The 288,358-nt window shown below is 43.9% G+C and overlaps 8 protein-coding genes across 18 annotated transcripts in view; 3 read left to right on the top strand and 5 right to left on the bottom strand.

Moving 5' to 3' along the window:
- Positions 1–79, bottom strand: part of adnp2a (ADNP homeobox 2a) — a 4,751-nt gene extending 4,672 nt beyond the window's left edge. The window contains exon 1 of one of the 2 annotated variants that reach the window (XM_036935861.1): positions 1–79. This exon is cut by the window's left edge and continues 210 nt beyond it. The gene's annotated coding sequence lies outside the window, so the exon portion shown is untranslated. The other variant, XM_036935857.1, reaches the window with a different exon arrangement.
- A 592-nt stretch (positions 80–671) lies between these two features.
- pard6ga (par-6 family cell polarity regulator gamma a) lies at positions 672–4,777 on the bottom strand. Its single transcript, XM_021591790.2, has 3 exons — positions 4,515–4,777; positions 3,729–3,951; positions 672–3,086 (listed from the first exon to the last, which is right to left on the bottom strand). The coding sequence occupies exons 1-3, from the start codon at positions 4,581–4,583 to the stop codon at positions 2,053–2,055; spliced, it is 1,326 nt and encodes a 441-aa protein (XP_021447465.2). The 5' UTR covers positions 4,584–4,777; the 3' UTR covers positions 672–2,052.
- Positions 4,778–5,012: 235 nt separating this feature from the next.
- zgc:136493 (uncharacterized protein LOC692276 homolog) lies at positions 5,013–11,389 on the bottom strand. Of its 3 annotated transcripts, XR_005034688.1 has the most exons (7): positions 11,229–11,389; positions 10,386–10,764; positions 9,983–10,154; positions 9,451–9,626; positions 9,038–9,134; positions 6,497–6,602; positions 5,013–6,400 (listed from the first exon to the last, which is right to left on the bottom strand). XR_005034688.1 is itself a non-coding variant. In XM_021591795.2 (6 exons), exons 1-6 carry the CDS (start codon positions 11,298–11,300, stop codon positions 6,343–6,345), a joined length of 954 nt encoding a protein of 317 aa, XP_021447470.2. In that variant the 5' UTR covers positions 11,301–11,389; the 3' UTR covers positions 5,013–6,342. The 3 variants fall into 3 exon arrangements, 2 of the variants coding, with proteins under 2 accessions (XP_021447470.2, XP_036791851.1); XM_021591795.2 differs by lacking the exon at positions 6,497–6,602; XM_036935956.1 differs by having other exon boundaries at positions 5,013–6,602.
- Positions 11,390–16,045: 4,656 nt separating this feature from the next.
- jarid2a (jumonji, AT rich interactive domain 2a) lies at positions 16,046–153,897 on the top strand. Of its 3 annotated transcripts, none has more exons than XM_036935962.1 (19): positions 16,054–16,690; positions 54,842–54,971; positions 60,366–60,510; positions 63,970–64,142; positions 114,706–114,897; positions 126,160–126,365; positions 127,602–128,856; positions 132,118–132,245; positions 132,628–133,029; positions 135,957–136,049; positions 137,259–137,377; positions 137,571–137,641; positions 137,913–138,027; positions 140,312–140,417; positions 141,894–142,076; positions 142,883–143,013; positions 147,999–148,179; positions 149,864–149,971; positions 151,583–153,897. In XM_036935962.1, the coding sequence occupies exons 1-19, from the start codon at positions 16,646–16,648 to the stop codon at positions 151,790–151,792; spliced, it is 3,993 nt and encodes a 1,330-aa protein (XP_036791857.1). In that variant the 5' UTR covers positions 16,054–16,645; the 3' UTR covers positions 151,793–153,897. The 3 variants fall into 3 exon arrangements, 2 of the variants coding, with proteins under 2 accessions (XP_036791857.1, XP_036791858.1); XM_036935963.1 differs by having other exon boundaries at positions 141,894–141,995; XR_005034689.1 differs by lacking the exons at positions 149,864–149,971; positions 151,583–153,897 and having other exon boundaries at positions 16,046–16,690; positions 142,445–143,013; positions 147,999–148,146.
- Positions 153,898–154,054: 157 nt separating this feature from the next.
- On the bottom strand, positions 154,055–212,088 carry dtnbp1a (dystrobrevin binding protein 1a). Of its 6 annotated transcripts, none has more exons than XM_036935980.1 (11): positions 211,685–212,088; positions 211,010–211,063; positions 210,666–210,713; positions 210,377–210,437; positions 210,068–210,200; positions 207,285–207,417; positions 183,120–183,142; positions 157,136–157,291; positions 155,805–155,951; positions 154,381–154,670; positions 154,055–154,266 (listed from the first exon to the last, which is right to left on the bottom strand). In XM_036935980.1, the coding sequence occupies exons 1-11, from the start codon at positions 211,738–211,740 to the stop codon at positions 154,258–154,260; spliced, it is 1,110 nt and encodes a 369-aa protein (XP_036791875.1). In that variant the 5' UTR covers positions 211,741–212,088; the 3' UTR covers positions 154,055–154,257. The 6 variants fall into 6 exon arrangements, with proteins under 6 accessions (XP_036791875.1, XP_036791864.1, XP_036791868.1 ...); XM_036935969.1 differs by having other exon boundaries at positions 154,055–154,323; XM_036935973.1 differs by having other exon boundaries at positions 154,055–154,314; positions 154,372–154,670.
- A 208-nt stretch (positions 212,089–212,296) lies between these two features.
- Positions 212,297–239,696, top strand: mylipb (myosin regulatory light chain interacting protein b). The gene is made up of 7 exons (XM_036935966.1): positions 212,297–212,524; positions 212,782–212,972; positions 228,689–228,874; positions 229,517–229,714; positions 231,993–232,157; positions 234,916–235,312; positions 237,721–239,696. The coding sequence occupies exons 1-7, from the start codon at positions 212,438–212,440 to the stop codon at positions 237,901–237,903; spliced, it is 1,407 nt and encodes a 468-aa protein (XP_036791861.1). The 5' UTR covers positions 212,297–212,437; the 3' UTR covers positions 237,904–239,696.
- A 1,870-nt stretch (positions 239,697–241,566) lies between these two features.
- On the top strand, positions 241,567–254,224 carry LOC110505528 (GMP reductase 1). The gene is made up of 9 exons (XM_036936009.1): positions 241,567–241,807; positions 245,139–245,258; positions 247,974–248,057; positions 249,083–249,256; positions 249,484–249,565; positions 250,562–250,668; positions 250,905–250,947; positions 251,141–251,300; positions 251,949–254,224. The coding sequence occupies exons 1-9, from the start codon at positions 241,721–241,723 to the stop codon at positions 252,127–252,129; spliced, it is 1,038 nt and encodes a 345-aa protein (XP_036791904.1). The 5' UTR covers positions 241,567–241,720; the 3' UTR covers positions 252,130–254,224.
- Positions 254,225–260,760: 6,536 nt separating this feature from the next.
- atxn1b (ataxin 1b) lies at positions 260,761–275,138 on the bottom strand. Its single transcript, XM_036936019.1, has 5 exons — positions 274,739–275,138; positions 266,847–267,701; positions 264,126–264,407; positions 262,588–263,982; positions 260,761–262,375 (listed from the first exon to the last, which is right to left on the bottom strand). The coding sequence occupies exons 2-5, from the start codon at positions 267,381–267,383 to the stop codon at positions 261,581–261,583; spliced, it is 3,009 nt and encodes a 1,002-aa protein (XP_036791914.1). The 5' UTR covers positions 267,384–267,701; positions 274,739–275,138; the 3' UTR covers positions 260,761–261,580.
- Positions 275,139–288,358: the final 13,220 nt, after the last annotated feature.

Raw genomic sequence — 288,358 nt, forward strand, 5'->3', positions numbered from 1 at the left:
TTTCTTTTGTTTGTTCTGTTGAAGAGCATCATCCAACTATTGATAGGAAACATGGCGCACAGGAAGTGAGGAAGTGACGTTTGCTCATTAACATATTGCATGGTCATGACCCTCCAATCAAATGAGTGTGTCTCTAATTCTTAACCTGGACCATTTTGAGCACAGTAGAACAATTGAGTTGACCTTGATCACCACTGGGGACCACACCTGTTGCCACCAGGTGTATCACACTCATCAATTCATATCATACCTGTTGCAGCTTGGGGCACCCTGTGAAATCACACCTACGGGGAATAAACTACAATAGGTAAACATGGCATATCTTCATATTGAATATAGAATACAGAATATAGAATTTTTATGGAATACATATAGAATTCTAGAATTCAAATTTGCCTGGTTCAATGAGAGATTTCTGCAGCTCTAAGTATTTCTGGTCAATGTCATTTTCCCATAAGCAGAACATTATGACAACAAATATCATACCAGGTCAGAGGTGAGCTCAAGACAGGGTCAAGCATTAGGTACTTGAACAATATTTTTGATAACTTATCAGCAAGCATGGTCTACATCTGTATTGTTGAAGTGGGTCAGGGAGACTGTTTTGTTTCATCTTTGAGTTAAACCTACTGGGCCTACTGTAAGCAAATCACAAATCACTGAAACTGTGGTTGATATTTAGCCCACATGCTCTTTAATCAAAGTATGTGGACAGAAGGGCTGAAAACTCACAGATACAAATGCCAGTGGCTCACACAATTCATAATGACACAGTTCATAATGACACAGTTCATAATGACACAGTTCATAATGACACAATTCATAATGACACAGTTCATACTGTCACAGTTCATAATGACACAGTTCATAATGACACAGTTCATACTGTCACAGTTCATAATGACACAGTTCATAATGACAGTTCATAATGACACAGTTCATAATGACAGTTCATAATGACACAGTTCATAATGACACAGTTCATAATGACAGTTTATAATGACACAATTCATAATGACACAGTTCATAATGACAGAATTCATAATGACACAGTTCATAATGACAGTTCATAATGACACAGTTCATAATGACATTTGGGACACACATAATGGCTTGATATTTTGTTAAGGGGATAGTTAAGGATTTATTCCTCATAAATGGCATTAGACATATTTATTTAACCTTTATTTAACTAGGCAAGTCAGTTCAGGACAAATTCTTATTTACAATGACGGGCCAATTGTGCGCCGCCCTATGGGACTCCCAATCACGACCGGTTGTGATACAGTCTGGAATCGAACCAGGGTCTGTAGTGACGCCTCTAGCGCTGAGATGCAGTGACTTAGACCGCTGTGCCACTTGGGAGACATAATAAAACCACAACAGTGCTGTAGCTTTAATAATACAATCTCTCTACACAATGCATCAGCAGTACATGTAAAGGACATGCACATTCACAGTATAACAACAAGTGCCAGAACTGGATTTACTAATAATACATAATGGTGTTTCATGACTATTTCCATATTAAATACTTAGGAGCTCCGCTTTGTGGTTTCAAATGTGCTGAGAGACTGACGCTGAGAGGGACAACATTTAAGTGGGTTCAAAAGGTCAGATCCCTGAATTCACAATGTATCATCAACACCCTATTCCCTTTATAGTGCACTACTTGTGACCAGGGTCCAGGTCAAAGCAGTGCGCTATATAGGAAATGTTGTGCCATTTGGGACCCAGCCAATAAGAAACGTCTCCTCCGTCTCAAGCATTGAAAAGGTATAACAAAGGCTTAATTAGGGAGGACAGGCTCGTGGTAATGGCTGGAGCAGAATGAGTGGAATGGTATCAAATGCATCAAACACGTGGTTTAATCAAACACGTGTTTTATACCATACCATTCACTTAATTCTGGCCATTTTTATGTGCCGTCCTCCCCTCCCTGTGGTTTGTAGTGTTCTAGAATCTGACTGTAGAATCACAAGGTGATGACCATTCCGTCCTCCCCTCAGCAGCCCCCTGTGGTTTGTAGTGTTCTAGAATCTGACTGTAGAATCACAAGGTGATGACCATTCCGTCCTCCTCCACCCCTCCCCTCTGTAGCACCAGGCTGCGTCGTAGCTCTGTCCTCAGGGTGAGCAGGCTGCTGTGGTTAAACACACCTCCATTCATCTCCCTGATGGCTGGGCTGCTGCCGTAGTGCTGCTGCAGGGTCAGGTCTCGGTTCAGTCTGAGGTTCAGGTTAGTGAGGCTGGGCTGTGAGTGATAGGAGGTTGAGGAGATGACAGAGTAAGGCCGACGGGGAGGGCGTCGGGTGGATGGCCTAGGAGAAGGCCTAGGACTCTGCTGGGGCTGGGACCAAGCCTGGGAACGGGAGGCTGTGGAGGTGGAGGCACTGGAGCGACGGGATGAGTTTCTGAGTCTTCTCTCAATCACAATGTCCAAGTCCTCGTCGCTCTGCAGCTCGTCATCAGTGAGGCTGTAGGCTCCCACACAGATGGGCATGCTGTGGTAACTCTGACAGATGGGCATGCTGTGGTAACTCTGGTAGTCTAAAGAGCTGACACTGCCTGAGTTTATCCCCGACATCCAGCTGCCGGTACGCACTATGTTATTACGCTGGTTCACCGGCTTCACCGTGATGATAAGATTGTGACTGTTTGCGATCATCATGTCTGTTACCTGGTCTAACACCTTGCCCATCACCTCAATCCCATTCACCTCAAGCACCTGGTCGTTGATGGCCAGCAGCCCTGTGCTCTCAGCCAGGCCTCCAGGGACCAGCCGTGAGATGAAGATCCCAGGTACCTTCTCCAGGCCGTGGGGAGTCACCCTCACAGTGGTCCCATCCCGGATATAGAACCCCAGGGGCCTCTCTGAGCCCTGGCGGTAAAGGCGCACCCGGCGCTGAGATGCGGGCAGGAAATCTGTGTCAATAATGGACGAGATGGGGCGGAAGTCCTGCGGCCTGCTGATGTGGACCGTGGGCCTTTTGCGGTTCACGTCGCCGCGTGGCAGGGGGATCGCTGGCACCTTCCTCCGGCGTGTCACAGTGGCATTGGGGCAGAAGGTATTGTCGTCTACTTCCTCTGTGAAAAGGAAATCTGTTAGTACACGTCTTGAAAGGCAAAACTTGTCAAATGTACTAACATACCTAATTCCCCTAAGGGCTACAATGCAACTAAATTGATGCATTGTTTGTTTTACTGTGTGGGTCAATGTGGGCAAGAAACAACTTCTGACTTAGCACAACAACCAGGGCATAAATCATACTGTCAACATGCAGAATATGTTCTGATTCTCTACAAACTATATAAACAGGAGTTCCTGAGGGTACATAAACAAGGGAAACAAATGTAGATAGTCCACCATGTAAAATAAACATACGAAAATAGCAGCGCACAGCAATTACATGAAAATAAACATCAACCCTGGACAACTAAATGACTTCCCCTTCTGCTGCTGGTGGAGACACACATAAACAACTTCCCTGATGCAAACTCTGATAAATCCCGTATGAAGAAGGCTTGCAAGAAGGATATTTGTATTCCAGTCTCAGCTTTGGATGATATATTATCTCAGTGTTATTGAAGCCTATCGATGTTACCTGGTCTTTATTACCTTTTTAATGACAGACAACCATAATAACTGGCTTAGTCTTGCATAATTACAGCTAGTTGTGTTTAGGGCTTCAGAGTAAAACAACTGTCTGGTCTGTTCTGGGTGTATACCTTGTCTCTGTATGAAGATCCGCAGTAAGGTAGGAGCAGTGGACACGGCCTTGCAGAAGTTGTCATCGTTGTTGACGGGTAGTAGCTCTCCCTGGATATCTGCATAGCCAATGATGACATCGATGCTGGTTAGACGGTGCAGGCGCAGGATGAGCTTGTAGAAATCTTGGAACTCCCCGGGGTTGGAACGGCTAAGGGAAAACCTTCTGAACTCTGCTCCATACTAAAGACAGAATGTTTCAGAGAAACTTTGTACGATAAAGAAAAGTTGTCCTTTCCATACTTATTAGACACATCAAAGCAATTCATTGACGAATTGCGTTTTTGATATTGAGTGTCAGCAATGTATTAGGCTACTGGACTAAACTAAGATGATATGGAGCAAAATATACATGTACCTGTAGATCAGCCAAGAATTGTGAGCAGAAAATCTATCTAGCTTATAGCCATAATATCGGCTATTACATATGCAGGTAATAACACATTACTTAGAATCTAAAATATAATTTTATGACAGGTAAAAATAGAAACGAATGGGTGAATGGACCACCAAATTGGTGGTAAACAGATTATTTCATACCATAAAAGCATAAACGCATTTTTTTTTTTATGACAGTAGCCTACACTAGGGTGACATATTGGTTGTAGGACTATATTTAATTTTAGTCAAAGACCGTTATTCTTCCATTTATCGGGAGCACATTGCGCAGCTAGACAGCATCCTCTCCAAATGGAACAATAGTCAGCCCATAAAACAGGATGCCCAACTCCCGCGCGGCTACTTACTTTGCTTTTCACTTCCACTGTCGCACGATACTGCAAAGAAGACTGCGATTTACTTAAACTCCGATTCATTTTCTTATTCTTCAGAACCCCACTGGGTTCTGTGTGGGTTGTAGACTACTACGTCTGTGGGTTCAGTTTGATCCACCGTCTGCTGCCTGTGCGTAAAGTTACGCTTCTTCATACAAAGCCGTTTTCCCGTACTTCTGCGGGAGTAATTACTGCTTTCTTCTGTCACATAAAAAAACTGTGTTGTTCCCGGCTGACTGGTGCGGGACCGGGGCCGACGGATTGGGTAAAGTTAACCATCATGACATCACCGCCCCCATCCTTTCCATAGCTTCCCTCTCCTCTCCACCGGAGGACGCAGTTTCTTCTCTTAAGTGCTGTAGGGATGGATTACATTGGACTACTAAATATCTTATAACTTTGCTTCAGATTTACTAAATATTTATAACATTTGATGTATATATGTGTGACGCATTAATACACAAAAAAAAATACAGGTGTGTCAAGTTGTTTATTTTTGCAGTTAGAAATACAGCGTGCATAATGCTCTAAACCTTTATAATCAGTGGTTATAATTAGTTAAATCAACAGTCAATATGAAGTGATATAAATTACAGTACATTTCCATGTCTGAGAAGGCATATTCACCATTCAGAAGCAATATATTCAATTTCTATCCAACATTCTATTATCTATAGTGTCATAACTTCTAGAGAATTTTCCAGGGCGGAGCTATGATTTGGTGCTTATTAATGTGGATGGCGAAGACTTCTCTGATCAGTGACACTGCTGCATTGTGGTGGCTAAGTCACCAATACTGATTATCTCATTTTCCTCCTCTCCTTTCCTTCATCCCCGTCCTCCTTCCTTCCACATTCTGCTAGATCAGTGATGGTGGAAGTTAGGACCCTCTAAGGCAGGTCTTCTACAACAATGGTTCCCAAACTGAGAGGTCGGCAGGGGGAGGGAGGGGGTCCCCCCCCCAATTATTATTATTATTTATTTTTTAAAGGAATTCAGTCCGGCTTTAAACTTACTTTTGAAAGTTGTAATAGTAGAATGCACAAGCTGCAATTGTGAAATTGGGTGGTGCATCATCAGTTCCTCTTGTCATGTGTGATTGCAGACCTTAGAGAGCTATGTATAAATAACTGGTCAGAAATGTCCAGATCAACTAGCCCATGTCAGCTAACGTTTTTTTTATTATTATTTTTTATCCCATAAATATTGTGGTCATTTTTTTATCACACAAATATCACATGTATACACATTAGACATGGCAAAATGTACGGAAATGCAAGAATATTTTTGCTTTAAAACTGCAACATTTTATTGCACCCCATGACAGAATGTGTTGAATTGCAGGAAATAAGCTTTAAACCTGCAAAATTCTCTCCACCAACCAGAGGGGTGTGAACAGTTTGTGTCATGAACATTGCTTGTGCCCATAGAAATAGACATGGCGCGGGATGTTCCCCAATGCTGGAAGGGGGGCACCCCGAGGACACCGGAGGGCCGCATTCAAAGTGTTGTATTTCCTTGCCGTCAAAATGTGAGAAAAAAAATAGTCCTTTATCCATCATTTTAGAAATTTGCTCCCTGACTGTGTAGCTCTAATTTCGGGGATTATTAGCGAGCTGGACACGGTCAAGATACTGTATGAATGTTTCCTAAATATTTGATGCTACTCGTCTTCGGGGCCGTATGTTTGACACCCCTGCTCTAAGGCATGGCAGCTAGTTATAACTGGCATGGAGGGTACAGGGTGATTCCTGAGGAATAGGGAGAAGTTGCCTCTTCTCTGACCTACACCTTGACCTCATCAGGAGGATGGTTGGGGCATGATGATGACATTTGGAAGAGCAGCAAGGGGGTGGCCTCTGTCCAGGAAAAAATAAACAGAAATGTGTTATTTGAGGGTTATACAAGTGCCTAAAGAAAGTATTTTCAAAAATGTAACTAGGCCTCTCAGGAACCTTCATTATCTTCTTGGTAGATTTGGCTTTGTGTTGTAGGTTATTGTTCTGCTAAAGCAGGTTTTCCTCTAGGATTGTGCTTAGCTCCATCCTGCTTTTTTTCATCCTGAAAAACACCCCGTCTTTGCCAATGTCAAACATACCCACACCAAGCTTGAAAATAAAGAGGCAGTTACTCAGTGATGTGTTGGATTCGCCCCAAACATAAGGCTTTGCATTTAGGCCAAAAAAAGTGTATTCCTTTGCCATGTTTTAGTTTTTTTTTACAGTATTATTTTAGTGCCTTTATCCATACATATACTGTATATGAATGTTTTGGGAAAAATTTATTCTGTATATTTGTATTCCTCTTTTCACTCTGTCGTTTAGGTTATTGTGGGGTCACTACAATGTTGTTGATCCATCCTCCGTTTTCTCCCATGACAGCCACTAAGCTCTGTAGCTGTTTTAAAATTCCCAATGGCCTCATGGTGACATTCCTAAGCAGTTTCCTTCCTGTCCTGCAGCTTAGTTCAGAAGGACGACTGCATCTTTGATGTGTTTGGGTGATTTAATACATCATCCACAGCATAATTATTAACTTGACTAAGATATATTCAATGTCCGATTTGTTATTGTTACCCATCTACCAATCACTGTCCTTCTTTATGAGGCTTTCGAAAAGCTCCCTGGTCTTTGTAGTTGAATCCGTGCTTGAAATACTTGACTGAGTGACCTTACAGATGCTGTATGTACTGTATGGGGGACAGAGGAAGGGGTAGTCATTAAAAAATCATGTCAACCTCTATCTACAACCTCCCACTCTCACACAGAGTGAGTCCATATAACTTAAGTGATTTCTTAAGCCAAATTTTTACTTCTGAACTAATTTAGGCTTGCCCAAACAAAGGGGGTGAATACTTATTGAATTTCTATATTTTAGTTATGTAATTTGTATTAATTTGTAACATTTTCACTTTGACATTACGGAGTACTCTGGAGCGCTTGAGGGGTTCATGGTATCAGTCTAACATTGGTAGGGGTTTAGGGTATCAGTCTAACATTGGTAGGGGTTCATGGTATCAGTCTAACATTGGTAGGGGTTCATGGTATCAGTCTAACATTGGTAGGGGTTAATGGTATCAGTCTAACATTGGTAGGGGTTCATGGTATCAGTCTAACATTGGTAGGGGTTCATGGTATCAGTCTAACATTGGTAGGGGTTCAGGGTATCAGTCTAACATTGGTAGGGGTTCATGGTATCAGTCTAACATTGGAAGGGGTTCATGGTATCAGTCTAACATTGGTAAGGGTTTAGGGTATCAGTCTAACATTGGTAGGGGTTTAGGGTATCAGTCTAACATTGGTAGGGGTTTAGGGTATCAGTCTAACATTGGTAGGGGTTTAGGGTATCAGTCTAACATTGGTAGGGGTTTAGGGTATCAGTCTAACATTGGTAGGGGTTAATGGTATCAGTCTAACATTGGTAGGGGTTCATGGTATCAGTCTAACATTGGTAAGGGTTTAGGGTATCAGTCTAACATTGGTAGGGGTTTAGGGTATCAGTCTAACATTGGTAGGGGTTCATGGTATCAGTCTAACATTGGTAGGGGTTAATGGTATCAGTCTAACATTGGTAGGGGTTAATGGTATCAGTCTAACATTGGTAGGGGTTAATGGTATCAGTCTAACATTGGTAGGGGTTCATGGTATCAGTCTAACATTGGTAGGGGTTAATGGTATCAGTCTAACATTGGTAGGGGTTCATGGTATCAGTCTAACATTGGTAGGGGTTCAGGGTATCAGTCTAACATTGGTAGGGGTTCATGGTATCAGTCTAACATTGGTAGGGGTTCAGGGTATCAGTCTAACATTGGTAGGGGTTTAGGGTATCAGTCTAACATTGGTAGGGGTTCATGGTATCAGTCTAACATTGGTAGGGGTTCAGGGTATCAGTCTAACATTGGTAGGGGTTCAGGGTATCAGTCTAACATTGGTAGGGGTTCATGGTATCAGTCTAACATTGGTAGGGGTTCATGGTATCAGTCTAACATTGGTAAGGGTTTAGGGTATCAGTCTAACATTGGTAGGGGTTTAGGGTATCAGTCTAACATTGGTAGGGGTTTAGGGTATCAGTCTAACATTGGTAGGGGTTCATGGTATCAGTCTAACATTGGTAGGGGTTTAGGGTATCAGTCTAACATTGGTAGGGGTTTAGGGTATCAGTCTAACATTGGTAGGGGTTTAGGGTATCAGTCTAACATTGGTAGGGGTTCATGGTATCAGTCTAACATTGGTAGGGGTTCAGGGTATCAGTCTAACATTGGTAGGGGTTCATGGTATCATTCTAACATTGGTAGGGGTTCAGGGTATCAGTCTAACATTGGTAGGGGTTCATGGTATCAGTCTAACATTGGTAGGGGTTCAGGGTATCAGTCTAACATTGGTAGGGGTTCAGGGTATCAGTCTAACATTGGTAGGGGTTCAGGGTATCAGTCTAACATTGGTAGGGGTTTAGGGTATCAGTCTAACATTGGTAGGGGTTCATGGTATCAGTCTAACATTGGTAGGGGTTCAGGATAAGTCACATCCAGTGCAGCAGCTCTGATCACTTTCTTCAGGAGGGCTTCCACCAACGCATCTTGGTCTACAACGAGGCCTGTGAAAACAAATGCTCCAATGTTTATTACATTTGTTATGGCCAGTTAAGAGTCTGATCACAATAACTTTAGGGTGAATCTAACTTTAGATCCTTGTGTGTGGCTCACATTTTGTACAATGCTCTAATTTACATCCATGCATGATTTACGTGAAAGTCGTAAGTTCTTCCGCCCATAGATCTCAGGTCAGGATTTAGTCTTATGTGTGTCAGGTCCATAGATATAGAATCACTGACTTACTGCTACGGGGACACTCCTAATGACCTGAATGGGGAGGGCCATTCTACTTATTCTAACTCTATGGTCTGGTCATACCTCTACTGATGTTGATGAGAGTGCTGGTAGGTTTCATCATGGCTAGTTCCTTGGCACCGATCAGTTTCTGGGTGGCAGGTGACAGGTTCACCACCACCATCACAAAGTCTGACTGCTGGAGCAGATCCTCCATGTTGGCACAGTACATCGCTCCCACTGCTCTCTCTTCCTCTTTCCTGGAAAGAAAGAAAATACAAATAAAGAAACCACAATCACATTGTCTTCAGAATAAATTAAAGATGAAAGAAGTCTGTTTGGGTACTGAGTCTGTGTTACAGTGAGTTTAGAGTTCAAATCCTAATTTAGTTTGAATAAGTAAATGAGTAGTAAATGAATGAACAGGGTGAATGTGTAGCTTTCAGAATCACACAGCAGACCAATGTCTAAACCTAAACCTTAACCACAGCCATTCTACTGTCTAGATTGAGTAACGTCCTGCTGATTTAATTTGACCTGCATTTGATGTACTTTGGATGTGAGGTGTCTTTGCGTGTGTTTGGAAAGTATGTCAAATCCAATGTATTATTACCACCTGCGGTTCCTGTTATGATAGAGGATCTTCATATCAAATGCCTGGGCCCTCCTGGCCACCTTGTATCCTATCCTCCCCATACCGATGATGCCCAGGGTGGCCCCGCTGACGTCCATACCCATGGAGCTCTCTGGCAAGTCCTCATTGTTGTGGGTTAGGGTGTAATGGTGACCTGTAGGAATATGATAAGGAATAGAAGGGGTTTCATTCTGTCACTTTATGGGCGGGTTCCCCCGGAAACAGATTAAGACTAGTCCTGGATTAAAAAGCACTTTCAATAGAGATTCTTCATTGAGCATTCTTCTTAATCCAGAACTAGACTTCATCTGTGTATGGGAAACTGGCCCTATATGTTTGAATGAGAAACGACTAACTCTGAGTTTCTGACATACAGTAGGCCTACCTTCGACGATCTTCCTTGCAGACGCCAGCATCAAACCCATCCCGATGTCGGCAGTGGCGTTGTCAACAACATGAGGGGTGTTGCACACCTTCACCCCAAAGCTGTTGATCATGGGTATGTCCAGATGGTTCACTCCCACCCCTCCGTTAACCACCACCTTGAGGTTAGGCAGAGACTGCATCAGACCTCTGTCAACTTTCAGGGTAACGCCCCATACAAACACTGCTTTGACCTGTTCTGACAGATTCTTCTGGTCTAGCAGGAATGTCTCGTATGGGATAATGGTGAAGTGTTTCTCGACAACAGGTGCAAAGCATTTGTAGATGCCTCCATGTGCTCCGCAGGTAGTGGCCAGTATGCAGGGCTTCTCCATGTTGATCTGAATGAGAATAAATCAACCATAGCATTTGAATGCTTCTATTTATATTCTATATGTATATATATATATATATATATATATATATATATATATATATATATATATTCTAATCATTCTATTACAATGGCATTCAACATAACGTTTATGGAACAATAAACGGAGAAGAACGCTTTGGATATCCCTATAATCGTCAACTGTTTTCACAATTGTTTCAAAATGTAGAACAATACAATAGAGTAGGCATTTCAGATTGTAAATGCATTCTAACCAATTCTAATCATTCCAAAAGATCATTCACTGTTTAAGTAAACCTTCTTCAGGTTTAACGGTCAATCTATTGTATGTCGAGATTCGTCTGCAACAGTCCGCTATCAAAGCTCAGAAGTCACTACGTAAAAAAAATAGTCTAAAGAAACATTTTCTTCGTCAAGACATGATCATAAAACTATATTTAACTTCCTTACCAGTTGGGATATTGTGCGCGTTCCTCCAAATGACAGCAGTGGAGTCTTCGATCTGTGTATCAAATGGAACATGTCATGTCTGTCTGACAGCCAGGCGCGATTAATCAACTACCGTTTCACCGATGAAAGGAGGCTTTAGTCTGTGAAATATTCACAGGGCTCTGTACAACATGCCAATGGGAAGAAGACAAACATTAATCCACTAACCCACTCTGTCCTACATAACAGAGTATGTAGCGGCAGATAAGTAACTCAAGAGAGATCGAGTTCTAAAACTTCTCTCTCTCAAACGGATAACCTCATTCAAACTGTGTGTGGTATGCATTAGTGTGTTTACATGTTGACTTCATGTCATGTTTAAGTCTAAAACATCTACATCAGACTGTCCTAAAAAATCATCAGACTGTCCTATAACATCATCATCATCATCGTCATCAAACTGTCCTAAAACATTAGCATCGGACTGTCCTAAAACAACAGCAGACTGTCCTAAAACATCAATATCAGACTGTCCTAAAACATCATCATCAGACTGTTCTAAAACATCATCAGACTGTCCTAAAACATCAACACAGACTGTGTGTGTGTGTGTGTGCGTGCGTGCGTGCGTGCGTGCGTGCGTGAGTGCGTGCGTGCGTGTGTGTGTGTGTGTGTGTGTGTGTGTGTGTGTGTGTGTGTTAGTTTCATGAGAATCAGAGTTTGCATTTGTATTTATTTGTTTACTTGTAATGACCAAGATGACTAATGACCAAGATGACTAATGACCAAGATGACTAATGACCAAGATGACTAATGACCAAGATGACTAATGACCAAGATGACTAATGACCAAGATGACTAATGACCAAGATGACTAATGACCAAGATGACTAAAAGTAAATCCAGTTTCAGTGAACCTGTCAATATGTCCAGCAGGGGGAATAATACACACGTCCCACAGAGCTCGAGATCTGCCTCATTCATTTCTAATGATCAGCTAGTATTGCTCTGGTCATGTTATACTGCCCTTCCTTACTTTTCTAAGAATGAATGAAACCTTTAGAGGCTGACTACCAGATCATTTGTCAACTCAAGTCTAAACGCCAGCTCACATGATTGTAATGAGGGGTCCACCTTGGCCTATACACCTGAAATCAAGTCGTCATGACAAACGTCACCAACCATCCTGTCACCCCCCCCCCCCCCGCACACACACACACACACACACACCACACACACTTTAAATACACCAGTGAAACCATTAGAATGTGAATATAGACATTAATAGTCTACAACCTCCCCCTTTCATTCCTCATTCGCAGTCTAACAGTAGGCTCTCTGTTTCTAATGTAGAAATGTAAACTAAGGTCCTCATTCGCAGTCTAACAGTAGGCTCTCTGTTTCTAATGTAGAAATGTAAACTAAGGTCCTCATTCACAGTCTAACAGTAGGCTCTCTGTTTCTAATGTAGAAATGTAAACTAAGGTCCTCATTCACAGTCTAACAGTAGGCTCTCTGTTTCTAATGTAGAAATGTAAACTAAGGTCCTCATTCACAGTCTAACAGTAGGCTCTCTGTTTCTAATGTAGAAATGTAAACCAAGGTCCTCATTCACAGTCTAACAGTAGGCTCTCTGTTTCTAATTTAGAAATGTAAACCAAGGTCCTCATTCACAGTCTAACAGTAGGCTCTCTGTTTCTAATTTAGAAATGTAAACTACGGTCCTCATTTAGACAGGCTTTGAGGACCTGCCAAACGTTCTTTAGCATTGTCCTCATTAATTTCTAATGATCAGCTAATGATCAGGTAGTATTCCTCTGGTCATGTTATACTGCCCTTCCTTACTTTAACAAGAATGAATGACTGAGTGAGTGATTTACTGAGTGAATGACTGAATGAATGACTGACTAAACGACAATGAATGACTGAGTAAATATTATACTTGACTAAAATAAATATTTTCTTAACTCTATTTTCATAAAACTCCATTGTTGGTTAAGGGTTTGTAAGTAAGCATTTTAAGGTAAGGTACCTGTTGTATTCGGCGCATGTGACAAATAAAATTGGATTTGAGTGAATGACTGTCTTCTTTTGGTCAAACTGATGCAACTCATTTCCCGTTAACCTGTTTGGGCCCTTGTGCCTCATACCTAACATGCCATGTACAATCTTATGAATTCACACACCTGCTATTCCTATCACTCGTTTATTTGCCTTCGTGGATTTTAAAGGAAATGATTTGTGTATGGAAACTTTCTCTAGCCCAAATGCTTGCCCCAATCCTATGCTTTAAACCCCTGATGACGTGAAGAGTGTGCAAGTGCACACTCCTGGAAAAGGGTGCAAAATCGGGACGCAACCATTCAGAAGTGAGCGAGGCAACTCAAGTTCTCTACATGGTTCCTCCCCTCCTTGCCGGTTGGTTCAGTGACAGCCTGACCCCAGTCAGTCACCCCTGTGTCGGCCCCATAATTAATGCTGGTGTCCAATGCCCTCTATGGTCTTCTGGGCTTGGTCCCTGAAGGACTGTGTCTGTAGACAGACAGTAAAGGCCCTGTCAGTATAGTCAGGCCCCAGATGTAAGCCCTGAAGGACTGTGTCTGTAGACAGACAGTAAAGGCCCTGTCAGTATAGTCAGGCCCCAGATGTAAGCCCTGAAGGACTGTGTCTGTAGACAGACAGTAAAGGCCCTGTCAGTATAGTCAGGCCCCAGATGTAAGCCCTGAAGGACTGTGTCTGTAGACAGACAGTAAAGGCCCTGTCAGTATAGTCAGCCCCCAGATGTAAGCCCTGAAGGACTGTGTCTGTAGACAGACAGTAAAGGCCCTGTCAGTATAGTCAGGCCCCAGATGTAAGCCCTGAAGGACTGTGTCTGTAGACAGACATTAAAGGCCCTGTCAGTATAGTCAGGCCCCAGATGTAAGCCCTGAAGGACTGTGTCTGTAGACAGACAGTAAAGGCCCTGTCAGTATAATCAGGCCCCAGATGTAAGCCCTGAAGGACTGTCTGTAGACAGACAGTAAAGGCCCTGTAAAGCCCATACTGTTGGTCTGAGGCCTACTATAGAATAACACAGCTTTACAACACTAAAAGTTGATCTCTACAAATGGAAAACAACATGCTGTAAATCAGCGTTGAAGGACAACAGTCCCTCTAATGATGCTGCTGAAACCAGTCTATGAATCACAAGAGGGGTTTGTGTTGTATAAAAAGGCTAAGCTCAACATCAAACTAAATCAATGATGACTGTAACATATTAGTAATGTGTGTATGGCCTTGGGCCACGGCTAGATTCTTGTCTCAAAAGCCCCTGAGAAAACATACAGGAATGTATTGGGGTTCTGAAATATAATACAAAAAAACTGGATGGACTCCTGCAGGCAGTGATCAGTCTAGATGCTTGTAAATCAAAGTGCTTCTTTGGGCCCGTCCCAAATGGCACTGCATTTCATTTATAGTGCACTACTTTTGACCAGGGCTCATAGGACTCTGGTCGAATGTAGTGCACTATTTTGGGAATAGGGTGTCATGTGGAACACAGTTTATATTACCCATTTATAGCGAGGGATAATGGTCAGTTGAGTTGAAGGATGTGGTTGACTGCAGGGCCTAATGAATTCTGCATCAGCTCCAGTCTGTGGACCTTTAGAGGCTGACTACCAGATCATTTGTCAACTCAAGTCTAAACGCCAGTTCACATGATTGTAATGAGGGGTCCACCTTGGCTAACACACCTGAAATCAAGTCGTCATGACAAACGTCACCAACCGTCCAGTAACCCCCCCCCCCTCCCCACACACACACACACACTTTAAATACACCAATGAAATCATTAGAATGTGAATATAGACATTAATAGTCTACAACCTCCCCCTTTCATTCCTCATTCGCAGTCTAACAGTAGGCTCTCTGTTTCTAATTTAGAAATGTAAACTAAGGTCCTCATTTAGACAGGCTTTGAGGACCTGCCAAACTTTCTTTAGCATTGTCCTCATGCAGCTGCATGTACTTTCCTTCTCAGTTTATTCCTGCAGAGACATGACTCCACCCCTGCATTAGTCTCCCCTCCCCTCTCTCTCTCTCTCCCTTTCTCTCTTTCTCTCTCTTTCTCTCTCTTTCTCTCTCTCTCTTTCTCCCCCCTCTCTCTCTCTCTCTCTCTCTCTCTCTCTCTCTCTCTCTCCCCTCTCTCTCTCCCTTTCTCTCTTTCTCTCTCTCTCTTTCTCTCTCTCTCTCTCTCTCTCTCTCTCTCTCTCCCTCTCTCTCAATTCAATTCAATTTAAGGGCTTTATTGGTATGGGAAACATATGTTTACATTGCCATAGCAGGTGAAATAGATCATTAACAAAAGTGAAATAAACAATAATCTCTCCCTCTCTCTCACGTTCTTGTCTGTTGGTCAGAGTGATTTCAATAGGAGGTGTTGGACATCCCATTTTTTCCAGTTTCTTATTTGCCACCATGCACCAGACTCAACATCCCTCCGTGTAGCTTATCTCACACTCACATCAATACATATATAGACTGTGTAGCCCTTGTTCTGCAACTCAACAAAATAAACATTGTCATTCGTATGGTAAATACATTGTGACCATGTAATTACAATGTTAGCGGCTACATTGTTTGTATTTCTAACTTGGTTATTATATGTGCAGTCTTTATTGATGGGCCTATTTTAATACATTTTAAATTATGAATAAAGGTACATTACAATAATATAGTATATCGCATTGTAAATGTTATTTATTGATATGGAAATAATTTAGGAGGCCCGTCCATGGATCTTCGAGGGATGTATCGCGACATTGCTCCTCACGCCAGATGACTGTGTTTGTATTTTCACCCAGTCCCTAACGTGGTACTGTATTCCTCGAGACTCACCGCTGGGGCATATTCCCCGGTCTATCGCGGTAGGAAGACGCTGCAGATAAACCCATGCCGTTACCATTACTAGCGGTGTGGGAGAGTTAACTCGTCGTCTGGCAGACACCGCAGAAACGTGTTTCTGGATTTTGGATTTTTTTTTTTCGAGGGGGAAGCATTTTTTTGTACCTTTTAACTCCCGTCTGTGATATTCTTCAACACGGAATCTGCTGGGCCCTCAAAGCGTGTTTGATTTGTGCCTCGAGGATATCCAGGATACATGCCCTTTTCATTCGCATAATGGGAGATTGTCCGGTTCGTTGTTATGCATATGTTATAACGCCGTGATTTCAATTTGTGTTTCTTGCCGTGGATTGCAAAATTGGAATTTCTCTCCCAGGCGACTCAGCGAAAAGGGAAGTAGAGACAGCGTGAGAGAGAGAGAGGGAGAGAGTGGGGATAAAGACACTGCCACCTCGCTGGATCACACCACGGGATTTAAATAATTGCATGTTCTAAAAAAAGGATATACATGTGGCTGCTATTCGGTGTTTAACCGAACCAATCCGGTTTGCAGGATGAGTAAAGACAGACCCAAAAGGAACATCATACAGAAGAAATACGTAAGTATATTCTAAATGTGTTCTGAAATGCTTAATATCGTTCCAAAACTTCTCTCTTGCTAATGGATAACGTCATATAAACTGTGTGTGGTATGCATTAGTGTGTTTACAAATTGGTTTCATGTCATTTTTTTTGTCCTAAAACATCAACATCAGACTGTCCTACAACATCAACATCAGACTGTCCTAAAACATCAACATCAGACTGTCCTAAAACATCAACATCAGACTGTCCTAAAACATCAACATCAGACTGTCTTAAAACATCAACATCAGATGTCCTAAAACATCAACACCACACTGTTCTAAAACTTTAGATTGTCCTAAAATATCAACATTAGACTGTCCTACAACATCAACATCAGACTGTCCTAAAACATCAACACCATCCTGTTCTAAAACTTCAGACTGTCCTAAAACATCAACATCAGATTGTCCTAAAACATCAACACCATGCTGTTCTAAAACTTCAGACTGTCCTAAAACATCAACATCAGACTGTCCTAAAACATCAACATAAGACTGTCCTAAAACACCAACACCATACTGTTCTTAAACTTCAGACTGTCCTAAAACATCAACACCAGACTATTCTAAAACATCAGTACCATACTGTTCTAAAACTTCAAACTGTCCTAAAACATCAACATCAGCCTGTCCTAAAATATCAACAGCAGACTGTCCTAAAACACCAACATCAGACTGTCTTAAAACATCAGCACCATACTGTTCTAAAACTTCAGACGGTCCTAAAACATCAACATCAGACTGTCCTAAAACATTAACATCAGACTGTCCTAAAACATCAACATCAAACTGTCCTAAAACATCAATATCAGACTGTCCTAAAAAAAACATACTGTCCTAAAACATTAACATCAGACTGTCCAAAAACAACAACACCATACTGTCCTAAAACATTAACATCAGACTGTCCTAAAACAACAACACCATACTGTCTTAAAACATTAACATCAGACTGTCCAAAAACAACAACATTAGACTGTCCTAAAACAGCAGACTATCCCTAAAACATCAACATAAGACTGGCCTAAAACATCAACATCAGACTGTTCTAAAACATCAACAGCAGACTGTCCTAAAACAACAACACCATACTGCCCTAAAACATTAACATCAGACTGTCCTAAAACATCAGCACCATACTGTTCTAAAACTTCAGCCTGTCCTAAAATATCAACACGAGACTGTCCAAAAACATCAACATAAGACTATCCTAAAACATCAATACCATACTGTCCTTTAAACATCAACAGACTGTCCTAAAACAACAACACCATACTGTCCTAAAACAACACCACCATACTGTCCTAAAACATTAACATCAGACTGCCCAAAAACAACAACACCATACTGCCCTAAAACATCAACATCAGACTGCCCAAAATAATCAACATCAGACTGTCCTAAAACATCAACATCAGACTGTCCTAAAACATCAACATCAGACTGTCCCAAAACAGCAGACTATCCTAAAACATCAACATCAGACTGTCCTAAAACATCAACATCAGACTTTCCAAAAACAACAACACCATACTGTCCTTTAAACATCAACATCAGACTGTCCTAAAACATTAACATCAGACTGTCTTAAAACATTAACATCAGACTGTCCTAAAACAGCAGACGATCCCTAAAACATCAACATAAGACTGGCCTAAAACATTAACATCAGACTGTCCAAAAACAACAACACCATACTGTCCTAAAACATAAACATCAGACTGTCCCAAAACAGCAGACTATCCTAAAACATCAACCTCAAACTGTCCTAAAACATCAATATCAGTCTGTCCTAAAACAGCAGACGATCCCTAAAACATCAACATCAGACTGTCCAAAAACAACAACACCATACTGTCCTAAAACATTAACATCAGACTGTCCTAAAACAACAACACCATACTGTCCTAAAACATTAACATCAGACTGTCCAAAAACAACAACATCAGACTGTCCTAAAACAGCAGACTATCCCTAAAACATCAACATAAGACTGGCCTAAAACATCAACATCAGACTGTTCTAAAACATCAACAGCAGACTGTCCTAAAACAACAACACCATACTGTCCTAGAACATTAACATCAGACTGTCCTAAAACATCAGCACCATACTGTTCTAAAACTTCAGCCTGTCCTAAAATATCAACACGAGACTGTCCAAAAACATCAACATAAGACTATCCTAAAACATCAACACCATACTGTCCTTTAAACAACAACACCATACTGTCCTTTAAACAGCAACAGCAGACTGTCCTAAAACAACACCACCATACTGTCCTAAAACATTAACATCAGACTGTCCAAAAACAACAACACCATACTGTCCTAAACATAAACATCAGACTGTCCAAAAACAGCAGACTATCCTAAAACAACACCACCATACTGTCCTAAAACATTAACATCAGACTGTCCAAAAACAACAACACCATACTGCCCTAAAACATCAACATCAGACTGTCCAAAATAATCAACATCAGACTGTCCTAAAACATCAACATCAGACTGTCCAAAATAATCAACATCAGACTGTCCTAAAACATCAACATCAGACTGTCCCAAAACAGCAGACTATCCTAAAACATCAACATCAGACTGTCCTAAAACATCAACATCAGACTGTCCAAAATAATCAACATCAGACTGTCCAAAAACAACAACATTAGACTGTCCTAAAACAGCAGACTATCCCTAAAACATCAACATAAGACTGGCCTAAAACATCAACATCAGACTGTTCTAAAACATCAACAGCAGACTGTCCTAAAACAACAACACCATACTGCCCTAAAACATTAACATCAGACTGTCCTAAAACATCAGCACCATACTGTTCTAAAACTTCAGCCTGTCCTAAAATATCAACACGAGACTGTCCAAAAACATCAACATAAGACTATCCTAAAACATCAATACCATACTGTCCTTTAAACATCAACAGCAGACTGTCCTAAAACAACAACACCATACTGTCCTAAAACAACACCACCATACTGTCCTAAAACATTAACATCAGACTGCCCAAAAACAACAACAATATACTGCCCTAAAACATCAACATCAGACTGCCCAAAATAATCAACATCAGACTGTCCTAAAACATCAACATCAGACTGTCCTAAAACATCAACACCAGACTGTCCCAAAACAGCAGACTATCCTAAAACATCAACATCAGACTGTCCTAAAACATCAACATCAGACTTTCCAAAAGCAACAACACCATACTGTCCTTTAAACATCAACATCAGACTGTCCTAAAACAACAACACCATACTGTCCTTTAAACATCAACATCAGACTGTCCTAAAACATTAACATCAGACTGTCTTAAAACATTAACATCAGACTGTCCTAAAACAGCAGACGATCCCTAAAACATCAACATAAGACTGGCCTAAAACATTAACATCAGACTGTCCAAAAACAACAACACCATACTGTCCTAAAACATAAACATCAGACTGTCCCAAAACAGCAGACTATCCTAAAACATCAACCTCAAACTGTCCTAAAACATCAATATCAGTCTGTCCTAAAACAGCAGACGATCCCTAAAACATCAACATCAGACTGTCCAAAAACAACAACACCATACTGTCCTAAAACATTAACATCAGACTGTCCTAAAACAACAACACCATACTGTCCTAAAACATTAACATCAGACTGTCCAAAAACAACAACATCAGACTGTCCTAAAACAGCAGACTATCCCTAAAACATCAACATAAGACTGGCCTAAAACATCAACATCAGACTGTTCTAAAACATCAACAGCAGACTGTCCTAAAACAACAACACCATACTGTCCTAGAACATTAACATCAGACTGTCCTAAAACATCAGCACCATACTGTTCTAAAACTTCAGCCTGTCCTAAAATATCAACACGAGACTGTCCAAAAACATCAACATAAGACTATCCTAAAACATCAACACCATACTGTCCTTTAAACAACAACACCATACTGTCCTTTAAACAGCAACAGCAGACTGTCCTAAAACAACACCACCATACTGTCCTAAAACATTAACATCAGACTGTCCAAAAACAACAACACCATACTGTCCTAAACATAAACATCAGACTGTCCAAAAACAGCAGACTATCCTAAAACAACACCACCATACTGTCCTAAAACATTAACATCAGACTGTCCAAAAACAACAACACCATACTGCCCTAAAACATCAACATCAGACTGTCCAAAATAATCAACATCAGACTGTCCTAAAACATCAACATCAGACTGTCCAAAATAATCAACATCAGACTGTCCTAAAACATCAACATCAGACTGTCCCAAAACAGCAGACTATCCTAAAACATCAACATCAGACTGTCCTAAAACATCAACATCAGACTGTCCAAAATAATCAACATCAGACTGTCCAAAAACAACAACATTAGACTGTCCTAAAACAGCAGACTATCCCTAAAACATCAACATAAGACTGGCCTAAAACATCAACATCAGACTGTTCTAAAACATCAACAGCAGACTGTCCTAAAACAACAACACCATACTGCCCTAAAACATTAACATCAGACTGTCCTAAAACATCAGCACCATACTGTTCTAAAACTTCAGCCTGTCCTAAAATATCAACACGAGACTGTCCAAAAACATCAACATAAGACTATCCTAAAACATCAATACCATACTGTCCTTTAAACATCAACAGCAGACTGTCCTAAAACAACAACACCATACTGTCCTAAAACAACACCACCATACTGTCCTAAAACATTAACATCAGACTGCCCAAAAACAACAACAATATACTGCCCTAAAACATCAACATCAGACTGCCCAAAATAATCAACATCAGACTGTCCTAAAACATCAACATCAGACTGTCCTAAAACATCAACACCAGACTGTCCCAAAACAGCAGACTATCCTAAAACATCAACATCAGACTGTCCTAAAACATCAACATCAGACTTTCCAAAAGCAACAACACCATACTGTCCTTTAAACATCAACATCAGACTGTCCTAAAACAACAACACCATACTGTCCTTTAAACATCAACATCAGACTGTCCTAAAACATTAACATCAGACTGTCTTAAAACATTAACATCAGACTGTCCTAAAACAGCAGACGATCCCTAAAACATCAACATAAGACTGGCCTAAAACATTAACATCAGACTGTCCAAAAACAACAACACCATACTGTCCTAAAACATAAACATCAGACTGTCCCAAAACAGCAGACTATCCTAAAACATCAACCTCAAACTGTCCTAAAACATCAATATCAGTCTGTCCTAAAACAGCAGACGATCCCTAAAACATCAACATCAGACTGTCCAAAAACAACAACACCATACTGTCCTAAAACATTAACATCAGACTGTCCTAAAACAACAACACCATACTGTCCTAAAACATTAACATCAGACTGTCCAAAAACAACAACATCAGACTGTCCTAAAACAGCAGACTATCCCTAAAACATCAACATAAGACTGGCCTAAAACATCAACATCAGACTGTTCTAAAACATCAACAGCAGACTGTCCTAAAACAACAACACCATACTGTCCTAGAACATTAACATCAGACTGTCCTAAAACATCAGCACCATACTGTTCTAAAACTTCAGCCTGTCCTAAAATATCAACACGAGACTGTCCAAAAACATCAACATAAGACTATCCTAAAACATCAACACCATACTGTCCTTTAAACAACAACACCATACTGTCCTTTAAACAGCAACAGCAGACTGTCCTAAAACAACACCACCATACTGTCCTAAAACATTAACATCAGACTGTCCAAAAACAACAACACCATACTGTCCTAAACATAAACATCAGACTGTCCAAAAACAGCAGACTATCCTAAAACAACACCACCATACTGTCCTAAAACATTAACATCAGACTGTCCAAAAACAACAACACCATACTGCCCTAAAACATCAACATCAGACTGTCCAAAATAATCAACATCAGACTGTCCTAAAACATCAACATCAGACTGTCCAAAATAATCAACATCAGACTGTCCTAAAACATCAACATCAGACTGTCCCAAAACAGCAGACTATCCTAAAACATCAACATCAGACTGTCCTAAAACATCAACATCAGACTGTCCAAAATAATCAACATCAGACTGTCCAAAAACAACAACATTAGACTGTCCTAAAACAGCAGACTATCCCTAAAACATCAACATAAGACTGGCCTAAAACATCAACATCAGACTGTTCTAAAACATCAACAGCAGACTGTCCTAAAACAACAACACCATACTGCCCTAAAACATTAACATCAGACTGTCCTAAAACATCAGCACCATACTGTTCTAAAACTTCAGCCTGTCCTAAAATATCAACACGAGACTGTCCAAAAACATCAACATAAGACTATCCTAAAACATCAATACCATACTGTCCTTTAAACATCAACAGCAGACTGTCCTAAAACAACAACACCATACTGTCCTAAAACAACACCACCATACTGTCCTAAAACATTAACATCAGACTGCCCAAAAACAACAACAATATACTGCCCTAAAACATCAACATCAGACTGCCCAAAATAATCAACATCAGACTGTCCTAAAACATCAACATCAGACTGTCCTAAAACATCAACACCAGACTGTCCCAAAACAGCAGACTATCCTAAAACATCAACATCAGACTGTCCTAAAACATCAACATCAGACTTTCCAAAAGCAACAACACCATACTGTCCTTTAAACATCAACATCAGACTGTCCTAAAACAACAACACCATACTGTCCTTTAAACATCAACATCAGACTGTCCTAAAACATTAACATCAGACTGTCTTAAAACATTAACATCAGACTGTCCTAAAACAGCAGACGATCCCTAAAACATCAACATAAGACTGGCCTAAAACATTAACATCAGACTGTCCAAAAACAACAACATCATACTGTCCTAAAACATAAACATCAGACTGTCCCAAAACAGCAGACTATCCTAAAACATCAACCTCAAACTGTCCTAAAACATCAATATCAGTCTGTCCTAAAACAGCAGACGATCCCTAAAACATCAACATCAGACTGTCCAAAAACAACAACACCATACTGTCCTAAAACATTAACATCAGACTGTCCTAAAACAACAACACCATACTGTCCTAAAACATTAACATCAGACTGTCCAAAAACAACAACATCAGACTGTCCTAAAACAGCAGACTATCCCTAAAACATCAACATAAGACTGGCCTAAAACATCAACATCAGACTGTTCTAAAACATCAACAGCAGACTGTCCTAAAACAACAACACCATACTGTCCTAGAACATTAACATCAGACTGTCCTAAAACATCAGCACCATACTGTTCTAAAACTTCAGCCTGTCCTAAAATATCAACACGAGACTGTCCAAAAACATCAACATAAGACTATCCTAAAACATCAACACCATACTGTCCTTTAAACAACAACACCATACTGTCCTTTAAACAGCAACAGCAGACTGTCCTAAAACAACACCACCATACTGTCCTAAAACATTAACATCAGACTGTCCAAAAACAACAACACCATACTGTCCTAAACATAAACATCAGACTGTCCAAAAACAGCAGACTATCCTAAAACAACACCACCATACTGTCCTAAAACATTAACATCAGACTGTCCAAAAACAACAACACCATACTGCCCTAAAACATCAACATCAGACTGTCCAAAATAATCAACATCAGACTGTCCTAAAACATCAACATCAGACTGTCCAAAATAATCAACATCAGACTGTCCTAAAACATCAACATCAGACTGTCCCAAAACAGCAGACTATCCTAAAACATCAACATCAGACTGTCCTAAAACATCAACATCAGACTGTCCAAAATAATCAACATCAGACTGTCCAAAAACAACAACATTAGACTGTCCTAAAACAGCAGACTATCCCTAAAACATCAACATAAGACTGGCCTAAAACATCAACATCAGACTGTTCTAAAACATCAACAGCAGACTGTCCTAAAACAACAACACCATACTGCCCTAAAACATTAACATCAGACTGTCCTAAAACATCAGCACCATACTGTTCTAAAACTTCAGCCTGTCCTAAAATATCAACACGAGACTGTCCAAAAACATCAACATAAGACTATCCTAAAACATCAATACCATACTGTCCTTTAAACATCAACAGCAGACTGTCCTAAAACAACAACACCATACTGTCCTAAAACAACACCACCATACTGTCCTAAAACATTAACATCAGACTGCCCAAAAACAACAACAATATACTGCCCTAAAACATCAACATCAGACTGCCCAAAATAATCAACATCAGACTGTCCTAAAACATCAACATCAGACTGTCCTAAAACATCAACACCAGACTGTCCCAAAACAGCAGACTATCCTAAAACATCAACATCAGACTGTCCTAAAACATCAACATCAGACTTTCCAAAAGCAACAACACCATACTGTCCTTTAAACATCAACATCAGACTGTCCTAAAACAACAACACCATACTGTCCTTTAAACATCAACATCAGACTGTCCTAAAACATTAACATCAGACTGTCTTAAAACATTAACATCAGACTGTCCTAAAACAGCAGACGATCCCTAAAACATCAACATAAGACTGGCCTAAAACATTAACATCAGACTGTCCAAAAACAACAACACCATACTGTCCTAAAACATAAACATCAGACTGTCCCAAAACAGCAGACTATCCTAAAACATCAACCTCAAACTGTCCTAAAACATCAATATCAGTCTGTCCTAAAACAGCAGACGATCCCTAAAACATCAACATCAGACTGTCCAAAAACAACAACACCATACTGTCCTAAAACATTAACATCAGACTGTCCTAAAACAACAACACCATACTGTCCTAAAACATTAACATCAGACTGTCCAAAAACAACAACATCAGACTGTCCTAAAACAGCAGACTATCCCTAAAACATCAACATAAGACTGGCCTAAAACATCAACATCAGACTGTTCTAAAACATCAACAGCAGACTGTCCTAAAACAACAACACCATACTGTCCTAGAACATTAACATCAGACTGTCCTAAAACATCAGCACCATACTGTTCTAAAACTTCAGCCTGTCCTAAAATATCAACACGAGACTGTCCAAAAACATCAACATAAGACTATCCTAAAACATCAACACCATACTGTCCTTTAAACAACAACACCATACTGTCCTTTAAACAGCAACAGCAGACTGTCCTAAAACAACACCACCATACTGTCCTAAAACATTAACATCAGACTGTCCAAAAACAACAACACCATACTGTCCTAAACATAAACATCAGACTGTCCAAAAACAGCAGACTATCCTAAAACAACACCACCATACTGTCCTAAAACATTAACATCAGACTGTCCAAAAACAACAACACCATACTGCCCTAAAACATCAACATCAGACTGTCCAAAATAATCAACATCAGACTGTCCTAAAACATCAACATCAGACTGTCCAAAATAATCAACATCAGACTGTCCTAAAACATCAACATCAGACTGTCCCAAAACAGCAGACTATCCTAAAACATCAACATCAGACTGTCCTAAAACATCAACATCAGACTGTCCAAAATAATCAACATCAGACTGTCCAAAAACAACAACATTAGACTGTCCTAAAACAGCAGACTATCCCTAAAACATCAACATAAGACTGGCCTAAAACATCAACATCAGACTGTTCTAAAACATCAACAGCAGACTGTCCTAAAACAACAACACCATACTGCCCTAAAACATTAACATCAGACTGTCCTAAAACATCAGCACCATACTGTTCTAAAACTTCAGCCTGTCCTAAAATATCAACACGAGACTGTCCAAAAACATCAACATAAGACTATCCTAAAACATCAATACCATACTGTCCTTTAAACATCAACAGCAGACTGTCCTAAAACAACAACACCATACTGTCCTAAAACAACACCACCATACTGTCCTAAAACATTAACATCAGACTGCCCAAAAACAACAACAATATACTGCCCTAAAACATCAACATCAGACTGCCCAAAATAATCAACATCAGACTGTCCTAAAACATCAACATCAGACTGTCCTAAAACATCAACACCAGACTGTCCCAAAACAGCAGACTATCCTAAAACATCAACATCAGACTGTCCTAAAACATCAACATCAGACTTTCCAAAAGCAACAACACCATACTGTCCTTTAAACATCAACATCAGACTGTCCTAAAACAACAACACCATACTGTCCTTTAAACATCAACATCAGACTGTCCTAAAACATTAACATCAGACTGTCTTAAAACATTAACATCAGACTGTCCTAAAACAGCAGACGATCCCTAAAACATCAACATAAGACTGGCCTAAAACATTAACATCAGACTGTCCAAAAACAACAACACCATACTGTCCTAAAACATAAACATCAGACTGTCCCAAAACAGCAGACTATCCTAAAACATCAACCTCAAACTGTCCTAAAACATCAATATCAGTCTGTCCTAAAACAGCAGACGATCCCTAAAACATCAACATCAGACTGTCCAAAAACAACAACACCATACTGTCCTAAAACATTAACATCAGACTGTCCTAAAACAACAACACCATACTGTCCTAAAACATTAACATCAGACTGTCCAAAAACAACAACATCAGACTGTCCTAAAACAGCAGACTATCCCTAAAACATCAACATAAGACTGGCCTAAAACATCAACATCAGACTGTTCTAAAACATCAACAGCAGACTGTCCTAAAACAACAACACCATACTGTCCTAGAACATTAACATCAGACTGTCCTAAAACATCAGCACCATACTGTTCTAAAACTTCAGCCTGTCCTAAAATATCAACACGAGACTGTCCAAAAACATCAACATAAGACTATCCTAAAACATCAACACCATACTGTCCTTTAAACAACAACACCATACTGTCCTTTAAACAGCAACAGCAGACTGTCCTAAAACAACACCACCATACTGTCCTAAAACATTAACATCAGACTGTCCAAAAACAACAACACCATACTGTCCTAAACATAAACATCAGACTGTCCAAAAACAGCAGACTATCCTAAAACAACACCACCATACTGTCCTAAAACATTAACATCAGACTGTCCAAAAACAACAACACCATACTGCCCTAAAACATCAACATCAGACTGTCCAAAATAATCAACATCAGACTGTCCTAAAACATCAACATCAGACTGTCCAAAATAATCAACATCAGACTGTCCTAAAACATCAACATCAGACTGTCCCAAAACAGCAGACTATCCTAAAACATCAACATCAGACTGTCCTAAAACATCAACATCAGACTGTCCAAAATAATCAACATCAGACTGTCCAAAAACAACAACATTAGACTGTCCTAAAACAGCAGACTATCCCTAAAACATCAACATAAGACTGGCCTAAAACATCAACATCAGACTGTTCTAAAACATCAACAGCAGACTGTCCTAAAACAACAACACCATACTGCCCTAAAACATTAACATCAGACTGTCCTAAAACATCAGCACCATACTGTTCTAAAACTTCAGCCTGTCCTAAAATATCAACACGAGACTGTCCAAAAACATCAACATAAGACTATCCTAAAACATCAATACCATACTGTCCTTTAAACATCAATAGCAGACTGTCCTAAAACAACAACACCATACTGTCCTAAAACAACACCACCATACTGTCCTAAAACATTAACATCAGACTGCCCAAAAACAACAACAATATACTGCCCTAAAACATCAACATCAGACTGCCCAAAATAATCAACATCAGACTGTCCTAAAACATCAACATCAGACTGTCCTAAAACATCAACACCAGACTGTCCCAAAACAGCAGACTATCCTAAAACATCAACATCAGACTGTCCTAAAACATCAACATCAGACTTTCCAAAAGCAACAACACCATACTGTCCTTTAAACATCAACATCAGACTGTCCTAAAACAACAACACCATACTGTCCTTTAAACATCAACATCAGACTGTCCTAAAACATTAACATCAGACTGTCTTAAAACATTAACATCAGACTGTCCTAAAACAGCAGACGATCCCTAAAACATCAACATAAGACTGGCCTAAAACATTAACATCAGACTGTCCAAAAACAACAACACCATACTGTCCTAAAACATAAACATCAGACTGTCCCAAAACAGCAGACTATCCTAAAACATCAACCTCAAACTGTCCTAAAACATCAATATCAGTCTGTCCTAAAACAGCAGACGATCCCTAAAACATCAACATCAGACTGTCCAAAAACAACAACACCATACTGTCCTAAAACATTAACATCAGACTGTCCTAAAACAACAACACCATACTGTCCTAAAACATTAACATCAGACTGTCCAAAAACAACAACATCAGACTGTCCTAAAACAGCAGACTATCCCTAAAACATCAACATAAGACTGGCCTAAAACATCAACATCAGACTGTTCTAAAACATCAACAGCAGACTGTCCTAAAACAACAACACCATACTGTCCTAGAACATTAACATCAGACTGTCCTAAAACATCAGCACCATACTGTTCTAAAACTTCAGCCTGTCCTAAAATATCAACACGAGACTGTCCAAAAACATCAACATAAGACTATCCTAAAACATCAACACCATACTGTCCTTTAAACAACAACACCATACTGTCCTTTAAACAGCAACAGCAGACTGTCCTAAAACAACACCACCATACTGTCCTAAAACATTAACATCAGACTGTCCAAAAACAACAACACCATACTGTCCTAAACATAAACATCAGACTGTCCAAAAACAGCAGACTATCCTAAAACAACACCACCATACTGTCCTAAAACATTAACATCAGACTGTCCAAAAACAACAACACCATACTGCCCTAAAACATCAACATCAGACTGTCCAAAATAATCAACATCAGACTGTCCTAAAACATCAACATCAGACTGTCCAAAATAATCAACATCAGACTGTCCTAAAACATCAACATCAGACTGTCCCAAAACAGCAGACTATCCTAAAACATCAACATCAGACTGTCCTAAAACATCAACATCAGAATGTCCAAAAACAACAACACCATACTGTCCTTTAAACATCAACATCAGACTGTCCTAAAACATTAACATCAGACTGTCCTAAAACATCAACATCAGACTGTCCTAAAACATCAACAGCAGACTATCATAAAACATCAACACTGGACTGTCCTAAAACATCAGACTGTCCTAAAACATCAGACTGTCCTAAAACATCAACATCAGACTATCCTAAAACATCAACAGTAGACTGTCCTAAAACACCAACATCAGACTGTCCTAAAACATCAACATCAGACTGTCCTAAAACATCAACATCAGATGTCCTAAAACATCAACATCAGACTATCCTAAAACATCAATATCAGACTGTCCTAAATAATCAACATCAGACTGTCCTAAAACATTAACATCAGGCTGTCCTAAAACATCAACATCAGACTATCCTAAAACATCAACATCAAACTGTCCTAAATAATCAACATCAGACTGTCCTAAAAAACATACTGTTCTAAAACATTAACATCAGACTGTCCAAAAACAACAACACCATACTGTCCTAAAACATTAACACCAGACTGTCCAAAAACAACAACATCAGAGTGTCCTAAAACAGCAGACTATCCCTAAAACATCAACATAAGACTGGCCTAAAACATCAACATCAGACTGTTCTAAAACATCAACAGCAGACTGTCCTAAAACAACAACACCATACTGTCTTAAAACATTAACATCAGACTGTCCTAAAACATCAACACCAGACTGTCCTAAAACATCAACCACAGACTGTCCTAAAACATCAGACTGTCCTAAAACATCAGACTGTCCTAAAACATCAACACTAGACTGTTCTAAAACATCAGACTGTCCTAAAACATTAACATCAGACTGTCCTAAAACATCAACAGCAGACTGTCCTAAAACTTCAGACTGTCCTAAAACATCAACATCAGACTGTCCTAAAACATCAGACTGTCCTAAAACATCAACAGCAGACTGTCCTAAAACATCAACATCAGACTGTTCTAAAACATCAACATCAGACTGTCCTAAAACATCAACATCAGACTGTCCTAAAACATCAACATCAGACTGTCCTAAAACATCAGACTGTCCTAAAACATCAACATCAGACTGTCCTAAAACATCAACATCACACTGTCCTAAAACATCAACATCAGACTGTCCTAAAACATCAACATCAGACTGTCCTACAACATCAGACTGTCCTAAAACATCAACAGCAGACTGTCCTAAAACATCAACATCAGACTGTCCTAAAACATCATCATCAGACTGTCCTACAACATCAAACAGCTTTTCTCAGTCAGTTACTTAATTCTGAGAATAAGATATTTTCACCATTTAATTTTTAATTTTATATGACCAATCCAGTGCTGTCTCTCTATGGTGGTTCTAGTGTGTGTGTGTGTGTGTGTGTGTGTGTGTGTGTGTGTGTGTGTTTGTGTGTGTGTGTGTGTGTGTGTGTGTGAATCCCAGAATGAGCCCCGATCCACAATTTACAACATCACATGTATAGTTGATGATTTATATTCAAAAACCCGAATTGTCTTTCAGAAAATGTAATATATTTTATGACTTGTAGTATGATCATATGGGGACTAATGCAGACTGTAAGACATTAGGGGCCTGTGGCGAAAGTTAATGTGTCCAATTTCCTGTGCATATGCTGATTTGAAGATGTTTAAACAATTCGCAACCTATCCTCATTTGACTTCTTCCCCAATTTAGCTAATTTATTGTGCCCATTGTTCCAACAATGTTATTGCATTAATTCATCATTTTACTTTCCAATCAACCTTATTCAGCAAGTATCAGACAGGACATTTATTTAATAGCTCTAACTAATAATAGGTGGAATTTTCCTTGAATCCTACAGCAACAGGAGATATTTCTATGGTGTAAATATTATTCACAATTAGTGTCACACCTACTGTAATTACATTCCTTTTCCAGTTGTCTTCCACCTCAACAGGGCTCCTGGGTGGTGCAGCGGTCTAAGGCACTGCATCTCAGTGCAGACCCTGGTTTGATTCCAGGCTGTATCACAACTGGCTGTGATTGGGAGTCCCATTGGGCGGCGCACAATTGGCCTGTCTGGGTTTGGCCCAGGGTAGGCTGTCATTGCAAAAAATAATTTGTTCTTAACTGACATGCCTGGTTAAAAAAACATTTAAAAAATAATTCTACCACGGGGTGTCATGTCCTAAAGTGCTTCCTAATGTTCTTGTTCACTCCTATCTCTTCTGTGGTTCATATTTTCCAAGAAGGCAACATGGAAAAAACTCCTGTCTAGTTTTCGGTAAAAGTTTGTCAGAAATGCAGTAAGTCGGCCACTAAAACAAACAAAGTGGACTTCTTCTTTGAACCTGCACTCAGACAAGCACTTGCCCTTGTCGTTTAACTTCCTCTCAATGAGCGTAGGATTGTTATTACTGAGGCTTTGTTTAAGGGCTGAGACACACCAGCAAGCGGTTCCTGGCTGAGAGTAATAGAACGTCATGTAGTATCGCGTGAAAAATGTCGGCAGACCTCTACAGCAGGTGGTCCCTAAAGCAATGTGTGCTGAACGATCGGCAGACCTCTACAGCTGGTGGTCCCTAAAGCAATGTGTGCTGAACGATCGGCAGACCTCTACAGCGGGTGGTCCCTAAAGCAATGTGTGCTGAACGATCGGCAGACCTCTACAGCAGGTGGTCCCTAAAGCAATGTGTGCTGAACGATCGGCAGACCTCTACAGCGGGTGGTCCCTAAAGCAATGTGTGCTGAACGATCGGCAGAGGTCTACAGCGGGTGGTCCCTAAAGCAATGTGTGCTGAACGATCGGCAGACCTCTACAGCAGGTGGTCCCTAAAGCAATGTGTGCTGAACGATCGGCAGAGGTCTACAGCGGGTGGTCCCTAAAGCAATGTGTGCTGAACGATCGGCAGACCTCTACAGCGGGTGGTCCCTAAAGCAATGTGTGCTGAACGATCGGCAGACCTCTACAGCAGGTGGTCCCTAAAGCAATGTCTGCTGAACGATCGGCAGACCTCTACAGCAGGTGGTCCCTAAAGCAATGTGTGCTGAACGATCGGCAGAGGTCTACAGCGGGTGGTCCCTAAAGCAATGTGTGCTGAACGATCGGCAGACCTCTACAGCGGGTGGTCCCTAAAGCAATGTGTGCTGAACGATCGGCAGACCTCTACAGCAGGTGGTCCCTAAAGCAATGTGTGCTGAACGATCGGCAGACCTCTACAGCAGGTGGTCCCTAAAGCAATGTGTGCTGAACGATCGGCAGACGAACGCTAGATCCACATTCGGTGCGATGTGTGCAAGCTGAAAGAAGGGCTCACTGAAAGAACAAGCAGGCTCTGATGGCTACAATCATACCTGATTTGTGAACAGTTCTATGCCAAGGACATACTGTGTTACCATTATATAATAAACATAACCAGACCAAGAACAGGAATCACTGATTTCCCATAACACAAAATTGCATTTTAAAGTGTACATTTTTGCACTTTTAAGTCATTTTTGTTTGAATACCATATTGCCCCTTTAACGGTTGAAAATTAATTTGGGTATCGAGTTTCTTGGGCAACATATTGGCAGGACTTTTTAAATGATTTCCTCTGATATTTGATGGACTTTTCTCTTTCTCAAGTTATTATTCACAATTCATAAAGAAAAACAACATAATGAGAGACGAGGGGTGTTAAACATTGAAAGTGTTGTTTTAATGAACGACAGTAGTTAAAGCTTCAGAACAGTACATCAAAGAGGATATTATAGAGGATAACAGGGCTCCTCTGTGTAGTTGCCTCAGTGCAGCCCCTCAGCCGGTCTAAAGCCTAATTCATTGGTGTGTGGTAGGGTAAGCACAGCTGCCACTGCTGGGCCTTTACACATGTAAAGAGGCTGGCATAGCCTACGTCCCAAATGGCACCCTATTCCCTATATAGTGCACTACTTTTGACCAGGGCCCAATGGTGCAATTGACCAAATCCCAGTGGGCAATTTGACCAGAGCTCTATGGTCCCTGATCTAAAGTACTGCACTATATAGGGAACAGGGGGACATTTGGGACACAGTCACGCTGTTTTATCAGGCGCACAAGTGAGGAGGGCCAAGTTGAAGTATGTGCTTCAGTGTGTGGCGGAACCAGACAGACACAGAGCAGCAGAGGGGTGTGTGGCCGGACCAGTGCCATGGAGAGAGAGAGGACAGACACAGAGCAGCAGAGGGGTGTGTGGCCTGGCCAGCGCCATGGAGAGAGAGGACAGACAGACACAGAGCAGCAGAGAGGTGTGTGGCCTGGCCAGCGACATGGAGAGAGAGAGAGGACAGACAGACACAGAGCAGCAGAGGGGTGTGTGGCCTGGCTAGCGCCATGTAGAGAGAGAGGACAGACAGACAGGAGGCATGCAGCTGGAAAGACTAAGGCTTGTCCCAAATGACTCCCTATTCCCTATATAGTATAGAACTTTTGACCAGGGCCCATAGGGAATGAGGTGCCATTTGGGACACTGCCTTAAACCCTCCCTAACTACAAGGCTGACTCATTGTGTCAGAGCCAAAATAGATTTGATCTAAATACTGTTTTAGACGCGGGAGTGGAGTCATCGTGAAGACAGATGGAAATGTAACTAGATTGACACATAGTTGCAACAGGAGAAGCCCAGGGAGATCCGAATGGAGAAATGGAGGAATGAACTCGGATGAACGAACAAGACAAGTTTGTTATTTTATTTCTTGGCCTGGGAAGTTGTGAGCTGTGATTTTGCTGCCAATAGGGAATGTTCCACTTCGCTGCGTAGTCGCCGGGGTTTCTCCCTGAATTAGATGTGCAGTGTCAGCAGTAAACAGTCTTTCTCCTAACACAGTCAGGCAATCGTTTTGCTTTTGTTTACACAGTTTGACAGTTGTCTGTTATGTAATGGGCATATTAGCTGTCTACAGGGCAGTTACAAATGACATAATCAGAGGAGCTTTATCAGTGTCATACAGTCTCATGGCTAAATCAGTGTTCAGGACATTACGGTTAATCAAATAGCTACTTTGATTTTGATTTAAAGGCCTACTTTGATTTAAAGGCCTACTTTGATTTAAAGGCCTACTTTGATTTAAGGGCCTACTTTGATTTAAAGGCCTACTTTGATTTAAAGGCCTACTTTGATTTAAAGGCCTACTTTGATTTAAAGGCCTACTTTGATTTAAAGGCCTACTTTGATTTAAGGGCCTACTTTGATTTAAAGGCCTACTTTGATTTAAAGGCCTACTTTGATTTAAAGGCCTACTTTGATTTAAAGACTACTTTGATTTAAAGGCCTACTTTGATTTAAAGACTACTTTGATTTAAAGGCCTACTTTGATTTAAGGGCCTACATTAATTTAAGGGCCTACTTTGATTTAAAGGCCTACTTTGATTTAAAGGCCTACTTTGATTTAAAGACTACTTTGATTTAAAGGCCTACTTTGATTTAAAGACTACTTTGATTTAAAAGCCTACTTTGATTTAAAGACTACTTTGATTTAAAGACTACTTTGATTTAAAGGCCTACTTTGATTTAAAGACTACTTTGATTTAAAGGCCTACTTTGATTTAAAGACTACTTTGATTTAAAGGCCTACTTTGATTTAAGGGCCTACTTTTATTTAAAGGCCTACTTTGATTTAAGGGCCTACTTTGATTTAAGGGCTACACATTTCTACTCTTGTATTAAAGGGTTTTCAGGCCCTTTTTATAAAGTGGAGTGAGATTTGAATCCAGTAGTGAGAATAACTTTATTATTCAAATCAGGTTAATAGAAACTAGGGGATTTGTCAACGTCTTCAAGATAATTGTATGGGATTTATAATACATCTGAGCTAGATTACGGCAAGCCTTTTGGAATATTGAATCATTTCCTCAATCTCTACGTTTAATCCATACTGGATACCATAGATGTTGAGAGAAGTGAAAACATCGAAAAGAGACTTTTACTTTCAGATGAATTTATTGTTCAGTATTTCTTTCCTTCAGGAAAAGCAGCAGGGAGGTTTATTGACAAAACAGAGGTAGTTCTGATACAGAACAGGATTCTTCTACAGGGTTCTACATAGAATGCGAGAGTGGGACACAAAGGAGAGGCAGTTTTCATCTTAGGGATTGTCAACAGATAAACACAGACTACTCCCCACAGACAGATTTATACTTCAGCATTGTTACGAGGTGATGAAGAAGGACCGATACATCCAGACTACTCCCCACAGACAGATTTATACTTCAGCATTGTTACGAGGTGATGAAGAAGGACCGATACATCCAGACTACTCCCCCACAGACAGATTTATACTTCAGCATTGTTACGAGGTGATGAAGAAGGACCGATACATCCAGACTACTCCCCACAGACAGATTTATACTTCAGCATTGTTACGAGGTGATGAAGAAGGACCGATACATCCAGACTACTCCCCACAGACAGATTTATACTTCAGCATTGTTACGAGGTGATGAAGAAGGACCGATACATCCAGACTACTCCCCACAGACAGATTTATACTTCAGCATTGTTACGAGGTGATGAAGAAGGACCGATACATCCAGACTACTCCCCACAGACAGATTTATACTTCAGCATTGTTACGAGGTGATGAAGAAGGACCGATACATCCAGACTACTCCCCCACAGACAGATTTATACTTCAGCATTGTTACGAGGTGATGAAGAAGGACCGATACATCCAGACTACTCCCCACAGACAGATGATACCCTCTTGATATTTGTATTTTTTCTTTATTTAAACTTTATTTAACCAGGCAAGTCAGTTAAGAACAAAATGTTATTTACAGTGACAGCCTTCCCCCGGGCCAAACCCTAACCCCGGACGACGCTAGACCAATTTTGCGCCACCCTATGGGACTCCCAATCACGGCCGGTTGTGATACAGCCTGGAATCCAACCAGGGTCTGTAGTGACACCTCTAGCACTGAGATGCAGTGCCTTAGACCGCTGCGCCACTCGGGAGCCCTGTATGTAGGGAATAGTTTGGCATTTGGACGGATCCCCACTGTATCTAGACTAACTAACATCTCCCCAAGGTCTTAAAATGTTCCAACAATTTATTATAAGGATATAAACACAACATGGCCTATTTATTGTGTGATTTTGTGGTACAGTGTTTTCAGTATGGAAAACATTTTCAGACATTCTCTAAGTTAATTTATTAGGTTATCGTTCTATAATGCCAAAAACAGAATTAGAAACATGCACTGATTGGCCCAGGCATAATTCACATTTGCTCATTGTAAATAGTTTGAATTCATGATGAATTTATGTGAAAGTACTGTTTTTTTTTGCACTGTATCAAGTCTCTGTTCATAACCTTAGCCATGTCCAACAGAGCTGCTATTAAGGTAGTGATTTCTAGGATCAACACAGACTCCATTGAGAGAGTCTAAATGTGTTGGTTAAAATAAGGTGCTGTTAATCCACCTCCTTAATGATGTGGATCAAGCTGTTTTACTGCAGCTCCAGGTTGACATGGGGCCCCAGTCATGAAATCCTGGCATGGTGGCAAAGCACTGAACAGAGACAGGCACTACTTCTTACTTCCATGTTGTATAGAGAGATAGGATGGACAACGTGTTGTATGGAGGAGAGATAGGATGGACATCATGTTGTATGGAGAGATAGGATGGACAACATGTTGTATAGAGGAGAGATAGGATGGACAACATGTTGTATAGAGGAGAGATAGGATGGACAACATGTTGTATGGAGGAGAGATAGGATGGACAACATGTTGTAAAGAGAGATAGGATGGACAACATGTTGTATGGAGGAGAGATAGGATGGACATCATGTTGTATGGAGAGATAGGATGGACAACATGTTGTATAGAGGAGAGATAGGATGGACAACATGTTGTATAGAGGAGAGATAGGATGGACAACATGTTGTATGGAGGAGAGATAGGATGGACAACATGTTGTATGGAGGAGAGATAGGATGGACAACATGTTGTATAGAGGAGAGATAGGATGGACAACATGTTGTATGGAGGAGAGATAGGATGGACAACATGTTGTATGGAGGAGAGATAGGATGGACAACATGTTGTATGGAGGAGAGATAGGATGGACAACATGTTGTATAGAGGAGAGATAGGATGGACAACATGTTGTATGGAGGAGAGATAGGATGGACAACATGTTGTATGGAGGAGAGATAGGATGGACAACATGTTGTATAGAGAGATAGGATGGACAACATGTTGTATGGAGGAGAGATAGGATGGACAACATGTTGTATAGAGGAGAGATAGTATGGACAACATGTTGTATGGAGGAGAGATAGGATGGACAACATGTTGTATGGAGGAGAGATAGGATGGACAACATGTTGTATGGAGGAGAGATAGGATGGACAACATGTTGTATGGAGAGATAGGATGGACAACATGTTGTATAGAGGAGAGATAGGATGGACAACATGTTGTATGGAGGAGAGATAGGATGGACAACATGTTGTATGGAGGAGAGATAGGATGGACAACATGTTGTATAGAGAGATAGGATGGACAACATGTTGTATGGAGGAGAGATAGGATGGACAACATGTTGTATGGAGGAGAGATAGGATGGACAACATGTTGTATGGAGGAGAGATAGGATGGACAACATGTTGTATGGAGGAGAGATAGGATGGACAACATGTTGTATAGAGAGATAGGATGGACAACATGTTGTATAGAGGAGAGATAGGATGGACAACATGTTGTATGGAGGAGAGATAGGATGGACAACATGTTGTATGGAGGAGAGATAGGATGGACATCATGTTGTATGGAGAGATAGGATGGACAACATGTTGTATAGAGGAGAGATAGGATGGACAACATGTTGTATGGAGGAGAGATAGGATGGACAACATGTTGTATGGAGGAGAGATAGGATGGACAACATGTTGTATGGAGGAGAGATAGGATGGACAACATGTTGTATGGAGGAGAGATAGGATGGACAACATGTTGTATAGAGAGATAGGATGGACAACATGTTGTATGGAGGAGAGATAGGATGGACAACATGTTGTATAGAGGAGAGATAGTATGGACAACATGTTGTATGGAGGAGAGATAGGATGGACAACATGTTGTATGGAGGAGAGATAGGATGGACAACATGTTGTATGGAGGAGAGATAGGATGGACAACATGTTGTATGGAGAGATAGGATGGACAACATGTTGTATAGAGGAGAGATAGGATGGACAACATGTTGTATGGAGGAGAGATAGGATGGACAACATGTTGTATAGAGGAGAGATAGGATGGACAACATGTTGTATGGAGAGATAGGATGGACAACATGTTGTATAGAGGAGAGATAGGATGGACAACATGTTGTATAGAGAGATAGGATGGACAACATGTTGTATAGAGGAGAGATAGGATGGACAACATGTTGTATGGAGGAGAGATAGGATGGACAACATGTTGTATGGAGGAGAGATAGGATGGACAACATGTTGTATAGAGGAGAGATAGGATGGACAACATGTTGTATGGAGGAGAGATAGGATGGACAACATGTTGTATGGAGGAGAGATAGGATGGACATCATGTTGTATGGAGAGATAGGATGGACAACATGTTGTATAGAGGAGAGATAGGATGGACAACATGTTGTATAGAGGAGAGATAGGATGGACAACATGTTGTATGGAGGAGAGATAGGATGGACAACATGTTGTATGGAGGAGAGATAGGATGGACAACATGTTGTATAGAGGAGAGATAGGATGGACAACATGTTGTATGGAGGAGAGATAGGATGGACAACATGTTGTATGGAGGAGAGATAGGATGGACATCATGTTGTATGGAGAGATAGGATGGACAACATGTTGTATAGAGGAGAGATAGGATGGACAACATGTTGTATGGAGGAGAGATAGGATGGACAACATGTTGTATGGAGGAGAGATAGGATGGACAACATGTTGTATGGAGGAGAGATAGGATGGACAACATGTTGTATGGAGGAGAGATAGGATGGACAACATGTTGTATAGAGAGATAGGATGGACAACATGTTGTATGGAGGAGAGATAGGATGGACAACATGTTGTATAGAGGAGAGATAGTATGGACAACATGTTGTATGGAGGAGAGATAGGATGGACAACATGTTGTATGGAGGAGAGATAGGATGGACAACATGTTGTATGGAGAGATAGGATGGACAACATGTTGTATAGAGGAGAGATAGGATGGACAACATGTTGTATGGAGGAGAGATAGGATGGACAACATGTTGTATGGAGGAGAGATAGGATGGACAACATGTTGTATAGAGAGATAGGATGGACAACATGTTTTATGGAGGAGAGATAGGATGGACAACATGTTGTATGGAGGAGAGATAGGATGGACAACATGTTGTATGGAGGAGAGATAGGATGGACAACATGTTGTATGGAGGAGAGATAGGATGGACAACATGTTGTATAGAGAGATAGGATGGACAACATGTTGTATAGAGGAGAGATAGGATGGACAACATGTTGTATGGAGGAGAGATAGGATGGACAACATGTTGTATAGAGGAGAGATAGGATGGACAACATGTTGTATGGAGAGATAGGATGGACAACATGTTGTATAGAGGAGAGATAGGATGGACAACATGTTGTATAGAGAGATAGGATGGACAACATGTTGTATAGAGGAGAGATAGGATGGACAACATGTTGTATGGAGGAGAGATAGGATGGACAACATGTTGTATGGAGGAGAGATAGGATGGACAACATGTTGTATGGAGGAGAGATAGGATGGACAACATGTTGTATGGAGGAGAGATAGGATGGACAACATGTTGTATAGAGGAGAGATAGGATGGACAACATGTTGTATGGAGGAGAGATAGGATGGACAACATGTTTTATGGAGGAGAGATAGGATGGACATCATGTTGTATGGAGAGATAGGATGGACAACATGTTGTATAGAGGAGAGATAGGATGGACAACATGTTGTATAGAGGAGAGATAGGATGGACAACATGTTGTATGGAGGGGAGATAGGATGGACAACATGTTGTATGGAGGAGAGATAGGATGGACAACATGTTGTATAGAGGAGAGATAGGATGGACAACATGTTGTATGGAGGAGAGATAGGATGGACAACATGTTGTATGGAGGAGAGATAGGATGGACAACATGTTGTATAGAGGAGAGATAGGATGGACAACATGTTGTATGGAGGAGAGATAGGATGGACAACATGTTGTATAGAGAGATAGGATGGACAACATGTTGTATAGAGAGATAGGATGGACAACATGTTGTATGGAAGAGAGATAGGGTGGACAACATGTTGTATGGAGGAGAGATAGGATGGACAACATGTTGTATAGAGAGATAGGATGGACAACATGTTGTATGGAAGAGAGATAGGATGGACAACATGTTGTATGGAGAGATAGGGTGGACAACATGTTGTATACAGGAGAGATAGGATGGACAACATGTTGTATAGAGGAGAGATAGGATGGACAACATGTTGTATAGAGGAGAGATAGGATGGACAGCATGTTGTATAGAGAGATAGGATGGACAACATGTTGTATAGAGAGATAGGATGGACAGCATGTTGTATAGAGGAGAGATAGGTTTGACATGTTGTATAGAGAGATAGGATGGACAACATGCTGTATGGAGGAGAGATAGGATGGACAACATGTTGTATAGAGAGATAGGATGGACAACATGTTGTAAAGAGAGATAGGATGGACAACATGTTGTATAGAGAGATAGGATGGACATCATGTTGTATAGAGAGATAGGATGGACAACATGTTGTATAGAGAGATAGGATGGACAACATGTTGTATGGAGGAGAGATAGGGTGGACAACATGTTGTATAGAGGAGAGATAGGATGGACAACATGGTGTATGGAGGAGAGATAGGGTGGACAACATGTTGTATAGAGGAGAGATAGGGTGGACAACATGTTGTATAGAGGAGAGATAGGGTGGACAACATGTTGTATAGAGAGATAGGATGGACAACATGTTGTATAGAGAGATAGGATGGACAACATGTTGTATAGAGGAGAGATAGGATGGACAACATGTTGTATGGAGGAGAGATAGGATGGACAACATGTTGTATAGAGGAGAGATAGGATGGACAACATGTTGTATAGAGGAGAGATAGGATGGACAACATGTTGTATAGAGGAGAGATTGGATGGACAACATGTTGTATGGAGGAGAGATAGGATGGACATGCAAGTAGTCTTTAGCCTATATTTTTTGAATTCAATAAATGGCTGCTGAATTTTTCAAGGGATGCTGGGAGAAAAACAACAACATATCCCTGCTCTTTCCCCTCCTCCCGTTTCTCAACCAAAAAAGGTTGATGGAAAAGGTTATTCTCAAATCCTTCTCTTCACTCACTCTGTTTTTGGAGATTCGTGCCAAGTAGGTCATTGTAAAGGAACCTCATACAGTGTTTCCTGCAGAGCCAGGCAGCCAGCTGACTGCAGCATTATGGGATCTGACTGTACGTTAAGCCCCACGACATCAGGCAACCCGAGCTTCCTGATAAAAGCTTGGCTCTGTGACAACAGAACCGAGAGAGAAGGGGGGGGGGTGTTCAGTGAAAACACTAAAGGCCCATGGGTACAAGTACAGGCCCCGAGTGGCTCTGTTCTGTTTAAACCCAAACAGAATCCAACGAGGGTCAGGGTGAGGTCAAGCTATCCGCCGGACCATCTGATTCACAGAGAAGGTTCACACTGTGTCAGAACCAAGATGATGAAGAGTAGAGGATGAAGAGTAGAGGGCAGAGCAAAGCGTTTGGTCTACGACGAAGATAGAGGAACGGGCAGGCGTGGAAAAAACAGCTTGTTGCCAGGGAGAGCTGGAGAGGAAAGGAGGGGCTCTCTCTCTCTTTCTTTCTGCTGTTGTCTGGCTGGGTCCACGCTGATCCATCTTGCGGCGCGAGGTGACTGATTGGATAATGCTGTCACAGAGAACAAAGTGCCCTTGATGAGCCAACTCCGGCTCTCTGTGTGGCGTAATCGGACGCTTCAGGAGTCCGCAGAGCATTGTCCTTTTGTGTTTACACTGCTAATAACATGGTGAACAAGAGCCCCCTCAACACACAGACAGGTTGTAGAAGCTAGCAGCACCACTAGACAGGTCAGACTGACACAGGGAGAGACTAGCAACACACAGACGGGTTGTAGAAGCTAGCAGCACCACTAGACAGGTCTGACTGACACAGGGAGAGACTAGCAACACACAGACGTGTTGTAGCAGCTAGCAGCACCACTAGACAGGTCAGACTGACACAGGGAGAGACTAGCAACACACAGAAGGGTTGTAGAAGCTAGCAGCACCACTAGACAGGTCAGACTGACACAGGGAGAGACTAGCAACACACAGAAGGGTTGTAGAAGCTAGCAGCACCACTAGACAGGTCAGACTTACACAGGGAGAGACTAGCAGCACCACTAGACAGGTCAGACTGACACAGGGAGAGACTAGCAGCACCACTAGACAGGTCAGACTGACACAGGGAGAGACTAGCATCACCACTAGACAGGTCAGACTGACACAGGGAGAGACTAGCAGCACCACTAGACAGGTCAGACTGACACAGGGAGAGACTAGCAGCACCACTAGACAGGTCAGACTGACACAGGGAGAGACTAGCAACACACAGACAGGTTGTAGCAGCTAGCAGCACCACTAGACAGGTCAGACTGACACAGGGAGAGACTAGAGAAGAGTTTATTCTTTCCTTTTAACATTTTTAACCTATGAAGAAAGTGTGACACTTAAACCCTCTCTCTATCCCCCCATTTTAGGCTTTGTAGTGTAATGCTTGATGATGTACAACCCAGGGGCTAGTGGGTTTGTTTCTGCCCTGTTCATGGGGATATTTGTGTTTTTGTCCCAAATTGTATCCTACTCCTTATGCTCCTGGTCTAAATCAGTGCCCTACATAGGGAATAGGGCCATTTGGGATGCTTTTTCTCATATTGTGTGTCGTGCTTGTCTGTGGGTCTCCGAGGGTGACATCTAGGCCCCACTGTGGAATGTCCTTTGTGTCAGGGAGGGAGGGAGGGAGGCAGGGAGGGCAGGAAGGAGGAGGGAGGGAGGCAGGGAGGGACGCAGGGAGGCAGGCAGGGAGGGAGGCAGGGAGGGAGGCAGGGAGGGAGGCAAGCAGGGAGGGAGGCAAGCAGGGAGGGAGGCAGGCAAGGAGGGAGGGAAGGTGGGTGGGTGGGTGGGTGGGTGGGAAGGAGGAGGGAGGGAGGCAAGGTGGGAGGCAGGGTGGGAGGGATCACTAGCCCTTCCCATTAGCCCATAGGGCTCTGGTCAAAAGTAGTTCACTAACACTATATATAGGGAATAGGGTGCCATTTGCAACGAATCCACTAGCTACATGGCTGCCACAGTGACTGACTTCCCTTAAAAAAACATCTCACGTTCACATCTCTTCACATTTGCTAGCGTGTCTAACAGACAGAATGATTGGACAGAAATCCTCTAGAATACTCTGGGAATGATGTTTAACAAGTTAAGGAGGAAAGAAAAGGTCTGGAGTCAAATCTGATTACATTCAGTCAGGAGGACAGGACCAGGAAGTGTAGTGTGAAGAGGACAGGACCTGGAAATGTGAGGAGGACAGGACCAAGAAGTGTGAGGAGGACAGGACCAAGAAGTGTGAGGAGGACAGGACTAAGAAGTGTGAGGAGGACAGGACCAGGAAGTGTGAGGAGGACATGACCAGGAAGTGTGAGGAGGACAGGACCAGGAAGTGTGAGGAGGACAGGACCAAGAAGTGTGAGGAGGACAGGACCAAGAAGTGTGAGGAGGACAGGACCAGGAAGTGTGAGGAGGACAGGACCAGGAAGTGCAGTGTGAGGAGGATGTTCAAAGAGGTGTAGAATGAACTTAATAAAAAGGTTGTCTTGGTTTATTCATCACCGTCGTTGTAGCTGCACTTAGATGACGAACAGATTGACACGCACACACACGCACGCACACACGCAGAGAGAGAGAACAGCACAAGACAGACGTCTTTAAAACAGCTATTCTTTGTGGTCAGGCGCCATGCTCATTACCGGCTGACTAAATTGCTGACAGGAAGTCAGAGGTCAACAGTCCCCTTTGACCCCAGGGCTGGCAGGGGTGAGGGGGATTGAGTCCAGCAGACCAGACAAGACCAGCCTGAAGGAAGCAGAAGGGAGAGAAGCGTGACAGGACCAGGAAGTGTAGTGTGAGTAGGACAGGACAAAATGGCACCCTATTCCCATCATAGTGTACTACTTTTGACCAGAGCCAGCGTTGGTGAAATGTAGTGCTCTCACTTTATAAGGACTAGTGTTCTATCTGGGAGGCAGACGGAGACTCTCATGGTTGTGTTGTATTGTATAGTCAAATCAAATTTAAACACATGTTATTTGTCACGTGCACCGAATACAACAGGTGTAGACTTTACAGTGAAATGCTTACGTACAAGCCATTAACCAACAATGCAGCTTTAAGAAAAATAAGTGTTAAGATATTATTTAATAAAATAAACTGAAGTAAAAAAAATACATAAATGAAACATTTAAATTTAAAAGAAGAAAATAGAAAAATAACAAATAATTAAAGTGCGACAATAAAATAACAGTAGCGAGGCGATATACAGGCCCAGATTATATACAGGCCCAGATTATATACAGGCCCAGATTATATACAGGCCCAGATTATATACAGGCCCAGATTATATACAGGCCCTGATTATATACAGGCCCAGATTATATACAGGCCTAGATTATATACAGGCCCAGATTATATACAGGCCCAGATTATATACAGGCCCTGATTATATACAGGCCCAGATTATATACAGGCCCAGATTATATACAGGCCCAGATTATATACAGGCCCAGATTATATACAGGCCTAGATTATATACAGGCCTAGATTATATACAGGCCCATATTATATACAGGCCCAGATTATATACAGGCCTAGATTATATACAGGCCCAGATTATATACAGGCCTAGATTATATACAGGCCCAAGCCCAGATTATATACAGGCCCAGATTATATACAGGCCCAGATTATATACAGGCCTAGATTATATACAGGCCCAAATTATATACAGGCCCAGATTATATACAGGCCCAGATTATATCGAAGCCCAGATTATATCGGGGCCCATATATTATCGAGGCCCAGATTAAATCAAACCATTCACCCTCTTTACCAAACTAACAATGACAAATCCTAGATGTGTCACATTGTGAACCCATATCAAACTAACAATGACAAATCCTAGATGTGTCAAATCAAGATGTACTTGGGTCGCCAAACCCACTGGCTACAGGTCATCTACAAGTCTTGGGTTATGTACTTGGGTCGCCAAACCCACTGGCTACAGGTTATCTACAAGTCTTGGGTTATGTACTTGGGTCGCCAAACCCACTGGCTACAGGTAATCTACAAGTCTCTGCTAGGTAAAGGCCTGCCTTATCTCAGTTCACTGGTCACCATTGCAGCACCCACTCGTAGCACGCGCTCCAGCAGGTATATCTCACTGGTCACCCCCAAAGCCAATTCCTCCTTTGGTCGTCTTTCCTTCCAGTTCTCTGCTGCCAATGACTGGAACGAACTGCAAAAATCACTGAAGCTGGAGACTCATATCTCCCTCATTAGCTCCCCTCACAGCGCCAGCTGTCAGAGCAGCTCACAGATCACTGCACCTGTACATAGCCCATCTGTAAACAGCCCATCTATCTACCTACCTCATCCCCATACTGTATTTAATTATTTATCTTGCTTCTTTGCACCCCAGTATCTCTACTTGCACATTCGTCTTCTGCACATCTACCATTCCAGTGTTTAATTGGTATGTTGTAATTACTTCGCCACCACGGCCTATTTATTGCCTTAACTCCCTTATCGTACCTCATTTGCACTCACTGTATATATACTTTCTGTTTTCTTTTGTTCTCTTTTGTTCTACTGTATTATTGACTGTATGTTTTGTTTATTCCTTGTGTAACTCTGTGTTGTTGTATGTGTCGAATTGCTTTGCTTTATCTTGGCCAGGTCGCAGTTGCAAATGAGAACTTGTTCTCAACTAGCCTACCTGGTTAAATAAAGGTGAAATAAAAAATTAAATAAAAAATGCTTGACTTTGTTCAATAGTCCCAAAAGTGCAAACTGTTTGACAGATATGGAGGGACAGTGTAGTGAATACAATGTAAATGCTTCTAAATCTGCAGTGTGGTTTTGTGTCCTGTACACACGGCAGAGAGTGAGTTCCTGCCTGTATTAGTTTCCCTTCACATGGTGTGCACCCTGCAATTCCATATATATAGTGCACTACATTTGACCAGAGCCCTATGGCACTATATAGGGAATAGGGTGTAATTTGGGAAAATCCTTTCACATCTGTCTCTGCATGAAACTACATTACAGTGTCTGTGTGTGACGGTGGATTCTGACTGAGCGGTGTGTGCTGTGGCCTCACACTGTGTGGACTGGAAAGATCCAGTTCTGTTAAGGCTGGTGAAATTAGGCCAGGTTTGTCATTCTGGCTCAGCAGCAGCACCCTTAACTCTTCAGCTGCCACAGGAACATGTGCAGATACACTGAGCCAAAAGAAACTGGCACAGGGTCGGGGCTCAATTTCATTCCAACTCCGTTAACCCAGGAAAGGGAATTTACATTAAAATACATTAAATTCACACATTTTGTGACGATTATTAGTCATTTTCAGTTCACGAATTGCATTTGGATCATATATTGACAGGAAGGAATTGACCCCAAACCTAATCTGGAGTAGAGAGTAGGAAGACGAGGATTGGACTCACTATGGTCCTTACAACATGGTCTTCACAGTTCCCTATTCATCATGTATCAGTCAGGACCTACAATGTAGAGTGGTGGCTGAGTGGTAGCTAACACTCTGTCTGTGCCCCTTGAGCAAGGCATTTAACCCTAATTTCTCCTGTAATTCTCTCTGGATAAGAACGTCTGCTACATGTAAAATGTAGCCCCCTATAATTTACAATCTGTCTAAATAAATCTTGAAAATACATTTAAAGAAAATAAAGATGAACAGGACTGTATTTGACTCCAGTCTCTGCTTCGGCTCAGGGGCGAAGGACTGTCTGTCTGTCTGTCTGTCTGTCTGTCTGTATTTGATGATTAAGATCTTCTAACCCACAGAGAGAGAGAAAGAGAGAGAGAGACAGAGAGAGAAAGAGAGAGAGAGAGAGAAAGAGTATAATATGACATTTATAATGTCTTTATTGTTTTGAAACTTCTGTATGTGTAATGTTTACTGTTCATTTTTATTGTTTATTTCACTTTTGTTTATTATCTACCTCACTTGCTTTGGCAATGTTAACATGTTTCCCATGCCAATAAAGCCCCTTGAATTGAATTGAATTGAATTAAATTGAATTGAGAGAGGGAGAGAGAGAGAGAGAAAAGGGAGAGAGGGGAAAGAAAGAGAGAGAGAGAGAAAGAGAGAGGGAGAGAAAAGAAAGAGAGAGAGAGAGAAAGAGATAGGGAGGAAGGAAAAGAGAGGGAGAAAGAGAGAGGAAGATGGAGAAAGAGAGGGAGAAAGAGAGAGAGAGAGAGGGAGAAAGAGAGAGCGAGAGAGAGAGAGAGAAAGAGGGAGAGAAAGAGAGAGAGAGAGGGAGAAGGAGAGAGTGAGAGAGAGAGAGAGAGAGAGAAAGAGAGAGAAAGAGAGAGACAGAGAGAGAGAGAGAGAGGAAGAGGGAGAAAGAGAGAGACAGAGAGAGACAGAGAGAGACAGAGCGAGAGCGAGGGAGAAAGAGACAGAGAAAGAGAGAGAGACAGAGAGCGAGGGAGAAAGAGACAGAGAGAGAGAGACAGAGAGAAAGAGAGAGACAGAGAGAGAGAAAGAGAAAGAGACAGAGGGTCTGAGCAGCACGTTTAGCACTTTGACTTCAGTCTCTGGGGGACTGTCAATCTAGTGACTTCTTGAGTCCCAAATGGCACCCTCTATTTACTATTTAGTGCTCTGCAGGTCAAAAGTAATGCACTAAATAAGGAACAGGGGGCCATTGGCGATGCAGCCTCAGTCTAGTCAGTGTTGTTGAAGAGTGTTGAACAGCCTGAAATGGAGGACTGTTTCCCTCCATGATATCTGCCAGATAACTAGCTGGTATGTCAGACAGTATCCCACATCTGTCAAACCCTGAAAAGCATGACACGTAAAAGTACTGGATCGTCCACGGCTGAGCAATCTGTACAAGGTTGTATCCCAAATGGCACCCTATTCCCTACATAGTGCACTACTTTTGCTCTGGGTCTATACAGTACACAAGGAATAGGGTGCCAGTTGGAACGCAGACTTTCAGTGGGCTTCTCAAGGGGTGATTCAGGGGTGATGGTTATTTATAGCTGTGTGGCGTTTCATGAGATCAAGTGCAAAGTGTTGATAAATAAAACAGGCTGTGGGTTAGTTAGGTCCTCCCTGAAGGAGTTGATGTGGTTCAGTGTACATGCCTCGGTGAACTGAAGGATGCTCTGGGACAGAAACACAAACCTACACAATGCTAGAAATGTAAGGATCACAGGACTTGACGTCTCACTCTTCTAAGAGTGCTTTGGGAGAAACAACGTGTAATGTATACCATTTAGCAGACGCTAAAACACACATCTACTCTCTCGTTGACCCCACTGCTGAAACCCTCATTCACGCCTGGACTACTGCAATGCCATTCTCTACGGACTCCCCGCCAAAACACTGGACAGACTTCAACATATTCAAAATTCAGCTGCACAAGGACCCCATCACCCCCACCCTCATCAAACTCCACTGGATCCCAGTTCAACACAGGACTGCTCATGCTCACCTAGAAAATGCTCAATGGACTGGCGCCCACATACCTTATTGACCTGCTGCACCCCTACATTCAACCTGTTCAGTGCACTCCTCTGACACTGGCCTCCTCACCATCCCACCACCAGGCTCCCCTCCACGGGAGACCAGGCCACTGGCCTCCTCACCATCCCACCACCAGGCTCCTCTCCATGGGAGACTAGGCCACTGGCCTCCTCACCATCCCACCACCCGGCTCCTCTCCACGGGAGACCAGGCCACTGGCCTCCTCACCATCCCACCACCCGGCTCCTCTCCACGGGAGACCAGGCCACTGGCCTCCTCACCATCCCACCACCAGGCTCCTCTCCATGGGAGACTAGGCCACTGGCCTCCTCACCATCCCACCACCAGGCTCCTCTCCACGGGAGACCAAGCCACTGGCCTCCTCACCATCCCACCACCAGGCTCCCCTCCATGGGAGACCAGGCCACTGGCCTCCTCACCATCCCACCACCAGGCTCCTCTCCACGGGAGACCAGGCCACTGGCCTCCTCACCATCCCACCACCAGGCTCCCCTCCATGGGAGACCAGGCCACTGGCCTCCTCACCATCCCACCACCAGGCTCCCCTCCACGGGAGACCAGGCCACTGGCCTCCTCACCATCCCACCACCAGGCTCCTCTCCATGGGAGACCAGGCCACTGGCCTCCTCACCATCCCACCACCAGGCTCCCCTCCACGGGAGACCAGGCCACTGGCCTCCTCACCATCCCACCACCAGGCTCCTCTCCACGGGAGACCAGGCCACTGGCCTCCTCACCATCCAACCACCAGGCTCCTCTCCATGGGAGACTAGGCCACTGGCCTCCTCACCATCCCACCACCCGGCTCCTCTCCACGGGAGACCAGGCCACTGGCCTCCTCACCATCCCACCACCAGGCTCCTCTCCATGGGAGACCAAGCCACTGGCCTCCACACACCTCTCCATGGGAGACCAGGCCACTGGCCTCCACACACCTCTCCATGGGAGACCAGGCCACTGGCCTCCTCACCATCCCACCACCAGGCTCCTCTCCATGGGAGACCAGGCCACTGGCCTCCTCACCATCCCACCACCAGACTCCTCTCCATGGGAGACCAGGCCACTGGCCTCCTCACCATCCCACCACCAGGCTCCCCTCCATGGGAGACCAGGCCACTGGCCTCCTCACCATCCCATCACCAGGCTCCCCTCCACGGGAGACCAGGCCACTGGCCTCCTCACCATCCCACCACCAGGCTCCTCTCCACGGGAGACCAGGCCACTGGCCTCCTCACCATCCCACCACCAGGCTCCTCTCCATGGGAGACCAGGCCACTGGCCTCCTCACCATCCCACCACCCGGCTCCTCTCCACGGGAGACCAGGCCACTGGCCTCCTCACCATCCCACCACCAGGCTCCTCTCCACGGGAGACCAGGCCACTGGCCTCCTCACCATCCCACCACCAGGCTCCTCTCCATGGGAGACCAGGCCACTGGCCTCCTCACCATCCCACCACCAGGCTCCTCTCCACGGGAGACCAGGCCACTGGCCTCCTCACCATCCCACCACCAGGCTCCTCTCCACGGGAGACCAGGCCACTGGCCTCCTCACCATCCCACCACCAGGCTCCTCCTGCATGGCAAAGAGGGACTTTGCAATTAATTGCAATTCATCTGATCACTCTTCATAAAATTCTGGAGTATATGCAAATTGCCATCATACAAACTGAGGAAGCAGACTTTGTGAAAATTAATATTTGTGTCATTCTCAAAACTTTTGGCCACGACTGTACAGTGCTGTGTAGACGTGTGTTTTAGCGTCTGCTAAATGGGATACATTATACATTGTTTTCTCCCAAAGCGCTCTTATAATAGTGAGACATCAAGTCATGTGATCTCAACCTGGTCTCAAAGCATTTCGTATTATTCTGTACGTAAATCAGAGACACTCCATTTAGTATGATAAAAGCCTTTGACACTTATGAAATGCTTGTAATTATATGTCAGTATCCATAGTAACATCTGACAAAAACATCTAAAGACACTGAAGCAGCCAACTTCGTGGAAATGAATTTTGTGTCATTCTCAAAACGTTTGGCCATGACTGTACAAGTGAAGATTGCACTGTGTTTTTTATGCTATCTGATCGCTCTTATAAGAGAAAATCCTGAGGAAGCTCCTGGTAATGGTCCTGTAAGCCACTCATTTCTGTTGTGACATTCAGTAGGCTGCTATTATCACTCGGCTTTTTATTAGCTGTGTGTGTGTGTGTGTGTGTGTGTGTGTGTGTGTGTGTGTGTGTGTGTGTGTGTGTGTGTGTGTGTGTGTGTGTGTGTGTGTGTGTGTGGTTGTGTGTGTGTGTGTGTGTGTGACTCCTTCACTGCAGCAGCACTGCTACAGTAAACGTGAAAGGAATTTTTAGACACAGTGCTATGTGGGATTTTCCCTGTGAGTGTGTGCATCCATGTTTGGTGTGAGTGTGTGTGTGTGTGTGTGTGTGTGCCGCGTCTGTCCGTGTGTGTGTGTGTATGCGACTGCGTGTGTGTACGTCTGTTTGTGTGTGTGTGCGTGCATGTCGGTGTGTGTGTGTGTTTGTGTGTACGTCTGTTTGTGTGTGTGTGCGTGCATGTCGGTGTTTGTGTGTGTGTGTCTGTGTGTGTGTGTGTGTGTGTGTGTGTGTGTGTGTGTGTGTGTGTGTGTGTGTGTGTGTGTAGAGATGTGGGTCATGTGGAACAGGAAGAGGGGAGATCCACACAGGAACAGCTTCTGGGGGAGGAATGTATGCTGTTCAAACACTGTGGCCTACGTCCCAAATGGCAGCCAGAGAGCTCTGTTGTCCCTGGTCAACAGTCTTATAGAGGGAATAGGGTGCGATTTGGGATACGACCACTACCGTTCACCGACAGGCAGTGTGCTATAATAACACAATTCAGCCTGTTGGAAACCCTCTCTGACGCGGTACCCTGCGGCTAACTCTCTAACAGAGGATTTCTAGTTCAACAGCATTTTCATATCCAGTGTTTGTAATGACTCTCTCTTTGTACATGTTATACAGTATAGCCTGGCTGGCCTGGACTGGTGCATAGACAGACTTACTACTGTGGTGAAGGGGCTTGAGTCTCAAGACCGACACACGGCCAAAGGTCACATTAGTCTATATGATGCATGCATTACTGTACATGTGGTTCTGGGTTCCATTTGGTCAGTACCTAGATGAAAGTTGATTGGTTGAGAGAGAAACCCCCCCCACGTTCAGTTTGGTTCCTTGTTTTCCTGTTGAACTGCTATGTCCAGTCTCTTTGATTTGATGTGTCATAGACATTTCAGCCAGGTGCTCTCCAGCTGAACAAATACTATTTCAAACTGTGTCTGTCTGAGTCAGTGCATCCCAAATGGCACCCTATTCCCTACATAGTGCACTACTTTTTGACCAGAGCCCTGGGTGTGGTTTGGGACGCAGGCTGAGAGATGAAAGCCTGTGATTTATAGAACAAACACCCAGAAGTGAGACGAGGGATACTACATCCCAAATGGCACCCTATTACCATTTAAGTGTACTACTTTTGACCAGAGCCTTATGGGTCAGTAGTGGCCCTATATAGGGAACAGGGTGCCATTTTGGACGTAGCCCAGCTCTGTAGTTACACACAGGGAGGCTGCCCGACTTCCTGCCATACATCTCACCCAGGGTATTGCTTCAATGCTTTGTTCCTGAAAAGCTCTCTGGGTAATTTCCACATGTAAGGTCCGAAGGGAGGAGATGTGTGGAGCAAGGTTGTGTTCCAAATAGTAGCCTATTCCCTACGAACACAACCAAATAGTAGCCTATTCCCTACATAGTGCACTACTTTTGACCAAGGTCCAAAGAGATTTGGTTTAAAAAAAATAAGTAGTGCACTATATAGGGAATAGGCTGACGTTTGGGACGCACCCCAACAACTGAAAGGGACTTACTCTGTGTAGGACAGGCTCAGCTCAAGGTGACCGACCGGTATTGGTATTTGGTATTTTATTAGGATCAGCATTTAGCTGTTGAGAAAGCAGCATCTCCTCTTCCTGGGGTCCAACAGAGAACATGAAACATGACATAATACAGAACATTAACAGACAACAGCTCAACGACAGAACTACATACATTTATAATGTCAAGTATCAGTAGATACACACAGAATATCTAGGTCAAATAGAGGAGAGGTGTTGGGAGGTGTTGCTTTACCTGTTTTTGAAACCAGGTTTGCTGTTTATTTGAGCAACAAGAGATGGAACAGATGCAATCCTGGCTCTGTATAATACTGTACAGCTTTCTTGAACTTGTTATGGATTTGGGGACTGAAACGTGTGTGTGTCAGTGCAAGTTGTGTAAGTTATACTATACAAACAATTTGTCATTTTCAACACATTAATGTTTCTTAGAAAAAAAGAAGAATTGATGCATTCAGTCTCTCCTCAACTCTTAACCAAGAGAGACTGGATGCATAGTGTGGATATTACCCCTCGGATTACAGTGTAGAGACGCTCTGTTCTGGGCCAGCTGCAGCTTAACGACGTCTTTACTAGCAGCACTGGGCCACGCGAATGGACAATAATCAAGATAAGACAAACTAGAGCCTGCAGGACTTGCTTTGAAAGGAACAAATGAAACCATTATATTATATGACTAATTATTGGCTCTTACCTGGCCCAGCTGCTGTGTGTGTGTGTGTTTGTGTGTGTGTGTGTTTGTGTGTGTGTTTGTGCGTGTGTGTGTGTGTGTGTGTGTGTGTGTGTGTGTGTGTGTGTGTGTGTGTGTGTGTGTGTGTGTGTGTGTGTGTGTGTGTGTGTGTGTGTGTGTGTGTGTGTGCGCGTGTGTGTTTGTGTGAGTTTTTCACATCTCACTGTCAGAAGACATCAGTTCCATTCACTGAATGAAAAAGGTTTCAGCCCAATATGGCGCCCTATTCCCTATATAGTGCACTACCTTTGACCAGGGCCTAAGGGGATAAGTAGTGCCCTATATAAGAAATAGGGTGCCAGTTTGGGACAGATACCAGTTGTGAAAACAGTGATGATGTTCTTCCCTCTCTGAGACCTTGGCGTTTGCTACAATAAGCGGACATCGCTAACCCTGTCTGTCCCCCGTCCTCTCTCAGGACGACAGTGACGGAATCCCGTGGTTAGAGGAACGCGAGGTGAGGAAGGTGCTCTACCTTTCTCTGAAGGAGTTTAAGAACACCCAGAGGAACAAGGTGACAGATGGCCTCGGCACAGGAAACATCAACGGTGAGTCTGTCGCCTGTAGCTGTTATTGTCACAACGGCTACATCCCAAATGGCACCCTAATCCCTATATGTAGTGCGCTACTTTTGACCAGAGCCCTATGGGAGAATAGGGTTCCATTTGGGAGGAAGCCATTGTCAGTGGGCCTTCAACAATAGCCTGCGTTGCCTTAGAAATGACCATTGTGTTGAGCGTTTCTCTTTCTACCACATCCTCAGCATACGTGTTACTAAATGGTTCTCCGGCACAGTTAGTTTCTTTAGTCTCATCAAACCAACCAGACCTCTTGAGATCAAACTCTGTTTCACTTAACCAAACGTGAGCACAGCGTTTTGTTCCTGTTTCATGAGGCTAGAATTTCTTACCGTAAGAAGTGAGATAGAATAGGTTCATTTTGGTATTCACAAATACCATGTTATACCTCCTTGTGAAATAGCCTCCTGTTCATACAGTACACTATTATAATTTTCCAACCTGGATAAAGAAAGAGTATTCTGAGCAGGCAGGAGAAAGGCCTGTTTTATGCGAAATGATTCAGCCTTTCTAACTAAACACCAACGCATTCAGAGTCAGACAGACTCAAGTGGAACCCTATTCCCCATTATGTAGTGCACTGCTTTTGACCACGGCCCCGTAGAGTCCCGGTTCACTAATAAAAGGAACAGGGTGCCGTTTGGAATGCACACCTAGACACAAACAAACAGTAGGAAAAGCATCGTGCTATTCAGACAGGCTCTAAAGATCAGAATAACTCATCTGGGAATAACACAAATGGAGCAGGAAGTGAACGCTGCATACACAAGTAGATGCTTCCATTTTGGCTTCTCTTCTCTACAGTAACACGTCTTCTCTGGCTGTTTACCCACACTGACAAGCTGGGAGGGGAATTCCTCTTTTCCCTGTATGCATCCCGAATGGCACCCTTTTCCCTATTTAGGCCATTTTCCCTAGGGGCCCTGGTCCAAAGTAGTTCCACTATGTAGGGTATAGTGTGCCATTTGGGATGCAAGCCACTTTTTCTCTTTGTTCACTTTCTGTTCAGACTCTCTTCTGATGTTTGTGACTGATTGGCATTTGAGTCAGGATATGGAAGTGCTGCGCTCAGCCTCTCCACGGTGCCACTCCAGGCCACTTCTGAACCTCAGCAGGAATCTCCCTACGCATGGAGGAGGCTATTATTATCTCTTGGTCTAATGTGTTTCTCTGCACTTTAACACCGCTAGGAGACAACGCATGGCATTCCTGCACAGAAAATATCCCATTTTCACACCAATATCTAATATCTAAAATATATATTTTTTGAATTCTCAAAAGGTGCAAATGTTTCAGATGAATTCTCAAGGCAGACTAGATTAGATTAGACTAGATTAGATTAGAATTCTATATAAATCACTTCCTCCTTTTCCCTCTTTCCTATGTGCACTATTCATGTTCACTCATCCCACTTGTACTCTTCTAATCTCCACCCGGTACAGCCAGAAGAGGACTGGCCACCCCTCAGAGCCTGGTTCCTCTCTAGGTTTCTAATCTCCACCCGGTACAGCCAGAAGAGGACTGGCCACCCCTCAGAGCCTGGTTCCTCTCTAGGTTTCTAATCTCCACCCGGCACAGCCAGAAGAGGACTGGCCACCCCTCAGAGCCTGGTTCCTCTCTAGGTTTCTAATCTCCACCCGGCACAGCCAGAAGAGGACTGGCCACCCCTCAGAGCCTGGTTCCTCTCTAGGTTTCTAATCTCCACCCGGCACAGCCAGAAGAGGACTGGCCACCCCTCAGAGCCTGGTTCCTCTCTAGGTTTCTAATCTCCACCCGGCACAGCCAGAAGAGGACTGGTCACCCCTCAGAGCCTGGTTCCTCTCTAGGTTTCTAATCTCCACCCGGCACAGCCAGAAGAGGACTGGCCACCCCTCAGAGCCTGGTTCCTCTCTAGGTTTCTAATCTCCACCCTGCACAGCCAGAAGAGGACTGGCCTCCCCTCAGAGCCTGGTTCCTCTCTAGGTTTCTAATCTCCACCCGGCACAGCCAGAAGAGGACTGGCCACCCCTCAGAGCCTGGTTCCTCTCTAGGTTTCTAATCTCCACCCGGCACAGCCAGAAGAGGACTGGCCACCCCTCAGAGCCTGGTTCCTCTCTAGGTTTCTAATCTCCACCCGGCACAGCCAGAAGAGGACTGGCCACCCCTCAGAGCCTGGTTCCTCTCTAGGTTTCTAATCTCCACCCGGCACAGCCAGAAGAGGACTGGCCACCCCTCAGAGCCTGGTTCCTCTCTAGGTTTTTTAATCTCCACCCGGCACAGCCATGTAGAGGACTGGTCACCCCTCAGAGCCTGGTTCCTCTCTAGGTTTCTAATCTCCACCCGGCACAGCCAGAAGAGGACTGGCCACCCCTCAGAGCCTGGTTCCTCTCTAGGTTTCTAATCTCCACCCGGCACAGCCAGAAGAGGACTGGCCACCCCTCAGAGCCTGGTTCCTCTCTAGGTTTCTTCCTAGGTTCCTGCCTTTCTAGGTTTTTTTAGCCACCGTGCTTCTACATCTGCATTGCTTGCTGTGTGGTGTTTAAGACTGGGCTTCTACATCTGCATTGCTTGCTGTGTGGTGTTTAAGACTGGGCTTCTACATCTGCATTGCTTGCTGTGTGGTGTTTAAGACTGGGCTTCTACATCTGCATTGCTTGCTGTGTGGTGTTTAAGACTGGGCTTCTACATCTGCATTGCTTGCTGTGTGGTGTTTAAGACTGGGCTTCTACATCTGCATTGCTTGCTGTGTGGTGTTTAAGACTGGGCTTCTACATCTGCATTGCTTGCTGTGTGGTGTTTAAGACTGGGTTTCTGTATCTGCATTGCTTGCTGTGTGGTGTTTAAGACTGGGCTTCTACATCTGCATTGCTTGCTGTGTGGTGTTTAAGACTGGGCTTCTACATCTGCATTGCTTGCTGTGTGGTGTTTAAGACTGGGCTTCTACATCTGCATTGCTTGCTGTGTGGTGTTTAAGACTGGGTTTCTGTATCTGCATTGCTTGCTGTGTGGTGTTTAAGACTGGGCTTCTACATCTGCATTGCTTGCTGTGTGGTGTTTAAGACTGGGCTTCTACATCTGCATTGCTTGCTGTGTGGTGTTTAAGACTGGGCTTCTACATCTGCATTGCTTGCTGTGTGGTGTTTAAGACTGGGCTTCTACATCTGCATTGCTTGCTGTGTGGTGTTTAAGACTGGGCTTCTACATCTGCATTGCTTGCTGTGTGGTGTTTAAGACTGGGTTTCTGTATAAGTACTTTGTGACATCTGCTGATGTAAAAAAGGGCTTCATAAAGACATTTGATTGATTGCTGCCAATCATTTGTTCAGTAACACCAATGAAATGAAACAGGCAGGAGGAGAGCAGCTTGAACCCTCGACCTTCTGGCCTGAAGCCCAGAGCACCATCGACTGTGCCACAGAAGCATGATCCTTTACACCACAGGAGAGCAGCTTGAACCCTCGACCTTCTGGCCTGAAGCCCAGAGCACCATCGACTGTGCCACAGAAGCATGATCCTTTACACCACAGATAGAGGAATATTTGAGGCGTCACTACAGACACTCTGGTTCGAATCCGGGCCGTATCACAACCGGCCGTGATTGGGAATCCCATAGGGCGGCGCACAGCGTCGTGTTTTCACCAGGGTGAGGCCGTCATTGTAAATAAGAATTTGTTCTTATCTAACTTGCCTAGATAAATAAAGGTTCAATACAAATATATATCAAACATAATCAACAAACTGTCAGACATAATAAGCTGATGAACCCTAAATCTCAGTCACTACCGGCATGCAGACATTATTCATCCTCTGGACAAAAGCTATGCAAGATCCCCATTGCCAGTGTTACACTAGTGCCGTGCTAATTCCAGTTATTTCTCTAGTTCAATGGGTCATTAGGAATATTATAATTCTGCCATGATTACAGTGATTGTCTGGTAGTAAAGTACATTCTGTCTAATAATGTAAGGATAATGCCCCCTTCTGTGGCTTTTACTGTGGACTTCCTGTCTGATTCCTTTCTCTCTAATGGGCTCTCCTACGCACGCACGCACACACACACGCACACACGCACAGACGCACGCACGCACAGTGTTCTGTAACAGGAACGAGCCATTCCCAGCCAAATGGCACCCTATGCCCTATATAGTGCGCTACTTTTTACCAGAGACATATTGGCCTTGCACTAAATATGGAATAGGGTGTCATTTGGGACACCGTCCTTTGAGCAGACCAAAGTACAGCAACACCGACGGACGACTTCTGTTTCTGTGCTGCATGTATTTATGTCCTCAACAACGATGAACAACGATCAACAACTTGGGTACAAGGGGGGTGCAAAGTACGGCCCACAAGCACTTCAATCCGGCCCCCTTTTTTCTCCACAATTTAGTTTTGTCCAGTTTGGTAGTTACAGTCTTGTCTCATCGCTGCAACTCTCGTACGGACTCGGTAGAGGCGAAGGTTGAGAGCTGTGCATCCTCCGAAACACGACCCAGCCAAGCCGCACTGCTTCTTGACACAATGCCCACTTAACCCAGAAGCCAGCAGCACCCATGTGTCGGAGGAAACACCTGGCGACCATGTCAGCGTGCACTGCGTGCGGCCCGCCACAAGAGTCGCTAGAGCGAGATGGGACAAGGACATCCCTGCCTGCCAAACCCTCTCCTAACCCGGACGATGCTGGGCCAATTGTGCGCCACCTCATGGGTCTCCCAGTCACGATCGGCCTGGGATAGAACCCGGGTCTGTAGTAATGCCTTAGACTTGGGAGGCCCCCGCAAATTGATTTTAACAAACAATTGGTCCCCAAAAAATGCGTCCCTCCGTTGAATTTCAAAATCCCGATGTGGCCTTTGAGCCAAACAGATTACCAACGCTTGACTTAGAACAATGATGAACAATGACAGAACTTTTGGTTGTGTTCAACTTGAATAGTTTGCTGGCTATAGACAGAATTATTACAGTAGTAAATGCATCAGCCAAGTATAGCAAACAAGTGCTTAAAAAGTATATCAGAAATGTTTAATTGGTATTGGTACTGATAAAAAGATGTTAAACAATAATCCCATTCAGTAACACCATCTGTCTGTTTAGAATGAACAGAAACACATTTGAGATTGTAAAAAAGGCTGTTTTCTTGCCAAGCCAGATTGCTTGATGGTTTTGGGATAAAGCTTTTGCGTCATGGAATATAACTTTGCATCGTTACAAAGTGGGAACGGCCGTGTGCGACACGGGATTGAATCCCACCCCTGACACTTCCCCACTTTCTCTTTTTAATAACAAGTTACATGGCCGAGGGTCTAGCTACTGAATTTGACTCTGCACCTTTGACATGTCAGTTAGTGTTGATTGTAATTGATTGTGCCTCTCCCTGACCAACAGGCTCTTTCCCACACAGCCATGGCTGCCGGTCAGGACCAGGGGCAGGCATACTGGCAGTCAACGGTAAAGCTGAGTGCTCACGCTGCTCGTCTCAAAGCAACGATGGTAGCAGCGAGTATTCCGGGGACGATCCAGTCAGAAAGAGGTGACCCCTCCCTGTATTACAATGTGGTTCAACTGTGTTAAAGGGGCAATCTGGGATGGGTACATATATGTCTGGCCTTACATGAATGATATTTATTTATTGAGTCTTGAGTAATATAAAGCTCTCTCTATAAATGTCTCATATGAGCTGAGCTCAACAGTCTTACCCGATCAGAACCCAAAATAAACGCTTGTTTTACTCAGAACAGCAATATGTTATAGTGTTGTGATCTGAGTGTGTACGAGAACAGGAGGATTGGACTGCTGTGGTCTGGGCACTGTGTTACTGTTTGGACCAGGGAGGCGCTGGTAAGAAGGGACGTTGTGTAGTGTACTGTCCTCCTGCTGTCCACCGGCTGTCTCCTATTGGCAGCCAATCAGACCGGGCTGTGTGACAGCCAACTGTCCTGTTGCTCCACTCTGCCAAGTCCAGATCTAATAAAACAACTACCAATGTTTTTACAACTGTTTTTATCATATTCAAAAACATCTAAAAGAACAGCCAGTGTTTGTGACAGTCTGTCTTTCTGTGGTGCTGAAAACAAAGCCCACCAAAATACAGTGTCTGTGTTTCAAATGGCACCCTATTCCCTGCATAGTGCACTACTTTTGACCAGAGCTCTGGGGGTAGTATTGACCTAATTTAGTCAGGAAGGAGATGCTGAGATCACTGAGAGAGAGCTTATCAACTGAAGAGAGAGAGAGAGAGAGAGCTTATCAACTGAAGAGAGAGAGAGAGAGAGAGCTTATCAACTGAAGAGAGAGCGAGCTTATCAACTGAAGAGAGAGAGCTTATCAACTGAAGAGAGAGAGAGCTTATCAACTGAAAAGAGGGAGAGCTTATCAACTGAAGAGAGAGAGAGAGAGTTTATCAACTGAAGAGAGAGAGAGAGCTTATCAACTGAAGAGAGAGAGAGAGAGAGAGAGAGCTTATCAACTGAAGAGAGCGCGAGCTTATCAACTGAAGAGAGAGAGAGAGCTTATCAACTGAAGAGAGAGCGAGCTTATCAACTGAAGAGAGAGCGAGCTTATCAACTGAAGAGGGAGAGCTTATCAAATCAAAATGTATTTGTCACGTGCGCTGAATACAACAGGTGTAGTAGACCTTACAGGGAAATGCTGAATACAACAGGTGTAGTAGACCTTACAGTGAAATGCTGAATACAACAGGTGTAGTAGACCTTACAGTGAAATGCAGAATACAACAGGTGTAGTAGACCTTACAGTGAAATGCTGAATACAACAGGTGTAGTAGACCTTACAGTGAAATGCTGAATACAACAGGTGTAGTAGACCTTACAGTGAAATGCTGAATACAACAGGTGTAGTAGACCTTACAGTGAAATGCTGAATACAACAGGTGTAGGTAGACCTTACAGTGAAATGCTGAATACAACAGGTGTAGGTAGACCTTACAGTGAAATGCTGAATACAACAGGTGTAGGTAGACTTTACAGTGAAATGCTGAATACAACAGGTGTAGTAGACCTTACAGTGAAATGCTGAATACAACAGGTGTAGTAGACCTTACAGTGAAATGCTTACTTACAGGCTCTAACCTGCAAAAAGGGTATTAGGTGAACAATAGGTAAGTAAAGAAATTAAACAACAGTAAAAAGACAGGCTATATACAGTAGCGAGGCTATAAAAGTAGTGAGGCTACGTACAGACACCTGTTAGTCAACTGAAGAGAGAGAGAGAGCTTATCAACTGAAGAGAGAGAGAGAGCTTATCAACTGAAGAGAGAGAGAGACCTTATCAACTGAAGAGAGAGAGCTTATCAACTGAAGAGTGAGAGCTTATCACCTGAAAAGAAAGAGAGCTTATCAACTGAAGAGACAGAGAGAGAGCTTATCAACTGAAGAGAGAGAGAGCTTATCAACTGAGAGAGAGAGAGAGAGAGCTTATCAACTGAAGAGAGAGAGACCTTATCAACTGAAGAGAGAGAGCTTATCAACTGAGAGAGAGAGAGAGAGAGCTTATCAACTGAAGAGAGAGAGAGAGAGAGCTTATCAACTGAGAGAGAGAGAGAGAGCTTATCAACTGAAGAGAGAGAGACCTTATCAACTGAAGAGAGAGAGCTTATCAACTGAAGAGTGAGAGCTTATCACCTGAAAAGAAAGAGACCTTATCAACTGAAGAGAGAGAGAGCTTATCAACTGAGAGAGAGAGAGAGAGAGCTTATCAACTGAAGAGAGAGAGAGACCTTATCAACTGAAGAGAGAGAGAGAGAGCTTATCAACTGAAGAGAGAGAGCGAGACAGAGAAGAGAGAGAGCTTATCAACTGAAGAGAGAGTGAGAGAGACAGAGAAGAGAGAGAGAGCTTATCAACTGAAGAGAGAGAGAGCTTATCAACTAAAGAGAGAGAGAGAGAGAGAGCTTATCAACTGAAGAGAGAGAGAGAGAAAGCTTATCAACTGAAGAGAGAGAGTTTATCAACTGAAGAGAGAGAGCTTATCAACTGAAGAGAGAGAGGGAGCTTATCAACTGAAGAGAGAGAGTTTATCAACTGAAGAGAGAGAGAGAGAGAGCTTATCAACTGAAGAGAGAGAGAGAGGGGGAGAGAGAGAGAGAGCTTATCAACTGAAGAGAGAGAGAGAGAGAGAGAGCTTATCAACTGAAGAGAGAGAGAGCTTATCAACTGAAGAGAGAGAGAGAGATTATCAACTGAAGAGAGAGCGAGCTTATCAACTGAAGAGAGAGCGAGCTTATCAACTGAAGAGGGAGAGCTTATCAAATCAAAATGTATTTGTCACGTGCGCTGAATACAACAGGTGTAGTAGACCTTACAGGGAAATGCTGAATACAACAGGTGTAGTAGACCTTACAGTGAAATGCTGAATACAACAGGTGTAGTAGACCTTACAGTGAAATGCAGAATACAACAGGTGTAGTAGACCTTACAGTGAAATGCTGAATACAACAGGTGTAGTAGACCTTACAGTGAAATGCTGAATACAACAGGTGTAGTAGACCTTACAGTGAAATGCTGAATACAACAGGTGTAGTAGACCTTACAGTGAAATGCTGAATACAACAGGTGTAGGTAGACCTTACAGTGAAATGCTGAATACAACGAGAGAGAGCTTATCAACTGAAGAGAGAGAGAGCTTATCAACTGAAGAGAGAGAGAGAGATTATCAACTGAAGAGAGAGAGAGAGAGAGAGAGAGAGAGAGATTATCAACTGAAGAGAGAGAGAGAGCTTATCAACTGAAGAGAGAGAGAGAGAGAGAGAGAGAGAGAGAGAGAGAGAGATTATCAACTGAAGGCAGGAATATTCTAATTACTTCCATTTATTGGCCCAGTGAATCAGTTGGATATTTGTAATTGGGTAATATTGATATCTGTCTCATCTCTTCTTCACCTGAGTCCCAAATGACACCCTATTCAGTGCACTAGTTTACTACCAGGGCCCATAGAATGTAAATGTAAAAATGTCTCTTCTCTCACTTGCCAGACCACGGCTGCAGGCTCAGAGGAAGTTTGCCCAGTCTCAGCCCAGCTCCCCCAGTGCCACACCGATCAAGCTGTCTGAGACCCTCTTGCCCCCCAGCCCCACCTCTCCCCTCAGCGACCTCACCAGACGCAAGCCCAAGACCGAGGACTTCCTCACCTTCCTCTGTTTACGAGGTGAGTGGCCTGCAACCTTTAGTTTTTATGGAACTTTGATTTATCCAGGAAGTTCCGTAGAGGTCAGAATAGCTCTTTTACAAGGGAGACCTACCACAATATAAAGGGCTTTGGTGTCACGGCTCAGACTAAAGACCCAGATACAGACACAGGAGGCGGATAGCACGAGTCTCAGAGTTTATTATAGAACACGGGGCAGAGGAAAGGTAAGTCAAGACAGGCAAAGAGTCCTAATCCAAATCAGAGTCAGACAGGTACAGGACAACAGGCATGATCAGGGTCATGATAGGCAGACATGTCAGAACTGGGAAGACTAGGAGAAACAAAAAACTAGAGCACAGGAAAACACAGGGAACACGCTGGTAGGACTTGACAAGACGAACTGGCAACAGACAAACAGAAAACGCAGCAATAAATACACAGGAGATAATGGAGACCTCCTCGGAGACACCTGGTAGGGGGTGGAGACCTCCTCGGAGACACCTGGTAGGGGGTGGAGACCTCCTCGGAGACACCTGGTAGGGGGTGGAGACCTCCTCGGAGACACCTGGTAGGGGGTGGAGACCTCCTCGGAGACACCTGGTAGGGGGTGGAGACAAGCACAAGACAGGTGAAAAACAGATCAAGGTGTGACATTCTGTGCACTTTTATGTCCAATCCCATTTTACACAAATTAACACATTTGGATTGCAAAGTTCAGTTATGTGTTGAAGTGCTGTGTGTGTGTGTGTGTGTGTGTGTGTGTGTGTGTGTGTGTGTGTGTGTGTGTGTGTGTGTGTGTGTGTGTGTGTGTGTGTGTGTGTGTGTGTGTGTGTGTGTGTGTGTGTGTGTGTGGGTTCCCTCATGTACTACTGTGAAGTGGATTGTACACGTGTTCAACAGTTTTAGTCGTGGGCTGACTTGGCAACCTGTCGCGTAAGCTTATTGGTCGAATGCGGAACACGAGCTCACGAGGAAGTAATGCTTCAATGTCATAGACTAATGCAGTAAGTAGTGCGCTATGTAGGGAATAGGGTGCCACTAGGGACACAGATCTGGTTTTATGATGGTGTTCCCTTTAAGTGGCCTGTAACTGGGCTAAGTATTTAGAGTGTCTGGTCTGGCTCCAGTCCCAGGGTGGATCTGAATTACAGTCCATTATACTGTGGGTTGGCTTCCTCCTAACCTCAACCTCAACCTCAAACACAAATCTCTTTTCCCCCTGAAAAAGTTAGTGACAGCTTCAGGTTCCAGACAGCCTTGAATATGTCTCATTGGCTTATCCTATTCATCTAGTGATGAAGGGGTTGGAATAGCCAGTCAAACCAGACAAACACTGAAACTTACGTACCAAATCAGAGAATACATTCATGCTGATCTGTGTCTCTATCTCTGTAACTTGTCAGTATAGCAGTGGTGTCAATGGAACAGTATAGTAGTGGTGTCAATGGAACAGTATAGTAGTGGTGTCAATGGAACAGTATAGTAGTGGTGTCAATGGAACAGTATAACAGTGGAGTGTCAATGGAACAGTATAGTAGTGGTGTCAATGGAACAGTATAGTAGTGGAGTGTCAATGGAACAGTATAGTAGTGCGTGTCAATGGAACAGTATAGTAGTGGTGTCAATGGAACAGTATAACAGTGGAGTGTCAATGGAACAGTATAGTAGTGGTGTCAATGGAACAGTATAGTAGTGCGTGTCAATGGAACAGTATAGTAGTGGAGTGTCAATGGAACAGTATAGTAGTGGTGTCAATGGAACAGTATAACAGTGGAGTGTCAATGGAACAGTATAGTAGTGGTGTCAATGGAACAGTATAGTAGTGCGTGTCAATGGATCAGTATAGTAGTGGTGTCAATGGAACAGTATAGTAGTGGAGTGTCAATGGAACAGTATAGCAGTGGTGTCAATGGAACAGTATAGTAGTGGAGTGTCAATGGAACAGTATAGTAGTGGAGTGTCAATGGAACAGTATAGTAGTGGAGTGTCAATGGAACAGTATAGCAGTGGTGTCAATGGAACAGTATAGTAGTGGTGTCAATGGAACAGTATAGTAGTGGAGTGTCAATGGAACAGTATAGCAGTGGAGTGTCAATGGAACAGTATAGTAGTGGTGTCAATGGAACAGTATAGTAGTGGTGTCAATGGAACAGTATAGTAGTGGAGTGTCAATGGAACAGTATAGCAGTGGAGTGTCAATGGAACAGTATAGTAGTGGTGTCAATGGAACAGTATAACAGTGGAGTGTCAATGGAACAGTATAGTAGTGGTGTCAATGGAACAGTATAGTAGTGCGTGTCAATGGAACAGTATAGTAGTGGTGTCAATGGAACAGTATAGTAGTGGAGTGTCAATGGAACAGTATAGCAGTGGTGTCAATGGAACAGTATAGTAGTGGAGTGTCAATGGAACAGTATAGTAGTGGAGTGTCAATGGAACAGTATAGTAGTGGAGTGTCAATGGAACAGTATAGTAGTGGAGTGTCAATGGAACAGTATAGCAGTGGTGTCAATGGAACAGTATAGTAGTGGAGTGTCAATGGAACAGTATAGTAGTGGAGTGTCAATGGAACAGTATAGTAGTGGTGTCAATGGAACAGTATAGTAGTGGTGTCAATGGAACAGTATAGTAGTGGTGTCAATGGAACAGTATATTAGTGGTGTCAATGGAACAGTATATTAGTGGTGTCAATGGAACAGTATAGTAGTGGTGTCAATGGAACAGTATAGTCGTGGTGTCAATGGAACAGTATAGTAGTGGTGTCCATGGAACAGTATAGTAGTGGAGTGTCAATGGAATAGTATAGTAGTGGTGTCAATGGAACAGTATAGTAGTGGTGTCAATGGAACAGTATAACAGTGGAGTGTCAATGGAACAGTATAGTAGTGGTGCCAATGGAACAGTATAGTAGTGGTGTCAATGGAACAGTATAGTAGTGGTGTCAATAGAACAGTATAACAGTGGAGTGTCAATGGAACAGTATAGTAGTGGTGTCAATGGAACAGTATAGTAGTGGAGTGTCAATGGAACAGTATAGTAGTGGTGTCAATGGAACAGTATAGTAGTGGTGTCAATGGAACAGTATAGTAGTGGTGTCCATGGAACAGTATAGTAGTGGAGTGTCAATGGAACAGTATAGTAGTGGTGTCAATGGAACAGTATAGCAGTGGTGTCAATGGAACAGTATAGTAGTGGTGTCAATGGAACAGTATAGTAGTGGTGTCAATGGAACAGTATAACAGTGGAGTGTCAATGGAACAGTATAGTAGTGGTGTCCATGGAACAGTATAGTAGTGGTGTCAATGGAACAGTATAGTAGTGGAGTGTCAATGGAACAGTATAGTAGTGGTGTCAATGGAACAGTATAGTAGTGGTGTCAATGGAACAGTATAGTAGTGGAGTGTCAATGGAACAGTATAGTAGTGGAGTGTCAATGGAACAGTATAGTAGTGGAGTGTCAATGGAACAGTATAGTAGTGGTGTCAATGGAACAGTATAGTAGTGGTGTCAATGGAACAGTATAGTAGTGGTGTCAATGTAACAGTATAGTAGTGGTGTCAATGGAACAGTATAGTAGTGGTGTCAATGGAACAGTATAGTAGTGGAGTGTCAATGGAACAGTATAGTAGTGTAGTGTCAATGGAACAGTACAGTAGTGGAGAGTCAATCGAACAGTATAGTAGGGGTGTCAATGGAGCAGTATAGTAGTGGAGTGTCAATGGAACAGTATAGTAGTGTAGTGTTTAATGGAACAGTATAGTCGTGGTGTCAATAGAACAGTATAGTAGTCGTGTCAATGGAACAGTATAGTAGTGGTGTCAATGGAACAGTATAGCAGTGGTGTCAATGGAACAGTATAGCAGTGGTGTCAATGGAACAGTATAGTGGTGGAGTGTCAATGGAACAGTATTGTAGTGGTGTCAATGGAACAGTATAGTAGTGGTGTCAATGGAACAGTATTGTAGTGGTGTCAATGGAACAGTATAGTAGTGGTGTCAATAGAACAGTATAGTAGTGGAGTGTCAATGGAACAGTATTATAGTGGTGTCAATGGAACAGGATAGTGGTGGAGTGTCAATGGAACTGTATAGTAGTGGTGTCAATGGAGCAGTATAGTAGTGGAGTGTCAATGGAACAGTATATTAGTGGTGTTAATGGAACAGTATAGTAGTGGTGTCAATAGAACAGTATAGTAGTGGTGTCAATAGAACAGTATAGTAGTGGTGTCAATGGAACAGTATAGTAGTGGTGTCAATGGAACAGTATAGCAATGGAGTGACAATGGAACAGTATAGTAGTGGTGTCAATGGAACAGTATATTAGTGGTGTTAATGGAACAGTATAGTAGTGGAGTGTCAATGGAACAGTATAGCAGTGGTGTCAATGGAACAGTATAGTAGTGGAGTGTCAATGGAACAGTATATTAGTGGTGTTAATGGAACAGTATAGTAGTGGTGACAATGGAACAGTATAGTAGTGGTGTCAATGGAACAGTATAGTAGTGGAGTGTCAATGGAACAGTATAGTAGTGGTGTCAATGGAACAGTATAGTAGTGGTGTCAATGGAACAGTATAGTAGTGGAGTGTCAATGGAACAGTATAGTAGTGACGTGTCAATGGAACAGTACAGTAGTGGAGAGTCAATGGAACAGTATAGTAGGGGTGTCAATGGAACAGTATAGTAGTGGTGTCAATGGAACAGTATAGTAGTGGAGTGTCAATGGAACAGTATAGTAGTGGTGTCAATGGAACAGTATAGTAGTGGTGTCAATGGAACAGTATAGTAGTGGTGTCAATGGAACAGTATATTAGGGGTGTCAATGGAACAGTATAGTAGTGGTGTCAATGGAACAGTATAGTAGTGGAGTGTCAATGGAACAGTATAGCAGTGGTGTCAATGGAACAGTATAGTAGTGGAGTGTCAATGGAACAGTATATTAGTGGTGTTAATGGAACAGTATAGTAGTGGTGTCAATGGAACAGTATAGTAGTGGTGTCAATGGAACAGTATAGTAGTGGAGTGTCAATGGAACAGTATAGTAGTGGTGTCAATGGAACAGTATAGTAGTGGTGTCAATGGAACAGTATATATTAGTGGTGTTAATGGAACAGTATAGTAGTGGTGTCAATGGAACAGTATAGTAGTGGAGTGTCAATGGAACAGTATAGTAGTGGTGTCAATGGAACAGTATAGTAGTGGTGTCAATGGAACAGTATATATTAGTGGTGTTAATGGAACAGTATAGTAGTGGTGTCAATGGAACAGTATAGTAGTGGAGTGTCAATGGAACAGTATAGTAGTGGTGTCAATGGAACAGTATAGTAGTGGTGTCAATGGAACAGTATAGTAGTGGTGTCAATGGAACAGTATAGTAGTGGTGTCAATGGAACAGTATAGTAGTGGTGTCAATGGAACAGTATAGTAGTGGTGTCAATGGAACAGTATAGTAGTGGTGTCAATGGAACAGTATAGTCGTGGTGTCAATGGAACAGTATAGTAGTGGAGTGTCAATGGAACAGTATAGTAGTGGTGTCAATGGAACAGTATAACAGTGGAGTGTCAATGGAACAGTATAGTAGTGGTGTCAATGGAACAGTATAACAGTGGAGTGTCAATGGAACAGTATAGTAGTGGTGTCAATGGAACAGTATAGTAGTGCGTGTCAATGGAACAGTATAGTAGTGGTGTCAATGGAACAGTATAGTAGTGGAGTGTCAATGGAACAGTATAGCAGTGGTGTCAATGGAACAGTAAAGTAGTGGAGTGTCAATGGAACAGTATAGTAGTGGAGTGTCAATGGAACAGTATAGTAGTGGAGTGTCAATGGAACAGTATAGTAGTGGAGTGTCAATGGAACAGTATAGCAGTGGTGTCAATGGAACAGTATAGTAGTGGAGTGTCAATGGAACAGTATAGTAGTGGAGTGTCAATGGAACAGTATAGTAGTGGTGTCAATGGAACAGTATAGTAGTGGTGTCAATGGAACAGTATATTAGTGGTGTCAATGGAACAGTATATTAGTGGTGTCAATGGAACAGTATAGTAGTGGTGTCAATGGAACAGTATAGTCGTGGTGTCAATGGAACAGTATAGTAGTGGTGTCCATGGAACAGTATAGTAGTGGAGTGTCAATGGAATAGTATAGTAGTGGTGTCAATGGAACAGTATAGTAGTGGTGTCAATGGAACAGTATAACAGTGGAGTGTCAATGGAACAGTATAGTAGTGGTGCCAATGGAACAGTATAGTAGTGGTGTCAATGGAACAGTATAGTAGTGGTGTCAATAGAACAGTATAACAGTGGAGTGTCAATGGAACAGTATAGTAGTGGTGTCAATGGAACAGTATAGTAGTGGAGTGTCAATGGAACAGTATAGTAGTGGTGTCAATGGAACAGTATAGTAGTGGTGTCAATGGAACAGTATAGTAGTGGTGTCCATGGAACAGTATAGTAGTGGAGTGTCAATGGAACAGTATAGTAGTGGTGTCAATGGAACAGTATAGCAGTGGTGTCAATGGAACAGTATAGTAGTGGTGTCAATGGAACAGTATAGTAGTGGTGTCAATGGAACAGTATAACAGTGGAGTGTCAATGGAACAGTATAGTAGTGGTGTCCATGGAACAGTATAGTAGTGGTGTCAATGGAACAGTATAGTAGTGGAGTGTCAATGGAACAGTATAGTAGTGGTGTCAATGGAACAGTATAGTAGTGGTGTCAATGGAACAGTATAGTAGTGGAGTGTCAATGGAACAGTATAGTAGTGGAGTGTCAATGGAACAGTATAGTAGTGGAGTGTCAATGGAACAGTATAGTAGTGGTGTCAATGGAACAGTATAGTAGTGGTGTCAATGGAACAGTATAGTAGTGGTGTCAATGTAACAGTATAGTAGTGGTGTCAATGGAACAGTATAGTAGTGGTGTCAATGGAACAGTATAGTAGTGGAGTGTCAATGGAACAGTATAGTAGTGTAGTGTCAATGGAACAGTACAGTAGTGGAGAGTCAATCGAACAGTATAGTAGGGGTGTCAATGGAGCAGTATAGTAGTGGAGTGTCAATGGAACAGTATAGTAGTGTAGTGTTTAATGGAACAGTATAGTCGTGGTGTCAATAGAACAGTATAGTAGTCGTGTCAATGGAACAGTATAGTAGTGGTGTCAATGGAACAGTATAGCAGTGGTGTCAATGGAACAGTATAGCAGTGGTGTCAATGGAACAGTATAGTGGTGGAGTGTCAATGGAACAGTATTGTAGTGGTGTCAATGGAACAGTATAGTAGTGGTGTCAATGGAACAGTATTGTAGTGGTGTCAATGGAACAGTATAGTAGTGGTGTCAATAGAACAGTATAGTAGTGGAGTGTCAATGGAACAGTATTATAGTGGTGTCAATGGAACAGGATAGTGGTGGAGTGTCAATGGAACTGTATAGTAGTGGTGTCAATGGAGCAGTATAGTAGTGGAGTGTCAATGGAACAGTATATTAGTGGTGTTAATGGAACAGTATAGTAGTGGTGTCAATAGAACAGTATAGTAGTGGTGTCAATAGAACAGTATAGTAGTGGTGTCAATGGAACAGTATAGTAGTGGTGTCAATGGAACAGTATAGCAATGGAGTGACAATGGAACAGTATAGTAGTGGTGTCAATGGAACAGTATATTAGTGGTGTTAATGGAACAGTATAGTAGTGGAGTGTCAATGGAACAGTATAGCAGTGGTGTCAATGGAACAGTATAGTAGTGGAGTGTCAATGGAACAGTATATTAGTGGTGTTAATGGAACAGTATAGTAGTGGTGACAATGGAACAGTATAGTAGTGGTGTCAATGGAACAGTATAGTAGTGGAGTGTCAATGGAACAGTATAGTAGTGGTGTCAATGGAACAGTATAGTAGTGGTGTCAATGGAACAGTATAGTAGTGGAGTGTCAATGGAACAGTATAGTAGTGACGTGTCAATGGAACAGTACAGTAGTGGAGAGTCAATGGAACAGTATAGTAGGGGTGTCAATGGAACAGTATAGTAGTGGTGTCAATGGAACAGTATAGTAGTGGAGTGTCAATGGAACAGTATAGTAGTGGTGTCAATGGAACAGTATAGTAGTGGTGTCAATGGAACAGTATAGTAGTGGTGTCAATGGAACAGTATATTAGGGGTGTCAATGGAACAGTATAGTAGTGGTGTCAATGGAACAGTATAGTAGTGGAGTGTCAATGGAACAGTATAGCAGTGGTGTCAATGGAACAGTATAGTAGTGGAGTGTCAATGGAACAGTATATTAGTGGTGTTAATGGAACAGTATAGTAGTGGTGTCAATGGAACAGTATAGTAGTGGTGTCAATGGAACAGTATAGTAGTGGAGTGTCAATGGAACAGTATAGTAGTGGTGTCAATGGAACAGTATAGTAGTGGTGTCAATGGAACAGTATATATTAGTGGTGTTAATGGAACAGTATAGTAGTGGTGTCAATGGAACAGTATAGTAGTGGAGTGTCAATGGAACAGTATAGTAGTGGTGTCAATGGAACAGTATAGTAGTGGTGTCAATGGAACAGTATATATTAGTGGTGTTAATGGAACAGTATAGTAGTGGTGTCAATGGAACAGTATAGTAGTGGAGTGTCAATGGAACAGTATAGTAGTGGTGTCAATGGAACAGTATAGTAGTGGTGTCAATGGAACAGTATAGTAGTGGTGTCAATGGAACAGTATAGTAGTGGTGTCAATGGAACAGTATAGTAGTGGTGTCAATGGAACAGTATAGTAGTGGTGTCAATGGAACAGTATAGTAGTGGTGTCAATGGAACAGTATAGTCGTGGTGTCAATGGAACAGTATAGTAGTGGAGTGTCAATGGAACAGTATAGTAGTGGTGTCAATGGAACAGTATAACAGTGGAGTGTCAATGGAACAGTATAGTAGTGGTGTCAATGGAACAGTATAGTAGTGGTGTCAATGGAACAGTATAGTAGTGGTGTCCATGGAACAGTATAGTAGTGGAGTGTCAATGGAACAGTATAGTAGTGGTGTCAATGGAACAGTATAGTAGTGGTGTCAATGGAACAGTATAGTAGTGGAGTGTCAATGGAACAGTATAGTAGTGGAGTGTCAATGGAACAGTACAGTAGTGGAGAGTCAATGGAACAGTATAGTAGTGGTGTCAATGGAACAGTATAGTAGTGGAGTGTCAATGGAACAGTATAGTAGTGGAGTGTCAATGGAACAGTATAGTAGTGGAGTGACAATGGAACAGTATAGCAGTGGTGTCAATGGAACAGTATAGTGGTGGAGTGTCAATGGAACACTATAGTAGTGGTGTCAATGGAACAGTATAGCAGTGGTGTCAATGGAACAGTATAGTAGTGGTGTCAATGGAACAGTATTGTAGTGGTGTCAATGGAACAGTATAACAGTGGAGTGTCAATGGAACAGTATAGTAGTGGTGTCCATGGAACAGTATAGTAGTGGTGTCAATGGAACAGTATAGTAGTGGAGTGTCAATGGAACAGTATAGTAGTGGTGTCAATGGAACAGTATAGTAGTGGTGTCAATGGAACAGTATAGTAGTGGAGTGTCAATGGAACAGTATAGTAGTGGAGTGTCAATGGAACAGTATAGTAGTGGAGTGTCAATGGAACAGTATAGTAGTGGTGTCAATGGAACAGTATAGTAGTGGTGTCAATGGAACAGTATAGTAGTGGAGTGTCAATGGAACAGTATAGTAGTGGAGTGTCAATGGAACAGTACAGTAGTGGAGAGTCAATGGAACAGTATAGTAGGGGTGTCAATGGAACAGTATAGTAGTGGAGTGTCAATGGAACAGTATAGTAGTGGAGTGTCAATGGAACAGTATAGTAGTGGTGTCAATGAAACAGTATAGTAGTGGTGTCAATGGAACAGTATAGCAGTGGTGTCAATGGAACAGTATAGCAGTGGCGTCAATGGAACAGTATAGTGGTGGAGTGTCAATGGAACAGTATTGTAGTGGTGTCAATGGAACAGTATAGTAGTGGTGTCAATGGAACAGTATTGTAGTGGTGTCAATGGAACAGTATAGTAGTGGTGTCAATAGAACAGTATAGTAGTGGAGTGTCAATGGAACAGTATTATAGTGGTGTCAATGGAACAGGATAGTGGTGGAGTGTCAATGGAACTGTATAGTAGTGGTGTCAATGGAACAGTATAGTAGTGGAGTGTCAATGGAACAGTATATTAGTGGTGTTAATGGAACAGTATAGTCGTGGTGTCAATAGAACAGTATAGTAGTGGTGTCAATGGAACAGTATAGTAGTGGTGTCAATGGAACAGTATAGTAGTGGTGTCAATGGAACAGTATAGCAGTGGTGTCAATGGAACAGTATAGCAGTGGTGTCAATGGAACAGTATAGTAGTGGTGTCAATGGAACAGTATAGTAGTGGAGTGTCAATGGAACAGTATAGTAGTGGTGTCAATGGAACAGTATAGTAGTGGTGTCAATGGAACAGTATAGTAGTGGTGTCAATGGAACAGTATAGTAGTGGTGTCAATGGAACAGTATAGTAGTGGTGTCAATGGAACAGTATAGTAGTGGAGTGTCAATGGAACAGTATAGTAGTGTAGTGTCAATGGAACAGTACAGTAGTGGAGAGTCAATCGAACAGTATAGTAGGGGTGTCAATGGAGCAGTATAGTAGTGGAGTGTCAATGGAACAGTATAGTAGTGGTGTCAATGGAACAGTATAGTAGTGGAGTGTCAATGGAACAGTATAGTAGTGGAGTGTCAATGGAACAGTATAGTAGTGGAGTGTCAATGGAACAGTATAGTAGTGGAGTGTCAATGGAACAGTATAGTAGTGGAGTGTCAATGGAACAGTATAGCAGTGGTGTCAATGGAACAGTATAGTAGTGGTGTCAATGGAACAGTATAGTAGTGGAGTGTCAATGGAACAGTATAGCAGTGGAGTGTCAATGGAACAGTATAGTAGTGGTGTCAATGGAACAGTATAGTAGTGGTGTCAATGGAACAGTATAGTAGTGGAGTGTCAATGGAACAGTATAGCAGTGGAGTGTCAATGGAACAGTATAGTAGTGGTGTCAATGGAACAGTATAACAGTGGAGTGTCAATGGAACAGTATAGTAGTGGTGTCAATGGAACAGTATAGTAGTGCGTGTCAATGGAACAGTATAGTAGTGGTGTCAATGGAACAGTATAGTAGTGGAGTGTCAATGGAACAGTATAGCAGTGGTGTCAATGGAACAGTATAGTAGTGGAGTGTCAATGGAACAGTATAGTAGTGGAGTGTCAATGGAACAGTATAGTAGTGGAGTGTCAATGGAACAGTATAGTAGTGGAGTGTCAATGGAACAGTATAGCAGTGGTGTCAATGGAACAGTATAGTAGTGGAGTGTCAATGGAACAGTATAGTAGTGGAGTGTCAATGGAACAGTATAGTAGTGGTGTCAATGGAACAGTATAGTAGTGGTGTCAATGGAACAGTATAGTAGTGGTGTCAATGGAACAGTATATTAGTGGTGTCAATGGAACAGTATATTAGTGGTGTCAATGGAACAGTATAGTAGTGGTGTCAATGGAACAGTATAGTCGTGGTGTCAATGGAACAGTATAGTAGTGGTGTCCATGGAACAGTATAGTAGTGGAGTGTCAATGGAATAGTATAGTAGTGGTGTCAATGGAACAGTATAGTAGTGGTGTCAATGGAACAGTATAACAGTGGAGTGTCAATGGAACAGTATAGTAGTGGTGCCAATGGAACAGTATAGTAGTGGTGTCAATGGAACAGTATAGTAGTGGTGTCAATAGAACAGTATAACAGTGGAGTGTCAATGGAACAGTATAGTAGTGGTGTCAATGGAACAGTATAGTAGTGGAGTGTCAATGGAACAGTATAGTAGTGGTGTCAATGGAACAGTATAGTAGTGGTGTCAATGGAACAGTATAGTAGTGGTGTCCATGGAACAGTATAGTAGTGGAGTGTCAATGGAACAGTATAGTAGTGGTGTCAATGGAACAGTATAGCAGTGGTGTCAATGGAACAGTATAGTAGTGGTGTCAATGGAACAGTATAGTAGTGGTGTCAATGGAACAGTATAACAGTGGAGTGTCAATGGAACAGTATAGTAGTGGTGTCCATGTAACAGTATAGTAGTGGTGTCAATGGAACAGTATAGTAGTGGAGTGTCAATGGAACAGTATAGTAGTGGTGTCAATGGAACAGTATAGTAGTGGTGTCAATGGAACAGTATAGTAGTGGAGTGTCAATGGAACAGTATAGTAGTGGAGTGTCAATGGAACAGTATAGTAGTGGAGTGTCAATGCAACAGTATAGTAGTGGTGTCAATGGAACAGTATAGTAGTGGTGTCAATGGAACAGTATAGTAGTGGTGTCAATGTAACAGTATAGTAGTGGTGTCAATGGAACAGTATAGTAGTGGTGTCAATGGAACAGTATAGTAGTGGAGTGTCAATGGAACAGTATAGTAGTGTAGTGTCAATGGAACAGTACAGTAGTGGAGAGTCAATCGAACAGTATAGTAGGGGTGTCAATGGAGCAGTATAGTAGTGGAGTGTCAATGGAACAGTATAGTAGTGTAGTGTTTAATGGAACAGTATAGTCGTGGTGTCAATAGAACAGTATAGTAGTCGTGTCAATGGAACAGTATAGTAGTGGTGTCAATGGAACAGTATAGCAGTGGTGTCAATGGAACAGTATAGCAGTGGTGTCAATGGAACAGTATAGTGGTGGAGTGTCAATGGAACAGTATTGTAGTGGTGTCAATGGAACAGTATAGTAGTGGTGTCAATGGAACAGTATTGTAGTGGTGTCAATGGAACAGTATAGTAGTGGTGTCAATAGAACAGTATAGTAGTGGAGTGTCAATGGAACAGTATTATAGTGGTGTCAATGGAACAGGATAGTGGTGGAGTGTCAATGGAACTGTATAGTAGTGGTGTCAATGGAGCAGTATAGTAGTGGAGTGTCAATGGAACAGTATATTAGTGGTGTTAATGGAACAGTATAGTAGTGGTGTCAATAGAACAGTATAGTAGTGGTGTCAATAGAACAGTATAGTAGTGGTGTCAATGGAACAGTATAGTAGTGGTGTCAATGGAACAGTATAGCAATGGAGTGACAATGGAACAGTATAGTAGTGGTGTCAATGGAACAGTATATTAGTGGTGTTAATGGAACAGTATAGTAGTGGAGTGTCAATGGAACAGTATAGCAGTGGTGTCAATGGAACAGTATAGTAGTGGAGTGTCAATGGAACAGTATATTAGTGGTGTTAATGGAACAGTATAGTAGTGGTGACAATGGAACAGTATAGTAGTGGTGTCAATGGAACAGTATAGTAGTGGAGTGTCAATGGAACAGTATAGTAGTGGTGTCAATGGAACAGTATAGTAGTGGTGTCAATGGAACAGTATAGTAGTGGAGTGTCAATGGAACAGTATAGTAGTGACGTGTCAATGGAACAGTACAGTAGTGGAGAGTCAATGGAACAGTATAGTAGGGGTGTCAATGGAACAGTATAGTAGTGGTGTCAATGGAACAGTATAGTAGTGGAGTGTCAATGGAACAGTATAGTAGTGGTGTCAATGGAACAGTATAGTAGTGGTGTCAATGGAACAGTATAGTAGTGGTGTCAATGGAACAGTATATTAGGGGTGTCAATGGAACAGTATAGTAGTGGTGTCAATGGAACAGTATAGTAGTGGAGTGTCAATGGAACAGTATAGCAGTGGTGTCAATGGAACAGTATAGTAGTGGAGTGTCAATGGAACAGTATATTAGTGGTGTTAATGGAACAGTATAGTAGTGGTGTCAATGGAACAGTATAGTAGTGGTGTCAATGGAACAGTATAGTAGTGGAGTGTCAATGGAACAGTATAGTAGTGGTGTCAATGGAACAGTATAGTAGTGGTGTCAATGGAACAGTATATATTAGTGGTGTTAATGGAACAGTATAGTAGTGGTGTCAATGGAACAGTATAGTAGTGGAGTGTCAATGGAACAGTATAGTAGTGGTGTCAATGGAACAGTATAGTAGTGGTGTCAATGGAACAGTATATATTAGTGGTGTTAATGGAACAGTATAGTAGTGGTGTCAATGGAACAGTATAGTAGTGGAGTGTCAATGGAACAGTATAGTAGTGGTGTCAATGGAACAGTATAGTAGTGGTGTCAATGGAACAGTATAGTAGTGGTGTCAATGGAACAGTATAGTAGTGGTGTCAATGGAACAGTATAGTAGTGGTGTCAATGGAACAGTATAGTAGTGGTGTCAATGGAACAGTATAGTAGTGGTGTCAATGGAACAGTATAGTTGTGGTGTCAATGGAACAGTATAGTAGTGGAGTGTCAATGGAACAGTATAGTAGTGGTGTCAATGGAACAGTATAACAGTGGAGTGTCAATGGAACAGTATAGTAGTGGTGTCAATGGAACAGTATATTAGTGGTGTCAATGGAACAGTATATTAGTGGTGTCAATGGAACAGTATAGTAGTGGTGTCAATGGAACAGTATAGTCGTGGTGTCAATGGAACAGTATAGTAGTGGTGTCCATGGAACAGTATAGTAGTGGAGTGTCAATGGAATAGTATAGTAGTGGTGTCAATGGAACAGTATAGTAGTGGTGTCAATGGAACAGTATAACAGTGGAGTGTCAATGGAACAGTATAGTAGTGGTGCCAATGGAACAGTATAGTAGTGGTGTCAATGGAACAGTATAGTAGTGGTGTCAATAGAACAGTATAACAGTGGAGTGTCAATGGAACAGTATAGTAGTGGTGTCAATGGAACAGTATAGTAGTGGAGTGTCAATGGAACAGTATAGTAGTGGTGTCAATGGAACAGTATAGTAGTGGTGTCAATGGAACAGTATAGTAGTTGTGTCCATGGAACAGTATAGTAGTGGAGTGTCAATGGAACAGTATAGTAGTGGTGTCAATGGAACAGTATAGCAGTGGTGTCAATGGAACAGTATAGTAGTGGTGTCAATGGAACAGTATAGTAGTGGTGTCAATGGAACAGTATAACAGTGGAGTGTCAATGGAACAGTATAGTAGTGGTGTCCATGGAACAGTATAGTAGTGGTGTCAATGGAACAGTATAGTAGTGGAGTGTCAATGGAACAGTATAGTAGTGGTGTCAATGGAACAGTATAGTAGTGGTGTCAATGGAACAGTATAGTAGTGGAGTGTCAATGGAACAGTATAGTAGTGGAGTGTCAATGGAACAGTATAGTAGTGGAGTGTCAATGGAACAGTATAGTAGTGGTGTCAATGGAACAGTATAGTAGTGGTGTCAATGGAACAGTATAGTAGTGGTGTCAATGGAACAGTATAGTAGTGGTGTCAATGGAACAGTATAGTAGTGGTGTCAATGGAACAGTATAGTAGTGGAGTGTCAATGGAACAGTATAGTAGTGTAGTGTCAATGGAACAGTACAGTAGTGGAGAGTCAATCGAACAGTATAGTAGGGGTGTCAATGGAGCAGTATAGTAGTGGAGTGTCAATGGAACAGTATAGTAGTGTAGTGTTTAATGGAACAGTATAGTCGTGGTGTCAATAGAACAGTATAGTAGTCGTGTCAATGGAACAGTATAGTAGTGGTGTCAATGGAACAGTATAGCAGTTGTGTCAATGGAACAGTATAGCAGTGGTGTCAATGGAACAGTATAGTGGTGGAGTGTCAATGGAACAGTATTGTAGTGGTGTCAATGGAACAGTATAGTAGTGGTGTCAATGGAACAGTATTGTAGTGGTGTCAATGGAACAGTATAGTAGTGGTGTCAATAGAACAGTATAGTAGTGGAGTGTCAATGGAACAGTATTATAGTGGTGTCAATGGAACAGGATAGTGGTGGAGTGTCAATGGAACTGTATAGTAGTGGTGTCAATGGAGCAGTATAGTAGTGGAGTGTCAATGGAACAGTATATTAGTGGTGTTAATGGAACAGTATAGTAGTGGTGTCAATAGAACAGTATAGTAGTGGTGTCAATAGAACAGTATAGTAGTGGTGTCAATGGAACAGTATAGTAGTGGTGTCAATGGAACAGTATAGCAATGGAGTGACAATGGAACAGTATAGTAGTGGTGTCAATGGAACAGTATATTAGTGGTGTTAATGGAACAGTATAGTAGTGGAGTGTCAATGGAACAGTATAGCAGTGGTGTCAATGGAACAGTATAGTAGTGGAGTGTCAATGGAACAGTATATTAGTGGTGTTAATGGAACAGTATAGTAGTGGTGACAATGGAACAGTATAGTAGTGGTGTCAATGGAACAGTATAGTAGTGGAGTGTCAATGGAACAGTATAGTAGTGGTGTCAATGGAACAGTATAGTAGTGGTGTCAATGGAACAGTATAGTAGTGGAGTGTCAATGGAACAGTATAGTAGTGACGTGTCAATGGAACAGTACAGTAGTGGAGAGTCAATGGAACAGTATAGTAGGGGTGTCAATGGAACAGTATAGTAGTGGTGTCAATGGAACAGTATAGTAGTGGAGTGTCAATGGAACAGTATAGTAGTGGTGTCAATGGAACAGTATAGTAGTGGTGTCAATGGAACAGTATAGTAGTGGTGTCAATGGAACAGTATATTAGGGGTGTCAATGGAACAGTATAGTAGTGGTGTCAATGGAACAGTATAGTAGTGGAGTGTCAATGGAACAGTATAGCAGTGGTGTCAATGGAACAGTATAGTAGTGGAGTGTCAATGGAACAGTATATTAGTGGTGTTAATGGAACAGTATAGTAGTGGTGTCAATGGAACAGTATAGTAGTGGTGTCAATGGAACAGTATAGTAGTGGAGTGTCAATGGAACAGTATAGTAGTGGTGTCAATGGAACAGTATAGTAGTGGTGTCAATGGAACAGTATATATTAGTGGTGTTAATGGAACAGTATAGTAGTGGTGTCAATGGAACAGTATAGTAGTGGAGTGTCAATGGAACAGTATAGTAGTGGTGTCAATGGAACAGTATAGTAGTGGTGTCAATGGAACAGTATATATTAGTGGTGTTAATGGAACAGTATAGTAGTGGTGTCAATGGAACAGTATAGTAGTGGAGTGTCAATGGAACAGTATAGTAGTGGTGTCAATGGAACAGTATAGTAGTGGTGTCAATGGAACAGTATAGTAGTGGTGTCAATGGAACAGTATAGTAGTGGTGTCAATGGAACAGTATAGTAGTGGTGTCAATGGAACAGTATAGTAGTGGTGTCAATGGAACAGTATAGTAGTGGTGTCAATGGAACAGTATAGTCGTGGTGTCAATGGAACAGTATAGTAGTGGAGTGTCAATGGAACAGTATAGTAGTGGTGTCAATGGAACAGTATAACAGTGGAGTGTCAATGGAACAGTATAGTAGTGGTGTCAATGGAACAGTATAGTAGTGGTGTCAATGGAACAGTATAGTAGTGGTGTCCATGGAACAGTATAGTAGTGGAGTGTCAATGGAACAGTATAATAGTGGTGTCAATGGAACAGTATAGTAGTGGTGTCAATGGAACAGTATAGTAGTGGAGTGTCAATGGAACAGTATAGTAGTGGAGTGTCAATGGAACAGTACAGTAGTGGAGAGTCAATGGAACAGTATAGTAGTGGTGTCAATGGAACAGTATAGTAGTGGAGTGTCAATGGAACAGTATAGTAGTGGAGTGTCAATGGAACAGTATAGTAGTGGAGTGACAATGGAACAGTATAGCAGTGGTGTCAATGGAACAGTATAGTGGTGGAGTGTCAATGGAACACTATAGTAGTGGTGTCAATGGAACAGTATAGCAGTGGTGTCAATGGAACAGTATAGTAGTGGTGTCAATGGAACAGTATTGTAGTGGTGTCAATGGAACAGTATAACAGTGGAGTGTCAATGGAACAGTATAGTAGTGGTGTCCATGGAACAGTATAGTAGTGGTGTCAATGGAACAGTATAGTAGTGGAGTGTCAATGGAACAGTATAGTAGTGGTGTCAATGGAACAGTATAGTAGTGGTGTCAATGGAACAGTATAGTAGTGGAGTGTCAATGGAACAGTATAGTAGTGGAGTGTCAATGGAACAGTATAGTAGTGGAGTGTCAATGGAACAGTATAGTAGTGGTGTCAATGGAACAGTATAGTAGTGGTGTCAATGGAACAGTATAGTAGTGGAGTGTCAATGGAACAGTATAGTAGTGGAGTGTCAATGGAACAGTACAGTAGTGGAGAGTCAATGGAACAGTATAGTAGGGGTGTCAATGGAACAGTATAGTAGTGGAGTGTCAATGGAACAGTATAGTAGTGGAGTGTCAATGGAACAGTATAGTAGTGGTGTCAATGAAACAGTATAGTAGTGGTGTCAATGGAACAGTATAGCAGTGGTGTCAATGGAACAGTATAGCAGTGGCGTCAATGGAACAGTATAGTGGTGGAGTGTCAATGGAACAGTATTGTAGTGGTGTCAATGGAACAGTATAGTAGTGGTGTCAATGGAACAGTATTGTAGTGGTGTCAATGGAACAGTATAGTAGTGGTGTCAATAGAACAGTATAGTAGTGGAGTGTCAATGGAACAGTATTATAGTGGTGTCAATGGAACAGGATAGTGGTGGAGTGTCAATGGAACTGTATAGTAGTGGTGTCAATGGAACAGTATAGTAGTGGAGTGTCAATGGAACAGTATATTAGTGGTGTTAATGGAACAGTATAGTCGTGGTGTCAATAGAACAGTATAGTAGTGGTGTCAATGGAACAGTATAGTAGTGGTGTCAATGGAACAGTATAGTAGTGGTGTCAATGGAACAGTATAGCAGTGGTGTCAATGGAACAGTATAGCAGTGGTGTCAATGGAACAGTATAGTAGTGGTGTCAATGGAACAGTATAGTAGTGGAGTGTCAATGGAACAGTATAGTAGTGGTGTCAATGGAACAGTGTAGTAGTGGTGTCAATGGAACAGTATAGTAGTGGTGTCAATGGAACAGTATAGTAGTGGTGTCAATGGAACAGTATAGTAGTGGTGTCAATGGAACAGTATAGTAGTGGAGTGTCAATGGAACAGTATAGTAGTGTAGTGTCAATGGAACAGTACAGTAGTGGAGAGTCAATCGAACAGTATAGTAGGGGTGTCAATGGAGCAGTATAGTAGTGGAGTGTCAATGGAACAGTATAGTAGTGTAGTGTTTAATGGAACAGTATAGTCGTGGTGTCAATAGAACAGTATAGTAGTCGTGTCAATGGAACAGTATAGTAGTGGTGTCAATGGAACAGTATAGCAGTGGTGTCAATGGAACAGTATAGCAGTGGTGTCAATGGAACAGTATAGTGGTGGAGTGTCAATGGAACAGTATTGTAGTGGTGTCAATGGAACAGTATAGTAGTGGTGTCAATGGAACAGTATTGTAGTGGTGTCAATGGAACAGTATAGTAGTGGTGTCAATAGAACAGTATAGTAGTGGAGTGTCAATGGAACAGTATTATAGTGGTGTCAATGGAACAGGATAGTGGTGGAGTGTCAATGGAACTGTATAGTAGTGGTGTCAATGGAGCAGTATAGTAGTGGAGTGTCAATGGAACAGTATATTAGTGGTGTTAATGGAACAGTATAGTAGTGGTGTCAATAGAACAGTATAGTAGTGGTGTCAATAGAACAGTATAGTAGTGGTGTCAATGGAACAGTATAGTAGTGGTGTCAATGGAACAGTATAGCAATGGAGTGACAATGGAACAGTATAGTAGTGGTGTCAATGGAACAGTATATTAGTGGTGTTAATGGAACAGTATAGTAGTGGAGTGTCAATGGAACAGTATAGCAGTGGTGTCAATGGAACAGTATAGTAGTGGAGTGTCAATGGAACAGTATATTAGTGGTGTTAATGGAACAGTATAGTAGTGGTGACAATGGAACAGTATAGTAGTGGTGTCAATGGAACAGTATAGTAGTGGAGTGTCAATGGAACAGTATAGTAGTGGTGTCAATGGAACAGTATAGTAGTGGTGTCAATGGAACAGTATAGTAGTGGAGTGTCAATGGAACAGTATAGTAGTGACGTGTCAATGGAACAGTACAGTAGTGGAGAGTCAATGGAACAGTATAGTAGGGGTGTCAATGGAACAGTATAGTAGTGGTGTCAATGGAACAGTATAGTAGTGGAGTGTCAATGGAACAGTATAGTAGTGGTGTCAATGGAACAGTATAGTAGTGGTGTCAATGGAACAGTATAGTAGTGGTGTCAATGGAACAGTATATTAGGGGTGTCAATGGAACAGTATAGTAGTGGAGTGTCAATGGAACAGTATAGCAGTGGTGTCAATGGAACAGTATAGTAGTGGAGTGTCAATGGAACAGTATATTAGTGGTGTTAATGGAACAGTATAGTAGTGGTGTCAATGGAACAGTATAGTAGTGGTGTCAATGGAACAGTATAGTAGTGGAGTGTCAATGGAACAGTATAGTAGTGGTGTCAATGGAACAGTATAGTAGTGGTGTCAATGGAACAGTATATATTAGTGGTGTTAATGGAACAGTATAGTAGTGGTGTCAATGGAACAGTATAGTAGTGGAGTGTCAATGGAACAGTATAGTAGTGGTGTCAATGGAACAGTATAGTAGTGGTGTCAATGGAACAGTATATATTAGTGGTGTTAATGGAACAGTATAGTAGTGGTGTCAATGGAACAGTATAGTAGTGGAGTGTCAATGGAACAGTATAGTAGTGGTGTCAATGGAACAGTATAGTAGTGGTGTCAATGGAACAGTATAGTAGTGGTGTCAATGGAACAGTATAGTAGTGGTGTCAATGGAACAGTATAGTAGTGGTGTCAATGGAACAGTATAGTAGTGGTGTCAATGGAACAGTATAGTAGTGGTGTCAATGGAACAGTATAGTCGTGGTGTCAATGGAACAGTATAGTAGTGGAGTGTCAATGGAACAGTATAGTAGTGGTGTCAATGGAACAGTATAACAGTGGAGTGTCAATGGAACAGTATAGTAGTGGTGTCAATGGAACAGTATATTAGTGGTGTCAATGGAACAGTATATTAGTGGTGTCAATGGAACAGTATAGTAGTGGTGTCAATGGAACAGTATAGTCGTGGTGTCAATGGAACAGTATAGTAGTGGTGTCCATGGAACAGTATAGTAGTGGAGTGTCAATGGAATAGTATAGTAGTGGTGTCAATGGAACAGTATAGTAGTGGTGTCAATGGAACAGTATAACAGTGGAGTGTCAATGGAACAGTATAGTAGTGGTGCCAATGGAACAGTATAGTAGTGGTGTCAATGGAACAGTATAGTAGTGGTGTCAATAGAACAGTATAACAGTGGAGTGTCAATGGAACAGTATAGTAGTGGTGTCAATGGAACAGTATAGTAGTGGAGTGTCAATGGAACAGTATAGTAGTGGTGTCAATGGAACAGTATAGTAGTGGTGTCAATGGAACAGTATAGTAGTGGTGTCCATGGAACAGTATAGTAGTGGAGTGTCAATGGAACAGTATAGTAGTGGTGTCAATGGAACAGTATAGCAGTGGTGTCAATGGAACAGTATAGTAGTGGTGTCAATGGAACAGTATAGTAGTGGTGTCAATGGAACAGTATAACAGTGGAGTGTCAATGGAACAGTATAGTAGTGGTGTCCATGGAACAGTATAGTAGTGGTGTCAATGGAACAGTATAGTAGTGGAGTGTCAATGGAACAGTATAGTAGTGGTGTCAATGGAACAGTATAGTAGTGGTGTCAATGGAACAGTATAGTAGTGGAGTGTCAATGGAACAGTATAGTAGTGGAGTGTCAATGGAACAGTATAGTAGTGGAGTGTCAATGGAACAGTATAGTAGTGGTGTCAATGGAACAGTATAGTAGTGGTGTCAATGGAACAGTATAGTAGTGGTGTCAATGGAACAGTATAGTAGTGGTGTCAATGGAACAGTATAGTAGTGGTGTCAATGGAACAGTATAGTAGTGGAGTGTCAATGGAACAGTATAGTAGTGTAGTGTCAATGGAACAGTACAGTAGTGGAGAGTCAATCGAACAGTATAGTAGGGGTGTCAATGGAGCAGTATAGTAGTGGAGTGTCAATGGAACAGTATAGTAGTGTAGTGTTTAATGGAACAGTATAGTCGTGGTGTCAATAGAACAGTATAGTAGTCGTGTCAATGGAACAGTATAGTAGTGGTGTCAATGGAACAGTATAGCAGTGGTGTCAATGGAACAGTATAGCAGTGGTGTCAATGGAACAGTATAGTGGTGGAGTGTCAATGGAACAGTATTGTAGTGGTGTCAATGGAACAGTATAGTAGTGGTGTCAATGGAACAGTATTGTAGTGGTGTCAATGGAACAGTATAGTAGTGGTGTCAATAGAACAGTATAGTAGTGGAGTGTCAATGGAACAGTATTATAGTGGTGTCAATGGAACAGGATAGTGGTGGAGTGTCAATGGAACTGTATAGTAGTGGTGTCAATGGAGCAGCATAGTAGTGGAGTGTCAATGGAACAGTATATTAGTGGTGTTAATGGAACAGTATAGTAGTGGTGTCAATAGAACAGTATAGTAGTGGTGTCAATAGAACAGTATAGTAGTGGTGTCAATGGAACAGTATAGTAGTGGTGTCAATGGAACAGTATAGCAATGGAGTGACAATGGAACAGTATAGTAGTGGTGTCAATGGAACAGTATATTAGTGGTGTTAATGGAACAGTATAGTAGTGGAGTGTCAATGGAACAGTATAGCAGTGGTGTCAATGGAACAGTATAGTAGTGGAGTGTCAATGGAACAGTATATTAGTGGTGTTAATGGAACAGTATAGTAGTGGTGACAATGGAACAGTATAGTAGTGGTGTCAATGGAACAGTATAGTAGTGGAGTGTCAATGGAACAGTATAGTAGTGGTGTCAATGGAACAGTATAGTAGTGGTGTCAATGGAACAGTATAGTAGTGGAGTGTCAATGGAACAGTATAGTAGTGACGTGTCAATGGAACAGTACAGTAGTGGAGAGTCAATGGAACAGTATAGTAGGGGTGTCAATGGAACAGTATAGTAGTGGTGTCAATGGAACAGTATAGTAGTGGAGTGTCAATGGAACAGTATAGTAGTGGTGTCAATGGAACAGTATAGTAGTGGTGTCAATGGAACAGTATAGTAGTGGTGTCAATGGAACAGTATATTAGGGGTGTCAATGGAACAGTATAGTAGTGGTGTCAATGGAACAGTATAGTAGTGGAGTGTCAATGGAACAGTATAGCAGTGGTGTCAATGGAACAGTATAGTAGTGGAGTGTCAATGGAACAGTATATTAGTGGTGTTAATGGAACAGTATAGTAGTGGTGTCAATGGAACAGTATAGTAGTGGTGTCAATGGAACAGTATAGTAGTGGAGTGTCAATGGAACAGTATAGTAGTGGTGTCAATGGAACAGTATAGTAGTGGTGTCAATGGAACAGTATATATTAGTGGTGTTAATGGAACAGTATAGTAGTGGTGTCAATGGAACAGTATAGTAGTGGAGTGTCAATGGAACAGTATAGTAGTGGTGTCAATGGAACAGTATAGTAGTGGTGTCAATGGAACAGTATATATTAGTGGTGTTAATGGAACAGTATAGTAGTGGTGTCAATGGAACAGTATAGTAGTGGAGTGTCAATGGAACAGTATAGTAGTGGTGTCAATGGAACAGTATAGTAGTGGTGTCAATGGAACAGTATAGTAGTGGTGTCAATGGAACAGTATAGTAGTGGTGTCAATGGAACAGTATAGTAGTGGTGTCAATGGAACAGTATAGTAGTGGTGTCAATGGAACAGTATAGTAGTGGTGTCAATGGAACAGTATAGTCGTGGTGTCAATGGAACAGTATAGTAGTGGAGTGTCAATGGAACAGTATAGTAGTGGTGTCAATGGAACAGTATAACAGTGGAGTGTCAATGGAACAGTATAGTAGTGGTGCCAATGGAACAGTATAGTAGTGGTGTCAATGGAACAGTATAGTAGTGGTGTCAATGGAACAGTATAACAGTGGAGTGTCAATGGAACAGTATAGTAGTGGTGTCAATGGAACAGTATAGTAGTGGTGTCAATGGAACAGTATAGTAGTGGTGTCCATGGAACAGTATAGTAGTGGAGTGTCAATGGAACAGTATAGTAGTGGTGTCAATGGAACAGTATAGTAGTGGTGTCAATGGAACAGTATAGTAGTGGAGTGTCAATGGAACAGTATAGTAGTGGAGTGTCAATGGAACAGTACAGTAGTGGAGAGTCAATGGAACAGTATAGTAGGGGTGTCAATGGAACAGTATAGTAGTGGTGTCAATGGAACAGTATAGTAGTGGAGTGTCAATGGAACAGTATAGTAGTGGAGTGTCAATGGAACAGTATAGTAGTGGAGTGACAATGGAACAGTATAGCAGTGGTGTCAATGGAACAGTATAGTGGTGGAGTGTCAATGGAACACTATAGTAGTGGTGTCAATGGAACAGTATAGCAGTGGTGTCAATGGAACAGTATAGTAGTGGTGTCAATGGAACAGTATTGTAGTGGTGTCAATGGAACAGTATAACAGTGGAGTGTCAATGGAACAGTATAGTAGTGGTGTCCATGGAACAGTATAGTAGTGGTGTCAATGGAACAGTATAGTAGTGGAGTGTCAATGGAACAGTATAGTAGTGGTGTCAATGGAACAGTATAGTAGTGGTGTCAATGGAACAGTATAGTAGTGGAGTGTCAATGGAACAGTATAGTAGTGGAGTGTCAATGGAACAGTATAGTAGTGGAGTGTCAATGGAACAGTATAGTAGTGGTGTCAATGGAACAGTATAGTAGTGGTGTCAATGGAACAGTATAGTAGTGGAGTGTCAATGGAACAGTATAGTAGTGGAGTGTCAATGGAACAGTACAGTAGTGGAGAGTCAATGGAACAGTATAGTAGGGGTGTCAATGGAACAGTATAGTAGTGGAGTGTCAATGGAACAGTATAGTAGTGGAGTGTCAATGGAACAGTATAGTAGTGGTGTCAATGAAACAGTATAGTAGTGGTGTCAATGGAACAGTATAGCAGTGGTGTCAATGGAACAGTATAGCAGTGGCGTCAATGGAACAGTATAGTGGTGGAGTGTCAATGGAACAGTATTGTAGTGGTGTCAATGGAACAGTATAGTAGTGGTGTCAATGGAACAGTATTGTAGTGGTGTCAATGGAACAGTATAGTAGTGGTGTCAATAGAACAGTATAGTAGTGGAGTGTCAATGGAACAGTATTATAGTGGTGTCAATGGAACAGGATAGTGGTGGAGTGTCAATGGAACTGTATAGTAGTGGTGTCAATGGAACAGTATAGTAGTGGAGTGTCAATGGAACAGTATATTAGTGGTGTTAATGGAACAGTATAGTCGTGGTGTCAATAGAACAGTATAGTAGTGGTGTCAATGGAACAGTATAGTAGTGGTGTCAATGGAACAGTATAGTAGTGGTGTCAATGGAACAGTATAGCAGTGGTGTCAATGGAACAGTATAGCAGTGGTGTCAATGGAACAGTATAGTGGTGGAGTGTCAATGGAACAGTATTGTAGTGGTGTCAATGGAACAGTATAGTAGTGGTGTCAATGGAACAGTATTGTAGTGGTGTCAATGGTACAGTATAGTAGTGGTGTCAATAGAACAGTATAGTAGTGGAGTGTCAATGGAACAGTATTATAGTGGTGTCAATGGAACAGGATAGTGGTGGAGTGTCAATGGAACTGTATAGTAGTGGTGTCAATGGAACAGTATAGTAGTGGAGTGTCAATGGAACAGTATATTACTGGTGTTAATGGAACAGTATAGTAGTGGTGTCAATGGAACAGTATAGTAGTGGTGTCAATAGAACAGTATAGTAGTGGTGTCAATGGAACAGTATAGTAGTGGTGTCAATAGAACAGTATAGTAGTGGTGTCAATGGAACAGTATAGTAGTGGTGTCAATGGAACAGTATATTAGGGGTGTCAATGGAACAGTATAGTAGTGGTGTCAATGGAACAGTATAGTAGTGGAGTGTCAATGGAACAGTATAGCAGTGGTGTCAATGGAACAGTATAGTAGTGGAGTGTCAATGGAACAGTATATTAGTGGTGTTAATGGAACAGTATAGTAGTGGTGTCAATGGAACAGTATAGTAGTGGTGTCAATGGAACAGTATAGTAGTGGAGTGTCAATGGAACAGTATAGTAGTGGTGTCAATGGAACAGTATAGTAGTGGTGTCAATGGAACAGTATATATTAGTGGTGTTAATGGAACAGTATAGTAGTGGTGTCAATGGAACAGTATAGTAGTGGAGTGTCAATGGAACAGTATAGTAGTGGTGTCAATGGAACAGTATAGTAGTGGTGTCAATGGAACAGTATATATTAGTGGTGTTAATGGAACAGTATAGTAGTGGTGTCAATGGAACAGTATAGTAGTGGAGTGTCAATGGAACAGTATAGTAGTGGTGTCAATGGAACAGTATAGTAGTGGTGTCAATGGAACAGTATAGTAGTGGTGTCAATGGAACAGTATAGTAGTGGTGTCAATGGAACAGTATAGTAGTGGTGTCAATGGAACAGTATAGTAGTGGTGTCAATGGAACAGTATAGTAGTGGTGTCAATGGAACAGTATAGTCGTGGTGTCAATGGAACAGTATAGTAGTGGAGTGTCAATGGAACAGTATAGTAGTGGTGTCAATGGAACAGTATAACAGTGGAGTGTCAATGGAACAGTATAGTAGTGGTGTCAATGGAACAGTATAGTAGTGGTGTCAATGGAACAGTATAGTAGTGGTGTCCATGGAACAGTATAGTAGTGGAGTGTCAATGGAACAGTATAGTAGTGGTGTCAATGGAACAGTATAGTAGTGGTGTCAATGGAACAGTATAGTAGTGGAGTGTCAATGGAACAGTATAGTAGTGGAGTGTCAATGGAACAGTACAGTAGTGGAGAGTCAATGGAACAGTATAGTAGTGGTGTCAATGGAACAGTATAGTAGTGGAGTGTCAATGGAACAGTATAGTAGTGGAGTGTCAATGGAACAGTATAGTAGTGGAGTGACAATGGAACAGTATAGCAGTGGTGTCAATGGAACAGTATAGTGGTGGAGTGTCAATGGAACACTATAGTAGTGGTGTCAATGGAACAGTATAGCAGTGGTGTCAATGGAACAGTATAGTAGTGGTGTCAATGGAACAGTATTGTAGTGGTGTCAATGGAACAGTATAACAGTGGAGTGTCAATGGAACAGTATAGTAGTGGTGTCCATGGAACAGTATAGTAGTGGTGTCAATGGAACAGTATAGTAGTGGAGTGTCAATGGAACAGTATAGTAGTGGTGTCAATGGAACAGTATAGTAGTGGTGTCAATGGAACAGTATAGTAGTGGAGTGTCAATGGAACAGTATAGTAGTGGAGTGTCAATGGAACAGTATAGTAGTGGAGTGTCAATGGAACAGTATAGTAGTGGTGTCAATGGAACAGTATAGTAGTGGTGTCAATGGAACAGTATAGTAGTGGAGTGTCAATGGAACAGTATAGTAGTGGAGTGTCAATGGAACAGTACAGTAGTGGAGAGTCAATGGAACAGTATAGTAGGGGTGTCAATGGAACAGTATAGTAGTGGAGTGTCAATGGAACAGTATAGTAGTGGAGTGTCAATGGAACAGTATAGTAGTGGTGTCAATGAAACAGTATAGTAGTGGTGTCAATGGAACAGTATAGCAGTGGTGTCAATGGAACAGTATAGCAGTGGCGTCAATGGAACAGTATAGTGGTGGAGTGTCAATGGAACAGTATTGTAGTGGTGTCAATGGAACAGTATAGTAGTGGTGTCAATGGAACAGTATTGTAGTGGTGTCAATGGAACAGTATAGTAGTGGTGTCAATAGAACAGTATAGTAGTGGAGTGTCAATGGAACAGTATTATAGTGGTGTCAATGGAACAGGATAGTGGTGGAGTGTCAATGGAACTGTATAGTAGTGGTGTCAATGGAACAGTATAGTAGTGGAGTGTCAATGGAACAGTATATTAGTGGTGTTAATGGAACAGTATAGTCGTGGTGTCAATAGAACAGTATAGTAGTGGTGTCAATGGAACAGTATAGTAGTGGTGTCAATGGAACAGTATAGTAGTGGTGTCAATGGAACAGTATAGCAGTGGTGTCAATGGAACAGTATAGCAGTGGTGTCAATGGAACAGTATAGTAGTGGTGTCAATGGAACAGTATAGTAGTGGAGTGTCAATGGAACAGTATAGTAGTGGTGTCAATGGAACAGTATAGTAGTGGTGTCAATGGAACAGTATAGTAGTGGTGTCAATGGAACAGTATAGTAGTGGTGTCAATGGAACAGTATAGTAGTGGTGTCAATGGAACAGTATAGTAGTGGAGTGTCAATGGAACAGTATAGTAGTGTAGTGTCAATGGAACAGTACAGTAGTGGAGAGTCAATCGAACAGTATAGTAGGGGTGTCAATGGAGCAGTATAGTAGTGGAGTGTCAATGGAACAGTATAGTAGTGTAGTGTTTAATGGAACAGTATAGTCGTGGTGTCAATAGAACAGTATAGTAGTCGTGTCAATGGAACAGTATAGTAGTGGTGTCAATGGAACAGTATAGCAGTGGTGTCAATGGAACAGTATAGCAGTGGTGTCAATGGAACAGTATAGTGGTGGAGTGTCAATGGAACAGTATTGTAGTGGTGTCAATGGAACAGTATAGTAGTGGTGTCAATGGAACAGTATTGTAGTGGTGTCAATGGAACAGTATAGTAGTGGTGTCAATAGAACAGTATAGTAGTGGAGTGTCAATGGAACAGTATTATAGTGGTGTCAATGGAACAGGATAGTGGTGGAGTGTCAATGGAACTGTATAGTAGTGGTGTCAATGGAGCAGTATAGTAGTGGAGTGTCAATGGAACAGTATATTAGTGGTGTTAATGGAACAGTATAGTAGTGGTGTCAATAGAACAGTATAGTAGTGGTGTCAATAGAACAGTATAGTAGTGGTGTCAATGGAACAGTATAGTAGTGGTGTCAATGGAACAGTATAGCAATGGAGTGACAATGGAACAGTATAGTAGTGGTGTCAATGGAACAGTATATTAGTGGTGTTAATGGAACAGTATAGTAGTGGAGTGTCAATGGAACAGTATAGCAGTGGTGTCAATGGAACAGTATAGTAGTGGAGTGTCAATGGAACAGTATATTAGTGGTGTTAATGGAACAGTATAGTAGTGGTGACAATGGAACAGTATAGTAGTGGTGTCAATGGAACAGTATAGTAGTGGAGTGTCAATGGAACAGTATAGTAGTGGTGTCAATGGAACAGTATAGTAGTGGTGTCAATGGAACAGTATAGTAGTGGAGTGTCAATGGAACAGTATAGTAGTGACGTGTCAATGGAACAGTACAGTAGTGGAGAGTCAATGGAACAGTATAGTAGGGGTGTCAATGGAACAGTATAGTAGTGGTGTCAATGGAACAGTATAGTAGTGGAGTGTCAATGGAACAGTATAGTAGTGGTGTCAATGGAACAGTATAGTAGTGGTGTCAATGGAACAGTATAGTAGTGGTGTCAATGGAACAGTATATTAGGGGTGTCAATGGAACAGTATAGTAGTGGTGTCAATGGAACAGTATAGTAGTGGAGTGTCAATGGAACAGTATAGCAGTGGTGTCAATGGAACAGTATAGTAGTGGAGTGTCAATGGAACAGTATATTAGTGGTGTTAATGGAACAGTATAGTAGTGGTGTCAATGGAACAGTATAGTAGTGGTGTCAATGGAACAGTATAGTAGTGGAGTGTCAATGGAACAGTATAGTAGTGGTGTCAATGGAACAGTATAGTAGTGGTGTCAATGGAACAGTATATATTAGTGGTGTTAATGGAACAGTATAGTAGTGGTGTCAATGGAACAGTATAGTAGTGGAGTGTCAATGGAACAGTATAGTAGTGGTGTCAATGGAACAGTATAGTAGTGGTGTCAATGGAACAGTATATATTAGTGGTGTTAATGGAACAGTATAGTAGTGGTGTCAATGGAACAGTATAGTAGTGGAGTGTCAATGGAACAGTATATTAGTGGTGTCAATGGAACAGTATATTAGTGGTGTCAATGGAACAGTATAGTAGTGGTGTCAATGGAACAGTATAGTCGTGGTGTCAATGGAACAGTATAGTAGTGGTGTCCATGGAACAGTATAGTAGTGGAGTGTCAATGGAATAGTATAGTAGTGGTGTCAATGGAACAGTATAGTAGTGGTGTCAATGGAACAGTATAACAGTGGAGTGTCAATGGAACAGTATAGTAGTGGTGCCAATGGAACAGTATAGTAGTGGTGTCAATGGAACAGTATAGTAGTGGTGTCAATAGAACAGTATAACAGTGGAGTGTCAATGGAACAGTATAGTAGTGGTGTCAATGGAACAGTATAGTAGTGGAGTGTCAATGGAACAGTATAGTAGTGGTGTCAATGGAACAGTATAGTAGTGGTGTCAATGGAACAGTATAGTAGTGGTGTCCATGGAACAGTATAGTAGTGGAGTGTCAATGGAACAGTATAGTAGTGGTGTCAATGGAACAGTATAGCAGTGGTGTCAATGGAACAGTATAGTAGTGGTGTCAATGGAACAGTATAGTAGTGGTGTCAATGGAACAGTATAACAGTGGAGTGTCAATGGAACAGTATAGTAGTGGTGTCCATGGAACAGTATAGTAGTGGTGTCAATGGAACAGTATAGTAGTGGAGTGTCAATGGAACAGTATAGTAGTGGTGTCAATGGAACAGTATAGTAGTGGTGTCAATGGAACAGTATAGTAGTGGAGTGTCAATGGAACAGTATAGTAGTGGAGTGTCAATGGAACAGTATAGTAGTGGAGTGTCAATGGAACAGTATAGTAGTGGTGTCAATGGAACAGTATAGTAGTGGTGTCAATGGAACAGTATAGTAGTGGTGTCAATGGAACAGTATAGTAGTGGTGTCAATGGAACAGTATAGTAGTGGTGTCAATGGAACAGTATAGTAGTGGAGTGTCAATGGAACAGTATAGTAGTGTAGTGTCAATGGAACAGTACAGTAGTGGAGAGTCAATCGAACAGTATAGTAGGGGTGTCAATGGAGCAGTATAGTAGTGGAGTGTCAATGGAACAGTATAGTAGTGTAGTGTTTAATGGAACAGTATAGTCGTGGTGTCAATAGAACAGTATAGTAGTCGTGTCAATGGAACAGTATAGTAGTGGTGTCAATGGAACAGTATAGCAGTGGTGTCAATGGAACAGTATAGCAGTGGTGTCAATGGAACAGTATAGTGGTGGAGTGTCAATGGAACAGTATTGTAGTGGTGTCAATGGAACAGTATAGTAGTGGTGTCAATGGAACAGTATTGTAGTGGTGTCAATGGAACAGTATAGTAGTGGTGTCAATAGAACAGTATAGTAGTGGAGTGTCAATGGAACAGTATTATAGTGGTGTCAATGGAACAGGATAGTGGTGGAGTGTCAATGGAACTGTATAGTAGTGGTGTCAATGGAGCAGTATAGTAGTGGAGTGTCAATGGAACAGTATATTAGTGGTGTTAATGGAACAGTATAGTAGTGGTGTCAATAGAACAGTATAGTAGTGGTGTCAATAGAACAGTATAGTAGTGGTGTCAATGGAACAGTATAGTAGTGGTGTCAATGGAACAGTATAGCAATGGAGTGACAATGGAACAGTATAGTAGTGGTGTCAATGGAACAGTATATTAGTGGTGTTAATGGAACAGTATAGTAGTGGAGTGTCAATGGAACAGTATAGCAGTGGTGTCAATGGAACAGTATAGTAGTGGAGTGTCAATGGAACAGTATATTAGTGGTGTTAATGGAACAGTATAGTAGTGGTGACAATGGAACAGTATAGTAGTGGTGTCAATGGAACAGTATAGTAGTGGAGTGTCAATGGAACAGTATAGTAGTGGTGTCAATGGAACAGTATAGTAGTGGTGTCAATGGAACAGTATAGTAGTGGAGTGTCAATGGAACAGTATAGTAGTGACGTGTCAATGGAACAGTACAGTAGTGGAGAGTCAATGGAACAGTATAGTAGGGGTGTCAATGGAACAGTATAGTAGTGGTGTCAATGGAACAGTATAGTAGTGGAGTGTCAATGGAACAGTATAGTAGTGGTGTCAATGGAACAGTATAGTAGTGGTGTCAATGGAACAGTATAGTAGTGGTGTCAATGGAACAGTATATTAGGGGTGTCAATGGAACAGTATAGTAGTGGTGTCAATGGAACAGTATAGTAGTGGAGTGTCAATGGAACAGTATAGCAGTGGTGTCAATGGAACAGTATAGTAGTGGAGTGTCAATGGAACAGTATATTAGTGGTGTTAATGGAACAGTATAGTAGTGGTGTCAATGGAACAGTATAGTAGTGGTGTCAATGGAACAGTATAGTAGTGGAGTGTCAATGGAACAGTATAGTAGTGGTGTCAATGGAACAGTATAGTAGTGGTGTCAATGGAACAGTATATATTAGTGGTGTTAATGGAACAGTATAGTAGTGGTGTCAATGGAACAGTATAGTAGTGGAGTGTCAATGGAACAGTATAGTAGTGGTGTCAATGGAACAGTATAGTAGTGGTGTCAATGGAACAGTATATATTAGTGGTGTTAATGGAACAGTATAGTAGTGGTGTCAATGGAACAGTATAGTAGTGGAGTGTCAATGGAACAGTATAGTAGTGGTGTCAATGGAACAGTATAGTAGTGGTGTCAATGGAACAGTATAGTAGTGGTGTCAATGGAACAGTATAGTAGTGGTGTCAATGGAACAGTATAGTAGTGGTGTCAATGGAACAGTATAGTAGTGGTGTCAATGGAACAGTATAGTAGTGGTGTCAATGGAACAGTATAGTCGTGGTGTCAATGGAACAGTATAGTAGTGGAGTGTCAATGGAACAGTATAGTAGTGGTGTCAATGGAACAGTATAACAGTGGAGTGTCAATGGAACAGTATAGTAGTGGTGCCAATGGAACAGTATAGTAGTGGTGTCAATGGAACAGTATAGTAGTGGTGTCAATGGAACAGTATAGTAGTGGTGTCAATGGAACAGTATAGTAGTGGTGTCAATGGAACAGTATAGTAGTGGTGTCCATGGAACAGTATAGTAGTGGAGTGTCAATGGAACAGTATAGTAGTGGTGTCAATGGAACAGTATAGTAGTGGTGTCAATGGAACAGTATAGTAGTGGAGTGTCAATGGAACAGTATAGTAGTGGAGTGTCAATGGAACAGTACAGTAGTGGAGAGTCAATGGAACAGTATAGTAGGGGTGTCAATGGAACAGTATAGTAGTGGTGTCAATGGAACAGTATAGTAGTGGAGTGTCAATGGAACAGTATAGTAGTGGAGTGTCAATGGAACAGTATAGTAGTGGAGTGACAATGGAACAGTATAGCAGTGGTGTCAATGGAACAGTATAGTGGTGGAGTGTCAATGGAACACTATAGTAGTGGTGTCAATGGAACAGTATAGCAGTGGTGTCAATGGAACAGTATAGTAGTGGTGTCAATGGAACAGTATTGTAGTGGTGTCAATGGAACAGTATAACAGTGGAGTGTCAATGGAACAGTATAGTAGTGGTGTCCATGGAACAGTATAGTAGTGGTGTCAATGGAACAGTATAGTAGTGGAGTGTCAATGGAACAGTATAGTAGTGGTGTCAATGGAACAGTATAGTAGTGGTGTCAATGGAACAGTATAGTAGTGGAGTGTCAATGGAACAGTATAGTAGTGGAGTGTCAATGGAACAGTATAGTAGTGGAGTGTCAATGGAACAGTATAGTAGTGGTGTCAATGGAACAGTATAGTAGTGGTGTCAATGGAACAGTATAGTAGTGGAGTGTCAATGGAACAGTATAGTAGTGGAGTGTCAATGGAACAGTACAGTAGTGGAGAGTCAATGGAACAGTATAGTAGGGGTGTCAATGGAACAGTATAGTAGTGGAGTGTCAATGGAACAGTATAGTAGTGGAGTGTCAATGGAACAGTATAGTAGTGGTGTCAATGAAACAGTATAGTAGTGGTGTCAATGGAACAGTATAGCAGTGGTGTCAATGGAACAGTATAGCAGTGGCGTCAATGGAACAGTATAGTGGTGGAGTGTCAATGGAACAGTATTGTAGTGGTGTCAATGGAACAGTATAGTAGTGGTGTCAATGGAACAGTATTGTAGTGGTGTCAATGGAACAGTATAGTAGTGGTGTCAATAGAACAGTATAGTAGTGGAGTGTCAATGGAACAGTATTATAGTGGTGTCAATGGAACAGGATAGTGGTGGAGTGTCAATGGAACTGTATAGTAGTGGTGTCAATGGAACAGTATAGTAGTGGAGTGTCAATGGAACAGTATATTAGTGGTGTTAATGGAACAGTATAGTCGTGGTGTCAATAGAACAGTATAGTAGTGGTGTCAATGGAACAGTATAGTAGTGGTGTCAATGGAACAGTATAGTAGTGGTGTCAATGGAACAGTATAGCAGTGGTGTCAATGGAACAGTATAGCAGTGGTGTCAATGGAACAGTATAGTGGTGGAGTGTCAATGGAACAGTATTGTAGTGGTGTCAATGGAACAGTATAGTAGTGGTGTCAATGGAACAGTATTGTAGTGGTGTCAATGGTACAGTATAGTAGTGGTGTCAATAGAACAGTATAGTAGTGGAGTGTCAATGGAACAGTATTATAGTGGTGTCAATGGAACAGGATAGTGGTGGAGTGTCAATGGAACTGTATAGTAGTGGTGTCAATGGAACAGTATAGTAGTGGAGTGTCAATGGAACAGTATATTAGTGGTGTTAATGGAACAGTATAGTAGTGGTGTCAATGGAACAGTATAGTAGTGGTGTCAATAGAACAGTATAGTAGTGGTGTCAAAAGAACAGTATAGTAGTGGTGTCAATGGAACAGTATAGTAGTGGTGTCAATGGAACAGTATAGCAGTGGAGTGACAATGGAACAGTATAGTAGTGGTGTCAATGGAACAGTATATTAGTGGTGTTAATGGAACAGTATAGTAGTGGAGTGTCAATGGAACAGTATAGCAGTGGTGTCAATGGAACAGTATAGTAGTGGAGTGTCAATGGAACAGTATATTAGTGGTGTTAATGGAACAGTATAGTAGTGGTGTCAATGGAACAGTATAGTAGTGGTGTCAATGGAACAGTATAGTAGTGGAGTGTCAATGGAACAGTATAGTAGTGGTGTCAATGGAACAGTATAGTAGTGGTGTCAATGGAACAGTATAGTAGTGGAGTGTCAATGGAACAGTATAGTAGTGGAGTGTCAATGGAACAGTACAGTAGTGGAGAGTCAATGGAACAGTATAGTAGGGGTGTCAATGGAACAGTATAGTAGTGGTGTCAATGGAACAGTATAGTAGTGGAGTGTCAATGGAACAGTATAGTAGTGGTGTCAATGGAACAGTATAGTAGTGGTGTCAATGGAACAGTATAGTAGTGGTGTCAATGGAACAGTATATTAGTGGTGTCAATGGAACAGTATAGTAGTGGTGTCAATGGAACAGTATAGTCGTGGTGTCAATGGAACAGTATAGTAGTGGTGTCCATGGAACAGTATAGTAGTGGAGTGTCAATGGAACAGTATAGTAGTGGAGTGTCAATGGAACAGTATAGTAGTGGTGTCAATGGAACAGTATAGTAGTGGTGTCAATGAAACAGTATAGTAGTGGTGTCAATGGAACAGTATAGCAGTGGTGTCAATGGAACAGTATAGCAGTGGCGTCAATGGAACAGTATAGTGGTGGAGTGTCAATGGAACAGTATTGTAGTGGTGTCAATGGAACAGTATAGTAGTGGTGTCAATGGAACAGTATTGTAGTGGTGTCAATGGAACAGTATAGTAGTGGTGTCAATAGAACAGTATAGTAGTGGAGTGTCAATGGAACAGTATTATAGTGGTGTCAATGGAACAGGATAGTGGTGGAGTGTCAATGGAACTGTATAGTAGTGGTGTCAATGGAACAGTATAGTAGTGGAGTGTCAATGGAACAGTATATTAGTGGTGTTAATGGAACAGTATAGTCGTGGTGTCAATAGAACAGTATAGTAGTGGTGTCAATGGAACAGTATAGTAGTGGTGTCAATGGAACAGTATAGTAGTGGTGTCAATGGAACAGTATAGCAGTGGTGTCAATGGAACAGTATAGCAGTGGTGTCAATGGAACAGTATAGTGGTGGAGTGTCAATGGAACAGTATTGTAGTGGTGTCAATGGAACAGTATAGTAGTGGTGTCAATGGAACAGTATTGTAGTGGTGTCAATGGTACAGTATAGTAGTGGTGTCAATAGAACAGTATAGTAGTGGAGTGTCAATGGAACAGTATTATAGTGGTGTCAATGGAACAGGATAGTGGTGGAGTGTCAATGGAACTGTATAGTAGTGGTGTCAATGGAACAGTATAGTAGTGGAGTGTCAATGGAACAGTATATTAGTGGTGTTAATGGAACAGTATAGTAGTGGTGTCAATGGAACAGTATAGTAGTGGTGTCAATAGAACAGTATAGTAGTGGTGTCAAAAGAACAGTATAGTAGTGGTGTCAATGGAACAGTATAGTAGTGGTGTCAATGGAACAGTATAGCAGTGGAGTGACAATGGAACAGTATAGTAGTGGTGTCAATGGAACAGTATATTAGTGGTGTTAATGGAACAGTATAGTAGTGGAGTGTCAATGGAACAGTATAGCAGTGGTGTCAATGGAACAGTATAGTAGTGGAGTGTCAATGGAACAGTATATTAGTGGTGTTAATGGAACAGTATAGTAGTGGTGTCAATGGAACAGTATAGTAGTGGTGTCAATGGAACAGTATAGTAGTGGAGTGTCAATGGAACAGTATAGTAGTGGTGTCAATGGAACAGTATAGTAGTGGTGTCAATGGAACAGTATAGTAGTGGAGTGTCAATGGAACAGTATAGTAGTGGAGTGTCAATGGAACAGTACAGTAGTGGAGAGTCAATGGAACAGTATAGTAGGGGTGTCAATGGAACAGTATAGTAGTGGTGTCAATGGAACAGTATAGTAGTGGAGTGTCAATGGAACAGTATAGTAGTGGTGTCAATGGAACAGTATAGTAGTGGTGTCAATGGAACAGTATAGTAGTGGTGTCAATGGAACAGTATATTAGTGGTGTCAATGGAACAGTATAGTAGTGGTGTCAATGGAACAGTATAGTCGTGGTGTCAATGGAACAGTATAGTAGTGGTGTCCATGGAACAGTATAGTAGTGGAGTGTCAATGGAACAGTATAGTAGTGGAGTGTCAATGGAACAGTATAGTAGTGGTGTCAATGGAACAGTATAGTAGTGGTGTCAATGGAACAGTATAGTAGTGGAGTGTCAATGGAACAGTATAGTAGTGGAGTGTCAATGGAACAGTACAGTAGTGGAGAGTCAATGGAACAGTATAGTAGGGGTGTCAATGGAACAGTATAGTAGTGGTGTCAATGGAACAGTATAGTAGTGGAGTGTCAATGGAACAGTATAGTAGTGGAGTGTCAATGGAACAGTATAGTAGTGGTGTTAATGGAACAGTATAGTAGTGGTGTCAATGGAACAGTATAGCAGTGGAGTGACAATGGAACAGTATAGCAGTGGTGTCAATGGAACAGTATAGTGGTGGAGTGTCAATGGAACACTATAGTAGTGGTGTCAATGGAACAGTATAGCAGTGGAGTGTCAATGGAACAGTATAGTAGTGGAGTGTCAATGGAACAGTATAGCAGTGGAGTGTCAATGGAACAGTATAGTAGTGGAGTGTCAATGGAACAGTATAGTAGTGGTGTCAATGGAACAGTATAGTAGTGGAGTGTCAATGGAACAGTATAGTAGTGGAGTGTCAATGGAACAGTATAGTAGTGGTGACAATGGAACAGTATAGCAGTGGTGTCAATGGAACAGTATAGTGGTGGAGTGTCAATGGAACACTATAGTAGTGGTGTCAATGGAACAGTATAGTCGTGGTGTCAATGGAACAGTATAGTAGTGGTGTCCATGGAACAGTATAGTAGTGGAGTGTCAATGGAACAGTATAGTAGTGGAGTGTCAATGGAACAGTATAGTAGTGGTGTCAATGGAACAGTATAGTAGTGGTGTCAATGAAACAGTATAGTAGTGGTGTCAATGGAACAGTATAGCAGTGGTGTCAATGGAACAGTATAGCAGTGGCGTCAATGGAACAGTATAGTGGTGGAGTGTCAATGGAACAGTATTGTAGTGGTGTCAATGGAACAGTATAGTAGTGGTGTCAATGGAACAGTATTGTAGTGGTGTCAATGGAACAGTATAGTAGTGGTGTCAATAGAACAGTATAGTAGTGGAGTGTCAATGGAACAGTATTATAGTGGTGTCAATGGAACAGGATAGTGGTGGAGTGTCAATGGAACTGTATAGTAGTGGTGTCAATGGAACAGTATAGTAGTGGAGTGTCAATGGAACAGTATATTAGTGGTGTTAATGGAACAGTATAGTCGTGGTGTCAATAGAACAGTATAGTAGTGGTGTCAATGGAACAGTATAGTAGTGGTGTCAATGGAACAGTATAGTAGTGGTGTCAATGGAACAGTATAGCAGTGGTGTCAATGGAACAGTATAGCAGTGGTGTCAATGGAACAGTATAGTGGTGGAGTGTCAATGGAACAGTATTGTAGTGGTGTCAATGGAACAGTATAGTAGTGGTGTCAATGGAACAGTATTGTAGTGGTGTCAATGGTACAGTATAGTAGTGGTGTCAATAGAACAGTATAGTAGTGGAGTGTCAATGGAACAGTATTATAGTGGTGTCAATGGAACAGGATAGTGGTGGAGTGTCAATGGAACTGTATAGTAGTGGTGTCAATGGAACAGTATAGTAGTGGAGTGTCAATGGAACAGTATATTAGTGGTGTTAATGGAACAGTATAGTAGTGGTGTCAATGGAACAGTATAGTAGTGGTGTCAATAGAACAGTATAGTAGTGGTGTCAAAAGAACAGTATAGTAGTGGTGTCAATGGAACAGTATAGTAGTGGTGTCAATGGAACAGTATAGCAGTGGAGTGACAATGGAACAGTATAGTAGTGGTGTCAATGGAACAGTATATTAGTGGTGTTAATGGAACAGTATAGTAGTGGAGTGTCAATGGAACAGTATAGCAGTGGTGTCAATGGAACAGTATAGTAGTGGAGTGTCAATGGAACAGTATATTAGTGGTGTTAATGGAACAGTATAGTAGTGGTGTCAATGGAACAGTATAGTAGTGGTGTCAATGGAACAGTATAGTAGTGGAGTGTCAATGGAACAGTATAGTAGTGGTGTCAATGGAACAGTATAGTAGTGGTGTCAATGGAACAGTATAGTAGTGGAGTGTCAATGGAACAGTATAGTAGTGGAGTGTCAATGGAACAGTACAGTAGTGGAGAGTCAATGGAACAGTATAGTAGGGGTGTCAATGGAACAGTATAGTAGTGGTGTCAATGGAACAGTATAGTAGTGGAGTGTCAATGGAACAGTATAGTAGTGGTGTCAATGGAACAGTATAGTAGTGGTGTCAATGGAACAGTATAGTAGTGGTGTCAATGGAACAGTATATTAGTGGTGTCAATGGAACAGTATAGTAGTGGTGTCAATGGAACAGTATAGTCGTGGTGTCAATGGAACAGTATAGTAGTGGTGTCCATGGAACAGTATAGTAGTGGAGTGTCAATGGAACAGTATAGTAGTGGAGTGTCAATGGAACAGTATAGTAGTGGTGTCAATGGAACAGTATAGTAGTGGTGTCAATGGAACAGTATAGTAGTGGAGTGTCAATGGAACAGTATAGTAGTGGAGTGTCAATGGAACAGTACAGTAGTGGAGAGTCAATGGAACAGTATAGTAGGGGTGTCAATGGAACAGTATAGTAGTGGTGTCAATGGAACAGTATAGTAGTGGAGTGTCAATGGAACAGTATAGTAGTGGAGTGTCAATGGAACAGTATAGTAGTGGTGTTAATGGAACAGTATAGTAGTGGTGTCAATGGAACAGTATAGCAGTGGAGTGACAATGGAACAGTATAGCAGTGGTGTCAATGGAACAGTATAGTGGTGGAGTGTCAATGGAACACTATAGTAGTGGTGTCAATGGAACAGTATAGCAGTGGAGTGTCAATGGAACAGTATAGTAGTGGAGTGTCAATGGAACAGTATAGCAGTGGAGTGTCAATGGAACAGTATAGTAGTGGAGTGTCAATGGAACAGTATAGTAGTGGTGTCAATGGAACAGTATAGTAGTGGAGTGTCAATGGAACAGTATAGTAGTGGAGTGTCAATGGAACAGTATAGTAGTGGTGACAATGGAACAGTATAGCAGTGGTGTCAATGGAACAGTATAGTGGTGGAGTGTCAATGGAACACTATAGTAGTGGTGTCAATGGAACAGTATAGTAGTGGTGTCAATGGAACAGTATAGTAGTGGTGTCAATGGAACACTATAGTAGTGGTGTCAATGGAACAGTATAGTAGTGGTGTCAATGGAACAACAGCAGCAGCACTAGCTGTTGTTTGCGTCCTTATTCCCTATATACTACTTCTGACTAGTGCACTATATAGGGAATAGGGTGCCATTTGGGATGTAGTCGTTGTGTTTTAAAGCAGTGCTTTCCAACCGACCAACTGATCTTTCACACAGACATGACTTCATATGCTCATTGGATATCAGTCTAAAAGTCTAGCTGGGAAAAGTAGTCAATTATTTCCAACACGATGAAAGCTCCTTTATTTACATCTATTTAACTTGGAAAGCTGCATAAAATCCAAGAACACGCATTTAAATGTTGAGCGTGTCAAGTCAGAATATGAATTAATCTCCATTTGATAGATGTTCAATCGAATACAGTCAGTCAAATGCATAGGCTGCATGTCCAGTATTGTGTAGTGATTTTCACTAAATCATCTACCAAATAACACTGAACATAATCCAGTATTGTGTAGTGATTTTCACTAAGTCATCTACCAAATAACACTGAACATAATCCAGTATTGTGTAGTGATTTTCACTAAGTCATCTACCAAATAACACTGAACATAATCCAGTATTGTGTAGTGATTTTCACTAAGTCATCTACCAAATAACACTGAACATAATCCAGGCCTGAGGTATTGTGATGTGTACAAACTGACTGTAGGAGAACATAAATGACAGTAGAATCCTGAAGACAACAGAACTCTGTATTCTCTGTATTTTTTAAATTGAACCTTTATTGAACCTTTATTGAACCTTTATTGAACCTTTATTGAACTAGGCAAGTCAGTTAAGAACAAATGATTATTTACAATGACGTCCTACACCGGCCAAACCCGGACGATGCTGTGCGCCACCCTGTGGGACTCCCCGTCACAGGCCGGATGTGTCACGGTCGTTGAAATGAGTGGACCAAGATGCAGCGTGGTGTGTTTCCATCCTTTTATTTAGAAGAGAAACTTAAAGCACAAAAAACAATCAAGCCAATAAACAAAACGTGAAGCTACATGCAGCGCAGAAAGCAACTACACATAAACATAGTCAAGATCCCACAAATACAATGGGGGAAATGGCTACCTAAATATGATCCCCAACCAGAGACAACGATTAACAGCTGCCTCTGATCCCAATCATAGCAGGCCAACATAGATATACAATTCCCCTAGATAACCCACCCTAAATCACACCCCGACCCAACCAACATAGATAATAAACAGCTCTCTATGGTCAGGGCGTGACAGGATGTAGGAAATATATATGATTTATCCCCCAGTGTACTCTACTTTCACATCATTGTTGTGAGGAAGAAAATAATCCATGTCTCTTTATTTATTGACCTATTATACTAGCTGTCATGAACAACAGAGAGCTATGGCATCCTGTCATCCTGCGCATTGCGCCACCATGAGCAAATAAGCAAATCTCTCTTGTGCAGAAAGAGCATCTTCACACTTGTATAGTAACAGTACACTGTGTAACAAACCCTGCTGTGTATTCATGGAGACAGCAGGCCTGTTATCAGATCTCTAGGCAGCCAGGAAACAGCAGGCCTGTTAGAGGAGCTCTCCTGAGACAGACTGACAAACAGACTGCTGCTGTAAACAAATCAGCCTTTCTCTTCAGCCTGTCTCCCGCTGAGCCCTGGTGAATTAGTGTACCTGACTGACTGACTGGCTGGCTGTCTGGCTGACCATGCGGACTGGTGAACTGAATGGCTGACTGGGAGACAGACTGGCTGACTGACTGGGAGACAAACTGGCTGAATGGCTGACTGGCTAGCTGACTGGGAGACAGACTGGCTGGCTGACTGGCTGGCGGACTGAATGGCTAGCTGGCTGGCTGGCTGACTGACTGATTGACAAACCCGTTATGTTATAGACCCCTGCTGGGTTGTTAAGCCTCTGTTGACAAGAAAACCAAAGCTCTTCCACAGAGCAGTTAAGGACTAGAACGAATGACAGCTCTGCACTGCACATCACCTGCTGGGTGTCGACAAACGGCGGTGATTCAACATGTACAATCATCAGGAAATGAACACAGAAAATGACTAAAGATCCCTTACCTAGGTCACATTTTCCATTCTGCCCTTTTGGTCCATCTGAATCTAACACTAGTTTACTCTACATTTAACTTCAAGACACTCCTCAGGGCACCACCAAGGTTAGTTACATCTATAGCGAAACACTATTGTAGACCAGGTACATGTAACACACCACCGTTGTAGACCAGGAAGTGAATGAATGAGTCCTGCTGTACTTTACCGTTGGTAAATAATGTGTCTTCATTTGCATTAAAGGAGTACTAATGTGTTTCCTGTAACACTATATCCTCATTTATTATAGAGGAAAAGGGAAGAAAACCACCAACTTTATTAGCAGCTGTTTCTATCCTTGCCTCTATTTTAACTAAATCTTTTCCATAGTGGCATCCCAAATGGCACCCTATTCCCTATGTGGTGCACTACTTTTCACCAGAGCCTTATGGGTCCTGTTCAAAAGTAGTGCACTATAAAGGACGTGTCCCATTTGGGACGTAGACAGAGTAAGCCTATAGCCTAAAGGCCTGTAGAATATATTAGCCTTTCCTGTGGCAGGGAGACGGAGAACCCAGTCAACCGGCTAATAAATCACTTACAGTCAGTGGCCCACACAACGTTACACTACAGTACCAACCAGCTCACAGTACACTACACTACCAACCAGCTCACAGTAAACTACAGTACCAACAAGCTCACAGTACACTACAATACCAACCAGCTCACAGTACACTACAATACCAACCAGCTCACAGTACACTATAATACCAACCAGCTCACAGTACACTACAGTACCAACCAGCTCACAGTACACTACAGTACCAACCAGCTCACAGTACACTACAATACCAACCAGCTCACAGTACACTACAGTACCAACCAGCTCACAGTACACTACAGTACCAACCAGCTCACAGTACACTACAGTACCAACCAGCTCACAGTACACTAAAGTACCAACCAGCTCACAGTACACTACAATACCAACCAGCTCACAGTACACTACAGTACCAACCAGCTCACAGTACACTACAGTACCAACCAGCTGACACTCACAGTACACTACAGTACCCACCAGCTCACACTCACAGTACACTACAATACCAACCAGCTCACAGTACACTATAATACCAACCAGCTCACAGTATACTACAATACCAACCAGCTCACAGTACACTACAATACCAACCAGCTCACATTACACTAAAGTACCAACCAGCTCACAGTACACTATAATACCAACCAGCTCACAGTACACTACAATACCAACCAGCTCACAGTACACTACAGTACCAACCAGCTCACAGCTCACAGTACACTACAATACCAACCAGCTCACAGTACACTACAATACCAACCAGCTCACAGTACACTACAATACCAACCAGCTCACAGTACATTACAATACAAACCAGCTCACAGTCACAGTACACTACAATACCAACCAGCTCACAGTACACTACAATACCAACCACCTCACTCACAGTACACTACAATACCAACCAGCTCACATTACATTACAATACAAACCAGCTCACAGTCACAGTACACTACAATACCAACCAGCTCACAGTACACTACAATACCAACCACCTCACTCACAGTACACTACAGTACCAACCAGCTCACAGTCACAGTACACTACAATACCAACCAGCTCACAGTACACTACAATACCAACCACCTCACTCACAGTACACTACAATACCAACCAGCTCACAGTACATTACAATACAAACCAGCTCACAGTCACAGTACACTACAATACCAACCAGCTCACAGTACACTACAATACCAACCACCTCACTCACAGTACACTACAATACCAACCAGCTCACAGTACACTACAATACCAACCACCTCACTCACAGTACACTACAATACCAACCAGCTCACATTACATTACAATACAAACCAGCTCACAGTCACAGTACACTACAATACCAACCAGCTCACAGTACACTACAATACCAACCACCTCACTCACAGTACACTACAGTACCAACCAGCTCACAGTCACAGTACACTACAATACCAACCAGCTCACAGTACACTACAATACCAACCACCTCACTCACAGTACACTACAATACCAACCAGCTCACAGTACATTACAATACAAACCAGCTCACAGTCACAGTACACTACAATACCAACCAGCTCACAGTACACTACAATACCAACCACCTCACTCACAGTACACTACAATACCAACCAGCTCACATTACATTACAATACAAACCAGCTCACAGTCACAGTACACTACAATACCAACCAGCTCACAGTACACTACAATACCAACCACCTCACTCACAGTACACTACAGTACCAACCAGCTCACAGTCACAGTACACTACAATACCAACCAGCTCACAGTACACTACAATACCAACCACCTCACTCACAGTACACTACAATACCAACCAGCTCACAGTACACTACAATACAAACCAGCTCACACTCACAGTATACTATAATACCAACCAGCTCACAGTACACTACAATACCAACCAGCTCACAGTATATTACAATACCAACCAGCTCACAGTACACTACAATACAAACCAGCTCACAGTCACAGTATACTATAATACCAACCAGCTCACAGTACACTACAATACCAACCAGCTCACAGTACACTACAATACAAACCAGCTCACAGTCACAGTACACTACAATACCAACCAGCTCACAGCTCACAGTACACTACAATACCAACCAGCTCACAGTACACTACAATACAAACCAGCTCACAGTCACAGTACACTACAATACCAACCAGCTCACACTCACAGTACACTACAATACCAACCAGCTCACAGTACACTACAATACCAACCAGCTCACAGTACACTACAATACAAACCATCTCACAGTCACAGTACACTACAATACCAACCAGCTCACACTCACAGTATGCTACAACACCAACCAGCCCACACTCACAGTACACTACAATACCAACCAGCTCAAAGTACACTACAATACAAACCAGCTCACAGTCACAGTACACTACAATACCAACCAGCTCACACTCACAGTACACTACAATACCAACCATCTCACAGTACATTACAATACCAACCAGCTCACAGTACACTACAATACCAACCAGCTCAGAGTACACTACAGTACCAACCAGCTCACAGTATACTACATTTCCAACCAGCTCACACTCACAGTACACTACAATACCAACCAGCTCACACTCACAGTACACTACATTACCAACCAGCTTACAGTACACTACAATACCAACCAGCTCACAGTACACTACATTACCAACCAGCTCACAGTACACTACAATACCAACCACCTCACTCACAGTACACTACAGTACCAACCAGCTCACAGTCACAGTACACTACAATACCAACCAGCTCACAGTACACTACAATACCAACCACCTCACTCACAGTACACTACAATACCAACCAGCTCACAGTACATTACAATACAAACCAGCTCACAGTCACAGTACACTACAATACCAACCAGCTCACAGTACACTACAATACCAACCACCTCACTCACAGTACACTACAATACCAACCAGCTCACATTACATTACAATACAAACCAGCTCACAGTCACAGTACACTACAATACCAACCAGCTCACAGTACACTACAATACCAACCACCTCACTCACAGTACACTACAGTACCAACCAGCTCACAGTCACAGTACACTACAATACCAACCAGCTCACAGTACACTACAATACCAACCACCTCACTCACAGTACACTACAATACCAACCAGCTCACAGTACACTACAATACAAACCAGCTCACACTCACAGTATACTATAATACCAACCAGCTCACAGTACACTACAATACCAACCAGCTCACAGTATATTACAATACCAACCAGCTCACAGTACACTACAATACAAACCAGCTCACAGTCACAGTATACTATAATACCAACCAGCTCACAGTACACTACAATACCAACCAGCTCACAGTACACTACAATACAAACCAGCTCACAGTCACAGTACACTACAATACCAACCAGCTCACAGCTCACAGTACACTACAATACCAACCAGCTCACAGTACACTACAATACAAACCAGCTCACAGTCACAGTACACTACAATACCAACCAGCTCACACTCACAGTACACTACAATACCAACCAGCTCACAGTACACTACAATACCAACCAGCTCACAGTACACTACAATACAAACCATCTCACAGTCACAGTACACTACAATACCAACCAGCTCACACTCACAGTATGCTACAACACCAACCAGCCCACACTCACAGTACACTACAATACCAACCAGCTCAAAGTACACTACAATACAAACCAGCTCACAGTCACAGTACACTACAATACCAACCAGCTCACACTCACAGTACACTACAATACCAACCATCTCACAGTACATTACAATACCAACCAGCTCACAGTACACTACAATACCAACCAGCTCAGAGTACACTACAGTACCAACCAGCTCACAGTATACTACATTTCCAACCAGCTCACACTCACAGTACACTACAATACCAACCAGCTCACACTCACAGTACACTACATTACCAACCAGCTTACAGTACACTACAATACCAACCAGCTCACAGTACACTACATTACCAACCAGCTTACAGTACACTACAATACCAACCAGCTCACAGTACACTACAATACCAACCAGCTCACAGTACACTACAATACCAACCAGCTCACAGTACACTACAATACCAACCAGCTCACAGTACACTACAATACCAACCAGCTCACAGTACACTACAATACCAACTAGCTCACACTCACAGTCTACTACAATACCAACCATCTCACACTCACAGTACACTACAATACCAACCAGCTCACACTCACAGTATACTACAATACCAACCAGCTCACAGTACACTACAATACCAACCAGCTCACAGTACATTACAATACCAACCAGCTCACAGTCACAGTACACTACAATACCAACCAGCTCACACTCACAGTACACTATAATACCAATCAGCTCACACTCACAGTACACTATAATACCAACCAGCTCACAGTACACTACAATACCAACCAGCTCACAGTACACTACATTACCAACCAGCTCACACTCACAGTACACCACATTACCAACCAGCTCACATACCACCAGGAACAGCAAAGACCTGCCCACCTGCTGCTCAGACTAGTCTTATGTCAAGTGTCATACTTCAACATGTAGCATTATGGAAAGCAGTACAAATGCACACTGGCATTAAAGCTCAGCGTTTTTCTCTCCCATGCAACTATATTATCATGATTGCCTTTCTGATCGATTATCTTGTCCATGCAACTATATTATCATGATTGCTTTTCTGATCGATTATCTTGGTCTAGCCCATGCAACTCAATGGAATCTTTCCTCAATGCCCGTACACATTCACACCAGCCCCAATGCAAAGCCTAACTGCAATCAATTACTAGCCCACCATGCAACTCTGCATACTATCTCCCCAATGCACGATCACATGGCAGCCCAGGCGGCAGGCATGCAGTGCCATGGACCCGCTGACCTTCAGAGAGGATAAATGGCCATTCATTTGCCCTTGGGCCGAGATGAGGGCTGAGTAGGCTGAACAGGCTCTCCATTGTGAGGAGGGCAGTAGCCTGGGGTCTCCTCTCAGTGAGGATCATCGTCATGGTGGACTAGAGGGAGGTCGGGGGGACGGAGGGAGCTGTCTTCGTCCCAAATTGTACCCTATTCCCTACATAGTGCACTACTTGTGACTAGGGCACGTACAGACTGAAGTGGATACTTTTTGATCAGAGCCATATGGGTCTTGATCAAAAGTAGTGCACTATGTAGGGAATAGGGTGCCATTTGGGATGTTTCCTGTCATTAGGTTCAGCTGATGCCTCCAGGGTTGGTTGGTTAGTGTCATGGCCCAGGGGCTGTTAATACAGGGTGTCCTATAGACATGTGGTGTGTCCAGATGTGTTTTAATGTCACGTGCACAAATACAGTGAAATGCCTTTTTTAACAAACTCTAAACCCAACAATGCAGTAATCAATATCAATGTGGTACTAAAAATAACAAGGTAGAACAAAAACACAGGAGATATAAAAATAAGAAATAAAAAGAACAGGAGAAAGTAAGAAGCTGTAAACAGGGTCAGTTCATTACCATATTAACAATGTACAGGGACACTGGAGTGATAGTGGTAGATATGTAGAGGGGTAAACATACTATATACAGGGTCAGTTCAGTACCATATTAACAATGTACAGGGACACTGGAGTGATGGAGGTAGATATGTAGAGGGGTAAACATACTATATACAGGGTCAGTTCAGTACCATATTAACAATGTACAGGGATACTGGAGTGATAGAGGTAGATATGTAGAGGGGTAAACATACTATATACAGGGTCAGTTCAGTACCATATTACAAAGGAGGGAGGTGGGTAGTATAGATGGAGATGAGGAGGGAGGTGGGTAGTATGGATGGAGATGGAGATGAGGAGGGAGGTGGGTAGTATAGATGGAGATGAGGAGGGAGGTGGGTAGTATAGATGGAGATGAGGAGGGAGGTGGGTAGTATAGATGGAGATGAGGAGGGAGGTGGGTAGTATAGATGGTGATGAGGAGGGAGGTGGGTAGTATAGATGGAGATGAGGAGGGAGGTGGGTAGTATAGATGGAGGGAGGTGGGTAGTATAGATGGAGATGAGGAGGGTAGTATAGATGGAGATGAGGAGGGAGGTGGGTAGTATGGATGGAGATGAGGAGGGAGGTGGGTAGTATAGATGGAGATGAGGAGGGAGGTGGGTAGTATAGATGGAGATGAGGAGGGAGGTGGGTAGTATGGATGGAGATGAGGAGGGAGGTGGGTAGTATGGATGGAGATGAGGAGGGAGGTGGGTAGTGTGGATGGAGGAGGAGGGAGGTGGGTAGTATAGATGGAGATGAGGAGGGAGGTGGGTAGTATGGATGGAGATGAGGAGGGAGGTGGGTAGTATAGATGGAGATGAGGAGGGAGGTGGGTAGTGTAGATGGAGATGAGGAGGGAGGTGGGTAGTATAGATGGAGATGAGGAGGGAGGTGGGTAGTATAAATGGAGATGAGGAGGGAGGTGGGTAGTATGGATGGAGATGGAGATGAGGAGGGAGGTGGGTAGTATAGATGGAGATGAGGAGGGAGGTGGGTAGTATAGATGGAGATGAGGAGGGAGGTGGGTAGTATAGATGGAGATGAGTAAAGAACTAAACACACCGTGTCGGTGTGGCCATGTGATCACCTGCTGGGTGTCGACCAACCATGCTGATTCAGCGTGTAGAATTGGAAAATAAACAGAAAATGAGAGCTGATTTCCTGGTCAGAGGAAGATTGAAGCACATCTGGCATTTTCCATGCCAACAAGGGCCTCAAACCAAGTCATACTGCAATAAGAGCTCTACATCATTGTGTTGAGTATCTCTACGTCAAAATGTGTTTGAGTTGCAATAAATGAATGTTCTTGTTGCTACGGCTAGTTGCTATGTGCTATGTTCTTGGTGCTATGTTCTTGTTGCTAGTGGTAATATCGGCTCAGTTGTGTGCTGCAGACTCCTTTCTAAAGGCATCTGTTTCCCTCTCTCTGTCCCTCTCTTCCTCCATGCCCATCCCTCTGTCTGTCCCTCTCTTCCTCCATGCCCATCCCTCTCTCTGTCCCTCTCTTCCTCCATGCCCATCCCTCTCTCTGTCCCTCTCTTCCTCCATGCCCATCCCTCTCTCTGTCCCTCTCTTCCTCCATGCCCATCCCTCTGTCTGTCCCTCTCTTCCTCCATGCCCATCCCTCTGTCTGTCCCTCTCTTCCTCCATGCCCATCCCTCTCTCTGTCCCTCTCTTCCTCCATGCCCATCCCTCTCTCTGTCCCCCTCTTCCTCCATGCCCATCCCTCTCTCTGTCCCTCTCTTCCTCCATGCCCATCCCTCTCTCTGTCCCTCTCTTCCTCCATGCCCATCCCTCTGTCTGTGCTCCCCCTCTCTACTCTCCTCCCTCCCATCCTCCCTCTCAGGCTCGGCTGCGTTGCCAGGCAACATGGCATACTTTGGGAGTGCCCAGGATGATGTGGATCTGGAGGACGAAGATGATGAAGAGGAGGAGTGTGACGACAGGATGTCAGCTCACAGCCACAACTCAACTTCCTGTCCGTCCTCACAGCGGAAAAACAAAACAACGCCGGGGAAGAAGGTCTCCAATGGACATGGTACTACTGATCTACCATGTTGTTTTGGTACACACTACTGATCTACCATGTTGTTTTGGTACTCACTACTGATCTCCATGTTGTTTTGGTACTCACTACTGATCTACCATGTTGTTTTGGTACACACTACTGATCTACCATGTTGTTTTGGTACACACTACTGATCTACCATGTTGTTTTGGTACTCACTACTGATCTACCATGTTGTTTTGGTACACACTACTGATATACCATGTTGTTTTGGTACTCACTACTGATATACCATGTTGTTTTGGTACACACTACTGATCTCCATGTTGTTTTGGTACTCACTACTGATCTACCATGTTGTTTTGGTACTCACTACTGATCTACCATGTTGTTTTGGTACACACTACTGATATACCATGTTGTTTTGGTACACACTACTGATCTACCATGTTGTTTTGGTACTCACTACTGATCTCCATGTTGTTTTGGTACACACTACTGATCTCCATGTTGTTTTGGTACACACTACTGATCTCCATGTTGTTTTGGTACTCACTACTGATCTCCATGTTGTTTTGGTACACACTACTGATCTCCATGTTGTTTTGGTACACACTACTGATCTCCATGTTGTTTTGGTACTCACTACTGATCTCCATGTTGTTTTGGTACACACTACTGATCTCCATGTTGTTTTGGTACACACTACTGATCTCCATGTTGTTTTGGTACACACTACTGATCTCCATGTTGTTTTGGTACACACTACTGATATACCATGTTGTTTTGGTACACACTACTGATATACCATGTTGTTTTGGTACACACTACTGATCTCCATGTTGTTTTGGTACACACTACTGATCTACCATGTTGTTTTGGTACACACTACTGATCTACCATGTTGTTTTGGTACTCACTACTGATCTCCATGTTGTTTTGGTACACACTACTGATCTCCATGTTGTTTTGGTACACACTACTGATCTCCATGTTGTTTTGGTACTCACTACTGATCTCCATGTTGTTTTGGTACACACTACTGATCTCCATGTTGTTTTGGTACACACTACTGATCTCCATGTTGTTTTGGTACACACTACTGATCTCCATGTTGTTTTGGTACTCACTACTGATCTCCATGTTGTTTTGGTACACACTACTGATCTCCATGTTGTTTTGGTACACACTACTGATCTCCATGTTGTTTTGGTACTCACTACTGATCTCCATGTTGTTTTGGTACACACTACTGATCTCCATGTTGTTTTGGTACACACTACTGATCTCCATGTTGTTTTGGTACTCACTACTGATCTCCATGTTGTTTTGGTACACACTACTGATCTCCATGTTGTTTTGGTACACACTACTGATCTCCATGTTGTTTTGGTACTCACTACTGATCTCCATGTTGTTTTGGTACACACTACTGATCTCCATGTTGTTTTGGTACACACTACTGATCTCCATGTTGTTTTGGTACTCACTACTGATCTACCATGTTGTTTTGGTACTCAATACTGATCTACCTTGTTGTTTTGGTACTCACTACTGATCTCCATGTTGTTTTGGTACTCACTACTGATCTCCATGTTGTTTTGGTACACACTACTGATATACCATGTTGTTTTGATACACACTACTGATATACCATGTTGTTTTGGTACTCACTACTGATCTCCATGTTGTTTTGTTCTCCTTCTTGTTCACTCAGTCACTCACTCACTCATTCACTCACTCACTCACTCACTCACTCACTCACTCACTCACTCACTCACTCAGTCAGTCGTTTGCTCGGTTTGCTCACAATAACTCAGTCAGCCAGTCACATCACTCACTCTTTCCCAGACGTCGTTCTACTCTACCTAGTAACAGAGCCTAGAGGCCCATACTGTATAATTCTCCCTCACCAATCAGAAGAAGCCTAGTGAATTACATCTCTGTCTCCTCTCACACCAAGAGTTGATGGAGAGCATCCCAAATCTATAGTGCACTACTTTTAACCAGGGCCCAGCCCCAAAGTAGTGCACTACATAGGGAATAGGGTGCCATTTAGGAAGCAAACCATGTACTCAATGATCCGCGTCCACAAACAGAGCTCCATCATCCTCCCTTTACACACACACACACACACACACACACACACACACACACACACACACACACACACACACACACACACACACACACACACACACACACACACACACACACACACACACCTTGTATGCATAGCACCAGGTGTTTTTCACTTCTACTGAAGCAAAGTATAAACAGTCCTCACCCAGGGCCATGGGTCTTATAGGAGCAGCAGCTCTCACCCAGGGCCATGGGTCTTATAGGAGCAGCAGCTCTCACCCAGGGCCATGGGTCTTATAGGAGCAGCAGCTCTCACCCAGGGCCATGGGTCTTAAAGGAACAGCAGCTCTCACCCAGGGCCATGGGTCTTATAGGAGCAGCAGCTCTCACCCAGGGCCATGGGTCTTATAGGAGTAGCAGCTCTCACCCAGGGCCATGGGTCTTAAAGGAACAGCAGCTCTCACCCAGGGCCATGGGTCTTAAAGCAACAGCAGCTCTCACCCAGGGCCATGGGTCTTATAGGAGTAGCAGCTCTCACCCAGGGCCATGGGTCTTAAAGGAGCAGCAGCTCTCACCCAGGGCCATGGGTCTTAAAGGAGTAGCAGCTCTCACCCAGGGTCATTGGTCTTATAGGAGCAGCAGCTCTCACCCAGGGCCATGGGTCTTAAAAGAGTAGCAGCTCTCATCCAGGGCCATGGGTCTTAAAGGAGCAGCAGCTCTCACCCAGGGCCATGGGTCTTAAAGGAGTAGCAGCTCTCACCCAGGGTCATTGGTCTTATAGGAGCAGCAGCTCTCACCCAGGGCCATGGGTCTTAAAAGAGTAGCAGCTCTCATCCAGGGCCATGGGTCTTAAAGGAGCAGCAGCTCTCACCCAGGGCCATGGGTCTTATAGGAGCAGCAGCTCTCACCCAGGGCCATGGGTCTTAAAAGAGTAGCAGCCATGTTTGTACAGTATACATAAAGAGTTCCATATAGAACCTATGGTTGAACATATAGAGTTCCATATAGAAACTATGGTTGGACATATAGAGTTCCATATAGAACCCATGGTTGGACATATAGAGTTCCATATAGAACCCATGGTTGGACATATAGAGTTCCATATAGAACCTATGGTTGGACATACAGAGTTACATATAGAACCCATGGTTGGACATATAGAGTTCCATATAGAACCCATGGTTGGACATATAGAGTTCCATATAGAACCCATGGTTGGACATATAGAGTTCCATATAGAACCCATGGTTGGACATATAGAGTTCCATATATAACCTATGGTTGGACATACAGAGTTCCATATAGAACCCATGGTTGGACATATAGAGTTCCATATAGAACCCATGGTTGGACATACAGAGTTCCATATAGAACCCATGGTTGGACATATAGAGTTCCATATAGAACCCATGGTTGGACATATAGAGTTCCATATAGAACCTATGGTTGGACATATAGAGTTCCATATAGAACCCATGGTTGGACATATAGAGTTCCATATAGAACCTATGGTTGGACATATAGAGTTCCATATAGAACCCATGGTTGGACATATAGAGTTCCATATAGAACCCATGGTTGGACATACAGAGTTCCATATAGAACCTATGGTTGGACATATAGAGTTCCATATAGAACCCATGGTTGGACATATAGAATTCCATATAGAACCCATGGTTGGACATATAGAGTTCCATATAGAACCCATGGTTGGACATACAGAGTTCCATATAGAACCCATGGTTGGACATATAGAGTTCCATATAGAACCCATGGTTGGACATATAGAGTTCCATATAGAACCTATGGTTGGACATATAGAGTTCCATATAGAACCCATGGTTGGACATATAGAGTTCCATATAGAACCTATGGTTGGACATATAGAGTTCCATATAGAACCTATGGTTGGACCAGAGACTGCAGTCAACTCAGCAGGAATCAGAGAGAGAGAGAAACCTACTGTGGAGGTCAACAGTCCACACATAGCTCAGCACTGACACCACCTTACAGAGAGAGAGAGAAACCTACTGTGGAGGTCAACAGTCCACACACAGCTCAGCACTGACACCACCTTACAGAGAGAGAGAGAAACTTACTGTGGAGGTCAACAGTCCACACACAGCTCAGCACTGACACCACCTTACAGAGAGAGAGAGAAACTTACTGTGGAGGTCAAAAGTTGAGCTCATGTTTATTCTGTCAACTATGATGGATGGAGGAGGAGGAGGAGTGCTTGTCTACATGTTGGACATACACTTAAATCAGCCTGGCCAGAGTTAGGGGAGGGATGTGTGTGTGAGCATTTGTTTGTGTGTATGAGTGTGTGTGAGAGCATTTGTTTGTGTGTGTGTGTGTGTGTGTGTACTGCATACAGAGGGTGTGTGTGTGTGTGTGTGTGTGTGTGTGTGTGTGTGTGTGTGTGTGTGTGTGTGTGTGTGTGTGTGTGTGTGTGTGTGTGTGTGTGTGTGTGTGTATGTGTGTATGTGTGTGTGTGTGTGTGTGTGTGTGTGTGTGTGCGCGCGCGCGCGCTAAAGAGTGCTCTGTGGGAAAGCCAAACGTTACCCGGCGCCAGAGTGTTGGTCCGACACACGTTGAGGGAACCAGAGACTTCTCCCAGCTAGAGCTTGTGCCAAGTAGGACACTTTAATATGCTGCACTGGCGGGAGGCCAACTGCTTCGTGTAAAATACAGCTCCCTCAGGCAGATATAGAGCACTGCTTTCACTGATTAACTGACCCAACAAACACTATTTCTCTGTTTCACTATCATCTTACTTTCCAACATTGGACACGTTCTTTCAGTAGGCCTATCGTCACAGTACTTGTAGTTTGAAAGCTGCAGGATATTTGAAGGGATGGATATGAGATGTTAATATAACCTTGGCTGGTTCTTGGTGTATTTGGTTCCTGTTGTCAAAGAGATATTGAGTGGCGTTGAAATGAGAGCGCTGTAAAGAAATGGGATTGGTCGCCGTTCAAATAGGTGTTTGTTAGAACGACACTTCTGGGAGCACCACAGGGAGTCACTGAAAGCTTTTCAACTGATTTGATTATGTACAGTCTCTTCAACGTACAGTCTCTTCAACGTACAGTCTCTTCAATGTACAGTCTCTTCAATATACAGTCTCTTCAATATACAGTCTCTTCAATATACAGTCTCTTCAATATACAGTCTCTTCAACGTACAGTCTTCAATGTACAGTCTCTTCAATATACAGTCTCTTCAACGTACAGTCTCTTCAATGTACAGTCTCTTCAACGTACAGTCTCTTCAATATACAGTCTCTTCAATATACAGTCTCTTCAATGTACAGTCTCTTCAATGTACAGTCTCTTCAATGTACAGTCTCTTCAATGTACAGTCTCTTCAACGTACAGTCTTCAATGTACAGTCTCTTCAATATACAGTCTCTTCAATATACAGTCTCTTCAACGTACAGTCTCTTCAATATACAGTCTCTTCAATGTACAGTCTCTTCAATATACAGTCTCTTCAATATACAGTCTCTTCAATGTACAGTCTCTTCAATGTACAGTCTCTTCAATGTACAGTCTCTTCAATTTACAGTCTCTTCAATATACAGTCTCTTCAATGTACAGTCTTCAATGTACAGTCTCTTCAATGTACAGTCTCTTCAATGTACAGTCTTCAATGTACAGTCTCTTCAATATACAGTCTCTTCAATATACAGTCTCTTCAATGTACAGTCTTTTAAATGTACAGTCTCTTCAATGTACAGTCTCTTCAATGTACAGTCTCTTCAACGTACAGTCTTCAACGTACAGTCTCTTCAATGTACAGTCTCTTCAACGTACAGTCTTCAACGTACAGTCTCTTCAATATACAGTCTCTTCAATGTACAGTCTCTTCAATGTACAGTCTCTTCAATGTACAGTCTCTTCAATTTACAGTCTCTTCAACGTACAGTCTTCAACGTACAGTCTCTTCAATGTACAGTCTCTTCAACGTACAGTCTTCAACGTACAGTCTCTTCAATATACAGTCTCTTCAATGTACAGTCTCTTCAATGTACAGTCTCTTCAACGTACAGTCTTCAACGTACAGTCTCTTCAATATACAGTCTCTTCAATATACAGTCTCTTCAATGTACAGTCTTCAATATACAGTCTCTTCAATGTACAGTCTTCAATGTACAGTCTTCAATGTACAGTCTTCAACGTACAGTCTTCAACGTACAGTCTCTTCAATATACAGTCTCTTCAATGTACAGTCTTCAATGTACAGTCTTCAATGTACAGTCTCTTCAACGTACAGTCTCTTCAATGTACAGTCTCTTCAATGTACAGTCTCTTCAATATACAGTCTCTTCAATGTACAGTCTTCAATGTACAGTCTTCAATGTACAGTCTTCAACGTACAGTCTTCAACGTACAGTCTCTTCAATATACAGTCTCTTCAATGTACAGTCTTCAATGTACAGTCTTCAATGTACAGTCTCTTCAACGTACAGTCTCTTCAATGTACAGTCTCTTCAATATACAGTCTCTTCAATATACAGTCTCTTCGATGTACAGTCTCTTCAACGTACAGTCTCTTCAATTTACAGTCTCTTCAATGTACAGTCTCTTCAACGTACAGTCTCTTCAATATACAGTCTCTTCAATGTACAGTCTCTTCAATGTACAGTCTCTTCAATGTACAGTCTCTTCAACGTACAGTCTCTTCAATGTACAGTCTCTTCAACGTACAGTCTCTTCAACGTACAGTCTCTTCAACGTACAGTCTCTTCAATGTACAGTCTCTTCAATGTACAGTCTCTTAAATGTACAGTCTCTTCAATGTACAGTCTTCACCGTACAGTCTTCAATGTACAGTCTCTTCAATTTACAGTCTCTTCAATGTACAGTCTCTTCAATGTACAGTCTCTTAAATGTACAGTCTCTTCAATGTACAGTCTTCACCGTACAGTCTTCAATGTACAGTCTCTTCAACGTACAGTCTCTTCAATATACAGTCTCTTCAATGTACAGTCTCTTCAATATACAGTCTCTTCAATATACAGTCTCTTCGATGTACAGTCTCTTCAACGTACAGTCTCTTCAATATACAGTCTCTTCAATGTACAGTCTCTTCAATGTACAGTCTCTTCAATGTACAGTCTTCAATGTACAGTCTTCAATGTACAGTCTTCAATGTACAGTCTCTTCAACGTACAGTCTCTTCAACGTACAGTCTCTTCAACGTACAGTCTCTTCAATGTACAGTCTCTTCAATGTACAGTCTCTTCAATATACAGTCTCTTCAATGTACAGTCTTCAATGTACAGTCTTCAATGTACAGTCTCTTCAATGTACAGTCTCTTCAATGTACAGTCTCTTCAATGTACAGTCTCTTCAATGTACAGTCTCTTCAATGTACAGTCTTCAACGTACAGTCTCTTCAATGTACAGTCTCTTCAATGTACAGTCTCTTCAACGTACAGTCTCTTCAACGTACAGTCTTCAACGTACAGTCTCTTCAATGTACAGTCTCTTCAATATACAGTCTCTTCAATGTACAGTCTTCAATGTACAGTCTTCAATGTACAGTCTCTTCAATGTACAGTCTCTTCAATGTACAGTCTCTTCAATGTACAGTCTCTTCAATGTACAGTCTCTTCAATGTACAGTCTCTTCAATGTACAGTCTCTTCAATGTACAGTCTCTTCAACGTACAGTCTCTTCAACGTACAGTCTTCAACGTACAGTCTCTTCAATGTACAGTCTCTTCAACGTACAGTCTTCAACGTACAGTCTCTTCAACGTACAGTCTCTTCAATGTACAGTCTTCAATGTACAGTCTCTTCAATGTACAGTCTCTTCAATATACAGTCTCTTCAATATACAGTCTCTTCAACGTACAGTCTCTTCAATGTACAGTCTCTTCAATGTACAGTCTCTTCAATATACAGTCTCTTCAATATACAGTCTCTTCAATATACAGTCTATTCAATGTACAGTCTCTTCAATATACAGTCTCTTCAATGTACAGTCTTCAATGTACAGTCTCTTCAATATACAGTCTCTTCAATGTACAGTCTTCAACGTACAGTCTCTTCAATGTACAGTCTCTTCAATGTACAGTCTCTTCAATATACAGTCTCTTCAATATACAGTCTATTCAATGTACAGTCTCTTCAATATACAGTCTCTTCAATGTACAGTCTTCAATGTACAGTCTCTTCAATATACAGTCTCTTCAATATACAGTCTCTTCAATATACAGTCTCTTCAATATACAGTCTCTTCAATATACAGTCTCTTCAATGTACAGTCTCTTCAATATACAGTCTCTTCAATGTACAGTCTTCAATGTACAGTCTTCAATGTACAGTCTCTTCAACGTACAGTCTCTTCAATGTACAGTCTCTTCAATGTACAGTCTCTTCAATATACAGTCTCTTCAATGTACAGTCTCTTCAATATACAGTCTCTTCAATGTACAGTCTTCAATGTACAGTCTTCAATGTACAGTCTCTTCAACGTACAGTCTCTTCAACGTACAGTCTCTTCAATGTACAGTCTCTTCAATGTACAGTCTCTTCAATGTACAGTCTCTTCAATGTACAGTCTCTTCAATGTACAGTCTTCAACGTACAGTCTTCAATGTACAGTCTCTTCAACGTACAGTCTCTTCAACGTACAGTCTCTTCAATGTACAGTCTCTTCAATATACAGTCTCTTCAATGTACAGTCTCTTCAATATACAGTCTCTTCAATGTACAGTCTTCAATGTACAGTCTTCAATGTACAGTCTCTTCAACGTACAGTCTCTTCAATGTACAGTCTCTTCAATGTACAGTCTCTTCAATATACAGTCTCTTCAATGTACAGTCTCTTCAATATACAGTCTCTTCAATGTACAGTCTTCAATGTACAGTCTTCAATGTACAGTCTCTTCAACGTACAGTCTCTTCAACGTACAGTCTCTTCAATGTACAGTCTCTTCAATGTACAGTCTCTTCAATGTACAGTCTCTTCAATGTACAGTCTCTTCAATATACAGTCTCTTCAATGTACAGTCTCTTCAATATACAGTCTCTTCAATGTACAGTCTTTTAAATGTACAGTCTCTTCAATGTACAGTCTCTTCAATATACAGTCTCTTCAATGTACAGTCTCTTCAATGTACAGTCTCTTCAATGTACAGTCTCTTCAACGTACAGTCTCTTCAACGTACAGTCTCTTCAATGTACAGTCTCTTCAATATACAGTCTCTTCAATGTACAGTCTTTTAAATGTACAGTCTCTTCAATGTACAGTCTCTTCAATATACAGTCTCTTCAATGTACAGTCTCTTCAATATACAGTCTCTTCAATGTACAGTCTTTTAAATGTACAGTCTCTTCAATGTACAGTCTCTTCAATATACAGTCTCTTCAATGTACAGTCTCTTCAATGTACAGTCTCTTCAATGTACAGTCTCTTCAACGTACAGTCTCTTCAATATACAGTCTCTTCAATGTACAGTCTCTTCAATGTACAGTCTCTTCAATGTACAGTCTCTTCAACGTACAGTCTCTTCAATGTACAGTCTTTTAAATGTACAGTCTCTTCAATGTACAGTCTCTTCAATATACAGTCTCTTTAATATACAGTCTCTTCAATATACAGTCTCTTCAATATACAGTCTCTTCAACGTACAGTCTCTTCAACGTACAGTCTCTTTAATATACAGTCTCTTCAATGTACAGTCTCTTCAATGTACAGTCTCTTCAATGTACAGTCTCTTCAATGTACAGTCTCTTCAATATACAGTCTCTTCAATGTACAGTCTCTTCAATGTACAGTCTCTTCAACGTACAGTCTCTTCAACGTACAGTCTTCAACGTACAGTCTCTTCAACGTACAGTCTTCAACGTACAGTCTTCAACGTACAGTCTCTTCGATGTACAGTCTCTTCAACGTACAGTCTCTTCAATGTACAGTCTCTTCAATGTACAGTCTCTTCAATGTACAGTCTCTTCAATATACAGTCTCTTCAATATACAGTCTATTCAATGTACAGTCTCTTCAATATACAGTCTCTTCAATGTACAGTCTCTTCAACGTACAGTCTTCAACATACAGTCTTCAACGTACAGTCTCTTCAATATACAGTCTCTTCAATATACAGTCTCTTCAATGTACAGTCTCTTCAATGTACAGTCTCTTCAATATACAGTCTCTTCAATATACAGTCTATTCAATGTACAGTCTCTTCAATATACAGTCTCTTCAATGTACAGTCTCTTCAACGTACAGTCTTCAACGTACAGTCTTCAACATACAGTCTTCAACGTACAGTCTCTTCAATATACAGTCTCTTCAATGTACAGTCTCTTCAATGTACAGTCTCTTCAATATACAGTCTCTTCAATATACAGTCTCTTCAATGTACAGTCTCTTCAATGTACAGTCTCTTCAATGTACAGTCTCTTCAATATACAGTCTCTTCAATGTACAGTCTCTTCAATGTACAGTCTCTTCAACGTACAGTCTCTTCAACGTACAGTCTTCAACATACAGTCTCTTCAATATACAGTCTCTTCAATGTACAGTCTTCAACATACAGTCTCTTCAATATACAGTCTCTTCAACGTACAGTCTCTTCAACGTACAGTCTCTTCAACGTACAGTCTCTTCAACGTACAGTCTTCAACATACAGTCTTCAATGTACAGTCTCTTCAATGTACAGTCTTTTCAAGTTACTTAGTAATTATAATGTACCTGTAACTGTAACAGACATAAAACAAATATAGACATATCATAACGGACTGACAGTTGCATCCCACTGAGAACACACTGGTTGAATCAATGTTGTTTCCACGTCAATTCAATGAAGTTACGTTGAACCAACGTGGATTAGACGTTGAATTGACGTCTGTGCCCAGTGGGGATAGCTCTTAACACATGACAGATAGACTGACACTGCTATCATAGTTATCAGCTTAGGCATTGTCTTCCTTTTTTTATTCAAGTGTGAAATATGGTTTATCTGAGAAGCTTCTGCATAGTTTGAATAGCTAGCCTACATTTGTTTGTCCATTTAGTATGGTATTTATGGTTTGTTAATAATAGCTGCACACCCATTCAGTGTGGAGGTGGCTTTGGCCACACCAGGTTCAAGGTTAATGTAAGGATAGAGTAAACAGAAAAGTTGTAACACTGATGTTGAAAACAGTGTAAACAGTCCATACATTTCATCGTTCTCATTCTGTGTTCCAGTGTTGAATGGCCACAGCAGGTCCTTACGGGGGAAGGAGCTCTTCCTGAGGCCCAGAGGGAGAGAGGCTATCCAGGCCAGAGAGAGGGCTGAGCGGGGAGAGGCCCGGAGGGAGAACCACAGGACCTCTACAGGACGCCCAGCCAGGACCTCCAGCACCACCCACAGTCTTCGCCACAGCAGGCCCAACAAGGAGCACCCAAAGCAGGTACACCAGGGAGACACAGATGGGCTGGGATGGAGAGTACCTGGGCTGAATCCCAAACGGCACTCTATTGGATATTCTCTATGTAGTGTACTACCCTTGACCAAGGCCTATAGGGCTCTGGCTAAAAGTGGTGTACTATATAGTGAATAGGGTGCCTTTCGGGACAGATTAAGTGTGTATCTTAATGGTCTGATGCCAGCATGCCAGTCTGTTAGTGTTGGCCCCAGTATTCTGTCGCTGCTGGAGGGTTTACATTTCCTGTCCTCCTGGTACAGCTTCCTGTTGGCTACAGACATGCTGACCTCTCTCTCTCCCCCAAATTCTCTCTATCTCTCAAGCCAGACTTCCCCTTCCCCTCGGCCGTAACTAACCCCTCAACGTTTACAAATCTGATCTGTAAGGTTTAAGGAAGCAATATGATGGAAACTCCACCATTACAGTGCTGACATAGTGACACTGTTCTGTATGGCAACTGGGAGCAGTGATGCCCTCTGGTGGGCGGAGTGGGATGGTTCCCTCATTCTTCCCAGCAACGCTCAGCCCCTCCCCGACACACACACACAGACACCTTTATGCAGAGGAATAATACTGACAGTTACTGGCTTCATGTACATAACCTTGGCAGACATACGTCATTAAGAATATTTAGCATGAGTGCTATTTCAAACACATTCCAATTTGGGTCTTCATTCAGTCTCTGATCCAAATGGCACCCTATTCCCTATGTAGTGCACTACTTTTGATTGGTGCCCTATGGGCTCTGGACAAAAGTAGGCAACTATATAGGGATTAGGATGCCATTTGGGACACAGGCCTGATCTCCTTTGTGCATCTGCTGTTGTATAGGAGGGATGCCAGAAACCTCTCCCTGTCCTTGGCAAACCAACAGGTGACAGATTGTCTGGTGTCCTGTCCACCTTGGTGTGGAACTAATCAACTACACCTCAGTAAGAGAGGAGATCTGAAGTCTGTAATGTTCCACTACTGTATATGATCAGGTTAAAACGTGGACCGATGGTCAATGATGAAATGTACAGCAGCTATAGATATAGAAGGAGAAGACATACTGGACCTAGGTATAAATGATGATGGAGCTAGGTATAAATGATGATGGAGCTAGGTATAAATGATGATGGAGCTAGGTATAAATGATGATGGAGCTTACGTACAAATGATGATAATGTGAGATTTCCAAAAAGTACTTATTTTTGATAATCATCCTTGTGTCTATTGCAGGTTTCAAAAGTGAACAGGCTGTCGCGGGTATCGTCAGCTACCGTACGCAACTCCTGTGCCAAAAAGCCGCCGGCCTCCCGACCACTGCTGTCCAGAACTGTGAAGTCCACAGCCACAGCGCTTCCCAGGGGCCACGTCCGCTACACCAAAGCCAGACTTCTCAAAGAGGCCAAACTCACCGTGGGCAAAAGAGCCTCCTCCAAAGCTCGCCAACCCCTGAAGAACCAACGGCGCTCTGCCTGTGGCAGTGCCCGCCGCCACCCACGCCCACCACACTCCAACTCAGGAAAACTCTCAAGTGGCGATGCAAAGACTCCCAACAAACAGAAGGTACAATCCAACAAGGCAGCCGGCAGGTGTTGCCTACAACGAGTCAACGGGCAGCTTCACCCACGCCGATGTGGCGGTAAGCAGGTACTGCAGGGGCGTGAGGGCGTCAGACACTCCAAGCGACGTCTGGGGCTCCCGGCTGAGGAGAGTCCAACAGAGACACCGGAGTCTTCGCCGGAGGTCAAAAAGGTTAGACTGCAGGTCAATGCCCCGGAGACGCGAAGCAGCAGGAAGGTCAATGTCCAGGAGAAGGCTGTGGCGGGGTCCGGCAGCCATCTTGGTAAGGTCACGTCATCCCGACCTTCCTCCTCGGAGCAAAGACCCAAACGAGCCTCCGCTGGCAAGCTGATGTTGACCCGACAAGCACAGCCCATACCCCCTACTGCTAATACTACTACTACTGCTAATACTACACCACCAGCTAAGAACACTACTTCTAAGAAAACTTTCCAGGGCACTTCCAAGAACACTTCCCATGTCACTTCCAAGGGCACTTCCACCTCCACTTCCACTAGCTCAGCAGCCAAGGTGAAACCAGGCACCAGCAGCCCAGCTAAACCAGCAGCAGAGCCTAAAGCAGCAGAGAGGCAGCGGGAGAGTGGGGAGAAGAGAGGTGCAGCACCACCCCCTCCCCCGCCCCTAACCGAGGTGCCAGTGTTCAGACCCAGTCTGGAGGAGTTCCACGACCCTCTGGTGTATGTGGAAGCGGTGCGCGGGCAGGCAGAGAGCTATGGGCTGTGCAGGGTGGCTCCTCCTCAGGACTGGAGGCCAGAGTGCAAGCTGAAAGAGGACATGAGGTTTGTGACCCAGGTGCAGCACATCCATAAGCTGGGTCGGCGCTGGGGGCCCAATGTACTCCGGCTGGCCTGCATCAGGAAACACCTCCAGGCCCAGGGCATCTCCATGGAGGACCCCCCGCTCATAGGTACATTTCTGTAGAACTGATACTTAGGGTGCATCCGAACTGGCACCCTATTTGCTACATAGTACACTACTTTTGACCAGAGCCCTATGGGGGCCCTATGGACCCTGGTCAAAAATAATGCACTAAGAAAAGGGTTTCATTTGGGACTAAGACTGTCACTAAGGTTTCATGTCAAAGACATTTAGGGAGCTACAAATAGTTCCTCCACATCCTGTTATTCTAGTACAGTTTCATCTTATTCTAGTACAGTTTCATGTTATTCTAGTACAGTTTCATGTTATTCTAGTACAGTTTCATCTTATTCTAGTACAGTTTCATGTTATTCTAGTACAGTTTCATGTTATTCTAGTACAGTTTCATGTTATTCTAGTACAGTTTAATCTTATTCTAGTACAGTTTCATCTTATTCTAGTACAGTTTCATCTTATTCTAGTACAGTTTCATCTTATTCTAGTACAGTTTCATCTTATTCTAGTACAGTTTCATCTTATTCTAGTACAGCTTCATCTTATTCTAGTACAGTTTCATGTTATTCTAGTACAGTTTCATCTTATTCTAGTACAGTTTCCTCTTATTCTAGTACAGTTTCATCTTATTCTAGTACAGTTTCCTCTTATTCTAGTACAGTTTCATCTTATTCTAGTACAGTTTCATCTTATTCTAGTACAGTTTCATGTTATTCTAGTACAGTTTCATGTTATTCTAGTACAGTTTCATGTTATTCTAGTACAGTTTCATGTTATTCTAGTACAGTTTCCTCTTATTCTAGTACAGTTTTATCTTATTCTAGTACAGTTTCATCTTATTCTAGTACAGTTTCATGTTATTCTAGTACAGTTTCATGTTATTCTAGTACAGTTTCATGTTATTCTAGTACAGTTTCATGTTGTTCTAGTACAGTTTCATGTTATTCTAGTACAGTTTCATGTTATTCTAGTACAGTTTCCTCTTATTCTAGTACAGTTTAATCTTATTCTAGTACAGTTTCATGTTATTCTAGTACAGTTTCCTCTTATTCTAGTACAGTTTCCTCTTATTCTAGTACAGTTTCATCTTATTCTAGTACAGTTTAATCTTATTCTAGTACAGCTTCATGTTATTCTAATACAGTTTAATCTTATTCTAGCACATATGTCAACTCTACATAGAGTGGCTATCTATCAGGTTGTACAGTTTGAAGTTTCCTCTTGTTAATTCAGTGTGCTGCCAACGGTTTCCTTCTGAGGGAACTATACTATAGTTAAATGGCTTCTCCCAAATTACCTCTGACCCCCTCATCCTGACCTCTGACCCCCTCATCCTGACCTCTGAACCACCTCTCATCCTGACCTCTGAACCACCTCTCATCCTGACCTCTGACCCCCTCATCCTGACCTCTGAACCACCTCTCATCCTGACCTCTGAACCACCTCTCATCCTGACCTCTGAACCACCTCTCATCCTGACCTCTGACCCACCTCTCATCCTGACCTCTGAACCACCTCTCATCCTGACCTCTGAACCACCTCTCATCCTGACCTCTGACCCACCTCTCATTCTGACCTCTGAACCACCTCTCATTCTGACCTCTGAACCACCTCTCATCCTGACCTCTGAACCACCTCTCATCCTGACCTCTGAACCACCTCTCATTTTGACCTCTGAACCACCTCTCATCCTGACCTCTGAACCACCTCTCATCCTGCCCATTGACTGCTGCTGATTGCTCTTAGTGCGTTTGTAAGTGAGACCTTGATTCTGACCTTACCTAGTGAGGAAGGATTACAGTTCCTCTGCCAGGTGGCAGCTTTGATGAGATTACACTGGGAGAGATGGGGGTTGTCAGGATCCCCGACACACACACACACAGTCACACACACTGTCACACACACACACACACACACACACACGACTAATGTAGCTCACACACAGTCACATACACACACACTCACACTCTCACACACACTGACAACCCCCAGACCAGTAGCAGTGTCTGTGTGTGTGAGAGAGTGAATGAGTGTGTGTGTGTGTGTGTGTGTGTGTGTGTGTGTGTGTGTGTGTGTGTGTGTGTGTGTGTGTGTGAGTGAGTGAGTGAGTGAGTGAGTGAGTGAGTGAGTGAGTGAGTGAGTGAGTGAGTGAGTGAGTGAGTGAGGGTGTGACAAATGGGGAACGTCTGTAAGGGGATTTTACAGGCAGCAGACACCCATGGTGAGGGAAAGGAGAGGAACGAAGTAGCAGAGATATTACACTCTGTCTGCATCTCAAATGGCACACTATTCCCTATATAGTGCATGACCAGGGCCCATTTTAGTTATAAAGGGAATAGGGTGCCATTTGGGACACAGACATTCTCTCTCTCAGGCTCCAATACCTACAGGCCTCTGCTTTGTCAGAGTGGGCCTCAACCTCAAACAGGATCATGGCTGTCTAAACCAGGCTGTCCTGGCTAACAGAGCCAAGTCATTCATTCATCAAACATCCACAGCCTCTCATCTAGAACATTTGGCTGTAATTTGTTTGAAAGCTTATTGTAAATGTAGTGAATGTTGCTGCTTTTTCAGAATCCATGTTTATCAGCCCCGTTGGTCCTCTCTATATCCTCCCAGATGTATACAGTATATCCATTTTAACCTGTGTTCTTCTATCTTGGTCATGGGCGCCCACAGGGTGTGCATGCTTTTGTTCCAACCCAGCACTAACAGCCCAGTACTAATACACCAAATCAACCAATCATTATTAAGCCATGTGGTTTCACAGATCCAGGATTAAATAACATTGTTTTAACCTCCTTGTTCTGTGTTCTGTCTCGCCCTCCTTCATTCCCTTCTCTTCCTCCTTATCCTCCCTCCCTCGCTTCCTCCTTCACTCCCTCCCAACCTCCTCCCTCCCTCTCTTCCTCCTTCACTCCCTCCCTATCCCTCTCACCCTCCCTCCCTCCCTCCCTCTTTCACTCCCTCCCTATCCTCCCTCCCTCCCTCTCACCCTCTTTCACGCCCTCCCTCCTTCACTCCCTCCTCTTCCTCCCTATCCTCCCTCTCTCTCTCTCTCCTCCACTCCCTCCTCTTCCTCCTTATCCTCACTCTCACCCTCTCACTCCCTCCCTAACCTCCCTCCCTCCTTCACTCCCTCCTCTCCCTCCATATCCTCCCTCTCTCTCCTCCACTCCCTCCTCTTCCTCCCACTCCCCCTCCCTCCCTGCCTCCCTCCTCTTCCTCCCTCTCTCTCCTCCACTCCCTCCTCTTCCTCCCACTCCCCCTCTCTCCCTCCCTCCCTCCCTGCCAGGCGGATGTGAGTTGGACCTGGCCCGGTTCTTTCAGCTCATCAACGACATGGGCGGCATGCAGCAGGTCAGCGACATGAAGAAATGGAATAAGCTAGCCGACCAGCTCCGTATCCCCAAGACTGCACAGGTACTGTACTGCTTCAAGGCTGCATAAATGGCACCCTGTCCTCTATATAGTAGACTGCTTTTGACCAGGGTCCATAAGGCTCTGGCCTACTATATAGGGAATAGGGGGGCCATTCGGTACTCAGTCTCTTGTGTTGACCATGATGCTGTTCTGTAACAAACAATTCCTTCCGGCATCCGTGCCTTGTAGTGTTTCATCTACACTGAAGTGGGTCATTTTGTTTTTATCCTACTTTTTTATTTGAGATTGACTTCTGATGAAAACCAACAGCCAGCCCAGCTAGCTGCATAGCTAAGTATAGCACTTTGACATTTGATGTTAACACTGCCCTCCCTGTCAACTGTCAACTGCAACGTAATAATATCCTACCACCCGACCACAGGATCGTCTGGCCAAGCTGCAGGAGGCCTATTGTCAGTACCTACTGTCCTACGACTCCCTGGACCCCGCTGAGCGCATCCGCCTGGAGAGGGAGGTGCTGGAGGAGAAGGGGAGGCTGGAGAAGAAGAGAGGGCCCCTGGAGGGCCACTCAGATGACTCCCAACAGAGCCTGCTCCAGCTGCCCCGCTGTGAGCCCAAGAATGGCCTGGTAAACGGGGTGATCCGGAGGAACGGCCTGCCCAGGAACCTGGAGGAAGGAGCGAAAGAGGGGAAGAAACAGGAGAAGGACATGTGGCTGAGGTCCAGCAGGAGGAGACTGTTCTCTCAGGAGAAGAAAGGAGGAAGAGGAGGAGCAGAGGAGGAGAAAGAGTTTCTTAGCGACCAGCACAAGTGTATATACAGGGTAGGTCATGTTAGCCCCTTTCTCTGACCCTGTACACACTCAGGTTGAACAACTGATGTACAACACATTTGGCACAACAAATGTGATACAACAGACAGTTTTTCTGGACCAAAATAATTACCCAAGCATAGTGGAGGCACTACAACATGCACAATGCTTGTGTAAATATTTGATTGGTTAAGTCTATTGGTTAATGAGCTCTGTGGTAGCTGTGTGTGGGCAGATTGAATACAGTGCAGCACTGTCAATACAGTGTGTATAGCTGTTAATGCCTGAAGGCAGAACTACAATATCCCTGGTTCAGTTGCTCTCACATCTAATATAGGTCATTGCACATCTGCAAGCACAGAAGCCACACACACGATCAGACACACACGATCAGACACACACACGATCAGACACACACACGATCAGACACACACGATCAGACACACACACGATCAGACACACACGATCAGACACACACACGATCAGACACACACACGATCAGACACACACACAATCAGACACACACGATCAGACACACACACGATCAGACACACACACGATCAGACACACACACGATCAGACACACACGATCAGACACACCCACGATCAGACACACACACGATCAGACACACACACGATCAGACACACACGATCAGACACACACACGATCAGACACACACATGATCAGACACACACACACACACACACGATCAGACACACACACACACACACACACACACACACACACACACACACACGATCAGACACACACACGATCAGACACACACACGATCAGACACACACGATCAGACACACACACAATCAGACACACACGATCAGACACACACACGATCAGACACACACACGATCAGACACACACGATCAGACACACACACGATCAGACACACACACGATCAGACACACACACGATCAGACACACACGATCAGACACACACACGATCAGACACACACGCGATCAGACACACACGATCAGACACACACGATCAGACACACACACGATCAGACACACACACACACACACACGATCAGACACACACACACACACACACACACACGATCAGACACACACACGATCAGACACACACACACCTCATTTTGACAACACGTCACCTCATGTCAACTTATCACTGCCAGTGTTTCTGTCTTGATGCTCCATGATGATCTTCTGTTGCTCACACTTCTCTTATCAGTAGTGTCAGTTACAGTTCTCCTGTAGTATCAGTTAGTTTTCCTGTAGTATCAGTTAGTTCTCCTGTAGTATCAGTTAGTTCTCATGTTGTATCAGTTAGTTCTTCTGTAGTATCAGTTAGTTCTCCTGTAGTATCAGTTAGTTATCCTGTAGTATCAGTTACAGTTATCCTGTAGTATCAGCTAGTTCTCCTGTAGTATCAGTTAGTTCTCCTGTGGTATCAGTTAGTTCTCCTGTAGTATCAGTTAGTTCTCCTGTAGTATGAGTTAGTTCTCCTGTAGTATGAGTTAGTTATCCTGTAGTATCAGTTAGTTCTCCTGTAGTATCAGTTAGTTCTCCTGTAGTATCAGCTAGTTCTTCTGTAGTATCAGTTAGTTCTCCTGTAGTATCAGTTAGTTCTCGTGTAGTATCAGTTAGTTCTCCTGTAATATCAGTTAGTTCTCATGTTGTATCAGTTAGTTCTCCTGTAGTATCAGTTAGTTCTCCTGTAGTATCAGTTAGTTCTCCTGTAGTATCAGTTAGTTCTCCTGTGGTATCAGTTAGTACTCCTGTAGTATCAGTTAGTTCTCCTGTAGTATCAGTCAGTTCTCCTGTAATATCAGTTAGTTCTCCTGTAGTATCAGTTAGTTCTCCTGTAATATAAGTTAGTTCTCCTGTAGTATCAGTTAGTTCTTCTGTAGTATCAGTTAGTTCTCCTGTAGTATCAGTTAGTTCTTCTGTAGTATCAGTTACTTATAGCGTTACATCTCTCAGTTTGACTTCCTACTTTTTAAACCTGGCTCGTAGGGACTATTCTGTCTGTGAATGCCAGCATAGCTGGACCCATATGAAATCAATATATTGGGCCATAATAAGAAATACAGCAATCTCCTCCACACATGTGGGAAAGCTTACAGTGACTGACTGTAGTCCAACCAACCAGGGATTTTCCTGGCACATTCATACAGGCTGTCAGTCTCTGTCCCTGCCCGGCTGTCTGTCGTGTATCTGAGCCTATGTCCCAAATGGTGCCCAATTCCCTGTCTAGTGCACTACTTTTAACCAGGGCCCTTAGGGCTCCGATCGAAAGTAGTACTCTATATACGGGAATAGTTAGCCAATTGGATAAGGGAATAGGGTGCCATTTGGATAAGGGAATAGGGTGCCATTTGGATAAGGGAATAGGGTGCCATTTGGATAAGGGAATAGGGTGCCATTTGGATAAGGGAATAGGGTGCCATTTGGGAGGCAACCTGAGAAAACCGTCTGGATGGAAGACTCCCCTTCAGAATGTGCTGAGGCTGCAGCAGCGGGGAGAGGAAGGAAGATGATGTCATGCAGCACAGTGACATCCACATGTATCATTTTTGTCTGGCTGTTCAACTAACTCTCCCATCTGGTTGGCTGTGATAATCGTTACATTGACAGTGGTCTGCGTCCCAAATCACATTCCTATTCCCTTTTCTGATGCACTACTTTTGACCAGAGCCTATTCAAAAGTAGGATGCCGTTAGGGACGGAGACAGTGTATCAAGGGACATAAAAGACGACTTCCTGTATGGTCTTACTAGTCTCTTTGGTTGTGCTTCTGAGTCATTCGATTGGCAGGATATCAAAACACCTCGGTCCATAAGCTCGTACACTCTTTGTGTTGATGATTTGCTGTGATAATCTTTACATTGACTGTGTATCAGGGAACTTGAAAGGGACCGTAAGGTCTCAGCCCTCTCTTTGTGTTTCTCTATGGCAGGGGAAGTCGGTTTCTCTCACTACGTTCTACAGGACAGCCAGGAACACTATGAACATGTGTTTCAATAAGGAGCCTGGGACGGCTGAGGTGGAGGTAAGGTCTACATATCCCAAACTGTTATATACCTGCTACGTAGGTTGCACTACTTAAAGCCCTATTCAGGTTTCAGAGAAGTTGACTTAACATGGACTTAAATAAAAAAAAATAAAAAAAATGGACTTGTCCATATTTTATAGACATAAATCCATGTTAAGTCTACTTATTTCAAGTCTGAATCGGCCCTTAGTGCACTACTTTTGGTCAGGGCCCTGCTTTTTGGGACGCAACCATATAGTCATAATGAATAAGTAGTATAATTCACTGGGACCGTAAGTAGGATAATTCACTGGGACCATAAGTAGTATAATTCACTGGAACCATAAGTAGTATATTTCACTGGGACCATAAGTAGGATAATTCACTGGGACCATAAGTAGTGTAATTCACTGGAACCATAAGTAGTATAATTCACTGGGACCGTAAGTAGTATATTTCACTGGGACCATAAGTAGGATAATTCACTGGGACCATAAGTAGGATAATTCACTGGGACCGTAAGTAGGATAATTCACTGGGACTGTAAGTAGTGTAATTCACTGGGACCATAAGTAGTATAATTCACTGGGACCATAAGTAGTGTAATTCACTGGGACCGTAAGTAGTATAATTCACTGGGACCGTAAGTAGTGTAATTCACTGGGACCACAATTAGTATAATTCACTGGGACCATAAGTAGTGTAATTCACTGGGACCGTAAGTAGGATAATTCACTGGGACCATAAGTAGGATAATTCACTGGGACCATAAGTAGTGTAATTCACTGGGACCATAAGTAGTGTAATTCACTGGGACCATAAGTAGTGTAATTCACTGGGACCATAAGTAGTATAATTCACTGGGACCACACCATAAGTAGTGTAATTCACTGGGACCATAAGTAGTATAATTCACTGGGACCATAAGTAGTATAATTCACTGGGACCATAAGTAGTATATTTCACTGGGACCATAAGTAGTATATTTCACTGGGACCGGACCATAAGTAGGATAATTCACTGGGACCATAAGTAGTATAATTCACTGGGACCATAAGTAGTATAATTCACTGGGACCATAAGTAGTATGGAGATGACTGATCAGGTCATTGACATATTTCTTCTCTCCTCTTGTCTTTCTTGTCAGCCATCCCACTGTGTGATCTACTGTCACTACTCGTTTTTTCATCTACATTAATGCAATAATGTTTCTGTCTGTGATTGCAGCAGGAGTACTGGAACATCGTGGAGCAGAGGGAATGTCATGTTGCCGTGCACTGTGGGAAAGTGGACACTAAAACTCATGGGAGTGGCTTCCCAGTTGGAAAGTCTGAGACGTTTTCAAAGTAAGGGCCTAACGGCATTATCCTATCACATGAATGGAGGATTTTGAATTTCCTGCTTATTCCCTCCTGATTCCTGGAATCTTCCAACTGGGATTTCTGGAGAACCGGGGAATTTTTGGAAAGTTAGGGGAATTTTACAACCCTATAAGGACATGCATAAAATATGTGTTCTGTTCTCTTGTCTCCACTCAAGACATGGATGGAACCTTACAATCCTTCCCAATAATTCAGGATCCATCCTACGCCATCTTGGTGCTGTGCCAGGTAATCATCAACACCTATGACCCTCTCCTCTTACACAGGGTGACATGTATTGTAATACAGACAGTTGTAAGTAGCTGCAGAGTGAACTGAAGGACTGAAGCTTAACTACAACAGTTCCTTGAATGTATGTTGCGTTAGTTTGTTGTTGTTTTATACCGTATATCCTCATTTTTGGTGACACAATTCAATAGCATTCTGCTATGAATGAAGTGAACTTGAACTGACTAGAACATCTTGACAGTCTACTGTGTCTTCCTTTGTTGTTGTACAGGAGTCACCATTCCTTGGCTGAACATCGGCATGGTCTTCTCTACCTCATGCTGGTCGCGAGACCATCACCGCCTTCCATACATTGACTACTTACACACGGGTGCTGACTGCATTTGGTAAGTAGTGGTTCACTGCTCACTGCCCTCTCCCAGTTTAATCCTACGGTCACTCAGGTTCACCACCTGCCACAGCCAATGGAGAACGAGCTCAGCGTCAGTTAGTCAAGCCTGGTCAAATAGAACTGGTGGAGATTGATTTAATAGAACTCCCTGAGCGTGGTCAGTACAGTATGAAGGAAACGCTGTATGGCTCAGTAGGTAGAGCATGGCGCTCGCAACACCAGGATAGTGGGTTTGATTCTCTGGGCCATCCATACGTAAAATGTATGCAGTATGACGTAAGTCTTTATTGGATAAATCTGCTAAATGGTATATATTTAAGCAATAAGGCACGAGGGGGTGTGGTATATGGCCAATATACCACGGCTAAGGGCTGTTGTTAAGCACGACAGTGGAGTGCCTGGACACAGCCCTTAGCCGTGGTATATTGGCCATATACCCCCCCCCCCCCCCCCGAGGTGCCAGGAATCCTTGAAAGACGGTACAATATAAACTTTTCTTCCACAAATATTTGTCTTAATATCTGATAGACCAAATAATATATATATCACACCATGTAAAGGAACAACCTCCTAATTCAGAAATGTTTTTCTCATAAATTTACAACTAAGTGGATTTATGTCAACTCAGTCAGACACCATAAAATGCTAATTTAATTTGTACATTTATTGTCCAAGTGTTTGAAGACCTTGTTTGTTTAATTCTATCGTTACATTATTCAAATATGAAATACAAATCTCCAAATGCATTTTTATAAAGCATTTTTATAACGCTATATAATGCTCCGGGGCTAATTTTATAAAACATTTATAAAACATAAAACATAAAACATTTATTAGCATTTTGGCATGTTTTTCTAGATTCAGAACATAAAACATTTATTAGCATTTTGGCATGTTTTTCTAGATTCAGAACATAAAACATTTATTAGCATTTTGGCATGTTTTTCTAGATTCAGAACATAAAACATTTATTAGCATTTTGGCATGTTTTTCTAGATTCAGAACATAAAACATTTATTAGCATTTTGGCATGTTTTTCTAGATTCAGAACATAAAACATTTATTAGCATTTTGGCATGTTTTTCTAGATTCAGAACATAAAACATTTATTAGCATTTTGGCATGTTTTCTAGATTCAGAACATAAAACATTTATTAGCATTTTGACATGTTTTTCTAGATTCAGAACATAAAACATTTATTAGCATTTTGGCATGTTTTTCTAGAATCAGAACATAAAACATTTATTAGCATTTTGGCATGTTTTTCTAGATTCAGAACATAAAACATTTATTAGCATTTTGGCATGTTTTCTAGATTCAGAACATAAAACATTTATTAGCATTTTGGCATGTTTTTCTAGATTCAGAACATAAAACATTTAGCGTTTTGGCATAAAACAACATTTATAAAGGAAACATGATCCCTTAGTTCTATCACAGCAAATATGTCAATAGTTTAACCATGTGTTGCAGAAGAGTGATTCAAATATTTTTTTATAACAATCCCCCCCCAAAATTTGAAGTTCATAAGTGGTTTAGCCATCAGTGACGGAGTTGACAACAAATACTCAAAACAGACATTTTTGCCTCAAAGTATTTTACATTTGTAAAATATATTAAATTATTCTTTCAGCACTCTGACGGAGTTAACGTTAGACAAAAATATATATATATTTTCTTTTACCGTGGTGATTTCTATATTGTTTGTTTAAAACATATCAGATAGTAGAGAACTTTCCAGACCATAAGTGGTCTTGTTGCACTACATGTAATGAGAACTTGAATAAGAGGTCATTATGGTCGTGCTCACCCTGCTCATTCCTGATTTGAGTTGACCAAATCTCCAGACACATCTTTTAGGAATCACAGTTTCGAGATAAGGGCTATTGCAAATAACTACACAAGATCCTTTTTCAGTTAATATTAATTATTGCCAGTTAAAAATATATATATAATTACACTTTTTTGGAGAGTTTGAAATCGGGATCCTTTTCTCCAGACAATGGCATTTCCGGGTATCGAGCCAACATGGAAATGAATAATATTGAAAATATTTACACAATTCCGAAAGCAAATCTTTCCCCTTATAAAATTCCCCTTAATGTAATTGTTGAGCTCAAATAAAATCCTATAAAACTACAATAAAAAATAAAGCTTCATTGCCAGACAAGGATATTTTTGATTTACTAGTGCTATGACATGTGTCCACTAACTCCAACATGTTATCATAAAGTGATACACAATTAGATCCCAATAACCCATGTAACCCGGTGTTCAGGTACTGTATTCCTGCTGAGGAGAAGGTGAAGCTGGACAAGGTGGTTCACACACTACTGCAGGCTAATGGAACCCCAGGACTGGAGATGTTGGAGAACAACATCATGGTGTGACTGCAGGATACACTGTCCACACATACAGTATAAACATGGACTACAGAAACACTGTCCACACATACAGTATAAACATGGACTACAGAAACACTGTCCCCCCCCTACAGTACAAACATGGACTACAGAAACACTGTCCCCCCCTACAGTATAAACATGGACTACAGAAACACTGTCCCCTCCTAAAGTATAAACATGGACTACAGAAACACTGTCCCCTCCTAAAGTATAAACATGGACTACAGAAACACTGTCCCCCCCTACAGTATAAACATGGACTACAGAAACACTGTCCCCCCCCCCCCCCCCTACAGTATAAACATGGACTACAGAAACACTGTCCCCCCCTACAGTATAAACATGGACTACAGAAACACTGCCCCCCCCTACAGTACAAACATGGACTACAGAAACACTGTCCCCCCCCCCCCCTACAGTATAAACATGGACTACAGAAACACTGCCCCCCCCCTACAGTACAAACATGGACTACAGAAACACTGTCCCCCCCCTACAGTACAAACATGGACTACAGAAAAACTGTCCCCCCCTACAGTACAAACATGGACTACAGAAACACTGCCCCCCCCCCCTTACAGTACAAACATGGACTACAGAAACACTGGCCCCCCCCCTTACAGTATAAACATGGACTACAGAAACACTGTCCCCCCCCCTTACAGTATAAACATGGACTACAGAAACACTGTCCCCCCCCTTACAGTATAAACATGGACTACAGAAACACTGCCCCCCCCCCTTACCGTACAAACATGGACTACAGAAACACTGTCCCCCCCCTTACAGTATAAACATGGACTACAGAAACACTGTCCCCCCCCCTTACAGTATAAACATGGACTACAGAAACACTGTTCCCCCCCCCCCCCCCCTTACAGTATAAACATGGACTACAGAGACACTGTCCCCCCCCTTACAGTACAAACATGGACTACAGAAACACTGTCCCCCCCCCCCTTACAGTACAAACATGGACTACAGAAACACTGTCGTCCCCCCTTACAGTACAAACATGGACTACAGAGACACTGTCCCCCCCCTTACAGTACAAACATGGACTACAGAGACACTGTCCCCCCCCTTACAGTACAAACATGGACTACAGAAACACTGTCCCCCCCCCCCCCCCCCCCCCCCTTACAGTACAAACATGGACTACAGAAACACTGTCCCCCCCCTTACAGTATAAACATGGACTACAGAAACACTGTCCACACATACACACTGTGCTCTGGTGAAAATTTCTGCACTATATAGAGAACAGGGTGTAAGTAGTGCACTATATAGGGAACAGGGTGTAAGTTCTGCACTATATAGGGAACAGGGTGTAAGTAGTGCACTATATAGGGAACAGGGTGTAAGTAGTGCACTATATAGGGAACAGAATGCCATTTGGGATGTAGACTTGGTCGTTAGGTAATACATGTTCTCTGTCTCTCTCCCTCCCGCCAGATCTCTCCGGAGGTGCTGTGTCGAGCGGGGGTCAAAGTGCACCGGACCGTCCAGCAGAGTGGCCAGTTCGTCGTCTGTTTCCCGGCGGCGTTCGTCTCCAAGGTGTGCTGCGGCTACAGCGTCTCCGAGACAGTGCACTTCGCCACCCCCCAGTGGCTGAACACGGGATACCAGGCTGCCAAGGTTGGAGCCCCCCGTCGTACCAATGCTTGAAGGAAAAGCCATTAGTTGAAAGAAGAGTAGAGTTTAATTCAGTACATAACGTATTATAAATGTTACGTGCCATGCTAACATTACTGTAGTATTTAGTATAGTGTTACTAGTCATTGGCATCGGCATGTTAAATGTTGTTTTCACAGATAAAGTTGCAAGATCAGTTTGTTTAAAGTATTGGTCTTCAGCATTAATACAGATTCAATTCTCCATTAAAAAAAAAATCTGAATTACTTTTCTGTTACAATAAATAAAATATATATATATTGTTATTCAAGACAATTTTAAAATGATATAAATGTCTTTGCTAAAATTAACGAAAATCCATTTTCGTTTAGGGGTCTGACCACATAGAGTATGAACTCCTGTACCTGTCCTGTACCTCTCCATGCTCCTGTACATCTTGGGGTGGCCAGTTTGACTGAGTTCCAGTCCTGAAAGCTCCTCACGAAGGGGTGGTAAACCAGGCTCTAAAGTCTGACTTAACCAGCTTAGTTTAGTCAGTCAGTCAGTCTGTCTGTCAGTCAGTCAGTTCAGATAGAGTGGACAAACTGAGGGTAGAGAGTGCCTCTGTGTACCCAGTGTTCCGCTGGTCAATTCAGTATCAAAGATTCTGTTATCCACATGGATCTTAGTTCCCTACACATCTACTGCATGAAAGGAGGGATTTGCGAGGGTTTACCAAACTGAGCACCTCCATTAATCTGAACTGGGATATGTTGTGAAAAGACCCTGTCCTATCAAATGTTCAAATATCTCCTACCTCTCCTTCCCAGGAGCTGAAATGTCGACGCATAGAGAGGTCCTTCTCCATGGAGAAGTTGCTGTACCAGATCGCAATGTCAGAATCCAAACGGGAGAATGGTGTCATTCTGAGTACCATGACCTCACTTCTCAAAGACCTCAGGTGGGTTTAACTATTTAACCAATAGCAGTATTATCATTCCAGATCACAGTATCAATAGCAGTTTTATCATTCCAGATCACAGTATCAATAGCAGTTTTATCATTCCAGATCACAGTATCAATAGCAGTATTATCATTCCAGATCACAGTATCAATAGCAGTTTTATCATTCCAGATCACAGTATCAATAGCAGTTTTATCATTCCATATCACAGTATCAATAGCAGTATTATCATTTTAGATCACAGTATCATTGTAGATCACAGAATCAATAGCAGTATTATCATTCCAGATCACAGTATCATTGTAGATCACAGCATTAATAGCAGTACTATATTTGTAGATCACAGTATTGATAGCAGTACTATATTTGTAGATCACAGTATCAATAGCAGTACTATATTTGTAGATCACAGCATTAATAGCAGTACTATATTTGTAGATCACAGTATCAGTAGCAGTATTATCATTGTAGATCACAGTATCAATAGCAGTACTATATTTGTAGATCACAGAATCAATAGCAGTATTATCATTCCAGATCACAGTATCATTGTAGATCACAGTATTAATAGCAGTACTATATTTGTAGATCACAGTATTGATAGCAGTACTATATTTGTAGATCACAGTATCAGTAGCAGTATTATCATTGTAGATCACAGTATCAATAGCAGTACTATATTTGTAGATCACAGTATCAGTAGCAGTATTATCATTCCAGATCACAGTATCATTGTAGATCACAGTATTAATAGCAGTACTATATTTGTAGATCACAGTATCAATAGCAGTACTATATTTGTAGATCACAGTATCAGTAGCAGTATTATCATTGTAGATCACAGTATCAATAGCAGTACTATATCATTGTAGATCACAGTATCATTCCAGATCACAGTATCAATAGCAGTTTTATCATTACCGATCACAGTATTAATAGCAGTATTATCATTCCAGATCACAGTATCAATAGCAGTATTATCATTGTAGATCACAGTATTAATAGCAGTATTATCATTGTAGATCACAGTATTAATAGCAGTATTATCATTGTAGATCACAGTATTAATAGCAGTATTATCATTGTAGATCACAGTATCATCATACATGGAATGTAATTCTACTCTTAAAAGGGCAATCTGGGATTCAAAAATGACAAAACAGTCACCCCTCCACCTGTTGAATAAACAGCAGTCACCCCTCCACCTGTTGAATAAACAGCAGTCACCCCTCCACCTGTTGAATAAACAGCAGTCACCACCTGTTGAATAAACAGCAGTCACCACCTGTTGAATAAACAGCAGTCACCCCACCACCTGTTGAATAAACAGCAGTCACCCCTCCACCTGTTGAATAAACAGCAGTCACCCCACCACCTGTTGAATAAACAGCAGTCACCCCACCACCTGTTGAATAAACAGCAGTCACCCCACCACCTGTTGAATAAACAGCAGTCACCCCTCCACCTGTTGAATAAACAGCAGTCACCCCTCCACCTGTTGAATAAACAGCAGTCACCACCTGTTGAATAAACAGCAGTCACCACCTGTTGAATAAACAGCTGTCACCACCTGTTGAATAAACAGCAGTCACCCCCTGTTGAATAAACAGCAGTCACCCCACCACCTGTTGAATAAACAGCAGTCACCACCTGTTGAATAAACAGCAGTCACCACCTGTTGAATAAACAGCAGTCACCCCTCCACGTGTTGAATAAACAGCTGTCACCCCTCCACCTGTTGAATAAACAGCAGTCACCCCTCCACCTGTTGAATAAACAGCAGTCACCCCTCCACCTGTTGAATAAACAGCAGTCACCCCACCACCTGTTGAATAAACAGCTGTCACCCCTCCACCTGTTGAATAAACAGCAGTCACCCCTCCACCTGTTGAATAAACAGCAGTCACCCCTCCACCTGTTGAATAAACAGCAGTCACCCCTCCACCTGTTGAATAAACAGCAGTCACCCCTCCACCTGTTGAATAAACAGCAGTCACCCCTCCACCTGTTGAATAAACAGCTGTCACCCCTCCACCTGTTGAATAAACAGCTGTCACCCCTCCACCTGTTGAATAAACAGCAGTCACCCCTCCACCTGTTGAATAAACAGCAGTCACCCCTCCACCTGTTGAATAAACAGCAGTCACCCCTCCACCTGTTGAAGAAACAGCAGTCACCCCTCCACCTGTTGAATAAACAGCAGTCACCACCTGTTGAATAAACAGCAGTCACCCCTCCACCTGTTGAATAAACAGCAGTCACCACCTGTTGAATAAGCAGCAGTCACCCCTCCACCTGTTGAAGAAACAGCAGTCACCCCTCCACCTGTTGAATAAACAGCAGTCACCCCACCACCTGTTGAATAAACAGCTGTCACCCCTCCACCTGTTGAATAAACAGCAGTCACCCCTCCACCTGTTGAATAAACAGCAGTCACCCCTCCACCTGTTGAATAAACAGCAGTCACCCCTCCACCTGTTGAATAAACAGCAGTCACCCCTCCACCTGTTGAATAAACAGCAGTCACCCCTCCACCTGTTGAATAAACAGCTGTCACCCCTCCACCTGTTGAATAAACAGCTGTCACCCCTCCACCTGTTGAATAAACAGCAGTCACCCCTCCACCTGTTGAATAAACAGCAGTCACCCCTCCACCTGTTGAATAAACAGCAGTCACCCCTCCACCTGTTGAAGAAACAGCAGTCACCCCTCCACCTGTTGAATAAACAGCAGTCACCACCTGTTGAATAAACAGCAGTCACCCCTCCACCTGTTGAATAAACAGCAGTCACCACCTGTTGAATAAGCAGCAGTCACCCCTCCACCTGTTGAAGAAACAGCAGTCACCCCTCCACCTGTTGAATAAACAGCAGTCACCCCTCCACCTGTTGAATAAACAGCAGTCACCCCTCCACCTGTTGAATAAACAGCAGTCACCACCTGTTGAATAAACAGCAGTCACCACCTGTTGAATAAACAGCTGTCACCACCTGTTGAATAAACAGCAGTCACCCCCTGTTGAATAAACAGCAGTCACCCCACCACCTGTTGAATAAACAGCAGTCACCACCTGTTGAATAAACAGCAGTCACCACCTGTTGAATAAACAGCAGTCACCCCTCCACCTGTTGAATAAACAGCAGTCACCACCTGTTGAATAAACAGCAGTCACCCCTCCACGTGTTGAATAAACAGCTGTCACCCCTCCACCTGTTGAATAAACAGCAGTCACCCCTCCACCTGTTGAATAAACAGCAGTCACCCCTCCACCTGTTGAATAAACAGCAGTCACCCCACCACCTGTTGAATAAACAGCTGTCACCCCTCCACCTGTTGAATAAACAGCAGTCACCCCTCCACCTGTTGAATAAACAGCAGTCACCCCTCCACCTGTTGAATAAACAGCAGTCACCCCTCCACCTGTTGAATAAACAGCAGTCACCCCTCCACCTGTTGAATAAACAGCAGTCACCCCTCCACCTGTTGAATAAACAGCTGTCACCCCTCCACCTGTTGAATAAACAGCTGTCACCCCTCCACCTGTTGAATAAACAGCAGTCACCCCTCCACCTGTTGAATAAACAGCAGTCACCCCTCCACCTGTTGAATAAACAGCAGTCACCCCTCCACCTGTTGAAGAAACAGCAGTCACCCCTCCACCTGTTGAATAAACAGCAGTCACCACCTGTTGAATAAACAGCAGTCACCACCTGTTGAATAAGCAGCAGTCACCCCTCCACCTGTTGAAGAAACAGCAGTCACCCCTCCACCTGTTGAATAAACAGCAGTCACCCCACCACCTGTTGAATAAACAGCAGTCACCCCTCCACCTGTTGAATAAACAGCAGTCACCCCTCCACCTGTTGAATAAACAGCAGTCACCCCTCCACCTGTTGAATAAACAGCAGTCACCCCTCCACCTGTTGAATAAACAGCAGTCACCCCTCCACCTGTTGAATAAACAGCTGTCACCCCTCCACCTGTTGAATAAACAGCTGTCACCCCTCCACCTGTTGAATAAACAGCAGTCACCCCTCCACCTGTTGAATAAACAGCAGTCACCCCTCCACCTGTTGAATAAACAGCAGTCACCCCTCCACCTGTTGAAGAAACAGCAGTCACCCCTCCACCTGTTGAATAAACAGCAGTCACCACCTGTTGAATAAACAGCAGTCACCCCTCCACCTGTTGAATAAACAGCAGTCACCACCTGTTGAATAAGCAGCAGTCACCCCTCCACCTGTTGAAGAAACAGCAGTCACCCCTCCACCTGTTGAATAAACAGCAGTCACCACCTGTTGAATAAGCAGCAGTCACCCCTCCACCTGTTGAATAAACAGCAGTCACCCCTCCACCTGTTGAATAAACAGCAGTCACCCCACCACCTGTTGAATAAACAGCAGTCACCCCTCCACCTGTTGAATAAACAGCAGTCACCCCTCCACCTGTTGAATAAACAGCAGTCACCACCTGTTGAATAAACAGCAGTCACCACCTGTTGAATAAACAGCAGTCACCCCTCCACCTGTTGAATAAACAGCAGTCACCCCTCCACCTGTTGAATAAACAGCAGTCACCACCTGTTGAATAAACAGCAGTCACCCCTCCACCTGTTGAATAAACAGCAGTCACCCCTCCACCTGTTGAATAAACAGCAGTCACCACCTGTTGAATAAACAGCAGTCACCACCTGTTGAATAAACAGCAGTCACCCCTCCACGTGTTGAATAAACAGCAGTCACCACCTGTTGAATAAACAGCAGTCACCCCTCCACCTGTTGAATAAACAGCAGTCACCCTGTTGAATAAACAGCTGTGGGGTGGGGCTGGAGAAATGTAACCACTCAAGAATCAATAGCTATACATCATTCATTTAAAAGTACAACATGTTACCTATCTCAAATTGACCCTTTCCACAACTTAAAAAGTAAACAGTAGCCATTGATGACAGACGATACACCAGTCTGCTCTGCCTGTTCCAGGGATACAGAGTTGAGACAGCGCAGGGATCTGTTTGACGCCGGGCTGCGGTCTGTTGCCCGCTACTGTAGCCATGACAACCAGGCCTCGTCAGAGAGCAGGAGGATCCAGCGCCAGTGGCTGAGGCTCGACCCCTCAGACCGACGCTGCCAAGTGTGCCAACACCTCTGCTACCTCTCCATGGTGAGTCTTTACTGGGCCGGGAAGGTTGGGCACAAACATAGGCAGGGATTCAATCAAAGGCATGTTGTCGACAAGAACACTGTTTTTAAATTTTTTTTTTTATATAATTTTTGGTAATTTTACCCCTTTTTCTCCCCAATTTCGTGGTGTCCAATTATTAGTAATTACTATCTTGTCTCATCGCTACAACTCCCGTACGGGCTCGGGAGAGACGAAGGTTGAAAGTCATGCGTCCTCTGAAACACAACCCAACCAAGCCGCACTGCTTCTTAACACAGCGCACATCCAACCCGGAAGCCAGCCGCACCAATGTGTCGGAGGAAACACCGTGCACCTGGCGACCTTGATTAGCATGCACTGCGCCCGGCCCGCCACAGGAGTCGCTGGTGCGCGATGAGACAAGGATATCCATACCGACCAAACCCTCCCTAACCCGGACGACGCTAGGCCGATTGTGCGTCTCCCCACGGACCTCCCGGTCGCGGCCGGCTGCGACAGAGCCTAGGCGCGAACCCAGAGTCTCTGGTGGCACAGACCACTGCGCCACCCGGGAGGCCCCAACAAGGCGCCTTCTAAAGGCCATTTCTCTGATGTTCGTGGAGATGGCATCAATGGTTAAGTCTGTATGGGGGCTCAATCGTAAATGTCCTGTAAAAAGACCGGTCTTACTTTATTGTCCCTGAAGGGAACATGTGTTTATTCTGTGTCCTGATGGCATGCTCCTCATGTCACTGCAGATGGTTCAGGAGGGAAAATGTGTTTATTCTATGTCCTGATGGCATGCTCCTCATGTCACTGCAGATGGTTCAGGAGGGAAAATGTGTTTATTCTATGTCCTGATGGCATGCTCCTCATGTCGCTGCAGATGGTTCAGGAGGGTAAATGTGTTTATTCTATGTCCTGATGGCATGCCACTCATGTCACTGCAGATGGTTCAGGAGGGAAAATGTGTTTATTCTATGTCCTGATGGCATGCTCCTCATGTCGCTGCAGATGGTTCAGGAGGAAAAATGTGTTTATTCTGTCCTGATGGCATGCTCCTCATGTCGCTGCAGATGGTCCAGGAGGGAAAATGTGTTTATTCTGTCCTGATGGCATGCTCCTCATGTCGCTGCAGATGGTTCAGGAGGGAAATGTGTTTATTCTATGTCCTGATGGCATGCTCCTCATGTCACTGCAGATGGTTCAGGAGGGAAAATGTGTTTATTCTATGTCCTGATGGCATGCTCCTCATGTCGCTGCAGATGGTTCAGGAGGGTAAATGTGTTTATTCTATGTCCTGATGGCATGCTCCTCATGTCGCTGCAGATGGTTCAGGAGGGTAAATGTGTTTATTCTGTCCTGATGGCATGCTCCTCATGTCGCTGCAGATGGCTCAGGAGAGAAAATGTGTTTATTCTGTCCTGATGGCATGCTCCTCATGTCGCTGCAGATGGTTCAGGAGGGAAAATGTGTTTATTCTGTCCTGATGGCATGCTCCTCATGTCGCTGCAGATGGTTCAGGAGGGAAAATGTGTTTATTCTGTCCTGATGGCATGCTCCTCATGTCGCTGCAGATGGTTCAGGAGGGTAAATGTGTTTATTCTTTGTCCTGATGGCATGCTCCTCATGTCGCTACAGATGGTTCAGGAGAGAAAATGTGTTTATTCTTTGTCCTGATGGCATGCTCCTCATGTCGCTGTAGGTGGTTCAGGAGAGTGAGAACGTGGTGTTCTGTCTGGAGTGTGTCCTGCTGTACGTACAGAAACACAAGTCCTGCCGAGGCCTCAAAATGATGTACCGTTACGACGAGGTACTACAGTACACTACACTACAGTACACTACACACTACTACAGTAAACTACACACTACTACAGTACACTACACTACACACTACTACAGTACACTACACTACAGTACACTACACTACTACACACATTACAGTAAACTACACTACAGTACACTACACACACTACTACAGTACACTACACACTACTACAGTACACTACACTACTACACACTACTACACACACTACACACTACTACAGTAAACTACACTACAGTACACTACACACTACTACAGTAAACTACACACTACTACAGTAAACTACACACTACTACAGTACACTACACTACACACTACTACAGTACACTACACTACAGTACACTACACTACTACACACATTACAGTAAACTACACTACAGTACACTACAGTACACTACACACACTACTACAGTACACTACACACTACTACAGTACACTACACTACTACACACTACTACACACACTACACACTACTACACTACAGTACACTACACACACTACTACAGTACACTACACACTACTACAGTACACTACACTACTACACACACTACACTACAGTACACTACAGTACACTACACACTACTACACACACTACACCCTACTACAGTAAACTGCACTACACTACAGTAAACTAAACTACACTACAGTACACTACACACTACTACAGTACACTACACACTAATACAGTAAACTGCACTACACTACCGTAAACTAAACTACACTACTACACACACTACACACTACTACAGTAAACTACACACTACTACAGTACACTACAGTACACTACACACACTACTACAGTACACTACACACTACTACAGTACACTACAGTACACTACAGTACACTACACACACTACACACTACTACAGTAAACTACACTACAGTACACTACAGTACACTAAACTACACTACAGTACACTACACACTACTAAAGTACACTACACTACACTACACTACACACTACTACAGTAAACTACACTACAGTACACTACAGTACACTACACACTACTACAGTACACTACTACAGTAAACTACACAATACTACAGTCAACTACACTACAGTACAGTACACTACAGTGCACTACACTACAGTACACTACACTACAGTACACTACACACTACTACAGTAAACTACACACTACTACAGTAAACTACACACTACTACAGTACACACTACTACAGTAAACTACACTACTACAGTACACTACCCTACACACTACTACACTACACACTATTACAGTACACTACACACTACAACAGTACACTACACACACTACACACTACTACAGTAAACTACACACTACCACAGTAAATTACTACAGTACACTACTACAGTAAACTACACACTACCACAGTAAACTACTACAGTACACTACTACAGTACACTACTTTAAATTCTTTCCAACATTTGATGTAACCTTATTTAACCAGGAGAGTGAAAATTCTCAGAACATGAAAGCAGTTCAGTTCAACACCATCAATACATTCATAGTCCAGACCTCCATTATTAGGCAGTAGGAGGTCGTCAATTACTACACCCACTCTTCAATGTCAACCCACATTCTTCTTCTCCCGATTCCAATTTCTCTTCCTCTCAGGACCAAATCAACCATCTGGTGAGCAGGGTGTGTGGGAGAGTGCTGGAGAAGAGCGGCGCTATGAAGAGGAGAGGGACGAGAGGACTTCAGGGCCCCGGTGAGGCGTCCACCCCGGCCAAACGCAGCGCCCGAAACAGAACCTCCATCACTGTGTCCCTCACCCGCCTCCCCTCCTCCACCCTGCCCAAGACCGCCCTCAGCTCTAAATAACTCACATCATGGGCCGCGTTCCATTACTTCACATCCTTCCTTCCTGGGTTCTTTGAGGTAAACACAGATGTACAAGTGGTTAGGTTATTACCACCCAATTACTGTCACCAATCCAACCGATTCACATCTGTGATTACTTCAAAGGAAGGAAGGAAGGTAGGAAGGAAGGACTTCTGAAGTGTTCCAACAGGACCAGTGCTTCACTACGGTACATTTCTCTCTGCTCAGTGTGGAGAATGTGCTCCTTAAACCACGGCTTTTGCACTAGAGTAAAAAAAAAACATGTTTTTAAGAGGCATTAATGGCTGGGTTCAGTTCCGTATCGGAGGATCCGCTTAACAGCTCAATTGAAATTTGAAGGCAACGTTCCCGCGTATCTCAGCTCAATTGGAAATTAGCTTTAAAAAATGTTAGCGCGGATCTTCAGCCGTATGGATGGAAACCCAGCCCTTCGTCCAATACTGTATATTGTATCTAGATATCACAATATCCTCCTAGCTACACCTACTGTTATTACCTACAGACTTCACTTCCCTGGTGCTACATCTTGGTGCTCAATTTATACTGTCATTGGTGTAGTAGTAGTAATAATAATGATCATTTCTCCTTTTGCTCAAAGCCATTGGACTGCATCCTGAACTGTGAACACGTTTGTAGAACTTGTTACCAATAAGTGGATTCTACACACAGTTTTGCGTTTAGACTCCAACCAGTAATAAGGCTCTTCAGGGGTTTGTAATACATGCATTACGATACAAAGATTTTTCCAGCGGAGCGCAAAAAGTGGGTTGTTGTTTATTAGTGCTAAACGTAGCAAAACGTTTTTGCAAACAGAAAAAAAAAAACAAGCGTTCCTTATTGGACATGTTCAGGTAGTCCCTCCTCGTTTTGGCCCTTTTGCTTCCGTTTGGTTCCTAGTGAATACGACCCTGGCCTCAGTATTAAACAGGGCCCCTTCTCAGATCATTGATGTTATAATTATTTAGAGAATTGGCCAAGAGTGGAACGGTAATCATGGGCTTCACACCGCTCATCTGACCATTTTGGTGTGAAACACTGTGCCTAAAAAAAAAAAATGCATACTAATCATTTTTAATCACTCCTGGTGCCGATAGTTTTTGTTTTGTGACCAAGTTATCCACTCTAGACCCTTACAGGCTCTTGACCTGCAACTCTTGGGTCTGCGGCACTGCGTTCCAAATGGCAGCCTATCCCCTATTTAGAGCACTAATTTTGACCCGAGCCCCAAGGGCACTATATAAGGAATAGGGTGCCATTTGGGAGAGTCACAGTCCAGGTGTTTTATCAAAGAACAAAAAGTGAAAACCACAACAGCATTGTACATATAAAACATTGTCAATGTCTAAAGATACATGTACCTGAGCCTTTTAAGGAATGGAATGCAGTGTTTTGGAGTAGGGGATTTATGAAGAAAAAGCCTTACCCCCCCCCCCCCCACTCCACCACCACCAGTTACTTCATCTGTGGCCCCGTATACACTCAACGGTTGTGATACAAAAAAACATCTAGAATTACACAAGCGTTGTGGAGACAGTGAAATGGTTGTGTAAACATTTTTTTGTGCAGACAAAAAAATATATATATATTGTATCACAACTCTTGTGTCAACTGTGTTGGACATTAGTTGTATGGGGCCAGGGTTGCCCTGGTAACACGTATGGAGAAGTGCTGCATAGTTTGAATCCCTTCGTTTTTTTTTTACCTAAACTTTGTTTTTACGAAAAGGGAAAATAAGTAGAAGAATAATAAAAATGGTAAAATCTACTATGTACAGAAGGAGTAACTCCTGTTGTTGCACTCCAGCCTCGCGACAGGAGTCCTTTAAAATCAGCTTGTTGAGACCCCTTACAAAAACAATCCATTTTCAAAGTTCACGTATATACAGAGTTGGATGTTTTTTTAAAAAGCGTGCTTAATGTTTTTTTTTTTTTTTTTACAACAGGCTCATTACAGCCGACCGTCTCATTTCTTATCTCGGATTCTGTTTTCCTTCCATGCTGATTCAAGTTGGACAATGACCGATTTATTTTCTATTGTATTTGTTAGTACCCATTAAGGTTTGAATAAAAAGGTTTGACAGTGTCTATCCAAATGTGTTCTTCTCAGTGCCGTGTGTCTGTACCCTCCAAGCATCCTAACCCAAACATCTCTGTGTTTAAGAACCACCAAGCTATTCTAGTTATTGACTTCAAAGCTTTGGTTTAAACTCCCAGTGTAATGTCTGAAGAATGCAGTCCCTTGAACATTTTAAACAACTTTATTATTATTTACTTAGATATAATTGGATACAAGGAAGGAAGCTACATTTCATTTATAAAAAACAGAAAAGAAAAAAAAGATTTTTTTGGGGGAAAAATGCAAAACGGACCCCCAGATCAGCGTCTAGGAGCTACCCTATACCCCCTAGAGCCGGTCTCATCCAGGGGGCAGCTCTGTGACGGCTCCTAAGAGGCCTGCGAGTCGGAGCCGGTCTCACCCAGGGGGCAGCTCTGTGACGGCTCCTAAGAGGCCTGCGAGTCGGAGCCGGTCTCACCCAGGGGGCAGCTCTGTGACGGCTCCTAAGAGGCCTGCGAGTCGCTGTCGTCAGAGTTCTTGAACGTCTCTGCCTCGGGCAACGACACCAGGGCTGTGTCGGCCTGCACTTCCTCCTCGTCTGGCAGTACCAGGGGCTGGTCTCCGTCTCCGCTGGCCTCGCTGCCCTCCCCCTCCTGGTACTCCCCCAGGCTGGTGTCCTGGCTGGTGTCCTGGCTGGCTGAGCCTGGCTCCGTGGAGGAGAAGGAAGACGGCTTGTTCCTCAGTTCCGCCTGGGTGGGCACCCGCAGGGAGATCTCAGAGGACAACGACTCAGGGTCTGGACCTGGGGGACAGGAGGGAGGGAGAGGGGATCAGTCCAACATCACGGCTCTGCCCATATATGGGATACAGGGTTACTTTTGGGACTCAACCACATGCTCCATCATGTGATTCTAGTGTGCTGCAGTGTATAATCTCTGTTTTGTTTGAACTCATGACAACACAACTCTGTTATCCCCAGGGTGACGCGCATGCTTTGATACCATGCGTTCATAAGAAAGGGGCTCGCTAGCAACGCACTTAATAACATGACTAAATGGACACAAGCGAATACGGTCTCTGTACCATTGGTGGCTACATGATAGCAATAGCCATACTGTCTCTGTACCGTTGGCGGCTACATGATAGCATTAGCCATACTGTCTCTGTACCGTTGGTGGCTACATGATAGCATTAGCCATACTGTCTCTGTACCGTTGGTGGCTACGTGATAGCATTAGCCATACTGTCTCTGTACCGTTGGTGGCTACATGATAGCATTAGCCATACTGTCTCTGTACCGTTGGTGGCTACATGATAGCATTAGCCATACTGTCTCTGTACCGTTGGTGGCTACGTGATAGCATTAGCCATACTGTCTCTGTACCGTTGGTGGCTACGTGATAGCATTAGCCATACGGTCTCTGTACCGTTGGTGGCTACATGATAGCATTAGCCATACTGTCTCTGTACGATTGGTGGCTACATGATATCAACAAATGGTCGTCCCAAATTGCACCCTATTCCCTACATAAATTAGTACAAATAAGTAGCAAGCCTTCTGCAAGCCTGTTTCTATAGTGAGGCAGCTTTATGTACCAGTACACTTCCTGGACAGGACACTAGTCTTTCTCCTGTTTCTGTAGTGAGACAGCGTGATGTACCAGTACACCTCCTGGACAGGACACTAGTCTATCTCCTGTTTCTATAGTGAGACAGCGTGATGTACCAGTACACCTCCTGGACAGGACACTAGTCTATCTCCTGTTTCTGTAGTGAGACAGCTTGATGTACCAGTACACCTCCTGGACAGGACACTAGTCTATCTCCTGTTTCCGTAGCGTGAAGCTACTCCCAATCCTTCAATTTCAGGGAGGACACTAACCACAAGGCCACTGAGTTGGTTATTCCCTACAGAGTGCACTGTGTTGATAACTACCTGAGGTGAGTGAGGAGGTCAGGCTGTCGTCTTCTCCTCCAGAGTTGAGAAAGACGTCGAGGGCCTCGTGGTCCGACACGTCCATCAGGTCCATCTGTTCCAGAACGTCGACGTTTACCTCCATGGAAGACATGCTACCTATTGGCCCTGTGGAGCGACACACACAACCAGCGTCACTTCACACTGCAGCTGCACCACAGTCCCATCCTGCCTCCATTTCTCCATTTCTCACAAGGAACCCTGGAATCACGGAATGACGAATTCAGAACCTCAGACTGGCAGACAGTACAACACTGAAGATACACACACGTCACTGTTACAGACTGACAGACAGTACAACAGTACAACACTGAAGATACGCACACAAGTCACTGTTACAGACTGACAGACAGTACAACAGCACAACACTGAAGATACACACGTCACTGTTACAGACTGACAGACACTACAACACTGAAGATACACACACACACGTCACTGTTACAGACTGACAGACAGTACAACACTGAAGATACACACACACACACACACGTCACTGTTACAGACTGACAGACAGTACAACACTGAAGATACACACACGTCACTGTTACAGACTGACAGACAGTACAACACTGAAGATACACACACATCACTGTTACAGACTGACAGACAGTACAACAGCACAACACTGAAGATACACACACGTCACTGTTACAGACAACACAGCTCTGACATGAGACACACAGACAGACAGCACTATCATACCTCAAGTATGATGAAAGCAGGAAGGGGAAGCACAATAAAAGACACAGGAAACAGTCCATTAACCAGCATAGCATCACTGGTTATTGTAAAGCTCAATGTCCCAGACAGAGCAGAACAAGGGAAAAGTCATAGAATCTACACCAAAACAGCAGTTTACACCAGACGAAAGTCAATACAGACAATATCATGTTAAAACACAAGTCAACCTTTTAATAAAAAGAGCCTTTCTTTGACCTTCTATTCTATTTATTTTACCTTTATTTAACTTGGCAAGTCAGTTAAGAACAAATTCTTATTTTCAATGACAGCCTAGGAACAGTGGATTAACTGCCTTGTTCAGGGGCAGAACGACAGACCTTGTCAGCTCGGGGATTCGATCTAGCAACCTTTCGGTTACTAGTCCAACGCTCTAACCACTAGGCTACCCTGCCGCCCCCTGCCGTATCAACAGAGGTAGTGTTCCAAATGGACACCTATTTCCTAAAGGCCCGTAGTGCACTACTTCCCAGGGCCCGTAGTGCTATGGTCCAAAGCAGTGCACTATAAAAAGGGGAGCCACACAGTGTGTGTTCTGGGTTCCAGCTCACCTCTTCTGTCGGTGATCTGCAGGTAGCCAGTAGAGAGGTACTGATCCATGTCCTGTTGGAAAGCTTCTTCAAAGTACTTCTGCCTCTCCTTCAGCTTCCCCTGCTGGGCGTGCTCCATGTCCAGCACCTTCTGGGCGTGCTCAGAGTCCAGCTCGGCTGGGGGGGAAACAGGAAGTAGAGGACAGAGGTGGATAGAGGGTTGACTTGCTCTCACGGAAGCAGCCATTGAAAAGATAGTAGATGAGCTCTAGTACATTTCTATGGAGGTCAGTAATACCCTCTGGATAGACATAAGGACAAGCCACAGTCAAATGATGACGCCTCAATCATTCATTATTTAATGGAAACATGTTTCACAAATCTGCACTGTGAAGGTCACTGTGTAGGTCACTGTGTAGGTCACTGTGTAAGTCACTATAGAGTTACTGTATAGGTTACTGTGTAGGTCACTGTGTAGGTCACTGTATAAGTCACTATATAGTTACTGTAGGTCACTGTATAGTTACTGTATAGGTTACTGTATGGTTACTGTATAAGTCACTGTGTAGGTCACTGTAGGTCACTGTACAGTTACTGAATATAAACAAGTCATTGTTTGGTATTCCTGTTAAGCTGAATGGGAAGTGGCAGCTTTTTGTCAGAGTTACCTCCGCTCTTTTCTAGTGCCCCCAAATCCATTGACCACATACATACAGGTTGGGACGCAACCTGTAGTTAGCCGTTTACATCAGATAAATGTCTTCTCACTATTACAATGATCAACATCATCCTATAGATATCATCAGATAAATGTCTTCTCACTATTATAATGATCAACATCATCCTACAGATATCATCAGATAAATGTCTTCTCACTATTATAATGATCAACATCATCCTACAGATAAATGTCTTCTCACTATTATAATGATCAACATCATCCTACAGATATCATCAGATAAATGTCTTCTCACTATTACAATGATCAACATCATCCTACAGATATCATCAGATAAATGTCTTCTCACTATTACAATGATCAACATCATCAGATAAATGTCTTCTCACTATTACAATGATCAACATCATCCTACAGATATCATCAGATAAATGTCTTCTCACTATTATAATGATCAACATCATCCTACAGATATCATAAGATAGAAGTCAGTAATTAGTCCCAAGTTATTATTGAAAGACTTCCTCTGTAGCGGCAGAGAACAGAGCTCCTTATCTCTCTCGCACTGTCCTTACTGTAGGGGCTCTCTCCTCACAGGTCCCTGAGTCTGGCCAGAGACACTGTCCTTACTGTAGGGGCTCTCTCCTCACAGGTCCCTGAGTCTGGCCAGAGACACTGTCCTTACTGTAGGGGCTCTCTCCTCACAGGTCCCTGAGTCTGGCCACAGACACTGTCCTTACTGTAGGGGCTCTCTCCTCACAGGTCCCTGAGTCTGGCCAGAGACACTGTCCTTACTGTAGAGTCTCCTCACAGAGCCCTGAGTCTGGCCAGAGACACCATCCTTACTGTAGAGTCTCCTCACAGAGCCCCGAGTCTGGCCAGAGACACCTCTGTGTGGAGCGTGCAGAGACTAGCACCCTGAGTCTGGCCAGAGAGACTATTCTGTGACCTCTTTATCTCAGCTAACAACCCTTTCTTGTGATACTACAGTATCAGGATACTAACAAGATACCACTACAGTACTACAGGATACTAACAAGATACCACTACAATACTACAGGATACCACTACAATACTACAGGATACCACTACAGTACTACAGGATACCACTACAGTACTACAGGAAACCCCTACAATACTACAGGATACTAACAAGATACCACTACAGAACTACAGGATACCCCTACAGTACTACAGGATACCACTACAATACTACAGGATACCCCTACAGTACTACAGGATACCCCTACAGTACTACAGGATACCACTACAATACTACAGGATACTAACAAGATACCACTACAGCACTACAGGATACTAACACGATACCACTACAATACTACAGGATACTAACAAGATACCACTACAATACTACAGGATACCATTACAATACTACAGGATACTAACAAGATACCACTACAGTACTACAGGATAGTAACACCAGCAGAGGAACCCTTGACTTTGTCGTCACACTTGTATTTTCTTATAAGCACTAACTTTGCTGACAGCTGCTTTATTGAGGAATGGTTTTAAATCAAATCAAACTTTATTTGTCATGTGCGCCGAATACAACAGGTGTAGTAGACCTTACAGTGAAATGCTGAATACAACAAGTGTAGTAGACCTTACAGTGAAATGCTGAATACAACAGGTGTAGTAGACCTTACAGTGAAATGCTGAATACAACAGGTGTAGTAGACCTTACAGTGAAATGCTGAATACAACAGGTGTAGTAGACCTTACAGTGAAATGCTGAATACAACAGGTGTAGTAGACCTTACAGTGAAATGCTTATTTACAGGCTCTAACCGACAGTGCAAAAAAGGTATTAGGTGAACAAAGAAATAAGTAAAGAAATAAAACAACAGTAAAAAGACAGGCTATATACAGTAGAGAGGCTATATACAGTAGCGAGGCTATATACAGTAGCGAGGCTATAAAAGTAGGGAGGCTACATACAGACTTACTGTGACTGAGATACATGGCTGTTTCACCTAGTTACCTTAAGATGAAAATCACTCTGGATAAGAGCACCTGCTAAATGACTAACATGTAAATTTATATCACCCACATTGTAGGCTAATTATTTACCTGCCTGCCCAAGTGTGTCTCCTCCGGATCAGAAAACAACCGGACGGTTCTGTTATGTGAAGCCAGACATGTATCGTGACTTTAGTCCCAGTAAGCTCTAGTCCCCACTGTGAGCCATGCCTCTCTCGGTCTTAAAGACAGGAAGCACCTACCCACTTCTCAGAACAGCAGGAAGTGGTTATGTTACTTTTATGGAACCATAGGTGTGTCTGTGTTACGGCTAGAGGTGCTACATCCTTTTAAAAAGACGCATATTGTTGCAGTGAATCTTTTGTCCTAGATCAAGCTCTACTCATCATCAGCTGCCTTTACAAGAACTGACATCCGTGTGGAGTCAAGTAACAGCAGATTGAGGAACTAAGTATCTTCTTTGTTTTCTGACAAAAGTTCATCCCAGAAATGCTGCCTCATTGAAAATAAGAATTTCAACCCTGAATCATTGGATTCTCACAAATCCTTGAAATGCCCGCCAAGGTGCCAATACAGGCTCAGGAATTCCAGGTAGGTCATTTCTCCTTGTCAGAATCTACCAAAGCATTTGAACACAGTCAGTCAGTGTCACCCCTGTTGTAAAGGGGTGTTGTTGTCAGTGGGCTGGATGTGTCAACTCGACTAGTCCCAGGTGGGCAGGAAGTCAAGCCAGCTGTCACCAGGCAGGGCCCCAGAATAACTGTCTGTCCCCCAAACGGCTCCCTATTCCCTTTATAGTGCACTACTTTTGGACCAGGGCCCATAGGAAATACACAGGCTAGGGTGCCATTTCTAGGGAACACTAGGCTTCCATCTGGGAAGCTACCTGTGATCAGAGACATGCATTCTATCTTCCACATGGTGAACAGCAGCTCAACAGAACCAGCCTCTGATTCACTAGAAATACCACTCTCCTTTTATCACATATTGCAACACCACAACTCTTCATCCACAATACATCTACATGACGGCCTCCCACAGGTAACGTGGTGTCCTCCCATAGGTAACATTATGTCCTCCCATAGGTAACATCCCATAGGTAACATTATGGCCTTCCATAGGTAACATCCCATAGGTAACATTATGGCCTTCCATAGGGAACATCCCATAGGTAACATCTCATAGGGAACATCCCATAGGTAACATTATGGCCTTCCATAGGGAACATCCCATAGGTAACATTATGGCCTTCCATAGGTAACATCCCATAGGTAACATTATGGCCTTCCATAGGTAACATCCCATAGGTAACATTATGGCCTTCCATAGGTAACATCCCATAGGTAACATTATGGCCTTCCATAGGTAACATCCCATAGGTAACATCTCATAGGGAACATCCCATAGGTAACATTATGGCCTTCCATAGGTAACATCCCATAGGTAACATTATGGCCTTCCATAGGGAACATCCCATAGGTAACATCTCATAGGGAACATCCCATAGGTAACATTATGGCCTTCCATAGGTAACATCCCATAGGTAACATTATGGCCTTCCATAGGGAACATCCCATAGGTAACATCTCATAGGGAACATCCCATAAGTAACATTATGGCCTTCCATAGGGAACATCCCATAGGTAACATTATGGCCTTCCATAGGTAACATCCCATAGGTAACATTATGGCCTTCCATAGGTAACATCCCATAGGTAACATTATGGCCTTCCATAGAGAACATCCCATAGGTAACATTATGGCCTCTCACAGGTAACATCCCATAGGTGACATTATGGCCTTCCATAGGGAACATCCCATAGGTAACATCTCATAGGGAACATCCCATAGGTAACATTATGGCCTTCCATAGGGAACATCCCATAGGTAACATTATGGCCTTCCATAGGTAACATCTCATAGGTAACATCCCATAGGTAACATTATGGCCTTCCATAGGGAACATCCCATAGGTAACATCTCATAGGGAACATCCCATAGGTAACATTATGGCCTTCCATAGGGAACATCCCATAGGTAACATTATGGCCTTCCATAGGTAACATTATGGCCTTCCATAGGTAACATCCCATAGGTAACATTATGGCCTTCCATAGGTAACATCCCATAGGTAACATTATGGTCTTCCATAGGTAACATCCCATAGGTAACATTATGGCCTCTCACAGGTAACATCCCATAGGTAACATTATGGCCTCTCATTAGGTAACATCCCATAGGTAACATTATGGCCTTCCATAGGGAACATCCCATAGGTAACATTATGGCCTCTCACAGGTAACATCCCATAGGTGACATTATGGCCTTCCATAGGGAACATCCCATAGGTAACATCTCATAGGGAACATCCCATAGGTAACATTATGGCCTTCCATAGGGAACATCCCATAGGTAACATTATGGCCTTCCATAGGTAACATCTCATAGGTAACATCCCATAGGTAACATTATGGCCTTCCATAGGGAACATCCCATAGGTAACATCTCATAGGGAACATCCCATAGGTAACATTATGGCCTTCCATAGGGAACATCCCATAGGTAACATTATGGCCTTCCATAGGTAACATTATGGCCTTCCATAGGTAACATCCCATAGTTAACATTATGGCCTCTCATAGGGAACATCCCATAGGTAACATTATGGCCTTCCATAGGGAACATCCCATAGGTAACATTATGGCCTCTCATTAGGTAACATTATGCAAAGTTGCTTGACAAATGGTTAACCAGTTGCATTTATTTATGCATGCTGCAACAACTGAGGAATGTATTTTTAGATGTGACCCACAAGCTGGAGCTGTGACCCGTGACGTTCTCTTGTTTCTCATAGTGGAAGTCAAATGGCTTTCTGACAGAGAGAATGATGTCAATGGCTTTCTGACAGAGAGAATGATGTCAATGGCTTTCTGAGAGAGAGAATGATGTCAATGGCTTTCTGAGAGAAAGAATGATGTCAATGACTTTCTGACAGAGAGAATGATGTCAATGGCTTTCTGAGAGAAAGAATGATGTCAATGGCTTTCTGAGAGAGAGAATGATGTCAATAGCTTTCTGACAGAGAGAATGATGTCAATGGCTTTCTGACAGAGAGAATGATGTCAATGGCTTTCTGAGAGAAAGAATGATGTCAATGGCTTTCTGAGAGAGAGAATGATGTCAATAGCTTTCTGACAGAGAGAATGATGTCAATGGCTTTCTGACAGAGAGAATGATGTCAATGGCTTTCTGACAGAGAGAATGATGTCAATGGCTTTCTGACAGAGAGAATGGATGTCAATGGCTTTCTGACAGAGAGAATGATGTCAATGGCTTTCTGAGAGAAAGAATGATGTCAATGACTTTCTGACAGAGAGAATGATGTCAATGGCTTTCTGAGAGAAAGAATGATGTCAATGGCTTTCTGAGAGAGAGAAGGGGTGTTAAAATATACAGTGCCTTGCGAAAGTATTCGGCCCCCTTGAACTTTGCGACCTTTTGCCACATTTCAGGCTTCAAACATAAATTATATTTTTTTGTGAAGAATCAACAACAAGTGGGACACAATCATGAAGTGGAACGACATTTATTGGATATTTCAAACTTTTTTAACAAATCAAAAACTGAAAAATTGGGCGTGCAAAATTATTCAGCCCCTTTACTTTCAGTGCAGCAAACTCTCTTCAGAAGTTCAGTGAGGATCTCTGAATGATCCAATGTTGACCTAAATAAACTAATGATGATAAATACAATCCACCTGTGTGTAATCAAGTCTCCGTATAAATGCACCTGCACTGTGATAGTCTCAGAGGTCCGTTAAAAGCGCAGAGAGCATCATGAAGAACAAGGAACACACCAGGCAGGTCCGAGATACTGTTGTGAAGAAGTTTAAAGCCGGATTTGGATACAAAAAGATTTCCCAAGCTTTAAACATCCCAAGGAGCACTGTGCAAGCGATAATATTGAAATAGAAGGAGTATCAGACCACTGCAAATCTACCAAGACCTGGCCGTCCCTCTAAACTTTCAGCTCATACAAGGAGAAGACTGATCAGAGATGCAGCCAAGAGGCCCATGATCACTCTGGATGAACTGCAGAGATCTACAGCTGAGGTGGGAGACTCTGTCCATAGGACAACAATCAGTCGTATATTGCACAAATCTGGCCTTTATGGAAGAGTGGCAAGAAGAAAGCCATTTCTTAAAGATATCCATAAAAAGTGTTGTTTAAAGTTTGCCACAAGCCACCTGGGAGACACACCAAACATGTGGAAGAAGGTGCTCTGGTCAGATGAAACCAAAATTAAACTTTTTGGCAACAATGCAAAACGTTATGTTTGGCGTAAAAGCAACACAGCTCATCACCCTGAACACACCATCCCCACTGTCAAACATGGTGGTGGCAGCATCATGGTTTGGGCCTGCTTTTCTTCAGCAGGGACAGGGAAGATGGTTAAAATTGATGGGAAGATGGATGGAGCCAAATACAGGACCATTCTGGAAGAAAACCTGATGGAGTCTGCAAAAGACCTGAGACTGGGACGGAGATTTGTCTTCCAACAAGATAATGATCCAAAACATAAAGCAAAATCTACAATGGAATGGTTCAAAAATAAACATATCCAGGTGTTAGAATGGCCAAGTCAAAGTCCAGACCTGAATCCAATCGAGAATCTGTGGAAAGAACTGAAAACTGCTGTTCACAAATGCTCTCCATCCAATCTCACTGAGCTCGAGCTGTTTTGCAAGGAGGAATGGGAAAAAAATTCAGTCTCTCGATGTGCAAAACTGATAGAGACATACCCCAAGCGACTTACAGCTGTAATCGCAGCAAAAGGTGGCGCTACAAAGTATTAACTTAAGGGGGCTGAATAATTTTGCACGCCCAATATTTCAGTTTTTGATTTGTTAAAAAAGTTTGAAATATCCAATAAATGTCGTTCCACTTCATGATTGTGTCCCACTTGTTGTTGATTCTTCACAAAAAAAATACAGTTTTATATCTTTATGTTTGAAGCCTGAAATGTGGCAAAAGGTCGCAAAGTTCAAGGGGGCCGAATACTTTCGCAAGGCACTGTATATCAGACAGTGGAAGAGATTCCCCATAGTGCAATACATTTGATCAGAGCCTAAATCCCCCAGCAGGATAAATATATAATGATGAGCCCTCCAACCTCTATATTGACCCCCAGGGAAGGAGAGACACAGCATTCTATTACAGCTCCTAATTCCACTGTCATAAACATTCTATTACTGCTCCTAATTCCACTGTTATAAACATTCTCCAAGTCATGCGTCACCACTATAAATAGGAACCAAGATGAAATGTTCAGAGAAATGTAATTATATTTAATACCAAGATATTTTAGGGGGGTTTCAGAGGGCAACCAGTGGTGACATTCTGTAAAGCCTAGTGAATTCAGTCATATACCCTCAACTGATAGACTTGTGAAGAGTGAAAAAAAAGGTCAGAGACCCCTACAGTGCATTACATTCCTATATATTATCAAAGCAGTGGTCAGTCGATCGCCATCTTCAAGGCATTTCTAGCGGATCACCAAACATTTCAGTAGAAAAGCCAAAGGCATAAAGGCTTGCGTTCCTTTTAGTTTTCTTCGTGTTGTGCTGTTGGCGGTCGGTGCACTTGATGTACCAGGCAGGCAAAGTGTTCCCAGTTTGAACCATTTCATTTGTCTGAAAAGACAAACTTCTCCAACCCGGCGGACTCTTGAGATCGGTGGCTAAATCGACGGTGCCTACAGCGCTGGCCAATCGGACAGTTCAAATCACCGTGCCTCCCTACAGCTTCCACGACCCAGGCACAGTTTGATACTAGAGGTAATGAAAGAGAGAGCAGGGACCGTGAGAGGCAGACCCTCTGCTGCTCTCTCTCCCTCCGCTGAGACTAATGCCGTGTTCAAAACAACTGGGAACTTGGAAATGTCTGACTTCAGTGTGTTGAAGACAACTGGGAACTTGGAAATATCTGACTTCAGTGTGTTGAAGACAACTGGGAACTTGGAAATGTCTGCCTTCAGTACATTCAAGACAACTGGGAACTTGGAAATGTCTGACTTCAGTGCATTCAAGACAACTGGGAACTTGGAAATGTCTGACTTCAGTGCATTCAAGACAACTGGGAACTCTAGGGAAATTATTTTTTTTTAAAAGGTCATCCAACTCGGAAACTCTGGCATCTTTCTAGAGCTCAGACTTACCGACCTGATGTTCACGGACGTCATCATTTGATCTTGTTTTTTCAGAGTTCCCAGTTGTCTTGAAAGCACCATGACCATCAGATGCATGTACCATCAGTCCAGTAAAAAACAATTCTCAATTTAGGCTCAGCATGTTCTACACCAATTGATGTATTGTTATTAAAGCTTAAGTTTCAAAATATAATATGGTCTGAGAGGAACAATATTGGCAGGCCAGGCATATAGCCAATATATGATGTGATAACGTTTCAGGCCTACTGCACAAACCTCATTCCTAGCGAACTGGTTTAATTAGGTTAATGGTAACTTTGACTGCGGTTTTAACCACTGTTCTAAAGGGTCTGAGCCATAGATGTAAAGCTATTATATTAGCTATGATCTGAGAGGGGGAGGCAGAGCACTGGCCCCAGCCTCAGCTCTCATGTTAGGTTGCTGTATACTACTCATCTCATCTACACCATGTGGGCTGCCAAGTTAGGCTACTGTGGGCTGCCAAGTTAGGCTGCTGTGGGCTGCCAAGTTAGGCTACTGTGGGCTGCCAAGTTAGCCTACTGTGGGCTGCCAAGTTAGGCTACTGTGGGCTGCCAAGTTAGGCTACTGTGGGCTGCCAAGTTAGGCTACTGTGGGCTGCCAAGTTAGGCTACTGTGGGCTGCCAAGTTAGGCTACTGTGGGCTGCCAAGTTAGGCTACTGTGGGCTGCCAAGTTAGGCTACTGTGAGCTGCCAAGTTAGGCTACTGTGAGCTGCCAAGTTAGGCTACTGTGGGCTGCCAAGTTAGGCTACTGTGGGCTGCCAAGTTAGGCTACTGTGGGCTGCCAAGTTAGGCTACTGTGGGCTGCCAAGTTAGGCTACTGTGGGCTGCCAAGTTAGGCTACTGTGAGCTGCCAAGTTAGGCTACTGTGAGCTGCCAAGTTAGGCTACTGTGGGCTGCCAAGTTAGGCTACTGTGGGCTGCCAAGTTAGGCTACTGTGGGCTGCCAAGTTAGGCTACTGTGGGCTGCCAGGTTAGGCTACTGTGGGCTGCCAAGTTAGGCTACTGTGGGCTGCCAAGTTAGGCTACTGTGGGCTGCCAAGTTAGGCTACTGTGGGCTGCCAAGTTAGGCTACTGTGAGCTGCCAAGTTAGGCTACTGTGAGCTGCCAAGTTAGGCTACTGTGGGCTGCCAAGTTAGGCTACTGTGGGCTGCCAAGTTAGGCTACTGTGGGCTGCCAAGTTAGGCTACACTGGCACACACACTGCACTGCTATGCTTTATCTTGGTCAGGTTGCAGTTGTAAATGAGAACTTGTTCTCAACTAGCCTACCTGGTTAAATAAAGGTGAAATTAAAAATTAAAGGTGTGGGCAGCCTGCTCTTCAGATATCACCTCCCGTCCCACCTCCCGTCCCACCTCCCGTCAGGCCTGACCAGATGTGGTACTCACAAGTAATCCAATCATAGCGGTTTCGGACAGCACTGCTTACCTCAGCAAGCCATTGATCTCCGCAATAGCAGCCACAGTGTGTGTACAACCCAAATGTCACCCTATATAGTGCACTACTTTCTACCAGAGACCTGATCAAAAGTAGTGCACCATTATAGGGAATAGGGTACCATTTGGGACGTAGACCTACTGCTGATCTTACTCTAAATCCCTGCCTCTTTACTATAATGGTTAAGAGCTAGAGAAATCAATACCCTCTGAAGGGAGCGTCAAAGTCAGGAGTGAATAGACTGACACTTTAAGCCATTTTCCTGCTAGTACTTCTCCAGTGCTGCATTTTTACCCACACCACCGAGCGAATTACCCCCCTCACCCGGCTCCCGCTGCCGAGACGGATTTAAATAGTAAAACGTCAACAACAACAACAACAAAGACAGGTGTCCTATCGCTGCCTGCAAATTTATTTTTTTATATATTTTTTTTTACCTTTATTTAACTAGGCAGGTCAGTTAAGAACAAATTCTTATTTTCAAGTGGGTTAACTGCCTGTTCAGGGGCAGAACGACAGATTTGTACCTTGTCAGCTCGGGGATTTGAACTTGCAACCTTCCGGTTACTAGCCCAACGCTCTAACCACTAGGCTACCCTGCCGCCCCAAATCACCCATAGCGACACGGCAAGTCGCCCGGTAACAGTGGAACACACTGTTCACAGTCCAGTGAGCACCAGAGCAGATACCCCAGACCGTCTATGTCTGCGTGGGGGCATTCTAATTAGATTCTAATGTGGCATATCAGCTCTACATGTTATGTAAGGACGTTGCTGCACATTCCTCACCAGTGATGTATATTAAGGGACTATTTCATAGTCAAGTAACTGGTGATCACTGCATTCATAGAGGAGTTATTGACTGGTAGAGTTGCTCCCGTGACCTACGTCACTAACACTTAGATCCCTTCCTTTCAATCTGACCTTTTCTGTTTCCTGACGATAGACAAACTGTTGGGGCAAAAAGGAGCAGAGTGTAACTGCATGGGTTCATCATATGACTGAGTCACACACACACACAACCCAGGCTGCACTAAGTAAAGTCCTACTGAAAGAATACCGTGGCAGTGGCACAGATCACCAACATCAAAGCATCACCAAATAGACATTCCACTTTAAACATGAGGAGAATAACTAATACAGAGAGACAGACAGACAGAGGGAGGGAGGGAGACATGAAGACATAAAGACAGGGACATGGAGAGGGAGACAGACAAAGAGAGGGAGAGAGACAGACATGAAGACATAAAGACAGGGACATGGAGAGAGAGACAGACATGAAGACATAAAGACAGGGACATGGAGAGAGATACAGACATGAAGACAGGGACATGGAGAGAGAGACAGACAAAGAGAGGGAGAGAGACAGACAAAGAGAGGGAGAGAGACAGACATGAAGACATAAAGACAGGGACATGGAGAGAGAGACAGACATGAAGACATAAAGACAGGGACATGGAGAGAGATACAGACATGAAGACAGGGACATGGAGAGAGAGACAGACATGAAGACAGGGACATAGAGAGAGACAGACAAAGAGAGGGAGACAGACATGAAGACATAAAGACAGGGACATAGAGAGAGACAGACAAAGAGAGGGAGACAGACATGAAGACAAAGACAGGGACATGGAGAGAGAGACAGACAAAGAGAGGGAGAGAGACAGACATGAAAACATAAAGACAGGGACATGGAGAGAGAGACAGACATGAAGACATAAAGACAGGGACATGGAGAGAGATACAGACATGAAGACAGGGACATGGAGAGAGAGACAGACAAAGAGAGGGAGAGAGACAGACATGAAAACATAAAGACAGGGACATGGAGAGAGAGACAGACATGAAGACATAAAGACAGGGACATGGAGAGAGACACAGACATGAAGACATAAAGACAGGGACATGGAGAGAGATACAGACATGAAGACAGGGACATGGAGAGAGAGACAGACATGAAGACAGGGACATGGAGAGAGAGACAGACAAAGCGAGGGAGACAGACATGAAGACATAAAGACAGGGACATAGAGAGAGACAGACAAAGAGAGGGAGACAGACATGAAGACAAAGACAGGGACATGGAGAGAGACAGACAAAGAGAGGGAGACAGACATGAAGACAAAGACAGGGACATGGAGAGAGACAGACAAAGAGAGGGAGACAGACATGAAGACAAAGAGAGGGACATGGAGAGAGAGACATAAAAAGAAAGAGGAAAATGGAGAGATATAACAGAGAGAAAAAAAGAGAGAAAAACGAGTGACAGAGAGGAGAAAAGCATTGTAACCTACAGGAGTTCCTGGAGCTGCTCCCTGGAGAGGACATGACTGGTGTCCTGGTGATCGTGACGACCCAGGCCGGCCCAGACCCCGAGCGGAGAGCGAGACCAGACGCTCAGCTATGCCACGGCTACACCACCACTGCAGCTAACCCCCCATTCTGCATCGACAGAGTGGTTACACACTACCTCGCTCGGACGGATAACGCTTCTGTGCTGCCAAACACACACACACACACCGCGATGCTGTGAGGGAGCACGTGCAGTACTGCCAGGCTGAGGAGAAAACTGCTGTAGTGGTGAGGAGAGAGGATGGGAGGGCTGCCTGGGAGTGTACCACTCACTTCTCACAAGAGGGGGAGGTCTGCCTGGGAGTGTACCACTCACTTCTCACAAGAGAGGGAGGTCTGCCTGGGAGTGTACCACTCACTTCTCACAAGAGGGGGAGGTCTGCCTGGGAGTGTACCACTCACTTCTCACAAGAGGGGGAGGTCTGCCTGGGAGTGTACCACTCACTTCTCACAAGAGGGGGAGGTCTGCCTGGGAGTGTACCACTCACTTCTCACAAGAGGGGGAGGTCTGCCTGGGAGTGTACCACTCACTTCTCACAAGAGGGGGAGGTCTGCCTGGGAGTGTACCACTCACTTCTCACAAGAGGGGGAGGTCTGCCTGGGAGTGTACCATTCACTTCTCACAAGAGGGGGAGTTCTGCCTGGGAGTGTACCACTCACTACTCACAAGAGGGGGAGGGCTGCCTGGGAGTGTACCACTCACTACTCACAAGAGGGGGAGGGGCTTCTAATAATAAAAGACAGAGAGTGGGAAACCTAGGCTGCATCATAAATGCCACCCTCTTCCCTACATAGTGCACTGCTTTTGGAAGTAGTGCACTAAACAACCTGCCAATTACCTTGTTGTTGTGCCCCCCTTGTTGTTGTTGTCCCCTTGTTGTTGTCCCCCCCCCCCAAGTTCATCAAATGTCTACCCTGCTAGACCTGCCCCGGTCAACTTTAAGTGCTGTTTTTGTGAAAAGTGAAAACATCTAGGAGCAACAACGGCTCAGCCATGAAGTGGTAGACCACAGTGCCTTCAGACATGCCACATTTTGTTGTGTTACAGCCTGAATTCAAAACGGATTAAATATATCTTTTTTCCCCTCACCCATCTACACACAATACCCCATAATGACAATGTGAAAACATGTTGAGAAACGTTTGCAAATTTATTGAAAATTAAAAACACAAATATCTCATTCACACCTCTTTGCCGCGACACTCCAAATTGAGCTCAGCTGCATCCAATTTCCTTTGATCGTCCTTGGACCACTGCCTTAGACAGCTATTTATAACGTCCAGGTTCAGAAATGCCCAGAGCAACTAGCCCATGTCAGCTAACGTTGTTTTAGCTAGGGGTTGTTTTTTTAGCCCTTTGATTTTGTTATAATGTTTGAGTCACTCAGATATCATACGAACACATGGCAAAACGTGTAGAATTGCAAGAAATTTGCTTTAAAACTGCAAAATGTTCTCTCCGCCAACAAGGCGTGTGAACAATGTGTCATGGCCAGTGGTTGTGCCCATAGAAATAGATGTGTCGCGTTCCCCAAGGAACAAAGGTTTCTTCCTAGGTTCCTGCCTTTCTAGGGAGTTGTTCCTAGCCACCGTGCTTCTACGCCTGCATTGCTTTCTGTTTGGGGTTTTAGGCTGGGTTTCTGTACAGCACTTTGAGATTTCAGTTGATGTACGAAGGGCTTTATAAATACATTTGATTTAATCCTGTGTGAAAATGTTTGGGAACCACTGAGCTACTGTACAATCTGCATATCATAATGCTATGCAAATTACCATGTAATTAACCTTATCCTAGGCATTTGCTATATAAAGATACATTAAATGTATGGTGCTCTTCCAAGTTGAGTTAAAATGGTATTTTTGCTGAAGAGAATCTCTTAAGAGATATTGATTGAGATTGATCTCTATAGAGACTACTGTGGAGGAGGGATTGACACACCTACTGCATTAGAAATTCAAAGCACCTAGCTAGATGAGTTTCTATAAAAGAACCACACAACTTCCATGTCTTTAGTTAAGATCCCTGACAGCGGAAGAGATTCTGTGACTGAGCTTAGAACAGTCTCCTCCCGTCCGTTCCGTTTGCGGTCAAGACACGGTCACGCCCGTTCCGTCTGCGGTCAAGACACGGTCACGCCTGTTCCGTCTGCGGTCAAGACACGGTCACGCCCGTTCCGTCTGCGGTCAAGACACGGTCACGCCCGTTCCATCTGCGGTCAAGACACGGTCACGCCCGTTCCATCTGCGGTCAAGACGCGGTCACGCCCGTTCCGTCTGTGGTCAAGATGCGGTCACGCCCGTTCCGTCTGCGGTCAAGACGCGGTCACGCCCGTTCCGTCTGCGGTCAAGACACGGTCACGCCCGTTCCGTCTGCGGTCAAGACACAGTCACGCCCGTTCCGTCTGCGGTCAAGACACAGTCACGCCCGTTCCGTCTGTGGTCAAGACACAGTCACGCCCAATCCGTCTGTGGTCAAGACACAGTCACGCCCAATCCGTCTGCGGTCAAGACACAGTCACGCCCAATCCGTCTGGGGTCAAGACACAGTCACGCCCGTTCCGTCTGCGGTCAAGAAGCGGTCACGCCCGTTCCGTCTGAGGTCAAGACACAGTCACGCCAGTTCCGTCTGTGGTCAAGACACAGTCACGCCCGTTCCTTATGTGGTCAAGACACAGTCACGCCCGTTCCGTCTGCGGTCAGGGCACGCCCGTTCCGTCTGCGGTCAAGACACGGTCACGCCCGTTCCGTCTGCGGTCAAGACACGGTCACGCCCGTTCCGTCTGTGGTCAAGACGCGGTCACGCCCGTTCCGTCTGCGGTCAAGACACGGTCACGCCTGTTCCGTCTGTGGTCAAGACGCGGTCACGCCCGTTCCTTATGTGGTCAAGACACAGTCACGCCAGTTCCGTCTGTGGTCAAGACACAGTCACGCCCGTTCCTTATGTGGTCAAGACACAGTCACGCCCGTTCCGTCTGCGGTCAGGGCACGCCCGTTCCGTCTGCGGTCAAGACGCGGTCACGCCCGTTCCGTCTGTGGTCAAGACACGGTCACGCCCGTTCCGTCTGCGGTCAAGACACGGTCACGCCCGTTCCGTCTGTGGTCAAGACGCGGTCACACCCGTTCCGTCTGCGGTCAAGACACGGTCACGCCTGTTCCGTCTGTGGTCAAGACGCGGTCACGCCCGTTCCTTATGTGGTCAAGACACAGTCACGCCAGTTCCTTATGTGGTCAAGACACAGTCACGCCAGTTCCTTATGTGGTCAAGACACGGTCACGCCTGTTCCGTCTGCGGTCAAGACACGGTCACGCCCGTTCCGTCTGCGGTCAAGACACGGTCACGCCCGTTCCATCTGCGGTCAAGACACGGTCACGCCCGTTCCATCTGCGGTCAAGACGCGGTCACGCCCGTTCCGTCTGTGGTCAAGATGCGGTCACGCCCGTTCCGTCTGCGGTCAAGACGCGGTCACGCCCGTTCCGTCTGCGGTCAAGACACGGTCACGCCCGTTCCGTCTGCGGTCAAGACACAGTCACGCCCGTTCCGTCTGCGGTCAAGACACAGTCACGCCCGTTCCGTCTGTGGTCAAGACACAGTCACGCCCAATCCGTCTGTGGTCAAGACACAGTCACGCCCAATCCGTCTGCGGTCAAGACACAGTCACGCCCAATCCGTCTGGGGTCAAGACACAGTCACGCCCGTTCCGTCTGCGGTCAAGAAGCGGTCACGCCCGTTCCGTCTGAGGTCAAGACACAGTCACGCCAGTTCCGTCTGTGGTCAAGACACAGTCACGCCCGTTCCTTATGTGGTCAAGACACAGTCACGCCCGTTCCGTCTGCGGTCAGGGCACGCCCGTTCCGTCTGCGGTCAAGACACGGTCACGCCCGTTCCGTCTGCGGTCAAGACACGGTCACGCCCGTTCCGTCTGTGGTCAAGACGCGGTCACGCCCGTTCCGTCTGCGGTCAAGACACGGTCACGCCTGTTCCGTCTGTGGTCAAGACGCGGTCACGCCCGTTCCTTATGTGGTCAAGACACAGTCACGCCAGTTCCGTCTGTGGTCAAGACACAGTCACGCCCGTTCCTTATGTGGTCAAGACACAGTCACGCCCGTTCCGTCTGCGGTCAGGGCACGCCCGTTCCGTCTGCGGTCAAGACGCGGTCACGCCCGTTCCGTCTGTGGTCAAGACACGGTCACGCCCGTTCCGTCTGCGGTCAAGACACGGTCACGCCCGTTCCGTCTGTGGTCAAGACGCGGTCACACCCGTTCCGTCTGCGGTCAAGACACGGTCACGCCTGTTCCGTCTGTGGTCAAGACGCGGTCACGCCCGTTCCTTATGTGGTCAAGACACAGTCACGCCAGTTCCTTATGTGGTCAAGACACAGTCACGCCAGTTCCTTATGTGGTCAAGACACAGTCACGCCAGTTCCTTATGTGGTCAAGACACAGTCACGCCAGTTCCGTCTGCGGTCAAGACACAGTCACGCCAGTTCCTTATGTGGTCAAGACACAGTCACGCCAGTTCCGTCTGCGGTCAAGACACAAGCCTTTAGTTTAATCTCACATTAGCTCAGCAGCTCTCTCTCTCTCTTTCTACTAGAAAGGCTCTGCTCCTGCAGTACTGAACAAGACCACACTGCTTCAAGGTAGCATCCCAAATGGCACCCTATTGACCAGGGCCCAGGCCAAAAATAGTGCACTATATAGGGTATTGGGTGCTATTTGGGATACAGACACTGCTTAAATTCTGACTGAACAAATCTAAAAGTGTAGAGAACAGACATATAAAATAGAAATCTCTGAAAAGAGATGCAATTTATGTCTCAGCTTCCTCATGTCTCAGCTTCCTCATGTCTCAGCTTCCTCATGTCTCAGCTTCCTCATGTCTCAGCTTCCTCATGTCTCAGCTTGCTGAAGGGGACAAACACCTATCTAATTCCTTTCTTTCTTTAACTCCTTACTGTGTCATTATCTCTGTGGTGTATCTAATGTGATAAATCACTCCGACTAAAAGAGCAAGGTAGTGGGGTGTTCTAAGCAGTTCCCATCCTGGCTACAACAGGAAATTAACATCATGCATAATGAGGCGAGGAGAATTTCAAGGAAATGTACCCCCCCTTAAAGCTAAAATCTGGTGTCTTACTGCTATTCTGGCCCATTCAGTTGAATGTATATGTTAATACGAAATAAAAGCCACACATATAAATAATAAAAGCCACGTATGAATATTAACTATACAAAAAGAATATGTGTTCTACCACGTAACATTTCCAGATGAGAATATCATTGGACAATAACATTTCACAGAGAACAGCCTACCTGTTTAAAAGACCACAACAGACACACTCATTGATCGCCTTCCATTATTCATATCCTGAGAACGCAACTCTGCATAGCAACATCCAAATCGCTATTTTCTTTTTTAGTACCACACACACACACACTAGTAAAGTGGTTATTGAATGGCTCATGAATGATTCATTATAGACACTGGACAGGCCTAAGCTTCTAGCGTCAAACTCTTTTCTGGACACATCACTGTCAGGCAGACCTTTACAGTCAGGTTGATCCCTCTCTCCTCGACCTCCTCCTCCCCTCCCACATCATCTCTGCTCCCCTCCTCCTCCCCTCCCACATCATCTCTCCTCCCCTCCTCCATCATCTCTCCTCCCCTCCTCCCCTCCCACATCATCTCTCCTCCCCTCCTCCTCCTCCCCTCCTCCTCCCACATCATCTCTCCTCCCCTCCTCCTCCCCTCCCACATCATCTCTGCTCCCCTCCTCCTCCCCTCCCACATCATCTCTCCTCCCATCCTCCTCCCCTCCCACATCATCTCTCCTCCCCTCCTCCTCCCCTCCCACATCATCTCTCCTCCCCTCCCTGTGTCTGCGTCCCAAATGACACTCTACTCCCTATTTAGTGCACGACCAGGACCTCTGGTCAAAAGCAGTGCACTATGTAGAGAACAGGGTGTCCTTTGGGATTCAGCCTGGGAGCCAGTAAACTGCCTCCAACAAGGGAATCTCATCATGTTCGCTTCCATAACGTCACAACTAGCTATTCTGTGAGAATACTGTGTATATAGCTGTGAAACATATTTTATTCCCTGGGGGGGGGGGGTTCACGTTAAGAGGTCATTAAACTAATGAGCGTGCACATCAATTACATTGAGATGTTGAGCAAAACCACAGTCATGATGATGTTCTCTTTCAGGTCTGTCTGCCAGACGGCGTCTCAGTCCAGGACGATTCTGTCACACACACACGCCTGTCACACACACACACACACACACACACACACACACACAAAACCGCTAGAAATAGTGAGTTCTGTATTGAATTGATCTGCATCCCATTCAGCGAGAGTGACAGGCCCTTTAGTGGAGATCCATCATATTATGATCCGGTATAAAGTAAAGATGGAGTGATTCTATTGGAGGTGAAGTAACGTAATGTCACACTGTTCATTCTATTGGAGGTGATGTAATGTTGTAATGTCACACTGTTCATTCTATTGGAGGTGATGTAACGTTGTAATGTCACACTGTTCATTCTATTGGAGGTGATGTAACGTTGTAATGTCACACTGTTCATTCTATTGGAGGTGATGTAACGTTGTAATGTCACACTGTTCATTCTATTGGAGGTGATGTAACGTTGTAATGTCACACTGTTCATTCTATTGGAGGTGAAGAAACGTTGTAATGTCACACTGTTCATTCTATTGGAGGTGAAGAAACGTTGTAATGTCACACTGTTCATTCTATTGGAGGTGATGTAACGTTGTAATGTCACACTGTTCATTCTATTGGAGGTGAAGTAACGTAATGTCACACTGTTCATTCTATTGGAGGTGAAGTAATGTTGTAATGTCACACTGTTCATTCTATTGGAGGTGATGTAACGTTGTAATGTCACACTGTTCATTCTATTGGAGGTGAAGTAATGTTGTAATGTCACACTGTTCATTCTATTGGAGGTGAAGTAACGTTGTAATGTCACACTGTTCATTCTATTGGAGGTGATGTAATGTTGTAATGTCACACTGTTCATTCTATTGGAGGTGATGTAACGTAATGTCACACTGTTCATTCTATTGGAGGTGATGTAACGTAATGTCACACTGTTCATTCTATTGGAGGTGAAGTAACGTTGTAATGTCACACTGTTCATTCTATTGGAGGTGATGTAACGTAATGTCACACTGTTCATTCTATTGGAGGTGATGTAACGTTGTAATGTCACACTGTTCATTCTATTGGAGGTGAAGTAATGTTGTAATGTCACACTGTTCATTCTATTGGAGGTGAAGTAATGTTGTAATGTCACACTGTTCATTCTATTGGAGGTGATGTAACGTAATGTCACACTGTTCATTCTATTGGAGGTGATGTAATGTTGTAATGTCACACTGTTCATTCTATTGGAGGTGATGTAATGTTGTAATGTCACACTGTTCATTCTATTGGAGGTGAAGTAACGTTGTAATGTCACACTGTTCATTCTATTGGAGGTGAAGTAACATTGTAATGTCACACTGTTCATTCTATTGGAGGTGATGTAATGTTGTAATGTCACACTGTTCATTCTATTGGAGGTGAAGTAACGTTGTAATGTCACACTGTTCATTCTATTGGAGGTGAAGTAACGTTGTAATGTCACACTGTTCATTCTATTGGAGGTGAAGTAACATTGTAATGTCACACTGTTCATTCTATTGGAGGTGATGTAACGTAATGTCACACTGTTCATTCTATTGGAGGTGAAGTAACGTAATGTCACACTGTTCATTCTATTGGAGGTGAAGTAATGTTGTAATGTCACACTGTTCATTCTATTGGAGGTGAAGTAATGTTGTAATGTCACACTGTTCATTCTATTGGAGGTGAAGTAACGTTGTAATGTCACACTGTTCATTCTATTGGAGGTGATGTAACGTAATGTCACACTGTTCATTCTATTGGAGGTGAAGTAACGTTGTAATGTCACACTGTTCATTCTATTGGAGGTGATGTAACGTAATGTCACACTGTTCATTCTATTGGAGGTGAAGTAACGTAATGTCACACTGTTCATTCTATTGGAGGTGAAGTAATGTTGTAATGTCACACTGTTCATTCTATTGGAGGTGATGTAACGTTGTAATGTCACACTGTTCATTCTATTGGAGGTGATGTAATGTTGTAATGTCACACTGTTCATTCTATTGGAGGTGAAGTAACGTTGTAATGTCACACTGTTCATTCTATTGGAGGTGATGTAACGTTGTAATGTCACACTGTTCATTCTATTGGAGGTGATGTAACATTGTAATGTCACACTGTTCATTCTATTGGAGGTGAAGTAATGTTGTAATGTCACACTGTTCATTCTATTGGAGGTGATGTAATGTTGTAATGTCACACTGTTCATTCTATTGGAGGTGATGTAACGTAATGTCACACTGTTCATTCTATTGGAGGTGAAGTAATGTTGTAATGTCACACTGTTCATTCTATTGGAGGTGAAGTAATGTTGTAATGTCACACTGTTCATTCTATTGGAGGTGATGTAACGTTGTAATGTCACACTGTTCATTCTATTGGAGGTGAAGTAATGTTGTAATGTCACACTGTTCATTCTATTGGAGGTGATGTAACGTAATGTCACACTGTTCATTCTATTGGAGGTGATGTAATGTTGTAATGTCACACTGTTCATTCTATTGGAGGTGAAGTAATGTTGTAATGTCACACTGTTCATTCTATTGGAGGTGATGTAACGTTGTAATGTCACACTGTTCATTCTATTGGAGGTGAAGAAACGTTGTAATGTCACACTGTTCATTCTATTGGAGGTGAAGTAATGTTGTAATGTCACACTGTTCATTCTATTGGAGGTGATGTAACGTTGTAATGTCACACTGTTCATTCTATTGGAGGTGAAGTAATGTTGTAATGTCACACTGTTCATTCTATTGGAGGTGATGTAACGTAATGTCACACTGTTCATTCTATTGGAGGTGATGTAATGTTGTAATGTCACACTGTTCATTCTATTGGAGGTGAAGTAACGTAATGTCACACTGTTCATTCTATTGGAGGTGAAGTAATGTTGTAATGTCACACTGTTCATTCTATTGGAGGTGATGTAACGTTGTAATGTCACACTGTTCATTCTATTGGAGGTGAAGTAACGTTGTAATGTCACACTGTTCATTCTATTGGAGGTGAAGTAACATTGTAATGTCACACTGTTCATTCTATTGGAGGTGATGTAATGTTGTAATGTCACACTGTTCATTCTATTGGAGGTGATGTAATGTTGTAATGTCACACTGTTCATTCTATTGGAGGTGATGTAACGTTGTAATGTCACACTGTTCATTCTATTGGAGGTGATGTAACGTTGTAATGTCACACTGTTCATTCTATTGGAGGTGAAGTAACGTTGTAATGTCACACTGTTCATTCTATTGGAGGTGATGTAATGTTGTAATGTCACACTGTTCATTCTATTGGAGGTGAAGTAACGTAATGTCACACTGTTCATTCTATTGGAGGTGATGTAACATTGTAATGTCACACTGTTCATTCTATTGGAGGTGAAGTAACGTAATGTCACACTGTTCATTCTATTGGAGGTGAAGTAACGTAATGTCACACTGTTCATTCTATTGGAGGTGATGTAACGTAATGTCACACTGTTCATTCTATTGGAGGTGAAGTAACATTGTAATGTCACACTGTTCATTCTATTGGAGGTGAAGTAATGTTGTAATGTCACACTGTTCATTCTATTGGAGGTGATGTAACGTAATGTCACACTGTTCATTCTATTGGAGGTGAAGTAATGTTGTAATGTCACACTGTTCATTCTATTGGAGGTGATGTAACGTAATGTCACACTGTTCATTCTATTGGAGGTGATGTAACGTAATGTCACACTGTTCATTCTATTGGAGGTGATGTAACGTTGTAATGTCACACTGTTCATTCTATTGGAGGTGATGTAACGTTGTAATGTCACACTGTTCATTCTATTGGAGGTGAAGTAATGTTGTAATGTCACACTGTTCATTCTATTGGAGGTGAAGTAATGTTGTAATGTCACACTGTTCATTCTATTGGAGGTGATGTAACGTTGTAATGTCACACTGTTCATTCTATTGGAGGTGATGTAATGTTGTAATGTCACACTGTTCATTCTATTGGAGGTGATGTAACGTTGTAATGTAGTATGAAGATCCATACCAGAACCAGGATATTCCTGCTGAGAGGTTCATTATGACGGAGAGGTCAATGTGACGCAGCTTGTGCCAAAGGGATTCTATCTGCTCTCTCAAAGACGCCCTCCCGAGGTTAATTCATGTCTAGCTTTGAAATAATGACTATAACAACCCTACACGCTGTTTAATGTTAACTGGGGTCTGGGAGACAAATTACACATCAGATGTGGGGGAAACTCTGAGTGAAAGAAACGACAGATACGGCTACTGCCACGTTCATTTCCCAAGCCTCAAGACATCATGAAGATATCCTGGAGACCATGTGAAACGGAAAGTATCATTAAAAAACTAAATCCTAAAATCCCAAAATCCTAGTATAGAATTTACAATATAGGCTGCAGCTATGATTTTGTAGGCAGCATGTTTGCAGGACATCTTACTGACAATACTGTTCTGTTTAGAGGACATCTTACCGACAATACTGTTCTGTTTAGAGGACATCTTACTGACTGTACAGAATACTGTTCTGTTTAGAGGACATCTTACTGACAATACTGTTCTGTTTAGAGGACATCTTACTGACTGTACAGAATACTGTTCTGTTTAGAGGACATCATACTGACTGTACAGAATACTGTTCTGTTTAGAGGACATCTTACTGACAATACTGTTCTGTTTAGAGGACATCTTACTGACTGTACAGAATACTGTTCTGTTTAGAGGACATCTTACTGACTGTACAGAATACTGTTCTGTTTAGAGGACATCTTACTGACAATACTGTTCTGTTTAGAGGACATCTTACTGACTGTACTGTTCTGTTTAGAGGACATCTTACCGACAATACTGTTCTGTTTAGAGGACATCTTACTGACAATACTGTTCTGTTTAGAGGACATCTTACCGACAATACTGTTCTGTTTAGAGGACATTTTACTGACAATACTGTTCTGTTTAGAGGACATCTTACTGACAATACTGTTCTGTTTAGAGGACATCTTACTGACAATACTGTTCTGTTTAGAGGACATCTTACCGACAATACTGTTCTGTTTAGAGGACATCTTACTGACAATACTGTTCTGTTTAGAGGACATCTTACTGACAATACTGTTCTGTTTAGAGGACATCTTACTGACAATACTGTTCTGTTTAGAGGACATCTTACTGACAATACTGTTCTGTTTAGAGGACATCTTACTGACTGTACAGAATACTGTTCTGTTTAGAGGACATCTTACTGACTGTACAGAATACTGTTCTGTTTAGAGGACATCTTACTGACTGTACAGAATACTGTTCTGTTTAGAGGACATCTTACTGACTGTACAGAATACTGTTCTGTTTAGAGGACATCTTACTGACTGTACAGAATACTGTTCTGTTTAGAGGACATCTTACTGACAATACTGTTCTGTTTAGAGGACATCTTACTGACAATACTGTTCTGTTTAGAGGACATCTTACCGACAATACTGTTCTGTTTAGAGGACATCTTACTGACTGTACTGTTCTGTTTAGAGGACATCTTACTGACAATACTGTTCTGTTTAGAGGACATCTTACTGACAATACTGTTCTGTTTAGAGGACATCTTACTGACAATACTGTTCTGTTTAGAGGACATCTTACTGACAATACTGTTCTGTTTAGAGGACATCTTACTGACTGTACAGAATACTGTTCTGTTTAGAGGACATCTTACTGACTGTACTGTTCTGTTTAGAGGACATCTTACTGACAATACTGTTCTGTTTAGAGGACATCTTACTGACTGTACAGAATACTGTTCTGTTTAGAGGGGATCTTACTGACTGTACAGAATACTGTTCTGTTTAGAGGACATCTTACTGACTGTACAGAATACTGTTCTGTTTAGAGGACATCTTACTGACTGTACAGAATACTGTTCTGTTTAGAGGACATCTTACTGACAATAATGTTCTGTTTAGAGGACATCTTACTGACTGTACTGTTCTGTTTAGAGGACATCTTACTGACAATACAGAATACTGTTCTGTTTAGAGGGGATCTTACTGACTGTACAGAATACTGTTCTGTTTAGAGGACATCTTACTGACTGTACAGAATACTGTTCTGTTTAGAGGACATCTTACTGACTGTACAGAATACTGTTCTGTTTAGAGGACATCTTACTGACTGTACAGAATACTGTTCTGTTTAGAGGACATCTTACTGACTGTACAGAATACTGTTCTGTTTAGAGGACATCTTACTGACTGTACTGTTCTGTTTAGAGGACATCTTACTGACAATAATGTTCTGTTTAGAGGACATCTTACTGACAATACTGTTCTGTTTAGAGGACATCTTACCGACAATACTGTTCTGTTTAGAGGACATCTTACTGACTGTACTGTTCTGTTTAGAGGACATCTTACTGACAATACTGTTCTGTTTAGAGGACATCTTACTGACAATACTGTTCTGTTTAGAGGACATCTTACTGACTGTACAGAATACTGTTCTGTTTAGAGGACATCTTACTGACAATACTGTTCTGTTTAGAGGACATCTTACTGACAATACTGTTCTGTTTAGAGGACATCTTACTGACTGTACAGAATACTGTTCTGTTTAGAGGACATCTTACTGACTGTACAGAATAATGTTCTGTTTAGAGGACATCTTACTGACTGTACATGAGAATAATGTTCTGTTTAGAGGACATCTTACTGACTGTACAGAATAATGTTCTGTTTAGAGGACATCTTACTGACTGTACATGAGAATAATGTTCTGTTTAGAGGACATCTTACTGACTGTACAGAATAATGTTCTGTTTAGAGGACATCTTACTGACAATACTGTTCTGTTTAGAGGACATCTTACTGACTGTACAGAATAATGTTCTGTTTAGAGGACATCTTACTGACTGTACATGAGAATAATGTTCTGTTTAGAGGACATCTTACTGACTGTACAGAATACTGTTCTGTTTAGAGGACATCATACTGACTGTACAGAATACTGTTCTGTTTAGAGGACATCTTACTGACAATACTGTTCTGTTTAGACGACATCTTACTGACTGTACAGAATAATGTTCTGTTTAGATGGGTTCTTACCTTTGAGAGACTCCAGCTCTTTCCTGTGAAAGAAAATAGGAACAACAGTTAGAAGCAGTCTTTTCACTAGTGTCACTCACGCTCTGAGCCAGAGTCTTTACAGCTTGTTCCTTAACTATCTATGAAGACAAACTGCAGGCCCAGAAATAACAGCAAGACATTTAAATTGTAACATGCTTTTCATTTAACAACAACTGCAAAGTGCTGCTACAGTGAGTCCATAACTACATGATGCTCATTCTAAAGCTTCATTCAGATACAGTAGAGTTCAGCTCCTCTCTCTAGTCTACACCCTCAGATGAACAGTAACCTCCCATCAGCTCCTCTCTCTCTCTAGTCTACACCCTCAGATGAACAGTAACCTCCCATCAGCTCCTCTCTCTCTCTAGTCTCTACCCTCAGATGAACAGTAACCTCCCATCAGCTCCTCTCTCTCTCTAGTCTCTACCCTCAGATGAACAGTAACCTCCCATCAGCTCCTCTCTCTAGTCTACACCCTGAGATGAACAGTAACCTCCCATCAGCTCCTCTCTCTCTCTAGTCTCTACCCTCAGATGAACAGTAACCTCCCATCAGCTCCTCTCTCTAGTCTACACCCTGAGATGAACAGTAACCTCCTATCAGCTCCTCTCTCTAGTCTACACCCTGAGATGAACAGTAACCTCCCATCAGCTCCTCTCTCTAGTCTCTACCCTCAGATGAACAGTAACCTCCCATCAGCTCCTCTCTCTAGTCTACACCCTCAGATGAACAGTAACCTCCCATCAGCTCCTCTCTCTAGTCTACACCCTCAGATGAACAGTAACCTCCCATCAGCTCCTCTCTCTCTCTAGTCTATACCCTCAGATGAACAGTAACCTCCCATCAGCTCCTCTCTCTAGTCTACACCTTCAGATGAACAGTAACCTCCCATCAGCTCCTCTCTCTAGTCTACACCCTCAGATGAACAGTAACCTCCCATCAGCTCCTCTCTCTCTCTAGTCTCTACCCTCAGATGAACAGTAACCTCCCATCAGCTCCTCTCTCTCTCTAGTCTCTACCCTCAGATGAACAGTAACCTCCCATCAGCTCCTCTCTCTATAGTCTCTACCCTCAGATGAACAATAACCTCCCATCAGCTCCTCTCTCTAGTCTCTACCCTCAGGTGAACAGTAACCTCCCATCAGCTCCTCTCTCTCTCTAGTCTACACCCTCAGATGAACAATAACCTCCCATCAGCTCCTCTCTCTAGTCTATACCCTCAGATGAACAGTAACCTCCCATCAGCTCCTCTCTCTATAGTCTATACCCTCAGATGAACAATAACCTCCCATCAGCTCCTCTCTCTAGTCTCTACCCTCAGATGAACAATAACCTCCTATCAGCTCCTCTCTCTAGTCTCTACCCTCAGATGAACAGTAACCTCCCATCAGCTCCTCTCTCTCTCTAGTCTACACCCTCAGATGAACAGTAACCTCCTATCAGCTCCTCTCTCTAGTCTCTACCCTCAGATGAACAGTAACCTCCCATCAGCTCCTCTCTCTAGTCTCTACCCTCAGATGAACAATAACCTCCCATCAGCTCCTCTCTCTAGTCTACACCCTCAGATGAACAATAACCTCCCATCAGCTCCTCTCTCTAGTCTCTACCCTCAGATGAACAGTAACCTCCCATCAGCTCCTCTCTCTAGTCTACACCCTCAGATGAACAGTAACCTCCCATCAGCTCCTCTCTCTCTAGTCTCTACCCTCAGATGAACAGTAACCTCCCATCAGCTCCTCTCTCTCTCTAGTCTCTACCCTCAGATGAACAGTAACCTCCCATCAGCTCCTCTCTCTCTATAGTCTATACCCTCAGATGAACAATAACCTCCTATCAGCTCCTCTCTCTCTCTAGTCTCTACCCTCAGATGAACAATAACCTCCTATCAGCTCCTCTCTCTCTAGTCTACACCCTCAGATGAACAGTAACCTCCCATCAGCTCCTCTCTCTAGTCTACACCCTCAGATGAACAGTAACCTCCCATCAGCTCCTCTCTCTAGTCTCTACCCTCAGATGAACAGTAACCTCCCATCAGCTCCTCTCTCTAGTCTCTACCCTCAGATGAACAGTAACCTCCCATCAGCTCCTCTCTCTATAGTCTCTACCCTCAGATGAACAATAACCTCCCATCAGCTCCTCTCTCTCTCTAGTCTCTACCCTCAGATGAACAATAACCTCCTATCAGCTCCTCTCTCTAGTCTATACCCTCAGATGAACAGTAACCTCCCATCAGCTCTTCTCTCTCTCTAGTCTCTACCCTCAGATGAACAATAACCTCCTATCAGCTCCTCTCTCTAGTCTCTACCCTCAGATGAACAGTAACCTCCCATCAGCTCATCTCTCTAGTCTCTACCCTCAGATGAACAATAACCTCCTATCAGCTCCTCTCTCTAGTCTCTACCCTCAGATGAACAATAACCTCCTATCAGCTCCTCTCTCTAGTCTCTACCCTCAGATGAACAATAACCTCCTATCAGCTCCTCTCTCTAGTCTCTACCCTCAGATGAACAATAACCTCCTATCAGCTCCTCTCTCTCTAGTCTACACCCTCAGATGAACAGTAACCTCCCATCAGCTCCTCTCTCTAGTCTATACCCTCAGATGAACAGTAACCTCCCATCAGCTCCTCTCTCTAGTCTACACCCTCAGATGAACAGTAACCTCCCATCAGCTCCTCTCTCTCTCTAGTCTCTACCCTCAGATGAACAATAACCTCCCATCAGCTCCTCTCTCTCTCTAGTCTCTACCTTCAGATGAACAGTAACCTCTCATCAGCTCCTCTCTCTCTAGTCTCTACCTTCAGATGAACAGTAACCTCTCATCAGCTCCTCTCTCTAGTCTCTACCCTCAGATGAACAGTAACCTCCCATCAGCTCCTCTCTCTCTAGTCTATACCCTCAGATGAACAGTAACCTCCCATCAGCTCCTCTCTCTAGTCTCTACCCTCAGATGAACAGTAACCTCCCATCAGCTCCCCTCTCTCTCTAGTCTCTACCCTCAGATGAACAGTAACCTCGCATAAGCTCCTCTCTCTCTCTAGTCTCTACCCTCAGATGAACAGTAACCTCCCATCAGCTCCTCTCTCTCTCTAGTCTCTACCCTCAGATGAACAGTAACCTCCTATCAGCTCCTCTCTCTCTCTAGTCTACACCCTCAGATGAACAGTAACCTCCCATCAGCTCCTCTCTCTAGTCTACACCCTCAGATGAACAGTAACCTCCCATCAGCTCCTCTCTCTCTCTAGTCTCTACCCTCAGATGAACAGTAACCTCCTATCAGCTCCTCTCTCTCTCTAGTCTACACCCTCAGATGAACAGTAACCTCCCATCAGCTCCTCTCTCTCTAGTCTCTACCCTCAGATGAACAGTAACCTCCCATCAGCTCCTCTCTCTCTAGTCTATACCATCAGATGAACAGTAACCTCCCATCAGCTCCTCTCTCTAGTCTCTACCCTCAGAAGAACAGTAACCTCCCATCAGCTCCCCTCTCTCTCTAGTCTCTACCCTCAGATGAACAATAACCTCCCATCAGCTCCTCTCTCTAGTCTCTACCCTCAGATGAACAATAACCTCCCATCAGCTCCTCTCTCTAGTCTCTACCCTCAGATGAACAATAACCTCCCATCAGCTCCTCTCTCTAGTCTCTACCCTCAGATGAACAATAACCTCCCATCAGCTCCTCTCTATAGTCTATACCCTCAGATGAACAATAACCTCCCATCAGCTCCTCTCTCTCTCTAGTCTCTACCCTCAGATGAACAATAACCTCCCATCAGCTCCTCTCTCTAGTCTCTACCCTCAGATGAACAATAACCTCCCATCAGCTCCTCTCTCTAGTCTATACCCTCAGATGAACAATAACCTCCCATCAGCTCCTCTCTCTCTCTAGTCTCTACCCTCAGATGAACAATAACCTCCCATCAGCTCCTCTCTCTAGTCTCTACCCTCAGATGAACAATAACCTCCCATCAGCTCCTCTCTCTAGTCTCTACCCTCAGATGAACAATAACCTCCCATCAGCTCCTCTCTCTAGTCTATACCCTCAGATGAACAGTAACCTCCCATCAGCTCCTCTCTCTAGTCTCTACCCTCAGATGAACAATAACCTCCCATCAGTTCCTCTCTCTAGTCTATACCCTCAGATGAACAATAACCTCCCATCAGCTCCTCTCTCTCTCTAGTCTCTACCCTCAGATGAACAATAACCTCCCATCAGCTCCTCTCTCTAGTCTCTACCCTCAGATGAACAATAACCTCCCATCAGCTCCTCTCTCTAGTCTCTACCCTCAGATGAACAATAACCTCCCATCAGCTCCTCTCTCTAGTCTATACCCTCAGATGAACAGTAACCTCCCATCAGCTCCTCTCTCTAGTCTCTACCCTCAGATGAACAATAACCTCCCATCAGTTCCTCTCTCTAGTCTATACCCTCAGATGAACAATAACCTCCCATCAGCTCCTCTCTCTCTCTAGTCTCTACCCTCAGATGAACAATAACCTCCCATCAGCTCCTCTCTCTAGTCTACACCCTCAGATGAACAGTAACCTCCCATCAGCTCCTCTCTCTCTCTAGTCTATACCCTCAGATGAACAGTAACCTCCCATCAGCTCCTCTCTCTCTCTAGTCTCTACCTTCAGATGAACAGTAACCTCTCATCAGCTCCTCTCTCTAGTCTACACCCTCAGATGAACAGTAACCTCCCATCAGCTTCTCTCTCTCTCTAGTCTACACCTTCAGATGAACAGTAACCTCCCATCAGCTCCTCTCTCTAGTCTACACCGTCAGATGAACAGTAACCTCCCATCAGCTCCTCTCTCTAGTCTCTACCCTCAGATGAACAGTAACCTCCCATCAGCTCCTCTCTCTATAGTCTCTACCCTCAGATGAACAGTAACCTCCCATCAGCTCCTCTCTCTAGTCTCTACCCTCAGATGAACAGTAACCTCCCATCAGCTCCTCTCTCTCTCTAGTCTACACCCTCAGATGAACAATAACCTCCCATCAGCTCCTCTCTCTAGTCTATACCCTCAGATGAACAGTAACCTCCCATCAGCTCCTCTCTCTATAGTCTCTACCCTCAGATGAACAGTAACCTCTCATCAGCTCCTCTCTCTAGTCTCTACCCTCAGATGAACAATAACCTCCCATCAGCTCCTCTCTCTATAGTCTATACCCTCAGATGAACAATAACCTCCCATCAGCTCCTCTCTCTAGTCTCTACCCTCAGATGAACAATAACCTCCTATCAGCTCCTCTCTCTAGTCTCTACCCTCAGATGAACAGTAACCTCCCATCAGCTCCTCTCTCTAGTCTACACCCTCAGATGAACAGTAACCTCCCATCAGCTCCTCTCTCTCTAGTCTCTACCCTCAGATGAACAGTAACCTCCCATCACCTCCTCTCTCTCTCTAGTCTCTACCCTCAGATGAACAGTAACCTCCCATCAGCTCCTCTCTCTCTATAGTCTATACCCTCAGATGAACAATAACCTCCTATCAGCTCCTCTCTCTCTCTAGTCTCTACCCTCAGATGAACAGTAACCTCCTATCAGCTCCTCTCTCTCTCTAGTCTATACCCTCAGATGAACAGTAACCTCCCATCAGCTCCTCTCTCTAGTCTACACCCTCAGATGAACAGTAACCTCCCATCAGCTCCTCTCTCTCTCTAGTCTCTACCCTCAGATGAACAGTAACCTCCTATCAGCTCCTCTCTCTCTCTAGTCTACACCCTCAGATGAACAGTAACCTCCCATCAGCTCCTCTCTCTCTAGTCTCTACCCTCAGATGAACAGTAACCTCCCATCAGCTCCTCTCTCTCTAGTCTATACCATCAGATGAACAGTAACCTCCCATCAGCTCCTCTCTCTAGTCTCTACCCTCAGATGAACAGTAACCTCCCATCAGCTCCCCTCTCTCTCTAGTCTCTACCCTCAGATGAACAATAACCTCCCATCAGCTCCTCTCTCTAGTCTCTACCCTCAGATGAACAATAACCTCCCATCAGCTCCTCTCTCTAGTCTCTACCCTCAGATGAACAATAACCTCCCATCAGCTCCTCTCTCTAGTCTCTACCCTCAGATGAACAATAACCTCCCATCAGCTCCTCTCTATAGTCTATACCCTCAGATGAACAATAACCTCCCATCAGCTCCTCTCTCTCTCTAGTCTCTACCCTCAGATGAACAATAACCTCCCATCAGCTCCTCTCTCTAGTCTCTACCCTCAGATGAACAATAACCTCCCATCAGCTCCTCTCTCTAGTCTATACCCTCAGATGAACAATAACCTCCCATCAGCTCCTCTCTCTCTCTAGTCTCTACCCTCAGATGAACAATAACCTCCCATCAGCTCCTCTCTCTAGTCTCTACCCTCAGATGAACAATAACCTCCCATCAGCTCCTCTCTCTAGTCTCTACCCTCAGATGAACAATAACCTCCCATCAGCTCCTCTCTCTAGTCTATACCCTCAGATGAACAGTAACCTCCCATCAGCTCCTCTCTCTAGTCTCTACCCTCAGATGAACAATAACCTCCCATCAGTTCCTCTCTCTAGTCTATACCCTCAGATGAACAATAACCTCCCATCAGCTCCTCTCTCTCTCTAGTCTCTACCCTCAGATGAACAATAACCTCCCATCAGCTCCTCTCTCTAGTCTACACCCTCAGATGAACAGTAACCTCCCATCAGCTCCTCTCTCTCTCTAGTCTCTACCTTCAGATGAACAGTAACCTCTCATCAGCTCCTCTCTCTAGTCCACACCCTCAGATGAACAGTAACCTCCCATCAGCTTCTCTCTCTCTCTAGTCTACACCTTCAGATGAACAGTAACCTCCCATCAGCTCCTCTCTCTAGTCTACACCGTCAGATGAACAGTAACCTCCCATCAGCTCCTCTCTCTAGTCTCTACCCTCAGATGAACAGTAACCTCCCATCAGCTCCTCTCTCTATAGTCTCTACCCTCAGATGAACAGTAACCTCCCATCAGCTCCTCTCTCTAGTCTCTACCCTCAGATGAACAGTAACCTCCCATCAGCTCCTCTCTCTCTCTAGTCTACACCCTCAGATGAACAATAACCTCCCATCAGCTCCTCTCTCTAGTCTATACCCTCAGATGAACAGTAACCTCCCATCAGCTCCTCTCTCTATAGTCTCTACCCTCAGATGAACAGTAACCTCTCATCAGCTCCTCTCTCTAGTCTCTACCCTCAGATGAACAATAACCTCCCATCAGCTCCTCTCTCTATAGTCTATACCCTCAGATGAACAATAACCTCCCATCAGCTCCTCTCTCTAGTCTCTACCCTCAGATGAACAATAACCTCCTATCAGCTCCTCTCTCTAGTCTCTACCCTCAGATGAACAGTAACCTCCCATCAGCTCCTCTCTCTCTATAGTCTATACCCTCAGATGAACAATAACCTCCTATCAGCTCCTCTCTCTCTCTAGTCTCTACCCTCAGATGAACAGTAACCTCCCATCAGCTCCTCTCTCTAGTCTCTACCCTCAGATGAACAGTAACCTCCCATCAGCTCCTCTCTCTATAGTCTCTACCCTCAGATGAACAATAACCTCCCATCAGCTCCTCTCTCTCTCTAGTCTCTACCCTCAGATGAACAATAACCTCCTATCAGCTCCTCTCTCTAGTCTATACCCTCAGATGAACAGTAACCTCCCATCAGCTCCTCTCTCTCTCTAGTCTCTACCCTCAGATGAACAATAACCTCCTATCAGCTCCTCTCTCTAGTCTCTACCCTCAGATGAACAGTAACCTCCCATCAGCTCATCTCTCTAGTCTCTACCCTCAGATGAACAATAACCTCCTATCAGCTCCTCTCTCTAGTCTCTACCCTCAGATGAACAATAACCTCCTATCAGCTCCTCTCTCTAGTCTCTACCCTCAGATGAACAATAACCTCCTATCAGCTCCTCTCTCTAGTCTCTACCCTCAGATGAACAATAACCTCCTATCAGCTCCTCTCTCTCTAGTCTACACCCTCAGATGAACAGTAACCTCCCATCAGCTCCTCTCTCTAGTCTATACCCTCAGATGAACAGTAACCTCCCATCAGCTCCTCTCTCTAGTCTACACCCTCAGATGAACAGTAACCTCCCATCAGCTCCTCTCTCTCTCTAGTCTCTACCCTCAGATGAACAATAACCTCCCATCAGCTCCTCTCTCTCTCTAGTCTCTACCTTCAGATGAACAGTAACCTCTCATCAGCTTCTCTCTCTCTAGTCTCTACCTTCAGATGAACAGTAACCTCTCATCAGCTCCTCTCTCTAGTCTCTACCCTCAGATGAACAGTAACCTCCCATCAGCTCCTCTCTCTCTAGTCTATACCCTCAGATGAACAGTAACCTCCCATCAGCTCCTCTCTCTAGTCTCTACCCTCAGATGAACAGTAACCTCCCATCAGCTCCCCTCTCTCTCTAGTCTCTACCCTCAGATGAACAGTAACCTCGCATCAGCTCCTCTTTCTCTCTAGTCTCTACCCTCAGATGAACAGTAACCTCCCATCAGCTCCTCTCTCTCTCTAGTCTCTACCCTCAGATGAACAGTAACCTCCTATCAGCTCCTCTCTCTCTCTAGTCTACACCCTCAGATGAACAGTAACCTCCCATCAGCTCCTCTCTAGTCTACACCCTCAGATGAACAGTAACCTCCCATCAGCTCCTCTCTCTCTCTAGTCTCTACCCTCAGATGAACAGTAACCTCCTATCAGCTCCTCTCTCTCTCTAGTCTACACCCTCAGATGAACAGTAACCTCCCATCAGCTCCTCTCTCTCTAGTCTCTACCCTCAGATGAACAGTAACCTCCCATCAGCTCCTCTCTCTCTAGTCTATACCCTCAGATGAACAGTAACCTCCCATCAGCTCCTCTCTCTAGTCTCTACCCTCAGATGAACAGTAACCTCCCATCAGCTCCCCTCTCTCTCTAGTCTCTACCCTCAGATGAACAATAACCTCCCATCAGCTCCTCTCTCTAGTCTCTACCCTCAGATGAACAATAACCTCCCATCAGCTCCTCTCTCTAGTCTCTACCCTCAGATGAACAATAACCTCCCATCAGCTCCTCTCTCTAGTCTCTACCCTCAGATGAACAATAACCTCCCATCAGCTCCTCTCTCTAGTCTATACCCTCAGATGAACAATAACCTCCCATCAGCTCCTCTCTCTCTCTAGTCTCTACCCTCAGATGAACAATAACCTCCCATCAGCTCCTCTCTCTAGTCTCTACCCTCAGATGAACAATAACCTCCCATCAGCTCCTCTCTCTAGTCTATACCCTCAGATGAACAATAACCTCCCATCAGCTCCTCTCTCTCTCTAGTCTCTACCCTCAGATGAACAATAACCTCCCATCAGCTCCTCTCTCTAGTCTCTACCCTCAGATGAACAATAACCTCCCATCAGCTCCTCTCTCTAGTCTCTACCCTCAGATGAACAATAACCTCCCATCAGCTCCTCTCTCTAGTCTATACCCTCAGATGAACAGTAACCTCCCATCAGCTCCTCTCTCTCTCTAGTCTCTACCCTCAGATGAACAATAACCTCCCATCAGCTCCTCTCTCTCTAGTCTCTACCCTCAGATGAACAATAACCTCCCATCAGCTCCTCTCTCTCTCTAGTCTACACCCTCAGATGAACAATAACCTCCCATCAGCTCCTCTCTCTAGTCTACACCCTCAGATGAACAATAACCTCCCATCAGCTCCTCTCTCTAGTCTCTACCCTCAGATGAACAATAACCTCCCATCAGCTCCTCTCTCTAGTCTCTACCCTCAGATGAACAATAACCTCCCATCAGCTCCTCTCTCTAGTCTATACCCTCAGATGAACAGTAACCTCCCATCAGCTCCTCTCTCTCTCTAGTCTCTACCCTCAGATGAACAATAACCTCCCATCAGCTCCTCTCTCTCTAGTCTCTACCCTCAGATGAACAATAACCTCCCATCAGCTCCTCTCTCTCTCTAGTCTACACCCTCAGATGAACAATAACCTCCCATCAGCTCCTCTCTCTAGTCTACACCCTCAGATGAACAATAACCTCCCATCAGCTCCTCTCTCTAGTCTCTACCCTCAGATGAACAATAACCTCCCATCAGCTCCTCTCTCTAGTCTATACCCTCAGATGAACAATAACCTCCCATCAGCTCCTCTCTCTCTCTAGTCTCTACCCTCAGATGAACAATAACCTCCCATCAGCTCCTCTCTCTAGTCTCTACCCTCAGATGAACAATAACCTCCCATCAGCTCCTCTCTCTAGTCTATACCCTCAGATGAACAATAACCTCCCATCAGCTCCTCTCTCTCTCTAGTCTCTACCCTCAGATGAACAATAACCTCCCATCAGCTCCTCTCTCTAGTCTCTACCCTCAGATGAACAATAACCTCCCATCAGCTCCTCTCTCTAGTCTCTACCCTCAGATGAACAATAACCTCCCATCAGCTCCTCTCTCTAGTCTATACCCTCAGATGAACAGTAACCTCCCATCAGCTCCTCTCTCTCTCTAGTCTCTACCCTCAGATGAACAATAACCTCCCATCAGCTCCTCTCTCTCTAGTCTCTACCCTCAGATGAACAATAACCTCCCATCAGCTCCTCTCTCTCTCTAGTCTACACCCTCAGATGAACAATAACCTCCCATCAGCTCCTCTCTCTAGTCTACACCCTCAGATGAACAATAACCTCCCATCAGCTCCTCTCTCTAGTCTCTACCCTCAGATGAACAATAACCTCCCATCAGCTCCTCTCTCTAGTCTCTACCCTCAGATGAACAATAACCTCCCATCAGCTCCTCTCTCTAGTCTATACCCTCAGATGAACAGTAACCTCCCATCAGCTCCTCTCTCTCTCTAGTCTCTACCCTCAGATGAACAATAACCTCCCATCAGCTCCTCTCTCTCTAGTCTCTACCCTCAGATGAACAATAACCTCCCATCAGCTCCTCTCTCTCTCTAGTCTACACCCTCAGATGAACAATAACCTCCCATCAGCTCCTCTCTCTAGTCTACACCCTCAGATGAACAATAACCTCCCATCAGCTCCTCTCTCTAGTCTCTACCCTCAGATGAACAATAACCTCCCATCAGCTCCTCTCTCTAGTCTACACCCTCAGATGAACAATAACCTCCCATCAGCTCCTCTCTCTAGTCTATAACCTCAGATGAACAATAACCTCCCATCAGCTCCTCTCTCTAGTCTATACCCTCAGATGAACAATAACCTCCCATCAGCTCCTCTCTCTCTCTAGTCTACACCCTCAGATGAACAGTAACCTCCTATCAGCTCCTCTCTCTCTCTAGTCTCTACCCTCAGATGAACAGTAACCTCCCATCAGCTCCTCTCTCTAGTCTACACCCTCAGATGAACAGTAACCTCCCATCAGCTCCTCTCTCTAGTCTACACCCTCAGATGAACAGTAACCTCCCATCAGCTCCTCTCTCTAGTCTACACCCTCAGATGAACAGTAACCTCCCATCAGCTCCTCTCTCTAGTCTACACCCTCAGATGAACAGTAACCTCCCATCAGCTCCTCTCTCTCTCTAGTCTACACCCTCAGATGAACAGTAACCTCCCATCAGCTCCTCTCTCTAGTCTACACCCTCAGATGAACAGTAACCTCCCATCAGCTCCTCTCTCTAGTCTCTACCCTCAGATGAACAATAACCTCCCATCAGCTCCTCTCTCTCTCTAGTCTACACCCTCAGATGAACAGTAACCTCCCATCAGCTCCTCTCTCTCTAGTCTCTACCCTCAGATGAACAGTAACCTCCCATCAGCTCCTCTCTCTCTCTCTAGTCTACACCGTCAGATGAACAGTAACCTCCCATCAGCTCCTCTCTCTAGTCTACACCCTCAGATGAACAATAACCTCCCATCAGCTCCTCTCTCTAGTCTACACCCTCAGATGAACAGTAACCTCCCATCAGCTCCTCTCTCTCTCTAGTCTCTACCCTCAGATGAACAATAACCTCCCATCAGCTCCTCTCTCTAGTCTACACCCTCAGATGAACAGTAACCTCCCATCAGCTCCTCTCTCTAGTCTATACCCTCAGATGAACAGTAACCTCCCATCAGCTCCTCTCTCTCTCTAGTCTCTACCCTCAGATGAACAGTAACCTCCCATCAGCTCCTCTCTCTCTCTAGTCTATACCCTCAGATGAACAGTAACCTCCCATCAGCTCCTCTCTCTCTCTAGTCTCTACCCTCAGATGAACAGTAACCTCCCATCAGCTCCTCTCTCTCTCTAGTCTCTACCCTCAGATGAACAGTAACCTCCCATCAGCTCCTCTCTCTAGTCTACACCGTCAGATGAACAGTAACCTCCCATCAGCTCCTCTCTCTAGTCTCTACCCTCAGATGAACAGTAACCTCCCATCAGCTCCTCTCTCTAGTCTATACCCTCAGATGAACAGTAACCTCCCATCAGCTCCTCTCTCTAGTCTCTACCCTCAGATGAACAATAACCTCCCATCAGCTCCTCTCTCTAGTCTCTACCCTCAGATGAACAGTAACCTCCCATCAGCTCCTCTCTCTAGTCTGTACCCTCAGATGAACAATAACCTCCCATCAGCTCCTCTCTCTCTCTAGTCCCTACCCTCAGATGAACAGTAACCTCCCATCAGCTCCTCTCTCTCTCTAGTCTCTACCCTCAGATAAACAATAACCTCCCATCAGCTCCTCTCTCTAGTTTCTACCCTCAGATGAACAATAACCTCCCATCAGCTCCTCTCTCTAGTCTACACCGTCAGATGAACAGTAACCTCCCATCAGCTCCTCTCTCTCTCTAGTCTCTACCCTCAGATGAACAGTAACCTCCCATCAGCTCCTCTCTCTAGTCTACACCCTCAGATGAACAGTAACCTCCCATCAGCTCCTCTCTCTAGTCTACACCCTCAGATGAACAGTAACCTCCCATCAGCTCCTCTCTCTAGTCTACACCCTCAGATGAACAGTAACCTCCCATCAGCTCCTCTCTCTAGTCTACACCTTCAGATGAACAGTAACCTCCCATCAGCTCCTCTCTCTAGTCTATACCCTCAGATGAACAGTAACCTCCCATCAGCTCCTCTCTCTAGTCTACACCCTCAGATGAACAATAACCTCCCATCAGCTCCTCTCTCTAGTCTACACCTTCAGATGAACAGTAACCTCCCATCAGCTCCTCTCTCTAGTCTATACCCTCAGATGAACAGTAACCTCCCATCAGATCCTCTCTCTAGTCTCTACCCTCAGATGAACAGTAACCTCCCATCAGCTCCTCTCTCTCTAGTCTACACCATCAGATGAACAGTAACCTCCCATCAGCTCCTCTCTCTAGTCTACACCTTCAGATGAACAGTAACCTCCCATCAGCTCCTCTCTCTAGTCTATACCCTCAGATGAACAATAACCTCCCATCAGCTCCTCTCTCTCTCTAGTCTATACCCTCAGATGAACAATAACCTCCCATCAGCTCCTCTCTCTAGTCTCTACCCTCAGATGAACAGTAACCTCCCATCAGCTCCTCTCTCTAGTCTATACCCTCAGATGAACAATAACCTCCCATCAGCTCCTCTCTCTCTCTAGTCTACACCCTCAGATGAACAGTAACCTCCCATCAGCTCCTCTCTCTAGTCTACACCCTCAGATGAACAATAACCTCCCATCAGCTCCTCTCTCTCTCTAATCTATACCCTCAGATGAACAATAACCTCCCATCAGCTCCTCTCTCTAGTCTACACCTTCAGATGAACAGTAACCTCCCATCAGCTCCTCTCTCTAGTCTACACCCTCAGATGAACAGTAACCTCCCATCAGCTCCTCTCTCTAGTCTACACCCTCAGATGAACAATAACCTCCCATCAGCTCCTCTCTCTCTCTAGTCTATACCCTCAGATGAACAATAACCTCCCATCAGCTCCTCTCTCTAGTCTACACCTTCAGATGAACAGTAACCTCCCATCAGCTCCTCTCTCTAGTCTACACCTTCAGATGAACAGTAACCTCCCATCAGCTCCTCTCTCTAGTCTATACCCTCAGATGAACAATAACCTCCCATCAGCTCCTCTCTCTCTCTAGTCTATACCCTCAGATGAACAATAACCTCCCATCAGCTCCTCTCTCTAGTCTCTACCCTCAGATGAACAGTAACCTCCCATCAGCTCCTCTCTCTAGTCTATACCCTCAGATGAACAATAACCTCCCATCAGCTCCTCTCTCTCTCTAGTCTACACCCTCAGATGAACAGTAACCTCCCATCAGCTCCTCTCTCTCTCTAGTCTATACCCTCAGATGAACAATAACCTCCCATCAGCTCCTCTCTCTAGTCTCTACCCTCAGATGAACAGTAACCTCCCATCAGCTCCTCTCTCTAGTCTATACCCTCAGATGAACAATAACCTCCCATCAGCTCCTCTCTCTCTCTAGTCTACACCCTCAGATGAACAGTAACCTCCCATCAGCTCCTCTCTCTAGTCTACACCCTCAGATGAACAATAACCTCCCATCAGCTCCTCTCTCTCTCTAATCTATACCCTCAGATGAACAATAACCTCCCATCAGCTCCTCTCTCTAGTCTACACCTTCAGATGAACAGTAACCTCCCATCAGCTCCTCTCTCTAGTCTACACCCTCAGATGAACAGTAACCTCCCATCAGCTCCTCTCTCTAGTCTACACCCTCAGATGAACAATAACCTCCCATCAGCTCCTCTCTCTCTCTAGTCTATACCCTCAGATGAACAATAACCTCCCATCAGCTCCTCTCTCTAGTCTACACCTTCAGATGAACAGTAACCTCCCATCAGCTCCTCTCTCTAGTCTACACCCTCAGATGAACAGTAACCTCCCATCAGCTCCTCTCTCTAGTCTACACCCTCAGATGAACAGTAACCTCCGATCAGCTCCTCTCTCTCTAGTCTACACCCTCAGATGAACAGTAACCTCCCATCAGCTCCTCTCTCTAGTCTCTACCCTCAGATGAACAGTAACCTCCCATCAGCTCCTCTCTCTAGTCTACACCCTCAGATGAACAGTAACCTCCCATCAGCTCCTCTCTCTAGTCTCTACCGTCAGATGAACAGTAACCTCCAATCAGCTCCTCTCTCTAGTCTACACCCTCAGATGAACAATAACCTCCCATCAGCTCCTCTCTCTAGTCTACACCCTCAGATGAACAATAACCTCCCATCAGCTCCTCTCTCTAGTCTATACCCTCAGATGAACAATAACCTCCCATCAGCTCCTCTCTCTAGTCTACACCCTCAGATGAACAGTAACCTCCCATCAGCTCCTCTCTCTAGTCTATACCCTCAGATGAACAGTAACCTCCCATCAGCTCCTCTCTCTAGTCTATACCCTCAGATGAACAATAACCTCCCATCAGCTCCTCTCTCTAGTCTACACCCTCAGATGAACAGTAACCTCCCATCAGCTCCTCTCTCTAGTCTATACCCTCAGATGAACAGTAACCTCCCATCAGCTCCTCTCTCTAGTCTACACCCTCAGATGAACAATAACCTCCCATCAGCTCCTCTCTCTAGTCTACACCTTCAGATGAACAGTAACCTCCCATCAGCTCCTCTCTCTAGTCTATACCCTCAGATGAACAGTAACCTCCCATCAGATCCTCTCTCTAGTCTCTACCCTCAGATGAACAGTAACCTCCCATCAGCTCCTCTCTCTCTAGTCTACACCTTCAGATGAACAGTAACCTACCATCAGCTCCTCTCTCTAGTCTACACCTTCAGATGAACAGTAACCTCCCATCAGCTCCTCTCTCTAGTCTATACCCTCAGATGAACAATAACCTCCCATCAGCTCCTCTCTCTCTCTAGTCTATACCCTCAGATGAACAATAACCTCCCATCAGCTCCTCTCTCTAGTCTACACCCTCAGATGAACAGTAACCTCCCATCAGCTCCTCTCTCTAGTCTATACCCTCAGATGAACAATAACCTCCCATCAGCTCCTCTCTCTCTCTAGTCTATACCCTCAGATGAACAATAACCTCCCATCAGCTCCTCTCTCTAGTCTACACCTTCAGATGAACAGTAACCTCCCATCAGCTCCTCTCTCTAGTCTACACCCTCAGATGAACAGTAACCTCCCATCAGCTCCTCTCTCTAGTCTACACCCTCAGATGAACAATAACCTCCCATCAGCTCCTCTCTCTCTCTAATCTATACCCTCAGATGAACAATAACCTCCCATCAGCTCCTCTCTCTAGTCTACACCTTCAGATGAACAGTAACCTCCCATCAGCTCCTCTCTCTAGTCTACACCCTCAGATGAACAGTAACCTCCCATCAGCTCCTCTCTCTAGTCTACACCCTCAGATGAACAATAACCTCCCATCAGCTCCTCTCTCTCTCTAGTCTATACCCTCAGATGAACAATAACCTCCCATCAGCTCCTCTCTCTAGTCTACACCTTCAGATGAACAGTAACCTCCCATCAGCTCCTCTCTCTAGTCTACACCCTCAGATGAACAGTAACCTCCCATCAGCTCCTCTCTCTAGTCTATACCCTCAGATGAACAGTAACCTCCCATCAGCTCCTCTCTCTAGTCTACACCCTCAGATGAACAATAACCTCCCATCAGCTCCTCTCTCTAGTCTATACCCTCAGATGAACAGTAACCTCCCATAAGCTCCTCTCTCTCTAGTCTACACCTTCAGATGAACAGTAACCTCCCATCAGCTCCTCTCTCTAGTCTACACCGTCAGATGAACAGTAACCTCCCATCAGCTCTTCTCTCTAGTCTCTACCCTCAGATGAACAATAACCTCCCATCAACTCCTCTCTCTAGTCTATACCCTCAGATGAACAATAACCTCCCATCAGCTCCTCTCTCTAGTCTCTACCCTCAGATGAACAATAAACTCCCATCAGCTCCTCTCTCTAGTCTATACCCTCAGATGAACAATAACCTCCCATCAGCTCCTCTCTCTAGTCTCTACCCTCAGATGAACAATAACCTCCCATCAGCTCCTCTCGCTAGTCTACACCCTCAGATGAACAGTAATCTCCCATCAGCTCCTCTCTCTAGTCTATACCCTCAGATGAACAGTAACCTCCCATCAGCTCCTCTCTCTAGTCTATACCCTCAGATGAACAATAACCTCCCATCAGCTCCTCTCTCTAGTCTACACCCTCAGATGAACAGTAACCTCCCATCAGCTCCTCTCTCTAGTCTACACCTTCAGATGAACAGTAACCTCCCATCAGCTCCTCTCTCTAGTCTATACCCTCAGATGAACAGTAACCTCCCATCAGCTCCTCTCTCTAGTCTACACCCTCAGATGAACAATAACCTCCCATCAGCTCCTCTCTCTAGTCTACACCTTCAGATGAACAGTAACCTCCCATCAGCTCCTCTCTCTAGTCTATACCCTCAGATGAACAGTAACCTCCCATCAGATCCTCTCTCTAGTCTCTACCCTCAGATGAACAGTAACCTCCCATCAGCTCCTCTCTCTCTAGTCTACACCTTCAGATGAACAGTAACCTCCCATCAGCTCCTCTCTCTAGTCTACACCTTCAGATGAACAGTAACCTCCCATCAGCTCCTCTCTCTAGTCTATACCCTCAGATGAACAATAACCTCCCATCAGCTCCTCTCTCTCTCTAGTCTATACCCTCAGATGAACAATAACCTCCCATCAGCTCTTCTCTCTAGTCTCTACCCTCAGATGAACAGTAACCTCCCATCAGCTCCTCTCTCTAGTCTATACCCTCAGATGAACAATAACCTCCCATCAGCTCCTCTCTCTCTCTAGTCTATACCCTCAGATGAACAATAACCTCCCATCAGCTCCTCTCTCTAGTCTACACCCTCAGATGAACAGTAACCTCCCATCAGCTCCTCTCTCTAGTCTATACCCTCAGATGAACAATAACCTCCCATCAGCTCCTCTCTCTCTCTAGTCTATACCCTCAGATGAACAATAACCTCCCATCAGCTCCTCTCTCTAGTCTACACCGTCAGATGAACAGTAACCTCCCATCAGCTCTTCTCTCTAGTCTCTACCCTCAGATGAACAATAACCTCCCATCAGCTCCTCTCTCTCTCCAGTCTACACCCTCAGATGAACAATAACCTCCCATCAGCTCCTCTCTCTAGTCTATACCCTCAGATGAACAATAACCTCCCATCAGCTCCTCTCTCTAGTCTCTACCCTCAGATGAACAGTAACCTCCCATCAGCTCCTCTCTCTAGTCTCTACCCTCAGATGAACAGTAACCTCCCATCAGCTCCTCTCTCTCTAGTCTCTACCCTCAGATGAACAATAACCTCCCATCAGCTCCTCTCTCTAGTCTCTACCCTCAGATGAACAATAACCTCCCATCAGCTCCTCTCTCTCTCTAGTCTCTACCCTCAGATGAACAATAACCTCCCATCAGCTCCTCTCTCTCTCTAGTCTCTACCCTCAGATGAACAGTAACCTCCCATCAGCTCCTCTCTCTAGTCTACACCCTCAGATGAACAATAACCTCTCATCAGCTCCTCTCTCTAGTCTACACCCTCAGATGAACAATAACCTCCCATCAGCTCCTCTCTCTCGCTAGTCTACACCCTCAGATGAACAATAACCTCCCTTCTGTGGCTATTTAATGGCTGTTTAATGGCAAAGTACAACTAAAAACACAAATATTTTTTATTTAACCTTTATTTTAGTACGCAAGTCAGTTAAGAACAAATTCTTATTCATCATGACGGCCCACCGCGGCCAAACCCGGACGACTATAAGCACTATAATGCCCAGGCCTGACATGAATAACAGGCATGTTGTTTTCCTATGAACAGATGACACTTCATTTTGTCTCACATAAATCACTGAACGTGAATCTCCTTCTAGTTGTTCTCTCGCTCCCTCTACTCTGCTAGGCATGAGCCTGCAACTCTCATCAGGGTAGCCTAGTGGTTAGAGCGTTGGACTAGTAACCGGAAGGTTGCGAGTTCAAACCCCGAGCTGACAAGGTACAAATCTGTCGTTCTGCCCCTGAACAGGCAGTTAACCCACTGTTCCTAGGCCGTCATTGAAAATAAGAATTTGTTGTTAACTGACTTGCCTAGTTAAATAAAAGGTAAAAAAAAAACTTTAATTAACCTCTCCAGCATTGCACTTCATCATTTATTTCCTTATAGAATCATAGCCACGTGAAGGGTTCTGAACGAGCTGCAGCACCCTGATTCATGGAAATACATTTACCAAAGTTATAGAATTCCTGTTCAGAAATAAATAAATCATTCAGAACAGCCTGGTACAGCATGAGAAGGACTATCATTTAGCCACAGAGGACCCCTATCTGTGGACTGTAGCCCAATAAAAAGGACTATCATTTAGCCACAGAGGACCACTAGCTGTGGACTGTAGCCCAATAAAAAGGACTATCATTTAGCCACAGAGGACCACTAGCTGTGGACTGTAGCCCAATAAAAAGGACTATCATTTAGCCACAGAGGACCACTAGCTGTGGACTGTAGCCCAATAAAAAGGACTATCATTTAGCCACAGAGGACCCCTATCTGTGGACTGTAGCCCAATAAAAAGGACTATCATTTAGCCACAGAGGACCACTAGCTGTGGACTGTAGCCCAATAAAAAGGACTATCATTTAGCCACAGAGGACCACTAGCTGTGGACTGTAGCCCAATAAAAAGGACTATCATTTAGCCACAGAGGACCACTAGCTGTGGACTGTAGCCCAATAAAAAGGACTATCATTTAGCCACAGAGGACCACTAGCTGTGGACTGTAGCCCAATAAAAAGGACTATCATTTAGCCACAGAGGACCACTAGCTGTGGACTGTAGCCCAATAAAAAGGACTATCATTTAGCCACAGAGGACCACTAGCTGTGGACTGTAGCCCAATAAAAAGGACTATAATTTAGCCACAGAGGACCACTAGCTGTGGACTGTAGCCCAATAAAAAGGACTATCATTTAGCCACAGAGGACCACTAGCTGTGGACTGTAGCCCAATAAAAAGGACTATCATTTAGCCACAGAGGACCACTAGCTGTGGACTGTAGCCCAATAAAAAGGAAGAGCCTACAGTCGGGAACGTGAGGCAAATCTGTCAGTGAAAACACAGGTTGGAAAGCAAATGGCTCCTGCTGAAAACACTCTGCTGTAGGCTACCAACATACTAGATCTACTTCCAAATATTGTTTTACAAGAAGAGAGAGAAGCTTTTGGCACGAGCACATCGACCATCCCCAGCCAGTGAGCTGCTCATCATTGAGTGAGTCAGTGAAACTGGGCTCCCGAGTGACGCGGCGGTCTAAGGCACTGCATCTTAGTGCAAGCGGCATCACTACAGTCCCTGGATCGAATCCAGGCTGTATCACATCCGGCCGTGATTGGGAGTCCCATAGGGCGGTGCACAATTGGTCCAGCATCGTCCGGGTTTGGCCGGTGTAGACCGTCATTGTAAATAAGAATTTGTTCTTAACTGACTTGCCTAGTTAAATAAAAGGTAACATAAAAAAGGACTATCATTTCCTCCTCATACTGTAACCTACAACGTGTCTCCACACACCGAGGCCGGGACTAGTGATGGATTCAAGACAAGGTGGGTTTTTTATTTATTGATTTTTTAACCCCTTTTTCTCCACAATTTCGTGGTATCCAATTGTTTAGTAGCTACTATCTTGTCTCATCGCTACAACTCCCGTACGGGCTCGGGAGAGACGAAGGTTGAAAGTCATGCATCCTCCGATACACAACCCAACCTAGCCGCACAGCTTCTTAACACAGCGCGCATCCAACCTGGAAGCCAGCCGCACCAATGTGTCGGAGGAAACACCGTGCACCTGGCTACCTTGGTTAGCATGCACTGCGCCCGGCCCGCCACAGGAGTCGCTGGTGCGTGATGAGACAAGGAAATCCCTACCGGCCAAACCCTCCCTAACCTGGACGACGCTAGGCCAATTGTGAGTCGCCTGTACGGACCTCCCGGTCGCGGCCGGTTACGACAGAGCCTGGGCGCGAACCCAGAGTCTCTGGTGGCGCAGCTGGCGCTGTAGCGCCCTTAACCACCCGGGAGCCCAAGGTGGTTTTATTGATCTCAGATTCTTAGTGTCATAGTAGCCTGCTGTCTCCATCAGGTGTGGTATTAAAACAAGATTCTGTCAGTCTCCATCAGGTGTGTGGTATTAAAACAAGATTATGCCAGTCTCCATCAGGTGTGGTATTAAAACAAGATTCTGTCAGTCTCCATCAGGTGTGTGGTATTAAAACTAGATTATGTCAGTCTCCATCAGGTGTGTGATATTAAAACAAGATTCTGTCAGTCTCCATCAGGTGTGTGGTATTAAAACAAGATTCTGTCAGTCTCCATCAGGTGTGGTATTAAAACAAGATTATGCCAGTCTCCATCAGGTGTGTGGTATTAAAACTAGATTCTGTCAGTCTCCATCAGGTGTGGTATTAAAACAAGATTCTGTCAGTCTCCATCAGGTGTGGTATTAAAACAAGATTCTGTCAGTCTCCATCAGGTGTGTGGTATTAAAACTAGATTATGTCAGTCTCCATCAGGTGTGGTATTAAAACAAGATTCTGTCAGTCTCCATCAGGTGTGTGGTATTAAAACTAGATTCTGTCAGTCTCCATCAGGTGTGGTATTAAAACAAGATTCTGTCAGTCTCCATCAGGTGTGTGGTATTAAAACAAGATGTCAGTCTCCATCAGGTGTGTGATATTAAAACAAGATTCTGTCAGTCTCCATCAGGTGTGTGGTATTAAAACAACATTATGTCAAAGTCTCCAGTCATGTAAAAAGACAACTTCATGTAATGTGTTTATAAAAGGCCAACATTTTCCCAGGACCCCGGGCTACTAATAATGTCCCCATGTGTGGAATGTCAGTAAGTGTCTCTACTCCATTGCTCTATGCCAATACGATGATATGCATGCAATGCTTTATTAGAAAGGTGAATTATTTTCTCTCTCATACATTCTGCTACCTCAGAACTCCCCAGGTCAGCCCACTCTCACACTCACATTAACAAATGAAGCACTGGGCTCTTAAAATGATGACTCTAGTCTAGTGGACATGCCATCAAATAGACCTGGCAGTTTCTGACGGTGTAACAACAGTGGAATTGAAGAAGCAGCTTTGTGCATCTAGGTAAACCGTCCGGCAGCATCACACCGTAATGAGAACCTCAAGGCGTACAGAATAATAATCCCACATCACAGATAAGAGGACAATGCTGCTGGAGGATTGCTGCTGTAAAGGCTTTTCTACCGAGGTGGAGAAAGGCTTAAGCAGCAACGACAGTACATCGCTTTCTGTACACGTTTCTATGAAGTATCCAATTTCCCCCACAGATGTGAATATTTTATGGTAAACAACGTCAATGGGTCATACAGTGGGGCAAAAAAGTATTTAGTCAGCCACCAATTGTGCAAGTTCTCCCACTTAAAAAGATGAGAGGCCTGTAATTTTCATCATAGGTACACTTCAACTATGACAGACAAAATTAGAAGATTTTTTTTTTTTTTAAATCACATTGTAGGATTTTTTATTTATTTATTTGCAAATTATGGTGGAAAATAAGTATTTGGTCACCTACAAACAAGCAAGGTTTCTGGCTCTCATGAATTTCGACTATACCAGCCAGAATATAGCACGGGCTTAAAGTGTGGCAACTTGGTGTGAACTTTGAACTGTTATTCACTAAAGAAGTGCTACCCCCTCCGCCCGCTAAATGTGGGCTAGGAGAGGACGGACAGAGTATCCATTCTACCACGCTCCAGTTCATCACTAGACAGTCTTCAAAGGACAACCCGGCCTACCATCTACGACCAATCTACCGAAGCGCAGCTCAGAGTAAATATTTATTGCATTTTCCTTTCTCAAATGCACGGTAATTTAGAATGCATAAGATACTGTATTTACGATAGTACAGCTTCTCCCTTTGTTACTCAGTCTTCCCGCTCTTTCACTTAAACCCCGACCCTTTTCTTTGTGTAACCAGCCGCTGTATCGGCTCTGTTCACCAGGTCCATCAACGTATGATCCATTCTGTGTGATTAGTTAGGTATTTAGTAAATAAATAATTAAACCAAATTTTGTATTGCTTATTCAACTTGTTAACCAGGGTTCGTGAAGATGAGAATTTACAACTTTCAGATTAGAGACTAAATAAATTGAGGATTAAATATTGACTGCTACTGACGTAAAAGATGACCAGGTCTTTAAGAGTTTACTCGGAAGACAACAGCTCTATAAACATTCTATCGTGGTGCCCCAACTTTCCAGTTAATTATTTACCTGCTTAGCTTAATCAGGCAATATTAATTACAGAAAAAGTATTTTATAGAATAGCATGGCATAGCCAAAGACACAACAACCCCCTGGACAGGACACTAGTCTATCTCCTATTTCTGTAGTGAGGCAGCTTGAGGTACCAGTACACCCCCTGGACAGGACACTAGTCTATCTGTCACAAATGAGCAGCTACAAGTGCAGCTTGTAGACTCAGTAAGGTTTTTTCCTGTGACTATGTGATAATTATAGCCATCAGCAGATTATATATGTGGAGTTTGTAGACTCAGTAAGGTTTTTTCCTGACTATGTGATAATTATAGCCATCAGCAGATTTTATGTGGAGCTTGTAGACTCAGTAAGGTTTTTTCCTGTGACTATGTGATAATTATAGCCATCAGCAGATTTTATGTGGAGCTTGTTCATACAGTGCATTTAGAAAGTATTCAGACCCAATGAGTTTCTCCACATTTTGTTTACGATACAACCTTATTCTAAAATGGATTTGTTTTTTATTCCCTCGTCAATCTACACACAATATCCCATAATGACAAAGCAAAAACAGATATAGATGGTTGTGCAAATTATTAAAAATGTTTAAAAAAATGTCTGAAATGTCACATTTCCCACAGTATTCTGACCCTGCTGCTGTTTTTTTCCTGGGCCGGTATGATACTACGTTATGATACTGAGTAATCCATCTGGACGCAGCACAGTGGTGCATCAAGTGGTGAACCTGTTTTTATATCAGACAATAACTCAGGGATATAGAGTTGGCGGATGGTTGTCCAGTGAAGCGGAGTATTAGCCGGGACGAATGACCACAATGTTATTATGTTGTAAAATCCTGAGGTCAGAGAGAGAACGGAAAACCTACCTCTTTTTCTTCTTGTAGTTCTCCAGCTGCACGACCTGGAAGTGTCTGAAGCGCTGCTGCTCACACTGACCACACAGGTTGTCCAGGTACATCAGCCGGCTCTCCAGCTCCTCAAAGTCTGCCTCCAGGTGGGCTGTATGTGGCAGAGGGGGAGGGAATATATTACATTTAGTCATCCAGAGAGACTTACAGGAGCAGTTTGGGTTAAGTGCCTTGCTCAAGAGCACATCAGCAGATTCAAACCAGCAACCTTTCAGTTACTGTCCCAACGCTTTTTACTGCTAGGCTACCTGATGGAACTATTGTCATGACAACTTCATTGTGCTGTGAAGCTGTATCTCATTGTTGTGTCTGTCCAACTGCTGCTGGGAGACTGTTGCCAGACTCTGTCCAACTGCTGCTGGGAGACTGTTGCCAGACTCTGTCCAACTGCTGCTGGGAGACTGTTGCCAGACTCTGTCCAACTGCTGCTGGGAGACTGTTGCCAGACTCTGTCCAACTGCTGCTGGGAGACTGTTGCCAGACTCTGTATAATATTTTCATGTGAATAATTCCAATAAAACATAAAGGAACTATTATTCACTACACTACTGAAACACAAGTGAACACTGACATCTGGTGGTCATATAGGGAAACTGTTTGTACTTGGAGCACTATTTATTAATAAAAAATGTATTTAACTTGGCAAGTCAGTTAAGAACTAATTATTATTTACAATGACAGCCTACCCCGGCCAAACCCTCCCCTAACCTTAGACCGCTGCGCCACTCGGGAGCCCAACCACTTTCTCTGTCCAAAGTCAAAGACAACTAAAAAGGAAATGTGCCATTTTTGAGGCATTATCTGGAACTCTGTACAGGGCAGGAACAAATCTTACAAATGTAATTATTCTAAATAAAGTTAAATCCACTGAATTATATTCAACTTCTTTCACCTTCCTAGAACACATCTCTCAGTCTGTTCATACTGGAATTTCCCATGTGCTCGCTAGAATTCACATCACGTGAAACTCATTGGCTGAGACAGGGAGACACCCATTCTAGAATGACGGAATGAAAGTCCTCAGAGTTCTAAACAGTCCAACTACTATCTAACATGGATTACAGCACAACCAGCGCTGAACAGTGAGTTAAAATAAACTACAAATCTAAGGGTTGTTTTGCTCTAATGTCCAGATTTTGGGCTTGGCAGTTTTGGGCTCAGGCTTGGAGACATCTGGCGAATCAACAGGAAATCAATGGCATTAGGAGAACACACCCTATGGCCAGTGACAAATCACAGGGTACACTACAACAGAGACAGATTATTATCATCTCATCTCATATGTATATACTGTACTCGATACCATCTACTGTATCTTGCCTATGCTGCTCTGTACCATCACTCATTCATATATCCTTATGTACATATTCTTTATCCCCTTACACTGTGTACAAGACAGTAGTTTTGGAATTGTTAGTTAGATTACTTGTTATTACTGCATTGTTGGAACTAGAAGCACAAGCATTTCGCTACACTCGCATTAACATCTGCTAACCATGTGTATGTGACAAATAAAATTTGATTTGATTTGATTTGATCAGAGACAGATTATTATCCTGATGAGATCTATAATAGTCACTACTGACTATTCAGGGCAGGGGAGGAGTCTATGCCACTACTGACTATTCAGGGCGGGGGAGGAGTCTATGCCACTACTGACTATTCAGGGCGGGGGAGGAGTCTCCGTCACTACTGACTATTCAGGAAAGGGGAGGAGTCTCCGTCACTGACTATTCAGGAAAGGGGAGGAGTCTCCGTCACTACTGACTATTCAGGAAAGGGGAGGAGTCTCCGTCACTACTGACTATTCAGGGCAGGGGAGGAGTCTATGCCACTACTGACTATTCAGGGCGGGGGAGGAGTCTCCGTCACTACTGACTATTCAGGAAAGGGGAGGAGTCTCCGTCACTACTGACTATTCAGGGCAGGGGAGGAGTCTATGCCACTACTGACTATTCAGGGCAGGGGAGAAGGGTTCCAATTCCATGAACAATGTACAAAACTAGAAACTATTTAGAGAAGACTGATACATACTGGTAAAGGCCGATGCACGGAATAATACAGAAAGTATCGAAGACTACTCCGTGCTGTATGGTATATGACGTGGAAGTAGGTCAAGCTACCTACAGAGGTGACTTGGGAATCTGATTCTGAAGTCAGATTTGATGTCATATCCGTCCCCTTAAGACTATAAACGTGTTGTGTTTCAAACTAGCCATGTGTAAAAAGGCTTCCTCTTTTCCTGTTGTCTCTGTCGTTGCCTACCAACCCCCCCCCTTCACCATGTTGGCACCAGTAGCTGTTATTACCCCACTGCCAGCTGAAGCACCACAGGTAACAGGCAGGCCGTGGCAGCTGGTGCCCTACAGTACCACCGCTCTCTCAAGGTGAACACAGCTCAGCCCGTCATAAACACCTCTGACCTCAACCTACTCTACAACAATGGTAACAAAAGGTCCCCCCAAAATGTATTTTTAAAGAAGAGTGGCATTGACATTCAGTAATTGTGACATTTCTCTCCACTATAATATGATCCACTGTTGACTGGTCCTAAAGGTTTCCTGGTGCAGTCTGATACGTAGGCTACGTCCTGAATTTCCACCCTCTTCCCCCCAAGTGTGCACTTGGTGTAAGCATTGTCTGGAGAGTTTTCACCATTGTAACATCCATGCGAGAAAGAGTGTGCAAGTACACACTTGAGCAGAAGAGTGAAGACTCTAAACTCAGACACAGTGACTCACCGATGCGGTTGGTGCACGTCTCCAGGTTTGTGAGGAAGCCTGGGATCTGCTGTAGTTGTTCCTGTAGTTCCACCACTGCTGCTCTTCTCTTCTCCCAGTGTGCAGACAGCATCACCACCTCTCCATCCACTGTCTGAGACATACAGAGACATACAGAGAGAGAAGACAAGACGAGAGAGAGACAGACGAGAGAAGATGAGAGAGAAGACAGACGAGAGAGAGAAGGTGAGATGTTCATATGTATTATTATTGTTGATGTGTAATTCAATGCAAGTCTAATTAATACATTGAGCTACAGTTCATAAAAACCTCTCCAGCTTTCGCACAATCTTTAGCTTTTCTGTGGAGAGTCACCCAGGTGTCTTCGTACCTTTGAAAGACAAGAAACTAATGAAACAAACAAGGCCTTGTGTTTTATTAGTGTTTCAATGTCTGCATCACAAATGGCACACTATTCCCTATATTGTGCACTAATTTAGACCCTGTGGGACCTGGTCCAAAGAGACCTGTGGGGCCTGGTCCAAAGAGACCTGTGGGGCCTGGTCCAGAGACCTGTGGGGCCTGGTCCAAAGTTGTATCCAATGAGAGCAACACCTACCGACTGAGCAGTTCTACTCCAGCAGAAAACTGTGTCAGATGTTCATGTCTGTTGAGAGACAGGAAATGAGTCATTAAGGGAAATAGACTATGAAGAGGATATAAGAGAATGAAAGTGGATGTAAATGGATGATTTGACTGGTACTCCTGGGCCGTATTCATTAAGCGCCTTTAAGTGCTGATCTAAGATCAGGTCCTCTCTGTCCATATAGTCTATATTCATTATGCTCTTAAAGGCCAACCCGATATTAGATCACTCAGTTAAGTTAAATAAAGTAAATAAATAAACTTTTTTTAATTTTATGACTCCAACTCTGAGACACTATGGATACAGGCCCGCCTTACCTGTGTTTCTGCTTTACTTTGGCCTCCTTTGATTTGTCACTCAGAGTCTTCATCCTGAGGGGAAATTATAAAGATGTGAGCAGGTAAAACAACATGTATATGTATATGGGACAGCCGTCACAGCAATGTAAATATTCATTGGATGACAGTAGACACTTTGTCTGTTTCCTAAATGGCAACCTATTCTCTATGTAGTGAACTAATGTATACCAGAACCCAAAGTAGTGCACTATATAGGGAGCCATAAATATTGGCTGAGACTTGTTCTGCTTCAGTCTTCCGGCATCAGGTTCCAGTCCAGAATGTCTCTCTCACTTCCATCACATGATGGTCAGCTGAATGTAATCAACTTAGCTAGCTGTAGTTAGCTAACTGTATCAATAAGCTTTGTCAGCATCTAAATTCATGGTTTTCATTTACTGCCAGCCTGTGTTTTGTGTTTAGTATTAGCTAGTTACGCAAAACTTGTTCGGTGGTTTCGTCCCACACAGTTACATCCAGCTAGATAGATAGATAGCCTTTCAGCCATGCTGGCAAAGAGGGAGAAACTAGCTAGCTAATTAACGTAGATGTTTTTTTTTTAAATTGCTAATACAGAAATGTCAGAACAGGCAGGGTCACAAGACATAGGGCCATGAATGAAGCATTAGCTATAAAAGTAGCTTTAATACAAACCCCGTTGTGAAATCTTGCTGCACCGTCTGCAACCTCTCTTTGAAATTCTCAAACATCTTCCTGGTTTCTTCCAAGCTGCAAATACGTTTTTTTTTCTCTTCGCATTAACTGTATTAGCTAGCTTCTTTGTGAATATTCCTCAAGTGCCATGTCAAAGCTACGGGTCAATGTTCATATTGTATACTTCTATAAGTAGCTAAAGTCTGATAGATGGTTGTTGTTTGGTCTTTGCTCAGCTGTTTTCCCGACGCAGTCAAGTGTCAACATGCAGTGGGGTTGTTGAGTAAAATCAGGGTTGCGCAGCTATGCGCAGCCGACATTCTTTCACATAGAACACAGGAAGCCATTCATTAGGTACATCAAAATGTTACAATAACACATTTCTGAATATTTTGAGGATAAAATGATTGTGAGTTTACATGACTATTTGTGTGTGTGTAGGGTAGCTTCTAAAAGCGGGTTTTGTATGAATGAACAGGTAACATGGTTAGAATGAACAATCCAGTAGGTGGCGACAAAAACCTTGTTTACGTCTGTGTGTTTACACTGATTGGTTGTTGAGAGGTTCGTTGAATGAAGGGGGCGGTGTTTCACTCTCCGAGCCATATAAAACCCCACGGTTGTATTTTTGGACACGTCCTGATCGGTCCATGGACGGTAAAGTTTGAATGTTTGTTTTTCCTGTAAAGTGTAAGTGCATCGATAGATTAAACTACTATAGGACAACTATTGCAAACATACAGATAAATAAAAATGCTTTGCCATATAACGCGACCGGACTCGATGGTGATGGAGGTGGATGTTGATTCGAAGGCTAATGGAGAGGACTGTTTACACAAGGTACCGTTACAGTTATTATCATTCAAGTCTATTTTATTCCATGTTCTTAGTATCTGTGTTGGGGTTGCAAATTAATGCAGTTTTAATCATTTTGGTTTCTGTAAATATTTTCAGAATTTGAATAAAAGTTAACGTGTACGTACACTTGTAACAATGTAACAACAGCGTAGTACATGTAACGTTGTATTTAACTACCTGTCTTGATGGGGCATTGACTTCTTTAGTGAAGTGTGTTGTTCTATTGTTTTGACACACAGGTCTGTCGGAAACTGGGAATAATAGAGGTGGATTACTTTGGGCTTCAGTTCTGTGGAAGCAAAGGGGAGAGTTTGTGGTTGAATCTCAGGAACAGGATCTCCCAACAGATGGATAACCTGTCTCCCTGCAGACTGAAGCTTAGAGTCAAGTTCTTTGTGGAACCCCATCTGACCCTGCAAGAACAGACACGGTATGTTTATTGTAGGGGACTTATTTGCAGTAAGGCACTCTGCCTATTGTAGCTAATGGTACTGCAAACATTAGATAGTAGTGTATTTTTTTTTAAATGCAATAAGATTAACAAATGTAGTGACAGATAAATCAGATCAGATAAAATTGAGTTAAACCCCACCCTATCAATCATTAAAACCCTGCTATTTCAGTCAACTTGTAGTTTTTCAGCCCATTTAGGATCAATAAATAATGTGACCTACTGGCTTCTCTCCCCATCTAGGGGAAGTTTGACCTCCCGTATGCAAACAGTGTCTGGTGACGCGTCTGCAGCGAGTTAGTTACCGTGCATTTCACTGTGTGTCCAGCAGGTTCTATCCCAAACCGACATGTCAATGTGCTCTATAGGCGTTGTAACAGTGTCTGGTGACGCGTCTGCAGCGAGTTAGTTACCGTGCATTTCACTGTGTGTCCAGCAGGTTCTATCCCAAAATCGACATGTCAATGTGCTCTATAGGCATTGTAACAGTGTATAACGTGACTCGGGGTGCATCCCAGAGGGCACCCTATTCTCTTTATAGTGCACTACGTTCCTATGGGTGCACTAGGGTTGTAACCCAATTTCTCTACCCTTATCCCAAAATGTGCACTTTGCACACTCCACCGTGCTGAGTGCTTATTGCTTTTTGAGGCCTGCTTAAAAAATAAATCACAGTTTCGATGATTTGGGATGAGCGCTGTAACAACACAGAATAAAACCATGAATTAAAGTCCCATGATGGTAGTGACTGCCCATTACTGCTGGTCCCTTATTAACCATCATGGATTCACAGTACTTTACTTTAATAACATATTTCAGTTGTTGTGTATGTTACATTTATTATATTTGATGACTTTATTATCTCATCTCTATAGAGCTCCTCCCTATGCTGTCTGACAAAATTCATATTTTAGTAGTTCTTCAAAGTAGGTAAGGCATACTTTTATGACTGCTGAATACCAACTATCAATTACTTAGATCATGTATTTTCAGGTAGAGATCCCTCACGAAGCGACAGCTGCTCGCTACATCCCATCAACACAACGCATTCTTTTGCCTCTTTTGAAGCAGGTGTGGAAAGAAAAAACCCTCACATACCGGACAAGTAGATGCTCAATGGATAATAGTCATTGTAGTTAATTACCACGTTTTGATGCACTAAACTATGTAGAATATCGGCTGGTTGGAAACTACAACTCCCTACCACATCGCACAGTTTAGTCTGGATCTGATTTATCTCTAGAGAAACTGTGGAATATGAGTATTGAGCTCACAAAAATAAAAAATGGAATTCAAATAAACTACAGTACTATACCTGCCAGCCAGGGTACTTGCAGCACTATACCAGCCAGCCAGGGTACCTACAGTACTATACCAGGGTAGCTGCAGCACTATACCAGCCAGCCAGGGTACCTACAGTACTATACCAGGGTACCTGCAGCACTATACCAGCCAGCCAGAGTACCTACAGTACTATACCAGCCAGCCAGGGTAACTACAGTACTATACCAGCCAGCCAGGGTACCTACAGTACTATACCAGGCTACCTACAGTACTATGCCAGCCAGGATACCTACAGTACTATGCCAGCCAGGATACCTACAGTACTATGCCAGCCAGGATACCTACAGTACTATGACAGGCAGGATACCTACAGTACTATGCCAGCCAGGATACCTACAGTACTATGCCAGGATACCTACAGTTCTATGCCAGGGTACCTACAGTACTATGCCAGGGTACCTACAGTACTATACCAGGGTACCTACAGTACTATGCCAGGGTACCTACAGTACTATGCCAGGGTACCTACAGTACTATGCCAGGGTACCTACAGTACTATACCAGGGTACCTACAGTACTATGCCAGGGTACCTACAGTACTATACCAGGGTACCTACAGTACTATGCCATGGTACCTACAGTACTATACCAGGGTACCTACAGTACTATGCCAGGGTACCTACAGTACTATGCCAGGGTACCTACAGTACTATGCCAGGGTACCTACAGTACTATGCCAGCCACCCAGGGTAATACTAGAGCCTAGTGTATTTTCTTCAATGACAAAATTATTTCCCCCAAAAAAGTAGCCTACTACTAGTAGGGCATAGCTTCAAATGACATGTCAATGTCAACCCAACATGTCAAGCCAGTTTGGTTTGCCCTGGGTAACCCTGACACCGTGTATCGACTGACAAGACAGAGGGCACTGTGTGCCATGAAGGGGAGTGGCCTGACTACCATCCACATCGCTCTGGCCATACACCACGCCCACTATAGTTTCTTCTAATGTGTGGAGCGATCAATAGAGCAGCAGAGTTACATTCAGGATGAGTCCTCAGGCTAGTTCAGGAGCCTACTGTATGTGACCGTTATTCAGGATGAGTCCTCAGGCTAGTTCAGGAGCCTACTGTATGTGACCGTTATTCAGGATGAGTCCTCAGGCTAGTTCAGGAGCCTACTGTATGTGACCGTTATTCAGGATGAGTCCTCAGGCTAGTTCAGGAACCTACTGTATGTGACCGTTATTCAGGATGAGTCCTCAGGCTAGTTCAGGAATCTACTGTATGTGACCGTTATTCAGGATGAGTCCTCAGGCTAGTTCAGGAATCTACTGTATGTGACCGTTATTCAGGATGAGTCCTCAGGCTAGTTCAGGAACCTACTGTATGTGACCGTTATTCAGGATGAGTCCTCAGGCTAGTTCAGGAACCTACTGTATGTGACCGTTATTCAGGATGAGTCCTCAGGCTAGTTCAGGAACCTACTGTATGTGACCGTTATTCAGGATGAGTCCTCAGGCTAGTTCAGGAATCTACTGTATGTGACTTTTATTCAGGATGTCCTCAGGCTAGTTCAGGAATCTACTGTATGTGACCGTTATTCAGGATGAGTCCTCGGGCTAGTTCAGGAATCTACTGTATGTGACCGTTATTCAGGATGAGTCCTCGGGCTAGTTCAGGAATCTACTGTATGTGACCGTTATTCAGGATGAGTCCTCAGGCTAGTTCAGGAATCTACTGTATGTGACCGTTATTCAGGATGAGTCCTCAGGCTAGTTCAGGAATCTACTGTATGTGACAGTTATTCAGGATGAGTCCTCAGGCTAGTTCAGGAACCTACTGTATGTGACAGTTATTCAGGATGAGTCCTCAGGCTAGTTCAGGAACCTACTGTATGTGACCGTTATTCAGGATGAGTCCTCAGGCTAGTTCAGGAACCTACTGTATGTGACCGTTATTCAGGATGAGTCCTCAGGCTAGTTCAGGAATCTACTGTATGTGACTTTTATTCAGGATGAGTCCTCAGGCTAGTTCAGGAATCTATTGTATGTGACCGTTATTCAGGATGAGTCCTCAGGCTAGTTCAGGAATCTACTGTATGTGACCGTTATTCAGGATGAGTCCTCAGGCTAGTTCAGGAACCTACTGTATGTGACCGTTATTCAGGATGAGTCCTCAGGCTAGTTCAGGAACCTACTGTATGTGACTTTTATTCAGGATGAGTCCTCAGGCTAGTTCAGGAATCTACTGTATGTGACCGTTATTCAGGATGAGTCCTCAGGCTAGTTCAGGAACCTACTGTATGTGACCGTTATTCAGGATGAGTCCTCAGGCTAGTTCAGGAACCTACTGTATGTGACTTTTATTCAGGATGAGTCCTCAGGCTAGTTCAGGAATCTACTGTATGTGACCGTTATTCAGGATGAGTCCTCAGGCTAGTTCAGGAATCTACTGTATGTGACCGTTATTCAGGATGAGTCCTCAGGCTAGTTCAGGAACCTACTGTATGTGACAGTTATTCAGGATGAGTCCTCAGGCTAGTTCAGGAATCTACTGTATGTGACCGTTATTCAGGATGAGTCCTCAGGCTAGTTCAGGAACCTACTGTATGTGACAGTTATTCAGGATGAGTCCTCAGGCTAGTTCAGGAATCTACTGTATGTGACCGTTATTCAGGATGAGTCCTCAGGCTAGTTCAGGAATCTACTGTATGTGACAGTTATTCAGGATGAGTCCTCAGGCTAGTTCAGGAATCTACTGTATGTGACAGTTATTCAGGATGAGTCCTCAGGCTAGTTCAGGAACCTACTGTATGTGACTTTTATTCAGGATGAGTCCTCAGTAGGGTTGCATGTTTTGGGGAATATTCAGAGGTGGAAACTTTCCGTGGGAATTAATGGGAATATATGGGATTTCACGGAAATATATCCTAATTAATATGAATACCATTTATATTTAGATGTGTTTTTTGCTTTGGATATACAGTGGGGCAAAAAAGTATTTAGTAAAAAAGTATTTGGATGCAACTTTATGGTAAAAACTCAACTCGTTATTTGACACCATAATTTGCAAATAAATTCATTAAAAATCCTACAATGTGATTTTCTGGATTTTTTTTCCTCATCTTGTCTGTCATAGTTGAAGTGTACCTATGATGAAAACAGGCCTCTCTCATCTTTTTAATTGGGAGAACTTGCACAATTGGTGGCTGACTAAATACTTTTTTGCCCCACTGTATTTACCATATCCTATGGAGACAGAAACATAAACCTTTTACCTCATCATAAGTAGACATCATTACAAATGAACAGGCAGTTAACCCACTGTTCCTAGGCCGTCATTGAAAATAAGAATTTGTTCTTAACTGACTTGCCTAGTTAAATAAAGGTAAAATAAATAAAAACATTCAACCACCCATCAGAGATGATTGCAATAGCCTGCTTTCTCTATGATTTGCTTGACCTTCACTTGAACTCTGCATCCAGCAAATGAGTAGATAAAGCATGTCTGGTTGGAGGGGTGTATGCTGGGAGAAGAACATTCAGAAATCTCTTCCAACACACATTGCCTGTGAGCATCAGAGGTGAACCAGTTTGCATACACAGCTTGAGCAAGACATTCATCAGCATTTCTCTGACTACGTTCCTCCATTGAGTTAAACAACGTCTGATTCCAGGAGGACCATGAGCTGTTGATAAGGTGTCTGATTCCAGGAGAACCATGAGCTGTTGATAAGGTGTCTGATTCCAGGAGAATCATGAGCTGTTAATAAGGTGTCTGATTCATAATGTTCTGCTCCAATAGAAGTAGAGGGACATTTCTCAGTTGCTCGTTGTGAGCGCTGAGGGAACGTTGTGCACTTGGTCAGATGATCCTGCATCATTGTTGCATTCTTCACATATGGTTTGGCACAGTATTTGTAAATGTACACAGATAAATGTTTTGACATGAAACAGGTTAATTAACAATCCTCGGTTAGCAGGCTCCAGCAAGCTAAAACCCACATGGTAGCAAAAACTAACTAGCAGAAATTGTTAACAAGTTAGAAATGATTTAAACACACTTTGCTGTAGGTTACTATTTACTAGTTAACAAAACAATAATGTATGTCATATAAAATATATTCACCCCACCCAGTATTGTAATCAAAACTTACCAGAAAGCATGTAGTCCTTGGCTCAGACAGTGTAGTAGTCTGGGCTCAATAGCATCTCAGTAGTGTGCAAGATCTTGAGAATCAGCTGTACCGAATGTGCTGTGCATGCAGAGGGTTGCAATTCCATTGAATTGGGGATAGTTTAACCAAAATATGCCACAATACCTAGATTTGCCCTTTGTGTATCCCACAAAAAAGGTTCACTGTTATAAGCTACCTTTTATTTTAAATTAATTTAAGCGAAATGACTTTGCAACTCTAGTCTTATGACTAGTTCAGGAGCCTGTATATATATATACTGTATAGGACTCTTATTTTATCTATCTGGTCTCTCCTCATCACTACAGTAGCTATATTGATTTTATCGGGAGGTATCTTATTCCATCCCTTTACTTAGATTTGTGTGTATTAGGTAGTTCTTGTGGAATTGTTAGATTGTTGATTGTTAGATAACACGGCCGACACGAGGCCTGTAGTAATAACACGGCCGACACGAGGCCTGTAGTAATAACACGGCCGACACGAGGCCTGTAGTAATAACACGGCCGACACGAGGCCTGTAGTAATAACACAGCTGACACGAGGCCTGTAGTAATAACACGGCTGACACGAGGCCTGTACGAATAACACGGCTGACACGAGGCCTGTACTAATAACACGGCCGACACGAGGCCTGTAGTAATAACAAGGCTGACACGAGGCCTGTAGTAATAACACAGCTGACACGAGGCCTGTACTAATTACACGGCCGACACGAGGCCTGTACTAATAACACGGCCGACACGAGGCCTGTACTAATAACACGGCCGACACGAGGCCTGTACTAATAACACGGCTGACACAAGGCCTGTACTAACAACACAGCTGACACGAGGCCTGTAGTAATAACACGGCCGACACGAGGCCTGTACTAATAACACGGCCGACACGAGGCCTGTACTAATAACACGGCCGACACGAGGCCTGTACTAATAACACGGCCGACACGAGGCCTGTGGTAATAACACGGCTGACACGAGGCCTTTGGTAATAACACAGCTGACACGAGGCCTGTAGTAATAACACAGCTGACACGGCATATCTGAAATGCTGAACTTCAGAAAAGACACATTGCATAACTGACAGGCGTGGGAAAGAATGTCTGAAACCTCAACATAACCAGTAAGGACAACTTCTCCGGCTAAACAAAGGATTGAGAAAGTCAATTTAATGGAAAATGACAAATGCTCTTAATCCTCTGTCATAGTGTAGCCTAAATCCTGTAATCTACGTGGAAATTCATATCATTTCTTAATGTACAGTAGGACTACGTAGATTACATTATTCATTCTCATAGCCTAACACGGGCAAATACACCTAATGTGAGCATGCAGGTTAATATGCAGGCCAATATGCAGGCCAATATGCAGGTTAATATGCAGGTTAATATGCAGTCTAATATGCAGGCCAATATGCAGGCCAATATGCAGGTTAATATGCAGTCTAATATGCAGGTTAATATGCAGGCCAATATGCAGGCTAATATGCAGGTTAATATGCAGGCCAATATGCAGGCTAATATGCAGGTTAATATGCAGGCCAATATGCAGGCCAATATGCAGGTTAATATGCAGGCCAATATGCAGGCCAATATGCAGGTTAATATGCAGGCCAATATGCAGGCCAATATGCAGGTTAATATGCAGGCCAATATGCAGGTTAATATGCAGGTTAATATGCAGGTTAATATGCAGGTTAATATGCAGGTTAATATGCAGTCTAATATGCAGGTTAATATGCAGTCTAATATGCAGGTTAATATGCAGGCCAATATGCAGGTTAATATGCAGTCTAATATGCAGGTTAATATGCAGGCCAATATGCAGGCCAATATGCAGGTTAATATGCAGGCCAATATGCAGGCCAATATGCAGGTTAATATGCAGGCCAATATGCAGGCCAATATGCAGGCCAATATGCAGGCTAATATGCAGGTTAATATGCAGTCTAATATGCAGGATAATCTGCAGGATAATCTGCAGGTTAATCTGCAGGCTAATATGCAGGCTAATCTGCAGGATAATCTGCAGGTTAATATGCAGGTTAATCTGCAGGCTAATCTGCAGGCTAATATGCAGGTTAATATGCAGTCTAATCTGCAGGCTAATCTGCAGGCTAATATGCAGGCTAATATGCAGGCTAATCTGCAGGATAATATGCAGGATAATCTGCAGGTTAATATGCAGTCTAATATGCAGGTTAATATGCAGGTTAATCTGCAGGCTAATCTGCAGGCTAATATGCAGGTTAATATGCAGTCTAATATGCAGTCTAATCTGCAGGCTAATCTGCAGGCTAATATGCAGGTTAATATGCAGTCTAATATGCAGGCTAATATGCAGGCTAATCTGCAGGCTAATATGCAGGCCAATATGCAGGCTAATCTGCAGGCTAATCTGCAGGCTAATATGCAGGCTAATATGCAGGCTAATATGCAGGCTAATATGCAGGCTAATCTGCAGGCTAATATGCAGGCTAATATGCAGGCTAATATGCAGGCTAATCTGCAGGCTAATATGCAGGCTAATATGCAGGCTAATCTGCAGGCTAATCTGCAGGCTAATATGCAGGCTAATCTGCAGGCTAATCTGCAGGCTAATCTGCAGGCTAATATGCAGGCTAATCTGCAGGCTAATATGCAGGCTAATCTGCAGGCTAATCTGCAGGATAATATGCAGGTTAATATGCAGGCCAATATGCAGGCTAATATGCAGGCTAATCTGCAGGCTAATATGCAGGCTAATCTGCAGGCTAATCTGCAGGATAATCTGCAGGATAATATGCAGGCTAATCTGCAGGATAATATGCAGGCTAATATGCAGGCTAATCTGCAGGCTAATATGCAGGCTAATCTGCAGGCTAATATGCAGGCTAATCTGCAGGCTAATCTGCAGGATAATATGCAGGCTAATCTGCAGGCCAATATGCAGGCTAATATGCAGGCTAATCTGCAGGCTAATCTGCAGGCTAATATGCAGGCTAATCTGCAGGCTAATCTGCAGGATAATATGCAGGCTAATCTGCAGGCTAATCTGCAGGCTAATCTGCAGGCTAATATGCAGGATAATATGCAGGATAATATGCAGGCTAATCTGCAGGATAATATGCAGGCTAATCTGCAGGCTAATCTGCAGGCTAATCTGCAGGCTAATATGCAGGCTAATCTGCAGGATAATATGCAGGCTAATCTGCAGGCTAATCTGCAGGCTAATATGCAGGCTAATCTGCAGGCTAATATGCAGGCTAATCTGCAGGCTAATCTGCAGGCTAATATGCAGGCTAATATGCAGTCTAATCTGCAGGCTAATCTGCAGGCTAATATGCAGGATAATCTGCAGGATAATATGCAGGCTAATCTGCAGGATAATATGCAGGCTAATATGCAGGCTAATCTGCAGGCTAATATGCAGGATAATCTGCAGGATAATATGCAGGCTAATATGCAGGCTAATCTGCAGGCTAATATGCAGGCTAATCTGCAGGCTAATCTGCAGGATAATCTGCAGGATAATATGCAGGCTAATCTGCAGGATAATATGCAGTCTAATATGCAGGCTAATATGCAGGCTAATATGCAGGCTAATATGCAGGTTAATATGCAGGCCAATATGCAGGCCAATATGCAGGTTAATATGCAGGCCAATATGCAGGCCAATATGCAGGTTAATATGCAGGCCAATATGCAGGCTAATATGCAGGCTAATCTGCAGGCTAATATGCAGGCTAATCTGCAGGCTAATCTGCAGGCTAATATGCAGGCTAATCTGCAGGCTAATATGCAGGCTAATCTGCAGGCTAATCTGCAGGCTAATATGCAGGCTAATATGCAGTCTAATATGCAGGCTAATCTGCAGGATAATCTGCAGGCTAATCTGCAGGATAATATGCAGGTTAATATGCAGGCCAATATGCAGGCTAATATGCAGGCTAATCTGCAGGCTAATCTGCAGGCTAATATGCAGGCTAATCTGCAGGCTAATCTGCAGGATAATCTGCAGGATAATATGCAGGCTAATCTGCAGGATAATATGCAGGCTAATATGCAGGCTAATCTGCAGGCTAATATGCAGGCTAATCTGCAGGCTAATATGCAGGCTAATCTGCAGGCTAATCTGCAGGATAATATGCAGGCTAATCTGCAGGCCAATATGCAGGCTAATATGCAGGCTAATCTGCAGGCTAATCTGCAGGCTAATATGCAGGCTAATCTGCAGGCTAATCTGCAGGATAATATGCAGGCTAATCTGCAGGCTAATCTGCAGGCTAATCTGCAGGCTAATATGCAGGATAATATGCAGGATAATATGCAGGCTAATCTGCAGGATAATATGCAGGCTAATATGCAGGCTAATCTGCAGGCTAATCTGCAGGCTAATATGCAGGCTAATCTGCAGGATAATATGCAGGCTAATCTGCAGGCTAATCTGCAGGCTAATATGCAGGCTAATCTGCAGGCTAATATGCAGGCTAATCTGCAGGCTAATCTGCAGGCTAATATGCAGGCTAATATGCAGTCTAATATGCAGGCTAATCTGCAGGCTAATATGCAGGATAATCTGCAGGATAATATGCAGGCTAATCTGCAGGATAATATGCAGGCTAATATGCAGGCTAATCTGCAGGCTAATATGCAGGCTAATATGCAGGATAATCTGCAGGATAATATGCAGGCTAATCTGCAGGATAATATGCAGTCTAATATGCAGGCTAATATGCAGGCTAATATGCAGGTTAATATGCAGGCCAATATGCAGGCCAATATGCAGGTTAATATGCAGGCCAATATGCAGGCCAATATGCAGGTTAATATGCAGGCCAATATGCAGGCTAATATGCAGGCTAATATGCAGGATAATATGCAGGCTAATCTGCAGGCTAATCTGCAGGCTAATATGCAGGCTAATCTGCAGGCTAATATGCAGGCTAATCTGCAGGCTAATCTGCAGGCTAATATGCAGGCTAATCTGCAGGCTAATCTGCAGGCTAATATGCAGGCTAATCTGCAGGCTAATCTGCAGGATAATATGCAGGCTAATCTGCAGGCTAATCTGCAGGCTAATCTGCAGGCTAATATGCAGGATAATATGCAGGATAATATGCAGGCTAATCTGCAGGATAATATGCAGGCTAATATGCAGGCTAATCTGCAGGCTAATCTGCAGGCTAATATGCAGGCTAATCTGCAGGATAATATGCAGGCTAATCTGCAGGCTAATCTGCAGGCTAATATGCAGGCTAATCTGCAGGCTAATATGCAGGCTAATCTGCAGGCTAATCTGCAGGCTAATCTGCAGGATAATATGCAGGCTAATCTGCAGGCTAATCTGCAGGCTAATATGCAGGCTAATCTGCAGGCTAATATGCAGGCTAATCTGCAGGCTAATCTGCAGGCTAATATGCAGGCTAATATGCAGTCTAATATGCAGGCTAATCTGCAGGCTAATATGCAGGATAATATGCAGTCTAATATGCAGGCTAATCTGCAGGATAATCTGCAGGCTAATCTGCAGGATAATATGCAGGTTAATATGCAGGCCAATATGCAGGCTAATATGCAGGCTAATCTGCAGGCTAATCTGCAGGCTAATATGCAGGCTAATCTGCAGGCTAATCTGCAGGATAATCTGCAGGATAATATGCAGGCTAATATGCAGGCTAATATGCAGGCCAATATGCAGGTTAATCTGCAGGCTAATATGCAGGTTAATATGCAGGTTAATCTGCAGGCTAATCTGCAAGCTAATATGTAGTTTAGGTGGCAAGATCAGAACGTGTCATGTTTTTTTTGTAACAATTGTTTATTTTTCTGTCACATTCACCAGATGGATGCCGTGAAATGTGTTAAGGATCAGCCATACTAGTACAAAATAGTTTTTTGGTGGGGGGGGGGGGGGGGGGGGGGGGGGGGGGGTTAGTGTTTTATTTATTTTTAATGTTTTCCTTGTCTACTAGATGGGCTAACACCATACTGGTGTGATCTCAGCCTTTGTGTGAGTAGGGTTGACACGAGGAAACACTGCAAACGATGGAACATGAACCATGTATCGCAGATAACAACAAAGTACAGGCTGTAGCCCAATAAGTATATATACATTTTAATGAATAATGTGGTAAATTTATAGTGCTACTAAATAACTCAGCCTTCAGATTATTCCAAAAGTAAAATAACACACCTTGGGAATCATGACTCCTAACAACAATGTTTGATTTGTTGAATCGATTCAACAGGAGGCTTATGTACGTAATCTCTAAGCACGTGCTCTGCTGGCCCTGAAAGAGTTGGGCAAACAAGAGAGGGAGAGGCCCTCGGTCTGTCAGCATTCCACATGCAGCTCCACACTCACTGACAATGAGAGCCATGCATCCTGCAGGCTTAGCATGCACAGTCCCCCACATCCAGCCACCCCCTTACCTCCTGGCTGGCTGAGAGTGAGAACACACGGTACTAGCCATTGTTAATCCAAGCAGGCATCCATCCTGTTGGCTACAGCTGAGAGCCCCACTAGCTAAACACCCACTGCTGTATCACATTGTACTGCAGACACGCTGTTTAAATAGGATGTTCTGCTGATATCAACTTGCAGGGCAGAGTTCACATAGCAACAGTTCCAGAGAGCATTCAGCACTTCATCTGTCCTACAGCTGAGCGGCACCATGGGAGAATGTGTTGTTGAGAGTTTCCATTTTAAAATTCATAATGAGTAAAAACCATTTTGTCAAAACAGCTGCTACAGTGTGTTGTCTTGTCTGTGACTGTCAGTCCTGTACCTACAGTGTCTTGTCTGTGACTGTCAGTCCTCTACCTACAGTGTCTTGTCTGTGACTGTCAGGCCTCTACCTACAGTGTCTTGTCTGTGACTGTCAGTCCTCTACCTATAGGTGTCTTGTCTGTGACTGTCAGTCCTCTACCTACAGTGTCTTGTCTGTGACTGTCAGTCCTCTACCTACAGTGTCTTGTCTGTGACTGTCAGGCCTCTACCTACAGTGTCTTGTCTGTGACTGTCAGGCCTCTACCTATAGGTGTCTTGTCTGTGACTGTCAGTCCTCTACCTATAGGTGTCTTGTCTGTGACTGTCAGTCCTCTACCTATAGGTGTCTTGTCTGTGACTGTCAGTCCTCTACCTATAGGTGTCTTGTCTGTGACTGTCAGTCCTCTACCTATAGGTGTCTTGTCTGTGACGATCAGTGCTCTGCCTACATTTTCTAACGGGAGCCTGTTAGTACTTGATAGGCTACATCTTTAGAACTAGAGCCATGAAACATACATGAATATACCTACTGTAGGCTGTAGATCCATGTACCCACTGTAGGCTATGTACTGTAGATTCATATACCCACTGTAGGCTACGTACTGTAGATTCATGTACCTGCTGTAAATTCAATGCAGCAGATATGTGGATATCTAGCCTAATCTCAGCACCCAGAACCAAATCAGCTACTGAATGTTAATGTTATGGCTGTAACGAGAGACCAGTGGATATGTGATGTTATACCAGAGACCAGTGGATATGTGATGTTATACCAGAGACCAGTGGATATGTGATGTTATACCAGAGACCAGTGGATATGTGATGTTATACCAGAGACCAGTGGATATGTGATGATATACCAGAGACCGGTGGATATGTGATGATATACCAGAGACCGGTGGATATGTGATGTTATACCAGAAACCAGTGGATATGTGATGTTATACTAGATGGCACTGTGATAAACTGCATCCAGTTTGCTGAGTAGAGTATTGGAAGCTATTTTGTAGATGACATCGCCGAAGTCGAGGATCGGTAGGATAGTCAGTTTTACTAGGGTAAGTTTGACGGCATGAGTGAAGAAGGCTTTGTTGCGGAATAGAAAGCCGACTCTAGATTTGATTTTAGATTGGAGATGTTTGATATGAGTCTGGAAGGAGAGTTTACAGTCTAGCCAGACACCTAGGTTTATAGATGTCCACATATTCTAGGTCGGAACCATCCAGGGTGGTGATGCTAGTCGGGCGTGCAGGTGCAGGCAGCGAACGGTTGAAAAGCATGCATTTGGTTTTACTAGTGTTTAAGAGCAGTTGGAGGCCACGGAAGGAGTGTTGTATGGCATTGAAGCTCGTTTGGAGGTTAGATAGCACAGTGTCCAAGGACGGGCCGGAAGTATACAGAATGGTGTTGTCTGCGTAGAGGTGGATCAGGGAATCGCCCGCAGCAAGAGCAACATCATTGATATATACAGAGAAAAGAGTCGGCCCGAGAATTGAACCCTGTGGCACCCCCATAGAGACTGCCAGAGGACCGGACAGCATGCCCTCCGATTTGACACACTGAACTCTGTCTGCAAAGTAATTGGTGAACCAGGCAAGGCAGTCATTAGAAAAACCGAGGCTACTGAGTCTGCCGATAAGAATATGGTGATTGACAGAGTCGAAAGCCTTGGCAAGGTCGATGAAGACGGCTGCACAGTACTGTCTTTTATCGATGGCGGTTATGAGGTCTGTAACAGTTTGGGTCCAGGGTGTCTCCCCCTTTGAAGAGGGGGATGACTGCGGCAGCTTTCCAATCCTTTGGGATCTCAGACGATATGAAAGAGAGGTTGAACAGGCTGGTAATAGGGTTTGCGACAATGGCGGCGGATAGTTTCAGAAATAGAGGGTCCAGATTGTGAAGCCCAGCTGATTTGTACGGGTCCAGGTTTTGCAGCTCTTTCAGAACATCTGCTATCTGGATTTGGGTAAAGGAGAACCTGGAGAGGCTTGGGTGAGTAGCTGCAGGGGGGCGAGGTTGGAGTAGCCAGGAGGAAGGCATGGCCAGCCGTTGAGAAATGCTTGTTGAAGTTTTCGATAATCATGGATTTATCGGTGGTGACCGTGTTACCTAGCCTCAGTGCAGTGGGCAGCTGGGAGGAGGTGCTCTTGTTCTCCATGGACTTTACAGTGTCCCAGAACTTTTTGGAGTTAGAGCTACAGGATGCAAATTTCTGCCTGAAGAAGCTGGCCTTTGCTTTCCTGACTGACTGCGTGTATTGGTTCCTGACTTCCCTGAACAGTTGCATATCGCGGGGACTATTTGATGCTATTGCAGTCCGCCACAGGATGTTTTTGTGCTGGTCGAGGGCAGTCAGGTCTGGAGTGAACCAAGGGCTATATCTGTTCTTAGTTCTGCATTTTTTGAACGGAGCATGCTTATCTAAAATGGTGAGGAAGTTACTTTTAAAGAATGACCAGGCATCCTCAACTGACGGGATGAGGTCAATATCCTTCCAAGATACCCGGGCCAGGTCGATTAGAAAGGCCTGCTCACAGAAGTGTTTTAGGGAGCGTTTGACAGTGATGAGGGGTGGTCGTTTGACTGCGGATCCGTAGCGGATACAGGCAATGAGGCAGTGATCGCTGAGATCCTGGTTGAAGACAGCGGAGGTGTATTTGGAGGGCCACTTGGTCAAGATGACGTCTATGAGGGTGCCCTTGTTTACAGATTTAGGGTTGTACCTGAAACAAGTGCGCCCCCGCACTGTTCTTCAACTCAAAAACTTAAGTATGCTTTGACATTTTCAGGTACACGGTTCAAGACTTTCATTATGACTTGCTTTTACACCTCCGACACTGTGCCATTACACCATTGTAGTATACATTGGAGTGAAGCACAGACTGAGTTTGTTAAGTTTAAGCAGGCTTCCTGTTTATCACATGGGACAGTCTGGGGTCGTGACCTGCCTGTACCAGCAATTCTGCTGCCCACATTCCTCACTGGAGCAATACATGGATAGCTGACCCTGTGGACAGAAAGGTCAAGCGCTCATAGCAGGCATGAGAGAACTGTCATTTTATAAAGAAGGCTATCTTCATTCCTATATTCAGTGCAACTTCCTGTTTTGAGGAGGCACAGAGGGCTGTTAAGCTGTATTCTTGTTCTTCCTCTTTTAGGACTATGTTGAAGATAACAACAAGAGGATTCTAATATCCCACAACTCTTTGCATAAATGAGGAAGAATTCTAGACAAAGGGACCAGTGATACTAGTTATTACGTTGTTCTAACCTGGGTATCTTCAACCTAGATTTAGGGCCCACAAAGAGGATTATCTTCGTTCCTCTTTTCAGTGCAATGTCCTCTTTTGACGAGGCAAAAATGTCGAATTAGTTTCCCCATTATCACTGCAGTTTTGTGAAGTTGTATTCTCGTTCTTCCTTATGTCCATCATATAACCCTTTACACATCCCTCTTTCCTCCAGACATATGTTCTTCCTGCACATAAAGGAGGAGCTGGACAGTGGCAGCCTGCAGATGGAGGCTGAGCAGGCCAAGGAGCTGTGTGCCCTCCTAGCCCAGGCTGAGTACGGAGACTACAACCAGAACACAGCCAAGTACTGCTCCAGCCAGATCTTCAGACAGGAGCCTGACCTGGCAACCATCAACAGGTCAGCACAGCAATGAGTAACTTGACTCCAAATCAAATCAAATCAAATTGTATTTGTCACATACACATGGTTAGCAGATGTTAATGCGAGTGTAGCGAAATGCATTCCATGTCTTACTGAGTACTTCTCTGTGCTGACTTGTAGAACTGCTATAGATACAAGATAATAAAAATATAACCTTTTTGATGTGTGAAGGCCATCTGAATAGCTGACTAAACCATGGTTTGGTCTTCTGTTATTGCCTTGATGTGGGAGGAGCCTAAACACTCCCAAATCAGCATATAAATAGGATTCACAACATCTGTCCCTAAAACACTAGGCTGCTGACTCAGCTAGCCCTGCAGCTATATACATTCACTACCGGGCACTAAAGTACAGTTCTCATTCCTCATGTGTTTAGTTTAGTTTTAGTACATTTTATTTCGTAGATCTTTTTTTTAAATATATATATAAATAATACATTTAAAAAACAATGGAGGGACAGAAAAATGAAAACCGAGCAGAGATTATTTGGTGGCAGCATTTAAAATAGAACGTAGAAAACATGTTTCATTGTATGGGTGGGCCCCCCTGGTGAGTGAACAGTATTACAACAGCAGAAAACGTAACTCCTCTGTCCCGTCCTGCCGTGTCCGTCTGCAGCATCCAGGAGAAGCACCGTGAGCTAGAGGGTCTGAGCCAGGCGTCAGCAGAGTACCAGGCCCTACAGCTGGTGTCCTCCCTGGAGAACTACGGGGTGGAGTGGCACTGGGCCAGGGACTCAGAGGGACAGAGGCTGGCCATAGGGGTCGGCCCTGAAGGGGTATCTATCTGTCAGGAGGACTTCACCCCCACCAACAGGTATATTCACTACACTGACCTGACTTCACCCCCACCAACAGGTATTAAACTAACCTGACTTCACCCCACCAACAGGTATTAAACTAACCTGACTTCACCCCACCAACAGGTATTAAACTAACCTGACTTCACCCCACCAACAGGTATTAAACTAACCTGACTTCACCCCACCAACAGGTATTAAACTAACCTGACTTCACCCCACCAACAGGTATTAAACTAACCTGACTTCACCCCCACCAACAGGTATTAAACTAACCTGACTTCACCCCACCAACAGGTATTAAACTAACCTGACTTCACCCCACCAACAGGTATTAAACTAACCTGACTTCACCCCACCAACAGGTATTAAACTAACCTGACTTCACCCCACCAACAGGTATTAAACTAACCTGACTTCACCCCACCAACAGGTATTAAACTAACCTGACTTCACCCCCACCAACAGGTATTAAACTAACCTGACTTCACCCCACCAACAGGTATTAAACTAACCTGACTTCACCCCACCAACAGGTATTAAACTAACCTGACTTCACCCCCACCAACAGGTATTAAACTAACCTGACTTCACCCCCACCAACAGGTATTAAACTAACCTGACTTCACCCCACCAACAGGTATTAAACTAACCTGACTTCACCCCCACCAACAGGTATTAAACTAACCTGACTTCACCCCACCAACAGGTATTAAACTAACCTGACTTCACCCCCACCAACAGGTATTAAACTAACCTGACTTCACCCCCACCAACAGGTATTAAACTAACCTGACTTCACCCCCACCAACAGGTATTAAACTAACCTGACTTCACCCCCACCAACAGGTATTAAACTAACCTGACTTCACCCCCACCAACAGGTATTAAACTAACCTGACTTCACCCCCACCAACAGGTATTAAACTAACCTGACTTCACCCCCACCAACAGGTATTAAACTAACCTGACTTCACCCCACCAACAGGTATTAAACTAACCTGACTTCACCCCCACCAACAGGTATTAAACTAACCTGACTTCACCCCCACCAACAGCTATTAAACTAACCTGACTTCACCCCCACCAACAGGTATTAAACTAACCTGACTTCACCCCCACCAACAGGTATTAAACTAACCTGACTTCACCCCCACCAACAGGTATTAAACTAACCTGACTTCACCCCCACCAACAGGTATTAAACTGACCTGACTTCACCCCCACCAACAGGTATTAAACTAACCTGACTTCACCCCCACCAACAGGTATTAAACTAACCTGACTTCACCCCCACCAACAGGTATTAAACTGACCTGACTTCACCCCCACCAACAGGTATTAAACTAACCTGACTTCACCCCCACCAACAGGTATTAAACTAACCTGACAGTGCTGTTTGCAAAACATGTTATTCGTTGATGCACTGAACAACAACAACAACAACAACAACAAAAACTAAAGTCGAGGTCGGCTGCCTGTCTTTTTCTACTGTGCAGTGTTTGTATCCAGATGTAGCAGAGTATAACACTGGCCGGTTATACAAACTCAGCATGCTTCTGTTAGAGTAGACACATTACTATGTGATCATGTAGTTCTGTCTACAGGTCTAGACACCGTTACTATGTGATTATGTAGTTCTATCTACAGGTCTAGACACCATTACTATGTGATTATGTAGTTCTATCTACAGGTCTAGACACCATTACTATGTGATTATGTAGTTCTATCTACAGGTCTAGACACCATTACTATGTGATTATGTAGTTCTATCTACAGGTCTAGACACCATTACTATGTGATTATGTAGTTCTATCTACAGGTCTAGACACCGTTACTATGTGATTATGTAGTTCTGTCTACAGGTCTAGACACCGTTACTATGTGATTATGTAGTTCTGTCTACAGGTCTAGACACCGTTACTATGTGATTATGTAGTTCTATATACAGGTCTAGACACCGTTACTATGTGATTATGTAGTTCTATCTACAGGTCTAGACACCGTTACTATGTGATTATGTAGTTCTGTCTACAGGTCTAGACACCGTTACTATGTGATTATGTAGTTCTGTCTATAGGTCTAGACACAGTTAATATGTGATTATGTAGTTCTATCTACAGGTCTAGACACCGTTAATATGTGATTATGTAGTTCTATCTACAGGTCTAGACACCGTTAATATGTGATTATGTAGTTATATCTACGTCTAGACACACAAGACAATGCTCTGCTGTTGGACATTTGATATGAAGTTATATAGAGCCTACAATGACTCTCTGTCCTCTGTTCTAGGATCATTTATCCCATCATCCAGATGGCCACCCAGTCAGGGAAGAATGTGTACATGACCATCACTAAGGACAGTGGTGAGGATGTGGCCCTGCTGTTTAAAATGACAAGCACCAGAGCTGCCAGCGGCCTGTACCGGGCCATCACAGAGACCCACGCCTTCTACAGGTCAGCAACTATGTAGCATGGCTCACATACCAACAACATGCCTTCTACAGGTCAGCAACCATGTAGCATGGTTTACATACCAACAACATGCCTTCTACAGGTCAGCAACCATGTAGCATGGTTTACACACCAACAACATGCCTTCTACAGGTCAGCAACCATGTAGCATGGCTCACATACCAACAACATGCCTTCTACAGGTCAGCAACCATGTAGCATGGCTTACACACCAACATCATGCCTTCTACAGGTCAGCAACCATGTAGCATGGCTTACACACCAACAACATGCCTTCTACAGGTCAGCAACCATGTAGCATGGCTCACATACCAACAACATGCCTTCTACAGGTCAGCAACCATGTAGCATGGTTTACACACCAACAACATGCCTTCTACAGGTCAGCAACCATGTAGCATGGCTCACATACCAACAACATGCCTTCTACAGGTCAGAAACCATGTAGCATGGTTTACATACCAACAACATGCCTTCTACAGGTCAGCAACCATGTAGCATGGCTCACATACCAACAACATGCCTTCTACAGGTCAGAAACCATGTAGCATGGTTTACACACCAACAACATGCCTTCTACAGGTCAGCAACCATGTAGCATGGCTCACATACCAACAACATGCCTTCTACAGGTCAGCAACCATGTAGCATGGCTCACATACCAACAACATGCCTTCTACAGGTCAGCAACCATGTAGCATGGCTCACATACCAACAACATGCCTTCTACAGGTCAGCAACCATGTAGCATGGTTTACACACCAACAACATGCCTTCTACAGGTCAGCAACCATGTAGCATGGCTCACATACCAACAACATGCCTTCTACAGGTCAGCAACCATGTAGCATAGTTTACACACCAACAACATGCCTTCTACAGGTCAGCAACCATGTAGCATGGCTCACATACCAACAACATGCCTTCTACAGGTCAGAAACCATGTAGCATGGTTTACATACCAACAACATGCCTTCTACAGGTCAGCAACCATGTAGCATGGCTCACATACCAACAACATGCCTTCTACAGGTCAGAAACCATGTAGCATGGTTTACACACCAACAACATGCCTTCTACAGGTCAGCAACCATGTAGCATGGCTCACATACCAACAACATGCCTTCTACAGGTCAGCAACCATGTAGCATGGCTCACATACCAACAACATGCCTTCTACAGGTCAGCAACCATGTAGCATGGCTCACATACCAACAACATGCCTTCTACAGGTCAGCAACCATGTAGCATGGTTTACACACCAACAACATGCCTTCTACAGGTCAGCAACCATGTAGCATGGCTCACATACCAACAACATGCCTTCTACAGGTCAGAAACCATGTAGCATGGTTTACATACCAACAACATGCCTTCTACAGGTCAGCAACCATGTAGCATGGCTCACATACCAACAACATGCCTTCTACAGGTCAGCAACCATGTAGCATGGCTCACATAGCAACATCATGCCTTCTACAGGTCAGCAACCATGTAGCATGGTTTACATACCAACAACATGCCTTCTACAGGTCAGCAACCATGTAGCATGGCTTATACACCAACAACATGCCTTCTACAGGTCAGCAACCATGTAGCATGGCTTACACACCAACAACATGCCTTCTACAGGTCAGCAACCATGTAGCATGGCTTACACACCAACATAATGCCTTCTACAGGTCAGCAACCATGTAGCATGTAGCATGGCTCACATACCAACAACATGCCTTCTACAGGTCAGCAACCATGTAGGATGGTTTACATACCAACAACATGCCTTCTACAGGTCAGCAACCATGTAGTATGGCTTACACACCAACAACATGCCTTCTACAGGTCAGCAACCATGTAGCATGGCTTACACACCAACAACATGCCTTCTACAGGTCAGCAACCATGTAGCATGGCTCACACACCAACATCATGCCTTCTACAGGTCAGAAACCATGTAGCATGGCTTACACACCAACAACATGCCTTCTACAGGTCAGCAACCATGTAGCATGGCTTACACACCAACATCATGCCTTCTACAGGTCAGCAACCATGTAGCATGGCTTACACACCAACATCATGCCTTCTACAGGTCAGCAACCATGTAGCATGGCTCACATACCAACAACATGCCTTCTACAGGTCAGCAACCATGTAGCATGGCTTATACACCAACAACATGCCTTCTACAGGTCAGCAACCATGTAGCATGGCTCACATACCAACAACATGCCTTCTACAGGTCAGCAACCATGTAGCATGGCTTATACACCAACAACATGCCTTCTACAGGTCAGCAACCATGTAGTATGGCTTACACACCAACAACATGCCTTCTACAGGTCAGCAACCATGTAGCATGTAGCATGGCTCACACACCAACAACATGCCTTCTACAGGTCAGCAACCATGTAGCATGTAGCATGGCTTACACACCAACAACATGCCTTCTACAGGTCAGCAACCATGTAGCATGTAGCATGGCTCACACACCAACAACATGCTCACACAGGGTGACATTTTCCTCTTGTAAAAACATCTCTGCTGTGAGCCAATGTAGAGTAAGACATTTTGAATATGCAGCACAGTATATGCTGTACATTTTCTGATAATTTTCATGAGTTGCTGCTAAGTTTAGTTTTAGTGTACGTGTGGAGTCACTCCAGTTTCACAGTGTAATAACATTTTATAATATTGATTTTAGTGTTTTTGGTCAATAACTGTGATCTTACTGGACCTTCAGGTGTGACACGGTGACGAACGACGTGATGATGCAGTACAGCCGTGACTTCAAGGGTCACCTGGCGTCTCTCTTCCTCAACGAGAACATCGACCTGGGCAAGAAGTATGTCTTCGACATCCGACGCACCTCCAAGGAAGTCTACGACCACTGCCGCAGGGCGCTCTACAACGCCGGCATGGCAGGGGACTGTGTGTCCGGCGAGCAGAGCCCGTCGCGGTCCCCTGGGGTGGGGGAAGGAGGCTGTGAGGGGTGCCAGAGGAGCCGGGTTCTGGAGGAGAAGCTGCAGCAGCTCCAGGATGCTCTGCTGTGTATGCTGTGCTGTGAAGAGGAGATGGACGCTGCCTTCTGCCCCTGTGGACACATGGTGTGCTGCCACAACTGTGCCGTCCAGCTAGAGGTAACCATAACGTCATGGTTTAAAATAAGTATATATATATACATACTCACTCACTCACTACCAGTCAAAAGTTTTAGAACACCTACTCATTCAAGGGTTTTTCTTTATTTTTACTATTTTCTACATAAGAGCGAAGCCATCAAAACTATGAAATAACACATATGGAATCATGGAGCAACCAAAAAAGTATTAAACAAATCAAAATATTTTATTCTTCAAATAGCCACCCTTCGCCTTGATGACAGCTTTGCACACTCTTGGTATTCTCTCAACCAGTTTAACCTGGAATGCTTTTCCAACAGTCTTGAAGCAGTTCCCACTCATGCTGAGCACTTGTCGGCTGCTTTTCTTTCACTCTGCGGTCTGACTCAACCCAAACTATCTCAATTTGGTTGAGGTCGTGTGATTGTGGAGGCCAGGTCAACTGATGCAGCACTCCATCACTCTCCTTCTTGGTCAAATAGCCCTTACACAGCCTGGAGGTGTGTTGGGTCATTGTGCTGTTGAAAAACAAATGATAGTTCCACTAAGCCCAAACCAGATGGGATGGCGTAACGCTACAGAATGCTGTGGTAGCCATGCTGGTTAAGTGTGCCTTGAATTCTAAATACATCACTGACAGTGTCACCAGCAAAACACCATAACACCACCTCTTCCATGCTTCACGGTGGGAACCACACATGCGGAGATCATCCGTTCACCTACTCTGTGTCTCACAAAGACACGGCGGTTGGAACCAAAAATCTCCAATTTGGACTGCAGCATCTCCCCTCCACGACCCCACACATGACGCAAGTTCACAGACAAAATTCAAACAATTTCAGACCAAATAAACATTTCTTAAAAGCATTGTTAACTAATGGGTAATGCAGTCAGAGACTTTAAAGGTGCTGCAGATGACAGTCCCCCCAGCTCTCTCTTTGCTGAAGCCATGAGTGCACGTTTCAGTGCCCAACAGGGCCCACAAAACATGCAGTTGTCTCCACCTGCAAAGTCCATGCACACACACTAGCATACTGTCCTACATGTGCTAATTAGAGTTGATTGATTTATGTTCCTCATGTTTTTGTTTTGTATCGATCTTATTTTATTCTTATTTATTGTTGTTTACCCCCCTTTTGGGGGGGGGGCATGGTTAAAAAAATGGGAGAAGACTAGTATTTTGTAGTTTAATTACAGTCCATAAGTATATATTTAAAAACAGATATTCACAAAGTTTGTGATGCATGACAGGTTGTTTCTTCATTTAAAACACATTAGGGTTTCAAATTCAATTAAGCTGTTTCATTTTAGGGGTTTAGTGAAGGCAGGTCATTTTTTAACCTTTAGCACAAGGGGAGTATACAGAATATTAAGACTACACAAGGGTTAAAGTAATGATGGATTGTCGTTTCTCTTTGCTAATTTGAGCTGTACTTGCCATAATTTGGACTTGGTATTTTACCAAATAGGCCTATCTTCTGTATACCACCCCTACCTTGCCACAACACAACTGAGTGGCTCAACCGCATTATGAAGGAAAGAAATTCCACAAAGGCACACCTGTTAATTGAAATGCGTTCCAGGTGACTACCTCATGAAGCTGTCTGAGAGAATACCAAGAGTGTGCAAAGCTGTCATACAAAGGGTGTATTTGAAGATTTTTTTTTATATTTGAAGAATCTCAAATATAAAATATATTTTATTTCATAGTTTGTTATTTCATAGTTTTCATATTTTTTATTCTACAATGTAGAAAATAGTAAAAATAAAGAAAAACCCTTGAATGAGTAGGTGTTCTAAAACTTTTGACTGGTTGTGTGTGTACAGTATATAATTGTTGATGTATTTTGTAGTCTGTATTGATAGATACAGTGAAGAAGTGATTAAAATGGAGGAGAAGGACAGAATGGAATGTGACTCAGTCGGGGTTTGAACCGCATTCTCCATGGGTTTTATGTGTTCCAGGGGTGGCAGCACTAAACACCAGTCCCTGTTACACCATAATGCCATGTTCTAGTATCTTCCACTGTGCTGAATGAACTTTGAAGCTCCAAGTTAAACTTTTAGAGAGGTCAGGGTGGTTGGCAGTTAATGAAAAGAGCTGGTACTGTTTTTTTTCCCTTTTTAAACAAATGAAGTGAACTGTTTGGTGAGGAGGAGTATGGTAGACGGGAGGAATGTTTGCAGAAACTATAGTTACCCTTCTTCCCATGGTTTATTGGCTGTCCTGAACCTTCTGTAGCCTGTAGGTCGTAGGTTAAATGCCTGTAGGGCAGTACTGTCAGCTACTCTGTGGACACCGTTAATCCAAGATTATCTTAACAATAAGTCTGTTTGATTCCTCACAAGTCACATCTATATACAGTGTTTTAATGTTAGATTAGCATATTATATTCTAATCAAATCTTTTGATCTCATCCCTTCAGGTGTGTCCGGTGTGTCGGTCAGAGGTAGACCATGTCCAACACATCTACCTGCCCACCTGTGCCAACCTGCTGTCCCTGGCAGTGAGCAGTGCTGCCCCCTTCAATATTCCCAGAGACCTGGCCACTCACCTCTGTTCCTCCAGAGAGTTCTACACCAGCACAGACCAGATCTGTCACACGTAGATTTACTTCCAAATAGCTATCATTGCTATCATTGCTAACGTTAGCTAGCTAAAAATCTGGAGGTCTCCCCTCAATCTTAGCTAGTTGGCTAACGTTAGCTAGCTAAAAATCTGGAGGTCTCCCCTCAATCTTAGCTAGCTGGCTAACGTTAGCTAGCTAAAATCCGGAGGTCTCCCCTCAATCTTAGCTAGCTGGCTAACGTTATACTGCATCTAAAGTTAATCCGGCGACATCAAAATGATGAAAAATGGTTTTCCTACTAATTATTTGCCGCCTTTAGAAATGTCATTGTGTTTTCAAGCCACAGTAATAAACTTTAGACTGAATATTCATCAGTCCCCAATGAGGATGCATTGAGTAGAATGTTCAGTTGGGCATCAGTCCTAAAACAAACCTTCAAAACAATATTGTGAAGCAACGTGCAAACCATAAATACCAGGGGTAGTGCTGTAGTAATATACCAGTAGTAGTGCTGTAGTAGTATACCAGGGGTAGTGCTGTAGTAGTATACCAGTAGTAGTGCTGTAGTAGTATACCAGTAGTAGTGCTGTAGTAGTTGTATACCAGGGGTAGTGCTGTAGTAGTTGTATACCAGGGGTAGTGCTGTAGTAGTTGTATACCAGTAGTAGTGCTGTAGTAGTTGTATACCAGGGGTAGTGCTGTAGTAGTTGTATACCAGGGGTAGTGCTGTAGTAGTTGTATACCAGGGGTAGTGCTGTAGTAGTTGTATACCAGGGGTAGTGCTGTAGTAGTATACCAGTAGTAGTGCTGTAGTAGTATACCAGTAGTAGTGCTGTAGTAGTTGTATACCAGTAGTAGTGCTGTAGTAGTATACCAGTAGTAGTGCTGTAGTAGTAGTATACCAGTAGTAGTGCTGTAGTAGTTGTATACCAGTAGTAGTGCTGTAGTAGTATACCAGGGGTAGTACTGTAGTAGGAATATACCAAGGGGTAGTATACCAGTAGTGTAGTAGTACTGCAGTATTGGTGTTGTAGTAGTAGTGTGCTACTGTATGAGGTGCTATATGACTGCAAACAGTATCATTCTGAACATTAATTTCTCTGGCAACAGCTCTGGTGGACATTCCTGCAGTCAGCATGCCAACTGCACGCTCCCTCAACTTGAGACATCTATGGTATTGTGTTGTGTGACAACTGCACATTTTAGAACAATCTTTTATTGTCCCCCCCAGCTCAAGGTGCACCTGTGTAAGGATTGTGCTGTTTAATCAACTTCTTGATATGCCAGCTTCTTGATTATCTTGGCACAGGGGAAATGCTCACTTACCAGGGATGTAAACAGATTTGTGCACAATTTGAGAGAAATAAGCTTTTTGTTCAGTATATGTATACTTTACACTCCATTGTATTTTGATATCTTTATCTCTGCCATATATAAACGGTATATACATGTGATGTCTCTGACCATAGTGTTGAAAAAGTCATTACATTAGACTAGAAGAGTGTACCAGACCAGGTAAATAGTCTTTATTTTATTATTATTTATCAGGGCCCATAGGGCTGTAATGAAGTAGTGCACTATATAGGGTGTCCGTTGGGATGGATGTTCCCACTGTCTTCCACAGATGAGTTACTCAATTTATCTTCTGGCCTGCAGCGAGTTCAAAAAATGTACCATACCAGGCCTGTTACCAGTCTACAGAAGTCACATTATTGCTTCTCATACCCCCCGGCATCCCACTGCTGGCTTGCTCAGATCTAAGCATGGTTGTCCCTGGATGCTGCTGGAAGTGGTGTTGGAGGGCCAGTAGGTGGCACCCTTTTCTCTGCTCTAAAAAAAAATATCCCAATGACCCAGGACAGTGTTTGGGGACATTGCCCTGTGTAGCGTGTCGTCTTTCGGATGAGACGTTAAACGGGTGTCCTGACTCTCTGTGGTCACTAAAGATCCCATGGCACTTATCACAAGAGTAGGGGTGTTAACCCTGGTGTCCTGACTTTCTGTGGTCACTAAAGATCCCATGGCACTTATCACAAGAGTAGGGGTGTTAACCCCGGTGTCCTGACTCTCTGTGGTCACTAAAGATCCCATGGCACTTATCACAAGAGTAGGGGTGTTAACCCTGGTGTCCTGGCTAAATTCCCAAATCTGGCCCTCAAACCATCACGGTCACCTAATCATGTATGAGCTGCCAATTGGCTCATACATCCTCTCCCCTGTAACTATTCCCCAGGTCGTTGCTGTAAATGAGAACATGTTCTCAGTCAACTTAACTGGTAAAATAAGGGTTAAAGGAAATGGAGAAGAATTCTCTACCAAAGCTCTTCATTTCTTTTTAAATCGCTATTTACACTGTGTACCTGAACAATGGATTTCAATTTGTTGATCAATGATTTCTGTAGTTAAGGTTCTGTTCTGTATTTAAAGCTGTGTTTTAATGAGTTGAAATTTAAAGCAAGATTTCATATTTATTTTCAAGTATTAATAAAATATTTATTTTGTACTTAATGTTTCATTTGTGAGTATTTTCTATCAGTTGTGGACTTGTCTCAAGATGTCATAGAGATCCTAAAGGAGTTGTGTTTGCACTGAGCAATGCTGTTACTGATAACCTAAAGGGGAGGGGGGGGGGGGCGCCTTAATCAATATCCACGTCTTCAGTGCCCGGGGGAACAGTGGGTTAACTGCTTTGCTCTGGCTGCTTGGCTCATTTAACACTATGTTACTTTTGTCCCCAACCCACCAGCCTTCGCAATGTGCCATGCAAGAGACTGCAAGAGTGACATGTCAGTAACCATGTTTCTGTCACATTTTGAAAGATAACCAATTCAATACTTTAAAATGGGTGAAATAAAATATGAATTTGACAAATGTAAAAAAAATTTTTTTTAAAAACCTTAGGCCTTAAACTACTGCTCATTTGAATAACTTTTTGTTGAATTCCTTAAAGTTAGGGTAGCCTATGGGATGCAGGGTGAATATATCATAATTTGTTAAGGTGATCATTTGTGTTAAATACTAACTAAATGGAAAATGTCTCATTGTTGAATACGGTCCGCAGTCATTAGGACATTTCTTGGTGGGACTTTGGAACAGTTTGTATTTCAGCTGTTTCCTCATGAAATGAAACTCCCTTTCCCCGCCTAGTGGTATGGTTGGGTAATACACCCTATTTCATTATGTGATTCAGGTTCCATTTTCTCAATATTTGAGAAATTATTTTGATTATATAGTTGAGGATGATGAATAGAATGATACAATGAAGAGGATGACGATGATAATTTTATCCATAGGATAATAACACATAGAATTAATGCAAAGTAATGCACAGAATTTGGCCTTCAGTGACCCATTAAAAAAACGTTTTGGGGTTTCCCACCTTGTGAATGTTTTAGTATATATACCTCACCCCATCCCCTCTGAGGATGTTGACTGACTCCAGCACTTCCTGGTTCTGTCAGCAGCTGTGCTGTTCTCTGCAGTGATAGGTCCATCTGACATGAATGTGTGTCAGATGGCCAGTGACAATACCACTTCTACTAGTGCTGCAACTGCGGCTGCCTCCCTCTGCACTGCTCTCAATTATATATATATATGAGAGAGAGGGAGAGAGGGAGAGAGAGGGAGGGAGAGAGAGAGAGAGAGAGAGAGAGAGAGAGAGAGAGAGCAAATAAAGACATAGGTGTGTGTGCTGCTGGGAGGGGAGAGCCTGTTAGCATCTGGAGGTTCAGGGTTGGCTACTGTCTGGGTCTCAGCAGACCACATCACAGGCTCCATGTTTATCTAGTGATTCATAGAATTATTGATTTATTGGACTGGGACAGGGATTGGACCATCCCGGAGGTGACAGGCCATCATGCCTCGGATAGACGTGGATGTGAAGCTGGACTTTAAAGATGTCCTGTTCAGACCCAAGAGAAGCAGCCTGAAGAGCAGGTCAGAGGTAAGGTGTTATAAACCAGCCTTTATAGCTGCTGTTGTAGATGTCTAATGTGTTTTGCCTTGTCAGCACAGAAAAGAGAAAGGTGGAGCCATGGTGGACTCCCGAGGGGGCCAAGAGCATCAAGTCTTATGTTCAAATCTGTGTTGAATCACAAATGACATACTAACTAGCCCAAGCCAGCTGTGTTGGGTGGGTCAGTTGTGGAGGGTCAGTGATGAAAGATACCATAGGATTCCATATAGAACTGGTGATGTAGAGGATATCTGTGTAGAACATACTCTATGGTTCCTTAGCTTGCTACAGCAGAACACAGTAACCTTCCCTGTGTGTGTGTGGAGGTCACCTTCCCATAAGCGGGGCTTGTATGGGCGTGTGTGTGTGCCTGTGTGTGCATGCTTGTGTGTGTGTGTTTGACTCTGAATGTTGGTCTTTGTGTGTGTGTGTGTGTGTGTGTGTGTGTGTGTGTGTGTGCATACGTCAATTTGTGTGTCTATTTGTGCCTTCTCCCACTGCCTGCCTGGCACAGAGTTCACAATGTTCTGCCTGGCTAGCGCCTGTCAACACCTATACCTCTATGTAATGACATATGAGACATGACACGGCGGGATATGAGACATGACACGGCAGGATATGACACATGACACGGCGGGATATGAGACATGACACGGCGGGATATGAGACATGACATGGCAGGATATGAGACATGACACGGCGTGATATGACACGGCGGGATATGAGACATGACACGGCAGGATATGACACATGACACGGCGGGATATGAGACATGACACGGCGGGATATGAGACATGACATGGCGTGATATGAGACATGACACGGCGTGATATGACACGGCGGGATATGAGACATGACACGGCGGGATATGAGACATGACACGGCAGGATATGACACATGACACGGCGGGATATGAGACATGACACGGCGGGATATGAGACATGACATGGCGTGATATGAGACCTGACACGGCGTGATATGACACGGCGGGATATGAGACATGACACGGCGGGATATGAGACAGGACACGGCGTGATATGAGACATGACACGGCGGGATATGAGACAGGACACGGCGTGATATGAGACATGACACGGCGTGATTTTCTCATATTAGAGATATTGTTGGGCCTACTAAAAATGTTCAGGTAACACTTTGACCGAAGAGTTGAGTCAACTTAAACAAGGCTTTGGTACCAGTTACTGAATAAGGATTGGTTGAAACAACTACATTTGTGGGTGTTTCTATTTTATATATATTTTTTTTTACAGTACATGACATGAGAGAGTCAGGCTTGCACTTTATTCCCATATGGCACTATATTTCCTATATAGTTCACTTATTTTGACCAGGGCCCATAGGGGGCAGTGAGTGTGACACTGAGTGGCACCCTATTCCCTATATAATGCACCATAGGGCTCTCAAATGTAGAGTACTATATAGGGTGCCATTTGGGATGTAGACAGAGACACTGTTAATCTGTTCTGTCCTACATCTGAAGTTCTATTTGCTTATTCTTTTAGGATTAACCCAGACAGGCTGATTCAGGGTGAACCCAGACAGGCTGATTCAGGGTGAACCCAGACAGGCTGATTCAGGGTGAACCCAGACAGGCTGATTCAGGCTGATTCAGGGTGAACCTAGACAGGCTGATTCAGGGTGAACCCAGACATGCTGATTCAGGCTGATTCAGGGTGAACCTAGACAGGCTGATTCAGGGTGAACCTAGACAGGCTGATTCAGGGTGAACCTAGACAGGCTGATTCAGGGTGAACCCAGACATGCTGATTCAGGCTGATTCAGGGTGAACCTAGACAGGCTGATTCAGGGTGAACCCAGACAGGCTGATTCAGGGTGAACCTAGACAGGCTGATTCAGGGTGAACCCAGACATGCTGATTCAGGCTGATTCAGGGTGAACCTAGACAGGCTGATTCAGGGTGAACCCAGACAGGCTGATTCAGGGTGAACCCAGACAGGCTGATTCAGGGTGAACCCAGGCAGGCTGATTCAGGGTGAACCCAGAGAGGCTGATTCAAGGTGAACCTAGACAGGCTGATTCAGGGTGAACCCAGACAGGCTGATTCAAGGTGAACCCAGACAGGCTGATTCAGGGTGAACCCAGACAGGCTGATTCAGGGTGAACTTAGACAGGCTGATTCAGGGTGAACCCAGACAGGCTGATTCAGGGTGAACCTCGACAGGCTGATTCACAGTGAATCCAGACAGGCTGATTCAGGGTGAACCCAGACAGGCTGATTCAGGGTGAACCTCGACAGGCTGATTCAGGCTGATTCACAGTGAACCCAGACAGGCTGAGGTTCAGACTGATTCCTGATTAACCCAGACAGGCTGATTCAGGCTGATTCATGGTGAACACAGGCAGGCTGATTCAGGCTGATTCATGATGAACCCATTCAGGCTGATTCACGGGGAACCCAGACATGCTGATTCAGGCTGATTCTGATTAACCCAGGCAGGCTGAGGCTCAGGCTGATTCATGGTGAACACAGGCAGGCTGATTCATGATGGACCGATTTAAGGCTGATGTATGGTGAACCCAGGCAGGCTGATGCTCAGGCTGATTCATGATGAACCCAGGCAGGCTGAGGAAACAATGAGACATCATCATCAGAGGATTGAGATCAAGGCTTTTTTTTTATGTGTCGTTTTACTGTAGTTGACACAATATTATGCTTTTAGCATATGGCCATACACTCACTAGCAGCCATTCGGTTCGTTGATTAGTCATTGAATTAGATTAAAGGATGGATAATAGGTTATTTGTTGCCAGCATTGTCATACATTTTATCCCAGATGGAGAGACATCTCGGGGAGAAATATGAACGTATGTTTTTTTTTAATAGTTAAAACAATAAAATAATCTACTTCAATACCAGTGTTCTAACTTCTTTAAACCCTCAAATGGTTTTAATACAGGCCGTCACTCTGGGGGCAAATCCAGCAAACATCACCCGTATGTTATACATTACCACAACTTAACTGGTCTTCCCAATCCTCTCATGTTATGTCAACTGTCCTGACTTCAGGCAGTATACCCACAACTTCTAATGCTAAACGCCTGTGTGGTTTCCTCTTCGATTCGTACTTTTTATGATGTGCATTTGTACCTTTTGGTGTTTTGATAGGCGTTCATGAATAAAATGTGTGATTTATTGGCTTGCGTCCTAAATGGCACCCTCTGTTCTCTATGTAGTGCGCATAGGGCTCTGGTCAGAAGTAGTGCACTATATAGGGAATAGGGTCCCATTTGGGATACACTAGGATTATTTATTGTTACTGTGCTCCCCTCCTCACAGGTGGACCTACGGAGGACGTTCACGTTCCGTAATTCCAAACAGAGTTACCATGGCATCCCCATCATCGCTGCCAACATGGACACCACGGGCACCTTTGAGATGGCACAGGTCCTCAGCAAGGTTAGCACTGTACCGTTTGGGATTGTGCATTCCAAATGGCACTCTATTTCCAAATGGCACCCTTTTCCAAAATGGCACCCTATTCCCAAATGGCACCCTATTCCCAAATGGCACCCTATTCCCACAGGGCTCTGGTCAATAGTCAAATCAACTTAAATTGATTTGCAAATAGTCTGGGTAGCCATTTGATTAGCTGTTCAGGAGTCTCATGGCTTGGGGGTAGAAGCTATTTAGGAGCCACTTGGACCTAGACTTTGTGCTCCGGTACCGCTTGCCGTGCGGTAGCAGAGAGAACAGTCTATGACTAGGGTGGCTGGAGTGTTTGACAATTTTTAGGGCCTTCCTCTGACACCACCCGGTATAGAGGTCCTGAATGTCAGGAAGCTTGGCCCCGGTGATGTACTGGGCCGTACGCACTACCCTCTGTAGTGCCTTGTGGTCGGAGGCCGAGCAGTTGCCATACCAGGCATTGATGCAACCCATCAGGATGCTCTCGATGGTGCAGCTGTAAAACCTTTTGAGGATCTGAGGACCCATGCCAAATATTTTCAGTCTCCTGAGGGGGAATAGGTTTTGTCGTGCCCTCTTCACGACTGTCTTGGTGTGCTTGGACCATGTTAGTTTGTTGGTGATGACGCCAAGGAACTTGAAGCTCTCAACCTGCTCCACTACAGCCCTATTGATGAGAATGGGGGCGTGCTCAGTCCTCCTTTTCCTGTAGACCACAATCATCTCCTTTGTCTTGATCACGTTGAGGGAGAGGTTGTTGTCCTTGCACCACATGGTCAGGTTTCTGACCTCTTCCCTATAGGCTGTCTCATCGTTGTTGGTGATCAGGCCTACCACTGTTGTGTCATCAGCAAACTTAATGATGGTGTTGGAGTCGTGCCTGGCCATGCAGTCATGAGTAAACAGGGAATACAGGAGGGGACTGAGCACGCACCCCTGAGGGGCCCCTGTGTTGAGGATCAGCGTGTTGGATGTGTTGTTACCTACCCTTACCACCTGGGGGCGGTCCGTCAGGAAGTCCAGGATCCAGTCCCAGGGTCCTTAGCTTAGCGATGAGCTTTGAGGAGACTATGGTGTTGAACGCTGAGCTGTAGTCAATTAATAGCATTCTCACATAGATGTTCATTTTGTCCAGGTGGGAGAGGGCAGTATGGAAACACTGCTGGACACATGATCAGACCTGGACACATGCCATGGTAAAGGTCAGGGAGTTTCTACTGACCACGTGATCAGACCTGGCCACATGCCATGGTAAAGGTCAGGGAGTTTCTACTGACAACATGACCAGACCTGGACACATGCCATGGTAAAGGTCAGGGAGTTTCTACTGACAACATGACCAGACCTGGACACATGCCATGGTAAGGGTCAGGGAGTTTCTACTGACCACGTGATCAGACCTGGACACATGATCAGACCTGGACACATGATCAGACCTGGACACATGCCATGGTAAAGGTCAGGGAGTTTCTACTGACCACATGACCAGACCTGGACACATGCCATGGTAAGGGTCAGGGAGTTTCTACTGACCACGTGATCAGACCTGGACACATGCCATGGTAAAGGTCAGGGAGTTTCTACTGACCACATGACCAGACCTGGCCACATGCCATGGTAAGGATCAGGGAGTTTCTACTGACCACGTGATCAGACCTGGACACATGCCATGGTAAAGGTCAGGGAGTTTCTACTGACCACGTGATCAGACCTGGACACATGCCATGGTAAAGGTCAGGGAGTTTCTACTGACCACGTGACCAGACCTGGACACATGCCATGGTAAGGGTCAGGGAGTTTCTACTGACCACGTGATCAGACCAGGAAAAACTCCAGTGGTTCTGTTGTTTCTCTGTCAACAACAACAACAACAAGTCCAGTCATCCCCAGGTCTGCTTCAGTGAAGTCTTGACAACCTGATGACCTGTGAAAGAGTTGCCAGGGTGATGACCTGTGAAAGAGTAGCCAGGGCAGGGTGATGACCTGTGAAAGAGTAGCCAGGGTGATGACCTGTGAAAGGGTTGCCAGGGTGATGACCTGTGAAAGAGTAGCCAGGGTGATGACCTATGAAAGGGTTTCCAGGGTGATGACCTGTGAAAGGGTTGCCAGGGTGATGACCTGTGAAAGGGTCGCCAGGGTGATGACCTGTGAAAGGGTTGCCAGGGTAATGACCTGTGAAAGGGTTGCCAGGGTGATGACCTGTGAAAGGGTAGCCAAGGGTGATGACCTGTGAAAGGGTCGCCAGGGTGATGACCTGTGAAAGGGTCGCCAGGGTGATGACCTGTGAAAGGGTCGCCAGGGTGATGACCTGTGAAAGGGTCGCCAGGGTGATGACCTGTGAAAGGGTCGCCAGGGTAATGACCTGTGAAAGGGTTGCCAGGGTGATGACCTGTGAAAAGGTCGCCAGGGTGATGACCTGTGAAAGGGTCGCCAGGGTGATGACCTGTGAAAGGGTCGCCAGGGTGATGACCTGTGAAAGGGTCGCCAGGGTGATGACCTGTGAAAGGGTCGCCAGGGTAATGACCTGTGAAAGGGTTGCCAGGGTGATGACCTGTGAAAGGGTAGCCAAGGGTGATGACCTGTGAAAGGGTAGCCAGGGTGATGACCTGTGAATGGGTTGCCAGGGTGTGACCTGTGAAAGGTCAGTTGCCAGAGGAGTAACGCTGTGAATTTCCGTTCTTCTTGTTTCTCTACATTCCCCTCTAGCAAACTCTCTTCACCGCCGTGCAGAAGCACTACACTGTGGAGGAGTGGAAGGATTTTGCAGCCAAGTTTCCAGAATGTTTGGAGGTTTGTAATAATCCCAGACAACAATGTTTGGAGGTTTGTAATAATCCCAGACAACAATGTTTGGAGGTTTGTAATAATCCCAGACAACAATGTTTGGAGGTTTGTAATAATCCCAGACAACAATGTTTGGAGGTTTGTAATAATCCCAGACAACAATGTTTGGAGGTTTGTAATAACCCCAGACAACAATGTTTGGAGGTTTGTAATAATCCCAGACAACAATGTTTGGAGGTTTGTAATAATCCCAGACAACAATGTTTGGAGGTTTGTAATAATCCCAGACAACAATGTTTGGAGGTTTGTAATAATCCCAGACAACAATGTTTGAAGGTTTGTAATAATCCCAGACAACAATGTTTGGAGGTTTGTAATAATCCCAGACAACAATGTTTGGAGGTTTGTAATAATCCCCGACAACAATGGTTGGACGTTTGTAATAATCCCAGACAACAATGTTTGGAGGTTTGTAATAATCCTAGACAACAATGTTTGGAGGTTTGTAATAATCCCAGACAACAATGTTTGGAGGTTTGTAATAATCCCAGACAACAATGTTTGGAGGTTTGTAATAATCCCAGACAACAATGTTTGGAGGTTTGTAATAATCCCAGACAACAATGTTTGGAGGACAGCTAGAATTGTCATCATACAGCATTTTCATGACCTCATGCAACAGTGGTGTCCCCAGGGTTTGAATAATGTATTGAATTCAGGAGTTGTTATGGAAACAATGGGTGGCCCATGGTAATGTTTCTAATGCTTATAAGGACTAGTGCTCTGATTTGTTATGGGAGTGCTTATAGTAGCACCCATAGAAATATAATCGCTAGAACGGCCACCCCTTTACAAGTCAATGATGCCATGTGTGGGAGCCATTTTGAGTTTCCCCCCCTGAGTTTACCAGTCAAATTGCTGTGGTCAGAGGCTCCAGACCCGTTCTAATGATTCTATTTCTACGGTAGCACCTCCATCCTTCCAACCCTGGTTGTTCTCTCACACTGCCGCCCTGTCCCCGTCCCCCTCAGCACGTAGCGGTCAGTTCAGGCAGCGGTCAAGCCGACCTGGAGAAGCTGTGCAGCGTCCTGGAGGCCGTCTCTGACATCAGATTCGTCTGTCTGGACGTGGCCAACGGCTACTCTGAACACTTTGTGGAGTTTGTCAAAACCGTCAGGGGGAGGTTTCCTCAACACACTATCATGGTGAGGCCGTTCCATCAAGTTAACACAGCTGAACAGCTTTCCAAGACTTCATTTGCTTATGTCGTTTTAATTACTGCAAATATTCTAACATGTGCAATGTGATGTGCCATGCAATGTTAAACTATCACCTGTTTGGTAGTTAGTTGGTTTGGTAGCTGTATAGGGATTCTAAATGCTATGACTGTGTCTGTCTGTGTGTCTGTCTGTGTGTGTCTAACTGTGGTCAGGCTGGCAACGTGGTGACAGGAGAGATGGTGGAGGAGCTGATCCTGGCAGGAGCTGACATCATTAAAGTGGGTATTGGGCCAGGTGGGTCTGTTACTCTGGTACTCTGTCTGTTACTCCATCTGTTACTCTGTTACCCTGTCTGTTACTCTGGTACTCTGTCTGTTACTCTGTTACTCTGTCTGTTACTCTGTCTGGTACTCTGGTACTCCATCTGGTACTCTGTTACTCTGTCTGTTGCTTTGTCTGTTGCTCTGTCTGGTACCCGGGTACTCCGTCTGTTACTCTGTCTGGTACTCTGTTACTCTGTCTGTTACTCTGTCTGTTACTCTGGCACTCCGTCTGTTACTCTGTCTGTTACTCTGTCTGTTACTTTGGTACTCTGTCTGTTACTCTGTTACTCTATATGTTACTCTATCTGTTACTCTGTCTGTTACTCTGTCTGGTACTCTGTCTGGTACTCTGTTACTCCATCTGGTACTCTGTTACTCTGTCTGTTACTCTGTCTGTTACCCTGTCTGTTACTCTGGTACTCCATATGTTACTCTGTCTGTTACTCTATTAGTTACTATGTTACTCTATTGCTCTGTCTGTTTCTCTATTTTACTCTGTCGGTTTCTCTCTGTTACTCTGTCTGTTACTCTGTCTGGTACTCTGTCTGGTACTCTGTTACTCCATCTGGTACTCTGTTACTCTCTGTTACTATATGGTACTCTGTTACTCTGTATGTTACTTTGTTACTCTGTCTGTTACTCTGTTACTCTGTATGTTACTCTATGTTACTCTGTCTGTTACTTTGTTACTCTGTCTGTTACTCTATGTTACTCTGTCTGTTACTGTGTTACTCTGTCTGTTACTCTGTTACTCTGTATGTTACTCTATGTTACTCTGTATGTTACTCTATGTTACTCTGTCTGTTACTCTGTCTGTTACTCTAGCACCCTCTTCCCTACATAGTGCACTATAAGTAGAGCACTATATGGAGTCATGAATTCACCATGGCTCCCTTCAAGAGAGAACAATACTTCAGCTGAGTGCATTCAGCTCCTGACAAACTGACACGTCATGATTCCCCTCTAGGTTCTGTGTGTACGACGCGCATTAAGACGGGAGTGGGATACCCCCAGCTCAGTGCTGTCATAGAGTGTGCAGACTCCGCCCACGGCCTGAAGGCTCACATCATCTCAGTGAGTGACCTCTGACCTCAATAACCTTCTGACATTCTGACCTCTTGGGTCAGATTCAGGAGGGTGCAACGCACCTGCACAATACATGTACATGTATCTACACAACATTTCTATCTGAACGAACCCAGGGGTTAAAGGTGCTGGAGCTCGGGTTACGCCTGGCTTTCCCTTTGAGACATTAAACCACTGAACGTTCCCACAATGTTTGCTCAATATGTTTTGTTTTATCTCACCAGGATGGCGGATGCAGCTGTCCTGGGGATGTGGCTAAGGCATTTGGTGAGTCCTGGTTTGATAAATCATACTATCATAGTGACATTGTGTGTGTGTCCTATTCTTTATGGTGCCTGGTCATAGTAGTGCACTATATTGGTAATAGGATGCATTTGGTGCGCATGCATTGTGTTGTGTCACTCAAAAATACTGCCTTGCCTGACCCTCTCTCAACAGGGTTGTGTGTGTGTGATTCTAGGCGCTGGAGCTGATTTTGTGATGCTGGGGGGCATGCTGGCTGGCCACGACCAGTGTGCCGGGGAGGTCATTGAGAAGAATGGCAGAAAGGTCCAGCTGTTCTATGGGATGAGCTCTGACACGGCCATGAAGAAACATGTAGGGGGAGTGGCAGAGTACAGGTAAAACAATACTCATTAGGTGGGTGCTTATATCTGTCCTGTCTTACACATGGGAACTGGGCATATCCCGTTCTCCCTGAGACGCCCTCGGAGAGTGAGGTCAAAGCCCGGGCCCTGGAGAAATGAGTGTTAAGTGCCTTGCTCAAGGGCACTTCAACAGATTGTTTTCACCTTGCCGGGGTGGGGATTTAAAGTAGCAACCTTACGGTTAATGGCCCAGTGATCTAACCGCTAGGCCAGTGGTTCCCAGCCTTCTTCGGTTACTGTACCACCAACTGAATTTAGCTCTGTCTGGAGTACCCCTGAAGTACCCCCTTGTGCATTTTACCAGAAGGCCTATGGTCTCATGAGTCTTACAAGGTCCTTGTACCCCTGGTTGGGAACCCCTGCACTAGCCTACCTTCCGCCCACACTATATAAATACAGTATCCTTTCAGTTTTTCTTACAGTAACTTACAAGCAAGCGCACACATTTCCTTCACAAAATGTTCATTTAGTAGTTAGCTCTGGTCTGTTTAGTACAAAACTGTTGATGATGTCGAAGACCTAAGAAATCAATGTGCCTGATCAACCCAATGGAAAGACCATAGATTTATTGACAAGTTTTCCCCTCTTCCTCAATCCCTCCATACCCCTCTCCTCCTGCAGAGCATCAGAGGGCAGGACGGTGGAGGTACCGTACAGGGGGGATGTAGAGGCCACCATCAGGGACATTCTGGGTGGTCTGCGCTCCACCTGCACCTACGTAGGAGCTGCCAAACTGAAGGAGCTCAGTCGCAGGACCACCTTTATCAGAGTCACACAGCAGGCCAGCCACATGTTCACATAGTAGTAAATGGATGGACGGATGGACAACATAATCTTTCTTGTTTCAATTGTGCTGATTTAACTTCAAATGTAAAAGTGTGAATCTACAACAATATTTACGTGAATGCATGCGTTTTTTTTGTTGCCTGTACACAGTAAACAGAAAGAGGAGAAACAGAATGAAATACCAACCTGGACTCAGGGGTAGACGTAACATAGTAAACTTATATCCGTGACACTCCAAATAGTATGATGTGTAACGTTTGGCATGCTATTCATTTGTGGATGTCCATCTTCCATTTCGTACAATATGTTGCGAATTAGCAAAACGTATGATATGTTATGAATTCTAATTTGTTGAGGCTAAAGTTATCTAGGTGGCTAACGTTAATGTTAGCCAGGTTAGGGGTTAAGGTTAGGAGTTAGGTTAAGGTTAGGGGAAGGGTTAGCTAACATGCTAAGTAGTTACAAAGTTACAAAAAATTGGTAAGTAGTTCCAAAGTTGCTAATTAGATCAAATTCTAAAATTGTCTGTGATGTTATTCATACACACAGCCTTTGGGTTGCTTGATGTTCATGTTTTACACCTACCCAACCTGACCAACCACTCTACTTTTGTTTTTTGTCTTAAGTAACCTTCTGTCTTATGTAACCATACCAAATGTAACATATTATAATAAATTGAGTGTTTCGAAATCTGGATTTACATTTACTATGTTACGTGTAGTATATGACACCAGGCTGGAAAAACAGTACTAGAGTATGTTACGTGTAGTCTATGAGGCCAGGCTGGAAAAACAGAGTGCTAGAGTATGTTACGTGTAGTCTATGAGACCAGGCTGGAAAAACAGAGTGCTAGAGTATGTTACGTGTAGTCTATGAGACCAGGCTGGAAAAACAGAGTGCTAGAGTATGTTACGTGTAGTCTATGAGACCAGGCTGGAAAAACAGAGTGCTAGAGTATGTTACGTGTAGTCTATGAGACCAGGCTGGAAAAACAGAGTGCTAGAGTATGTTACGTGTAGTCTATGAGACCAGGCTGGAAAAACAGAGTGCTAGAGTATGTTACGTGTAGTCTATGAGACCAGGCTGGAAAAACAGAGTGCTAGAGTATGTTACGTGTAGTCTATGAGACCAGGCTGGAAAAACAGAGTGCTAGAGTATGTTACGTGTAGTCTATGAGACCAGGCTGGAAAAACAGAGTGCTAGAGTATGTTACGTGTAGTCTATGAGACCAGGCTGGAAAAACAGAGTGCTAGAGTATGTTACGTGTAGTCTATGAGACCAGGCTGGAAAAACAGAGTGCTAGAGTATGTTACGTGTAGTCTATGAGACCAGGCTGGAAAAACAGAGTGCTAGAGTATGTTACGTGTAGTCTATGAGACCAGGCTGGAAAAACAGAGTGCTAGAGTATGTTACGTGTAGTCTATGAGACCAGGCTGGAAAAACAGAGTGCTAGAGTATGTTACGTGTAGTCTATGAGACCAGGCTGGAAAAACAGAGTGCTAGAGTATGTTACGTGTAGTCTATGAGACCAGGCTGGAAAAACAGAGTGCTAGAGTATGTTACGTGTAGTCTATGAGACCAGGCTGGAAAAACAGAGTGCTAGAGTATGTTACGTGTAGTCTATGAGACCAGGCTGGAAAAACAGAGTGCTAGAGTATGTTACGTGTAGTCTATGAGACCAGGCTGGAAAAACAGAGTGCTAGAGTATGTTACGTGTAGTCTATGAGACCAGGCTGGAAAAACAGAGTGCTAGAGTATGTTACGTGTAGTCTATGAGACCAGGCTGGAAAAACAGAGTGCTAGAGTATGTTACGTGTAGTCTATGAGACCAGGCTGGAAATACAGAGTGCTAGAGTATGTTACGTGTAGTCTATGAGACCAGGCTGGAAAAACAGAGTGCTAGAGTATGTTACGTGTAGTCTATGAGACCAGGCTGGAAAAACAGAGTGCTAGAGTATGTTACGTGTAGTCTATGAGACCAGGCTGGAAAAACAGAGTGCTAGAGTAAGCAGCTGCTCTGTTGCTCCTCTTGAAAGACGAATGACAGAATTTCAGTTGACTCTGTTATTTATTATTCTGAGTATACAGAGACAGTACATTTGTTCACGTTCTTTTGTGTTTCTTTAAACAAATTTGTTGAAATCTAAATGAAACGTTTAAAAAAATGACCACTGAAATATTTTGTCCATAAACCTGCAAAAACTCTCTAAGAAAGAGACCATAGATCATACAGAACAGATTGGAGTATATCCTACAAATTAAACCGTAATACCACAGTTAGAAAAGCAACTTTGAAGTCTTCAATTCCTCTTGTTTCCTGTTTCCTGTTGTACATAAATGCATCTTACATATGAGGTACACAAAAAAGTTATTTCACAACCTTTTTTGGGGTTTGTGGACCAATGCATGAACATTTTTTAAATCACAGATTGTACAATAATAACAATGATCCTATTTTGTATAATATCTACAACAAAGTTTATATTTTAGCACATACATATCTCAGGGAAAAACAGTCAATGGGCGGTGTCTGTTTCTCTGCCAGTTCACCTGATTATTGGCAAGATGCAAACAACAGTCTAATAATCTCTATTCATTCTATTCTCTCTCTCTCTCCCTCCTCTCTCGCTCTCTCTCTCTTCCTCTCTCTCTCTCTCTCTCTCTCTCCCTCCTCTCTCTCTCACTCTCCCTCCTCTCTTGCTCTCTCTCTCCCTCCTCTCTTTCTCTCACTCTCCCTCCTCTCTTGCTCTCTCTCTCCCTCCTCTCTCGCTCTCTCTCTCCCTCCCTGAATTTGAAAATATCCAATTGCTTTCTGTGATGAATAAACAGTTTTATGATAATCACACACACACCATTCCTGACTTCTGTAGTAAATACTTTATTTTGGCTGTAAGAAAAATGATAAATAGTATCATTTTAAACTGAAAGAAAAGAAGTGGTGTCTTTCTGAGAATTCAGTCTAAAGTAAGTTGGTACACGAGTGGGTAGTGAGGCCAGGTAGTTACAGAATGTAGAGAAATGTCCACATGCATGTGCACCAGGTTCCTCTACTGTTGAACCTATGGCACTGGTCCATATTCACTGATGATCTTGACTCTAGCTTTTTCACTTGATAGTACCATGATTACTCTGATTTGCCTGAATTAAAAGTATGAAAATATACATTTTAATGATTCATGTCACGTGAAGATACAATGTATTCTTAGGTGACATATTGCAAGTTGAGGTTTGAGTTTTACATGGGATGTCATTCATACAAAGAACTGATGAAAGTGAATCAGAGACATTTTAGAGGGTCATTGGCTGTAATGATTTAACATGGAAAAACACAAACCTATAATTCAGGTATTGCACATACAACACAATTACAACTAAAGTTAATTGGACAGGTTCACTATACCTGTAGTTCAATGTCAGTGGTTCCCCACTCCACCACCTTTTACAGGGTAAAACGTTGTATAACGTCCAGAAGAACCACTGTAAAACGTTGTATAACGTCCAGAAGAACCACTGTAAAACGTTGTATAACGTCCAGAAGAACCACTGTAAAACGTTGTATAACGTCCAGAAGAACCACTGTAAAACGTTGTATAACGTCCAGAAGAACCACTGTAAAACGTTGTATAACGTCCAGAAGAACCACTGTAAAACGTTGTATAACGTCCAGAAGAACCACTGTAAAACGTTGTATAACGTCCAGAAGAACCAATGTAAAACGTTGTATAACGTCCAGAAGAACCAATGTAAAACGTTGTATAACGTCCAGAAGAACCAATGTAAAACGTTGTATAACGTCCAGAAGAACCAATGTAAAACGTTGTATAACGTCCAGAAGAACCAATGTAAAACGTTGTATAACGTCCAGAAGAACCACTGTAAAACGTTGTACAACGTCCAGAAGAACCACAGAATGCCACCGATAAAAGGTGAAGTACAACTCACTGCAGCAGAAGCTATCAGGTAACTTACTACAGTATATCTAAAACAAGAAGGGAATGAAGACATTAAATCACAAAGAATGCATCCCAAATGGCACCCTCATCGCTTTATAGTGCACTACATCTGACCATAGCCCAAAATTAGTGCACTTTATAGGAAAAGGTTGCCATTTGGGACACAACCTAGCAACAACGATACTACTAACCCTGTCCTGTAGACATTGGTTGATGTTCAAATCAATATGGTTACTCTTTGAATTCACTTTCTGGAATATGGCCTATAACTAAATTATACACACCCACATTTCTGTAAACTAACATGATTGCAACATACAGTGCCTTTGGAAAGTTTTCAGACCCCTTGACTTTTTCCACATTTTGTTACGTTACAGCCTTATTCTAAAATGGATTCAATTGTTTTTTTCCCTCATCAATCTACACACAACACGCCATAATGACAAAGCAAAACTGTTATTAGTTTTTTTGCTAATTTATAAAAATACAAAACTGGAATATCACATTTACATAAGTATTCAGACCCTTTACTCAGTACTTTGTTGAAGCACCTTTGGCAGAGATTACAGCATCAAGTCTTCTTGGGTGTGACGCTACAAGCTTGGCACACTTGTTTTTGGGGAGTTTCTCCCATTCTTCTCTGCAGATCCTCTCAAGCTCTGTCAGGTTGGATGGGGAGCTTCGCTGCACAGCTATTTTCAGGTCCCTCCAGAGATGTTCGATCGGGTTCAAATCCAGGCTCTGGCTGGGCCACTCAAGGACATTCAGAGACTTGTCCCGAAGCCACTCCTGCGTTGTCTTGGCTGTGTGCTTAGGGTCGTTGTCCTGTTAGAAGGTGACCCTTCGCCCCAGTCTGAGGTCCTGAGCGCACTGAAGCAGGTTTTCATCAAAGATCTCCCTGTACTTTGCTAAGTTCATCTTTCCCTCGATCCTGACTAGCCTCCCAGTGCCTGCTGCTGAAAAACATCCCCACAGCATGATGCTGCCACCACCATGCTTCACCGTAGGGATGGTACCAAGTTTCCTCCAGACGTGATGCTTAGCATTCAGTCCAACAAGTTTAATCTTGGTTTCTCAGATAATCTTGTTTCTCATGGTCAGAGTCATTTAGGTGCCTTTTGGCGAGCTCCAAGCGGGCTGTCATGTGCCTTTTACTGAGGAGTGGCTTCCGTCTGGCCACTCTACCAGAAATACCTGATTGGTGGAGTGCTGCAGAGATGGATGTCCTTCTGGAAGGTTCTCCCATCTGCACAGAGGAACTCTGGAGCTCTGTCAGAGTGACCATCGTGTTTTTTGTATTTCACCTTTATTTAACCAGGTAGACTAGTTGAGAACAAGTTCTCATTTACAACTGCGACCTGGCCAAGAATAAAGCAAAGCAGTTCGACACATACAACAACACAGAGTTACACATGGAATAAACAAACATACAGTCAATAATACAGTAGAAAACGTCTATATACAGTGTGTGCAAATGAGGTAAGATAAGAGAGGTAAGGCAATAAATAGGCCATGGTGGCGAAGTAATTACAATATACCAAACAAACACTGGAGTGATTGATGTGCAGAAGATGAATGTGCAAGTAGAGATACTGGGGAGCAAAGGAGCAAGATAAATAAATAAATACAGTATGGGGATGAGGTAGTTGGATGGGCGATATTACAGATGGGCTATGTACAGGTGCAGTGATCTGTGAGCTGCTCTGACAGCTGGTGCTTAAAGCTAGTGAGGGAGATATTAGTCTCCAGCTTCAGTGATTTTTGCAGTTCGTTCCAGTCATTGGTAGCAGAGAACTTGAAAGGCGGCCAAAGGAGGAATTGGGTAGTATATGGGGCTTTGGTGACAAAACGGATGGCACTGTGATAGACTGCACCCAATTTGTTGAGTAGAGTGTTGGAGGCTATTTTGTTAATGACATCGCCGAAGTCGAGGATCGGTAGGATGGTGAGTTTTACGAGGGTAGATTTTGGCAGCATGTGTGAAGGATGCTTTGTTGCGAAATAGGAAGCCGATTCTAGATTTAATTTTTGATTTAATTTTGGATTGGAGATGCTTAATGTGAGCCTGAAAGGAGAGTTTACAGTCTAACCAGACTCCTAGGTATTTGTAGTTGTCCACATATTCTAAGTCAGAACCGTCCAGAGTAGTGATGTTGGACAGGCAGGCAGGTGCAGGTAGAGATCGGTTGAAGAGCATGCATTTAATTTTACTTGCATTTAAGAGCAATTGGAGGCCACAGAAGGAGAGTTGTATGGCATTGAAGCTCGTCTGGAGGTTAGTTAACACAGTGTCCAAAGGGCCAGAAGTATACCGAATGGTGTCGTCTGAATAGAGGTGGATCAGAGAATCACCAGCAGCAAGAGCAACATTATTGATATATACAGAGAAGAGAGTCGACCCTAGAATTTAACCCTGTGGCACCTCCATAGAGACTGCCAGAGGTCGAGACAACAGGCCCTCCGATTTGACACGCTGACTCTATTTGAGAAGTAGTGGGTGAGCCAGGCGAGGCAGTCATTTGAGAAACCAAGTCTGCCGATAAGAATGTGGTGATTGACAGAGTCGAAAGCCTTGGCCAGGTCGATGAATACGGCTGCACAGTAATGTCTCTTATCGATGGCGGTTATGGTATCGTTTAGTACCTTGAGTGTGGCTGAGGTGCACTCAAGACCAGCTCTGAAACCAGACTGCATAGCGGAGAAGGTACGGTGGGATTCGAAATGGTCAGTGATCTGTTTCTTAACTTGGCTTTTTGGATAGATATAGGTTTGTAGAAGTTTGGGTCTAGAGTGACTCCCCCTTTGAAGAGGGGGATGATTGCGGCAGCTTTCCAATCTTTGGGAATCTCAGATGATACGAAAGAGAGGTTGAATTGGCTAGTAATAGGGGTTGCAACAATTTCGGCAGATCATTTTAGAAAGAGAGGGTCCAGATTGTCTAGCCCGGCTGATTTGTAGGGGTCCAGATTTTGCCGCTCTTTCAGAACATCAGCTATCTGGATTTGGGTGAAGGAGAAATGGGGAGGCTTGGGCAAGTTGCTGTGGGGGGTGCCGGGCAGTTGACCGGGGTAGGGGTAGCCAGGTGGAAAGCATGGCCAGCCGTAGAAAAATGCTTATTAAAATGATCAATTATAGGGGATTTATCAGTGGTGACAGTGTTTCCTATCCTCAGTGCAGTGGACAGCTGGGAGGAGGTTCTCTTATTCTCCATGGACTTTAAGGTGTCCCAGAACTTTTTTGAGTTTGTGCTACAGGATGCAAATTTCTGTTTGAAAAAGCTAGCCTTAGCTTTCCTAACTGCCTGTGTATATTGGTTCCTAACTTCCCTGAAAAGTTGCATATCACGGGGGCTATTCGATGCTAATGCAGAACACCACAGGATGTTTTTGTGCTGGTCAACGGCAGCCAGGTCTGGAGTGAACCAAGGACTATATCTATTCCTAGTTCTACATTTTTTGAGCATGCTTATTTAAGATGGTGAGGAAGGCACTTTTAAAGAATAACCAGGCATCTTCTACTGACGGGATGTGTCATTCCAAGATACCCTGACCAGTTCAATTAGAAAGGCCTGCTCGCTGAAGTGTTTTAGGGAGCGTTTGACAGTGGTGAGGGGTGGTCGTTTGACCGCAGACCCATAACGGATGCAGGCAATGAGGCAGTGATCGCTGAGATCTTGGTTGAAAACAGCAGAGGTGTATTTGGAGGGCAGGTTGGTTAGGATGATATCTATGAGGGTGCCCGTGTTTACGGATTTGGGATTGTACCTGGTAGGTTCATTGATAATTTGTGTGAGATTGAGGGCATCAAGCTTAGATTGTAGGATGGCCGGGGTGTTAAGCATTGTCCCAGTTTAGGTCACCTAGCAGCATGAGCTCTGAAGATAGATGGGTGACAAATCAATTCACATATGGTGTCCAGGGCACAGCTGGGGGCAGAGGGTGGTCTATAGCAAGCGGCAACGGTGAGAGACTTGTTTCTGGCCGGGCGGCCAGCTCTAGGAAGAGTCTCAAGGATGATGCACCTGAGCTCAATTTCGAGTCTCATAGCACTAGGGTTTGAATACTTACGTAAATAAGGTATTACTGTTTTTTAGGGGTTAAAAATGTCTTTTAAAAAAAACTGTTTTCACTTTGTCATTATGTGGTATTGTGTGTAGATTGACGAAGACTTAAAAGAAAAATCCATTTCAGAATCAGGCTGTAACGTAACAAAATGTATGAAAAGTCAAGGGGTCTGAATACTTCAGGAATGCACTGAATACGGTATATGTGTAATCCTTTACTACACACATTGTGGGTTTTCATTGAAACAAATATTCCATCCTATTTTTTTGGGGGGGGGGGGGGGGTAGATTTAGGCGTTCTGTGCCACTACTAATACTACAACACCATGGAAAAGCTGATCGTGAAAGCTTTTCCCTAAACTAGTATTTCACTGCCTCTCAAACCTGATTCTGAGGTCCATTCTTCCTCGCTGGGACTGTCCTCACAATCAGAGGGTATGATCTTAACTGCTCAATTAGGCTGCTTTGGCCCGTAGAATGTCCCTGGGTTCATTGTCTGGGAATCTACATGTCTATCATTCAGCATTGTATTTCCCTTTAAAGTAGCCCAACTGCACAGCGCTGTCCTGAGGCAACAAAATGAAAACTACATTTCATCACATAAAACAATGTCCTCAAATGTATGGGGGGGGGGGGGGGGGGGGGGGGGTTCTGATGACTGAGGGTAACGATGAGCAGTAGAGGGTTGTATTCTAACAAGGCAGAAATTATCAATTGATATAACTCACACATGCATAATTCACTTTATAGGTCAATATAGAGGACAAATCTCATGGTTTAGTAAATTCAAGCCTTTCCAGGTCAACCATCTGCTAGCTACAGTATCCACTAACTGTGTTCTGGAGAGAGACTGGCCTCCCAGGCAGTGGGCCATTAACCACGTTCTGGAGAGAGACTGGCCTCCCAGGCAGTGGGCAACTCACTGTGTTCTGGAGAGAGACTGGCCTCCCAGGCAGTGGGCCACTAACTGTGTTCTGGAGAGAGACTGGCCTCCCAGGCAGTGGGCCACTAACTGTGTTCTGGAGAGAGACTGGCCTCCCAGACAGTGGGCCACTAACTGTGTTCTGGAGAGAGACTGGCCTTCCAGGCAGTGGGCCATTAACTGTGTTCTGGAGAGAGACTGGCCTCCCAGACAGTGGGCCACTCACTATGTTCTGGAGAGAGACTGGCCTCGCAGACAGTGGGCCACTCACTGTGTTCTGGAGAGAGACTGGCCTCCCAGACAGTGGGCCACTCACTGTGTTCTGGAGAGAGACTGGCCTCCCAGACAGTGGGCCAAACACAGAGACAACAATGTTCCTTCCATAGAAATAGAATCATAAAACATGTATATACCAGGTAAATGAATCCTTTCCATTAATGTGGATAGATAGATTAAACCAAACAGCACTAACAACGTTACAAACATATAAAACTATGTTCACTACCTCCTGTCCAACACTCCAGCTCCTTCAACGACTAACATTTGACCTTCCCTCGATGGAGAGTTTGACCTGCTGAGTTATAAAAGAGGGTTTTGGCAGAGTCAAAGGGGGTTCCTCGTCCGCCCTCTCTGTCTGATCTCTCTCTGGAGCAGACCACCTCCTCTTACGACCCCAGGGTTTTTCTTTGTCTGCCTCACCCACTTCTGTCTTGAGGGGCGGAGGGAGCATGGGGCTATTCTGTTCTCTCTCTCTCGTCTCTCCATTGTCTCTCCCTATCATCTCTCCATTCCCTGAGACAGCCTGCAGGTCCGAGGTGCTCCTGGGTCCAACTCCAGTTCCGTAGACCCCTGGTCCAGATCCGGGTCTCAGTCCAGATCCTGTCACCTGGTCCACACAGCGGGGGACGTCCCTGTCCTCCTCATTCAACCTGTCTGTTTTGGCCACTTGCACCAGGAAGACACTGTTGCTGCCTGCAGCATTCAAACTGTTCCTAAAGTCTTTGTCCATACTCTGACTGTCTCTCTGACCATTACTCTGGCTATTCCCCTGACTGTTCCCCTGGCGGTTAGACCCCTGTGTGATGTCCCCAGTGTTGTGGCTGTGCCTCAGCTTGACCTCGTGACCCTGGCTGTTGTGGTTCCTCCCAGACACAGAGCCACCGCCACCCCTCAGGCTCCTGAGGGTCAGGGAGACACACACGTCCCCAACACACAGCTTGGCACAGCTCAGCTCCAACAGCTGAGTGGTCCGGCCAGGGCAGCAGGACGACCAGCCCTGGCCGAACACAAAGAACGGGTACTCTAACAGCACCTCCACACACACCTGCAGAGGAATACAACACACAAAGGATACACAATAAACTGTTATTGGCATAAACATTGACATTAGGATGGGGTTACGGGTAGCCTGGTCTCAGATCTGTTTGTGCTCTTTTCAACACCACTGCGGTGTGAGAATGAGTGACAAGGCGTTGGCAGGGTAGTACAAACAGACTGGCACTGAGTCTAGGGGAATGGAGACAACAACAAGCTTACCTGTGCTTTGTGTTCCCCGACACCGAACTGTATGATGACAGCGTTGGGTGTCTGGCCCGTGTCGATGCGTTCCACAGTGCTGGAGTCAATCTTCAGCTCACTGCTGATCTCAGCACTCTGGATAAAGTCCTCCGTCTTCAGGTCCTCCACTCGCTTCAGCTCCCCGTCCGCCAGCTGGATGATGGAGCCACGCATGAAGAACGGAGGGAGCGTGGTTGGAGAGGAGGAGAGAGAGGGGGAGGCCTGGACAGGGGCTGGAGCTAGGGCTGGGGCAGGGGAGGGGGAAGAGGAGAGAGTGGGGGTGGACTGGACAGGAGCTGGAGTGGAGGAGAGGGAAGAGGAGAGAGAGGGGGAGGCCTGGACAGGTCCTGGAGCTAGGGCTGGGGCAGGGGAGGGGGAAGAGGAGAGAGAGGGGGAGGCATGGACAGGTCCTGGAGCTAGGGCTGGGGCAGGGGAGGGGGACGAGGAGAGAGAGGGGGAGGCCTGGACAGGTCCTGGAGCTAGGGCTGGGACAGGGGAGGGGGAAGAGGAGAGAGAGGGGGAGGCCTGGACAGGTCCTGGAGCTAGGGCTGGGGCAGGGGAGGGGGACGCCACCACATTAGCAGGTGTGTTAGACGGGATTTGGATGTGCTGGATGGGTAGTACTTGGGCCTGGAGTACAGCAGGGGACTGGTGGTGGCCGTCCGACCCCAGCATCTCACACTTGGACAGGGACGCGGTGAGGTAGGTGTGGCGGGGGAGGGATGCGGTCGCTGGAGCCAGCTGAGAGGCGGTGGTGCTGGCCGTCCTGGCGGTCACCGAGCAGGCAGCCTCGAGGTCCGTAGTGGTGGTAACTCCGTTAACGGGTATCAGGAGAGACTGGAGGGACTGGCCGTCCGGGATGACCAGGTGCTGCGGCAGGGTGGCGTAGCTGACGCCATGCTGGTTACCTGCCCTGGCGATGTAGCCGATGATTGGTGCCTGGGTGGTGGAGTACAGGCTGTGTACATGCTCGTCAGAGTGGTGGGTGGTCTGGATAACCGTGTGAGGGGCAGAAGAGACCTTCAGAGCCTCAGAGGAGGTGAAAGAGGAGGTTCTGGAGACAGGTTTACTTAGACAGATGCCTCCTCCCTCACTGTGTATTAGTGATGGGTGGACCTGGACCTTGTCCTGCTCAGCACCACTGGTAGGGTGAGGGTGGGGGAGGGGGTTGGGCTGGGCGTTTGCTACCAGCACCAGGGAGGTTTGTAGTCCTGTGGAATCCTGGGTAGTGTAGTCTGCGGGAATGAGGATGTGTCGAGCTTCATATCCATGGTGAACCTGCTGATTGTTCTGGTTAGAGTAGGAGGTTCCTTTGATGCCAGCACAGCTCTGTTTACCGAAACTCCTCTCCAGCTCTCCATTCAGCTGCACCACCTTCAAATCAAATCAATCTTTATTTATCATATCCACAGGATACAGTGTAGTCTACACTGTACAATGACATGCTTACCCACAAGCTCTCCTCGCAAACAGTTCAACATCTAAAAATATCTTCAATAAAAAAACGATGTAAATACCTTGGTGTGTCCGCCCTCAGCTTTGTTGACCCCTAACCCATCCGTATACTGGACCAGCACCTGGGAGGGGGCGAGGGTGAGGGTGTGGGGGAGGAGGCCCACCCCAGGGTGGGTGTGGAGCTGGAGAGGCTGGAGGTGACCCTGGGTAGGGGAGGTGACGGTCAGAGGGCTGCTGCTGTCCAGCTGGATGTACTGGTGGGTAGTGGTGAAGTGGGTCCCTCCAACGGACACAGCCAGGTCAGACGGCAGACCTATCTGGACCTGGTTCTGCTGGTCCCCAACCTTAACATAACATAACAGCCAGGTCAGATGGCAGACCTATCTGGACCTGGTTCTGCTGGTCCCCAACCTTAACATAACATAACAGCCAGGTCAGACGGCAGACCTATCTGGACCTGGTTCTGCAGGTCCCCAACCTTAACGTAACAGCCAGGTCAGACGGCAGACCTATCTGGACCTGGTTCTGCAGGTCCCCAACCTTAACATAACATAACAGCCAGGTCAGACGGCAGACCTATCTGGACCTGGTTCTGCAGGTCCCCAACCTTAACATAACATAACAGCCAGGTCAGACGGCAGACCTATCTGGACCTGGTTCTGCTGGTCCCCAACCTTAACATAACAGAGTATTTCACTAATCGCCCCAAAGGGGATATTTCTTCACACCAATCCAAACATAAAAAACACTCATAATTATACAGTGGGGCAAAAAAGTATTTAGTCAGCCATCAATTGTGCAAGTTCTCCCACTTAAAAAGATGAGAGAGGCCTGTAATTTTCATCATAGGTACACTTCAACTATGACAGACAAAATGAGAAGAAAAAAATCCAGAAAATCACATTGTAGGATTTTTTATGAATTTATTTGCAAATTATGGTGGAAAATAAGTATTTGGTCAATAACAAAAGTTTATCTCAATACTTTGTTATATACCCTTTGTTGGCAATGACAGAGGTCAAACGTTTTCTGTAAGTCTTCACAAGGTTTTCACACACTGTTGCTGGTATTTTGGCCCATTCCTCCATGCAGATCTCCTCTAGAGCAGTGATGTTTTGGGGCTGTTGCTGGGCAACACGGACTTTCAACTCCCTCCAAAGATTTTCTATGGGGTTGAGATCTGGAGACTGGCTAGGCCACTCCAGGACCTTGAAATGCTTCTTACGAAGCCACTCCTTCATTGCCCGGGCGGTGTGTTTGGGATCATTGTCATGCTGAAAGACCCAACCACGTTTCATCTTCAATGCCCTTGCTGATGGTAGGCTTTGTTACTTTGGTCCCAGCTCTCTGCAGGTCATTCACTAGGTCCCCCCGTGTGGTTCTGGGATTTTTGCTCACCGTTCTTGTGATCATTTTGTCCCCACGGGGTGAGATCTTGTGTGGAGCCCCAGATCGAGGGAGATTATCAGTGGTCTTGTATGTCTTCCATTTCCTAATAATTGCTCCCACAGTTGATTTCTTCAAACCAAGCTGCTTACCTATTGCAGATTCAGTCTTCCCAGCAGGGTCTACAATTTTGTTTCTGGTGTCCTTTGACAGCTCTTTGGTCTTGGCCATAGTGGAGTTTGGAGTGTGACTGTTTGATGTTGTGGACAGGTGTCTTTTATACTGATAACAAGGTCTGTGAGAGCCAGAAATCTTGCTTGTTTGTAGGTGACCAAATACTTATTTTCCACCATAATTTGCAAATAAATTCATAAAAAATCCAACAATGTGATTTTCTGGAATTTTTTTTCTCATTTTGTCTGTCATAGTTGAAGTGTACCTATGATGAAAATTACAGGCCTCTCTCATCTTTTTAAGTGGGAGAACTTGCACAATTGGTGGCTGACTAAATACCTTTTTGCCCCACTGTAAATTCATAAAAAATCCTACAATGTGATTTTCTGGAGAAAAAAAAAAAAATCTCATCTTGTCTGTCATAGTTGAAGTGTACCTATGATGAAAATTACAGGCCTCTCTCATCTTTTTAAGTGGGAGAACTTGCACAACTGGTGGCTGACTAAATACTTTTTTGCCCCACTGTATAATAATAATATTACTAATTAATTACACAATAAATACCAGTGGTGGGGAAGCTACTATGAAAGTTTATCAAGCTAACAATTACTTCACTCTGGAAGAAGTTACGCTACATTAAATCTAGCCTTAAGAAAATATAGTTTACTGAACCTTAAAGTTACCTTGAAAAAGTAGTTGACTACTTTAATGATGCATTATCATATTGAAATCTGAAATGTCATAGTCTAGAAATTGCAAAAACAGATCACAATCTAGTCTATTAAACACAAAAATGATGTTTTAAGTGAGAATTGGGCAGGTCTGACACAAATTGTCTTGCCATAATTTAGTTAAACTACCAGCAAAATACTGCAAAATGTAGTTAACTTACTAGTTGAACTCCATGTAGTTCACTACTCCCCAACACCGATACACGGTGCCTTTGGAAAGTATTCAGACCCCTTGACTTTTTCCACAATGGATTAAATACATACAAAATCTGATCAATCTGAACACAGTGAACATAATGACGAAGCAAAAACAGGTTTTTATACATTTTTGTAAATGTATAAAAAATAAATGTAAAAAATACCTTATTGTGTGTAGATTGATGAGGGGGAAAAAACAATAATACATTTTAGAATAAGGCTTTAACGTAACAAAATGTGGAAAAAGTCAAGGGGTCTGAATACTTTCCGAATGCACACACAATAGACACACACCTTGGTGGCCTGGGAGATGAGGGCGGTGGTGTAGCAGTGGCCGTCCAGATGGTGGCGCTGTTGCCCTGTGGAGGCGGCTACACTGGTGGCGGTGGACTGGATGATCTGAGAGGAGAAGTAGCCAGTGTACGGCCCCGAGCTAATGAACTGGAGGTTAGGGGCCAGCTGGGCGTACTGGATTGTCCCGCCCTGTTGGCTGAGCCCCACCCCAGTGGGGTAGATCGTGGAGAGAGAGGACAGGGGGAGAGCAGAAGGGGAGGGAGATGAAGAGGAGGACGAGGAGACAGGAAACCTGGGGCTGGGAGTTTCTGTGGATCTGCAGCGTTCGCTGGCTACATTGGCCAGCCAAGTCAGGTTCTCTGTGTGCAAGGTGGTGTCTGCTGAGGCTGCAGCTGCTGCTGGTACCACCACAGGCCTCTGCTCCAGGGCTAGGATCTCAGCTGCTGCTGGTACCACCACAGGCCTCTGCTCCAGGGCTAGGATCTCACGCTTCTTTGGAGGTAGACAGCCATGGCTCCTCTCCTGGTTGGATTTCATGGTTGGTTTTCACTCTTTGTTTGTCTCTCAAGTAGGTTTTTTGAACCTACTGTTTCTCTCTCTCTTTGTCCCTATCTCTGTTTCTCTCTCAATTTCAATTCAATTTAAGGGCTTTATTGGCATGCGAAACATCTCTCTCTCTCAGTGTTGTCGTGGGCTCTATCAGGTCTCTTTCAGGTCTTCACTGTGTGACTGTGTGTCCTGGACTCAGTAGTCTAGAGAGGGCAGAGTGACGCCCGCCAGGCGACAGAGAGGACGACTCCATGGACTTCATGAGGAATCATCTCTGACTAACCACAACGTCCGCCAGCTGTAAATCTGGAGACAGAGGAAGAAACACAACTGTTGTGTTCTAGAATGTAGAAACAACAGAGAAGAATGATGGCTGTACATTTCCAACATGCTTACTCTCTGTGCATGACACACGTCAAAGGATATATGCAATCATGACATTCATATTTTAATATGCGCCCCTGCAGGCATGAGATGCGGGTGAGTAGAGAGTGAGAAAGAGGGGTGGACATGTAACAGGCTTGGCTTGAAGCGCTGAACATCATGGCATGAGTTTAGGCTATTACTAGCATCAGAACTGTACTTAAATACAGAATATTTTCGGGAACAAAACAATGACATTATTAACCGATTCTCAAGATTTGAAAATAACAGTTCTGTTCCGGAACACTAGTTGCTGGTTCTATTTCTGTTACTTGAATTTTTGTTGTTTTTTCACCGTTTTTGGTTCTGTTTCCTGAACCGGTACCAACCCCTGCTTCAATGACTGTGAGTGGAAAAAGGTAGGTGTGAAAATCAAGCCAGACACCAGATCCAATGACATCCTGGTTGTTGTTGTTGTTCTGTGTGTATTTATATCAATTCTGTTTACCCCTTTTCTCCCCAATATCCTGGTTTCCAATTAGTAGTTACAGTCTTGTCTTATCGCTGCAACTCCCGTACGGACTCGGGAGAGACGAAGGTCGAGAGCCATGCGTCCTCCGAAACACAACCCAACCAAGCCGCACTGCTTCTTGACACAATGCCCACTTAACTTGGAAGCCAGTCGCACCAATGTGTTGGAGGAAACACCGTACACCTGGTGACCGTGTCAGCGTGCACTGCGCCCGGCCCGCCACAGGTGTCACTAGTGCGCGATGGGACAAGGACATCCCTGCTGGCCAAACCCTTCCCAAACCCTGACGACGCTGGGCCAATTGTGCACCACCCATGGGTCTCCCGGTCGCGGCCAGCTGCGACAGAGCCTGGACTCGAACCCAGAATCTCTAGTGGCACAGCTAGCGATGCAGTACCTTAGACCACTGCGCCACTCGGGAGGCCTGTGTGTGTGTATTTATGTGCGTGCGCGTGCGTGTGTGTCCATCCATTTCACCCAAGTCACTCCTCATTGAAATGATAATTTGACAATCACATCATGATGTTCTAGGAAGTCATGTTGTATTGTGTATATTACCCCCTGCCTCACGTCATCACATCTACATCATCTACACATTCAACAATAAACATACAGGCAACCGGACTGAAGACCTCAGTGAACCCCCATGTGTGCCTGATAAAGCCTGCTAGATGTACCATTCTATATCTATAACAGAACAGCCTGATAAAGCCTGCTAGATGTACCATTCTATATCTATAACAGAACAGACTGATAAAGCCTGCTAGATGCACAATTCTATATCTATAACAGAACAGACTGATAAAGCCTGCTAGATGTACCATTCTATATCTATAACAGAACAGCCTGATAAAGCCTGCTAGATGTACCATTCTATATCTATAACAGAACAGACTGATAAAGCCTGCTAGATGCACAATTCTATATCTATAACAGAACAGACTGATAAAGCCTGCTAGATGTACCTTTCTATATCTATAACAGAACAGCCTGATAAAGCCTGCTAGATGTACCATTCTATATCTATAACAGAACAGACTGATAAAGCCTGCTAGATGCACAATTCTATATCTATAACAGAACAGCCTGATAAAGCCTGCTAGATGTACCATTCTATATCTATAACAGAACAGACTGATAAAGCCTGCTAGATGTACCATTCTATATCTATAACAGAACAGACTGATAAAGCCTGCTAGATGCACCATTCTATATCTATAACAGAACAGCCTGATAAAGCCTGCTAGATGTACCAGAGGTAACAAAGGAGAGGTGCAGCTGAGAGGCAAGAGAGGAGATAAACAGAGAGGCAGGAAGAAAGGGAGAAGGAGAGGAGATAAACAGAGAGGCAGGAAGAAAGGGAGAAGGAGAGGAGATAAACAGAGAGGCAGGAAGAAAGGGAGAAGGAGAAGAGATAAACAGAGAGGCAGGAAGAAAGGGAGAAGGGGAGGAGATAAACAGAGAGGCAGGAAGAAAGGGAGAAGGAGAGGAGATAAACAGAGAGGCAGGAAGAAAGGGAGAAGGAGAGGAGATAAACAGAGGCAGGAAGAAAGGAAGAAGGAGAGGAGATAAACAGAGAGGCAGGAAGACAGAAAGCATGATGGCAGGCAGGGAGGGAGAAATAGATAAACAGAGGCAGGAAGACAGAAAGCAGGATGGCAGGCAGGGAGGGAGAAAGAGATAAACAGAGGCAGGAAGACAGAAAGCATGATGGCAGGCAGGGAGGGAGAAAGAGATAAACAGAGGCAGGAAGAAAGGGAGAAGGAGAGGAGATAAACAGAGAGGCAGGAAGACAGAAAGCATGATGGCAGGCAGGGAGGAGGGAGAGATGCAGCGAAAAACATGGAGTGACAGAGAAAGAGGGAGGGGAAAAAAGAGAGAGAAAAACAAAGCGAGAGGGAGGGAGAGAGGAAAAACAGAAAGTGGCAGAGGATGGGAGAAGAGAGAAAGAGAGAGAAAGAGAGATAAAGAGAGAGGGGAGGGAGAGAGAGAGCTGCTTTTCCTGACCCACATTAAGCGGTGCCTGTAGCATCAGAGCACCATATAGCCTCCACTTCACGCAGACATTGTCGATTAGCTCCACACAGACACACACACACTACGACACTGCTACAGCACAACCCCATCACCATGGCAATCCCATGATAACACCACGAGGAAAACACCACGACAACCCGAGCCTTGACAATGAACACTGTGGTAACACAAAAACAATCTCTGAGGCATAGTTACAGGAGAGTCACAACACAGAGACACCATGTCCCACTTTCCACTGGGGTAAAATAGTCATCTGTTTACAGTCCAACACACGCGCACACACACACACACACACACACACACACACACACACACACACACACACACACACACACACACACACACACACACACACACACACACAACGCTAAAGACAACCAGAGGATCCCAGCACCCTTGGACAACTCTCCTGTGCTCAGCTATATGGAGTCTCTCCTCACATGCCCCAGAGGCAGCAGACACGTCCTGAATGGGAACAAGCATTGTTCCATTCACTACCACTCACTCACCTTACCTACCTCACCTCACCTCAACTCACCTACCTCACCTCACCTCACCTACCTCACCTCACCTCACCTACCTCACCTCACCTCAACTCAACTCAACTCACCTACCTCACCTCACCTACCTCACCTCACCTCACCTACCTCACCTCACCTCACCTTACCTACCTCACCTCACCTACCTCACCTCACCTCAACTCAACTCAACTCAACTCACCTACCTCACCTCACCTACTTCACCTCACCTCAACTCAACTCACCTACCTCACCTCACCTACCTCACCTCACCTCAACTACCTCACCTCACCTCACCTCACCTCAACTCACCTACCTCACCTCACCTACTTCACTTCACCTCAACTCATCTACCTCACCTCAACTCAACTCACCTACCTCACCTCACCTACCTCACCTCACTTCAACTCACCTCACCTACCTCACCTCACTTCAACTTACCTCACCTCAATTCACCTTCCTCACCTCATCTCACCTCAACTCACCTCACCTACCTCACCTCACCTACCTCACCTCACCTCACCTACCTCACCTCACCAACCTCACCTCACTTCAACTCACCTCACCTACTTCATCTCACCTACCTCACCTCACCTACCTCAACTCAACTCACCTACCTCACCTCACCTACATCACCTCACCTCACCTACTTCACCTCACCTACATCACCTCACCTACATCACCTCATCTCACCTACCTCACCTCATCTCAACTCACTACCAATGACTGGCTATGTCCTACATTTGGGTTTGGTGGATGCCAGGACAACACTACCTGCTCCAAGTTTGGTGGAGGAGGAATAATGGTCTGGGGCTGTTTTTCATGGTTTGTGCCCTTTAGTTCCAATGAAGGGAAATCTTAACTCTACAGCAGACAATGACATTCCAGACGATTCTGTGCTTCCAACTTTGTGGCAACAGTTTGGGGAAGGCCCTTTCCTGTTTCAGCATGACAATGCCCCTGTGCACAAAGCAAGGTCTGTACAGAAATGGTTTGTCATGTTCAGTGTGGAAAATTTTGACTGGCCTGTACAAAGACCTGACCTGTACCCTATCGATCACCTTTGGGATGAATTGGAACGCCGACTGGGAGCCAGGCCTAATCGTCTAACATCAGTGCCTGACCTCACTAATGCTCTTGTGGCTGAATAGAAGCAAGTCCCCGCAGCAATGTTCCAACATCTAGTGGAAAGCCTTCCACAGGAGAGTGGAGGCTGTTATAGCAACAAAGGGGGGACCAACTCCATATGAATATGCCCATGATTTTGGAAGGAGATGTTCGAAGAGCAGGTGTCCACATACTTCTGGTCATGTAGTGTATCTGTACGATGGCATTTGGGATGCAGGCACTCACTGACATGGATAGCAAGCAGCACAGACACCAAGGAGGAAACCTTCTCCATTTCCCACAGTTATTATTATAACCTTGAGACCAACAAACACACGGTCAGTAAAATAACACTGATGAGAACACTCATGTACTAAACCCACAGTGCACAAAAACAGGAAGCTCTTTGGGTCCTTTGGCTAGGCAGATCTGGAGAGGGACTGGTTGCTTCCCATATGGCACCCTATTCCCTATATAGAGCACTTGACCTTATGGGCCATGGTCACATTATGTACATTATTCCCAGAAATGAGCTTTGACGACCAAATAACAACAAAAAACAACCAAACATTGACGATGAAACAACATGTTGCCTTGCTGTGTTTCTGTCACCTGACTCTGTTGTTGTCACAGAGACTACACTACATATGACTGACTGAATGACTGGCTGGATGGCTGGCTGGCTGACTACCTGACTGACTGACTGGCTTACTGACTGACTACTTGACTGACTGACTGGCTGACTGGCTTACTGACTGACTGACTGACTGGCTTACTGACTGACTGACTGGCTGGCTGACTGACCGATAGACTGGCTGGCTGAATGACTGAATTAATGAATGACTGACTAACTGGCTCGCTGACTGAATGAATTAATGACTGGCTGGCTGGCTGACTGACTACTTGACTGACTGACTGGCTGACTGGCTTACTGACTGACTACTTGACTGACTGACTGGCTGACTGGCTTACTGACTGACTGACTGACTGGCTTACTGACTGACTGACTGGCTGGCTGACTGACCGATAGACTGGCTGGCTGAATGACTGAATTAATGAATGACTGACTAACTGGCTCGCTGACTGAATGAATTAATGACTGGCTGGCTGACTGACAATGACTGGCTAGCTGTCTGACTGACTGACTGGCTGAATGACTGACTGGTTGACTGGCTGACTAACTGGTTGACTTGCTGATTGATTGGCTGAATGATTGGTTGACTGGCTAAATGATTGACTGGTTGACTGAATGACAGGATGACTGACAATGACTAACTGACTGACTGACTGGCTGAATGACTGACTGGTTAACTGACTGGCTGAATGACTGGTTGACTGGCTGAATGAGTGGCTGACTGGCTGACAGACTGACTGGTTGACTGAATGACAGGCTGACTGACAATGACTAACTGACTGACTGACTGGCTGAATGACTGACTGGTTGACTGACTGGCTGAATGACTGGTTAACTGGCTGAATGATTGGCTGACTGGCTGACAGACTGACTGGTTGACTGAATGACAGGCTGACTGACAATGACTAACTGACTGACTGACTGGCTGGCTGAATGACTGACTGGTTGACTGACTGACTGGCTGAATGATTGGCTGACTGGCTGAATGACTGACTGGTTGACTGACTGGCTGGCTGAATGATTGGCTGACTGGCTGACAGACTGACTGGTTGACTGAATGACAGGCTGACTGACAACGACTAACTGACTGTCTACACTCTCCATCAGATATTACCTTCCCCCCACAAACCTCCTATAAATGTACCAAACACAAGGTTAACCATCTGTGTGTGTCTATTGGGCTACTAGCTTTAATGCTCCAAATAAACCCTGCCATTCCCTGACTGACTCTCCCTTTAAAAGGCGGACCAGGAGTGTAAAGGAGATTCTAATGTTGTGTTCGTCACCAAGTGGGAGGTGGGAATTTACAAAGTTGGATGCCTTCACATACTTCACATACAAGTTTAAAGTAACGCTCATTGGCTAATGACCAACAAGCTGCGTAAACCATAAACTAAAAGTACAGCTATCGTGCTTATAAACTAATTATAGTGTTAGAAAAAAAATCGTATTAACAGATTGAATTTTATTTTAAAAAAGTTTTGTTGTTGCAGTTAAATACCCCAAATGCTGTTATGAAGGTAATTTCCTTGGTAGGTGACGTCAGAGGTCAGCATGTGGGTGAAGTGGCAGCTCAGGATGACAGATGCGTTTTACACTAGTTATTACCGGTTGGAGGGCCGTTCAACTGGATTTTTCCCAGTCGTATGTGCTAAATTCCCATTTAGTTATGAACGCAGTATTAGCGTGAGAGAGAGAGAGAGAGAGAGAGAGAGAGAGAGAGAGAGAGAGAGAGAGCTGTGGCTAGCTGGCTGTTTGTCTTCTTTTCACAATGACTCCAGCGTCCTGCATCGCTCATCTCCTCACTAAGCTAGCTCACACAATGTTAGACGACAGACAGACGCAGACAGATGGAGACAGAGAGGCAGAGACAAACAGAGAGGTCAGGGATTCCCGTGTAAACAAGCAAACACCTCTCTCTACAAAACCTGTATGACTTGGCTCTTTTGTAAATGTATTTATCGTAATGCGATCCAAAGACCAACCCGATGCGGTGTACGTTCTGTAGCCTCTAGGGGCATTACTGGATGAGGGAATGACAGTGGTGATGAACGCATGACTGGAGAGGACCAGGGTCCAAAATACTATGCCACAAATCAAGAAGAAACCAGAAGAAACACTGCCTTTGCCGAGGGAGAGGGGAAAAGCTTACCAGGCTGTACACAGCCACAGCTGGCAGAGCATTGTCAGACTTCCTCTTGCCTGTGTAGCTTCTACACTACGTATTCCTATAGGGAAATCCTCTTTCTCTACGTCTCCTTTGTGCAGGTCTATTTTTCAGAGCCAGCCCTGTTTTCCTCCAGGCTCCAGGTAGGGTACGTCCGGGAGAGCGGGTGAACATGTACACCCAGCCGTAAGGCTCTGTGATGAGCCAGCGATAGAGGAAGTCCCCCTGGTTGAAGAATCACATGAAGTCCTGCGTGCAAAGCTGCTCCAACGTGTGTTATGCAAGGCAGTCAGACCTCTCTCTCTGTCTCTCCCTTTCTCTCTCTCTGTCTCTCCCTTTCTCCCTTTCTCTCTCTCTCACTCTCTCTCCATCTCTCTCTCATTCAGTCTGTCTCTCTCTCTCTCTCTCCCACGCTCCCTCCCTCCTTTTCTCCCAGTACTCCAGTAACATAGCTCCTCCCACAGCCAGCCGCATCAGATATTCATTCAAAAACACATTCTACTTGGCTGAGCGCCCAGACTACGCTCACACACAGAGAAGGGAGGAGGTAGAGAGAGGGGGAGGAGGCAGAGAGAGAAGGGAGGAAGAGAGGGAGAGAGGGAGGAGGCAGAGAGAGATGGGAGGAAGAGAGGGATGAAACAGAGAGAGAAGGGAGGAAGAGAGGGAGGAGGCAGAGAGAGAAGGGAGGAAGAGAGGGAGAGAGGGAGGAGACAGAGAGAGAAGGGAGGAGGCAGAGAGAGAAGGGAGGAAGAGAGGGAGAGAGGGAGGAGACAGAGAGAGAAGGGAGAAAGAGAGGAAGAGAGGGAGGAGACAGAGAGAGAAGGGAGGAAGAGAGGGAGGAGACAGAGAGAGAAGAGAGGGAGAGAGGGAGGAGGCAGAGAGAGAAGGGAGGAAGAGAGGGAGGAGTAGGAGAGAGAAGGGAGGAAGAGAGGGAGGATACAGAGAGAGAAGGGAGGAGGGAGAGAGGGGGGGAGGAGGCAGAGAGAGAAGGGAGGAAGAGAGGGAGAGAGGGAGGAGACAGAGATAGAAGGGAGGAAGAGGGAGGAGGGGATAAAAGAGGGATGGGTGGAAGATAAAAAGTAAGTGAATAGCTTGTACAGACATATACACACACACACACGCACCAGACTACGCATACACAAAGGAGGGAGGAGGGAGAGAGAGGGCATCTCTCCCCAGACCTCCCCTAGCTCTACCCCAGACCTCCCCTAGCTCTCCCCCGGACCTCCCCTAGCTCTCCCCCAGGCCTCCCCTAGCTCTCCCCAGACCTCCCCTAGCTCTACCCCAGACCTCTCCTAGCTCTCCCCCAGACCTCCCCTAGCTCTCCCCCAGGCCTCCCCAAGCTCTCCCTCAGACCTCCCCTAGCTCTCCCCAAGTCTCCCCTAGCTCTCCCCAGACCTCCCCTAGCTCTCCCCCAGACCTCCCCTAGCTCTCCCCCAGACCTCCCCTAGCTCTCCCCCAGACCTCCCCTAGCTCTCCTCCAGACCTCCCATAGTTCTCCCCAGACCTCCCCTAGCTCTCCCCCAGACCTCCCCTATCTCTCCCCCAGACCTCCCCTAGCTCTCCCCCAGACCTCCCCTAGCTCTCCCCCAGACCTCCCCTAGCTCTCCCCAGACCTCCCCTAGCTCTCCCCCAGACCTCCCCTAGCTCTCCTCCAGACCTCCCCTAGCTCTCCCCAGTCCTCCCCAGACCTCCCCTAGCTCTCCCCCAGACCTCCCCTAGCTCTCCCCCAGACCTCCCCTAGCTCTCCCCCAGACCTCCCCTAGCTCTCCCCCAGACCTCCCCTAGCTCTCCCCAGACCTCCCCTAGCTCTCCCCAGACCTCCCCTAGCTCTCCCCCAGACCTCCCCTAGCTCTCCTCCAGACCTCCCCTAGCTCTCCCCAGTCCTCCCCAGACCTCCCCTAGCTCTCCCCCAGACCTCCCCTAGCTCTCCTCCAGACCTCCCCTAGCTCTCCTCGAGACCTCCCCTAGCTCTCCCCCAGACCTCCCCTAGCTCTCCTCCAGACCTCCCCTAGCTCTCCCCAGTCCTCCCCAGACCTCCCCTAGCTCTCCCCCAGACCTCCCCTAGCTCTCCCCCAGACCTCCCCTAGCTCTCCCCCAGACCTCCCCTAGCTCTCCCCCAGACCTCCCCTAGCTCTCCCCCAGACCTCCCCTAGCTCTCCTCCAGACCTCCCCTAGCTCTCCTCCAGACCTCCCCTAGCTCTCCCCAGACCTCCCCTAGCTCTCCCCCAGACCTCCCCTAGCTCTCCTCCAGACCTCCCCTAGCTCTCCTCCAGACCTCCCCTAGCTCTCCCCAGACCTCCCCTAGCTCTCCCCCAGACCTCCCCTAGCTCTCCCCCAGACCTCCCCTAGCTCTACCCCAGACCTCCCATATCTTTCCTCCATGTCCATGTATGGGGATTGTAGATGTACCTTTCAATCATGCACACACCCATACGCCCCCCCCCCCCCCCCCACACACACACACCCATACCCCCCCCCCCCCCCCCCCACACACACATACCCCCCCACAAACACACCCATACCCCCCCACAAACACACCCATACCCCCCCACACACACCCATACCCCCCCCACACACACCCATATCCCCCCACACACACCCATACCCCCCCACAAACACCCATACCCCCCCCACACACAACCATACCCACACACACACACACCTAACATGGAACTATGTCCATAGCCAACGACGGGCACAGTTGAACCAATTACTGTGGACACAAAAATGCTCAGTCTACAAGCATTTCCTTCCCTGTTCTGTATCTACGCAGCCTGTCCCCACACACTTTCTGTGACGTAGGTTATTCTTCTATTTCAAGGCCTAGCTAGTCATCTCTCTCTCTATACATACATACATACATACATATATATATATATATATATATATATATATATATATATATATATATATATATATATATATATATATATATATATATATATATATATATATATATATATATATACACTATCACCATGAATACTTTATTTTCACATTTTCTCATTTCCTTTTTCACACCTTTCACCTGGAGAACCATGGCTGTTTTGTTGTGGCATGTTACACAACTTTCCCTTTAATAGGGCATATAGACAGACCCGCCTCCTCCCGGAACTGAGAGAACTCCATCACTAATAGGGCATATAGACAGACCCGCCTCCTCCCAGAACTGAGAGAACTCCATCACTAATAGGGCATATAGACAGACCCGCCTCCTCCCGGAACTGAGAGAACTCCATAACTAATAGGGCATATAGACAGACCCGCCTCCTCCCGGAACTGAGAGAACTCCATAACTAATAGGGCATATAGACAGACCCGCCTCCTCCCGGAACTGAGAGAACTCCATAACTAATAGGGCATATAGACAGACCCGCCTCCTCCCGGAACTGAGAGAACTCCATAACTAATAGGGCATATAGACAGATCCACCTCCTCCCGGAACTGAGAGAACTCCATCACTAATAGGGCATATAGACAGACCCGCCTCCTCCCAGAACTGAGAGAACTCCATAACTAATAGGGCATATAGATAGACCCACCTCCTCCCGGAACTGAGAGAACTCCATAACTAATAGGGCATATAGACAGACCCTCCTCCTCCCGGAACTGAGAGAACTCCATCACTAATAGGGCATATAGACAGACCCACCTCCTCCCAGAACTGAGAGAACTCCATAACTAATAGGGCATATAGACAGACCCGCCTCCTCCCGGAACTGAGAGAACTCCATAACTAATAGGGCATATAGACAGACCCACCTCCTCCCGGAACTGAGAGAACTCCATAACTAATAGGGCATATAGACAGACCCACCTCCTCCCGGAACTGAGAGAACTCCATAACTAATAGGGCATATAGACAGACCCGCCTCCTCCCGGAACTGAGAGAACTCCATAACTAATAGGGCATATAGACAGACCCGCCTCCTCCCAGAACTGAGAGAACTCCATAACTAATAGGGCATATAGACAGACCCACCTCCTCCCAGAACTGAGAGAACTCCATAACTAATAGGGCATATAGACAGACCCACCTCCTCCCGGAACTGAGAGAACTCCATAACTAATAGGGCATATAGACAGACCCACCTCCTCCCGGAACTGAGAGAACTCCATAACTAATAGGGCATATAGACAGACCCGCCTCCTCCCGGAACTGAGAGAACTCCATAACTAATAGGGCATATAGACAGACCCACCTCCTCCCGGAACTGAGAGAACTCCATAACTAATAGGGCATATAGACAGACCCACCTCCTCCCGGAACTGAGAGAACTCCATAACTAATAGGGCATATAGACAGACCCACCTCCTCCCGGAACTGAGAGAACTCCATAACTAATAGGGCATATAGACAGACCCGCCTCCTCCTGGAACTGAGAGAACTCCATAACTAATAGGGCATATAGACAGACCCACCTCCTCCCGGAACTGAGAGAACTCCATAACTAATAGGGCATATAGACAGACCCGCCTCCTCCCGGAACTGAGAGAACTCCATAACAAAATAACAGAATTTAATCCCCCACACTTTGTTGATACCTCTCTGGCCTTAAGTGGCATGAATGGGTTGTGTCCTAAATAAAACCTTGTAGGGCGGGCTTCCGGTCAAATGTAACGCACTACATAGGGAATAGGTTGCCATTTGGGACGCTTCTCCAAGGTCTCATCACATTTAGGTATTCAACTCACCTTAATTGTGTAAAACTGTGATATTTGTCTTCTCGACGTTGAGAACAGATGTGAGATCAGATCAGTCGCTCCAAAGTGACCAGTTTCCTCAAAGGAAATACCGCGTGGTGTCTTCTCCTTAACCTTTAAAGTTCAAACAGCATTGAGACATGAGAAGCAGAGATGATTTAAGTACTACAGGCCTGAAATACTATAGAATAAAACCTGTTATTATATAGGAACTTGCCATGCACCACACGGTCTGTCCTGCCTGAATACATGCACCAGACTGCCATGCACCTTTTATTCTCCTCTTAACAGTCTACTCCCAGCAGGACATCACCTTTAACTCTCCTCTTAACAGTCTATTCCCAGCAGGACATAACCTTTAATTCTCCTCTTAACAGTCTACTCCCAGCAGGACATCACCTTTAACTCTCCTCTTAACAGTCTACTCCCAGCAGGACATCACCTTTAACAGTCTACTCCCAGCAGGACATCACCTTTAACTCTCCTCTTAACAGTCTACTCCCAGCAGGACATCACCTTTAATTCTCCTCTTAACAGTCTACTCCCAGCAGGACATCACCTTTAACTCTCCTCTTAACAGTCTACTCCCAGCAGGACATCACCTTTAACAGTCTACTCCCAGCAGGACATCACCTTTAACTCTCCTCTTAACAGTCTACTCCCAGCAGGACATCACCTTTAACTCTCCTCTTAACAGTCTATTCCCAGCAGGACATCACCTTTAACTCTCCTCTTAACAGTCTACTCCCAGCAGGACATAACCTTTAACTCTCCTCTTAACAGTCTACTCCCAGCAGGACATCACCTTTAACAGTCTACTCCCAGCAGGACAGCACCTTTAACAGTCTACTCCCAGCAGGACATCACCTTTAACTCTCCTCTTAACAGTCTACTCCCAGCAGGACATCACCTTTAACTCTCCTCTTAACAGTCTACTCCCAGCAGGACAGCACCTTTAACTCTCCTCTTAACAGTCTACTCCCAGCAGAACAGTACCTTTAACTCTCTCTTAGTCTACTCCCAGCAGGACATCACCTTTAACTCTCCTCTTAACAGTCTACTCCCAGCAGGACATCACCTTTAACACTCCTCTTAACAGTCTACTCCCAGCAGGACATCACCTTTAACTCTCCTCTTAGTCTACTCCCAGCAGAACAGCACCTTTAACTCTCCTTAGTCTACTCCCAGCAGGACATCCATCACCTTTAACTCTCCTCTTAGTCTACTCCCAGCAGAACAGCACCTTTAATTCTTCCTAAACCCAGTTGTAGACATGTCCGGACATGTAGCACAGATTCAGAAACACAGGGGGCAGGCAGGGTGACTCACATATTAATCACAGGAGGCTGCTGAGTGAAGGAAGGCTCATAATAATGGCTGGAAAGGAACTAATGGAATGTTTGATGCATTTGATACCATTCCATTAATTCCGCTCCAGCCGTTACCATGAACCCCCCACTCCCCAATTAAGGTGCCACCAACCTCCTGTGATGCAAATACATGTAGTAGAGCTAACTGGAGTGTGATTGGTGGCCCTAGTTAGTAGTAGTTAAACACAATAATGACCCCTTAGTTAATTCAGGAAATGTTCAACTGAGCCTGCAATATTTCACCAAACCTGCTCAGAGTGAACTACTCCATGTGACACCACAGAGGAAGAGGAAGTCAGCTCCTATGTCATGTGACCAGGGTTTTAGAGTTTCTACACATAAGCCCCAAGGACAAGACAACCTTGATTGTATAGATTTATTGACATTAAATGACAGAACGTATCCAAAGCAACTGCATTGTGGGTCGGGAACCATAGGAGAAACAGCATATCAATATCCACCTTTATGGCTATGGACTAATAAGAAAGCATTGACAAAGTATTATTATTATTATTATTCAAGGTTATATATCAACACCTCATGTACATTATGCAGCTTGTGTGTCTAACAGACCTGGGTTCAAATACTATTTGAAATCATTTCAAATACTTCATCTTGATTGATTGAGCTTGCATGGCTAAATGCAGTGTTTCCCATCCCTGGTTTTAACTGTAGCCCTGGACAAACACACCTCAGTCAACTCATTGGTCCTCCAGTACCCCCAACAGAACACATTTTAACTGTAGCCCTGGACAAACACACCTCAGTCAACTCATTGAAGGCTTGATGATTAGTTAACAAGTTGAATCAAGTGTGCTCGTCCAGGTTTACAGTAAACATGTGTACTGTTGGGGGTACTCGAGGTCCAGGGTCAGGAAACACTGGCTTTGTGAACCAATAGAATTGTCCCAAAATAGCAAACTCCGCCCATCTGGCTCTCTAATCAGGACAGATCAAACGCTCTCAGTTTCAGATAATATTGAACTCAGGTTCTTCTCATGACACAGTCGGCACAGATGATAACAGATCTTCAATGATACACACATTACAGTATGGCTTTTCAATCGTTACAGTAACAGAAAGTTACCCGACAGTATGGCTGAGCTAAGCAAACAATTATGTCAATTCAATCTATAAAACAATTACTGTAATTTTCCCTTTCATTCTCTGAGAGCACTGGGGGAAGAAAAGCCATCACTTCCCCTTACCGCCGTAGATAGGGCATGGAGTGGAGCGGTCGGTCTTCATTCCCTGAGAGCACGGGGGAAGAAAAGCCATCACTTCCCCTTACCGCCGTAGATAGGGCATGGAGTGGAGCGGTCGGTCTTCATTCCCTGAGAGCACGGGGGAAGAAAAGCCATCACTTCCCCTTACCGCCGTAGATAGGGCATGGAGTGGAGCGGTCGGTCTTCATTCCCTGAGAGCACGGGGGAAGAAAAGCCATCACTTCCCCTTACCGCCGTAGATAGGGCATGGAGTGGAGCGGTCGGTCTTCATTCCCTGAGAGCACGGGGGAAGAAAAGCCATCACTTCCCCTTACCGCCGTAGATAGGGCATGGAGTGGAGCGGTCGGTCTTCATTCCCTGAGAGCACGGGGGAAGAAAAGCCATCACTTCCCCTTACCGCCGTAGATAGGGCATGGAGTGGAGCGGTCGGTCTTCATTCCCTGAGAGCACGGGGGAAGAAAAGCCATCACTTCCCCTTACCGCCGTAGATAGGGCATGGAGTGGAGCGGTCGGTCTTCATTCCCTGAGAGCACGGGGGAAGAAAAGCCATCACTTCCCCTTACCGCCGTAGATAGGGCATGGAGTGGAGCGGTCGGTCTTCATTCCCTGAGAGCACGGGGGAAGAAAAGCCATCACTTCCCCTTACCGCCGTAGATAGGGCATGGAGTGGAGCGGTCGGTCTTCATTCCCTGAGAGCACGGGGGAAGAAAAGCCATCACTTCCCCTTACCGCCGTAGATAGGGCATGGAGTGGAGCGGTCGGTCTTCATTCCCTGAGAGCACGGGGGAAGAAAAGCCATCACTTCCCCTTACCGCCGTAGATAGGGCATGGAGTGGAGCGGTCGGTCTTCATTCCCTGAGAGCACGGGGGAAGAAAAGCCATCACTTCCCCTTACCGCCGTAGATAGGGCATGGAGTGGAGCGGTCGGTCTTCATTCCCTGAGAGCACTGGGGGAAGAAAAGCCATCACTTCCCCTTACCACCGTAGATAGGGCATGGAGTGGAGCGGTCGGTCTTCATTCCCTGAGAGCACGGGGGAAGAAAAGCCATCACTTCCCCTTACCACCGTAGATAGGGCATGGAGTGGAGCGGTCGGTCTTCATTCCCTGAGAGCACGGGGGAAGAAAAGCCATCACTTCCCCTTACCGCCGTAGATAGGGCATGGAGTGGAGCGGTCGGTCTTCTTGAACACGTTGTATTTACATGCCTTTTGGTCAAACTCCATCATGCAATCATCCGGAAATCTTGTGGGCTCAGAATACCTGCAATCAAACAATCAACATCAGCAAATGCTTTGGTAAAAAAAAAAATGTATGGACTTTCACTCACTCATTCTCAAATCAAATATTATTTGTCATGTGCGCTGGAATTCAACAGATGTAGACCGTACCGTGAAATGCTTCCTTACAAGCCCTTACAATGCAGTTAAGAAAATATTTACTAAATAAACTAAAGTTTGAAAAAAGTAACACAATAAAATAACGAGGATATGTACAGTGGGTAGTGAATTAATGTGCGGGGGTACAGGTTAGTCGAGGTAATTGAGGTAATTTGTACATGTAGGTAGAGGTAAAGTGACTATGCATCGATTAAACACCGTTCAGGCCTCCATTTGATTAATTGTTCAGGGAGACTTATGGTTTGGGGGTAGAAGCTGTTAAGGAGCCTTTTGGACCTAGACTTGGCGTTCTGGTACCGCTTGCCGTGCGATAGCAGAGAGAATAGTCAATGGCTTGGGTGGCTGGAGTCTTTGAAAACAAATTTGGGCCTCTATACCAGGCGGTGTCAGAGGTCTCGGATCGCAGGGAACTTGCTGGGCCGCACGCACTACCCTCTGTAGCGCATTTTAGTCAGAGGCCGAGCAGTTGCCATACCAAGCGGTGATGCAGCCAGTCAAGATGCTCTCGATGGTGCAGCTGTATAACTATTTGAGGATCTGAGGACCCATACCAAATCTTTTCCATCTCCTGGGGGGGAATAGTCATCACGACTGTCTTGGTGTGTTTGGACCATGATAGTTTGTTGGTGATGTGGACACGGGAAGCTCTCGACCCGCTCCACCACAGCCCTGTCGATGTGAATGGGGGCGTGTTCGGTCCTCCTTTTCCTGTAGTCCACGATCAGCTCCTTTGTCTTGCTCATGTTGAGGGAGAGGAGTGGGTCTAGGGTTTCCGGGATGATAGTGTTGATGCGAGTCATGACCAGCCTTTCAAAGCACTTCATGGCTACAGATGTGAGCGCTACAGGGCGATAGTCATTTAGGCAGGTTACTTTGGCGGTCTTGGGCACAGGGACTATGGTGGTCTAGTTGAAACATGTAGGTATTACAGACTGGGTCAGTTAGAGGTTGAAAATGTCAGTGAAGACTTAAACCGCCGCTTGTAGAGATGGAAATAATGAGCACTGTGAGGGTTATATGGACCAGTGTGGTGGTACAGACTGGGAAGGCTGAGGGTTATATGGACCAGTGTGGTGGTACAGACTGGGAAGGCTGAGGGTTATATGGACCAGTGTGGTAGTACAGACTGGGAAGGTGAGGGTTATATGGACCAGTGTGGTGGTACAGACTGGGAAGGCTGAGGGTTATATGGACCAGTGTGGTAGTACAGACTGGGAAGGTGAGGGTTATATGGACCAGTGTGGTGGTACAGACTGGGAAGGCTGAGGGTTATATGGACCCGTGTGGTGGTACAGACTGGGAAGGCTGAGGGTTATATGGACCAGTGTGGTGGTACAGACTGGGAAGGCTGAGGGTTATATGGACCAGTGTGGTGGTACAGACTGGGAAGGTGAGGGTTATATGGACCAGTGTGGTGGTACAGACTGGGAAGGCTGAGGGTTATATGGACCCGTGTGGTGGTACAGACTGGGAAGGCTGAGGGTTATATGGACCAGTGTGGTGGTACAGACTGGGAAGGCTGAGGGTTTTATTGACCAGACATTTAGTGGGTGCTAGAATAAAAGCTGTGTATGGTTCTCACGCCTGGCAGCATTGCATGTCCCCGTTGGCTTGACAATAGCAGTTCATGCAATCACTGGTCCTCCAGCGGGACCCGATATCATGCCACGTCCCATCCTTGTCGTAAAGACACTGCTTCATGCCTAAACAAGGAAACAATATACCATATCACTTGTCTTTTTCAATGAGATTCAAGATTCAAGTGTATTAGAAACATAATTGCATAACAATATGAAATGAGATGCTCTTTACAGGTCATAAAATACAAATATAAAAACACTCAAATCACAATGATTTGGTACAAGTGGTTATTTTATTAAATTGATAAATGTACAGGGGGGTGTGTGTGTGTGTGTTCAGGGGTGTGTGTGCGGTACAACACCAACTACTTTTGCCCAGAGCCCTATGGTTGTGTGTGTGTGTGTGTTAACAGCTGGTTATCTTTGTCCTTTACCTGGTTTAGCTTGTTCAAACCAGCAGCCAGCATGGAACAGTGGCAGCAGTGCACACAGGAGTACAGCTACAGCCAAGGACCTCTTCCCGGGGAGAAAGAAGAAAAAAAACATATGTTATCAGAATCACCTTTATTCTCCAAGTAGGCTACATTTACAGTACTCTCTGACCACAATGAAGAGAATATACACACAGGATACATAGACGCAGACCGAGGGCAATAAAACATAGGCCTTTCATCAAACCGTCTAAACATTAAAGATGAAGAACCAGCAAAGTGAACTGACACATTTTAACATGTGGAAGTGATAGGTCATTAACCCTCCTCTAGATCTCTGGGTAATAAAATAACCTATAGTAATTTATAATTCCTCATACATAAACATGCAATGATAGAAGGAACTTACCATGATTGACAGGAATTTAGACTGGATTGACAGGTTGATTCTGTAGGTTCTGTTGAGCTGTAGAGCGAGGTGTCATTCAATAATCCTCTAATCCTCTCACAACAAGAGATGGAAACCCCATCAGTCTCTTACCTTCAGTAACAAGACGCTGGCGCTAGCAAAGTATGCCGAATGGGTTAATGTGAGAAGACCCGATGTTGAGCTTGGAAGTGATATTTCTGAACAAAGTAGGATTAGTTTGCACGAGACTCTAAGCTAAAAAAAAAAAAGGGAAACAATATTTTCTCTTCCTGTGTTCCGTTTAAATTCCTCCGCCTTGCGCGACGGAAGCCCCACCCTTTGTACTTCCGTTTGATTTCAGCATTCTGCATCAATGGTGGTGAGAATCGCAAGTACATCTCTTAAAAGAAGTAGAGGAAATCCAAACTTGGATCATGTTAAGATATCCAGCCAATCGCAATTGACTGAATATCGACGTCTCATACAATTTAACTAACAAGTAAAATTGCCTGATTTAAGTGGATCTTTTAAATAATATCCAAATTGATTGGGCTTCTACAATGAGACAATATGAATTTTTTCCACATTAACTTAGATGAAGCAAAGCTCTCAGGTTAATTTAAAGTTTAATTCCCAGATGGCCTATACAGGTTTGATTATTCATTAGATTTGATCAATCAGTAAAATCTGCTTTTGCAAAGCACAATCAATCAGTCCCGCCTCCAGTGGGAATCCCATATGGCTGTGGCCTGAGGGGAAAGTGTACCATAGTAGTGAATGTACCTAACATTACTTTTATGATAATCCAGCAATCTCAATTGCTTGGGTATCATCGTCTCATTCAATTTATTTATTTAAATTGTTGAACATACCTTTCTAGGTTCTTCCAATTAAATTATACATCTTAAACTTTGCAATAGTAACCTAGATGAACCAACTTCTCAGGTTCATTTAAAGTTTAATTCCCAGGTATGATTAATCAAATTGTCCAGTACTGCTGGTTCATTAACGTCTATGTATAGATTAAAATCATCTTTGTGGGTCCTCTGGCGCAATGGTGGCGCAGTGGTCTAGGATGCTGCAGTGGTCTAGGATGCTCTGGTGGCTAGCTGTGCCACCAGAGACTCTGGGTTCGACTCCGGGTTCAACTCGCGTCGTTAGGGAGGGTTTGGCCGGTAGGTAGGGATATCCTTGTCTCCTGTGGCGGGCTGGGCGCAGTGCGTGCTAACCAAGGTGGCCAGGTGCATGGTGTTTTCTCTGACATTGGTGCAGCTGGCTTCTGGGTTGGAGGTGCGCTGTGTGGCTTTTTTGTCTCTTCCGAGCCCGTACGGGAGTTGTAGAGATGAGACAAAATAACAATTGGGGTAAAAATGTTAAATAATAATAATTTTAAAAATCGTCTTTGCAGCTCCCAACATATTCCAAAACCAAACTTTGGAAAATTAGGAGAAAAAAAAATTCCCTTCAAATGTTCTAATAATGTGCAAGCTATTCCCCCTCCCTCTGCACCATCCCCCTACCTCTGTCTCCCACACCCATGCTGCTGTGGTCAGAGAGGTTGTAAATTCCTGGAGGAGAATCCTGCCTCAGGGCCAGACAGTATAGAGAGAGTGAGTTTTCATAGAGAGAACAAAGGAATTTCTTCCACCTCACAGAATGGGAGGTCCGAACAATATTTATGTCCTGGAGAATGTATAAAAGATCGGTGAAGAATCCAGCTACGAACTGGTCCGTTTGGTACAATTTTGTGAAACTCACGGGAGACAATACGGCCACATTACCATAACGCTGTTTATACAATAGCCTCAGTTATGAGGCTTACATCTAATTGTTATATAAGATGAATTAGTAAAGATGATACTATTTGTGAAATGATGTGATGCTATGTAATGATGTTAATGTGAGAGAATTGTATTTCTGTTTAAAGTTTCACCTGTCTGTGCCTCCAGGGGCACAGACAGGACCTGGCGTCATGAGACAGCCTTTTCTATGTTCCGAATAAAACCCCCACCTGGGTTTTCTATCACCAGACCAGCTTACCTCGATAACAAGAGGGCCAAGGTTTGAGACCAGACCAGTACCTTTATCACAGAGGGAAATATGGTTTAAGTAGATTGCTGAATCTTTTAACCATCCCACGTGGTTAAACTCTTAGACTATCGATAATGACAGAATAAGAACAAGTCTTTGATATTAAATACTAGTCTGCAGCTAGGAATTCGGTATCATTGAGCCGACAACCGCAGAAACATCGTCACTCTGAACTATCCATTCTAACCACGAGAGAGAGAGAGAGGGCGGACAAACTCTCCAACAGAAACAAACTTTCCAACAGAGATCCCGACGACACACTGAGCGTAAATATATATATTGATTGCAATTATTCCCGAATGAGTTAGCGTTCTTGTGCAAAGGATTGGCATTTCAATTGTTATAATGATCAACTTTATAGTGTCTCTTATCTTTCGCGCCCTTATCAGTCCC

Source organism: Oncorhynchus mykiss, chromosome 2 (genome assembly GCF_013265735.2).
Source record: "Oncorhynchus mykiss isolate Arlee chromosome 2, USDA_OmykA_1.1, whole genome shotgun sequence".
Lineage (NCBI taxonomy): Eukaryota > Metazoa > Chordata > Actinopteri > Salmoniformes > Salmonidae > Oncorhynchus > Oncorhynchus mykiss.

Bases quoted from the DNA above. Each gene is read 5' to 3' on its own strand.
- pard6ga (XM_021591790.2), bottom strand. From the start codon at position 4,583: ATGAATCGGAGTTTAAGTAAATCGCAGTCTTCTTTGCAGTATCGTGCG. The intron at 3,952-4,514 runs GTAAGTAGCCGC...TTCTGTCTTTAG, and splicing joins CAGTGGAAGTGAAAAGCAAA to TATGGAGCAGAGTTCAGAAG. The intron at 3,087-3,728 runs GTATACACCCAG...TCCTTTTCACAG, and splicing joins GATCTTCATACAGAGACAAG to AGGAAGTAGACGACAATACC.
- zgc:136493 (XM_021591795.2), bottom strand. From the start codon at position 11,300: ATGTTCCATTTGATACACAGATCGAAGACTCCACTGCTGTCATTTGGA. The intron at 10,155-10,385 runs GTAGGCCTACTG...ATATTCCTACAG, and splicing joins TGCAAGGAAGATCGTCGAAG to GTCACCATTACACCCTAACC. The intron at 9,135-9,450 runs GTATGACCAGAC...TTGTTTTCACAG, and splicing joins TCTCATCAACATCAGTAGAG to GCCTCGTTGTAGACCAAGAT.
- jarid2a (XM_036935962.1), top strand. From the start codon at position 16,646: ATGAGTAAAGACAGACCCAAAAGGAACATCATACAGAAGAAATAC. The intron at 132,246-132,627 runs GTACTGTACTGC...ACCCGACCACAG, and splicing joins GTATCCCCAAGACTGCACAG to GATCGTCTGGCCAAGCTGCA. The intron at 140,418-141,893 runs GTGTGACTGCAG...CCCTCCCGCCAG, and splicing joins TGTTGGAGAACAACATCATG to ATCTCTCCGGAGGTGCTGTG.
- dtnbp1a (XM_036935980.1), bottom strand. From the start codon at position 211,740: ATGTTTGAGAATTTCAAAGAGAGGTTGCAGACGGTGCAGCAAGATTTC. The intron at 183,143-207,284 runs GTAGGTTTTCCG...TTTCTTTCACAG, and splicing joins AACTACAAGAAGAAAAAGAG to GAAAGAGCTGGAGTCTCTCA. The intron at 157,292-183,119 runs GTAAGAACCCAT...TTTCCCCCCCAG, and splicing joins AGAGCTGGAGTCTCTCAAAG to CCGAGCTGGACTCTGAGCAC.
- mylipb (XM_036935966.1), top strand. From the start codon at position 212,438: ATGCTTTGCCATATAACGCGACCGGACTCGATGGTGATGGAGGTGGAT. The intron at 212,973-228,688 runs GTATGTTTATTG...TCTTTCCTCCAG, and splicing joins ACCCTGCAAGAACAGACACG to ACATATGTTCTTCCTGCACA. The intron at 229,715-231,992 runs GTATATTCACTA...CCTCTGTTCTAG, and splicing joins GACTTCACCCCCACCAACAG to GATCATTTATCCCATCATCC.
- LOC110505528 (XM_036936009.1), top strand. From the start codon at position 241,721: ATGCCTCGGATAGACGTGGATGTGAAGCTGGACTTTAAAGATGTCCTG. The intron at 245,259-247,973 runs GTTAGCACTGTA...ATTCCCCTCTAG, and splicing joins TGGCACAGGTCCTCAGCAAG to CAAACTCTCTTCACCGCCGT. The intron at 250,669-250,904 runs GTGAGTGACCTC...TTATCTCACCAG, and splicing joins TGAAGGCTCACATCATCTCA to GATGGCGGATGCAGCTGTCC.
- atxn1b (XM_036936019.1), bottom strand. From the start codon at position 267,383: ATGAAATCCAACCAGGAGAGGAGCCATGGCTGTCTACCTCCAAAGAAG. The intron at 264,408-266,846 runs GTGTGTGTCTAT...TGTTATGTTAAG, and splicing joins TCATCTCCCAGGCCACCAAG to GTTGGGGACCAGCAGAACCA. The intron at 263,983-264,125 runs GTATTTACATCG...TTTGATTTGAAG, and splicing joins CTGAGGGCGGACACACCAAG to GTGGTGCAGCTGAATGGAGA.